Source organism: Martes martes (assembly GCF_963455335.1).
Source record: "Martes martes genome assembly, chromosome: 2".
Lineage (NCBI taxonomy): Eukaryota > Metazoa > Chordata > Mammalia > Carnivora > Mustelidae > Martes > Martes martes.
The window spans coordinates 173651916-173940273 of NC_137889.1; the positions used below are offsets into that span (position 1 = coordinate 173651916).

Sequence of the window (288358 nt, forward strand, 5' to 3'; positions counted from 1 at the left end):
AACTAAGCTGCCAAATGAACTGGCAGGAAATACCACTCTGTTGTTGCCATCACGATTCCAGAAGAGACAGACTTTAAAATATGGCTGTGGTTGTTCAAAAGGATGAAACCATCCAACTTGCTTCCCCATGTGATGCAATTCATAACCTCAGTTTCAAAGGTGTAATCTCCAAGCAAAATGACAGAATATATCTTAGAGCAATATATCATTTTTTTGTCTCCCCCACGATAATGCCAGCCCCATGAAAGTCAGACCTTTGAATATATGTTTCAAAGCACATGTATTCTCGGAGCGCCTGGATGGCTCAGTGGGTTAAAGCTTCTGCCTTCGTCTCAGGTCATGATCCCAGGGTCCTGGGATCGAGCCCCGCATCGGGCTCTCTGTTCAGTGGGAAGCCTGCTTCCCTTCCTCTCCCTTTCTTTGCCTGCCTCTCTGCCTACTTGTGATCTCTATCAAATAAGTAAATAAAATCTTAAAAAAAAAAAGCACATGTATTCTCAGCACATAGAAGGTACTAGATCAGACTTATCTAGCAAGAAGAGATCATACTCCCTTAGAATAAAAGAGAGATTATATGTGTGTATTACATATCATTTATTTTATTTTTTTAAGATTTTTATTCATTTACTTGACAGAGAGAAATCACAAGTAGGCAGAGAGGCAGGCAGAGAGAGAGGAGGAAGCAGGCTCCCCGCCGAGCAGAAATCCTGATGTGGGGCTTGATCCCAGAACCCTGGGATCATGACCTGAGCTGAAGGCAGAGGCTTAACCCACTGAGCCACCCGGGCGCCCCTACATCTCATTTATTATGCTGACCATATCTTTGCAGCATACCCTTCTTGTCAAGGAGTATGTTTAAAGATGAAGCACGTTACTTTCTAGTGTTCATTCCCTTCCATTTCTGGGTAAATGAGTGCTAACCAGCAAGTCATACCTCAGTTAGGTCTTCCTTATTCTGCACATCACTTCTCCCTTTAGGACTATCCACTTTCAGTATTTTTAATGGATTTTTAAAAGTTTTATTATGTAATAATATCTATAACCAATGGGGGTCAGAACTTACAACCCCAAGATCAAGAGTTGTATGTTCTACTGAATGTGCCAACCAGGGCCTCCCTTCAGTATTTTAGTATTTTAAAAAATTTTCAGTATTTAAAAAAATTTTTATTTAGTGATTCATCCCTTGCATATAACACCCAGTGCTCATTGTAACAAATGCCCTCCTTAATACCCATTTAGCCCATCCTACCACCCACCTTCCTCCATCAGTTTGTTCTCCATCATTGAGAGTCTTTTATCCTTTGCTTCCCTCTCTTTCTCTTTTCTTTTTTTCCCTTCCCCTATATTCACCTGTTTTGTTTCTTAAATCCCACACATGAATAAAATCATATGGTATTTGTCCTTTTCCAATGACTTATTTCACTTAACATAATACCATCTAGCTCTACCCATGTTATTGTAAATACAAGATTTCGTTCCTTTTGATGGCTCAGTAACATTCCATTGTATATATAAACCACATTTTCTTTATCCAGTCATCAGTCAATGGACATTTGGGCTCTTTCCATAGTTGGGCTATTGTTGATAATGTTGCTATACACATCAGGGTGCAGGTATCCCTTCAAATCAGTATTTTTGTAACCTGTGGGTAAATGCCTAGTAGTGCATTTGCAGGGTCATTGGGTAGTTCTATTTTTAACTTTTTGGGGAAACTCCATACTGTTTTCCAGAGCGGCTGCCCCAGGTTGCATTCCCACCAACATAAAAGAGGGTTCCCCTTTCTCCACATCCTCATCAACATCTGTTGTTTCTGTGTTGTTTATTTTAGCCTTTCTGACAGGTGTGAGGTTGTGTCTCATCATGATTTTGATCTGTGTTTTCCTGATGATGAGTGATGTTGAGCATCTTTTCATGTGTCTGTAGCCATCTGTATGTCTTCTTTAGAAAAATGTCTCTTCATGTCCATTTCTTAGCTGGATTATTTTTTGGGGGGGGTGTTGAGTTTAAGTTCTTTATAGATTTTGGATACTAACCCTTTATCTGATATGCTACTTGCAAATATCTTCTCCCATTCTGTAGGTTACCTTTTAGTTTTGTTGATTGTTTCCTTTGCTGTGCAGAAGATTTTTGTCTTGAAGTCCCAATAGTTCATTTTTGCTTTTGTTTCCCTTGCCTCTGAAGATATGTCTAGTAAGAAGTTGCCATGGCTGAGGTCAAAGACGCTTCTGCCTGTGTTCTCTAGGGTTTTGATTGTTTCCTGCCTCACATTTAGGACTTCCATCCATTTTGAATTTATTTTTGTGTATGGTATAAGAAAGTGGTCCAGTTCCATCCTCTGTTCAATTTTCCCAACACCATTTGTTGAAGAGATGGTCTTTTTCCCATTGGATATTCTTTCCTGCTTTGTTGAAGATTACTTGACATATCACTGTGGGCCCATTTCTAGGTTCTCTGCTCTGTTCCATTGATCGATGTGTCTATTTTTGTGCTGGTACCATGCTGTCTTGATGATTACAGCTTTGTAACAGAGCTTGAACTCTGGAATTGTGATGCCTCCAGGTTTGCTTTTCTTTTTCAAGATTGCTTTGGCTATTCTGGGTCTTTTGTGGTTCCATTCAAATTTTAGGACTGTTTGTTCTAGCTCTGTGAAAATGTTGGTGGTATTTTTTTTTTTAATTTTTAAAAAGATTTTACTTATTTATTTGACAGAGAGACACAGCGAGAGAGGGAACACAAGCCGGGAGAGTGGGAGAGGGAGAAGCAGCTGAGCAGGGAGCCTGATGTGGGGCTCAATCGCAGGACCCTGGGGTCATGACCTGAGCCGAGGCAGACACTTAACAAACCGAGCCACCCAGGCATCCTTGCTGGTGGTGTTTTGATAGAGATTGCATTAATGTGTGTAGATTGCTTTGGGTAGTATAGACATTTTAACCATGTTTGTTCTTCCGTCCATGAACATGGAATGTCTTTCCATTTTTTTGTGTCTTCCTCAATCTCTTTTATAAATATTCTATAGTTTTCAGAGTACAGAGCTTTTACCCCTTTTGTTAGGCTTATTCTTAGATATCTTATTTATTTTTGGTGTAGTTGTAAATGGAATCAATTCCTTGATTTCTCTTTCTGCTGCTTCACTTTTGGTATATAGAATGCAACAGATTTCTATAGTGTTTTGTGTCCTACAGCTTTACTGAATTCATGTATTAGTTCTAGCAATTTTTTGGTGGAGTCTTTCAGGTTTCTACATAGAGTATCATGTCATCTGCAAATAGTGGGAGTTTGACTTCTTTCTTGCTGATTTGGATGTTTTAATTTTTTTTAATTAATTTATTTATTTGAGAGAGAGAGAGAGAGAGAGCATGACAGGGGGGAAGGTCAGAGGGAGAAGCAGACATCCCGGGGAGCTGGGAGCCCAATGCGGGACTCAGTCCCGGGACTCCGGGTCCTGGAATCATGACCTGAGCCACCCAGGCATGCTGGGTGTTTTTATTTCTTTTGTTGTCTTGACTGCTGAGGCTAAGACTTCCAGTACTATGTTACTCTTTTCAGTATTGAACATAGAGGTTATTTATACACAAAAAAACTTGACTTGAACATTTTTGGATTTTTCCATGAACATCAGTAGAGAGTATGTTCTATTTTATCATGTGAGAGAATGTAAAGAAATGTTTTAACTTCAAAAATGATTGTGGTGAAGTATAAGGCTTTAGCAACCTCTGTGAATCTCTAATATTCTCCCTGTGTTTGAGGCAAGCAGTACTTCAAAGATATCTCTTAGACTTTTCATAGTGAGCAGTTTCCATTTAAATTGGCAATTTAGGGGCGCCTGGGTGGCTTAGTCGTTAAGCGTCTAGCTTCAGCTCAGATCATGATCCCAGAGTCCTGGGATCAAGCCCCACATCAGGCTCCCTGCTCGGTCGGAAGCCTGCTTTCTCCCTCTCACACTCCCCCTGTTTGTGTTCCCTCTCTCACTATGTTTCTCTCTGTCAAAAAAATAAATCTTTAAAAAAATTAAAATAAATAAATTGGCAATTTATTTGTGAGTCTGCTATCCTCCACCTACTTTGCATAATTAATATTGTAAACAATCTTAATAACATTCTTTGATATTGGAGTTGGGAATGAAAATTTCATTTTAAATGTTTTCTGTAAATAATTTGATAGTTGATTCTGTAAATGTCATTTTTAATGTACATATAACTATTTTCCCAACAACTGCCCTGGCACTAAGCCACACATTGCAGGGAATATTCTCTTTATTTTCCCAGATAAAATAAAACAACATACTGACCTTCATCTTTGCTTGGTTTATGCTTGCTGTGATGGAATTCGCCAGTTCTGAATTTTCAAAATGAAGAGTAAATTCTGATCACCTCTTGTTTTCTCACCATATCTGAAAAGGGGAAAAAGAAAAAAGGATAAACACAAACTTAATATAGGAATATAAAGTGCCTCTAACTCATCTGTTACAACTCAATTTCCGAAGACAGACAATTGTATTCATTTTGTAGGGCTGCCATAATCTAGCATTACACACGAGGTGGCTTCAAACAGCAGGATTTTACTGGCTCATAGTTCTGGAAGCCAGCAGTCTGAAATCCGGGCCGGGCCACCCTCCCTCTAAAAGCTGTGGGAGAATCCTTCTTTGCCTCTTCCTAGCTGCTAGTGGTTTGGAAGATCTTTGGTATTGCTTGGGTTAAAGATGCATCACTCCAATCTTCTGTCTTCACATGGCATTTTCCCTGCATTTGTGTTTTCACATGTTCATCTTCCTACAAGGCCAGCAGTCATATTGGACTGGGGGCCCCCACTCAGTATGACCTTCCTTAACTAATTACATCTGCACCTACCTTCTTTCTAAGTAAGGTCACATTCTGAAATACTGGGAGTCAGGATTTCAGAGTATCTTATTTTGGGTGGGGAGCATAATCCATTCTATAATAACAAGTACTTTGCTATTAAAAATTAATGAATAGGGGCACCTGGGTGGCTCAGTGGGTTAAAGCCTTTGCCTTCAGCTCTGGCTCCCGCATCTGGCTCCCTGCTCGGTGGGGAGCCTTCATTCCCACCCTCCACCCCGCCTTCCTCTCTGCCTACTTGTGATCTCTGTCTGTCAAATAAATAAAATCTTTAAGAAAAATTAATGAATACTTGGGGGTTGCCGGGGTGGTTCAGTTGGTTAAGCATCTGCCTTAGACTCAGGTCATGATCCCAGGGTCCTGGAATCGAACCCTGTGTTGGGCTCCATGCTCAGCGGGGAGCCTGTTTCTCCTTCTCCCCGCCCTCCTCCCCAGTTATGCTCCGTCTCTCTCTCTCTCTCTCTCTCAAATAAATAAATAAAACCTTTTTTAAAAAATATTTTCTTTAAATATTTTATTTATTTATTTGAGAGAGAGTGAGCAACAGAGCATACAGGCAGGCAGAGCAGCAGGCAGAGGGAGAGGCAGACTCCCCACAGAGCAGAAAGCCTGACACAGGGTTCAATCCCAGGACCCTGGTATAATGATCTGGACCAAAGGCAGACACTTAACCAATTAAGCCACCCAGGCACCCCTAAATAAAATCTTTTTTAAAAAATTAATGAATATTTATTAAAAATAAAATAAAATAAAATTAATGAATATTTAGATATCATCATTAATGCCAATTTATTATTAAAAGTATTTCTTGGGGGGCACCTGGATGGCTCAGTGGGTGAAGCCTCTGCCTTTGGCTCTGGTCATGATCTTGGGGTCTTGGGATGGAGCCCAGCATTGGGCTCTCTGCTGGGCAGGGAGCCTGCTTCCCCCGCTGTCTCTGCCTGCCTGTCTGCCTGCTTGTAATCTCTCTCTCTGTCAAATAAATAAGTAAAATTTTTATTAAAAAAAAAGTATTTTGGGGTGCCTGAGTGGCTCAGAGGTTAAGCCTCTGCCTTCAGCTCAGGTCATGACCTCAGGGTCCTGGGATCGAGCCCCACATCGGGCTCTCTGCTCGGCGGGGAGCCTGCTTCCCCCGCCCCACCTCCACGCCTACCTCTCTGCCTACTTGTGATCTCTGTCTGTCAAACAAATAAATAAAATCTTTAAAAAAAAAAAAAGAATGTGTCCCCCTTATGGAGTCAGGGAGCACTGTAGGCTGGAAGGACTTTCGAGACAGTGAGCTGTAAGGTCACTGTCACATCACATCATGACACTGAAAGCTTGACTCATCTCACTTCTTTAGTCCATAGCTGTCCCATTTGAAAAAGGAGAGGGACTGGACTAATTGATGTTTGAGAACTCTTTAATTCGAGCATCCTGTGAATTTTACGCATGATTAACTATTGATGCTTTTCATGAGAGCAAGTGGTTGAATCATAGCTTTTTTTTTTCTGTGATAGTATGTTTCAAACTTCCGACATTTTGTAGTAGCCAAGAAATATATTGGAGTCTTTTTCCTGACGTGAGGGAATGCAGCTGGTGGAGTAATTTGTGTCCCTCTTGGGGACTTATATAAACTATTTCACATTATTGGGCTGCTTCTGAAGACATTAGTCACCTTAAAGAGACAGCACTAAATCACGGCTAGGTCAAGACCAAACCAAGAGAAACTTCCTTTGAATCCTCAAATAAAACACATAGTGTTTTAGTATTTAAGGTTTTTGGACTCACCATACTGGCTACGAATGATTTTCTTACTATCATGTAGTATTAATTTTTTTAAAGATCAATTAATTTATTTGGGGGGAGGGGCAGAGTCTGCAGAGTCAGACGTGGGATTTGATCTCAGGATCCTGATATCAGCATCTGTGCTAAAACCAAGAGTCTGATGCTTAACTGACTGTGCCACCCAGGTGCCCCATATAATACCTATTTTGAAGGTTAGGATTCCTGAGAGACATTTCAAGTCATGTCAGCATTTGGTGTGAATGTCCCAGGATTCTTGCCATTCTGTTCAGAATTCCCCTGCCCATTCCAGCTCCCCTGCACTACCCCCACACACAATGGGTAACTACTCATTACTATCCCTCTGACACACAGGCTTTGAGATGGCTAACTTTAACTCAATTCACCAGGTACTAAGGGACTAGATACGATATATCCATGTCTGTGGTAGGTGTTACAGATATAAACATATCCAAAATAGGGACCTACCAAGATGAATTAAACACAAAGCACTCCTCGGGGTTAAGTAAACACACTGACCTGCTGTGCAGTTTCATTTAACATTGAACACTTAAATATTAGGGAACCACTAGCTTAGTTTTATGTTTTCTGTGGGGTTTTTTTTTAGCCTTCTTTTTTTCACAGTTAATGATGATCCCTTTATCTTATTAATCTGGAAACTTTGTCTTATAACGCTATGACTGATTCATGGCTATTTTTCATCAATGTCTACAAGGACACTCCTACTTACTACTTCAAGAGAGAAAGCAAATGTTTCTTTCCTTTCATCCCAAAGTAATGCCAAACTATTAACATATCCATTAAAGGAAATTGTGCTAAAGACACATTGTTTATAACCACACTTAAAATAATATGGTCAAGAGGTCATTCTTGCCCACCCTAATTCTGTAGTTGGTATTAGAAGATAAATTTGACAAAAATATTAAAAACCGGAAATCCATGTAAAGTTCATACATTCCTGACTCAGCTGGCTCCTGTCCACCAATTAAAAGGCTGACAAAAGGTCAACAAAAGTCAGAGAAAAAAATTTTAATTTGCTTTGATATATTTCTTCATAAGGTAAAAGAGCGTATAGCTAAGTACTCAATAGTTATATAATTATACCCAAAATCTGCTTGTATCTCCTGAAAGGTATTGAACCTGCACTTAACAAAGAAGAATGTTGGCCGCTAGTTTTAAGGATCTATCAACTAATCAGTCTATTTCTACCAGAATAAACAGGTTGAGTGGTATAGACATGCACTGTCTGATTTTGGTAGTCATTATTACATGCATTTAGTAAGCAATGAAAATGTGACTAGTTCAGGGCTGCCTGCGTGGCTCAATCGGTTAAGCATCTGACTCTTGGTTTTGACTCAGTAATGATCTCAGGGTCATGAAATCAAGCCCTGTGTCTGGCTCCATGCTCAGAAGGGAGTCTGCTTGAGATTGTCTCTCCCTCTCCCTCTACTGCTTCCCCCTACAGTCTTGCTCTCTCTCTCTCTCTAAGCATAAATAAATAAATCTTTAAAAAAAAAAAACCCAACATAAAAAGTGACTACTTCAGACTAAGATGTGCTCTAATATATACCGGATTTTAAAGGTTTATATGAAAAAAAGAATGGAAAATATCCGATTAACGTTTTATAATATTGATTACACAATGAAATGATAGCGTTTTGGATATATTGGTTAGATAAATATATTAAAACCAACTTCATGTATTACATTTTAATCTAGCAGAAAAGTTTATTTATTATTTGAAAATTTAAATTTATCTATTTATTTATTTGAGAGAGAAGGAGAGAGGGAGAGAGAGAGAGCGGGGGAAGGGCATAGAGAAAGGGAGAAGCAGACCCCACTGAGCAGGCAGCCCGACTCTGGGCTTAATCCCAGGACCCTGGGATCATGACCTGAACCAAAGGCAGACACTTAACTGACTGAGCCACCCAGGTGCCCCAAATTTACTAGAAAATTTTAAATTCAATATATGACTTGCATTTCTGTTGGACAGCTCTGATCTATAGCCTACTTTAAAGCACTTCACTAAAGATGATATAATTATGTTAGTTGTTTGCTTGTCCATTTGCTTCTTAAAGATGTTATTTTTAGGTAATCTCTACACCTAAGGTGGTGCTCGAATTTACAATCCTGAGATCCAGAGCTGCATGCTCTACGTACTGCCAGCCAGGCACCCCACATTATGTGTTTGTTAGTTTTAATTTCCCCCAGAAATAGACATTTGAAAGCCAACATTCTGCAGATGTATCTTACAAATATTCCAAATATCTTTACCTCTAATCAATCCCAGAGGGCTAATGAGATAGACCCTATTATTATCCCAAATATATGCAGCCATATTTGGAGTCCAACCCTACTGGAGAGCTGTACTTCCCCCTTCCCCCATTGGCTTTAGGCTTGGTCATGTGACTTATCTTGGCCAATGAAATGTGAGTGGCAATGACATGTACCACTCTAAGCAGATGCCTTAAAAGATTTGCCATGATCTGCCAATTCTCTTTTCACTGTGACAAGACCTCATGTCCCATACAGGGACAGGTCCTGCACCCTGGCTACCCAAATGTAAACAACACGGAGCAGAGCCACAGCTGACCCTTGAGGGACATGTAACCCGAGTGAGAAGGAAATCTTCCCCCAAGGGTGGGCACAAGGTAGGCAGAATATGGCCTCTGTTTTCCCACCTGCCCCACAACCAAGGGTTAAGTTCCTCCAGCTTGGCAGGTGAAGGCCAGAAGCTGATGCAACTTTTTAGGAGGGACTCTGAACCAGGAAGCTTCTCTGTGAAAATTTTTCCAATCATCTGACATGTAAAACTATTAGTGAAAGATTGGGTTTTCATTAAGACTTGTCAAAATGGAATTTTCCCTCTGTCAGCAATACACACGATGATGCAGTGTACGCAATTAAAAATGTGCCACCATTGGGCGCCTGTGTGGTTCAGTCAGTTAACTATTTGACTTCACCTCAGGTCATGATCCCAGTGTCCTGGGAGAAAGCCCTGTGTCAGGCTTCCTGCTCAGCACAGAGTCTGCTTTGCCTTCTCTTGCCTTCTCTCTCTTTCTCTCTCTCTCTCTCTCTCTCAAATAAATAAATAAATAAATAAAATCTTTTTTTAAAAAAGTGCCACCGAGGATTGTTTCATAAACTACTTAATGAAGAGGAGTAAATCATAGGAATATTTTGGAAAAACAATTTAAATTCATATTTCTTGTTTCTTGGACATGCAATGTTACCATTAATGAAGATAACATAAAACCCATAATATCCTACTACAACGAGTCTTGTCAGTGCAAGGATTATATATTTACCCCATAAGAACACTTATTTGAGGAGCCCCTATATATTCTTATAGTTCATGCATGAGTGAAATTTGATTGAGTTTAAATATCTGATTGATATCAGATTTGACAGTAATTCTAAAAATTTAATTGCGTATAATGTCATGTGAAGCTGAAAGGAAATTTTCTAAGTTACAGGTCATATTTTCTTTTCAATCAATCATGCCAAAGGAAAGACTGAAAAGCTGTGGAGCCCTGTGGAAAGCTGAACCAGGAGATGTACTCAGAAAAAGCAGGGTTGACCCTTACTATGGTGTGTGGAAAGATCCTAAAATCTGTACCTCACTTGCTATGGAAAGTCATCTAGGACTTGTTAAAGCAACATTGTCAGGTTTCAGTGTCCTGGGGGCAGCTCAACCAGAACATAGGGGTATCAGACTCAAGACATGTTACTAAACCACTTGGGGCCTGGGTATGCCCATAGGATTGACCCTTCCTGAACCTACTGTGTGGTAAGGTGAGACAATGGACCACAGGAATTTATCCTACTGATTGCAGGTTTACTTTTCCTTTAATAAAATTTATTTTGAGGAGAGGATGTTCTTACTAGTCTACAGACTGTCTAGAAGGATGAATTTCTCAGGTTTCTGGCTAGTAACAGAAATGTTAATGCTCCAGAAGGTAACTTGGAACTCTTGTTCGAGGGACATCTTGGATTTAAGTTAATACCTGGTTTGTTATCTCTCTTGTGCATTCATCAGGCTTCTCTTTTAGGCTTTAACTCTCATTCCCTTAGCCAAGGAACTGCCACTAGTTCCTGTGCTATCCACAATATGCCCTTAGCCTGGAATGTTCTCCTACCTCACCTCTGTAAGTCCGAATCTAAACACCCTCCAAGGGCTTGCTCAAATGCCAACCATGAAATCCTCCCTGATCTGTCATTTCTTTGAACCTTCCAAATGCATTTATAATTTTTTATGGTACATGTTCCTGTCTTACTTGCATTAGTTTCTATGTCACACTTGGACTATTAAAAAGAAGGTTGAGCATTTGTGGTTGCCCCCCTCAGTACCTAATTCTTAAGTTGATTAGGTGCTCAATAAATATCCTTTGAGAATCAATGACCTAAGTTTAAAAGCTAAAATTGTAAAACTCGTAAGAGAAAAAGTGTCACACATTGATTCTAGAAAAAGACTCTAGACAAGGCTAGAAAAAGCTTCACACATTGGATTAGGGAACAATTTCTTTGATATCAGACCCCCTCCCCAAAAAGCATATATAACAAAAGAAAAAAATAGATAAATTGTACCTTATTAAAAAATTAAAAACTCCATGTATCAAAGGACACTATCAATGGAGTGGAAAGGCAATACACACAATGGAGAAAATATTTGCAGATCATACAGGTAAGAAGAGATTAATATCCACAGTGTCTGGGTGGTTCAGTTGGTTAAGTTTCTTATCTTCAGCTCAGGTCATGATCTCAGGGTCCTGGGAACAAGCTCCATGTTGGATGTGGAAGCTACTTAAAAAAAATTTTTTTTTTTTAAAATATGATTAGACAGAATGGTGGAGACATAGGGCCTTGGATCTAGCCTCTTGGAATCACACCCCTCACCTTCAGGCAGAGTAATTTTTATTTTTTTAATTGAAACATTATTAACATACAATAGTCCATTAGTTTCAGGTGTACATAATAGTGATTTGATATTTTTTTACATAATGAAATGATAAGTCTAGTTACCATCTTAGGGCAAGTATAGATGAGCAATTCTTTTTTTTTTTTTTAAGATTTTATTGATTGATTTGAGAGAGAGAGAGAACATGTGTGCATGAGCATGGGGAGGGGCAAAGCGAGAGGGAGAAGCAGACTTCCAGCTGAGCAAGAAACCGATGTGGGACTTGATCCCAGGACTCTGGGATCAGGACCAGAGCTGAAGGCAGACACTGAACCGTCTGAGTCACCCCAGTGCCCCAAATTTGAGCAATTCTTAAAAACAAGGATTTAACAGGTTCATGAAAATTTGCCAGAAGTACATCTGTTGGGTATGCTAACCTAAGACATTCTTCTAGGGAGCTAAGTTTAACTCTTCCTAAATAGTTTTCTCATCATTTTTCCTTTTCCTTCCCTTCAAAAAGTATTTACTGAGGACCTTTACTGTGTATGGCATTATTTGGGAGATATCATTGAGAAAAAATGACAATATAGAGAGCAATTAAACATGAACACTTGATGTAAATGCCAACTTTGCCCCCCCCCATTATCCACGGGCACATTAATTAACCTCTCTGAACCTCAGTTTCCACACCTGAAAAATGGGCACTATAATAAATGGGCACTATAATACCACTCATTTTAGAGTCTTTATGCTAAACATCTTCCGTTTGTCCCTCCAGATCCACTACTTTTCTCTGCCCTGTTCCTAGCCCTGGGAGTCTGGCCTGTATGGGCTCTATCAATCAATGTCCTTGCTCTCTAGTTTCATTTGGACTGGACGGATGGGGATCCTGGGAGATCAGATCAAGGAGAAAATCAGAGGTAGATAGGAAAAGAGAGTTTGGTTGTTTCTTTTTTTTTTAATCCCAAGCTTCCTTTTTATTGGGTTACTGCAGCCTAGGGCAAGCTGCTGTGAAGACGGCCCTCTCCACAGGACTTCCTTTTTCTGAGCCTTCCCAAACGTGCCCTTACTTTATAACAAGCCTAGAAGTTCTCACATTCACATTAACCAGCTACCACTGAAGACACAAGTACCAAGAGCGGGGCTGTGCCTTTCGAGTAACTCAGAATGGGGTTCTGATTCTTCAAGACAAATAGCCAGATCCCAGAGAACATTCTCTAGACCATGCTAAAGAGTTTGAAGATGGGAGTACAGGCTAAAACGGGAAAATTTCTGCAACTCAAGTAAACCTTGTCAACAATGAAGATCTTGTTTTACTCCAAAAAAAAAAAAAAGAGTCTGAAAATGATCCAGCTAGCCCTAGAACGAAATCTAATAAAGTCTTTCTTATTACCTATACCCTCTCCAATGTCTGGTATCTAGTTAGGGCTCCTTCAGTATTTAATGGATTAATGAAAGAATATTGAAAAATCAGCTCTGGACAGAACCAAAGGGAATAGTGATTAAAACTGGATTTTGTTGGGGCACATGGGTGGCCCAGTGGGTTAAAGCCTCTGCCTTCGTCTCAGGTCATGATCCCAGGGCTCTCTGCTAGGCTCTGCTTCCTCCTCTCTGTCTGCTTCTCCACTACTTGTGATCTCTGTCAAATAAATAAATAAAAAATATTAAAAAAACAAAACAAAACTGGATTTTGTTTTATTTTTGTATGCTATGCTTGTTGCTTACTTTTACAGGCTGTTCTTACTAAGCTTGTGGTCAGTATATGTTTATTATTATACAATATGGATAATAATGATTATAATGGGAAGAATTTCTAATTGTCTTTAAAACTAGGTAGACTCATGGACAAATCTTTTAGTGATCTGTATTGAGTTTTATAGGGTTTTTTTAAAGCTTCTATTGGAGAAATTTAAGAATAAAGAATCTGAATTTTATGTTTTGAAATTGTTAATGTAACAACTGAATTTTGTTTTTCATAAACTTATATAAATTGTTTAACTAACAAGAAGCAGTAATAAAAAGTTGGATAAACACCTTTGAAGCTACAATAAAAGGCAAATATCTATTATAGCCATAAAGATAACAAATATGCAAATATTACTTAAGCTATGAAATACCTACCTGGTGAAAAATTATGTAGCCAATAAAAAATCATGTAACAATGACATAGGAATTGCTTATTATATTAACTGAGAAGAACAATATAAAAATTTTATAAATGAAAGATTATTACAATATAAGAAAAAAGCCCACCAAACACTTAGGCATTAATAAAAGCCAAAGGTTGTCTGCATGTTTATATTGTGAATAACTTTTTCTCTTATTCTTAAAATGTTTTTTTCAAATTTTCTAATATAAACATATATTATTTGCTTTAAAAAAAAAAAGATTTTATTTCTTTATCTGAGAGAGAGAGGGAGACCGCATGAGCACAGGGAGGGGCAGAGGGAGAAGCAGACTCCCTGCTGAGCAGGAAGCTCCATCCCAGGACCCTAAGGTCATGACCTGAACCCACTGAGCCAACCGTGTACCCCAAACATATATTACTTTCATAATGAAAACTGTTAAAGCATGGGAAACCTATAATTTAAAATATAAATAATTTTCTTCACTAATGGAGAGGATATGTAAATCATACACAAATAAATGTAGGGGCACTGGGCTAGCTTAGTCCGTACAGCATGTAACTCTTGATCTCAAGGTTGTGAGTTCAAGCTCCACATTGGGTGTAAAGATAAACATATTAAAAAAATCTTTACATTTGCTGGGGCGCCTGGGTGGCTCAGTCAGTAAAGCATCTGCATTGGGTTCAGGTCATGATCCCCAAGTCAGGCTCCCTGCTCAGCAGGGAGTCTGCTTCTTCCTCTCCCTCTGCTACTCCCCCTGCTTGTGCTCTCTCTGTCAAATAAATAAAATCTTTTGGGTCGCCTGGGTGGCTCAGTTGCTAAGCATCTGCCTTTGGCTCAGGGCATGACCCCAGGGTCCTGGGATTGAGCCCCGCATTGGGCTTGGTGGGAAGCCTGCTTCTCCCTCTCCCACTTCCCCTGCGTGTGTTCCCTTTCTCACTGTGTCTCTCTGTCAATTAAATAAATGAATGGAATCTTTAAAAAAAATAAAAAATTAAGCTTTTCTTATAAATAAATAAATAAAATCTGTTTAAAAAACCAACCAAAGATCTTTACATTTGCAACGATGTAGGTGGAGCTAGAGTGTATTATGCTAAGTGAAGTAAGTCAATCAGAGAAAGACAAATACCTTATGATTTCACTCCTATGTGGAATTTAGGAAACAAAATGGATAAACATATGGGAGGGGGAATAAGAGAGAGAGAGAGAGAGAGGGAGGGGCACCTGGGTGGTTCAGTGGATTAAAGCCTCTGCCTTCGGCTCAGGTCATGATCCCAGGGTCCTGGGATAGAGCCCCGCATCTGACTCCCTGCTCTGCGGGGAGCCTGCTTTCCCCTCTCTCTCTCTCTGCCTGCCTCTGCCTACTTGTGATCTCTGTCTGTCAAATAAATAAATAAAATCTTTCTTTTTTAAAGATTTTATTTATTTACTCTCTGTCAAATAAATAAATAAAATCTTTTTTAAAAGATTTTATTTATTTACTCTCTGTCAAATAAATAAATAAAATCTTTTTTTTTAAAGATTTTATTTATTTACTTGACAGACAGAGATCACAAGTAGGCAGAGAGGCAGGCAGAGAGAGAGAGGAGGGGAAGCAGGCTCCCCGCTGAGCAGAGGGCCCCATGCGGGGCTCGATCCCAGGACCCTGGGATCATGACCTGAGCCGAAAGCAGAGGCTTTAACCCACTGAGCCACCCAGGCGTCCCTAAATAAATAAAATCTTTTTAAAAAATGAGAGAGAGAGAGAGAAAAACAAATAATGAGAAAACTCTTTATTGCTAGGTAAAAAAAAAAAAAGTATATTGCTAGGTAACAAAAAAAAAAAAAGAAAAAAACTCTTAACTATGGGAAACAAACTGAGAGTTGATGGAGGGAATTGGGTGGGGGATGAGCTAGGTGGGCGATGGTTATTAAGGAGGGCACTTGTTATATGATGAAACACTGGGTGTTATATGTAAATGATGAACCACTGAACTCTACTCCTGAAACCAATATTGAACTGTATGTCTACTAACCAGAATTCTAAAAAAATAATAAAAAAATAGTAAAAATCTCTAAAAAATAATAGAATACAAATAATTTTCTTTGCTAATGGAGAGAAAATATGTAGATCATAGATAAATAAATATAAAATTATTTTTTTGGACTTTGATCAAAAGGATATATATATACAGGGGTGCCTGGGTGGCTCAGTTGGTTAAGTGTCTGACTCTTGATTTTGGCTCAGGTCCTGATTTTGGGATTGTGGGATTAAGCCCCAGGAGGGGTTCTGCAGTCATGGGGGAGTCTGCTTCTCTCTCTCTCTCTCTTCTCTTTCTCTCTCTTCTTCTCCCCCAGCTCCTCCCTCTACTCTCGCTTACACGCTCTCCCTCTCTCAAGTAATAAACAAAATTAACATTTTTTAAAAAAGGATAAATATAGCACTCAAAACTGACTCTTTCAGGCTTCCAACAAGCTTACAAATCCCATTATATGAAAAACCCGCAGCTAATATCAACTTCAATGGGGAAAAACTGAGAGCTTTCCTGTAAGGTCAGGAACAAGACAGGGATGTCCACTCTCACCACTGTTAAACATAGTACTGGAAGTCCAATCATACAACAAAAAGAAATAAAAGACATCCAATTGGCAATGAAGAAGTCAAACTTCCACAATTCACAGATGACATGATACTCTATATAGAAAACCCAAAAGATTCCAACAAAAAAGTGCTAGAACTGATCAATGAATTCAGTAAAGTTGCAGGATACAAAATCAATATACAGAAATCTGTTGCATTTCTATACACCAAAAATGAAGCAGCAGAAAGAGAAATCAAGGAATTGATCCCATTTACAATTGCACCAAAAACCATACCTAGAAATAAACTTCACCAAAGAAGTAAAAGATCTGTACTCTGAAAACTAAAAAACACTGATAAAAGAAACTGAAGATGACACAAAGAAATGGAAAAACACTCCATGCTCAAGGATTGGAAGAACAAATATTATTAGAATGCCTGTATTACCCAAAGCAATCTATACATTTAATGCAATCCCTATCAAATCCTATTATATGTTATTTATTACTATTCACATTTTTATTTTACTGAAATTTTGTTGTAATTTAAGCATAGCTGGATAGCACAATCTTGATCTATAGAGCTATTGGCCCACTCCTCTGTGATAAAATAGCAAATGAAAAGGATTTGGATTGGTAATAAGGAAGCTTCAAGTCCATTATCTTCAATTTCTTTGTTTCTTCTAGATTACTGGACATTTTGATCTACTGGACTCAATAGGGAGGGTAAAGCTTATAGGAAGCTATTCCTTTTGGGGCTGGTTGAGAGCTTCAGGTGAAAGGAAACAAAGCTAGGCTGCTTGCTGAATCAGAAAAGAAACAGTAAACTCCAACTTCCTTGTGAAGATTGATTAACTGGATACTTTGCACTTTTAAGCAGAAATGCTTAAAACTTTCACTTTGTCTCCAAAAACACTATTTGTGGGTCAACGATTGGAGTTCGTTAGCGGAAGTTCACTCTTAGCTTTCTTTTTAGGAAGGAAATTGTAAAATTTCTGGGATCCAGGTAGGGTAATGAACAGATGACCTTAGACAATTCCCTTGAATTGCTTGGGATTCAAACTTGAGTTTCTAATGTCAGAAGGAAATAACCTGATCTCTGACTTTTAACCAGTAGCTGTTATAGTACCAGCCAGGTCTGTCTCCTGCTCATGTTGAAATATCTAAGAAGATGGAAGAGAGTGAGGGATGCCCTCATTTTCTGAAGCCCTAGGATGTATCTTTTGTGTGTGTGTGTGTCTGTGTGTGTGTGTGTGTGTCATATTCAACCTCTGGTACCTAAGCCTGTGATAAATTTTCAAAATAAGGTAAAATTATGACATACAAATATGTAATATTTATAAACTAAGAAATTATTTTATAGGATATATCAAATAAACACATCAAAGACTTTACATAGTTCATTAAATAATGAGAGAACTGGCAAATTTGTTAAAATTGGCTCAAAGGAGGAGTCAAAGAACTACAACTTTGTATGGAGTAAAGGAATGTTGAAATGGAAGCAAAACTGGATTTTGCTCTAGGAGTGGGTGGTAGAGACGTCAATTCAACCCCCATCAGGCAGGATTTATTTGCATGTCTATAGATGGCCAAAGGCAGAATAATGCCTCCTTTCCTCACCTCCAAAATAGTCCTGCCTGATCCTCTAAACCTGGTAATATGTTAGATGGTGAAGGGAGTTAAGAAGAGGCAGATGGAATTAAGATTGCTAATCAGTTGACCTTCTTATAGAGATTATCTTGGATTATTCAGGTGGGCTCCGTGTAATCCCAAGGGTCTTTAAAAGTGGAAGAGAGTAAGCAGGAGGGCCAGAGGGAGCTGCAACTATGGAAGGATGGTCATAAAGATACAACGTTGCTGGCTTTGAAGACAGAAAAAGGGTCCAAGAGCTCAGGAATGGGGTGGTCTCTAAAAACGAGAAAGGGCAGGGAAATATAATTTCCCCTACAGTCTCTAGAATGGAATGGAACCCTACAGATACCTTAATTGTAGCCCAGCGCAACCTGTGTGGGACTTCTGGCTTCTAGAACGATAAGAGAGTAAAGTTGTGTGGTTTTAATGTGCCAAATTTGAGGTGATCTTTAAATTAAGAACAGCTATAGAAAACTAACATACTAGAAAAAAATTAGTTGTATTGCTATCAGTTATCTAGAACTTAGAGAGTTTAAAAATAGTTCAGTCAAAAACAAAGGCACACACACTTACATACATGTACGTAGGTAAGACCTCATACTCGTGCTATATCTGCAGAGCTTATGTAGCTTACCTTTGGGGCAGCAAATAAAAGTAGGAATATATTCCTAATGAGATAAATGACTCAGCACTTAGCAATTGCAAAGATGCCCTATCCAACCTCAGGATCATTAATCACTGATGGAAGCAGAAATGAGCAAGTTGATGACTTGATGGTTCAGTAGAATCCCCCTTGGAAACTGGGAGAGCCAAATCATCAATAACTCTGGAATCAATTCTTGCTCCATCAGCCAATTTCTAGCCAAAAGGAATAATGGCATTTTAGTGGCCAACAGCTTCAGCTTTGGAGTTGTGTTACGGCAGACTTTTCTGCCTTCAATTAAAATAAGCTGGATAACAGGAACTGATGTTCACCCTAAGGAAACTCTTATCAAGTCAAAATTGATAGACTTGGTTGAGGGGGAAGCAAAAATATAAAAAGCATCGGATAAAAAACTGATGATTCAAGTGGAATTATATTATTTTTGTTTCCTGGCATCTATACTTTGTTCTTTTCATAGCAACGGACTTAGAGTTTCAGATGAGGCTGATCCCACACATATTCCTCTTACTACTCCATTCAGACAAGAGTGAGTGAATGACCCAAGCCTGGCCCATCTGCCTTAATGATATGTTAAGAATTTATGAGACCAAAGGCACCTGGCTGCTCAGTTAGTAGAGCATGTGACCCTTGATCTCTGGATCCTGAGTTTAAGACCCATGTTGGGGGTAGATCTTACTTTAAAAATAAAGTAAAGTAAAATAAAATAAAATAAAACAGGGCACCTGGGAGGCTCAGTGGGTTAAGCCTCTGCCTTCAACTCAGGTCATGATCTCAGGGTCCTGGGATCGAGCCCCGCATCAGGCTCTTTGCTCAGCGGGGAGCCTGCTTCCCCTCTCTCTCTCTCTGCCTGCCTCTCTGCCTACTTGTAATCTCTCTGTCTCTGTCAAATAAATAAATAGAATCTTAAAATAAAATAAAAGACTCCTCGCATTCAAGCACATTCTTTAAAGAGGAAGTAAAGGGGTGTGTGTGTGTGTGTGTGTGTGTGTGTGTGTGTGTATGGAGTGGGGTGATCTGGCTGTCTCAGTCAGTAGGCCCTGTGACTCTTGATCTCCTGGGTTGCATAGAGCTACTTAAAAATAAATTTTAAAAAATCAAAAAAATCAGGTGCCTGGTAGCTCAGTTGGTTAAGTATCTGCCTTTGGCTCAGATCATAATCCTGGAGTGCTGGGACTGAACTCTGCGTCTGCTTCTCCCTCTTCTTCTGCCTCTCCCCTCCTCTCCCTCATCCCGCTTATTCTCTCTTTCTCAAATAAATAAAATGTCTAAAAATTTTTTTTAAATAAATGAATAAATAAATTATAGGGCCAGATTTAACCCATTGAGAATCAAGCTTGGATCATTACAGTCCTTCCGGTCTTTTCAAAGTAGTAAATTATTTTGCTCCTTTTCCACCATGAGTCTGTTTGGTATTAATTTCTGGTTACTTACAGTCAAGATAGCCCTTACCAAGACAACCATGTATATTGGGTAAGTTATCTCACTATTATTAAAGATAAAACAAAGGCATATTAAAAATTTTAAGAGCTTACTTGAGCAGAAATCAATTTGAATCAGGCAGTGCCAAACCAGAAGTGTAAGAAGTGTTCCACTGGCGGGAGCTAGGAGAAAGCCTTCTATTGTAGAGGAGCGGCAGAAGCAAAGCAAGGAAGTTATTTGGTTGGCCATCGCTTAAACTTTTTTTCTTTGGAAATAAATAAATAAGCCTTGTTTGGAAAGTTCAGTTAGCTCTCTGTGATTGATTACCCTTAGATTTTGTTTTCTTAACCTTGAGGCATCTACAGGCTTGGGTTTTGGGTTGTTTACTTACACTGATAAGGTATCAGCACCACCTCAGTCTGATGGACTCCTTGATTTAACACTGCCAAACACACTGATGAAGAAAGAAAGAAAAGAAATACCCCAGAGGCGGAGCGCCTGGGTGGCTCAGTTGTTTAGGCGTCTGCCTTCAGCTCAGGTCATGATCCCAGAGTCCTGGGATTGAGCCCCACAAGGGGCTCCCTGCTCAGAAGTGAGTCTGTTTCTTCCTCACCCTCTGCCCCTGTGTTTCCTTGTGTGCTCGCTCGCTCTCTCTCTCTCTCTGTGTCCCAAATAACTAAAATCTTAAAAACAAACAAAAAACCAGGGGAGGAGCACCTGGGTGGTTCAGTTGGTTAGGCATCTGATTCTTGATTTCATCTCAGGTCATTATCACAGGCTCATGAGAGGAGCCCTGTATTGGGATCCTTGCTCAGCAGCAGGGAGCCTGCTTCAGATTCTCTCTCTTCCTCTTCTTCTGTGTCCCCCTCCCCCTGCACACGTGCACTCTCTCTCTCTCTAATAAATAAATCTTTGAGAAAAAAAAAAGATACACCTGGGGGAAATATTCCAATAGTTAAATTTAAAAAAGCAAGGGATTTAAATAACATCTACACATAAATAAAATGTTTCATGATACTTCTTATACAAGAAGAATGATAGATGTCCCTACATTCAATAGTTAGCACTAACCACTGAAAGCTCTTAGAGAATCAAGTATCTTGGCAAAGTGGCTTCAGCTTCTTCCACTATGACTTTAGTATATTTTATGTTGTCCCCAAGTTGCCTGAAACACTGTCCTGGAATCCGCATCAGGATCTATGGGATGCTGGGTGGCTTAGCTGGTTAATTGTCTGCCTTCAGCTCAGGTCATGATCCCAGAGTCCTGGGACCTAGTCCCAAGTTTGGATCCTTGCTCAGAGGGGAGCCTGCTTCTCCCTCTGTCTGTTGCTCCCCTCCCCACAGCTTGCACTCTTGCTCTCTCTTTCTCTCTGACAAATAAATAAAATCTTAAAAAAAAAAAAGAATCTATAGTTATATTTGAAGCCCAAGGGAATTACGCAGAAATGGAGAAAATATAGTCTTTATGATGTTTCTGTTCTAGGGAGAAACAGCAGCAGAAGTAAATCTGCTAGTTACTAAAAGTGAGCACTATTTGTAAGAATAATTATAGTAAGCCTGATAAGTTGTTATCTCCTTATTTTCATCCACTCGAAATAAACGATTTCTTTTTTTGTAGCATTTCTAGAACATCCAATGTGGTGCTACATCTGTGGTCCTTTTAGTCCTCAGCACATCTGAGAACGCAGAAGACACAAAAAGAATAAAATCAAAGGAACTCCATTATTAGAATCATATGATTAAGTTGGGTCAGTCAGCAAAACGAAGCCAACCTACTAAAGAGAGTTTTAATGGGGAGTACCATCCTTCCTAAATCGGGCAAGCAAACCATGAACCACTTGGAAAGCAACAGGTTTGTGCCCTTCTCATTTACCTTAGTTTAACAGGTGCATGGAGCCTTGGCCTGGCAGTGTCTAGTTAAGCTTGGGGTCTAATGTTGTGGGACAGATTTTTCCACCATCCTTTCCCCATATATTCACTTACTGTTGTTTTTTTTTGTTTGTTTTTTGTTTTTTTGTTTTTTTTTAGCTTTCAAAGGCAAAGGAAAAAAATTAAACTCATAACAAAGGACTTGCATCAAAACATAACTTTAATATTTGAATAGATTAAAAAAAAAACTCCAGCAAACCAATAATAATAGATAGCATAAGAGACAAACAATCCAATAGAAGAAGAGACCACAGAATAGAAAACCTGAACGGCCAATTAAGTTGTGAAAGGATGCTCAGCTTCACGGCTACTAAGGAACATGCACATTAGGACAAAATGATACAGCATTTCCAGACACATAAGATTGGTGGTAACTAAGAATAACAAATGTTTCCAGGGATTAGAGATATTATTGTAATCTAAGTACAACCACTAGGAATAAATTTGCCATTATTTTAATATACAAAGTAGAAGACATCCTGACCTACCAATTCCAATTCTATTTTTATTTACTTTTTATTATTATTATTTTTTAAGGATTTTATTTATTTATTTATTTGTCAGAGAGAGAGAGGGAGAGAGAGAGAGAGAGTAAGCGCACAAGCAGAGTGGCAGGCAGAGACGGAGAGAGAAGCAGGACCCCTGCCAAGCAAGGAGCCTGATGCAGGACTCGATCCCAGGACCCTGGGATCATGACCTGAGCCAAACGCAGCGGCTTAACTGACTGAGCCACCCAGGCGTCCCTATTATTATTATTTTTTAGTGAGCTCTATACCCAATGTGGTATTCAAACTCACAACCCACCCCTACCCCCGAGATCAAGTTTCATGCTCCACCAACTGAGCCAGTCAGGACCCCTATATTCCACTTCTAAATACTTATTCTAGATAAACTCTCATGCAAAGCTGTCCATTTCAGAATTGATTTTAAAGGTAAAAATACGTCCTTTAAGATGCCAAGTAAATTCATTCTTGTAATTCATAAATAGGATTCCAGAGGATAGCTAGAATACATGAACTAAACCTGGGTGTAGCAACATTGTCACATCTTAAACACAATGTTGATTAAAAGAAGTGGATTCTTTTTTTTTAAATTAAGATTTTATTTATTTATTTGAAAGAGAGAGACACAATGAGAGAGGGAACACAAGCAGGGGGAGTGGGAGAGGGAGAAGCAGGCTTCCAGTTGAGCAGGGAGCCCCATGCAGGGATTGATCCCAGGACTCGATCCCAGGACTCTGGGAACACGACCTGAGCCGAAGGCAGCGCTTAAGACTGAGCCACACAGGCACCCTGAAAAAAGTAGATTCTAGGAGCACGCATGAAGTATGGTACCATCCATTTTTTAAAATATTCATTTGAGAGAGAGCACAAGTTGGGGGAGGGCCAGAAAGAAAAGGAGAAGCAGATGCTTTCCTGAGTGCAGAGCCCAACGCTGGGCTCCATTCCACGTCCCCGAGATCATGACCTGAGCGGAAGTCGCTTAACCAACTGAATCACCCAGGCATCCCAGTACTATCTATTAAAAATGTACAAGGATACTAATCTACACTATACATCTGTGCAAGTACAGAGATAATACAAATATATGTAACAAAAGTATAAAAACATGAACAGAAAGAATACAGTAACTTCAGTGAAAAGATAGCTCTGGATTGTTAGAATAATGGAATGGGGATGGGTTTCAACTCTATACACTGATTAAAAAAGAAAGAATCTGAAGTAAATATGGCAGAAAATTCACTTCTGTGATACATGTATCCCTGGCAGCACAAAAAAATACTGGTGTTCCATATTTCAATGGAATGAACCAAAGCAAAACTTCCATGTATTTGTTTTCCTAAAAGTTATCTTTTTGAGAACTTGTCACACTGGTTCTTTCCAGATTCCAAAGGGCATCCCTTGCAATTTTCTAAATCTTAGTAGCTGTTAAATTTTCCAGGGCACGAAACAAAGGGACAGTTTGAAACATGAAGTAAGATGTTGAGAAAGAATGACTCTAACTGGGTAACAAATCCTTTTGAAATCCAGCAAACTTGCCATAGTTTTCCTTCATTCCTCAACATCATCAGAGCTGACAGTTACTCACCAAGAGTCACAGAGACGTTTGTGAGCCTGGGGATCTCCTGGGAACACTGTACTGTGCTTGGGGATATATGTTAATCCCTCAGATTCACTCACTTGCTGCTTAAAATGTAAAATGTTGAATAAGAAGTTCTGGATACAATTATGAGGGCCCTTGTCCTGACTCCCCTTGCAGGCCCCAGGGCAACTTTTTTCCTTTTACCCATACAGGGTGTAGAGATTACTTAAAAATAAAATCTTAAAAAAAAACCAAAAACTATCAACGAAAAGTCTTCCACCTTCTTCTATTCCCCATTGTCAAGCTCCTCATGTTTGCTTCCTTGAAACGTATGACCTTTGAGAATGTAACGTCATTGAATTATAAGAAAAGATTAAATGAATTCTCTAAAGGAATAAGAATATATTCAGGAATTTCATTGAGGGATTTTTTTTTTTCTGATGGGAAAATTGGAAGATTGGTGATAGTGTCACTGGGCAGTGAGATTCAGTACGCATAGTGGTATGCTGGAACAAGCTCGTATTGGCTTGCAAGAGCTGATTGTTAAATTTTTCAGAATTTTGTGAGCTGGTTGTTATGCCCAGCCATTATTAAAAGGGTAAGTGTACACGTTTGCAATAAGCTGTATTAAAGAGATAACAGAGGGACATGGCTGACTCAGTAGAGTGTAAGATTTTTTTTTAACTTTTTTTTTTTTTTTTTAGATTTCATTTATTTATTTGACAGAGAGAGAAAGATCACAAGTCGGCAAAGAGGCAGGCAGAGGGAGAGGGGGAAGCAGGCTCCCCGCTGAGCAGAGAGCCCTATGCGGGGCTTGATCCCAGGATCCTGAGATCATGACCTGAGCCAAAGGCAGAGGCTTAACCCACTGAGCCACCCAGGCACCCCTAGAGTGTAAGACTCTTGATCTTGGGGTTGTGAGTTCAAGCTCCATGCTGGGCACAGAGATTACTTAAAAAAAAAAAAAGATAATAAACATTTAAAACTCATTCATTCTTAATTTTTTTTACTACATTTTATCATTATCTGTGCCCTTGAGGTTATTTATGTCTATTGTATCTGCATGATGGGAATATTACATAATGGTGTGTTATGCACAACTCTTCCCAATTCCACATTCAGGGACACTATGTTGATAGTTTGAAACAGGCGGTCGTGAGGGTTTTTACAACATGGCAACACCAGCAGGCATTACAGATCAAAGTTCAATTTATTAGTTTGTTGATTGTCTAGACTTAAAAGGTATGGAGAGAATGTTGATGCCGATTAAACTTAAAAATGTGTTATATCTGTAGCTGTTAACATTGTAAATAGCATTAAAAAATTGAGTGGGAGCTCCTGGGGGGCTCAGTTGGTTAAGCATCTGCTTTTTGGCTCAGGTTATGATCTCAGGGTCCTGGGACTAAGCCCTGCATGGGGCTCCCTGCTCAGTGGGGAGTCTGCTTCTTCCTCTTCCTCTGCGCCCCCTCCCTGCTTGTGCTCTCTCTTAGTTGTTTCACTTTCATTTTACTGCTTAACAAAAATATCAAGCAATATTCATGGAATTATGCTGGTTTATCAATAGCAACAATATGTTGCTTTGGTTATAAAAACTCAGTAAAAATCAACAAAAGTGTTTTGTGAGAATCAATTGGTTATACGGAATTTAAATAGAGGACATTTATAAGTTAATATTTTTGTAATAAGAACATTTTTTTTTTAAGTAGTTTTCAGGCTTGAGACAAAGAACTCTACACACAGAATGGCATCTCACATATGTTGGACCAAAATAAGAGGATCGAGCCACAGCCAGAAAGATCCCGGAACTGCAGAGACCTGTTTGATCTGATCCTCACGTGTGAAGAGAGAGTGTACGATCGGGTGTTGGAAGATCTGAATTCCAGAGAGCAGGAGACCTGCCAGCGGGTGCACGTCATCAACGTGGACATCCAGGACAGCCACGAAGAGGCCGCCTTGGGGGCGTTCCCCATCTGTGAGCTGTACCAATGCTTTCAGCACACGGAGGACGTGGAGAATGAGATCGATGAGCTGCTTCAGGAGTTCCAGGAGAAGAGCCGCAGAGCCTTCCTGCACACGGTCTGCTTCTACTGACCCAGCTGGCCTGGCGCTGGGCGTGCCGCCCACCCTCCTGAAGCCATCTTTTTGAGCTTCCTTTTGTTAATACTTTTTCCTTCCTGATACTTGTTTTTACTTTCAGGTACTCTGCTAGCCGATGGCAGTGGTACCAATAAACTGTGCATAGGAAATGCAAAGACACAAATGTGTGATTCAAAACAATCACGTTTTTTCTCTCCCATGTGTACTTACGAGTGGGATGTTGATTATAAAAGTTTTTTTTTTTTTTTTACCGTGAACAGTAAACAATGGTTTATAGTACATTTCCCCCACGCATTTGTGGCTTTCATTGTGGTTCCTTCCCTTCCACCCCCCAAATTTGCTGGAATGCACAAATAACCTGAATAAAGCAATGGGCTTTATCTTGCTGGGGGGGCGGGTTGGGGAAACAAAAACCTTGACCTCACAACCCTGAGATTGAAAGTCACATGCTCTACTGACTGAGCCAGCCAGGCACTCCATAATAGGATTTTTACAAATCAGTAATACATGGGGAGGTGGGTAGGGGGTTGGAATTACTGGGTGACAGGCATTAAGGAGGGCCCGTGATGTGATGAGCACTGGGTGTTATATGCAATTGATGAATTACTGAGCTCTACATCTGAAACTAATGTTGTATTATATGTTAGCTAATTGAATTTAAATAAAAAAAAAACAGTATATGTATATATACATATACCTATATATTGCTATGGACTGAACCATCTCCTAAAATTCATATGGTAAAGCCTTAACCCCCAATATGACTGTTTTTGGAGATAACATCTTTAGGAGGCAATTAAGTGTAAATAAGTTATAAGGGTGTGGCTCTACCAATAAAATTGGACAGCCCTAAAAAAAGGGAAGCGAGATCACTCTCCCTTCCTGCTTCCTAGCAGGAAAAGGCCATGTGAGCATACAACAAAATGGCAGCCATGTACAAGTCAAGAGAAGAGACCTCAGAATGAAACCTACCTTCCAGCACCTTGGTCTTCGACTTTCCAGCATCCAGAACTGTGAGAAGTAAATTTCTGTTAAGCCACCCAGCCTATGGTATTTTGTTATGGCAGCCCAGGCTTAGACACACACACACACACACACACACACACACGCACACGCACACGCACACACTGTTGATAGGTGCACAAATACTTGTAAGAAATGTTAAAGCGGGGCACCTGGGTGGCTCAGTGGGTTAAAGCCTCTGCCTTCGGCTCAGGTCATGATCCCAGAGTCCTGGGATAGAGCCCCACATCGGGCTCTCTGCTCAGTAGGGAGCCTGCTTCCCCCCATCTCTGCCTTCTTCCCTGTGTACTTGTGATCTCTGTCTGTCAGATGAATGAATAAAATCTTAAAGAAAAAAAAGAAGAAGTGTTAAAGAATGCCAAGTGCTATAAAAATATGGAGTAAATGATATGTGAGGAGTGCACTAGAGGTGGCATTTTAGGTAATCCAGGCCATAGATCATGAGGACCTGAACTTGGGCAGTGACCTTAGAAAAACTGAACATGGTTTCAAGAGGGCACCATTTGACTTGTCAGCTACAACTGATCAGCACCTGGACGGCCCATGGATGTTGGATATTTCTCCTGTATGTATGTAAAATATCCCACTTAATCCCCTGAGTTTTAATTTGTTCCTCTGATCATCCTCTATCCTATTGCCAGAGCAAATGTTCTAAATCTCATGATGTCACATTTCTGCTTACAATTGTATCACGATTGTCTGGACATCAAGGTCAAGTTCAGATCTCCTTCTTAATAATCTGCCTGCCTCTCTCTCTCTTTCTTTTTTTAAGATCTTATTTACTTATTAGACAGAGATTACAAGTAGGCAGAGAGGCAGGCAGAGAGAGAGGGGGAAGCAGGTACCCCCATGAGCAGAGAGCCTGATGTAGGGCTCAATCCCAGCACCCTGGAATCATGACCCGAGTGGAAGGCAGAGGCTTTAACCCACTGAGCCACTCAGGCGCCCCTGCCTGCCTCTCTACATTCGCATCTTTTCAATCCACTTCCCCCAGTCACACCCCTATCCCAAACATGCACATACCTTCATTCTGGTCATACTCAGCTAGTTCCTTTGCTCTGTCCTGTTGCTTCACCAGCTTTCTGTTGCTGTATCTGGAAATCTCGCCTCTGTTTAGCCAACTTCTCCTTGTTCTTCAAAATTTAGGGCCAGAATTACTTTTTCAAAGAAACCTTCCTAGACTTTCTGATTTAGGTCCCCTCCTCTGTGCTCTCTGAGATTAACTTGGCCTCCGCATATTACATTGAGCATATTACACAAGCTCTGTGCTGTGCTATTGATTTACTTGTCTGTCTTCCCCACAATCTGTGTCATATTCATTCTTGTTATCCTCCATGCCAAATATGGGGCCTTTCGCATAGTAGGTCTCATCAAGTGCATGTTGGGAGAATTAATTTTTAAAAAATGATTTATTTATTAGAGAGCGAGAGCGCGCAAGCGCACGCAAGAGCAGGACCAAGGGAGGGGTAGAGGCAGAGGAAGAAGCAAGCTGCCCGCTGGCCTGGGAGCCCCAGGCGGAGCTCCATCACAGCACCCTGGGATCATGACCTGAGCCCAAGGCAGCCGCTTAAGAAACTGAGCCACCCAGGTGCCCCGGAAGACTTAATTTTGTAAGTAGAACCACAGGGCTTAGTGAGCCCCTGGAGGAAAACAGCAAAGAAAACATTTCTGAGGCTTAAGAATCAGACGTTTTGCGGCTTGGACCTTGACGGGGAGGACCACCTGCGAGCTGGAATGGACGGAAAAATTGCTCTGCCAGCCTCTCTTCTCAGCTTACACAGCCAATCAGAGAGCCGGACAGGTGAAACTGAAACAAGAAAAACTACAGTTCCCGTCATACCTCAAGAAACCGCTCTCGGTTTCTTCTCTTCGTCGCCGCCTCTTCCCTACGGAAGTGAAAGGAGCACTTCCGGGTTTGGCAATAACCTGCGCTTGGCGGCGGCGTTAGTTCGGCCCTGTTGGGTCTTGCTCAGAAGCTCCGCCTCCCGGTTTTTCTAGAAATCCGGCTTTGCTCTTGGTGGTGTCGTACAGGTATTTCCCCGCCACTTCGGGTGCTCTCGAGGCAGTGCTCTCCGGAGCGGTCGAGACTTTCCTGTTGAGGTTCAGAGTTCCCGTAGGGCGCGGCGGGCTTGTGGCACGGGACAAGGAAACCGGTTACCGGAATCGCGGCTCCGTACTGACATCCCCTTTTTTCCCTTCCCGATTTCAGCGTCCCAGACGCGGGTGTGGGTCTCCCATGGCGGATACGGCCCCGAACGGCCCCCAAGGGGCGGGCGCAGTGGTAAGTGAGCGAGCAGGGTCTTCTCTTTTGGTTTACTGGAGTTGGGAGGGAACGGGAGGTGTCGGCAGGACTGTTCTGAGACGTTCCACCTCAGTGCTACAAGGGACTGGGATTAGTGATTGAGGTGGGGGTAGCGTAGCGAGGAGAGATCTTGAGCAGAGATGTAGAGGAAGCTACAAGTTTTCTGTTTCTTAAGCCACTGTGGGCCGGGCTGGAGCGGGTGGCTCTTAGCCGTATGCCAGGGAAATCGGGCCTTCTTACCACCCCTCCCCCCCACGCCAGTTTCTAATTGTCTTAGGTTCCAAGGTTGAAGATGCCAGCTGAGGTGGTGCCGCGACACAGGCCTCATTCCGCACACGCGTGCTAGCGGAGAACGTCTCTGCCCGTTTTATGGCATTATATGGAAATTACGCAGTGGGGGAAGCGCAGTCTTTTGTTTTTTGTTTTGTGTTTGGTTTTTGTTTTTGTTTCTGTTTTTCTTTTCGTCATTTTGTCCTTCTTTGCGAAGAGAGATAATAGGTTTTTGTAAATATTTTATTCTTTTTTAAAAAAAATATTTGAGAGAGAGGCAGAGATAGTGACAGAGAGCGCTAGCGGGAGGAGAGGGGGAAGCAGGCTCCCCGCTTATCAGGGAATCCGATGTGGGGCTCCATCCCAGGACCCTAAGATCATGACCTGAGCCGAAGGCAGCCGCTTAACCGACTGAGCCACCCAGGCGCCCCTAAATATTTTATTCTTAACGTGCAGATCTGCTTGCTAGTAAGTTGTACCTAAAGCATTGTTGCTAATTTTAAACATTATGAATATATGTTTTTTCCCCCTTTAAACATTTTTTCCACTTGAAACATTTTACAGCATTTCCATTTATAGACACAGTTTTCTTTTTCATTTTGTTGAACCCTTTGAGAATTATTTGCATACACAATGATGGCTAATTCATAAATACTTAAGTATTCTTCAATACCACAATGCAGTCATCGCTGCAATTTTTGCAGTTAAATTTCACTGATACATGTTATTATCTGATTTATAATCCATATTCCGATTTCCTCTATTGCCTGTTAAAGCTGCTTCCTCCTTATCCAGGATTTAGTCCAAGCATGCATTTTGCTTTTACTGGCATTAAGTCTCTTTAGTCTAGAATAGTTCCTTTTGCCTTCTTTGTACCATTTTTGACTCTCAAGAGTTCAGACTTGTTTTGCTTCTCAAACTGAAGTTGCTTGTTTTCTTTCCCTTCATAACTAGATTCAAGTTGAAGATTTTGGTAGGAATATTACATAAGTGATATTTGGTCATTTCCCGTGCATTATATATATTTCAGGAAAATTTTATGTTAATTTATGTCATCATTGGAGACAAGTTTGATTATTTGGTTTAGGTGGTATCCAGCAGATTCTCCACTGTAAAGATAACTTTCTGTGGCAAGATGCTTTGAGACTGTGTGAATAGTTTTCACCTCAGTAGGTTTTCACCCAACGTTTCATTGATGGTTTTTTTTGCCCAAACTATTATAACGTGGATGGATTGTTGACTCTTAAAGTGTAAACCAGGGGTGCCTGGGTGGCTTACTCTTTAATTGTCCGCCTTAGGCTCAGGTCATGATCCCAGGGTCCTGGGATTAAATTCTTGCATTGGGCTCCCCTGCTCAGCAGGAGGCCTGCTTCTCCCTCTCCCACTCCCCCTGCTTCTGTTCCCTGTCTCGCTGTGTCTCTCTCTGTCAAAAAAATAAAAAAAATTTTTTTAAATAAAAAAGAATAAACCAATATACTTTTTTAAACCTTTTTTATTGTGTACTAAAATGCAGATACATAAAGGTGTAGAAAATAAAATGAACAGATAAGTGATTTATTACAAAATAACCACCCAAAACCAAATAGATTTCATTTTATTTTATTTTTAAAAATATTTATTTTTATAAAGAGTGATTTGTTTAGAGAGGGAGAGCACATGTGCAGTGGGAGGGGGAGAGGGAGAGAAACTTAAGCAGACTCTGTGCTGAAATCAGAGCCCAGCTTTAGGCTTGAGCCTGAGATCATGACCTGAGTGGAAACTGAGAGTCGGAGGCTTAACCCACTGCGCCACGCAGGCACCCAAAAAGATTTATTTTTAAATTTTTAAAAAGATTTTATTTATTTATTTGAGAGAGAACAAGCAGAAGCAGGGGGGATGGCAAGTAGGGGAGAAGCGGGCTCTGTGAGCAAGGAGGTGGACATGGGGCCCTATCCCAGGACCTTGGGACCATGACATGAGCTGAAGGCAGCTGCTTAACTGACTGAGCCACCCAGGTGCCCCAAACATTTTATTTTTAAGCAATCTTTAACCCAGTGTGGGGCTTGAATACGCAACCGCGAGATCAGGAGTTGCATGCTCCATTGACTGAGCCAGCCGGATGCCCCTAAGCTTAAATTTCAAAGAACATGTTCTAAAATTTCAGACTGTAGTGTAAAGTCTGAATTTTCTAGAGAACCTGAGTACTGTAAGCTAGATTCATTCTTCCACTTGACTGTGGGTGATCATTTAAATTTAGAGAAGTCACAGTATAGTAGGTTTGGATACAATAAACTAGGCATATTTCCAAAATTACCTGCATATTGTTAAAAAGACATGCAGTGAAACATCTTTGGATTTTAAAATGTACTTGGATTTTTCCAAAAGGTTTATATATCTTTTATTATTATTATTATTATTATTATTAAAGATTTGAGACGGGGACAGAGCGTGAGTGGGGGAAGGGGTAGGGAGAGGGACAGGCAGACTCCCTGCTGAGCAGGGAGCCCTTGTGTGGGACCCTGTCCCAGGATCATGACCTAAACTGAAGGCAGACACTTAACCAACTGAGCCACCCAGCCACCTGGTTTTTGTATCTTTCAAAAGATAATTAAGTTAAATTGCTTAGAGTAGTGTTTTAGACTCCGTGTTAAGATTCATTAGTGAGTTTTGAAATCCCTTTAGTGAAAACACTATTTCTAAACATTAAATAGAGTACAAAGCACCAAAATCCATTACACATTGGGAAGATACTGTTTTGTGAAACTTCTTTGTAGAAGTTTATATATCCATGTGTGGTTGTATTGGACTTTGATGTAAAAATTATTAACGTAGATTCTATCAGAAAACATAAAAGCCACTTTAGGATTTGAATACAAGATACATTTTGAAGAGAAAACAGATTTTAAGTGATTCTGTTAGTGTTAATAGCTCCATCCTTGGCAAACACAGCAAGAGCAAAGATAGAAAACATGGAGAGTCAAGTGGGTTATGGGAGTTTAATTTAGGACCACTGAAATAGGGTAAGATGTATGGGGTAGCTTCCAAGAGGATGAAGAAAGTCATAAAATTGAAGAGGCAGGGACTGTTTAACATTTGACAGCTATATTTTGAACCCTTAGAGTATGTCGGGCCCTTGTGTTTATGTAATCAAATTATTATGAGTTAGGTAGTGAATGAGTGTTCCCATGGTTTTATGTTTCTCCTTTGTAAGGTTTATTTAATCCGAATTGGCTTTGTGTGATGCCTTTTTACTCGGCTCTGAAACCTGTCTATTTGAATTTGAGATTTCTAAGAATAGACATTATGGTTCTCTTGAGAGCAATTAGTCCTTATTTAACGTTCTTTTAAAATAGATGAAGCCAGTATTACAACTGTTGAAGGAATACAGACAATTGTAGTTAAATTTCTGTTCCAATGATTTCTTTCTTCTTAGGCTTTATTTTTTTAAATATCAGCTGGTATTTTTCTATTTACATGTTTCTCCTGCTTTCTGAATCAGAACTATCGGGTGTTCAGAGGTGTCGCTGAGCGGATAGGTGAAACAGTTGCCTTAGGAGTTTTCACAATTTAATGATCTTAAGTAATCTCTGCAGGGTTGTTAAAACATTTTGAATAGGAAGAAGACTATGTGATCTTCACCCTTGGAAAGATAATTTGCAGGCTTAGTTACTACAGTATTTTTCTTTTTAAATTTAGCAATTCATGATGGCCAACAAACTGGACACGGCAATGTGGCTTTCTCGCTTGTTCACAGTTTACTGCTCTGCTCTGTTTGTCCTGCCTGTTCTTGGGTATGTATTACACAGATTTTCTGCCTTTGATACTCAGTTGTTTGGTGGGTTTTTCCGGACTGCCTTTATGTGCCGGGCTTGTTAAATTGCAAGAGGTTCTGGGGCAGATCAAACACAGGTCTCATGCTTTAGGTGCTAATAACTCAGTAATAGCGCCAACTGGAGGGATGTCTTAGGTCCTGTGCTTTGTGAAAGCACATATTTTTTTCATTTTTGATTTTTGCACTTAAAGAAGATGACTGCTTTATAAAATTCAGTTGGGCAGATTTATGAAGGGATGCTTCTAAGAAGGTATAATAGGTCACGTAGTTCTTTTCTATTGACAAGTAAGAGATTTAGGGGTTGTGCAATTATGATGCAATCCACAAAGGAGGAAGAGACCTGCTAGTTGTTATGTCTCATGATAACCTCTCCTCTGGTAATTTGCAGGTTGCATGAAGCTGCAAGCTTTTATCAGCGGGCTTTACTGGCAAATGCTCTTACCAGTGCTCTGAGGCTGCACCAAAGATTACCACATTTCCAGTTAAGCAGAGCATTCCTCGCCCAGGCTTTACTAGAAGACAGCTGCCACTACCTGCTGTACTCACTCATCTTTGTCAATTCCTACCCTGTTACAAGTATCCTTTTTGTGCCTTTTTGACAAGAAGTCACCTACCAAGTGTATAGGAGATCTTTTCTGATTATTTTTGGCAATAGGAGGGGTTCAGCGATGAGGGCTTCCGTGAACCTAGGTTGGTTGGTTTGTTGACACTTAATTTGAATGAAGATACATTCAGTGTAAGAGTTTCTGACTCTGACATGTGAAATCTCAATTTGAAGAGCAGATTGGGAATTTTAAATTTTGTATCTTTGTTCTTGCCTCTCGTAAGCTTCTCTATTAGCAATGGGTATTTCAAACTTCAGATTCAAAGCACAGGACTATGGAGGGCTTATTTTAGTATTTACACTTTTTTTTTTTCATTTAATTCACATCTTTGGGAAATTGTCCGTATGTCTTGCTTTAAAAAAAGAGAAATCCTCAGCTCTTTCAACTCCTAGTGAACTAGAAACAAATGGAAATTCAAGAAATAACTTATTTAAGCAGAAAACTGGATAATAAATACAATAAAAATTTAGTATTTACTGTGGATAGAGTAGAAAATAAGGATACGTATAATCTTTGGAGCTAATGAGAATGAAATAACTCATTTGGAATTGTATGTTTACACATTTCGAAAGTGTGTTGGGTGAGAATAGGTTTACTCAAAAGGCTGGGGAGGATTGGAAAGGAGTGCTGCAGTTTAATATGTTCGGGAAGATCTAGATTAAACAGTTTTAAGTGGGTTTCTTTACTACAAAACTTTTGATGTGCTAATGTGCATTGTGAGGCAAAGAGTGACTGGAGTTTCTCAATCATTTTTAATAGTCTGTCCCCACTATGGTTCCTCTGTCCCTCCAGAAAGTATTTTGTGCTTTAAATGCTGCTCTTAAGAGTTTTTAAATGTTTGATATATTCTGATAAATTCATAAGCTATACATGTGTCTACATAACTATACCTAATGGAAAACACAATAAAATCTGTCTCCAGGGCTAAATATTACCTATTTAGATAATACTTTCTATGACTGTGAAGTACCAAATTTTAAATAGATTTTTAAAAAGTCTTAAGGAAAAGAGAGTAGGTAACTGAAATATTTTGAGTACCTCTTTTGTCAGTGCATATGAACTTGGCATACTTAATCCTTGCAGCACTGAAAAAAATCATAGTGAGCATCATATATATATATGTATATATATATATATGTCTATATTTTAAGATTTTATTTTTTAGAGCACTGGTGGAGGTAGAGAGGGAGGGGGAGAAACAGACTTCCCACTAAGCAGGGAGCCAGATGTGGGGCTCCTTGATCCCAGGACCCTGAGATCATGACCTGAGCAGAAGGCAAAGGCTTAACTGACTGAGCAGACCCAGATGTCCCGAGCATCATATTGATAAGGACACTGAGGCTCAAGGGGTTTCAAATAACTTGCCTGACATCACACTGGCAAGTACATAGTAATGCTGACAAGGTCTTTCTGACTTAAAAGGTCTACCTAATTTACAGTTAATGTATGTGTAACACTTTTTTTTTTTTTTTAAGATTTTATTTTTTTGACAGAGGGAGAGATCACAAAGAGGCAGAGAGGCAGACAGAGAGAGAGGGAAGCAGGCTCCCCTCTGAGCAGAGAGTTGGACACGGGACTCGATCCCAGGACCTTGAGACCATGACCTGAGCCAAAGGCAGAGGCTTAACCCACTGAGCCACCGAGGCGTCCCTGTGTAACACTTTTATATAGTTTTGAAACCTTTCTGTCTGTGCCTGGACAAAGGCAGTCTACACAGCAGGTGGTCACTAAGTTTTGTTGAGTGAATCATGAGTTGATGCCCAATGAGGCTCATGACCGGTTAAGACCACGTCTCTGTCTTTTCTCTGCAATTGGTTATTTACTAGCCCGTCTCTTTGGGAGTGTTGAAGAGTAAGGATTTTGTGTTCCTTTAATTCTTACATTAGAGGTTGGGGAGTGGTGAGCAATAGGAAGAGCCTAAACTAGTAACTGGCAAGAAATACTAATTTGATTCTTAAAGTAGTTGAGTATTAGGTTAGTGAGTAAAGGTGAGCCCCAAGTCATATTACAAAGTTGTGTTCTGATTTTTGGTCTTAAAAAGGTGATGCTGTCCTTGCTCTAATGATGATGGGTACTTAGAGCTTAACTTTGTAGATTTTTCACCCTTTACATTTTCTAGATAGTTTAAAAGTGACAATGAAAGCTAAGATTATGAATCTCTCTCTCTTTTTAAAAAAGATTTTATTTATTTATTTGACAGAGATCATAAGTAGGCAGAGAGAGAGGGGGAGGCAGGCTCCCCACTGAGCAGAGAGCCTGATGCGGGGCTCGATGCGGGGCTCGATCCCAGGACCCTGAGCTCATGACCTGAGCCGAAGGCAGAGGCTTAACCCACTGAGCCACCCAAGTGCCCCAAGATTATGAATCTTCTATCAAGGATTTGTGAACTATAGAATATTAGTGGTAAAAAACTCATTCGAAATCTGTAGCTTTTTTGGGTAATATTTATTTGAGAGAGAGCACACTAGCAGGATTGGGGGGCTGGAAGAGGGAGAGAGAAATCTCCAGCAGACTCCCTGCTGAGCTTGGAGGCCTGCTTAGAACAGAGGCAGAGCTGAGCACAGAGACAGACCCGGGTAGGGGCTCCATCCCATGACCCAAAATCATGACTTGAGCTGAAATCAAGACTTGGATGCTTAACTCACTGAGCTACCCAGCCACTCCCCCTGCCCCGCCCTTTTTAAACATTTTTTTCTTTGAGAGCAAGAGGGAAATGAAAGGGAGAGAGGGAGAGAAATCTGTAGCTTTGATGAAACTTAGCCTAGGAAATGAAGTTAGTGTCAGAGCCGTGATTAGAACCCAGATATCTTGAATGTCCTTTCAGGGTTCTGTTTTCATTACCTGCATTGCTTCTACTGAATCAAGGCTTCAAGTTAGGATATGTGTTAAGGTTTAAATTTAACTATTTAAGAAGCAACAGAATTTTACAGTGGCCTTGGAGAGGAGAGCCTTGTAGCTTTCATCAGTTTCAGAGGGGTCTGTGGTTGATTAAAAAATGTGAAACTATATATACATGGTCTCCACTGAGGAAATTAGCATTTTACTTAATTCTTATTAGTGTCAGGGAAGAATTGGTCAAGATATCAACTCGGAGAACTATATTAGAGAGGTAGGATTTTTCTAATCCTTGGGTATAATAGGTCATTGTCTTGCTTGCTAGTTGGAATTAGGCATTTTTGGATCCTAATGATTTATGGTGGTAATGGATTTGGAATTCCTTGTGTTACAATAATCACCATTTCCCATCACACCTAAGCTTTCATTTAGTGTAGAAAAATATAATGGTTCATTTCTTAGAAACTGCGTGTACTTTTTTTTTTTCCCCCAAATGAGGGTAATGTAAACATTTTTTGATTTTTTTTTTTTTTTTTTTAATAAGTAAACTCTACACCCAACATCAGGCTTGCACTTATAACCTTGAGATCAGGTCGCATGCTCTGTTGACTGAGCTATCCAGGCACCCCAGAGACTGCAAAAACTTTTTTTTTAAGATTTTATTTATTTATTTGACAGAGATCACAAGTAGGCAGAGAGAGAGAGAGGGAAGCAGGCTCCCCGCTGAGCGGAGAGCCCAATGCGGGGCTCGATCCCAGGACTCTGAGATCACGACCTGAGCCGAAGGCAGAGGCTTTAACCCACTGGGCCACCCAGGTGCCCCTGCAAATACTTTTAGGACATGTATTTTTGCCATTCATAATGAACTAACAGTTTATATCATTTTATGAAAATACTTGACAATTTTTGTTGTTCTTATTATCAGCCTGGCAGAAATTGGGGTAAATAGGGTCTTTTGAGCAATTTTCGTTTTTCAAAAAGCTGAATGAGAATTGCATATTTATCCATGACATAAAGCCAAACAGTTGAACTCAAATCGTGTCTGTAATTAAACTGGTGAGACACTCAATTAACTGTACTACACAAACCCAAATACACACACACACACACACACACACGCTTTTTATTTGTACAGATTGAGAACACATGAACTGTACAAGCAAGGTAGGTACAGTATCTTGAAGTAATGGGGATCTTGTAAGAAAGAAATAAAGATCTTTAGTTGAGGAAAATTGGGGAAGTACTATTTAAAAGTTTTTTTAAATTTTTTAAATTTTTTTTACATAAACTCAACTTCCAGTGTGGGGCTTGACCTTATCACCTCAAGATCCAGTACCACCCCAAGATGGAGTCCTGTGCTCTACTGACTATGCCAGCCGGGGCACCCCTGAGGAAGTACTTTTTAAACCATTACCCCAGACTCTTTACTGAGCAGTTTTGATGAGGAAAGCAGGACCAAAGACCACTTTATATTTGAAGGCGAAATTATTCAGGCCGGGATGGCCATTTTGGGGTTAAAAGTGGTAATATTTTGAGGGGGCCTGAATTTTGATAGAATTCAGGAAATGTTCATAATATTTTATTATCTCATAGAAAAGAAAAAAAACTTCACTGTTTTCTTAATTAAACTGAGCTTTAGAAAATGAAATTGTTTACAGGTAGAAAAAAAAAACTTCATTTGGCTCCAAAGTAAAACAACAGAAGCCATCACTGAAGTCCTTTTAGCAGATACTGGTTCAGGTCGATATTGGGCATGAACATAGCCTGTTTTATAAAGCACCTGATAAATGTTAAATATTTTCCTTAATTGTTTTCTCCAGTGAGTATTTTCCCAGTCTTGTTATTTTCTTTGCTTCATGCTGCCACATACACGAAAAAGGTCCTTGATGTAAGTAGAGCTCTGCTGTTTTTTTGACTCCTGCGTTGCAGATTGTTGACATGAATTTGAGTTCTAAGACATTTTGTTATTTGTCAGGAACGTTTCCTTCAATCCCTGCAAACTTGTTGTAAATTATTAGTCATTTGAAAGTCTTAAGTTTGAAATTTTTTATTTAAGTTTCACAAAATACACTTTATAGGTGAAGGATTATATTGTAGAATACACCCCAGTCCCCAGAGAATTTCTGAAATTTGAAATAGCTCTGTTTTTTTAAAAAAATCATTTAGGTTTGGCAAGTTGTCAGAGATCTCTTGTTCTGTCATTGCTTAATTTTAACATACCAGGTAAGTAGAGTGTACTGAATTTCTTTTACTTTAGTGTTCAGAACTGCTGCTTTCCGAAAATACTTTCTTATTCCTAGGTTGGAACAGGAAGCCTCATTAAGTGTGCCAGGCAGATTGACTGCATATGCACTGACAGTTGAATTAAAATATCCAAATGTTTGACTTGTGTTGGCCTGTTTCTTTATTCATATAGTTCTTTGGTCACAGCAGTAATTGGATACTGTCATTTATTTAGCTAAGGACTCACAAATATCTTAACTGTATTACTAGGTATTTTGTTATGGTAAGATTGAAATAATCACGATTTTTTTGTGAAATAATCTTGTCTTTTTTTTAAAAAAAAGCATGGAAATGACTTACTAAAGTTGTCTTATTTTTCAAATACACAAAATCCAGCAAAGCAGGAAAATACACACTAACTTTTACATTATTTTGTAAACTTTTATATTACCATTTCCAAAATGTCTTTTAGTTGTATCACCTGTTGGATATGCTATTTGTCTAAAGAAAGAAGATATTTGAGTAATCAAAAGTGCTTCATTATTTCTGATACTGTTTTCTTATGTTTTAGGCGAAGGGTTCAAATAGTTTACCTCTGCTGAGATCTATCTTGGATAAATTAAGCGCTAATCAACAGAATATTCTGAAATTCATTGCTTGTAATGAAATATTCTTGATGCCTGCTACAGTTTTTATGCTTTTTAGGTAAGAATAAAAATACATTTGTTTTGGGAGGCAGATGACTAAGTGAATGTAATAAAGGTATTAACTCATTTCATCTTGCTTAAATTTGTTAGATACTGATTTGCAGAGCTGGATTGATTTTAGCAGCCATTTTTCATTGTATCGTAGAGAACCTGAGCTGTTATGGTAAACCTAGGAACTTGCTTATTTATCATTCCTTGTGATTTACCATTTACCATTTTGAAAATTTATTTTAGAATTGCTGCCTTTGAAAGAATCTTAGGAAGCCTCATTTAATGTATCTGCCATTATTTAGATGATTTTTCTTTCAGAAAAATTACGGTCTGATATTAATAGCTGCCTATTAGCACCTCCGTGTTTTGTTTGTATCTCTCTTTTTTTTTTTAAGATTTTATTTGAGAGAAAGACATAACAAGAGAGAGAACTAGAGGGGAGGGGAGCACGAGCTGGGAGGAGAGGGAGAAGCAGGCTCCTTGCTGAGCAGGGAGCCTGACTTGGGACTCAATCCCAGGACCCTGGGATCCTGACCTGAGCCGAAGGTAGATGCTTAACCAACTGAGCCACCGAGGCGTCCCTTGATTGTTCTTAATTATAGAAGTAAGGCATGAATAAAAGAAAGCTTTCCTGTTAGAAATTAAAACATCATTGGGGCGCCTGGGTGGCTCAGTGGGTTAAAGCCTCTGCCTTCGGCTCGGGTCATGATCCCAGGATCCTGGGATCAAGCCCCGCATCGGGCTCTCTGCTCCGTGGAGAGCCTGCTTCCTCCTCTCTCTGCCTGCCTCTCTGCCTACTTGTGATCTCTTGTCAAATAAATAAAATCTTTAAAGAAAAAAAAAAAAAGAAATTAAAACATCAGGCTAGTATTGACCCTCCCCATCAAGATTCTTGCATTTAAGTTTTAAAACCTCATTTCTGGGGAGATGGGTGAGAGAATGGGTAAAAAAGATGATGGGGATTAAGGAGTGCGCTTGTGAGCACTGGGTGATTAAAATGAACACTTACCAGAAAAAAAGAAGAAAATGGAGGAGCATAAGCTTTGGTTACCAAGTCAAAAGTTCTTCTCTGTCTCTATTAATGTGTTTATCTTCTTTGTTGTGGAGAGAAAAAATTAGTAGCTTCAAAGCTAAATTGGAGGAAAATTCAGATCAGCAGGAGAAAAAATAAAACTACATTTCTGCCTGGATTATTGCTTTTTTAGTTTTTCCAATAAGAGGACATTACAGATAAAAGCTAAAATACCATTTGACTCTGAATTGTTGCAGTTCTGTCCTCTTCTCTTATGTCTTTGTGCATGTTGTACTTTAAAAATATTTATACAGATACATAGAAAATACATATTATGGGTGCAGGATTTTGGTTTTTTTTTTTTTTTTTTTTTTTTTTAGTTTTTTATTTTGCGTCAGAAGTGCCATAATCCATCATTTATCTGCATCTTGCTTTTTTCCACTCCTCCAGTATGTTTTCATGCCCTGTTCATGTTGATGGATACAATTCTTATTTGTTCCATTTAATGGCCATGTAGTGTTTGGTCGTATTCATATGCTGCATTTTATTACCTGTTCCATGTTGATGGGGAAACATGTGTTTCCAAAGTTTTGTTTTTCTAAATATTGATGGATGAACATCTTTTTACCTTTTTTTTTTTAATTTTTATTTATTTTAAATAGTCTCTACTCCCAATGTGGATCTCAAACCCTGAGATCAAGAGTTATATGCTGCTTTGACTGAGCCCTCTTTTTATCTTTCTGCTTATACTTTTGTGCCTGTTTTCTCTAACCTAGAACTGATTTTGCTGAGTCTAAGCTAAGTGCATTTTATACTTAATAGACCATGCTAGACTTTAAGATGTCTGTATTTGCAGTTTTCCATGATCTCATTAACTCGAAGAACTAATTTTTTATGAAATATTTCATTTTAGTGTACATTGCCTTAATGAGTGAGGTTTTTGCATGTCTGACTCTTTAGCAGTCTGTAAGCCGGTAACAGTTTTATAGGTTTCCTCATAAATGCATTCGTTCCATTCTTTTAAGTAATGTTTTCCTCTGGAAACTCCAGGATCACCACATGTTGCTCAGGCTGTAGGATCATAAGTTAGATAATATAATCTAAATAAAGTCTGGAGTGGCAGAGTGGAAAGACTTACTGGGCGTTAGGGACCTGGATTCTAGTTGATGTGATCATTAACTTAGCCTTTTGAGCATTGATTTTTTTTCATATTTAAAAGACTTAAAACTTAAACTGATTTTAATTTTCAAGATTATTGTAAAAAAGATGAGAATTTACCAGAGATATTTAAATAGAGGAATCACTTTGTTATTTTAAAAGACTAACATAAGATTATAAGGTTTTATTCAGTCCCTAGTAGGAAAAGCTGTTGACGATTTAATGTCACTCACATATAACACAAACTATAAAATTAAAAATAACTTGAAGTCGTTATTCCTTAGATGCTCCCTCCATGATAGAAAGACAGTCTAATATTAGAAGGCTTCATTAAGTTATATTTTTCTGAGTAATGCTTCAAGTTTTGTATTTAAAAATGAAGGTAAAGTCTGTGAGTTTATCTTATGTATACATGGACATGAGTGTAAAAAAAGATAAGAGGATGAGATCTTGTAGCTTTATTCATTAGTAGAGAGCTTGTTACATAATAGTAATGCTAAGGTGAACTGCTTGAAGCTAAAAAAAGTAAAAAAAGCATGAGGTAAATTTATGTGTTGTGATGGGGATAATCCTTAAGATAAAGAAAATTTAGAAATTTGTTAAAGGGCGCCTGGGTGGCTCAGTTGGCTAAGCAGCTGCCTTCGGCTCAGGTCATGATCCCAGGTCCCACAACGGGCTCCCTGCTCAGTGGAGTACCTGCTTCTCCCTTTCCCTCTGCCTGCTACTCTGCCTACTTGTGCTTTCTCTCTCTCTGTCAAATAAATAAATAAAATCTTTAAAAAATTTTTTTTTTTGTTAAGAACTGTGTAGGGTGTTCCCTTTTATATTTTGGGATGTTTGTATATTTAAGGGCATATGAATGGTTTTTTCTGCTTCAATTTCTTCATCTTTGAAATGGGAGTGATAATGCCACTTCCCTCTTGGAATTGTTAAATGGATTCAGTGTTCAATTGTTAAATGGATTCAGTGCATTGCAAAGTGAGCACTGTATCAGTGTCAGTCATTATATGCCCTCGTGCATGTGAATTTCTGGAAAGATTAATATTAGAGACTGAACTATAATTCTGAGAAGGAGCTAACTTGGATGACGGAAAATTTTTCATTGAATATTCCTTTCTGTATTTTCTTTATTTTTTTTTAAATTTTTAAAAAAATTTTATTTATTTATTTGACACACAGAGCACAATTAGGCAGAGAGGCAGGCAGAGAGAGAAGGGGAAGCAGGCTCCCTGCCGAGCAGAGAGCCTGATACGGGGCTTGATCAAGACCCTGAGACCATGACCTGAGCGGAAGGCTAGAGGCTTAATCCAGTGAGCCACCCAGGCGCCCCTGTATTTTCTTTAGTAGGTGTATTTTTCAATTTGAAGAGTTAAAGATTTGTCACAGGAGTTTTGGGGGAAAGTGGATGTAACGTTTAGTTTAGTGATTAGTTTGTAATCACAAACTTTTATTATGAAAGTAATATCACAGTTCAGAAGAAAAGGTAAAAATTAACTTTAAAAACCACATTAGCATCTTTAATGTATTTCTTCAAAAAGTTTTAATATACAATTATAATAATATGTATAGTTTTATACTCTGCATTCTTTAAGGTTGCTGTATGGTTTTCATAATCAAGATTTTATGTAGTTGCATATTAACTCTATCAAAAAAAGGTAATATACATAGCCTTGCTATTAACTATCCAAATAGTGATGCATTTAATTTGTAATTGCTAGTGAATGTCTTAATCCAGATAGTCTTTCCTAGGAAGAAATTCTTGACTTAGAATTTCATAAATATGTATATGGCTCTTAGGTATTAAAATTGTGTTTAACCAAGCAAAATAGTAGAATAAGCTATGTGAATTTACTAGGGAACCTGTGTGATTTTACTAGTTTTTTTTTTTTTTAAAGATTTTATTTATTTATTTGTCAGAGTGAGAGAGCGAGCACAGGCAGGCAGAATGGCAGGCAGAGGCAGAGGGAGAAGCAGGCTCCCTGCCGAGCAAGGAGCCCGATATGGGACTCGATCCTAGGATGCGCGGGGATCATGACCCGAGCCAAAGGCAGCCGCCCAACCAGCTGAGCCACCCAGGCGTCCCTGATTTTACTAGTTTTATTGTTTATATAAAATGAACTGGGGCGCCTTGGTGGCTCAGTGTTGGTTAAAGCCTCTGCCTTCGGCTCGAGTCATGATTCCGGGGTCCTGGGATCGAGTCCCGCATCGGACTCCCTGCTCTGCGGGGAGCCTGCTTTCCCCTCTCTCTCTCTCTGCCTGCCTCTCTGCCTACTTGTGATGTCTCTCTGTTAGATAAATAAATAAAATCTTAAAAAAAAAAATAAGGAAAATGAGCCACTTTTCATTTGCAATGTTATAAAGTTTCAAAATTTGATAATCAGTTATTAGTGGTAATTATGGAAGCATTTATACATTTTCTTCTTTTGAAAGATTTTATTTATTTGAGAGAGAGATGGGGGAGGGAGAAGGAGAGGGAGAGGGACAAGCAGACTTCCGGCTGAGCGGGGAGTGCAACGAGTTGGGACTAATCCCAGGACCCTGAGATCATGACATGAGCTGAAGTCAGAGGCTTAACCAACTGAGCCACCCGGGCACCTGTATACATTTTCATTGATTAGCATTTAAACTTTTAAAAAGTAATATATACATACATACATACATGTTTATAAAAATTTAAGCAATAACATTTTACTTGCTAGCAATCACATATATTCTTTTATTTCATTTTTTTTTTTTTAAGTAAGCTCTGTGTCCAACATGGGACTTGAACTTAAAAACTCCAAGATCAAGGGTTGCATACTCTACCAACTGAGCTAACCAGGTGCCACTCTTTTACTTCTTTTAAGAATAACTTTGATTCAGGGGTGCCTGGCTGGCTGTTAAGTGTCCAGCTCTTGATTTCTGCTCAGTTTATGATCTCAGAGCTGTGAAGTCCAAGCCCCATGTTGAGGTCTGCACTCAATAGGGAGTCTGTTTCTCTCTCTCTTGTCTCTCTCTGCCCCTTCCCTTGCTCACACTCTTGTTCTCTCTCTAAAGTAAATAAATAAATCTTAAAGCAAAAAGAGTAACTTTGATTAAGACTTGATAGGTATTACCATGACCATTTTTTATTTTATTTTATTTTACTTAGGGTGCACACACATGTACACCAAGCGAGCGGAGAGGGGCAGAGGGAGAGGGAGATAGAGAATCTTAAGCAGGTTCTATGTCCAGCACTGAGCTGGATACGGGGCTCATTCTCAGTGATCCTGAGTTCATGACCTGAGCCGAATTCATGAATTGGATGCTTAACAAACTGAGCATCCAGTCACCCCTACCATGACCATTTAATGAATGAAGACACACACAGGCTCCAGTTAAATTGCTTTAAGTTTTGAGAGTATACATATGAATTGATAATGTGTATTTCTTGCCCTTGATTTATTTCAGTGGCCAAGGAAGTTTGCTCCAGCCTTTTATATACTATAGATTTCTTACTCTTCGATATTCCTCTAGAAGAAATCCATATTGTCGGTAAGCTGGTGATTAGTTTAAATGTCTTATTTGTTGAGAGTATTGTGAAATGCAGTATTTATAACTTGTAAGAGTTGTCTAGCTTCTTTTATGTTAGAATTTAGAAGCAAGTGATATTTTTGTAAATTTAAGTTCCAGGCCTTAGTAGGATTGGTGAGGAGGTGGTTGTATTTCTTTTTAGAAACTGAGACCAGATTTACCTTGATCTCCACTAAAATAGTACACCAATAAAACAGCATTCAAGTTTAAGGAATGTAAAGATGTCTAAGACATTAGTCCCAAACTCAAGGCACTTTCCTAATTGAAGAAACAAAACCGTATGTCAAATAATAAGGAAGTAATAGTTGAGGATGCAGTGTTCACAAACGCATGTATGATGCTTTGTTATATTTGCTTTATCGTATCAATACTGTACCCCACAGGAAGGAGAGATCAGAAAACAAAAAGAGCCCATGAAAGTTTCACAAAGCAGAGATTTTAATTTGTTCAAGAAAGATTAAAGCCTTCGAGTAAGACAGAATAGGTGAAAGCATTTTAGGTAGGAAAATAGTAGGAACACAAGTTCAGAGCCAAGAGGTAACAAGCCGTATTTAAGGGGCATTGAATAGACCTGTTTGACTATACCAGGGATTCTGAATGGTAAGTGATTACACTTAAGACTAAAAATGTATATTGGAGCCAAATCATAAAGTTTCTTGAATTTCAGGATAAGAAGTTTGGAACTTATCTTTTAGATGTACGAGAATGATGGTTTGGACATGATCATATTCTTCTGGAAATCTTGTGCAGAATAGTTTGGAGTGGAAAAATGAGGAAGCAGTAATATTTTAATAAGTTACTATAATTTTCAGGAATGGAGGCTTCAGTGATAGAGTAAGTTACGCATGTGGATCTCAGAAGTTAGAGTAAAACTGAAAAGAATAGCTGTTTTTAATAGCTTCTTGGATATGTTACTGAGAATACTAATGTTAACACAGTTTTTGTTTGCAAATTTAAAATAAATTCATTGTGTAGTGGAATTCAGTCAGAAATCCAGTGAGTGTTTTAGCATGATCTTTATTTTCATGAGCAAAGTAAAAAGAACTGAAATCGAATGTTGGTCCATCATTTGCCAGTTTTATAGATTAAGGCAAGTTTTTAACTTTAGTCAAGTTACTTAAATTTTAATTTTTTCATTGGTAGAGGAGAAAAATCTCCTCCTGGGGATGAAATGAAGTAATAAAGTGCTTAGATTCTGTTGTGTTTTTAATACATAGTTTATTTTCCTTTTTCTGTGGTTCTAATTATCCTGGAGGAGCTTTTATGTTCTGTTAGACAATGTCTTTCTTACAGTACTTCCTAAAATAGAGCTAGCTTCAGACACAGGTTCTTAATGAGTCCCTAGTCAGAAATAAACTTTCGGTTTTACTTGATTCCATGAGTTTTTGCCCTTGTTTTTTATCTGGTTCATGTATTCATTTCAGACAATATCTTCTGGTCCCCTGCCCTAGTAATCCATTTTTCATCAGCAGCTTTGTTTTTCTCTGCTTCTTTATACCCTTTTTATCTCTAATCCCATTTTTCCCACTTGCCCATAAGTCAGATTAGCACACAGAAAAATTTAGAAGTGTCCAATGGGATAAAAAAGGAAGGATCCAGGTAATACAAATATGTGCTAATAAGCATTTTCAAAGATCTCCCATAAGCACACAAAACACATCAAAACAGTGGAAAGGAAATGGGAAATATTTGAGCTTATAAATATTGATAAATAGTCTATAAAACTACATTTTCTGTGCTACACTTTTTTGTTAGGGATTTTGCCAGTTTGTACCATTTTTACTTACAATATCCATTCCCATGTTAATGGTATCAGTCCTTTTTAGATGTCGAGGGTAGATTGTTCAGAGCTGCGCTGTCCAATATGGCAATGGACAGCCACATTTGATTTTTTTGTTTTTTTTTTTAAGTAGGCTCCATACCCATTGTGGAGCCCAACATGGGGCTTGAACTCACGACTCTTGAGATCAAGACCTGAGCTGAGATCAAGAGTCAGATGCTTAACTGATTGAGCCATCCATGTGCCCCACATTTGACCATTGAAATAAAAACTAAAATTCATAAACTTAAGGGGCATCTGGGTGGCTAAGATGGTTGAGCATCTGCCTTTGGCTTGGGTCGTGATCCAGGGCATGGGATTGAGCCCCATGTCAGTCTCCTGCTTGGTGGGGAGTCTGCTTCTCCCTCTTCCTCTGCTTCTCCCCCTACTAGTGCTCTCTCTGTGTCAAATGAATAAATAAAATAATATTTTTTAAAGATTTATTTATTTATTTATAGGTTTATTTATTTATTTATTTATTATTTATTTATTTGACAGAGATCACAAGTAGGCAGAGAGGCAGGCAGAGAGAGAGGAAGGGAAGCAGGCTCCCCGCTGAGCAGAGAGCCTGATGCGGAGCTCGATCCCAGGACCCTGAGATCATGACCTGAGCCAAAGGCAGAGGCTTTAACCCACTGAGCCACCCAGGCGCCCCTGAATAAATAAAATCTTTAGAAAAATAAAAAGTAGAATTTGAAAACTTTAAAACTCAGTTCCTGAGTCACATTAACCAGTCTCACGCACTCAGAAGCAATGTGTGGCTGATGGTCACCCTATTTGACAGCATATGGAGACACTTTGATCATCACTGACCGTTTATTGTCAGCGCTGCTCCAGCACTGTGACTTGGTCTAGATCATGCCAGGGACAGCCTTGAATGAAAGAACTAGCCCTGTGATTTTAGGCAAGCCATTGACCTTTTTAGGCCTCATCTGTAACCTGAGGGTTTTGCTTAGAGTGTTTTTACAGTGCCATCTAGTTTTATTCATTAGTCATTTATTCAGAAGACAGTGATTGTGTGTTGGTGAAGTCTGAGTTCTGGCACATGGGTGCCTGAAAGTGCATGTTGCTGGAGTTAAGGACGTATATAGGGAAGTTATGAAGATCGGTGCCTCAAAGGGAAGACGGACAAGATCATGAAAGGGTTTGGAATTTATTTCAAGATAGGAGGAGCATTTGGAGTTCATAAGGTGGAAGGGTTGAGAATATGATGACATCTGATTTAGAAGTATTCTGGAAAATGCATTACATCCTCAGCAAGAGGAAGAATGGACCACTTTGGAGACTACGAGAGTAGTTCAGAGCCTGAACTAATTCTGTGTAAAATGAAAGAGGTAAATTTGAAAGATTTAGCAGGTAGGAGCTTAGGGTTTGGGGAAGACTAAGATAAGGAAGCCCAACACAGGATACAGAAGGGTAGAACAGGAATTGTCTGATGCAGGATGAGTCAGCAGATAAAGTGAAAGCTCAAAAGTGAATAATGAAAATTACTTCTGGTAGTCTATCAAAATCTCTTGTAAATTACAGTTCATCCGGGGCGCCTGGGTGGCTCAGAGGGCTAAGCCTCTGCCTTTGGCTCAGGTCATGATCCCAGGGTCCTGGGATTGAGCCCCATGTCGGGCTCTCTGCTCAAAGGGGAGCCTGCTTCCTCCTCTCTCTCTGCCTGCTTCTCTGCCTACTTGTGATATCTGTCTGTCAAATAGATTAAAAAATCTTTAAAAAAATTACAGTTCAACCAACATACATGATTTTGTGTCTGTTAGCCTATACAATGTATGTGCGGTGTGTACAGTATGTAATAAAGAGTCCTTTGGAGGCAGCAAGCACAGTAAAAGTTCACAATGTGTTTCGGGCACAAATTTGCAACACAACTGGAATATAGGGGTCGTGGCAGAGAATGGGAGAGGAGATGAAGCAGAAAATTCGATTAAGACCAGATTCTGGAGGGCATTAGATGTTAAAGAGTTGGACTTTAAGTCTGAAGGTGGACAAGAACTGGTTTGATCAGTGGGATGATCCAACTGGGAAATGGCCTTTGTTGAGTAACTTCTGTGCTGTCTCACTTAAATTACTCTATAGCTGACTCCCATGAAGTACGTATGCCTATTTTGTAGATGAGGAAAGCTCTAAGAGGCATTATGTTTAAGGAAATAGTTTTTTTTTTTTAAAGGTTTATTTATTTATTTGCGATGGTGTGAGAGAGAGCATGAGAAGGGAGAGGTTCAGAGCGAGAAGCAGACTCCCCACTGAGCGGGGAGCCTGACCCAGCCTTTGCTTGACCAGCTGAGCTACCCAGGCTCCCTAAGGCAATAATTTAAGGAAAATAGTAGGTGGGAGTGCCCATAGTATATAGTTTTCACTCTGTTACTCTCTTTTTTAGAACTAGTTGAATATACCTAAGTTAAATGTGAAAATGATGTGACTCTACTATAAAGATACAAATCATCCTTTATCTCAGCCCTCGGAGATAACCATTTATTAGATGCTTTTGTTAAATGAACTCCCCCCCCCCACCTCCCCGCAGAAAACCACACAAATGTTGATTTTGAGAATTTTATTTTGTGTGTTTCCTACAGTTCATTCTAGTTATTCCTTTTACTTCAGATTCTTTACTGACTGTGGGAAATCCTTCCTCAGCATTTGTTTTGTATTCTTTTTCCTTTTGTGTCTGAACGAAAACTGTTTTATCTTGCAGGACCTTGTTTAATGAACTGAGGATTGTTGTCGAACACGTAATAATGAAACCTGCTTGCCCACTGTTTGTGAGAAGACTTTGTCTCCAGAGTATTGCTTTTATAAGCAGACTTGCACCAACAGTTGCGTAGTTTAACATCCAGCTAAGTTATATATAGTAGAAATAAGCATTTTTAGCAGTTGGTACTTCTGCTAAGGGTTGTTAATTCCAGGTGTAAAACTGACCTCAATCCAATTTACATAAACGCATCTCAATGGAAAATTTATCATTTTCCTGGCATGTTAAATCAAGCCTTTTAAAAAGTTCCCAAGAAAATTTTATTGTGCTGTGTTATTAATGGTTAAGGAAGTTTCTGTCCTGTGATCAATGTATCAAAAATTTTTTTAAATGCTGCTGTGCCTTTATCATGAAGTACATTTATTCCTCTTGTAAAAGTAGCTTTAAAATTTCTTTCAACCTAATTGGTACCCTAAATTTATATCTGGCATGATTCCATTATAGTAATAGTAACATATATGAATTCATCATATTTTGAGACAGTATTCTTTTGCCATTCAGTAATTTTGGTTGATGATTTTAAAAGAAACGTTTACCACTATATTTAATTTCAGATTGTTATTAAGTTCATGTTCTGCTGCTTTGTTAGGATTTGTTTTGGATATACCATTTTAAGAGGAATTCTGCATGCGTCTTGTATCTTAAGCTATGATCTTCCAAATTTTTATTTCCATAACTACTTAATGTGGCTTTGAATATTTTTTTAAAAGGCTGAACTGTAAGCGTGTTAGCCAACTGGGTCACTGTCTGGGGTCACTGCTGTTTCACATCAGAAAGCCTTAGTGGTTATACAGCTTTCCTTTTAGATACCCATCAACGAACCTTTCTCAAATAGGAAACCCTTTTACAAATGTGGACACATAGATGATTAGCGTTATTATAGTTTATAGAATTAGATTCTTGACTGCCAATTTTCTTGGTTCCTTAGGCTTGAATTTTCATAGACAGTTGCAGCAGTTCAGATGTCTTTTGAAAGGAATGTAACTGAAGATTGAGCATATGCCTCTGCTTGGGTCTGTTCTGAAATAATAATGAAGATTATCCTGTAGATTACATACTTGCCCATCAAATATGATTTAAAAGGTTAAATGGAAAGATTTATAGGTAAGATAATTGGTGGGGAATGGGGCTGGAAGATGAATTGTGGGGGATTGGTGTGTATTTTAATTTCTTAATGCATAGGTGAATTTGGGAGTCTTGGGTGTATTATGCAGCTGTGATTTGAGTTGTATAATATGTTAAATCCTGTTTGTTGAGCTGCCCTCAACTTCTTTATAAAGTTCATTCTGATCTTTATTACTGTTGCATGGTTGGGAATGTTTAAAACACTGCAAAAGTTTTAGTACACAGTGATGTAATGGTTTTTGTAACCAGTTTTCTTCTGTCTGCATGTAATTGGATTTCTCATACATTTATTAGAACTTGTCAGTAACATCTGTTTTCTTTTTGTTCAACTTTCCCACCTTTGGAAATGTGATGTCTACTTGATAGCTCAACTGTAGCGAACTGCTTTTGTATTTTTTTAATATTTATCTACTAAGTTAGAAAAGCAGCCTCATGCAATACAGTTGATTGGGGTGGGTGGGTGGGTGTGTGGCTAGCCTCATTATCACTATATATGTAATCTGATGGTTTTAAGAACTAATTTTCTAGAGCAATAAAGTGACTATAATATTAAGTAAACAGTATATTATTGATTCCTAATGATGTCTTTAAAAATTAAGTCTTGAATTATATCAGGAAATCTTGGCAGCTGAAGTCATATTTATTTTTAAGTTATGTGTTTTTTTGTTTTCTACAATTTTTAAAAATCTTGAGATAATTTTAGATTTATAGAACAGTTGCAAAAATAGAGTTCTTGTATACCTTTTACTCAGCTTCCCCTTATATTAACACCTTACATAACTATACAGCATTTATCAGAACTAAGAAATTAGCCTTAGAACAATACTATTAATTAAAGTATAGAACTTACTCAGATTTCACCATTTTTTCCATTAATTTTCTTCTTGTGAGCTGTTTTTACTGGTTGTCTTTTAATGACCTGTGAGTGTGCCTCTGTTCTGAGTTTTTCCTCTTTAGTTTGGGAATTACTGTTGGTCAAAAAGATTTCCCTAGAGGGAATAATTTCATGTTGGTTTTGATGAAAAGAATTTTAATATTAAAACTTAAAAATGTAGAATACCCTGTGCTTTAAAAGTTGAGGCTTTTTATCACATAACGGGATTATATTTCTCATTTGCTCCTGTTGGACTGTTCTTTAATGGAAGGTTTGATTTTTAAATAAAATACTCCTCAATTCATGAAAAAGTAAATTTTACAATTTGAGCGTTACTGATGTTTAGTTTGCATGAGCTTTTACCTAGGAATCCCATGATATGTGTATGTACAACCAGCTGATTTGACATCTGGAATTACAGTTTAATATGTACATCTATCAAATTAAAATTAAGGTAATACAGTTGCAGTATATGGAATGAATGAAGTAGAAGAAATTATAGCATAGCTGAACTTCATTTTACTTCCAAGTTTAAAAAAGCATCCAAAATACCTAATTCTTTATAGAAGTGCTATAATACTATTCTAGGACTTTTAGATATTAAACCCTCTGGGACAGGTGGAAACCTAACATAAAACCTATTTTTATTATAACAAGAATTCTGTATTCCTTTTGTATACCTGATTCCTTGTGAATATAAACTATTTAATATCAGTCCCAAACTGAAATTTCTTAAATAGTAATTTTGCTCCTGGAAGTAACAAGTACTTTAGGTATTTACAAACTTCCTTTGTAGGAAAAATCAAGGCATGCTGATATTAAACCAGAAGTTTTTATGAAAGACTTAGGAGGTCTCTTTAATAACTATGAATTGTAAAGCTGTTATAATACCTTTTCTTTCTAAAAATCAAGATCAAAAATTCTGATTAGGTTTGTAAGTTTAGGACATGAATATCATTCGATGTGGAAAGGAAGATGAGTGTGTATGTAGTAAGATAAGTGGAACTGAGAGATTGTGTGGTTTTTTTTTTTAAAGTTTGAGATCAGAGTGAATGAAATTAATTTTGAGTGATTGTGGTTAAAGACTCTTATCTAATCCTAAGGAGTTTATTTTGATTCATATAGTTATTCTGAAACTCTTACCCCACTCATGCCTGCCCAGATCCCCCTAAGATCTGCTAGCCTCAAAGCTACCACCCAAACTTAGATCAATTTTGATTCTGACTCTAATGAAACAAACCTCAAGGGAGAAAGTAATCCCAGACAGTTATGGATATGATCAGTAGATGGCACTCTTTCCTCAGGTCATAGGCCCAGTTGGAAGGTTAAATGCCACCAAAAGTGCAGAGTCAGCCATAAAACTAAGGATCTGATTTCACCATTTTTAATATGTAATTACTCAAAATTCAATAAATATTTAGTAAACATTTATGGTGAGTACATAGTAATGTATTGAAACTACATTATTATGTATTGAATTATATTGAAATCATAGTAAAATATTGAAATGTTGAAAACCTGGAGGAGTACCCTATTAATGTTTACTGTGTTAATGTTTATTAATATTCTAGTCAAATGGTAATACAGGCCACAGTTTAGGGCAGCATTATTCAGATCATGGACTCTGTGTTGTTTTTTTTTTTCTTTATAAATAGTGCCTAAATCACCTAAAAATACATGAATTACAAAATTGTTCTTCGTCCTTAATTTTCAGATGTATAGAAAAATGGTACTTAAAATATTTTCATGGTCCTTTTGTAGGTACACAAGATAAAGCCAGTTCAACCTCTTAAAATTTAGACTTCTCATGGTAGTGTAAAAGCATATTGAGATTTTTGGTTATTTTATTGAGAATAATATCTAGACTTGTAAATTCAGTTTGAGTTGCAGTGACAGCTAGTTTCTCTTTTACACCTCATTGGAATTTCTCTACGATCAGGAGAATTCTGCAGAGGCTATATGATAATGTAGTTCAGTAGATAGTGTGCCAAAGGTGTATGTTTATAAATCCAGGAGTCTTTTCCAGGGTTTGTTTTAATGAGCAGCCCTCTTCTAATATTCAGAATGGAAAAGTATTACTGGATCTTGTATTAAGGGTAAGAAAGGAACTACTAAAAGTTTGGAAGGATTCCTGGTAGTAATTATTCTAGGACATTTGTACCTTCTAAGGTGGTGTTCAGGTGGGTTCTTAGAAGGAACCTGGTTTTCTCTGTGTGTGGTATGAACTCTCTAGAGCGCTCTTGTGCAGGGCAAATAGGAAAACTGCTTTGAGTTTGAGCTGATGTGACAGGAGATAAAGTACAGTATTTTTAAAATCTAAAGCATATTCTGTTTCTTAGGAAAGTGATAAGGAAAAAATTGGTAGATACCTTTGCTGGAATCTAAAAATTAACTCCTACTAAAGGAGAAGGAAAGTCTCCAGAGTCATTTCACATTGTCCCTCATAGCGTTCTTAAAACTAACTTTTTTATATGCTCAATCCTCTTAAACTAATTTTTTTTCTTGGTTCATGACAGTTGAATTCCAGATTTTCTTTTGTACCTTTAAAGCAGAACAATTGCTTTTGACATGAATTTTTGCTTACATCATATATATTTGTAAGTTGAGACCAAATGGGCAAAGTCTTAGGCAGGAAACATTTGTGACGTGTCTATATTGGAACAAATGTAAAAGGGTCACAAAGATTAGAAAGAGCCATAAAAAACTGCTTGATTTATAAATGCATTAGTTCTGGTGCTCCATATAATGGGATATATTGAACTAAAAAATTTGTATATATAGTATGTCAGCATTTCTTAGTAACTTCTCTTGAATCCATTTTTAATATCTAATATTGTACAGGTTGGGGAGTTATACTCTTCAGGCCAATACTATCCAGACTGTATAAATTTATAAAATAAATTGAAAAATTCATCATTCTCCTATATTCAAGACCAACACACATAAATGCTAATGCGGGGCTCAGAGGGGAAATATATTTCTCCTGAATATTTGAGAAAATGTGAAGTCCTTTCAAGAAAATCTAATAAACATAATAATCATAGCCTGCTGACACTAAGGAAAAAGGACCTCATTCGCTCTTTCTTTTATGCAGCGATTTACTGGTCCCTACTGATTTCCAAATTGGATCACTGTAGTAAATTATCTATGCTGGTACCTGTGAAAGTAAGCCCTGGGATCCATATTTGTTTTGTGTTCTGCTTAAATCAGCAAGAATGATAAATTTGATGGTGTGAAATTGAAAGTGTCAAGGGCTTTCTTTGGTGATTGAAGAAAATGATGTCTCCACTTTAATTTATTGTGACCCTTTTTCACTCTGTGTGCTTTGTATATCTAATATTTATTTCAATACAAATTAAATTCTTGTTCTTTCATCTGTATTGTTATATATCTAAGATTTTATTGATGTAAAAATCGAATTGTGTAATAAAAATCTCTCTGGATTTAAGCAGATTTGAAAATGTTATGTTGCAAAAAAACATTTACAGTTAGAATTCAGCTTTCCATTGTGCTTCCATTGCCTTATTGTTAGAATAAGGTGAATTTGAACTCTTCTATTGTCCTCAGCCCCATCACAGATCATAGAAATGGTGTAATTTTGTGGTCTAAGGTGAAACTGGAAAAAAAAAAAAAAGAAGTTATAGTGGATCTCTCAGCTGTTTGAGTGCTTTACTTCTGTACCTTTTCTTTTAGTGAGATTTATTGCCTAGTGGATAAGTTATTTATAACCCTCAAACTATTTACAATATACAATATACAGTTGGTTTAGTTATATAATAATAAATCAACACATATATAATAACTAAATCAACACAGTTATATAATAACTAAATGAACACAGGATAACATAGAGGAATATATTTTCCTTAGGTGCTTAGAATTGGCAGATAGTTTCTGTGGCAGTTTTAACAACTTGTACTACGCAAAATGCTGTATAAGTAAGTAGTTTATGGTTTTTGTTTTTGGGTGTTTTTTTGGTTGAATTCTTTGAATTTGGACCTCTGCAACCATTATGACCAAGAGTTCCATAAGTAACAGGTCATTTCATTTAAATAACCCAAAACCCTCAAGACAAAGAATCGAAACTTGCAGTGATCCAGAATAAAATGGATGTATTTTTTCTTTTTGTCATTAACTCATAAAAGATACAGTTGGTAAAAAAAAACCAAAAAACAAACAAAAAAACCAGTTGTATATGCAGGTTTCTCTGATCGGAAATAATGGTCCTTGATGCAGTGAACTCTCAGATTAATGTTTTGCAGTTCATTTTGTTAATATCCAAAGCATATAGTTCATCTTGTAAAGTGTTTAGAAAATAGGCTTTTATTCCTTTATCTAAAAAGCTAACTTCCCTTTTGGGGCTTATAGTCTTATTGGGCTTATTTTGAATTAATGTTTTATATATGAACTTCATATTTCTCTTTCCCAAGGACAGTCCTCAATTTAAAAAAAAAAAAAAAAAAGCAGAAGTACATTCTTTAAAAATATCACAAAGGGGCACCTGGCTGGCTCAGTGGGTAGAGCATGCGACTCTTGATCTCGGGGTTGTAAGTTCAAGTCCCACATTGGCTGTAGAGATTACTTAAAAAAAAAAAAAGTCTTAAAAATGGGAACACCGTTTAGAAAACTATTTTAGAATTTTATGTGGGCATATTGCTGGGAATAAAATATATTTTGAAGGGAGTAAACATTTACCCTAATTAGAACCTACCAGAGGGTTGGTTTGTTTTTGCCTTTTAATATTATAAAGTCAGAGGATCTGTAACGTTTATTACTGTTTGGGTTTTTATATTTATTATAATTTCTCTAAAATGGTTTTGTGGCAGCTATACTTGATATTTATATAGTACTAATAGCTTTCAGTAACATTGGTATTTTTTAACCCTTTGACAGTAAAATGCCCAAATTTGAAGCAGGTTTGTGAAATCATTCTTAGTCTATTGTCTATATACTGGGAGTTACCAGATTCTAAAATTTTAAAATATTAGAATCTTATTTTAATTACAAGCATACTGCCCCCTACTGGCAAATTTTCTGAAAAATTCTAATGGCTTAGTTTGCACGTAATAAAAATCATAGCTTGGCTCCTGATTTAATTTTTTCCAGTTGGTTTTTACATTAAATGCTAATTTGGGTCATGAAGGGATTTTTATTCATGATTTCAACCTTTTAATGTTATGAAGAGCTTTTAGACCATTATCATTGGTTAATAATAACTATTTCAAGATGCCTAAGTTGAGCTAATGAATTTTTTCATTATATTTATGAGACAAGTAGACTTTTTGTCTCTGTTTTAAGACTGTGAAACCAGAATTCCAGATAAGCACATGGGAATTCCTGACTGATAATTTGTGAAGGAAATCAGAGTACAGCTTTCATTCAGACCATGCTCACTGAATGCACATTTTTATAGTCTAAGTGATAGTCTTCGGAAACAGTGGCCCATGGCTGTTCTCTGTGATACCATCATAATTTGGGTATTCGTACAGTTCTTTTTCAAAATTGTGGGATAAATCATTCAATACTTAGGAGATGCTTTTAAGCATTTGCTCTTTGCCCCACCTCAGAAGGTCATCTTAGATACCTCACATGTCTTTCAAAGCAAGGAAGGATAAGAGGAGATAACTTCTCTAGTAAATGAACTTTTTTTTATTATTAATAATGATTCTTCTATACGTGGACCTCCTAATTACCATGCCAAGAAAAATATTACATAACCATTTATACGAAATACTCAAAAATTTTTTTCCCTTGAGATAATGTTTTCACTCTCAGACATCAGTAGAACTTACCATTGGTTAAGTATTTTAGTGTCGTTTTGTATAATCTTATTGATAAGGCCTGTATTTTCACATTTTGTTACCACCATACATGGAATATACAAAAAGCCCTTTGAAAATACAAATAAAGTTTGGGTTGTAATTAGCTACTAGTAAATCTGGTTGTAAATCATGGTACCTAAGTCACACAGAATCTTTTGAGGTTTTTTTTTTTTTTTTCCTGAATGTTGATCAAGGCTCTTAGAAAGAAACATATATCCAGGATCCCAAGTTTTCAACTATTTACTATTACCCAAAGAAAATAAACTGAAAGAATAATGCCACACAGGCCAACATCCACAGGAGTTCTAACAATAGGACAATAGAATAGTTGTCAGTGAGGGACTGCTGTGAGCAGTGGGAAGACAACTGAGCAGGAGGGTACATGGGCATTGAAATACAAATGAAGACATTTTGACACTCCCAGTCTCACTCTGGACCCAATTCAGCAACAGGTTACCAGCTCTGGTCTTCCTGGGCCAATATACCCTTTAATAGTGAAGAGCTCTGTCCCAGATCTTCTTTGATTTCCTGCTGTGGGAAATTGGGCTGGATTATATTAACCTCAAGAACTCATTCCTTTTACTGAGATCCTTCCCCGTCTCTGCCCTGTATTCCGTCCTTGTTACTGACCCTGTCCCTGACCCCCATCCCTTTTGGTGGAGAAAATCCTGAAGTTTGAGCCCTGCAAGGCTTCAATCTTATAACTCCCTTGCCAACAATTTTCAGTTTTGACCAGAGATAGGAGAGAAGGGAAAGGAGAATGGGCATTGCTCAAGTTTGGGAGAATCTCAGACCCCTGTGGGGGCCCCTGTGGCTAGGTAACTTTTCCCACATCTCTGAAGTACCAAAAGATCAACCCAGGAGAAACAACTTCTCCCTGAGGCCTAGAACTGAGCTAAAGTGAGCACTTGGAAGACCTATTGATGACACATCGTTCCACAAATGCTTCGATTGTTTCCTTTCTTTCTGAACTTAACCCTGCCTTTATTTCCACTTTTCTCTACCTCCAGACATCTCATGAACCTCTTTCTCTTGGTTGTGTCAACATTTGCCCCATTGTTGTTATATTTGCCCTCCAAAACCTCAATCTCCAATCTAAAATAATACCTCCCTGGGCCTTCTTTCTCATAGCATTATTTTTTCTCTACACTTAATAGTGTTAACTCACATCTGGTATACTCTTCTTTTTATTCCTTATTTGCTGTTACAATTAAGTCTCAGGTATTTCAAAGTCTGTCACTGTGATAACAGATTTGTTAGTTCCTCTTGTAAGCTCAGTTACCTTATGTATTATTTTAAGGTTCTATTATTAGATGTATGCAATTTTAGAAGTTTTATTTTTTAGTTGAACACTTTCTATCATGACCCTCTAACTCTTGAAAATAATTTTTGCTTTAAATTTTATTGTTGATTTTAATATAAGTATACCCAGGTTTCGTTTGCTTAGTTTTTTATTTGCCTGACGTGTCTTCCCATTCTTTATGCTTCGGGTATGTCTTTTTTTAGAGGGAGGAGGGGCTAGGGAGAGGGAGAAAGAGAGAATCTTAAGCAGGCTCCTTGCCTAGCTCGGAGCCCAATGCGGGGCTCCATCTCACAACCCTGCCATCGTGACCTGAGCTGAAATTAAGAGTTGGATGTTTCCATTGAGCCATCCAGGCACCCCTAGGTGTGTCTTTTATGAACAGCTGCTCTGGATTACTCTGTGATCAGCTTGGTCAACCTGGAAACGACATTATCCCAGAATTCCCTTTCCTGGGTTCCAGTGGGCCCAAAGACCAATTTGTGTGAGAAATGACCGGCCGGAAATGAAGGCATGGCCGTTGTTCGGTAGACAGGGTGATGGATAGCTCAGCGGTGCCCCGCAGGGTCAGGCGTGTTGTTGCTCTTTGTACTTCATCCTGCCCTTCCTTCGGAATGCTGCCCGGGGTCGGCCCCCTGGTGTTTGGCTGCGGACCCACAGACCAAGGGTAGAAAAAGGCAACTTTCCTAGCTGCCTCTTTAAACTTCTCATGCAGTTGTTTGTTATGCGGACATGTCTTGTTAGAGTCCCCTTCCTGGGTGGCCTTCTTTATCCCCTGCCCTCTGGTCTGATACTGGCTTCCCACCTCTTCCTCCAAGCTGGAGAGGTACTAGATAGATTACTTGTGTGTATTCACTTTGAAAATTCTTTGTATTTTGTTATCATGGGGTTGGTTTTTTTTTTTTTATGGGGTTGTTTTTCAGGTGTGTGTTTTTGTGTGTGTGTGGGGGGGTGGATTTATTTTCCCATTTGACCAGATTTAGGGCTATTTTGGGGGAAAAGATTTGGGGTGTTGACCATACGACTAGAAACAAATCAGTCCAAAGTTAGACTTTGAGACTTGAAAACTGGTCAGCACCAACAAAAGAAAGGTCTTTTGGTAGGGTTTCATTCTGAAGAATCCAAAGGATCCAAAGCATACCCCCCCAAGATAGATGGAACTTGAATGTTCCTTTATTGCCTGTCCAAGATAGACATGGGAACCTAATGGGATGCAAGGGGCAGGAAAAGACGGGGGAGAAGGGAAAGTGATGGTGGAGAGGCAAGGAGCCTTAGAAAAGGGACTGCTGTCCATCTGAAGTAGACTCTGATACAATCTGATAAGAAACTCCATCGGAAAATTAAATGTTTTGCCATATTCTCTGAGCTCTTTATTCAGGATGTCTGTTTTCTTTCTGGTTGATAGATTCAAACCGACATATCAGCTGTACGTTAAGTATGATCAAGGTGTTGCAAATACATGTAACATCAATCAGGTAAAATGTCAGAAAGTCCATAAATGGTGGTTATAGTCTTTAGACATTCTCTTAGTTTCCTTGGACCTCAGTTTCCTCATTTGTAGAACGTGGCCAATAAAGAGTTATTTTGAGGATTGTTTGAAGTGTGCATATTCGTATACTGTAACGGTTTGTACAAATAGCTATGTTTTATATTCTGTTTCTCACTTTATCTTAGGGGATTCTGGGACTCCTGGAATTTAAAGAACAACTTTGGAGATCCTGTTTGATGAGTCAATATTTAGTTAAAACTTGCGTTACCATGTTTTAAGTCAACACCTTTCTGGGCAAAAAAGAAACTGGAGCCGTTAAGAGAATCCCTGCCCCTGCCTTAAAATACAAAGCCTTATGTTGGCAGATGGATTTTTCCAGGGATATGGAGGCTCAGGCAAGGGACAGAAAGCAAAAATGCTATTACTTGGCGCAGACATCGGATCAGCTTCTGGAATTGTGAGAGCTCTCTCCAGAAGTACGTCTTCAAAATCAGTAAATGATTAAGTCTCTCTAAAACATGCTCTTTCTAAACTACCCCAAATGAGTGCATAAGGAGGATGCAAAAATAGCCTAAGAAATGCTCAAAACTAAATCTGTAATATGTAGAGAATGAGGCCCAGAATTACAATTCTCTCTTCTTTAATTTGCCAGAAATTGGGAGTGACTTCATTCTTTTATCCCAAGTGAGATACCTAGAAGTAATGGAAATGAGATCATTATCATTGGAAGGCAGTGAAATCTGACAGGCTTGGTTTCAGTCAATTTTTAGCCCTGTGATTGGTTTCTCCTATAAAATGGGGTTGAGATGGCCCCATACACTGTGAGATGATAAAATGAGCTTAAGAACAGTGTTTAGCACAGTGCTTCGCGTATAAGGGCATACAACATGTTGGCTGTCATCATCATCATCTGTAATTTAGAACAGTTCTGTGGAGTGTTTTATTGAATAACTTGAGTAGTTAACATAATTTCCCACTTACCTATATCCCGAACAGAAAATAATTATAATTATTTTCCAAGTAGTGTTTAGTAATGATTGATGTTTATGTCAATGACCACCTCTCATTTTCTCCCTTATCCCAGGTTCTATAAAAGTTTGAATTGTCAAAGTTTGAATTTTGGTGATTACGTGATACTGTGGTATAATAGTAAGAGCACAGAATCTGGCTAGAGCCCAGATTTCAGTAGAAATCTACTTCATATAGATCTGTGACCTTGGGTAATGCATTTAATCACTCTTGACAGCTTTTCTCTTGAAAAATAGGGAGTAATATAGGATCAAAATCATTAACATATATATTGATAGCATAAAGTTTTCTTCCCTGCCACTCCCTTCAATTTTCTAGAATGTTATATTCTAAGGGTTATACTATTAGAGGGTGTTTTTAAAATAATGTTACCTAAAATGGTGAAGGAGAAAAAGTATCAGTGCAATGGGGAAAGATCTAATTGCATTCAATATTTTATTGGAAGGGGGTTTAGACTCCCTTAAGGTCTGCCCCCTTCTGCCTCATGCATATTCAAATTCTGAAATCTGCCCACAACAGTAGAACTAGTTGGAGCAGAGAAAGACTGGCAACATCCTTTGGAGGCAAAGACCCAAGAAGCGCTGGAGCTGAGGTTCTGAGGAAAGTGTAAGTAAATCAAAAGGACTAAGAGACTGTGTGTATGTGTGTGTGTGTGTGTGTGTGTGTATGTGAGTGTGTATGAAGAAGCAACAGAAATACAATGCAAAGCACAAATGCAGGCTACATATGTAATTTTAAATTTTCTAGGAGCACATTAAAAACAGTAAAAGAAACAGGTGAAATTAATTTTTGTAATGTTTTATTTAACACACTATATCCAAAATATCCAAATTATTAATTATTAATATATTTTATATATTTTTCATATTAAGTTTTAAAAATCCGGTATATATTCTTATAGCACATCTCAATTCATACTAGCTACATATCAAATACTTACTCACCACACATAACTAGAGGCTAATTAATTGGACAACACAGATACTGAAGTTATGGAGAGTGTAAGAGATTCTCTGGTGAACTTGGCCTTAGCACATGTTGCTTCCCCAAAGGCTAGGAGTAAGATTCCATGGCTGTGAATGGAGCTTAGGGGCCAGCTAAATGGAGTAAAATGATGATTCTAATCTCCGCTGCCTTGTGAACTTTGTTTAGTTTGGATTATATGGCCTGAAAATGAAGTCAGGATTGAACGTTTCTTTGGGTTTTGTGTATATGTTAAATTGGCCAAATTAAGACTGTTAGAGATCAAACCTTTCTCTTCCACAATAATGGTGTATTAGTCTACTCAGGCTGCCACAGCAAAATACCACAGACTGAGTGACTTACACAGCAAAATTTATTTTCTCACAGTTGTGGAGGCTGGGAAGTCCAAGGTCAAGGTGCCCACAAGGTAGATTTCATTTTGAGGCCTTTTCTCTTGGCCTGTAAATAGCTACCATCTCACTGTATGTTCAGATGCGTGTACATAGAGAAGGAGAAAGATCTCTTTCTCTTCCTCTTACAAGCCCGTCAGTTGTGAGTTTAATAATGGATGTTAAAGTGCTTTTGTGAACTCTAGTGCTATTTAAGTTTTTGGTGATGTTATCAAATTACCATGTCCTGCACACAGTAAACACTGAAGTTGGTTTTTGTTTGTTTGTTTTTTGAAAGATCTTTTAAAGTAATCTCTCCACCCAAAGCAGGCCTTGAACTTACAACCCCAAGATCAAGAGTTGCATGCTCTACTGACTGAGCCAGCCAGACGCCCCCACTGAAAATATTTTTTAAATGACTTCAGCAGAGTAAGGATGATTGATATATGTCATTATATGTATCAGGTAGTGTTAATACTAAAGTCTCTATTAATGTAAGAGGGTTTATACTACTAATGTCAAGAATACATGTATTTTTGCTTTTTGATTCTTAGAAAACAGATTAATCCTATTAAGTCAGAAGCATGAAGTCATCAGAATGTCCCTAAAGCAACCTATCAATAAATGGTGTCAGTTATACCTTCAAAATATATCCAGAATCAGCCTATTTCTCTTCACCCACCTCAATTACCACCATAGACCAAACCATCTTCATCTCTCATCTGGTTTTAGTAATTCTTCACTTTTCTCTTTCTTCTGCTTTTGCCCAGTCCCTTTCCCTATGTCTGTTTTCAGTGCAGCAATCACAGTGATCCTGTTAAATCACGTCTCCTCTGCTCAAAGCCCTTCAGTATATTTGCTCTCAAAGCCCCTGCAGTAACCTACCAGCACCTGCTGGGTCACTCTCCTCTTGGTCCTCATCATCTACTACTTTCCCCCTTGTTCACCACGTTCCAGCCACACGGGTTTCCTTGCTCTTCCTTGAATGTGCCAAGTACACTTCTGCTCACGTACACAAGTCCTCGTTTCCCTTCTACTTAGAATGCTGACCTAGATATCCTTTCAACTCATTCCTTTATATCCTTCAGATCTTTATTCAAATGTCACCTTGGGCAGACTTTTCCTCTTTTTTTAAAATTAATTTATTTTTAAAAAAATTATTTGGGGGAGGGCAGAGGGAGAGGGAGAAGCAGACAAGCAGACTCTCCCCTGAGTGAAGAGTCCTATGTGGGGCTCAATCTCACAACGCTGAGATCATGATCTGGACCAAAGTCAAAAGTTGGAAGCTCAACTGACTGAGCCATCTGGGCTCCCTCCCCACTTTTTTAAAATTTAAATTCAATTAACATAGAGTGTATCATTAGTTTTACAGGTAGAGGTCAGTGATTTATCAGTCTATATAATGGCCAGTGCTCATCACATCACATGGCCTCAATGTCCATCACCCAGTTACCCCATCCTGCCACCCCACGCCCCTCCAGCAACCCTGTTTGTTTCCTGTAATTGAGTCTCTTACCGTTTGTCTCCCTCTCTGAATTCATCTTGTTTTATTTTTCCCTCCTTTCCCTTATGATCCTGTTTTGTTTCTTAAATTCCACATAAGAGTGAGATCATATGATAATTTTCTCTCACTGACTTATTTCACTTAGCATAATACCCTCTCATTCCATCCACATTATTGCAAATGGGAAGATTTCAGTTTCTTTTGATGACTGATTAGTATTCCATTGTGTGTGGCTGGGTGGGTGTATATCACATTTTTTTTTAATCTTTCGATGGACATCTGGTCTCCTTCCATAGTTTGACTACTGTGGACATGACTGCTATAAACATTGGGGTACAGATGCCCCTTTGGATCATTACAATTGTATCTCTGGGATAAATACCTACTAGTGCAGTTGCTGGGTCGTAGGGTAGCTCTATTTTCAACTTTTTGAGGAACTGCCATACTGTTTTCCAGAGTGGATGCACCAGCTTGCATTCCCACCAACAGTGTAGGAGAGTTCCCCTTTCTCGTATCCTCACCAACATCTGTCATTTCCTGAATTGTTAATTTTAGCCATTCTTGGTCATACCTTTCCTGACCACCCTACTTAAATATGCCACACTCCAAACCTGGCATTTCTTCTCTTCAGATGCTTTACTTTTCTCTACAATACTTACTGTCTTACAGTGTTTATCATATGGCATGACCATTATCATATATTTATCATCTGTCTCCCTACCAGAGTGTAAGCTTTATTAGGACAAGAATCTCTTTCTGTTTTTTCATTGCTTAAAGTCAGTTCCTAGAACACGGATTGCATGTAGTAAATATACACTGAATGTTTGAAACAAAATCCATGGTAGTTATACAGAAAAGGATCCTTTTTCAAAGCATATTGGGTAGCTAGCAAATCTGAAGTAGAGAATCAAGCTTGGAAGCTATAGAATGGAGTGATGCAGCTTCTATTGGAGACAGTCATCACTAATGTGCGGGCACTCACTGGAACTTCTGTCCCTATTCTCTCTGGAAACTGCATGCATCTTGGCCTCGTACCTCTTCCCTTGTCCCACATTTATTCCATGAGATGCCTTACTTTTCCCATTAGTTTCTTTCAAATGGAAGTCTCTGTCACATCTGTGAGCCCTAAGCTGCAAGGGGGTCTGGGGAAGCAAGTCCCAGCCTTCTACCTTGGGGAAGTGGACCCCACAAAGTGGGAGATTCCCTAGATACTGGCATTACATTAAAATATACTGGGCAGACAGAAAATATGATCAATGTCTTTCACTGGCACCGGACTACTTTAGCATTAAAAAAAAAAAGTTCTAGGGGCATCTGGCCAGTTCAGTCTGAAGAACATGCAAACATGGGTTTGAGCCCCATGGTGGGTATAGACATTACTTAAAAAAATGAACAAACTTAAAAAAAATTGCAAAAGAATTTCATTAAAAAAATTCCACATCAGGAGATCTGAATTTAGATAGAAACTTTGTTTAATCTAGAATTAATTTGTTGTTTTTTATTTTAGCAACAATTCCTAAAACTGCCCCAACATGGTTAGTCTAACTCTAATGTACAGTCAAATGCATATGCATGAAAGAAGCAACCCAGCAGAGACGTGCTCTTATCAAGAAAGGTCAGGACCACTGTCGCCAGACCCTTGGCCGCCCAGGGACCTATGGGCAGAGCAGGCCAGTAGGTGTGGAGGAAGCAGGGGTGGGCTCAACCAATAGCTTTGGGGTGGCCAGAATTTGTTTCTAAGCTTTGTCAGTTGCATATTTTCTCATTGCATGTCCTGATAAATAATAGCCAAACCCCATGGCCTAGAGTATGGTTTCCATCATGAACTTGTACCTCTAGGGCAGAGGGTGGAGTGAGTAAACCGTCTGATGCTTTACTTAGGGAAAAGGAATGAGTGTGAGCCCATTATCAGGAAAAGCAGCAGGGGTGTGAAATACTGGGCTGCCTCAGAGCTTTTCCTCTGTCACCCTAAAAACTGTATTCAGCAGCTAGGTCAGTGAGCAGCCTGTTGCCCAGCCCAGTTCAACGACATTAGATTCTAGGACTAGTCTTGATTCCATTTAACCACTTTTCCCATGAATTTTTCTTTTTTAAATTATTATTTTTTTGCAAGTATGGGACAGGAATGACTCTGCCATATTATTCGAGATTTACATTTAGAATTCATTGTCATTACTGCACAATTTAGTTGCTGACTTAACATGTAGCAGAGGCTACACTGCAAGTTAATGAATAATTATTTTTTGTACTCTGGCTTCTGCTTGCAATTCATTTGTCCCAGCTATGTGGGGTTAGTAATTATTTTTTTGACACGTTCTAAAATGTTTTTTTTATCTTTTTGAAGATATCTTTGTGGCTTATTTTTTATTTCCTCATTTGTTTAATTCTTTTCTGTTTATTAAATTCTTCCATTTGCCCCATTCTTTGAAAAAGTCTCCTGGCTCTTTATGGTCTCTGTTTAGGTATGAATAAGGTGAAATGCTTCAGTTGATTGATTCCTTATTGTAAATAAGCCAACGCCACAGTCAAGCTTGTTTACCATTGTATGGGTACAGTTTAGGCCTCAGCTGTCAAGGGCATATTTTCAGCTTGTTACAAAGTGTGCTTTGGCTTCCCTTCTCCAAAGTCTGCTCCTTCCTGACCAGGAAACAGGGCAGGGACAGGATTCTTTTCTTCCTTTTTCAGTTTCTCTGTAGCTGCTGTATATAGATATGGCTTAGCCAAAATACAAGAATTGACTCAGTTCATCCTCCCCCCTCCTCTTATGGCGAAAAAATAAAGTCTGGATATTTTGAGAAAGAGCAAATAATCAGTGCAAAATTTCACAGAAATCTCATATACATATATAGAGAGATTGATGCCAGACAAAAGTACTTCCAGCTAGTTATCCAAACACAGGGACTGTTGGAGGTGTTAGGTGGGAACAAAACAGCTGAAATGAAGTATGGCCATGCTACTGAAATATTTGGTGGAAGACGGGTTCACAAGAGGATAGTAATAAAAAAGGCAAGACTGGCCCTGTTTATCTTTTCATCTTCCCATCCCCACTTGTATAGATATTTGAGGCAAGAAGGAAAGAAATATTTGCCTCCCATTCCTCTCCAGATTCCCAACAGTGATGCTGAGGTGGGGAAGTAGCTTCAGACGTGGACAGAACTGATACATGGTAAGGCCAGAGGGGCAGCGATACGAGGTTATTTATGGAGAAATGGGAGGAGATGGTTGGATGAGGAGATTGAGTGGAATGTTGGAGACAGAGCATGTAGATCCCTAAAAGAGAGGGAAAGGATTGTAGAGGCTGAGAGAGCCTCTCAGGAATGTAGATCAAAGTCGTCTAATATTTTAAGGGGAAATCTTTCTTTCTCCTAGAACCGTTATGTATGTGTCTATTGAGGGGGAAGGAGAGCTGATTAGAAAAAGAGATAAAAGTGGATTGAAAGCTCTCTCTGTAGAGTGAAAGTTGCAGAGATTTTACAGACATAACCATCACTCTTTCTCACTCTGATGGAGCCTCTGGACTAAAGGGGAATTAAAACAGTTAATGTAGTTCTTGCAGTTTGTATGCATTTATTCACTCACATACATCTTATGTCCCATGTACTACTGTACACTAGACACCAAGGCTGGAACGATGAAGAAACAATTCCTGTCTACAGATAATGAGGGGAGACAAAGATGTGTAACCAGTTTGAGAATCTCAAAAGAGGCATAAGCATGAAATGTTCATATTTTCTATACTTGGTACTTGGTCAGACTTTATTGTTCTGGGGTAGTAGCCTTCCTGGTTCTTAAAACTTTAATTCCAGGTACTGAGATTTAATTCTATTCACTTAAAACATTAATCTTGGGTGTCTGGGTGGCTCAGCTGGTGAGCGCCTGACTCTTGGTTTTGGCTCAGGTTGTGATTTTGGGGTCATGGGATTGAGCCCCGTGTAGGGCTGGGCAGGGAGTCTGCTTCTCTCCCTCTCCTCCTCTCTTTGCCCCCGCTGTGCTCTCTCTCAAATAAGTAAATCTTTTCAAAAAAACATTAATCTCATATTTAATTTAAAAACACTCATATCCCTCCAGGGTGTAGATGAGACCTCTGGTTCCAACTCACTTTACACACACGTCTTTCTCTTCCATGTGCTTGCTTTTCTGATGGTGGGGTCAGGCACTCAACAAGGGAAACAGGTGATCTCTCAAATGCACGAGTGTAGTAAAGTTGCTCTTCCCTTTCTGTAGGTCATTGTGGCTTATCTAGCTACTTGTCAGTGAGGACACATGAGAATTCCCAACAGGTCCCGCTGAGGAGAAATTCAATCCCAGGCAGCTCCCTATGCTTTGATAGTTCTCTGCAAGACTTGCTGTATCCATCAGTTGACTACTGGCTGGCAGTGGGAAATACATTCACCTGAGACACACATGCCCGTTGTCCCAGGTTTGATTGTTCTGTGACAAGTCTACAGGTCTCAATCTCATATACTCTCTGTGATCCCAGCTTGAGGTTTGTAGGATCAGTCAGGATCCACAGTCTCTGCTCTCTGTACCATCACCCCCCAGTGCTCAAAATTTCCTCCCAAATTCATAGCACTGGAATAGGTCAGCAAGCCTGGGGTTAAGCAAACATAAAGACGGGGATGGAGATACCACTCTCCTCATCTTGAAGATGCTACAGAATTTTACAAGTACCATAGTGTAAGTACAAATTTTCAAAATAGAACACAAAATATATTAACTATTAGTGAAATAAATTAACTTGGAGAATTTGATAATGTAACATTAAGAACTTCCTTTCCTTAAAAGACATCACTAAAAAATGGTAAGAACTCACAGAGTGGAAGATACTTGTAATACATGTACCCAGCAAGGGAGTTGTTTCCAGAATATACAAATCAATTAAGAATCATACAAACCAATCATACAGATCAAAAGAAAGGTGGGCAAGAACCGTCTTGAATAGAATACGAAAGGATAACCAAACGGACAAATACATATTTAAAAAGGTAACCAGCTTCACTTACCATCAAGGAAATGCAAACTAAAGCTGCAGTGCCATGCGCCTCCATACCTACCATGAGGCTTAAAAAGGAGATAGTAGCAAATGTTGGTGTGGTCATGAGGAAACAACTTTCACATACTGCACTTGGGAGTATATATTTTTACAACTACTTTGGAAAACTGCTAGTAACTGCTAAAGCTGTAAGTGTGCAGTAATTTTAGTCCTAGGAGTATATCCATCAGAAACACACACGTGTCCATGATAGTTTATAATAGCCCCAAATTGAAACTACCCAGATGCTGATCAGCAGGAAAATGGGTAAACTGTGGGATATCCATACCATGGGATCTTACACAGCTGTGAGAATGGAAACCGTAAGAATCCCATAAACATAATACTGAAGTAAAGAAACTAGACTCTTTCATATGTCCTATGAAACAATACACAGTGTACACAATTCATGCATAGAAAATCCCCAAACAGGGAAGTTCAGTCTATGTTGTTAGATGCAGGATTCGTGTTCCCTTGAGGGGGCGGGAGAGTAGTGAGTGGAAGAGAAGCTTCTGGGAAGCTGGTAATGTTGTGTACTGGTAACATAGTTTTGTTCCATAGTTAAAATCCTTAGAGGTGGGCGCCTGGGTGGCTCAGTGGGTTAAAGCCTCTGCCTTCGGCTCAGGTCACGATCCCAGGGTCCTGGGATCGAGTCCCGCGTCAGGCTCTGCTCAGCAGGAGGCCTGCTTCCCTCTCTCTCTCTGCCTGCCTCTCTGCCTACTTGTGATCTCTGTCTGTCAAATAAATAAATAAAATCTTTTAAAAAAAATCCTTAGAGGTGTGCCCTTAAGATTTGAGCTTTCATCTGTGTATTATACTTCAATAAAAATTTAAAATTTTTAAAACCTATGAGAATTTCTTTTGGTGCCCCCAAAAGAAGAAACTGACTTTGCAGAAGAAACTGTGGCTTTGCAGAAGAAACGGACTCTCTTCCACAAATGCTGCCCTTCCCCGAAGTACCAGTACTACTTGCTCTCAGTCCCCAGCTTATTTTTCTCAAGGATAAAAGTTATCAAACATTGCAGTCTCCTCTGTCCCCAGGAGTATTTGGTAACTTGATTTGCCCAACTGTAATGCCTGTAATCCGCTGATCACTAACCTTTGAGGAAAGAAGCCGGGGCCCACATGGTGAAAGATGCATATATATAAAAATTGGGACGCCTGGGTGGCTCATTTGGTTAAGCAGCTGCCTTCGGCTCAGGTCATGATCTCAGCGTCCTGGGATCGAGTCCCGCGTCGGGCTCCTTGCTTGGCGGGGAGCCTGCTTCTCCCTCTGCCTCTGCTCGCTCACTTTCTCTCCCTCTCTCTCTCTGACAAATAAATAAAATCTTTAAAAAAAAAAAAAATCTTCTCCCAGGGGTGCCTGGGTGGCTCAATGGGGTTAAGCCTCTGCCTTCGGCTCAGGTCATGATCTCAGGGTCCTGGGATTGAGTCCTGCATCGGGCTCTCTGCTCAGCGGGGAGCCTGCTTCCCCCTCTCTCTCTCTGCCTGCCTCTCTGCCTACTTGTGATCTCTGTCTGTCAAATAAAATCTTAAAAAAAAAAAATCTCCCAACTTAACAAAATGAATTGCAGAAGGGGCCATTATTGAAGAAGCTAAGATGGGTAAGAGAGCTAGGACCCAGGAATACGGTCGTCACTGGAGAAATCACTCTTTCTATTCCTGGATGGAGCTGGCAGAGTGAACCTACTGAATGCAAGTGGAGTTACTATACAGTTGTATCATGTAATAATTGTGATCAAGAAACAAGTTACTTCACAAATAATGTGGGGAGAAAACCCATCAGAACAACCAACCTCTGCCTCTCCCCCTTGCAGCCCATGCTCACACACATCAAACAGATTTGAAGTCAGAGGACCTGTGTCTGATTCTGTGTTCTAGCCCATCCTTGCTGAGTGGTCTTGGGAAAATCATTCAACAGCTCTGAAAAATGGAGAGGAGGATTAGCAGCCTGGTCAGACATCATATCAAATTCATATTTCACTTTCTTTACTTATGCAGATGTTTGCATAAGTATGTCTGTGCAGACCCACACTGCTTCTGACCACGTTTGTACAGCAGGTGCTGGCACTCTTGGCTGTGCCCAGGGAGTCTCCCTTTTAGCCACATGTCTAATACTTTCTTTTTGAAGTGTTTAGGTGGGCAAGCTCCCTCCACCCCCAATCCTGCACGCAACAAACATGATGCCCACAGATAGATGCATTCAAAATTAAATTTGTGTTCTTAGTATACCTCATGATAGAACCACTCATTTTATATTGCAACGGACTAAGTCAATTTTCCAAATAAATGGCCAAGTTTGTCTCATGATAGAATCATTGTTTTCCCAAAGCAATAGACAAGGTGAAACCAAGAAACAGTCAGCTCAATTACGGAAGCAAATTTCTGAAAGATGGAGGAACTTCTTCAGACTTCATGGAAAACCCTACAGGTGTTGTGGTGTATGCTAATAATCAAATGACACTTCACTCCTTTCCTACTTCTATTTCCATCTCTCTGACTTAATAATTATCTATATTTAGGCATCTATTTATATCACAAATCCTCATGAAACTTTACTTTTTTGAAGCTCAGTATCATGTTGATCATACATTAAGAAATGTAGGGACATGCTCTCTTGACCTACATTTCAGGAGACAAAAGATCATGTTGTCATTCAAATCATTTGAAAGACCTGGTATTTTCACCCAAAGGATAAAACCCACTGATTTGGAAAGTAACCTGCATGGTTAAAAGCAAGATCTCTGCCTTAGTTTCCTTATCTATAACTTGCTCAAGTGTTATGAATGAGATAATGCACATGGAGAGTGTGGCAATTAGTAAATGATCAACATTATTACTAATAACATCATTTTTTAAGTAAACCCAACATGGGGTTTATCCCAAACATGGAGCTCAAACTGAACCCCAAGATCAAGAGTCGCATGCTCTACCAACTGAGCCCACCAGGCACCCCTAATAACATCACCATTTGAAATTTTGTGTTTATTTTGAAATTTTCTGTCTTGTTTGATAGAAAATAAGCCCCATGATATTGGAATCTAATCCATTTAATACATACAGGCAGCTGCTGAACGTGTCTGAGTGGAGCAGGAGGCAAAGTCTCTTGGTAAGGATAGGATTTTTCATTTAGGATCAAAGGAAATTCTCCTAAGAAGCTCTAAAATGTAATGCTTCAATTTTCAGCACTTGGGGAAACTGAGGACTGTCCAGCAGGACAGTCATTATGTCATTGACATAATGACAATATAGGTGTAAACACCAAGACAGGTGCAGAAATATCTTAATGCAAGTCCATGGAGACCTTGACAGAGCATTTTTGAGGCATAAACAAGATAACTCAGCATGATCTGCTGTGTTCCTCAAATTTATTTGGCAAGGCAAGGCTTCTGGAGTTTTATCAAAACCAATACAGTATCCAAAAAAAAAAAAAACTAATACAGTATCCAAGTTAAGAAACCAGGGGCTACTTTAAGAATCCAAAGCAGGTAAGCACTATAGTGAAGGTCAATGGATATTTACATAAAATAAGAGCTAAGCCTTTATGTATTTTATATCCTAGAACTGAATTTCTCTTAAGATCTATTTACAAGGAAGAGATAAGAACTTTCCAGTAATATGCAGGTATTTGAGTAATCTTGAGGTTATGAATATTTATGGCACAACATTTTAAAATGTCCACTTAATATTTTTTTAAGAGAAGGAAGGGAATCAAGTAAGTGGTAAAATTACTATTTTTTAAAGATTTTTGTTTGAGAGAGAGGGGGTTGAGAGAACTGGAGGAGAGGAGCAGAGGGCCAGGGCTCCATCCCACCATCCAGAGATCATGACCTGAGTTGAAATCAAGAGTGGGCCGCTTAGGGGCACCTGGGTGGCTCAGTAGGTTGGTTATCTGCCTTGACTCAGGTCATGATCCCAGTGTCCTGTCATTGGGCCTCATCTGGCTCCCCTCTCTCTCTTGGCGCCCCCCCACACCCCCCTTTTGCTTTCTCGCGCCCTGTGTCAAAAAAAAAACAAAAAACAAAAAACAAAACCCAAAACAAATCTTAAGGAAAAAAAAAAGTGGGGCCTTAATCAACCAAGCCACTGAGGTGCCCTGACCATTTAACGTTTTAAACTATGTTTGTCATAGAAGTTAACTTTACCATTCTTGTGATAATTTCATCACTATGACTTCTCAATTAGCAAAAAAGACTTCTTTCAAAATTAGGAACATGCTAATTTATTTCCCTTTGAAATAGCTATTGTGTAGTATCATAGTTGAGCTACTCAGATTGATTTCAAAACAAACGACCATGCATTCCACTCGATTTATTGGTTGTGCCAGCTACTGTTCTACCCCCTTGGAAAAAGCAATGTACAAAACCTAAGATTCTAGCATCCTCATGCTTGCTTCGATTCTGAGACAGAAAATAAAAAAAAGAAAAATACAGATAGCTTTTAATACTGATAAGCATTTGAAGAAAATATATAAGGCAGCCGGGCAGAAAATAACCAGCCCTACCACATACAGCCAGGGCAGTTAAGGAAAGCCTCTCCCGAGTTTGAGCTGAGACTTGAACTCGCGTGTCAGGGGTAAACACCGCTGTGTTTACCGCTGTGAATATCGTTCCTGTCTCTTTCTCCCTAGAACCAGACTGGCTCCTGTTCTGAAGTCTGCACATCTCCGTTTACTCAGGCAAATCGCGAACACATGAAAGTCTTACTTTACTACATTACACACGAGAATCTGAGGTTCAGAGGTTAGCACGGCAATACTGATCCCAAAGTGAGTACTTGCCTTCATGTACCGGCTACACGAAGGTGTCTTACAAAGAGGAGAACGAAGTACTGCGGCCAGGTTCGGAGACTAGTGAGTTTGGTACGTGAGCTGCCGCTTAGGCTCATCCAGGAAGGCTCCGAACGAGGTAAAGAAAGCCAGCAACCTCCCTTTCCACCCTTCTTCCCATTTCCACCACCAGCGTTCGAGTTCCGAGCTCAGAAACAGGAGCAGGCAGACGCCGGAAAAGTCCCTGTCACTTCTCCCAAAGCTGTCCCGTTTAGATGAAAACCAGTTACGCGATGCTTTCCACCGAAAGTGAAAAGACACAGATGCGGGGGAAAAAAAACAGCCGACACCAAACCCTGACTGCAGCCACGCCCTGCCCGCGCCGCAGGTCTGGGTCTGCGAAGACGCGGGCTCTCGGTTTGTGTCCCTCGTTACGTCACTTCCGCCGCCTGCCCCACAGGCGCCGATAAATGAGTTACCATTTCCGGGTCAATGAGGCCGCCTACGGCGGCGCAGGCGTGAGTGTTGCCGGGTGTCCAGTCTATGGAGTCAGTTGTTCCCCGCGGCGTCGCGGAGGCAGGAGGTGGTGTCCGACTGGGGGCCTTTGCCCCGCCAGGATGTTACCGGGCTTGGCCGCCGCCACTGCGGCCCACAGATGTAGCTGGTCCTCCCTCTGCCGGCTCCATCTGCGCTGCAGGGCGGCGGCCCACGGCTCCAGCGAGCGCCAGGGTGAGTGTCCCGCCTCGGCCGCTGACTCCGCGGCAGCCGGCCTGGAGGAGCAGGCCGAGCTCGGCGCCTCGCCTCGGGCATTTCGGCCGCTTGCCCTTCTCCAACCCCAGCACCTTCCTTTCGGGTCTGTGTCTTTGCAGTTCAGCTCGCCCAGGTGGCAGGGACCTCTGACAGCTCTCCCAGTCCCTGGTTTTCCCCAAGGCCCTAGGCACAACTCCCACGGAAACTGGCAGGTAGCTCCCGGGCCGGGTCACATACGTGAAGCCAACCATTTGTACCAGATAAAATGCTACGTGCGTATCGCGGTGTCCCGTGATGACAGCCCCTCTCGCCCAGACAATGAGAAATTATGGAAGCCAAAAAGTGCCAGGGTCTTTCGAGTTTATTGGCTCCCCTTCATTGAGCGCCTTTGGCTCAACAGATTTTCTTGCCCTGCTCCTTTTCCCGTTTTCCTAACCTTTTCCCTTAATTTCCTAGAAAGGAAGGAGGGAGTAAGGGATGGGGGTGCTACTTATCACTTACGAATCATTCTTAACTATGAGGATTTGACCATGCCACAGTCATTGAATGAATCCAGTTTTGGATCATAAAGCAAACTAACTGTTCAGTTTCCTTGAACGATCTTTATGGTGAAAACGTGTGTAATGGAGCTGTAACCCAGAAAAACGTGGTTGACCAGAATTTTTATCCCTCTTCTTAAGCATTCTTTTTTTACTCAAATTTAAGTTGTCCCACAGTTTCCAAAATAGCATTGAATTTGTAAGTTTTAGTCAGGCTTACCTACGTTTTTGCCATAGCTTGGGATGCCATAAGAGCTTGACCCGAGAACACAGAGAAAAACAGAACCAAATCTGCCCCTAGTCTAATTCCTTAGATTCTTGAGCATAGAGTGTTTACAGATAACGTTTTCCAAAAATTCATGTTTGAAAAAGCTTGTAGCATGTTTGTGCCGTGGCAATAGAAGTTAGAACTTGTAGTCCAGTCATTCAAGTTTAAAAGTAACAAGTTATAGTGACACCTGTACTGTGAAGATAAATGAGAATATATTGGTATCGTTTATTTGCAGTAACTGTAAAAACTTTTAAAATTTCAGAATGGTTAATTTTAACATCATGTTCTGTGACTTTTTGGTGGGGATAGAAAAGTTGAGGTTTTTTTCTATATTGGCAATACAGCTGATTCTCTTACGAACAAAATGAATCTTCTGATTATACCATACTCCAAAATCCCCAAGTAAACTTTCTAGCATAGTTGATTCTATTTACCAAGCAATTTTGGCATTTTACACTTAAGTTAGGTATACTGGGTAACCTGCCTTATAAGTCGGTAGAAAGGACTTGAAATTGTGTAATTTGTAATTATATAGCAATAATAACCATCATCATACCAAAAATTATTCACTCTTTGTGTCACCCGTCTGTGAACCACAGATAATAAGTACCTATTTCTTTGGTCAGAATGACTTTGCAACGTTCTTTGGAATGTTTATCACCAGAAAATTAAAATGTGTTTTCACATTTAACACATAGTAGGTTTTAAAAATAACCTCCTTTGTGAAAATTTAGTTCCAATAATAACTGAAACAGTTTTTAAAAGGGCAGCCATTATGGTAAAATTTAAAAAGCATTAGGAAAGGATACAATTTAAGTCAGATGCATTAAAGAAGAAAATGATATCTGAAAACTTTCGGGGAAAAAATCTAAAAACAGACGTTTTTCTTTGTCAAGAAATAAAATTTATGCTTCTAAAATTTCTGTATGGCAGAGGGGGTAGACTTACAAAGAATAAGAGAAGGAAACCTTAAGGGAAACTCTTGCTTTATCTGCATATTTAAAAATGAGAAATGCCTATACACTGAAAGCTCAGTTTAAAGGTGAAAAGGAAAATAGTATTGTAGAGCCTCGCTGTCCAAAAGGAAGATAACATGAGCCACGTATGTAATCTTGGGTTGTCTGATAACCATATGTGAAACAGTAAAAACAGATAGTTAATTTTAATATTATTTTATCCAGTATATTCAAAACATTTAAATATGTAATCGAGATAAAATTTTTGAGATATTTTACATCATCTTTTTGTACTAAATCTTCGAAGTCCAGTGTGTATTTTACATTTAGCACATTTTAGTTCAGAATAGTCACATTTCAAGGGCTCAGTGAACAGTTATTACTGTACTGGACAGGGCAGTTATAAAATTAGTATCCCTAATTTATGAAGAATTCTTACATACCAGTGTATCTTCCAGTAAAAAAAAAAAAAAATGAGTGAAGGATATGAATGAGTTCATAAGGGAGTTCAGGTGGCATATAAAAATGTAAAATGTACCACACTTACCAATAAGCGCAGAAATAAAAGCTTAAGGATTTGCTACTCATTGCCTGTCTCATATTGGCTATTTTTTCATATTGATACCTCGTATTGAGGGTGCAGGAAAGCAGGAACTCTCTTTTTTTATTGATTGGGACATACAGTTCAGTGTTCTGGTGGTCAGTTATTCTTTTATGAAAAGAACTTTAGGGGTGCTTGGGTGGCTCAGTTGGGTGTCTGCCTTTGGTTCAGGTCATGATCCCAGAGTCCTGGGATCGAGGAACCCCGCATCCTGCTCCCTGCTCATCTGGGAGCCTGTTTCACCCTCTGCCTGCTGCGCCGCCTATATGTGTGTGCTCTCTCTCTGTCAAATGAGTGAGTAAAATCTTAAAAAAAAAAAAAAAATTGAACTTTAAAGGTTTATACTTTCTGACCCAGTGATTCTATTTTTTTTAAAGCTTTTATTTATTTGAGAAAGAGCTTGGGGGGGGTTTGTGGGGGAAGAGCTGAGGGACAGGGACAAGCACACTCCACACAGAGCCCGACATTGGGCTCAATCCCAGAACCCTGAGATCATGACCTGAACCAAAGGCAGACACTTAACTGACTGAGCCACCCAGGTGCTGCCCCCCCCCCACCGAGTGATTCTGTTTAAAACTATATAAAGAAATAATCAGATGGGTATTAAAATGTGTGCACAGTTCATTATTCATAGTAATAAATTGATAACATTTGTAGTTATAGAGAGTTGGAAATTTAAATATATTATGGTGCCTTTATTATGGGCTGTTGATACATGCAACATTAAAAAAATCAATTTAGAAGAATAGTGACAGGGGAAAATGCTTTTAAATATATATATTTTACTTATTTATGTGAGAGGGAATGAGAGAGAGAGAACATGAGATGGGGGAGGGTCCGAGGGAGAAGCAGACTCTCTGCCAAGCAGGGAGCCTGATGCGGGACTCGATCCCCGGACTTCAGGATCTTGACCTTAGCCGAAGACAGTGGCTTAACCAACTGAGCCACCCAGGCGCCTGGGGAAAATGCTTTTATACTATTAGGTAAAACTAGAAAAAAGTACAGTTAAGAATATATACTGTGATATTAACAATAAGTTTCTCTAGAAAAATTTTTTTATTAACTGTGTTTTTCAAACAATCTATAATAAACATAATCCTCTTATAAAAATGTGACTTAGTTTCTATAGTAAATATTTCCTTTTTAAGTTTCTCTGACTTTTCATAGAACACTTATTTTATTGTTCATATATTTATGCCTTGCCTCATTTGGCAAAAATTTGAAATGGGAGGATTCTCCTTTAAGTACAGTATACCAAATTAATGGACACATGCTTTTGCTTAAATCTGAGGTTAATAGAAGTGTAGTTTTAAGTGAAAAGTATAAATTAAATTTTTGTACTTTATTTTTGTCTCTAACCTGACAAGAATTTTGTTTTGTTGTCCCCCCCCGCCTTGAATAACTAACAAAAGACCATTCTGGCAGGCTGACATCATGATTCTATGTAGTTCAAGTTAATGATAGGATTTGTAGCTGTAAAATGATGCTAACTATACTATGTTCCTCCTAACTTATAGTGAGTGAGGTTCAGTTCAGCAAAGAGGTCTGAGGCATTGTTGCTGGTGCTGTGGTGCTGAACAAGACAGACATAGTATCCTCCTTTATTGGGCAGACACCAGGAATGAGAAAACATGGCTGAGTGCTAGGAAAGAAGTAAACTGGGTGATGGGCTAGAAAGGAGCTAGCAGAGGCCATTTCTTTAGATCTGCTGAGGAAGCAGTGACTGGGTCAAGTCTTGAAAAATGAAAATGAGCAAGCCCGGTGAAGATCTGCAGTGAAGAACAATCCAGGCAGAGCAAACAGGAACCCTAGAGACCAGACTACTAGTATTGAGGAGCAGAAAAGAAAACTGCTGTGGCTCGGGTAAGGGAGAGGAGGATATGAAATGAAGTTTGAGAGGTACTGGAGCCTTTTAGGCCATAGGTTTAAAAGGATGTACATACATACTGTATGTATGTACACATACATACACACACTTTTTTTTTTTTTAAGATTTTATTTACTTATTTATTTGACAGAGAGAGAGAGTGAGAGTGGGCACAGGGAGAGGGAGAAGCAGGTTCTCCACTGAGCAGGGAGCCCCATTCGGGGTTTGATCCCAGGACGCTGGGATCACGACCCGAACCAAAGGCAGTCGCTTAACCGACTGAGCCACCCAGGCGCCCTAAAAGGCAATATTTTAAAAATAGCAGTCTACTATGTGGAAAATGGGTTTGGAAAGGAGAGCGTGAATTAAAGAGATCTTTTGGGAGTTGCTAGGCAGACAAGGCTGTGGCTAGGCCTTGGTAGCTAGCAATGAAGATGGAGGGAGGTAGATGGCTTTGATGTATGTTTTGGAATATAAATTATACAGTGTGGTAATACAGGTGAAGTATTTTGGACAGTGGCACTTGGTAAACCCTGAATATATTAGATATTGTTGTTTTTATTTGTCTAAGCAAATATTAACAAGAATTAAGTGCAATAGAAATGTATACCAAGAGGCAGTGCAGGAAGTTGCCCTGATCTCATATTTTTAAAAAAAAACCCAAAACCAAAAAACAGAACTTCCCTATTGCTGGATAAAAATCACATCAGTAATAGTCCTCAAGGCTGAGCTACCTGATCTAGGTTACACTTTCGCTTGGTAGGTGATAGGCACAAAAGATTTTTCTGCATTTTTGGCTAGCTGAAAGCATTAAAATAAGCTAGATACTGTTAATATTAGTAGTAATAATAATAGAAGTAATTTGGCAATGACTACATTCTTAGTTTTTAAAAATTTAGGCGGGGTGCCTGGGTGGCTCAGTGGGTTAAAGCCTCTGCCTTTGGCTCAGGTCATGGTTCCAGGGTCCTGGGATCGAGCCCCGCATCGGGCTCTCTGCTCAGCAGGGAGCCTGCTTCCCTTCCTCTCTCTCTGCCTGCCTTTCTGCCTAATTGTGATCTCTGTCTGTCAAATAAATAAATAAAATCTTTAAAAAAAAAATAAAAATAAAAATTTAGGCATTTTTGAAAGTACAGCAAAGTGTTATAGAGTAAAAATTGTGCATAATCTAGATATTTCCCCAGTCACAGTTTTTAGAAGTAGGCTCTGCACCCAGTGTGGGGCTCAAACTCACATCCCCAAGATCAGGGGTCACATGCTCTATTGACTGAGCCAACCAGGTACCCCCCCGCTAGCCACATTTTTAATAGTTGAAATCCCACTATGTTGTTTTGTCTCTTGCTTTTTTAAAAATGCAACATGATGAATATTTTCCCACATTCTTAAAAGATTTAAATATATACACAATGAAAATATAGGGACCTCTCATAACTTAATTATTTTTCTATTAGGAAACATTTAAGTTTTTTCCAGTTTTTGCCGTGATAAATATTACCACAAAGAACAATTTTTGCATATTATTGTGTATTTAATGGGCCCAGCATGTCTCTGCTGTGCTACTCTGCTTATTATTGTGTATTTTAAGTTCACACTAACCTCTTATAAAATTAAGTATAATATGATCAATGTCAGTGCTTTTAGCAATTTGGGGGCAAAACTACTGAAATAGTCTCTTAAGTAAAGAGATTGATCTTTAGAAGGTGTAGGCTACAAGTTTGATTCTCTAGCCCTTAAATGAGCCAGTAAGAAAACAGTACAAACTGCAAGAAATCTTTTTGTTTCTAGTTATGGTTATTGCAGGAGCAACATATCCAGAAGACAGAATTGTCAGTTTGCATGAGACAAACAGTTTCTTTTGTTTTTTGTTGTAGTGTGAAAAAGAGGGCCAAATTTCCTCTTAAAGCCAGAGGAAATGGTAGGTGACAAACCAGATTGGAGAGAGAGGACAAGTGCTTATCAGCAGTGATTGTTAGGAGCTACAGAGGCAATAACAGTAAAAAAAAGCAGAGAGGAGTGATTGTTGTAACTAGACTGACTAAGGTAAGAGTCTCTCCGCAGTCTTGATGCAGAAATATCTCTTATATATACAGCGATGAGAAGTCCTCGTCCAAGCCCATAGAACTGTGAGCACCAAACTTTCAAAAAGATTAATCTTCTGTGTGTAGCTTATTTTAGGTGTCACCTTGAAGAAAGGATATATTAGTGGTGGGTACTATTTTTTTTAAACTATTTTTCTGCATCCCAGTATTAACTAATGAATTCAGTAATTGATTTAAAAATGGTTCTTTCTTTCTTTCTTTTTTTTTTTTTGAAGATTTTATTTATTAGAGAGAGAGAGAGCGCAAGCACAAGCAGAGGGAGAGGGAGAAGTAGAGTCCCGCTGAGCAGGGAGCCCTTCATGACCTGAGCCAAAGGCAGACGCTTAACTAAGTCACCCAGGCGCCTGTGCGTTTCCTTTTTTTTTTTTTTTAATGGTTGTGTTTCAGTTGCTGTGTTTTAGATATTATATTTGGATTATTGAATCAAATGTGGTCGTGTGTATTTTTTAGAGTATAAAATGTTAAAGATGGTAATGTATTCTTCAAGTTTTGTGCAGTTTTTGATCTTGCATTATTGCCTGATGTGTACTTTTAAAGTTGCTGATACCTGAAATTCTACTGAAGTTAAAAATTAAGGACTTTTTGTAACAGCTAGCAAGGAAGCCAACAAAGATTATTTCTAGGTTAGTGTCTAAAGAATGCAGGAGTCAATTTGAAGAGACCCTTTTGGCCAAAAATGGGACCATTTGACCATTAATCAGAGTAACTGAAATGGATTGAAATAGATCAAATAATGTTTAAATCTATGAAATAATGATACATACACAAATTACTGTGTCACTACTTCAGGATAGTACGTAGTGAACTCATTATTTTGAGAACTGGTAAGTAAGGAAAAAATTTAGTCTGATTTTCTTGTAAACTGTACTGCTGAGTAACCAAATATATGCGGGGAATTTTCTTTTTGAAGTATTCTAACAAATGAAGAAGTGGTACAATTTGTATATCACCATTTTATACCCACCTAATGGATAAATGGTGCTGGGCACTGAACAATAGCAGACACTACACAAATAAAGAGACAACCAAATATTATGTGGTACTTGATGAAAACACTTACTGCTGCTTTTTTTTTTTTTTTTTTTTTTTGAAGTATGCTCTAGGCCCAACATGGGGCTCAAACTCAAGACTGTGAGATCAGGAACTGCTAGCTATACCAGCTGAGCCAGTCAGGCGTCCCAGAACTCATCACTGCTTAATAAGTAATGTTTGTTCTAATAAAAAGAATCAGAATTTAGATAAAACCTTCACATCCATCAATTTATAGAACATATAGAAGAACAGGTTAAACAGCACCATGGGAATTAAGTCAGCAAAATTCAGACTGGAAAACTACCAGGACAAAAACTTATGTATGGCAAATAACTTGATTTCTTCAATTTAAAAATGGCTCTTAAAAAAAAAAAAAGAAAGAAAGACATCCTGGGGATACCTGGGTGGTTCAGTCGGTGACTGAGTGATTCTTGATCTTAGCTCAGGTCTTGGTCTCAGGGTTATGGGTTCAGACCCTGTGCTGAAAAAAAATACATCCTGTGGCTTTCAGGAGGCTCAAAAGACATCTTAATCAACAATAGTAAATGGATCTTATTAGGATCTGTTCACACGCAAAAAATTATAACACTTGTAACAGTTGGAAATTGATGATATTTGATGATATAAGGCATTGCTTATTTTTTATCATGGTGGTTTGGGTGTGTTTTTTAGTTCTTATCTTTTAAAATACATATGAAAAATTTTATGAATTAAATTATTTTATGTCTGAGGGGTGCCTGGGTGGCTCAGTTAGTTAAGTGTCTGCCTTTGGCTCAGGTCATGATCCCAGGGTTCTGGGATTAAGCTCCACGTTGGGCTCCCTGCTCAGTGGGGAGTTCCCATCTTCCTTTCCCTCTGTCCCTCCCTGCAGCTTGTGCTCTCTACCTCAAATAAAAAAAATCTTTATAAATAAACATATAAATAAATAATTTTATGTCTGAGATTTGCATCAAATTAACATGGAGGTGAGGAAGTATTGGTGCAGGTAGATATGAGACTAGGTTCTCCATGAGTTGATAATTGCTGAAGGTGGGCAATGAGTACCTGGCCATTTATTGTACTTTTTCCTACCTCTGCATATGTTTGAAATTGTCTGTAATGTTTGAAGAACTGAGGAGAACCTTGAAAAAAAATCTAGAATCAAATCATGGAAATATTTATATTCTTTTTTTTTTTTTAAGATTTTATTTATTTATTTGACAGAGAGAGAGATCACAAGCAGGCAGAGAGTCGGGCAGAGAGAGAGGAGGAAGCAGGTTCCCTGCCGAGCAGAGAGCCCGATTCGGGGCTGGATCCCAGGACCCTGGGATCATGACCTGAGCTGAAGGCAGAGGCTTTAACCCACTGAGTCACCCAGGCGCCCCTGGAAATATTTATATTCTAAATGTGGATTTTTCCAACTGTGGAGTAGGGACAGCTGCGTGGCACAGTCGGTTAAGCATCTGCCTTTGGGTCAGGTTGTGATCCTGTGGTCCTGTTATTGAGTCCTGCATCAGGCTCCTTGCTCAGAGGGGAGCCTGCTCATTCCTCTCCCTGATGTTCCCCCTACTTGTGCGCTTGCACGCTCTCTTTCTCTCTCTGACAAACAAATAAATAATATTAAAAAAAAAAAAAAGACTGGAGTAGTCTCTCTTTAAACACTTTAGTACAGCTTATAAAAGCATTGGATCAGTGGGTGGAAAAAAAAGCATTGGTGGCATATTGGCTTTGTTAGGTACTAATCACAAAAGATACCTTGGATAGGACTGACAACACCAGTGGCCATGGAAAACAGTATGCTTTTCTGGAGGGTGCGTTTCTTAGGATTTGCTTTAGTCCTTGCTTCACTGATTTGACTAATAGGCTACAGATTTTAGTATATTATTATTATTTTTTTATATTTATTTGCTAGGGAAAGAAAGAGTGAACACAAGTAGGGGGAACAGCAAGCAGAGGGAGAGGGAGAACCAGGCTCCCCGCTGAGTGGGGATCCCAATGTAGGACTCGATCCCAGGACCCTGGGATCATGACTTGAGCCAAAAGCAGCTGCTTAACAACTGAGCCACCCAGTCACCCCTAGGCTACAGATTTTAATGTGCAAGGAGGTGCATTGTTATATTTGCTTTATTTTAGTGCAAGGGTAAGCCTTTAAAAAATAGAGGCAAATGCCCAAAAACATACTGGGCCTTCAACAATTACTTGCCAAATAAGGGAAACAGTAAATTGATAGAGATCACAAGTAGGCAGAGAGAGGAGGAAGCAGGCTCCCCGCTGAGCGGAGAGCCTGATTCGGGCCTTGATCCCAGGACCCTGGGAACTTGACCTGGGATCATGACCTGAGCCGAAGGCAGAGGCTTTTACCCACTGAGCCACCCTGGCACCTCTGGGAGATCACTATTAAGCAGTTAGAAAAGTTTCACCCTCAGGGTGCGCGGCTGGCTCAGTAGGTAGAGCACGTGGCCCTCAATCTCAAGGTGGAGTTCAATCCCCAAGTTGGGTGGGATGGGGTGGGGGGGAAGGAAAGAAAGAAAAGTTTCAGCCCTTAAATGCTTAACCCTCCACTCAGGAAAAACTTGACTGTCTCTAATGATATGCCTTTATTATTTCCTTTATGCCTTTAAAAAATATGTAAATTATTCACAAGATGTTCAAGGTCTAGTACTCATAATTAAAAAAAAAAAGAGAGAAAGAGGGTCACATGAAAGTAAAGACAGATTTAGTTTTTTGCCACTTCAGTGCAAGTGTGGAATATATTTTTCTTCGGTATTTCAGCCCTCCAAAGCCCACAGTCAACCAGATGCAGCAGCTGAAGTGCTTTGTAATTAGTCTTCTATTCTTCCCTCAATTAGAATTCCTGTGTACTGAGGGATCTCACCAAATGTTGATCTAATTATCTGATTAAAAAAAATCAGTGACAGTATGAATGACTGATTAATATAATTCACTTATTGATTGTGAAATGAAAGAGGAATAAATCTCTAGCTAGCAGAAGGACACAGGGTAATTTTGAGTAGGAAGCCCTCCTTACCTCCTCCCTCTCAGAGTTCTCTACTCTGAAAAGTACATTATGCCAACATTTTCTTAACATGTAACCAGCATATACAAAATAAAAAGTATCGTATGTCAGAGATGTTTCAGAAGAGGTGAATGATGAGAATGTCTATCTGATTTTACGTATTTTAAGTTTCCAGGGGCACCTAGGTGGGCTCAGTGGGTTAAACATCTGACTTTGGCTTAGGTCATGGTCTCAGGGTCATGGGATCGAGCCCTGTGTCAGGTTGCATGAGGAATCTGCTTGTCCCTCTGCCTCTCCCTTTGCTCTTGATCGTGCATGCTCTCTTTCTCAAATAAATAAATGAATAAAATATTTTAAAAAAGACTTAAAAATAAAATGTCCCATATAAATAAATTTACAAATTAGAGAATAAGAATATTATTATTTTTTCTTTACAAAGCATAGTCTCCATACACCTAGGGGTCAATGAAACACCTCTACAGAGAGGGTGGGTTGGCGTGTGCATCTGGGTATTTAGCAGAATGAAAGTTGTATTGTTATTCTGTAAAATTATTTTCTTTCTAACATAGTGGGTATGTTTTATTGGGTATAAAATCTTTGTTGTGAGTTTGTTTGAAATTAAATTTTTTTTTTTTTTTTTTTGTAGAATGGCAGAATGTAGTGACATTGGGAAGCTTTTCAAACATGGTTCGCTATAGTCACCCATTTATTTGTACACTGAGTCAAGTGAAGTCATACTCCACAAATGTTCAGAAGGAAGGACAGGGATCACAGACTTTCAGAGTGGAAAAAGTACCATCATTTGATGAAACAGGTATGTATAAATCTTTTAAAATAATTTTTTTTCTATATACTGAAATAGCTTGTGTAAGATTATTTGTCCCTTGAGTGTTTGATAGAACTTATGTACGAAACTATCTGGGTTAATGTTTACTTTGTGGAAAGCTATTAAACTGCTAATTTACTTTCTTTTAATTTTTCTGCTTTTGACTCAGTTTTGGTAAGTTCTACTTTTTTCTGGGAGTTTGTCCACTTAAACTAAATTTTTAATTTACTGGCATCAAGTTCATAATAGTCTCTGTATACTCTTAGCAGCACTTATAGTTACATCTTTTTTTTAAATTCTTAATGGTGTTTGTCATTTTCTTGATTAATCTTTCCAGAACTCTGTCCATTTTCTTATTTTTCCAAGTAGTATCTTTTTACTTCGAATATTTATATTGTATGTTTGTTTCCTGTTTGGTTAATTTTTATTCTTACCTTAATTATATCCTCCTGTTTTCTTTGTGCTTATTCTGTCATTCATTTTTAAATGATCAGATAGCTACAGCTGAACAATACATTGTTCATTAATTCTGTACCTTCCTTTTCTTCTAAAGTAGGTGTTTAAGCCACGATAGCTCTGGTGGATTTGACAGTCTTTCCTTTAACAGTTGTCCCTAAAATTTCGCTTTATATATTTTGTAGCTATGTTATTAGATACATAACCATTTAGAGTCGTTACATAACACTGATGCATTACATCCTTTCTTTTTATGTAACAACTCTTTTTTTTTTTAGTGTCTCTACCAGATGTTATTAGTATTTGCCTGTTTTCCCATCCTTTAACTTTAACCTTTTTTTTGTCCTGATTTGATAATCTTTGTTTTATAATTGGAAATTTAGTCGTTTATATTTACTGTTATCACTGATATATTTGAGCATATTTCTGCCATTGTCTCATGAGCTTCCTTGTGGGTTTTTAAAAATTTTTTTAAATTTTATTTTATTTTTTAAAGATTTTATTTATTTATTTGTCAGAGAGAGAGAGAGGGAGCGAGCACAGGCAGGCAGAGGTAAAGGAAGAAGCAGGCTTCCAGCTGAGCAGGGAGCCTGATGTGGGATTCGATGCCAGGACCCTGGGATCATGACCTGAGCCGAGGCAGATGTTTAACTGACTGAGCCGCCCAGGCGTCCCTGGTTTTTTTTTTTTTTTTTCCAATTTTTTTTTGCCTTTTTTTTACTTTTTTCTCACTGCGCTATCCTTTCTCCCCCATGTGCACACAGATACATGCACTAGCTTGGGAGTTAAATACTCTATGTACTTCAAAGACTAAAGGTAATTAAAAAGCTTAACATTTTTTTCTGAAAAATATAAAGAACTTAGAATCCTTTAATTCTGGTCACTTTCTCCCAACTTAAATGCTATTTATTGGCTAGTATATAGTCTGTTCTGATCTATCCCTTCTATACAATATATATCATTATTTGTTCAAATTTCTCTAAAATCCTTGTTAACCACCTTTTCTTATTTCTCTGGTCTTTCTGTCTGATGTGGTACATCTTATACAAGTTCCTTTAGGTGAGGATCTTTTTATGGTAAAGGCAATTTAAGATGTTACTCCAGTGTCTTTTGGGTTCTGTTGCTGTTGAGAAGTCACATATCATGCTTTTGTTCTCATGTCTTTTCTATTTTATTGCTTTTTAAATTTGATTAACTTTATTTTGAAAGTCTTTTTCTTTGGTGTAAACTGCAATTATACTATGTATGTATTTCTGCATACTAGGTATGTATTTCTGTCTATTTGTCCTGCTTGAGATTTGTTGGGCTTCCAGGAACTGAGGATTAGTGTTATTCTGTAATTCTCTGTCACTCTCTATTACCTTTTCTTGGTTCTCTCTCTTTTTAAAAATGTATTATTTATTTAAAGATTTATTTATTTGAGAGAGAGACTGAGCAAGCTTGCGGGGAGAGTCAGAGGGAGGCGGGGAGAGTCAGAGGGAGACGGAGAGAGAACCTAAGTAGATGTGGAGTCTGGTGTGCGGGTTGATTTCATCACCCTGAGATCACAACCTGAGCCAAAACCAGGAGTCTCACTCACACTTAACCGACTTTGCTACCCAGATGCCCCTTTGCTCATTTATTTTTAAGATTTTTAAGTAATCTATACACCCAAGATGGGGCTCAAACTCTAAACCCTAAGATCAAGAGTCACATGCTTCACTGACTGAGTCAGTTTTCAGTTATCTTTTATCTCTTTTTGGAACTCTAAGAATTATGTTAGATCTTTTTGCTTTATTTTCCATGTTTCTAAATCTCTCTGTCGTATTTTGTATTTCTTTATTTTTCTGGCCTGAAATCTGGATTATTTTTTTATATCTGCCTAGTTTGCTGATTCCCTTGTTAGTTAGCCTCTGGTCTACTGGTTGATATGTATGTTGGGTTTTTGTGTTTTTTTTTTTTTTAAGGTTTTATTTATTTGACAGAGAGAGACACAGCGAGAGAGGGAACACAAGCAGTGGGAGAGGAAGAGGGAGAAGCAGGCTTCCCGCTGAGCAGGGAGCCTGAGGCCAGGCTCAGCCTGAGCCAAAGGCAGACACTTAACCGACTGAGACACCCAGGCACCCCGTATGTTGGGTTTTTAATTTCAATGATTATATTTTTCATTTCTAGAAATTGTTTACTTTTCACCTTGCTTATTTGTTCTCTTGTTCCTTATGTTTTCAAACTCCTGTTTTATTACTTACCATATTAAATTTGTCTATTTTATATTCTATAAATGAAAATTGTATCTGAAATTTTTTGGTTCTTACTATATTATCTTTTTCCCTTGTGCACTCATTCATGATGCCACATCTTTGTTTTTTAATTGAGAATTATTCATTTTCCATGGAGTTTAGTATTTTGGAACTATTTGAAGTCTTTCTGGATTGAAGATGCATTTCTGCATAGTTTGCTTGTGCCTCACTTAGCTGCTGGGAGTACAGCTTAGGACCAAATTAACTTAAATTCTTTGCTTTAGACTTTTTGGACCACTTTGGTAGCATGAATTCAGACTGCAAACTTGTGTGAGGGCTGACTTAGCCTTATGTTTTTCATCCCCACTATTTAACACCAAAGGAGAGGTTGGCATGCTTTCTTGCTGTTCCCTTCTGTGTGTATTTTTTTTTTTTTTTTTTTAGTTCACAGTTATGCTGTCTGTCTAGCTTTCTTTCTGGGTGTCTCCTGTTAGATGTTCCATCTGGAGTAGAATGTAGTCGTCTTCTCTTGTCTCTCAGGCCCCTAGCAGCAATGGAAGTAGAAGCTCAAAGACTGTAAACCTCAACAGAGGGACGCCTGGGTGGCTCAGTTGTTAAGCTCTGCCTTGGGCTTAGGTCATGATTCCAGGGTTCTGGGATTGAGTCCCACATCGGGTTCCCTTCTCAGCAGGAAGCATGCTTCTCCCTCTCTCAGCCCCCTTCTCCCCCTGCTTATGTTCCCTCTCTCACTGTCTCTGTCTCTCTGTCAATTAAACAAATAAAAAAAAAACTTAAAAAAAACAAAACAAAACACCTCAACAGAAATCTCGGGGGAAAGGCTGGCTTTGGTGTTCTCACTTAGTCTGTAGAGGTTCAGCTCTCCTTTTGTTTTTGCCCTCTTTGCATCATTTTTTGCAATGTGTTTGAAAAGATTTTGTCCAGGATATCTGGTCTGCTGTGCAGCATTAAAATGAAGTCCTTTATTCATTAATTTATTCAAGAAGTATTTTACTTTTAGGGGTTTTATTTATTCATTTTGGAGATAGAACAGGGGGAGGAGCAGAGGGAGAGGGATAAGCAGACTCTGCTCCGAGCGCAAAGCCAGACTCAGGGCTCAATCCCACATCTCTGAGATCATGACATGAGTCAAAATCAAGAGTTGGACGCTCAACTGACTTGGCCATCCAGGCACCCCAACATGTATTTATTGAACACTTTTTATATGGCAGCAAAATAGAATGACTCTGAGTTTATTCCTAAAACGAAAATTAAAACAAAGTTAAGCAAACAAAAATAATACTGCATGGTAAATACCACGGTGGAGGAAATACTGTGTGCTGCAGGGGTACTTAGAGGGGTATTGAACTGAGTCTTGAATGGTTGAGAAAGTTTTCCATGAGGAAATGTTACCTAGTTAGGGACCTAAAAGAAAATTAGGTATTGGTGTGATGAATGGTAGAGAAAGGCAAAACTACAAGTGATTTAGTGTGATTAGATTAGTGAGTATGGGACCTGGTGGTGATGTTGGTAGTTTTGAGAGCACAAGGGATGAATGTCAGGTGGTCACCAAAGTCAGATCAAGGTGTTGTTGAGGAATTTGGACTTTGTTTTCTAGGCTGGGAATCTGTTAGAGTATTTTAAGTAGGGGAAGTACTTGATCAGATTTAAAGTTTTAGAAAGATAATAGTTGCTGACTAGAAAACCCATTGGAAAGGAAGGAGTGTAAGAGCAGTATTACAAATGAGGGTCTAGACTACGATAATGGTGATGCTTTTTTTAAGTGAGTAGGTGAACTGGAGATTTAGGAGCTGAATAATTAGGACTTGGTGATTGAATTTAGGAAAAAGAGAAGAGGATCAAGTAAAGCATGGTGCCTGGTTACTGACTGGATTGGATGATTGTGTAGATGATTCATTGATTTCTAAAATTGGGAATACCAAAACGAGAGTGTATTTTAATGAGAAGATGGTGATTTAGTTTTGGACATCTGAATTGTAGGTGCCTCTGTGACATCTTAACAGATGACTGGTAGGCAGTTGGGTGTGCTACTTTTCTGCAGTGAGACATCATCATCTCATCATCTCTTGGCTGGATTACTGCCTTCTCCCTGGGCTCGGTGCTTCTATTCTTTCATGCTCTTTATTCTTCAGCCAAACCAGCCTCCCTTTGGTTCTTAGTAAATACAAACCTTGTTCTCATTATAGGGCTTTTCCTCTAGGTGCTTTCTCTTTCCAAGGTGAACTTCTACACATGGCTGACCCCTTTTGGTCACTTATATCTTAGTTAAAATGTCAACTCTGTACAAAGTCATTCTTTAATCACTTCATCTAAAGTAGCCACCCATTCAGTTAGTTAAGCATGTCTACCTTTGGCTCAGGTCTTGATCTCAGGGTCCTTGGATTTAGCCCTGTGTGGGGCTCCCTGCTCAGCAGAGAGTCTGCTTCTCCCTCTGCCCCTTAAAACCTTAAAAAAAATAAATAAATAAAGTGACCACTCAGTCAGTCTTTAATATTAGCCTAATTTTAATTCTGTGAGTAGCAGTTAATACTGATTGATATTTTCAATATTTCTTTTATTTCTCATTCCCTCCTTGTTTCTAAAGCCCCATGAAAGCAGGAGACTCAGTGCCTAGAGCAGTGGTTTGCACGTAGTAGGGGTTTAGTAAATATTTATAAATGAGTGAATGCGGAGTTCTAACTTGGGGAGAGATTTAGGATTAGTCATTAACTATACCCAGGAGACAACTGAAGTCATGAGTGTGTTTGGGGCAGTTCAGGAAGGGAGTTCAGAGTGAGGAGATAAGATCTTCTAGTACAGAAATCCCCAGTGAGTCAGGGGCAGATGGAAAAGGAGAAGCCTGCGAGAATACTTAAGAAGGAGCAGCCTGGAGAGGTAGGAGGGAAACCAAGGAGAATAAGGTGTCAGAAGAAGAGAGTGTTTGAGGAATAATAAACATTTCAAGACTACCTTTTCTTCAGTTGGATGCCTTTCACAGGGGAGTATCTTATAGATTCCTCGAGAAACCTGTGCTTGTGTTTACAATGCCTGTTTTTCATCCTTTTTCCTAAGCCCCATCCTCCCTCTGGGCTTCCTGTGCAGTTTTAACCAATTCGTTCTCTTTTCCTTGTGGTGATGGAGAACTGCAGGGACGAATATTGATTGAGAGTTTGCTATTAGAAGATGAAGGGATGGAGAGTGTAATGAGTCCCTCAGTTCCAGAAATAAGCATATTTATTGGAACATAGAAATGGGAAAAGAAACAAGTGATAAAATCATATAATTAAGGAAAAAATATGTTATAATACTCTTCTGAGGTGAACATAGATTCAGGCAAAAACACTTAATGTTGGTTCTGCTATACAAAATGCTTGAAATTGAAATCCGTGACCAGGTTTCTTTTTTCTCCGCTGAGTGAAATAAAAATGGTAGTTTATTTTCTTATATTAGAAATACATTGTTGGGGCGCCTGGGTGGCTCAGTGGGTTAAGGCAGCTGCCTTCAGCTCGGGTCATGTTCCCAGGGTCCTGGGATCGAGCCCTGCATCGGGCTCTCTGCTCAGCAGGGAGCCTGCTTCCGGCTTCCTCCCTTCTCTCTCTGCCTGCCTCTCTGCCTACTTGTGATCTGTCTGTCAAATAAATAAATAAATAAATCTTTAAAAAAAAAAAAAGAAATACATTGTTTACTGATGGTTTTATTTTGGGCTCAGTTTTTCAGAATTTGCTTAGGTCAAATCAGAACTTGTTAGCCATTAGATAGATAGCAAGTAATTGCTTGATTGAAAGATAATTTGTATATTTAAGGATTTGAGATTGACTTTTGAATAATTCAAATCACATGGTAAAGTCAGGAACAGCTCATTAAGAGGCAGAGACTTGCTAAGGAATCTTTAAATTTTTAAGGAGCATTCAGATGTTTTAAATTTTAGTAAAATTAGTTTTAATTTTGCTAATGACAGCAGATGTGTGGCAAACAGCCAGGGGTTGAGCTTTAAACAAGTGTCTAGAGATATTCATGGATAGACTATCTAGTTATTTATTGAAATCATAAAGATTCTACTCCAGTGATAGAGTATAAGTTTATAAAGATGTTGGTGTGCCAAATAAGTATTCATACCTGTTTTTGAACCACTTACTTGCATTTCTTGTTTATGATTCTTAGCACTGTATTATTAGTGGCATCTAGACAGTTTGTAGTGAGAAAAATATCCAGAAATATCGGCTATGCATGTAGCGCCTGTAGATCTATTAAACTAACCAAACCGAACCCCTGGTGGCCAATGCCTGATTACAGACCATAGTCGGGTTCGGTTTGGTTAGGTTAATAGATCTACAGGTGCTACTTGCATAGCTAGGTGCTGGAGTCAGACTTTGAACTTACCCACACACTCATATGTCGGCAGAAGCTGAACTAGCTTCTTCCATTTGTTATGTGAGGCTTTGTCTTGGAGGAGGCTGTAAGTTAGGGAGGCAAGAGGGAAAAAGAGGAATTGGATCCTGCTATTTGCTGGTTTCGAGACTTGGATAGAGGGGTAGGAATTTCAAACTGGCAGTAGGAAATCTGGTTCAAGAGAGAAGGATCAGATTGAGTTTTGAGCTAGAGCATGAGAAGGAGAGTGAAAGGATGTATCCTATTCAGAATAGGATGTTAATTAATTAATTAATTAATTGTTAATTAATAGGATTGTAATCCCCAAAATATAAAAGTATTCAAAGGATCATATTGCAATGTATACATTTCAAATCAACACATTATACACCTTAAACTTATAAAATCTTGTATGTCAGTTGTATCAATAAAAAAATAAAAATGCATGAAAAATCCTAGCTGTAAGAAAGCCAACAAAATCAAATGTGTATGATCTCTAGATGATGCTAAAATAATAGCCTGAATTGCTTTAAAATAAGTTTAATATCCTCAGAAAAATAAGTGAAGTACTCATATTTGAAATACATACTGGCAGAGTAAAGCCAGAACAAATAAATCTGGAAAAGAGCCAACTAGCAATCTTAGAAATGAAAGTGTAGTCACTAAAATAAAAATTTAATAGATTAGGGGCACCTGGGTGGCTCAGTAGGTTAGGTGACTCTTGGTTTTGGCTCAGGTCATGATCTTAGGGTCCTGGGATCGAGCCCTGTGGTGGGATCAGCTTGAGCTTTAACTCCCTCTTTCCCTACCCCTCCGGCTCCTTCTTACTCTTTACAAATATCTAAATCAATCTTTAAAACAAAAGTTTTTTTTTTTTTTAAGGTTTTATTTATTTATTTGACAGACAGAGATCACAGGTAGGCAGAGAGGCAGGGAGAGAGAGAGGGGGAACCAGGCTCACTGCTGAGCAGGGAGCCCGATGCGGGGCTGCATCCCAGGACCCTGGGATCATGACCTGAGCCCGAAGGCAGAGGCTTAACCCACTGAGCCACCCAGGCGCCCCTAAATAAATAAAAACTTTTTTTTTTTTTTAAGATTTTACTCATTTATTCGACAGATAGAGATCGCAAGTAGGCAGAGAAGCAGGCAGAGAGAGTGGAGGAAGCAGGCTCCCTGCTGAGCAGAGAGCCCGATGTGGGGCTTGATCCCAGGACCCTGGGATCATGACCTGAGCCGAAGGCAGAGGCTTTAACCCACTGAGCCACCCAGGTTCCCCAAATAAAATCTTTAAAAAAAAAAAAGGGCGGGTGCCTGGATGGGGCACCCCAAAACAAAAGTTTAATAGATCAAATAGTCATTGTCAAGTAGAGGATTAGTAAATTGAATTGACCCTTTGTGTGCATAGGGAAGCAAAAAGATTTTAAAAAATGAAAAGGCACTTAAAAGGCATAAAGCTCTCGGCTACATTTAATAGGCCATTTCAGAGAGAATAGAGAAATGGTGGAGAAGTATATAAAGAGATGATAAGAATTTTTCAGATTTTGGCAAAAACAAGAATCTTCAGATCAAAAGTACACTTTGAATACTAAGCAGGATAAGTTAAATTCATAGATTTCAAAACGAAAACAAAAACAAGAAACAACCCAAGTTGGGGCGCCTGGGTGGCTCAGGTGGTTGAGCCACTGCCTTTGGCTCGGGTCATGATCTCAGGGTCCTGGGATCGAGCCCCGCATCGGGCTCTCTGCTCAGCAGGGAGCCTGCTTCCTCCTCTCTCTCTCTCTCTCTCTCTCTCTGCCTGCCTGTGTACCTGTGATCTCTGTCTGTCAAATAAATAAAATCTTTAAAAAAAAAAAAAGAAAGAAACAACCCAAGTTAAAAGCTTCCAAAGAGAAAGTAAAAATGCTATCCAGTTGTTGCTCTTTTGAGGTAGACTTTTTATCTGCCACAATATGCAGAAAACACAGAGAGGAGTGATTTGGAGTAACATCCATGAGAGGGTGAAAGGAAAAAATGAATGTAGCTCTAGAATTTTACCCTGGTCTGAATAACCAGTCTAGAGTTGAAGGCAAAATAAACATATTTCACATTTAGAATGATGAATGTCATTTACTATTAAACCACCCACATTAAATAAAGAAACTTTTGTTTCTTTTTGTATGTATTTGTGTAAGATGCACAGTAATCCCAGAGGGAAAAAAGCATTGAAGGGGCGCTTGGGTGGCTCAGTCAGTTAAGTGTCTGCCTTCAACTCCGCTCAAGATTCCAGGGTCCTGGGATTGAGCCCCATGTTAGGCTCCCTGCTCAAAGGAGAGCCTGCTTCTCTCTCTCTCCCTCTGCTGCTCCCCCTGCTTGTGTAATGTGTATATATATATATATGCATATATATATATTAGGATATAAATACAAGAGAAATTTTTTTAAGGGTGAGATTTTTATTACACAATATCAGATAAAAATATAATAAAATCAACACCTGGGCATTTACCACCCAATCTAAGAACCTAACGTTCTTTTTTTTTTTTTTTTTTTAAAGATTTATTTATTTATTTATTTGACAGATCACAAGCAGGCAGAGAGGCAGGCAGAGAGCGGGGGAAGCAGGCTCCCTGCTAAACAGGGAGCCTGATGCGGGGCTCGATCCCAGAACGCTGGGATCATGATCTGAGCCGAAGGCAGAGGCTTTAACCCACTGAGCCACCCAGGCGCCCCAGAACCTTACTTTCTTGATCACATTCTCCTCGTATTCCCCTTCACCCTGTGTATCCAAAGTGATTGTCCTGGTCAGTCCCCTCAGCCTCCAACACCCATCTGCCAGAGCTCCGGCGCTACCTCTGGCTGGTGGTCCTCTGCAGGAGGGAGAGAGCCGGTAGGTGGCCGCTGATGGGGGTGGCCGGTGGCCCTGTGAGTGGGTGTCGGCATCTCCATGGGGTTGGCCCGTGGCAGGCGCCCATGTGCTCTAAGGTGAGGGGTGCATCCAGGAGGTTGGGAGGTAGGAGTGGGGACAGCCACGTGTCCCTGTGTGCTGGGCTGGAGGCCAGGGACTGAGCCGCCACCTGGATGTGTAAGGCACACGTAGTTGTAGAGCTGCCACAGGTCCTTGACCCTGGTGAGCAGCTGCCCTTTGGGGCCTTGTTTGCCCCTTGAAGCTGGGTGCCAACCCCCTGGCCCTCTGCATGTATGGTGGCCACCCTCACAGTAGTGTGACCTGTCCTGCCCCAGTGGCCACTGGCTTAGGGCAGCCTGACCTAGAGGGAGCTTCATTTTATCTCTTCCAAACCATGTCAGTGAGGATTCTGAGCTGGAATTTGTTGGGAAGTAGTTTCTTCAACTGCTATTCTCTTTTAATGTGGCAAGCCCTGCAGTAGGTGCAGGAGAGACAGTAAATTCTGTGTTTACTAGAGCATTTCCACTGCTGCACTGAGGGCACATGCACCTTCAGTGGGACTTGGAATTCTGGAGAATTGCCTTTGTGAAAAACTGGTTATAATTTTCTTTAAATCCCATCTCTTAGTTTTCCCTTTTGTTACATTTCGGGGAACATCGAGAAACCATGAACAACTTTAGTAATGCAGAATTTGACTTCCGTTTCTTCTTGAAGGCTTTACTGCCAAGGGCATTCTGAACCAAAAAATTAATGAAGTTTGGTCTTGTGATAATAAGAATGCCTTCTATATCGCGGACCTGGGAGGCATTCTAAAGAAACATATGAGATGTTTAAAAGTTCTTCTTTGGGTCATCCCCTTTTATGCATTCAAATGCAATGATAAAACCATAGTGAAGACCCAAACTTGGGACAGGATTGTTCTGTGGCAGCAAGACTGAAATACAATTGGTGCAGAGTCTGAGTCCCTCCAGAGAGATTATCTGTGCAGATCCTTGCAAACAAGTGTCTCAGATTAAGTGTGCTGCCAGTAATGGAGTCCAGATGATGACTTCTTCATTTTTTATTATTATTTATTTATTTTACAGAGAGAGAGAAAGTACAAGTAGGCAGAGAGGCAGGCAGAGGGAGAGGGGGAAGCAGGCTCCCTGCTGAGCAGAGAGCCCGATGCGGGCCTCGATCTCAGGACCCTGAGATCATGACCTGAGCCGAAGGCAGCGGCTTAACCCACTGAGCCACCCATGTGCCCCAGATGATGACTTCTGATAGTGAAGTTAAACTGATGAAAATTGCCAAGGTACATCCAAAGGTAAAGTGAGTTTTGCAGATTGCCACTGATGATTCCAAAGCAGTCTGTCTCAATGTTAAATTTGATGCCACACTCAAAACCAGCAGGATTCTTTTGGAACGGGTGAGAGAGCTAAACATTGATGTCATCGGTGTCAGCTCCTACGTGGGAAGTGGCTGTACTGAGCCTGAGAGCTCTGTGCAGGCCATCTCTGATGCCTGCTGTGTCTTTGACATGGGAGCTGAGGTTGGCTTCAGCATGTATCTGCTTGATATCAGTGGTGGCTTTCCTGGATCTGAGGAGGGAAAGCTTAAATTTGAAGAGCTCAGCATCAGGTTTATCATTTATAAACCCAACACTGAACAAGTATTTCCCATCAGAATCAGACTTGGGATTGAGAATCATAGCTGAGTCTGGCAGATACTACATTGCATTAGCTATCATGCTCACAGTTAATATCATTGCCAAAAAACCTCATATTAAAGGATCAGACAGGCTCTGATGATGAGTGTGAGTCAAGTGAATAAGCCTTTATGTATTATGTGAATAATGGAGTAAATGGATCATTTAATTGGATCCTTTATGATCATGCACATGTGAAGTCCCTTCTGCAAAATAGACTCAAACCAGATGTGAGGTACTATTCAGCTAGCGTATTGGGTCCAACATGTGATGGCCTTGATCACATTGTTGAGAGCTGTGATTTGCCTGAGAGTCATGTGGGCGATTGGATGCTCTTTGAAAAAGTGGGTGTTCATACTGTTGCTGCTGCTTCTGCTTTGGATGGGTACCAGAGGCCAGCTGGGTGCTATAAGATGTAGGGGCCAACATGGCCACTGATGTAGCAAATCCAGAATCACGACTTCCTGCGCCCTAAGTAGAGAACTAGGATGTCAGCCCCCTGCCTGCGTCCTGTGCCTGGAAGAGGAGGACGATGCATTCCCCTGCTGCCTGTCCTTCAGCTAGCATTTGCGTGTGGGTGCCATTCCTGTAGCTGTTAACTTCAAGTCTAGCTTGAATTGTGGGATTTGAAGGGACAATTTAGATTAATTACTGCTAGTTTTGAAATGTCTTTGTAAGAAGGGTTGGCACAGGTGCAACAATATGGAAGGCTAGGGAGATGGAGTCAGTTATCTGTGTTCCTGTGGAAACTAACTGAATATTTGTTTTTATAGGATTTTTATTCACTTCTCATACACGCTACCAAAGAGTGCCCCTCAGCTGCTGAGCAAGCGTTTGTAGCTTATACTTTGGCAGGATGGGCCAAAAGCTTAGTGTTGTGACCCATTTTCAAAATAAAGTATCTTGGGGTGCTTGGCTGCCTCAGTTGGGCGTCCTACTCTTGGTTTTGGTTGAAGTCATGATCTCGGGGTCCTAGGGGCACGCTCTGCATTGAGCTCTGCACTCAGCGAGGAGTCTTCTTAGGATTCTTTCCCTCTTCCTGTCCGTCCCTCTCTGCCCCTCTTCCTGATAAATTTTGTTTAAAAAATAAAAGTATTTTGAGGGGCACCTGGCTGGCTCAGTTGGTGGAGCCTGAGTCTCTTGGTCTCAGGGTTGTAAGTTCAAGCCCCATGTTGGGTATATAGATTATTTAGAAATAAAATCTATATTAAAAAATATCTTGAAATTAAAAAAAAAAACAAGAAAAAACTAAGTGGCTGTCCTGAATTTTGTGTTGAGCTCCATAAAAGGGAATAGATTTAAACATTTGTGTGTATTGTTTAGCTTGTTTTTTTTACTTTATTGTGTGGTCACTTATTGTGTGTATGCTTTTGTGTTTTACTTTTTTCATTACATTTTGGTAAGATTTATCCTAATGGTATATGTGTCTGGTTCATTCATTTTCATGGGGATAATTAGAGTACATACTTTTGAGGGTTGTGTGAATTAAATGAGTTGATAAATGCAAAGTGCTTAGAATAAATAGTGGTTGTCACATTGTAAAGGCTCAAAGAAAGATGGCCATTATTATATTTATAATATTCACTACTGTGTAAAATCTATGACCTAACGTGGTAGAACTGTCAATTCTTATAGACATTGGGGTTGTTTCCAATTTGAAGCAACAGACCAGTGCTGCTCTGAAATACTCATATACTTTTCTCCTTGTACTCTTGTGCAAGTTTCTATTAAGGCAAATATATTGACCTAGAAGTAGAATTTGCTAGGTCATAAGTTATGCTTGTGTTCAACTCTATCAGAAAATGGCAACTTGTTTAGCAAGGTAATTTGTCTGTTGGTATTTCCACCAGCAGTATATGAATTCCCATTGTTCCATATCCTTGCCAACATTAGATATTGATGTATTTCTTCATTTTCTTCTAATGATGGTTGTAAAATGGCTTCTTGTGGTTTCGTTGGGTTTTGTTTGTAATGAGGCAGCCATTTCTTCATATGTTTATTGGTTATTTATATTTCCTTTCCTTCTTACTGTCTTCTGCTTTGTTTTTCTAACGAGATATCTTTTTCTTATTGATCTGGAGTAATTCTTAAATATTGGTAGTTATCATTTGTTGATCCTATTTATTAGAAATATCTTCTCCCAATTTGAAGCTTTTCTTTACCTTTTTTAAAGGATCTTTTGATGGACAGAAGTTTTGTATTTTGATTTAGCAGAATATACCCATTTTTTCTTGTTTAAGAAATCTGTCTGAACCATAAAAATATTCTCTGTTGTCTGTTAGGTGTGTAAATGCCTTAACATGTAAGTCTTTACTCTACCTGAAATTGCCTGTTTATGGGGTGAGGTGTATTTAATTTTTAATTTTTATTTAATTATTCATTTATTTTGGGGGGAGGGAGTTGTACAGTTGTCCCAGTAGCCACTTGATAGTCATCTTTTCCTTATTGAATAATATCTCTACAATAGTTTCCCCCCCCCAAGATTTTATTTATTTATTTGAGAGAGAGCGCACAAGCAAGGGAAGGAGCAGAGGGAGAGGGAGAGGGGGAAGCAGCCTCCTGCTAAGCAGGGAGCCCGGCATGGGTCTTGATCCCAGGCCCCTGAGATCATGACCTGAGCCAAAGTCAGATGCTTAACTGACTGAGCCACTCTAGGTACCCCTCTAGAGTAGTTTTGATAAAAGAATTTATAGTATGTGTCCTTGTTTTGTTCCTTATTTTAAGATTTTATTTATTTATTTATTTGAGAGAGAGAGAGAGTATGAGAGGGGGAGAAGGTCAGAGGGAGAAGCAGACTCCCTGCGGAGCTGGGAACCCGATGCGGAACTCGATCCCGGGACTCCAGGATCATGACCCGAACCCAAGGCAGTGGCTCAACCACCTGAGCCACCCAGGCGCCCTGTTCCTTGTTTTGAAGAAATGCATCTAAATTTTTCACCATTGAGTATGTTTGATAGAGGTTTGTTTTATTTTTTAAGGAAGTCCCTTCTTATGTTAATTTTCAAAAGTTTGAAAGTTGCATGGGTGTCGAATATTAGTGAATGCTTTTTCTTTAGCTCCTGAAATGATTCTATAGCTTTTGTTCTTCAGTCTGTTAATTAGGGGCATTAATAGTTTTACTAATGTTTGACTGCTCTTAAATTCCTAGGATAAATACAGCTTGGTCTATCGTGTATTATCTTTTTTATACATTGCCAGATTGTTAGCTGATATTAAGTTTATATGTTTGTATGAAAGCAACTACTTATTGTTATTTTTTAATTAACTTTATAGCAGAAAATATAGGTGCCGAACTGAAAGCTCCACTTATTAAGCAAGAACCTCTCCAAGTAAGAGGTAAATATATTTTATTCTATTTTTCATTATAATGGTGTTTTGAATATACAAAATTAGTTTATATAGAGCTCTGTATAATTGTATTATTCTGAGTGTACTGCCTATTTTTATTTTTCTTTAAATATACTGACCGTAAAGATTTACTCTCCTGCTTATAAGCTAATTTCTACTGAAGTTCACTTTGCATTTTGGTCATAAATTTGGTGGTAATAATTTTTTCAAAAGTCCAAAGAAGGAAGTAATGGCAAATAAAAGTCATCCATTGCTTTATCATTTTTAGAAAAGTAATGTGATTAAACAGTACCTTTCAGTTCCAGCATGTTCAAATCCAGATAGAGTTTGGACATTCTTGTCCAACTTTCTGTTTTAGGACTAACTGGGTGATGAAGGCAATCTTGTTTGCAGCTCTGCTCTTTGTAATGAACTATGTCTCCTGACTACAAGGCAGGATGTTTGACAAGGGCAGTAACTCTGTGACTAGAAGCACCATGGCTTTGACATCAGACAAAAGTGGATTCAATTTGTGGTTCCAGGATGTATTAACTGTATGGCCTTAGGCATTTTTTCCGCGCCACAGTTTTCTCCCCTATAAGATTGTGCTAAAAATGGGATTTCTTTTCTAGGATAACCTTGAAGATGATCTGTAGTATATATAGTGACAGTTAAGAATAATTAACATTGATAGCTGTCACCATCATCAATACTCTGGGCCAGGACAGGCCAATAGGGATTTCCATATACTTTGAAGAAATCTTTAAAAAGTAATTTAAAAAAATACTCAGTCTTTCAAAAGAAAGAATAATTATTTGCTCCAGAGGAGCTCATCTGGATATAGAATTTTAGGATTATTAGAGTAAGCCAGTTTAGAGACTTGAAACTCACAGAAAAAGAATCCTGAACTTCCTTAGATATATTTTTTTCAAATAAAGTTTTGATTTTTATACTGAACTTTATGTTTGGAATGTTCTTCTTCTTATTTTTGCGTTTGATTTTAATAGTTAATATGATATTTTAAGAGTCTTTTTTATCTATTATATTGATGAATCATTTTAGTCTTAATTTCCTCTTTCCATTTCAAAGTATAATGGAAAACTTGTTAATTAACATCTGAGAATAGAATATGAAGTAACAGGGTGATAGTTGGAAATGGAAAACATAGTCATATGTTTTCAACATATGACAACAGAAAGTCATTTCTGTTGTTTTGCCCCTGCTCTTCAGATACTTGCTTATTTTATTTATCTGTGTCATACAATCGAAAGTCTCACTTTCTGATTTATAAATATAGACCGATATTGAGTGTAGTTTTTGATTCACAGACTATAATTGATGCCAAACTGATACTTTGTTATTGATATCTCTTTTGTTTGTTTGTTTTTTAATGAACAACTTGATACTGGTAGTAGGGAAACAGTTTAGTAGAAGGTAGTATTTCACCTATAATCTGTAGTAAACTTTCTATAATTTTTAACTGATAAAAATATTTCTTATGTTTACTTTAGCTTTCTTATGGACTATGGTGAAACAGTCCAGCAGCTTTAGGCTTTTTTGACTGCAATTCACATAAGAAATATTAATGACCTTATATATATATATATATATATATATATACACACACACACACACACACACACACACACACATTATTGTATGTAACTGAAGCAAAAGCTTTCACAAAACGTACTTATTCATTGTATGTAGTAATCTTTGTTCACTTTCTATTTGAATTTTTTATAAAATGCCGGTTTTACCCTGCAGTTTAGAAAACATTGAACGAGCATGTGATTTTTTTAATTGAAACCTCCTTTTCATTTAGACCCTAGACAATTTATTATTATTATTTTTAGACCCTAGACCATTGATATTGTATTAGTACAATTTAAACAGACCAGGAGTACCTATACAGGGTATCCATTAGACAGAGGATTGACATTTGGCGTCAGTTACAGATGACTGTGGAGATAAAATCTAGATGGCTACAAATGGAATTCTGTCCTAATCTGCACTTGGGAGACTTTCTTCTTCTGGTGCCATTCAGTGCATCAAGAAAAACATCAGTTTTTCTATGAAATTCATTAGTGAGCCCTCTTAAGTATCAACATATGTTCATCTTCTAATGTGATTTCTAATGTCCATATTTATGTTTTTTTATATTTTTGGATTTAGTCAAAGCAGTCCTTAAGAAGAGGGAGTATGGACCAAAGTACACTCAGAATAATTTCATCACTGGAGTCAGAGCAATAAATGAGTTCTGCCTTAAATCCAGGTACAGTAGTTGTTTTTTATAAAATGTGGTAGTTTTAGCTCATCTAAATAACCATGTATTTTTTGGATGTGTTACTTGCTGCTATCCATGTGGAAATTTTCCCATGACTACTTCCTAAATTGAAGAACTACTTTGTTCAGTTAAAAAAATGTTAAAATTGTTAGCTTATGAAACTGAATTCTGCTTCAGTGTGAGCAATCCAGTCTTTCCTGGTATCTTAAACCCAAAGAAGCAGATTCTTCAAGACGTCTGTATCACATAAGAACCTTAGGAGTTTTATTATTATGTTAATATGTGGCATACAAGATATTATCTTATCAATAAGATATTTGCATATTTGTATGTTTAACTTTTTAAAGTGTTGGGTTTTACATTGAAAAAAATAAAAAAAGTGTTGGGTTTTTTTGGCTAGTGGAGTTGAGTAATTTAGTTACATTTATGTTCTTTCTCCAACTCTGTTGAGCATAAATTATTTTTGTCTTCTGATATCTTTTTGTTATGAATTTTCTTGTAATCATAGATTTGTTGAGATATTTGTCACAAATTAAAAATTTCCCCCTCCTTTCCGTGTTTACCTAAGCAAGCCATATTACATGGAAAATTTCTTGACAATTTAGTTATCAGATTTAGCCTCCCCCTCATTATATCCTCTATGGTATATTATCAAGAAATAAGAATTCTTATAATCAGTTTTATGACTTACATACCTATTAACAACCAGTTGTGCCATTGATTGATGTAAAAAAAATGTCCTGTTTCACATGGTGTATTTCATTTAGTTCTCACAAAAATTTTGTGAATTAAGTAGATTAGGTATTGCTAGCTCCACATTGTAGGCCAGGAAACAGTAAAGACGTCAGTGATGACCCAGCTCATTTACTAAGTCAGCATCATGGGGTTAGAATACATATCTTTGGGGGCGCCTGGGTGGCTCAGTGGGTTAAGCCGCTGCCTTTAGCTCAAGTCATGATCTCAGGGTCCTGGGATCGAGCCCCGCATCGGGCTCCTTGCTCAGTGGGGAGCCTGCTTCTCTCTCTGCCTCTGCCTGCCCCTCTGCCTACTTGTCATCTCTGTCTCTCTCTCTGTCAAATAAATAAATAAAATCTTGAAAAAAAAAAAAAGAATACATATCTTTGATACCTTGTCCAAACTTTATACTAATATCTGATGGTTGGTTATTGATTTATTGTATTCTATTTATTTTAAAGATTTTGTTTTTAAGTAATGTCCACACCCAGTGTGGGGCTCAAACCCACAATCCCGAGATCAAGAATCGCATGCTCCACTGACTGAGCCAGCCAGGCACCCTATAATCTCCCAAGTTTAATTTCTTGGAACTTATACCAGCTTTTTATTTATAGGCCTTTTCATAACTCTTCTAAAATTTCCATAGGAAATTTGATCAAATTTAGAATGATTGTTTAGCAGTGACTTGATGAATACATAAACCTTGAGAATGGAAAATAAATAACATAGAATTGACAGACACTCTTTATGACTTGATACCTATAAATAGTATTACCATTTAGTATCACCACTTAGTATTAATCTGGATATAAACAAGTATGAGTATAAATTTTAAATTTTAAATTCTTAAGTAGAGGATGTTACTCTAATCCATGTTTTTTTCTACTTTTTTTCATACATCAGACATTGCAGTGGGGTGTCCATAGCAGATAAAATACAAACACTGATGAAGGAATTACATCTCTGCCTATCATGTTATGGTATTTTTAGTGAGCATCAAGAAAAATTTTTATTTTTTCACTGTCTCTAGACCAAATTTTGTGTACAAAATGCCATCTTTAGATTTTATTTATTTTTTTATTTATTTGTCAGAGAGAGAGAGGGAGAGAGAGTGAGCGAGCACAGGCAGAGGCAGAGGGAGAAGCAGGCTCCCTGCCAAGCAAGGAGCCCGATGTGGGACTCGATCCCAGGACGCGGGGATCATGACCTGAGCCGAAGGCAGCTGCTTAACCAACAGAGCCACCCAGGCGTCCCCAAAATGCCATCTTTAAACTGATCTTTCCAGCCTTAAACTGATCTGTATAGCCTTTAAAGATCAGGATCTAGGTAGTGGCTTTTACCTACCCCTAATAATCCTTCTAAGAACAAAAACTATGTGAACCTTTTCAGAATAAATTCAGCACGTTTCTCTCTTCAGTGATCTAGACCAGCTTCGAAAAATCAGACGACGAAGTCCTCATGAAGATACTGAGTCCTTTACTGTATACTTGAGATCAGATGTGGAGGCAAAGTAAGAACATGCTTCTTCTAGAATAAATGTACAAGGCAAATTTTAGAATAATAAAAACCAATATTGGATAGAGGTTTTTAAATGTTCTATTTTAAAAGCAGAATATTTTTATCTTTGCAAACTTGTTTGCGAATTACTAATATGTACTAGTTAACCAGAAGTATTTGATAATTTATAAGAAAATTTGTTGTTGAATTTACTTACTGTTTAGAGTTAATTTAGAAACATTTTTTAAGTCCTATGTATTTTTCCTAAAGGACCTTATGCTTTGTTGTCATCTTTTCATGTACTTATAGTTCATCTTGATTTAAATATAATTACAATAAAGTCATTAAAATTGTCCATTGTTGATGGCCATATATGTATGCACAGATCCTTGGAAGTTTGGGGAAGCCCTGAAGCTCTGGCCAGAGAGAAAAAACTGCGTAAAGAAGCAGAAATAGAATACAGAGAAAGTAAGTATATTCACTTTAAAGTGGTGTTAATTGAAAAGTAAGTTGTAGGTAAAACTTGGGCCTTTAATAATTGCACTTCCTAGTAGTTGCATGCCTCTCCGCTTTGGCTCTTCTGGTTCTAGCAAATATTAATTGCCACTTTGGGATTCAGTTACTTTTTAAAAACAGTATCAGGACGCCTACGTGGCTCACTCAGTTAAGTGTCTGCCTTCGTCTCAGGTCATGATACCAGGGTCCTGGAATTGAATCCTAGCATCGAGTTCCTGAGTTGGTGGGGAGCCTGCTTCTCCTGCCTGCTGCTCCCCCTGCTTGTGTGTTTGCATGCTTGTTCTCTCTCAAATAAAATCTTAAAAAACAAAATAAAATAAAAAAAAATAAAAGCAGTATCTATTTTTTTGTGTTTTTCCTCTATAGCTCTTTTAAGGATGATGAGAGGAAACAAAGCTGGTTGGTGGTTTATTATAAGATACATGAATATTATAATTTATGGTCTGATTTGAAGATTACACTTGTTCTAAAAGTGATTGTGCTTTCTTACAGAAAAGTCTGTTAATTCAGTTTCCCCATTTCTACTTTTCTAATTTTTCTATTTATTCCAGGGAGAGTTGCATGAATTGGGAGAGGGGCAAAAGGAAAGGGGGAGAGAGAGACACAGACTCCCACTGAACACAGAGATGCCAGGCTGATCTCATGTCTCATGAGATCATGACCTGAGCTGAAACCAAAGCTGGATGCTTAACTGATTGAGCCACCCAGGCACTGCCTGCCCCCACGTCTACTTTCATTCATTCATTCAGCACATATTTCTCAAACATTTACTGTGAACTAGAAGCTGTGCTTGATGCTTGAGATTTAGTTGCAAATAAGACTTTCAGGGCATTTAACACTCCAGTAGTTGAGTGACAAAGCCACCTTTATAGAATTAGGATTCAGGATTATGTGAAACATAATTTAGATAATTCTTTGATTTATATATATGTATATATGCATTAATGTCAAAAGTGTTGCACACTTGTGATTTAAAAAAGGATACAAAAATATAAAGAATAAAAGTCTCCTTTTATTTTCTCTAGTCACCATCTCATTTTACTTCCTATAGATAACTGTTGCTGGAAATTTGGGATATATCTATCCAGAATATTTCTCTGATGCATTTTCAAATTTTATATTCCTCACTTTTTTCACTTAAACATAAATTGGTGACACTATACCTATTGTTTTGCCTCTAGTTCTTTATACTTACCAGTGTAACCATAAACATCTTCCCATGTCTACATATAGAAATCTACCTCTCTCATTCTTTTTTAACAGCTGCATAATATTCCACTGTGTGGATGTAATAAGCTTTATGTTCTCAAACTTTTTTTTTACCATTACAAAGAATACAACAGTCAATATCATATTTCTTAAATATACAATAACATTATTCTCTTATTACAAATACATAGATAAAATGTTAGTAGTATTTCAAGGTCAAAGGACATGGGAATTTTAAAATTTAATAGAATATTCTCTGAAGGAATATAGTGCCAGCTTACATTTACACTTAAAGTGCATGAGGGTGACTATTTTCTCAAATCCTTGACAATGCTGGATATTACCATTGTTTTAACTTTGTTGTGTATTTGATGGGCAGTAGATGATATTTTTAACTTTGAGTTTCTCTGGTGATGCTGAGGTTGGTTATCTTTAATATGTTTATTTGTTTTTCTTAACTCTTCTTCTGTGATCATTTTTATATCCTTTACTCCATCTCTTACATTGTGTATCTTCTTAAATTGATTTCATGAGTTTTTGGTAGATTTTAACTCTTTAATTTTGTATGTTCTAAATATTTTTTTTCTTTTTTTTTAAATTTTTAAAAAATTTTTTATTTATTTTTATTTCAAGTTTTTATTTAAACTCCAGTTAGTTAACATATAGTGTAATATTGGTTTCAGGAATAGAATTTAGTGACTCATCACTTACATATAACACCCAGTGCTCATCACAGCAAGTGCCCTCCTTAATCCCCATCACCCATTTAGCCCATCTTGTGCCCACCTCCCCTCCATCAACCCTCAATTTATTCTCTATAATTAAGAGTTTGCCTCCCTTTTTTTTATTCCCTTCGCCTGTGTTCATCTATTTTGTTTCTTAAGTTCCACATATTAGTGCAATCATACAGTGTTTGTTTTTCTCTTACTGACTTATTTTGCTTAACATAATACAATAGCTCCATCCACATTGTTGCAAATGGCAAGATTTCATTCTTTTTGATGGCTGAGTAATACTCCATTGTATATTTACACCACATTTTCTTTTATCCATTCATTAGTCGATGGACATTTGGGTTCTTTCCATACCTTAGCTATTGTTAATAATGGCTGCTGTAAACAACAGGGTACATATACTTTGAATCAGTATGTTTGTATGCTTTGAGTAGATACCTAGTAGTGCAATTGCTGGGTGGTAGGGTAGCTCTATTTTTAACTTTTTGAGGAATCGTCTGTACTGTTTTTCAGAATGGCTACTCCAGTTTGGATTCCCACCAGCAGTGTAACAGGGATCCCCTCTCTGCATTCTCATCATCTATTGTTTCCTGAGTTCTTAATTTTAGCCATTAGGGTGAGGTGGTATCTCATGGTGATTTTGATTTGTATTTCCCTGATGATGAGTGATGTTGAGCATCTTTCCATGTGTCTGTAGCCATCTGTATGTCTTCTTTGGGAAAATGTCTAGTCATGTCTTCTGCCCATTTTTTAACTGGATTATTTGGGGTTTTTTGGGTGTTGAGTTTGGTAAGTTCTTTGCAGATTTTGGATACTAACCCTTAATCAGCTATATCATTTGCAAATATCTTCTGCCATTCTGTAGGTTGCCTTTTTAGTTTTGTTGTTTCCTTAGCTGTGCAGAAGCTTTTTACCTTGGGGTGCCTGGGAGCCAGTCAGTTAAGTGTCTGCCTTCGGCTCAGGTCATGATCCTGGGGTCCTGGAATCGAGCCCCGCATTGAACTTCTGCTTAGCAGCAAGTCTGCTTCTCCCTCTCTCTCTCTGATCTCTCTCGCTTTTGCTCTCACTCAAATAAATAAAATCTTTTAAAAAAAGGAGAAAGAAGAAGAAGCAGCTTTTTATCTTGATGAAGTCCCAATAGTTCATTTTTGCTTTTGTTTCCCTTGCCTCTGGAGACATGTCTAGCAATAAATTGCCATGGCTGAGGTCAAAGAAGTTGCTACGTGTGTTCTCCTCTAGGATTTTTATGGTTTTGTGCCTCACATTCAGGTCTTTAATACATTTTGAATTTATTTTTGTGTATGGTGTAAGTAAGTGGTCCAGTTTCATTCCACATGTAGCTGTCCAGTTTTCCCAGCACCAGTATGTTGAAGAGACTATCTTGTTTGCATTGATATTTTTTTCCTCCTTTATCAAAGATTAGTTGACCATATCGTTGTGGGCCCATTTCTGGCTTTTCTATTCTGTTCCATTGATCTATGTATTTATTTTTGTGCTAGTACCATACTGTATTGATGACTACGGCTTTGTAATATAGCTTGAAGTCCAGAATCATGATGCCTTCAGCTTTGCTTTTCTTTCTCAAGATTGCTTTGGCTATTTGGGGTCGTTTGTGGTTCCATATAAATTTTAGGACTCTTTGTTCTAGGTCTGTGAAAAATGCTGGTGGTATTTTGATAGGGATTGCATTAAATATGTAGATGCTTTGGGTAGTGTAGACATTTTAACAACGTTTATTCTTTTAGTCTGTGAGCATGGAATGTTTTTCCATTTCTCTGTGTCCTCTTCAATTTCTTTCATAAATATTCTATAGTTTTCAAAGTACAGACCTTTTACATCTTTGGTTAGGCTTATTCTTAGGTATCTTACGGTTTTCGGTGTAATTGCAAATGGAATCAATTCCTTGATTTCTCTTTCTGCTGCTTCATTTATGGCGTATAGAAAATGTGACAGATTTCTCTGTTGATTTTGTATCCTGCGACTTTGCTGAGTTTGTGTATCAGTTCTAGCAGTATTTTGGTGGAGTCTTTGGGTTTTCTATGTAGAGTATCGTGTTATCTGTGAATTGTTCCTTGCTGATTTGGATGCCTTTTATTTCCTCCTTTTTTTTTTAACTAGTGAGGGAGAGAGTGGGGCAGGGTAGAGGGAGTGAGAGAGAGAGAGAGAGATTCCTAAGCAGACTCCACACCCAGCGTGGATCCTGATGTGGGGCTCAGTATCACAATCCTGAGATCATGACCTGAGCAAGAATCAGGAGTCTAGATGCTTAACCGACTGAACCACTCAGATGCCCCAGGATGCCTTTTATATCTTTTTGTTGTCTGATTGCTAATGCTAGGACTTCTAATACTATGTTTAACAGTGGTGAGAGTGGACATCCCTATCTTGTTCTTGACCTTAGAGGAAAAGCTCTCAGTTTTTCCCCATTGAGGTTGATATTTGCTGTGGGTCTTTCATACATGACCTTTATGATGTTGAGATATCTTCTCTCTGTGCCTACTTTGCTGCAGGTTTTTGTTCTGAGTATTTTCTCATCTTCCTTCTTCAGTTTTTGTTTCATTCCCCCCATTTGTGGGAGATTTCAAACATAGAAGTACAGAGGAAAGTATAACCATTCCACAGGAATCCATCACCCAGCTTTACAGTTATCAACACATGGTCAACCTTGTTTTATCTATATCTCCTTTACTGTCACTCTACTAAATTACTTTGAAACTAGTCCATTTCATCTTTAAATATTTCAGTGTATATCTCTGAAAAAACAGGTATTTGTTTTAGTTTATATGGTAGTGGTAGTTGAACTGTTTTAGAAAGTTCACTAAGCACTGTCTGTAGTAATCTGTCATTCGGTCTTAATATCCTCTCAGTTGCACCTTGGCTGAAGATCTAGGATGGTTTTAGATAGTTTGTATTCAGGCAAAGAAAATGGATGACCTTTTGCTGATTATTCCTTTTCTTGACAAAATTGAAAAACATTTTTTCTCTTTTCAACTAATCTAGTCAGGAGGAATAAGGAATATGTTTGAGATTCTCATAGTCTTGCAATATATAATATGAAGTCATCTGCATGTTGAGCAAGTGTAGATTTTTTTGCAGAATCCAAGTCCTTTAAATCATTAGTATAGCATTTTGTGAAGTAATAAAGAGAATCAGTGAATCTTAGTATCTGTGGGGTTTGGGCCTCAGAAAAAGCAAACAGTTGCTAATTATATTCACAGATACGCTAAAGAGATCTACAGTTAAATCTGAGGGGGTGAAATATTGCCTTAAGAGAAATATATATTGGGGTCAGGGAACTTCAGAATTTTGGTATCACTATTCCGTTAAAGGCTTCCATTGGGTTCTTTTAGGTAATAGAGATGCTAATATAGGATATGATCAAATGTTGTTCCAATAGGGCAGATTGCATTGGGGAATGGTTGCTCTGCAGTTATAGTTTGGTTACTTTGGGGAACAGATATAATGTGGCAGGATTAAAATAGAGATAGAGGTGCTAGTATCTGAGAAAAATGTACACATACTTTTCTTTGACAGGCTTTATTTAGGAGAATCTGAATTCTTCAACTGTATTTCTAAATTCTGTATAGGACTAAAGCTTAAAGGTGACAGTATTACCTTCCTTTGATGAGTTGGTGAAATTTCTAGGTGGAAATTGAGAGACAGTTATGGTCAGTAATATAGGAAGAAAGGGGAAGAGAGAGTTTTTTGAGAGCATGGGAGTTCAGTATCAAGAGGGTGAAGCAGTGGGGTAGGAAGGAGATCAAGGAGAAGGGAATGAAAGTGGAGGAGACATGCTAGGAAGGAAAGAACAAAGTAGACAAATTAGTGGTGTTCAAATCGTCCCATTTTTGGCCAATGGAAGCACCTCAGGTTGGTTCTGAAGTCCCTTTGTCATAACCCTAGTATTGTAGCATCCTTTCTTTTAGGTATAATAAGGTGTTTCAGGTTTATCTTGTACATGTCCTGCCCAGACTGGGCATTACCCATCTCTGAAAAGAACCCCATTTTTTTTTTCCTGTGGTAAATAAAATTGAGAGATTGTATTTGGGGCCTTTGGGGTACCTTTTTTTTTTTTTTTTTTCCCCCTGAGGGAGAGAGGGAGGTGTGGAGGGACAAAGGGAGAGGAAGAAAAAGAATCCTAAGCAGGCTGTATGTCCAGCGTGGAGCCTGATGCAGGGCTCAGTCTCATGACCACAAGATCATGACCTGAGCGGAATTAAAGAGTTGGACGCCTAACGGATTGAGCCACCCAGGTGCCCCAGTGGTACTCATTTTTAACAGGTTGACATATTTTTAAGGTCTTTCCAGTAGACAGTAATAAGAAATACTTCATTTTCCTTAAGAGAGAAGCTATATAGGCTATTCTGAAAAACTTAATGTGTTCTTTGTTGTGTTTTTTAATTTTTCCTTACCCTGAAAATCTTATTTCTTTTTTTTTTTTTTTTAAAGAATTTATTTGTTTATTTGACAGAGAGAGATCACAAGTAGGCAGAGAGGCAGGCAGAGAGAGAGAGGAGGAAGCAGGCTCCCCGCCAAACAGAGAGCCCCATGCGGGACCCGATCCCAGGACCCTGAGATCATGACCTGAGCCGAAGGCAGAGGCTTAACCCACTGAGCCACCCAGGCGCCCCTGAAAATCTTATTTCTTAATCCAATAATATAATTATATTTTTGGTTTACCCTTATATGTGTATACATATATATAGAAAGAACACGGTGTAGTTTCAAAATAATACCAATATTATTGCCATCAGGATGATTTAAGTGTTCGTGACTTTCCTTTTTGTCTTTAGTATATATTCTACTAGGATGTATAACGTTTCTTTGTTTTAAATTCACTTGAAATTACTGTCTGCATGGATAAACCATCAAATAGATGTAAAGTGAGGTTCATTTGTTTCATTTTGCTTCTGATATTTAGAAATAATTTTGATTTTCATTTTATAATTTTGTAAAACATTTATATGATTCCAAAGTCACATCTACCAGACAGAACCTTCAGAGAAATTTAGTTTCCATCCTTATCTTCTCCACCCCGTTTCTCCTTCTCACATTGGTAACCATTTAAAAAATCAGTTTTGTAGTTATTTTTTCCATTAAAAAATATACTATGAAATAGCATGTATATGGTATTAACTCCCTCCCCACCCCCTTTCATAAATAAGGTATACTTTCTGTCTTTGGTTTTTTAATTGACATTATGTCCTGAGGACCAATCTGTAGCAGTAAATAGAGACATTTCTTCATTCCTTTTATAATACTCCATTTTGGGGGAACAACATGGTTTATATAGTCATTCCCCCATAGGTTGTTTTCAGTCTTCTGCTATTAAAATAATGATACCATGAGGCTGTACATATATTAAAGGAAATATTTAAACACAGTTTGAGAAAATAAAGTAATAGGAATTTGTTTTTCTTGTATTTTTATACCTTGAGCTAAAAAATGAAGAACCGGTTCTTCTATCAAGATTAAGTAATTCATGTTTTTAGATAATATTGAGAAGAGAATCTTGTATCAAAGTACCTTTCTGGGGCGCCTGGGTGGCTCAGTTGGGTCAGTGTCCAACTCTTGATTTCAGCTCAGGTCATGATCTCTGGGTTGTGAGATCATGCCCAGCCTCAAGCTCTGCAGTAGGCATGGAGCCTGCTTAGGATTCTTTTTCTTCCTCTACTTCTGGCCCATCCTACCCCCACCCTCTAAAATAAATAAATAAACAAATAAATATTTTTTAAAGTGCACCTTTCTCTCATTGCATTTCTCCCTGCCTTTTTTTTGTTGTGTTAAAAAACACAACAGAATTTGTCGTTTTAACAGTATTATTAAGTATATTCACATTGTTAAGAAACAAATCTTTAGGAATTTTTTTCCCAGAACTTTTTCATCACATAAAATTAAAACTCTGTTAACAAATGGTTCCCCTTTTCTTCTACCTGTAGCCCTTGGTAACCACCATTCTACTTTCTGTCTCTATGATTTTGACTCATATAAATAGAAGTATACAATATTTGTCTTTTTAACTGAGATTTCACATAGCTTAATGTCCTCAAGGTTTATCTGTGTGCCAGGATTTCCTTCCTTTTTAAGTCTGAATAATATTTCATTGTATGCATATACCACCTTTTGTTTATCCACGGACATTTTGGTTGCTTTCACTTCTTTGCTGTTCTGAATAGTGGTGCTCTGAATATGAGTATGTAAATATTTCTTTGAGACCTTGCTTGCTTGCTTTTTTCTTTTTCTTTTTCTTTTTTTTTTTTTTTTTTGGATGTATACCTCCAAGTGGGATTGCTAGATCATATGGTAGTTTTTAATTTTTTGAGGAACCCTCCATGTTGCTTTCCACAGCGGTTGTACCATTTTACAGTCCCACCAGCATACAAAAGGTTTTCAGTTTCTTCACATCCTTGTCAACACTTGTTATTTTCTGAGTTTGGTTTTGTTTTGTTTTTGGATAATGGCCATTCTGGTGGGTGTGAGGTGATACCTTATTGTAGTCTTAATTTGCATTTTTCCATAAGGAGTTTGATATGAGCATCCTTTAATGTGCTTGTTAGCCATTTGTGTATCATCTTTGGAGAAAGGTCTGTTCTAGTCCTTTGCCCATTTTTTATCCAGGTTGCAGATCCAGATTTTTTGTAATAATCTGATACTTTTACTGATAGCCAATAGAAAATATTTAACATACTCTTAAAGAGAATAATTGTGTTAGTGTAGAATGTGACTGATAGAATATGTATGAGCTAAATGTATTTTGTAATTCTTTTCTTATAAAGGGCTATTTAGAAACCAAAAGATACTAAGAGAATATAGAGACTTCCTGGGAAACACCAAGGTAAGATTATCTTTCTGATAATGTTACATGTGTGTATTTTTGCACAGTGAAATTTTAGTATCAGTCCACTGTGAAATTTTAGCATGTCTGATCATAATTCAAGATTTTCCTGAGCATAGTGTAATTTACTGAATTACGTAGTCTGTCTCTGTTTGGTTTTCTTGAAATTAAAAAAAAACCGGGATGTAATTTCTCTTTAAATTCTTAACAGTGTTAAAAACCATAAGTATATAGATACAGGTAAGGGAGAAGACTTTATTTTCTTAGGTTTTTAGTAAAATTTAACTCTCTCCTATACACCTTTAATTTCCTTTGTCCTCTCTCCTACTTCTAACCCTGATTAAATATTCAAACTGCCACTTCTCTGCTTATACTCAAAAAGTTTAGCTCTTGGACGAGAAAATTACACAGCCGTTCTGATTGTCCTTACTTATTATATGAGTATATATAAAATCATTGGACACAATATTATTTGACAGTCTTACTGAACTTCCATAATGCGTTCAGTCTCTCACTCCGTGAAACAGCTGTTGCATACTTTTCCTCTCTTCCCAAACTTCCTACAGCCTAACTCTTCAGCTGATGACCTTGCTTCATCTTTCACTGAAAAAATATATGTAATCAGATAAAAGTACCTCACTTTTCATCACCAGATTTACTAACTTATCTACTTGTGTGCCAGAATGCTTCCTATTAGAAGGAAATTAATATTGAGACCAGTATAGAAAGTTTACCTTTATTATCCTACCTCTTATTCTCTTCTGAATCCCCTTCATTTGGGCTTTCATCCCCACCACTCCACTGAAATGGCTTTTATCAAAGTCACCAGTACCTCCAAAATACCAAGTAATCATGTCCAGCGCCAACGTTGCATTTAAACTTAGTTGGGAGATATCTCCTGTCAAGAAGTGAAGGTCCTATTTAGAGAAAAGACTAGCTGTGCAGATTGTCTCCTTTCTTCTGAGTTACATTTCAGACACTGCTCCCTTTTGGCAAAGTTTTGATTGGCAGTGATGACAGCTCTAGTCGTATTTTATTTGTTGTCCTTTTCTTTTCTATTCATTGTATTCAGAACTCCTTAATTTCCCTTTCCTCTCTGAGTTTTGTGTTTCTGGCATCCCATTGGTGGACTGTCTGCCTCAGGAGCCAGCCTCTTCACTGCTGCTGTGGAATAACATAGGTTGGCGAGACCTGCCTCCTGGGAGGATCTGTTCCTAGGTGTTCTGTCTGTTTCCAATGGAGGTTCACTGTCACTAGATTTTTGAGAGTAGCTACTGACTTCTGAAATCAGTGTCACTAGAAGCCTTTTGAGGATTCATACTTGTCAACCTTGAAAAGTTCCAGGGTTTGAATGGAATTTTTTTTTTAAAGATTTTATTTATTTATTAGAGTGAGCAAGAGAGAGAGAGAGAGAGCACGATTAAGGGCAAAGGGAGAGGGAGATGCAGACCCCCTTGCTGAGCAGGGAGCCAGTTGTGGGACTTGATCCCAGGACCCTGAGATCATGACCTGAGCCAAAGACAGACGCTTAACCGATTGAGCCACCAAGGTGCCCCCTAAAATTTGTTTCTATTATACTCTTTTTTTTTTGTAGTAATAGGATAACACTTTAATTTCCCTCTACTGTTCCCATATTTCTTTAAAGAACATTCACTCTCCTACTGAAGGTGGTTGCTTTCTTTCTCCAGAAATATATGGGGTTATTCCTGTTAAATACTTAATATTTTTAAATTAAATATTAAATTCTTCTACTCCCCCCCTCTTCTGATCCACTTGCTTTTCTGTGGTATTTTTCTTTGTATTAGAGGAACTCTAGTAGTGATATATATGAACTCACTATGTTCTGGGTCTGCCAAAAGCATTCTCTTATCAGAACAGTATCTAACTGTCTGATATCTAATTTCTCAATGTCCTTTTATTTTATTTTATTTTTTTTTAAAGATTTTATTTATTTATTTGAGTGAGAGAACGAGAGAGAGCATGAGAGGGGCGAGGGGCAGAGGGAGAAGCAGACTCCCCACTGAGCAGGGAGCCTGATGTGGGACTCGATCCTGGGTCTCCAGGATCATGACCTGAGCTGAAGGCAGTCACTTAACCAACTGAGCCACCCAGGTGCCCTCAATGTCCTTTTAATACATTTCTCCTTTAATACACTTCTGCTTTCTTGTGCCTTTCCTTAGAATTCTAATTCTGTGAAATTATTTGTGATAATCCTTTAGAGCATTAGAAGTACCTTTATCTCCACTTGTAGTTATAATTTTGAAGTGTCAGTAGTGCTTTGAGTATTTTATGCTGATTTGCTGGTAGTCCTTTTTGAAATATTGTTTTGTTCCAATATTTTAAAAAATTATTATCAAAAATGTCAAATATATACAAAAGTAGAAAAAATATTTGATGAACCTGTCTTCCAGTTTCAGTAATTCCCAGCGTGTTGGCCATTCTGTTCTCTAAGGGTCAGTTCTCTGATTGCTTTTATTATGGAATCTATGGGTGGCTTTAATAGGATGCTTCCCAAGGGTGTTGTGAATCCTGGCTCCTTGTAGATCTCTTGCTTTTCCTTGGACTTTGTCACTATTTCTGATCTAACGACTACCAACGTGTTTTCACTTTTTCTGTAATAATTTTATCAGCAGTTTGAGCTCCATATATCTTTTTTTCCCTAAAACATTTTATTCTACTTTTTAAGATCTCATTTTCCTTCCTTGTCTGTCTTATTTATCCCAAAAGTTCTTGTACCTTTCTTCTAAAGACATATTTCTCATCTTCCACTTTAAACAGCAATCTTTTCATTTATCTCTCTGCAATGTTTTTTTTACTGTTCCTAAAATAATTTTTTGGAGTTTTGTTTTTCTTTATTCAGCCAAAGGACACAGCACATTCTCATTATAATAAAACAAACGTACTCTAGTTTTTATTTATTAATAAACAATTAGAACTCAAAAATCTAGAGCCATGGTCAGCATTTATAGTTTGCAAATCTAAGTTCAAGTAAAATCATATGGATAAGGTTTCTTCCTGCCTAATTCCTGGTCTTAGCTCTGGAGGCAGTTCAAAACAGAATTTGGGGGCATCTAATTGCACATTGTCAAGAGCTGGCCTTAACACTTAAAATCTAGAAGCTCCCTCTTGTGTTCTGTTGTCCACAGGGAACGTAGGAGGTGCTGTTTAAAATCCTGGTCTGCAGACCTGACTGCAAAACACTATAGAAGTGAGAAGAAATTTAAATAGCCGTTTTTCTCTCCTAATTCCTGATATGAAATCTCACCTCAGCTTTCTTGGCAATACCCAGCCAATTCTGTAGAAATTCTATAGAATCCAAGTGTACGCTGCAGCAACCTGACTTACAGGACCTGCAGTTTCAGGGCAGGCTATTTGTCCCTCTTCAGGGCCGTTGTCGTCTGTGTGCAAGGGAACAAAACTGCCATAAGCTATGGTGACTTACCAAGAAGTAACTCTCACATGGCATGACCCCAGTTACAACCTGAAATTTGACTCCTTATTTGTTTTCCTCATCTATTTCTCAGAGTTCCAAGCCACTACATTAGATCTTAAAGACTCTTCTGATTTATTTATTTTTTTTAAGATTATTTATTTATTTATTTGACAGAGATCACAAATAGGCAGAGAGGCAGGCAGAGAGAGAGAGAGAGATGGGGGAAGCAGGCTCCCCACTGAGCAGAGAGCCTGATGCGGAGCCCTGAGATCATGACCTGAGCCAAAGGCAGAGGCTTAACCCACTAAGCCACCCAGGCGCCCAAGACTCTTCTGATTTAGACTTACCCAGTAAATTGTAGACACCTCTACCTGTCTTGTCCAAATACAGAGCCGTGAAAGAACAAAAGAAAATGTCTACCAACTCCCAAAATAAAGGAGGGAACTAATAAATATGCCCAGCATTCTCTTCTAAATTTACCTCGCTAAACTTACTTAGTCAACCCCCAGACAGCCACTGGGAAGGAGGGGAGGCCACCAGTATTGGGGAGGGGGGTGTGGAAATCTTCTCATGGAAATCCAAGAGGGAAGAAATAGTCAAGTGCTCATCACCAGCAGAAGTATTCCTTTTCCTTGGAACACCGTGTTCTCTCGGAGCCTAAGACAGTCTTTATACTGGTTCTCCTTGGACTTCATTAATACCTTCACTTCCTTTATCTCTTCTGCAAAAAAACTCCTCTGCTGATTTACTCAGTCTCCAAATATTAGAGATTCATTATAGACCCTTTTATGTTTAAATCCCATTAGCAGATCCAACTGGCATTTTCTCCAAGATAGATACCTAGTGTAACTGCTTCTCACCATGTCTCTTATTGAAACCTTAGTCTCAACCATCCTTGCTGTCCTTTACCTGGACTACCCTCCTAATTGTTCTCTCCATCTCTGCTTTGTCCCCATAATTTATTCTCTACATTTTACTGAAAGATTTTATTTATTTATTTTGTCAGAGAGAGAGTGCACAAGCAGGGGGACCAGCGGGCAGAAACAGAAGCAGGCTCCCTGCTGAGCAAGGAGCCTGATGTGGGACTCGATCTCAGCACTCTGGGATCATGACCTGAGCCAAAAGCAGACGCTTAACTGACTGAACTGCCCAGGTGTCCCTCTTCTCTGCATTTTAAACTATGTCTTTGTAAAACCTAAATTAGATTGTACCAAAATCTGCTTAAAATCATATGGTGCCTTCTATTTGGCAGTAGAATAAGAGTTATACTCCTTACCATAGTTTCTAAAATCCTGTGGAATATGGTCCCTGCCTCCTTCTCTGTCCTCAACCCCTACCATTTTCCTTGCTTTCTATGTTCTTAGCCACATCAACCTTATTTTGTCCTTTCCACACACCAACCTTATTTCTTTCCACGTCTTTAAATGTCCTGTGTGTATACTCTGCCTGAAACCATTCTTCAGATGTTTTCATGGTTGCCGCCTTCTCATCTTTGAACCTCTTTCATACTCTAGCTAAAATAACCCTTTCCACGTACACCCTCCCCCATACATGATCTTCTCCATTCTGTTTTATTTTCTTCATTATGTTTATTATTATCTAATGTTATGTATTTATTTATGGATTTATTCTCTATCTTCCTGGACTCAATTGTGAGATCAGTGAAGGCAGGACTCTTGTTTACTGTCAGGTCTCAGCATCTAGAATTGTGCCAGGCATGTAGTAGTTGCACAATAAATATTTCTTGAATAAATGACATAAGGCAGACTATATGAAGTGCTTTAATAGAAGTGTAAAGTTCAATAATAAATGTGCAGCAGAGTGAGTATTCTCTGTGACGGACCAAGAATGGCTTTAAATAGAAAAGTGCCATTTGGCCTAACATGGAATGGTATGAGTAAAAGCTAGACAAATTGTGGTGGAAGATGATGCTAGCATTCCAGGGTGAGGACAGAGCAGGAGAAAAAACAAAGTATACATCTAAGGAACAGCGAAACTACATTTAACTCAAGATAAATAGCTTTCTTTACTTGGTTTGTTTCTTTTGTTTTGGTCTGTTTTGGAATTCAACACTATCACTTGAGGTCTTTGGTATTTAGAGAGTAATAAGGAGTTAAATTGGAGAAGCAAACTTGGCTTTGACTGTTCCTTAAAAGTTAAGTTGCTCAAGAAGTGGAAAAATTTTAGAGTGTATCAATTTTAGTTCAATACATTTTTATCATTTTATCCCTAGTTTCTGTGAAACCACCACAGATCTTTCCTGGCAACAGGCAGGAAATTACTTACAAAGAGACAAACAGTTAAGTTTTTGGAAAGAGATTCACATATGCTCTCAATTTCTATCTTCTCACTTTTTAGCATGCAGATTCTAGAGAAAAAGAAGCAAATAACTAAATCTAGATGTTTAGAGGGTTTGATAGAGGACATATTTTCTAGTGTGTCAGATCACTTATAAGCATTAAACTGTTCTCTGGAAATTTTAGAGATTTTTTGTGTGTTTTTTGTCTGTTTGTTTGTTTTTTATAGCCACGGTCCAGAACGACATCAGTTTTTTTTAAAGGGCCAGGAAAAGTGGTGATGGTTGCCATTTGCATGTAAGTACCACTTAAAATAGAAATATATTATTTTTAATGTGCGTATCTATGAATGTAAAAATTTATTACTTGGCGTTTAGGTGAAGAGTTAGATGTTTATGTTATTATAGAAGGAAGTTGAATGAACCTTTTCAAATTATTGTCAGTAAAGTGTTGAAGGAAGAGTCCACATAGATATCCATGCTTGTGTTGGGTCTGTTTTTGGAGTGGTTAGGATCTAAGAATAGTTGCTCTCTGAAAATTCTTTTATTTTCATTGGAGTTGATAGAAGTCTTTTTTAGAAAGGTGAATTGGCTGAGATCATTTTTTGAGTAAACAAGCCTGGGTCATAGCTACTGAACAATATTTACATTCTTGTTTTGCCCCACTTATCTTGGAAGAATATAACTGATATTTGTGCCTCTTCTTTTTCCTTCTGTCTCTTGATTCCTATTGTTATCTTTTTTCTCTTTTGCTGATCAGTCTATTTTAGGATATTTAAAAGTATTAATTCCATAATTCATTAGTTTGTTTATTTCTAAAATATATACATATGACATGTCAGGAATTATGGTAGGGTCTTAAAATTCAAAGAGAATTCATAATTCTCATCTTTAAGAATTGTAGGGGCACTAGATTGGAGGACATCATGTACAGTAATGCAGAGAAGAGACGATGATGCACTAAACTGAGATAATGAAGGTAGGGATGGAAAGGCATGTTTAGGTCCAAGAAATATTTAGGAGGTATGGTCAAGGATGGTGCCCAGGCTTCTGGTTTGGACAGCTGGATAGCTATGGCATCATCACTGAGAGAAGGAGCAGTTGAAGGAGGGGCAGGGTGGCAGAAAAGGAAATGATGGGCTTAGTTTTGAGTTTAATGATCTACCTGTAGGGCACCCAAGTGGAGTTGGTCAACAGCATTAGTTCTTCTCATCAGTAATGTGAGGTTAGCAATTAAAACTTTCTTCATTGGAAGAATATATGTAATATATGTAAACTGCTTAGTGTAATACCCAGTTCATAATAGGTACTTAATAATTTTTGATATATGTTGGTCTGAAGCTCACAAAGGAAAGCTGGATTAGGGACTTAGAGATGAGAGTTACTGATATAGAGATGATAATTAAAGCCATAGGAGTAATTAAAGATCACCTGGAGAATGTGTATGAAGTGTGTGGAAGGAAAATCCCTCAGGAGGAAACCTTGAAGAATGCGAACATCTGTGAAATGGGTAGAGGAAAGAGCCTGCTGAGAAGACTGAGGAAGAGGAATGAGCAAGCAAGAAAGGAAAGCAAACCTGAAATGAAAGAAAATCAGGGATATCATGGATGCCAAGGAAGACAGTCTTCTAAGAAAATAGTGGCATATGCTTTTGGGAGATTAAGGAAAATACTAAAGTATTTTCAGGAATTTAGTGGCAAGAAACAGTTGTGGTATTGATAATAATCGAGGTATCTGAAACATAAGCCATTGTTAAATGGACTGAAGACTTAATGCAAAGTGTGGAAAATGAAGACAGCAAGAGGAGATACAATCCTTTCAAGAAATTATTTGAAGTTGAAAAGAGGGGAAAGGGTAGCTGGAAGGGGACGTACAGTTTCCTTATTTATACAATGAGGATATTAATATTTATATAATAATAGTGTTACAGTAAAACATGGTAAGTGGCTAAGTGTAGTACCCGAGATAAATGGTGCCAGTCATTACTGTTGGAATCTGAACAGCTAGCTGTTTATTTTTAGCATCTATTATCTTCTAGTGTGACTCTTGAGACTGCTTGGTCTAGATTTGTTTTCACCTCTGGCATCTGGCACCTTCACATCCAGCCTGTTTAAGTAACTAGACTTTCACCAAAGTCTTGGTTTTGTCATTAGTATGCTGGACAATATCAAGTGTAGATCTCTTTCACCTACATAAGACACTTAATTTCCTTCCTATACTTCATCCAAATATAAAACATTCTCTTCTCATCAGTTCTCAAAATACACTTAAGTAATTTGTTTGCACATATCATGTTTCTTCATTGACATATTTAATGATATCATAATCTGTATTTTTCAAATTTATTCTCTTGTTACCTAAAGTATAATAAATTCTTAAAGGTTAGAGATTCTTTTTAATTTACTTGGAGCAGAATCTAGTATAGAGGTTTACATACTCAAATAAGCTTTTGGTAGAAATTTTTTTCAAAATCTATGCTAAATTGTTTTATCTTTCTCTCCTAGCAATGGATTAAACTGCTTCTTTAAATTTCTTGCCTGGATTTATACGGGTTCAGCAAGTATGTTCTCTGAAGCTATACACTCTTTATCTGATACTTGTAATCAGGTAAGGTGTAAAAGTTTTTTTCTTGTTAGTTTTAAAGTAAATTTTTTTAAGGCTTTAGTCTGAAAGTTGACCTGTTTAAAAACAGAATGATTCCTATAGTTGGCTTAAGGAATAAAGTGAAAGTTTTTTTTTATTTTTGGTGATGAAGTACATAGAAATTTGATCATAGTATTTTATTATTATTTTTTAAATCAAGGATCTTCTTTATTACTTTTATTTTTAAGAGAGAAAATGAGGTGAGTGGGTAAGGAGTGGGGCAAAGGGAGAGAGAGAAACTCAAGCAGGCTTCACACCCAGTATGGAGCCCAATGCAGGGCTAGATCTCATAACCCTGAGATCATTACCTGAGCCGAAATCAAGAGTCAGATGCTTAACTGACTAAACCACCCAGGTGCCCCTGATCAAATTTTAAAGCAGGTTGTTGTGCTTTAAGAATTTACAACAATGGAATATGAAGTATAAGATTATTAGTACTAAGTGTTAGACAAAGGTTTTTGTAGAAGAGATTCTTATCATGAGGTAGAAATTTGGTCTCTGAATATGACTTCTTATGACTGTAAGGACCAATTAAGTTTTTTGAATAAAGCTATAAAATAATTGGGGCACCTGGGTGGCTCAGTGGGTTAAGTATCTGACTCTTGATTTTGGCTAAGGTTGTGATCTCAGGGTCTTAGGATCGAGCCCCACACTGGGCTCCATGCTCAGTGTGGGGTCTGCTTGTCCCTCTCCTTTTGCTCCTCCTCTGTACTCATGTACTCCTGTGCACACATGTTCTCTCTCTCTCTCAAATAAAGAAATAAAGTCTTAAAAAAATAAAGTTATAAAATAATCACAAGTGATTAATGAATTAAAGTCATTTCACATTAGACTGGTTTTTTTCTTTAGATTTTATTTATTAGAGACAGAGAGAGAATGAGCAGCAGGAGGGCCAGAGGGAGGAGGGGCAGAACCTCAGACAGACTCTGCTGAGCATGGAGCCTGATGCTCACAATCTTGAGGATCTCACAATCTTTTTATTTATTTACTTGTTTATTTATTTATTTATTTACTTGACAGCCAGAGATCACAAGTAGGCAGAGAGGCAGGCAGAGAGAGAGGAGGAAACAGGCTCCCCGCCAAGCAGAGAGCCTGTTGCGGGGCTCGATCCCAGGACCCTGGGGTCATGACCTGAGCCAAAGGCAGAGGCTTTAACCCACTGAGCCACCCAGGCACCCCAGGATCTCACAGTCTCCATTTCACAAGGCTTGGTCTCACAATCTTGAGGTCATGACCTAAGCTGAAATTAAGAGTTGGATGCTTAACCGACTGAGCCACCCAGCGGCCCATAAACTGGGATTTTTAATTCCTTTCCTTGAATGTGCAAATGAAGAAAGATTTTTTTTTTAATTTTTTTTTTTTTAAGATTTTATTTATTTGCCAGAGAGAGAGAGAAAGAGAGAGAACACACAAGCAGGCAGAGGCAGTGAGAGAAGCAGGCTCCCTGCTGAGCAAGGAACCCGATGCAGGATTCGATCCCCAGACCCTGGGACCATGACCCAAGCCGAAGGCAGCGGCTTAACCAATTGAGCCACCCAAGCATCCCATGAAGAAATATTTTTATAAAATTAAGAACAAAAAACAAAACCCAAAGTCAGCAGAAGGAAGGGAATAATAAAGATTAGAGCAGAAATAAGTGGTACAGAAACTAGAAAAACAATAGATCAATGAAACCAGGAGCTGGTCCTTTTTTTTTTCTTTTTCTTTTAAATGAGAGTGTGCATGCCATGCATAAACAGTGGGGGAGAGAGAATTTTAAGCAGACTCCATTATTACCGTGGAGCTCCACATGGGACTTGATCTTACAACCCTGATATCATGACCTGAGTCAAAATCAAGAGTCAGATGCTTCACCAACTGAGCCACCCAGCCACCCTGAGGAACTGATTTTTTGGAAAAAAAAAAAAAAAAAAATCAACAAAATTGATAAGCCTCTAGCTAGATTGATCAAGAAAAAAAGGACTCAAAAATCACAAATGAGAGAGAAATAACCAGTACCACAGAAATACAAAAGACTGTCAAAGAATATTATGAAAAATTATATGCCAACAAATTGGATAACCTAGAAGAAATGGTTAAATTAACCTACCAAAACTAAAGCAGGAAGAAATAGAAAATTTGGACATACTGATGTTGAATCAGTAATCAAAACTCCAGGGGTGCTTGGGTGACTCAGATGATTAAGCGTCTGCCTTTGGCTCAGGTCATGATCTCCAGGTCCTGAGATTAAGCCCCTCATCTGGCTCCCTGCTCGGGGAGGCGGGGGAGTCTGCCTCTCCCTCTGCCTCTCTGCCCTGCTCGTGCTCTCTCTCTTTCAAATGAATAAATAAGATCTTGTGGGGGGAAAAAAGCTCCCAACAAACAAAAGTACAGGACCAGATGGCTTCACAGGTGAATTCTACCAAACATTTAAAGAAGAGTTAATAGCTATTCTTCTGAAACTATCCCAAAAAATAGAAGAAGGAAAACTTCCAAATCTTTTCTCTGAGACCAGCATTACCCTGATACCAAAAACAAATAAAGATACCACAAAAAAAGAGAACTACAGTCCAAACCTCTAATGACATAGATGCAAAAATCCTCAGCAAAATACTAGCAAATCAAATCCAACCATACATTAATCATTCACCACAGTCAAGTGGGATTTGTTCCTGGATTTCCAGGGTGGTTCAGTATTCCCAAATCAATCAGTGTGATACATCATACCAATAAGAGAAAGGATGAGAACCATATGATCCTTTCAATAGATGAGGGGAAAGCACGTGATAAAGTAAAAACATCCATTCATAATAAAAACCCTCAACAAAGTAGGTTTAGAGGGAACATACATACCTGAAACCATAAAAATCCAGAAAAAAACAGAGGCAGTAATTTCTCTGACAAAGTATTGAGACTACATCAAAATAAAAAGCTTTTGCACAGTGAAGGAAGCAGTCGACAAGACTAAAAGGCAGTCTGTTGAGTGGGAGAAGATATTTGCAAATGACATTTCTGATAAAGGGTTAGTATCCAAAATATATAAAGAACTGATACAACTCCACACTCCCCAAAACAAAGAATCCAATTAAAAAATGGGCAGGAGACATAAACAGATATTTCCCCAAAGAAGATATGCAGATGGCCAACAGACACATGAAAAGATGCTCAGCATCACTCCTAATCAGGGAAATGCAGATCAAAACTGCAATGAGATACTACCTCACACGTCTCAGAATGGTTAACATCAAAAACACAAACACCATTGTTGACAAGAATGTGAAGTAAAAGGAATGCTTGTGTACCGTTGGAGTGCAAACTGGTGTAGTCACTGTGGAAAACAGCATGGCATTTCCCCAGAAAGTTAAAAATGGAACTACCCTATAATCCAGTAGTCGCACTGCTGTATATTATCCAAAAAATACAAGAACACAGGGGCATCTGGGTGGCTCATTCAATTTGGTGTCTGCCTTCGTCTTAGGTCATGATCCAAGGACGCTGGGATCAAGCCCTGCTTTGGGCTATCTACTTGTCAGGGAGCCTTCTCCCTCTCCTGATCCATCTTCTTGTGCTCTCTCTCTGTGTCAAATAAAAAAAAAAATCTTTAAAAAAAAATACAAGAACACGAATTCAAAGGGATACATGGACCCCTCTGTTTATAGCAGCATTATTTACAATAGCCAAGATATGGAAGCAGGCCAAGTGTCCATCAGTAGATGAATGGTTAAGAAGTTGTGGGGGATATATACATATATATTTGGAATATTATTTGCCATAAAAAGGTTGCAGTCTTGCCATTTCCAACAACATGATTGTAGCTAGAGAGTATAAAATCAGTCACAGAAAGACAAATACCATATGATTTCATTCATATGTAGAATTTAAAAAACAAATGAGCAAAGGGAGAAAAGAGACACAAACCAAGAAACAGACTCTTAACTAATAGTTGAATAGTTGGATATATAGTTGGCTGTATATGTAGTTGAATATATACCAGAAAGGAGGTGGGTGGGGGATGGGTGAAATAGGTGATGGGGATTAAGGAGGGCACTTTCGATGAACACTGGGTCATGTATGGAAGTGTTGACTCACTATATTGTACCCCTGAAATTAATATAACCCTGTCTAATAACTCTACTAGAAGCAAAATAAAAACAATTTTAAAAATTCAGCAAATGGCTGTCTCTGATGTTGGGAGAGATTGACTGAAAAGAGGTACAGGAGAATTTTCTGAGGTGATTGAAAAGTTCTGTGTCTTGATGGGGAAATATGTTACAAGGGTATTGATTTGCCAAACCTTTAAGAGCTGTATATTCAGGATTCTTGCATTTCATTGTGTGTGAATTTTACCACAAATTTAGAATTTCGATATGTGGAAATGTGATTACTGAGTGTATATTTTAAAATGTTAAGGAATTAGTATTAATATTTAGTTTAAAAGTATGATAATGGTCTTGTGTCTGAATTTCCTAAAATGCCTTAGAGTTTTAGTCATTCGGGTAAAATATTTAAAGATGAAATGGCATGAAGCTTCGAATTTACTTAAATATTCATGGGGGGAGTGGGTAAAGATCAGAGAAAACAGATGTGTTACATATTTACAATTATTAAAGCTAAGCAATGGATGAGTTGGATTTATTGAAATGTTCTGTTGGGTTTTTAAAAAATGTTTTACCCATCTCTCTGTATGTTGACAGTTTCTATAATATAAAGTGCAAAAAGACGTGATGTAGATTGTGATCATCTTTTTTTAAGCACACACACACCCCTCCCTGAAATCTGGCACAAATATATTCACAAAAGCAACATTAACAAACTGTTTACAAGTGTGTATGAAGATAGTCTGAAATATCCATCAGACTCTTAAATGATTCCCTCTCCTGTCCTATTTGATTTCTTTACAATGAGAATGCTAGTGTTCTAACTAGAAAAACAAATTAATTTCTGTAATAGATTGAGCGGCAACAGAGGTAAATAAGCGCTAAAGTCATGTGGTGTTGGTGCTTTGAGAATCCTTGGTAAAGAGTTTGTCTTGATTAAAGTGGTCAGAATGGCTTTAATGAAAAAGATTTCAACAGGGCCTTACTGAGTAGATGGAAATTGTATTTCTTATGGTCTTTTGAAAACTATTTTAGGTGCCTTTGGATGGATCAGTTGGTTAAGCATCTGACTCTTGATTTTGGCATAGGTCATGGTCTCAGGGTTGTGAGATCGAGCCCCACATTGGGTTCTGCACTGGGTTTGGAGAATGCTAACAAAACAAAATAGAACTATTTTAGAAGTATAGTAATATTTCTAAAAATTAATTCTAAAGAACTCCTACAACTCCATAGTAAAAATCCTATCTGATTAAAAAATGGGCAGAAGATCTGAATAGATATTTTTCCAAATAAGACATAGAAATGGCCAAAAAAGTACATGAAAAGGTGCTCAGCATCACTAATCATCAAGGAAATGCAAATCAGAACCACAATGAGCTATCACCTCACACCAGTTAGAAGGACTTACCAAAAAGATAAGAAATAACAAGGGTTGGCAAGCAGGTGGAGAGAAGGAAGCCCTTGTGTGCTGTTGATGGGAATGTAAATTGGAGAAGATGCTATGAAAAGTAGTATGGAGGTTCATAAAAAAAAATATAGAACTACCAAATGATCCAGCAGTTCCACTTCTGGAATTCTTATCTAAAAGGAAACAAAACACTATGAAAAGATATCTGCACCCTCATGCTCAATGCAGCATTATTTACAACAGCCAAGACTTGGAAACAACCTAAATGTCGATTTTGATAGATGAATGGTTTAAAAAAATATATGTATGTGTACACACACATGCACAGATATTATTCAGCCATAAGAAGAAAAAAAAAAAGGAAATCCTGCCATTTGTGACAACATGGATGGACTGTGAGGGCATTATGCTAAGTGAAATAAAGTCAGACAGAGGTAGATACTGAATGATCTCACTTATATGTGGAATAAAATAAAAATACCCCCAACTTACAGAAAACAGGTTGCTGGAGACAGGGAGTAAGTAGGGGTGGGTGAGATGGATGAAGGTGGTCAAAAGGTACAAACTTTCAGTTACTAAAAAATTAATTTGTTTGAATATTTTTATAACTATAGTTTTTTTTTCTTTACCTCTGAGAGACTAAACTACCTCAAGTTTTAGATTTAGACCTGTGCCTCTAGTGATACCTAGGTTGGCAACTTGTGTGGCAGCTCATTTTTTAAAACTTTATTGCTAAATAATATATTGTACATCACTAATATTAATTGATATGAATTTATTGAACGCCTGAGTTTATAATGTAGTGTTTAGGAGAAATCAGACTTTGCTCTGTCTTCTGTAAGGAGGTCAAAACAACTAGAAGGATAGTCCAAGGTAACATTTAAGCAGTTGCATTATAGTATGATACTGAAGGAAAAATCAAAAAAGGGAAGGATAATCATGGAGGGGGAAGCATTTATAATGCTTCTTAGCCAGTAGATATTAATATTCATTATGTTGCGGACCAAACAGATGTAGGTTATATTTACATAAATGATATGTGTATATCTCTATATATATTAGTGTGTATATTTATTTATGTATACACATACACATTGTAATTGTGCAGAAAAAGATCTGAAAGGACACGTAGCAAATCTGTCTCATGCTACCCCTACCCCTGTGGGGAGTGAGGCGGACAGGATTAGGGATGTTCTGTGACATCTTATTTTTATAGGAAAAACTAACGAGTTTGGTCCACATTTCAGTTTATGAAAAACTTGATATCCTACACTTCATTGCATGGCCAACCTGAATATTAAGGACTAGAAATAATGAATACCCATTGGCTATTTTGTAAGCATTATAAACACATGCATATATATACACAGTGTGAATTAATGAATATTTCAATTTAATTTACAACTTTAAAAGAATTCTGTGTTAATTGCTCTCATTTCTTGGTTTGATTCACTGAAAAGCCATCATCTTTTAGGTAGTTTTAACCTTTTTCTTTGGAATCCAGTAGAAAAAAACTTGGAATACTCTGTGTATTTAGGGTAGGATTTCTGATATCGAAACTTAAAAGTCCAGTCATGTATTTGTTTTAGCCATTTCAAGGTGGTGTAATCTCTATGTATTTTTACTAGAGAGAATGTTTCTGTTAAGGTGTTTGTTTTTTTTTCCCCCCAAGATTTTTATTTATTTGACAGACCATGAGAGCAGGAACACAAGCAGGGGGAGTGGGAGAGGGAAAGCAGGCTTCCTGCAGAGCAGGGAGCCGGATGTGGGGCTGGGACCCAGGACCCTGGGATCATCACCTGAGCTGAAGGGCAGACACTTAACGACTGAGCCACCCAGGTGCCTCTCTATCAGGTTTTTTGTAACCTACAGGGAGACCTCATCTATGAAGAATTTGGTTATCTTGAAGCTTTACCTATCTGATTATGTGATACCAAGCTGACAAAATGGAAAAGCCCCAGATTAGGCAAATAATATCATGTAGGATATTCACTCAGAGGCCTTCTGTTTTAAATAAATAATTCTAATAAGGTAATCTTTTTATCTAAATTCACATCAAATTAGAATAGAAAGGAGTGGGCGCCTGGGTGGCTCAGTGGGTTAAAGCCTCTGCCTTCGGCCTAGGTCATGATCTCAGGGTCCTGGTATCGAGGCCTGCAATCTGGCTCTCTGCTCAGCAGGGAGCCTGCTTCCCGTCCTCTCTCTGCCTGCCTCTCTGCCTACTTGTGATATCTGTCAAATAAATAAATAAATAAAAATCTTAAAAAAAACAAAGAATAGAAAGGACTTACTAGGAACAAGCATACTAATATCAGGAGTTTCCAGTGGATAACTCTTTTTTAACAAAAGATGCAATTGAAAAACCAAATAAAGAGAGAAAGGAAGAAAAGATCAAGTCCAGGGAGGATGGAAGGAAAGAGAGAGAGGTGGTAACTAGGATTAAAGACATGTTGGTATTTTTGCCATATTTATTTTGTTTTTTTTTAAAGAAATAAAATCTTAGTTGTAATTAACCCCTACATCTTTATTCCCTCTTTCTATGCCCCAATAATCACTGCTCTGTATATATTGATATGTATACTTCCTATGCATGGCTTTGAAGTTTTAGTAGAAATGTGTGTGTCTGTATACAGTGTATGGTATTTAAAATTTTTACTATCTTTTGTTTGTTTAGCAATAGGAAAATTTATAGGAAAAATGTTATTTTTCCTATAAAAATACCAGCTATCACAGACTATCTTAATCCTGCTTCTCTCCTCAGAGGTATAACCAGTTGAATGTGTATTCTTTTAGAACTTTTCCTGTGCCTTACATTATATGTTGTCTACAAAAACAACATAAGTTTTTTTGTACTTTAAACACTGTTCCTAAACTTGATGTTTTTTTCTTCCACTTTAATGGTTTGTGTAGGAGCTTTTACCATGTCAGTATAGAGAGCTGTGTCTCCACTCCATTCTTTTAAATTGTTGGAGAAGTAACTGTGGTTTGGCAACACCATAATTTATTTTGCCATTCCTTATTGATAGATTTTTAGGTTTGCTTTCACATTTTTCTTCTTTATAAGCAATGGTGTTTTGAACCCCTCAGGGTTAATCTTTATTTCTCTAAGGTAAGGACTGAAAACCAGAATTGCTGGGCTGTTGTGTATGTGCGTGTGAAGTGGCTTTTCCATGGTCAGATTGCACGCTCCAGATTGGTTCTACTATACTCTCTATCTTGCTAATAATTATTTACCCTTTCTTCTTCTCCATAGGGTTTACTAGCAGTGGGCATCAGTAAGTCTGTTCAGACACCAGATCCTACTCATCCGTAAGGACATTGCCTTTATTTTATTTTATTTTTGGCAGCAAGTCATTGAAATACAAGCAGTTGAATTTTAGAAGTCTCCTGCAGTTTATATATCTGCATTTTTGTGTTAAAAATTTGGTCATTTCTTTCACTATAGTATCTAAGATATAGGATTCAACCACAATGTCAAAATAAACTCAAGATATAATTTGAAACTTGTTTTTAAATTATATTTTTGCTTTGTAACAGCATAGAGATCTTGTCCTCTTCATATTTGATAATTAATAGCAAAGCACATATTTTGATCTTAGAGTTTTATTCTACATTTAGACTAAGAGGCACTGAATCTAAAATTTTAGTGATAATCAGACGCCTGGGTTGCTCAGTCTGTTAAGCGGCTGCCTTCAGCTCAGGTTATGATCCCAGGGTCCTGGGATCAAATCCCGCATTGGGCACGCCGCTCAGTGGAGAGCCTGCTTCTCCCTCTCCCTGCCGCTCTGCCTACTTGTGCTGTCTGTCAAATAAACAAAATCTTTAAAAAAATAAAAATAAATAAAATTTTAGTGAAAACTTTTATGAAATCCATGTTTAATGTATTTTAATTCTATTGGGACTTAGTATTTCTGCTAACATTTAAAAATTATTTATTTGTAAAATGAGTATTCTTTTATATTGAGTCACATCAGTTATTTGATATATATATAAATTTTTTTTTACTAACATAACCCCTAATCCTTTTTTTTTTTTAAGATTTTATTTAGTTATTTGACAGAGAGAGATACAGCACAAGCAGGGGGAGTGGGAGAGGGAGAAGCAGACTTCTCGCTGAGCAGGGAGCCTGATTCGGGGCTCTGTCCCAGGACCCTGGGATCATGACCTGAGCCGAGGGCAGATGCCTAATGACTGACCCACCCAAGTCCTCCCATAATACTTTAGAATTCCTCATGTATCATTTATTTAACAAGTTTCAGTAATAAAATTTGATCCACCTTAGGTCAAAATAATGTACTTTTATTTCTGTAAAGGAGTCTACCTCTGTGCTTTATATAAATGCGTTTTTTTACTCAAAAGCAAGACACTACTTTTTTTTTTTTTTTTAAGAATTTATTTATTTGTCAGAGAGCAGAAGCACGGAGAGCTGCAGGCAGAACAGGCAGAGGAGACAGAGGGAGAAGCAGGCTCCTTGCTGAGCAAGGAGCCCGATGTGGGACTCCATCCCAGGATTCTGGGGTCATGACCTGAGCCAAAGGCAGACGCTTAACCAACTGAGCCACCCAGGCATCTCAAGACACTACTGTTTTCTTATAAACAGTAGTGTATTTTGAATATCTTAGAACAAGCAATTACAGAGAACAACTAGTTTTCTTATCTACTATAGTATTTTACTGTGTCAAGAAAAGAATTTTTTTCTGATTAGTTTTATACACCAAAATTTTAAAAACAGGATAAAATTTTACAGTTTTAGGTTGTGAAGATTTCTTTTTAAGGTATTTTCAACAAACTACTTTATTTAGTGCTGCTCAATAGAATTTTCTGGAGTGATAGAAATATTTTATATCTCTCCAGTATGATAGTCAGTAGCTACATGTGGCTGTTGAGCATTTGAAATGTGGCTAGTGTAAAGAACTACATTTCAATTTTTATTGTTTAACTTAAATTGAAATAGCGTTATGTGGCTGATGGCTAATACAGGACGATGAAGATCTACATAGTTAAAATTTTCAGTAAGAACCTACAATTTTTTGAAAACACATAGAGAAGGAAAGTAATAGGACTTAATTTAGATCTTAATTTACTTTAACTGAAATAAATATAAATATATATATCCTATATTACTTTGGGGGAACATTTAGAGAAAGCAAGTTTTTCTAAATCAAGCAGTAGAACATTTCACATCTATAAACTGAGAATTCCCTATGGCAAGATTACAACATATTTGCAAAAATAATTTAAAAAAGCAATTTTAATTAAGACCTGTTGTTTAAATTTGCATCTGCCAGAAGGGTGCCATAGAGTTTGGCTTTGGGAGTAAATTTCCCAGGAAATATTTTTATTAATGAGTGATTGCTTTCCTCATATAGTATGTCATGTTTTTGAGCTTCTTAAAACTCAGTATTTTATTGATACATACAATAATATAAGATAATACACATATTGACCAAAGATTCTTAAAAAATAGGGGCGCCTGGGTGGCTCAGTGGGTTAAAGCCTCTGCCTTCGGCTCAGGTCATGATCCCAGGGTCCTGGGATCGAGCCCCGCATCGGGCTCTCTGCTCAGCAGGGAGCCTGCTTCTCCCTCTCTCTGCCTGTCTCTCTGCCTACTTGTGATCTGTGTCTGTCAAATAAATAAATACAATCTTTAAAAAAAAAAAAAAAAAAAGATTCTTAAAAAATAAATGAGACTTTTTAAAAAAAAACTTGCCATCAAAATACCCAGAAAACTGAAGCTCATAGTCCTAATAATAATAGTTAGAAGTGTGCTAAACTATTCAGAACCAGCCCCAGGTATCCAACATCTAATTATAGGCAAGAAGACCAAACGTTCAGTTAGAACCTGTATTACAGGGTAATTTAAATGTCATCCTCTCCATTAAACACCTGAATGCCTTTTTAAAAAGATTAATTTTATCAGTATTTGTACATAATAGTAAATTGACTCTATTTAATCAAAACATACTATATGGAAAAGGGATTCGCAAATACCTGAATTCAGTCATATTCATTCTGTTTTTCTATATTTTCAAAGATCTTGCAGTTTTTTTGCCTTTATATGTTATTTTCTGATTGAAGTTACATTTTAACTTTGATACACTTATATTTTAATATTAAATAATATAACTCTGATACACTTATTTTAATATAAAACTATAAACATCTTTATAAGAAGTTTTTGATTTTCTTTTTCATTGACTTATTCAACATATATTGTAAAATGATTTGTATTTCTTGTAAACTGTACAATTTTTTTCTATTTTTCAGGTATGGATTTTCAAATATGCGCTATATTGCTTCACTAATTAGTGGTGTTGGTATTTTCATGATGGGTGCAGGATTATCTTGGTACCACGGAATCATGGGATTGCTTAATCCTCAACCAATGGAATCCCTTCTATGGGTAATCTTTTTTCCCCCTCAGTTTTCAAGTAGTATAAGTACAGGAGAATGCCTTTGTCATATTGATATTAAAGAAAGGGACTAACATATGCCTTTTTGACTATAATTAAGGGTTATGTGTCTGAAGTTGTGTTTTTTAGAACACGAGTACACATGACCTCTAAATTCATACGGTTCAATGGTGTTGAACAAGAGTATCTCTGTAGGTACAGGGGCACCTGGCTGGCTTAGTTGGTGGAGTGTGCGACTGTTGATCTCAGGGTTGTGGGTTTAAGCTCCACATTGGGTATAGAGATTACTTAAAAATAAAATCTTAAAAAAAAAAAAAGAGTAACTCTTTATGTACAATCATTAAGTACTGACTCCTGGCTTAAAATCTTGGGCAGTTCCATTAATTTCTTAAGTTATATTGAAGAACAAGAAGATCTCTGTTCATTTTTAGTCCCAAGAATAATCTTTCAGTAATTAAAATATCCAGTGCCACAAGATAGTCGTAAGTTGGAATTGTTGTATTTAAAGATGTTTTTTCCACTCACGTAGGTAGGAAGCTTGTACTGGGGGAGTGGGAGGATGGGAGCGTGGTCACCTAGATTTTCCTAGCTAGGGCTTCTGCCCTTCTCTCTTACTCCTGAGCTTGCCTCTGGCAGCATCAAAGGTAGGGACAGAAGACAGAAAAATACTACTTTACTGGCACCAGCATCATTTTGCATTGGTTTCCTCTGGCCTTTGTGGATGCTTAAAACTGACTTTTTCTCTCATGGAAACTTCTTGGAGATTACCCTGCGTGGCCATTCTGACTCTAGCTCCTTTGACAAGCACAGATTGGTCATGTGGCACCCCCTCTTAGCTTCTGCATCTTATGATGTAGTTCCAGACTCTTTCTGCAGAGGTTGCCTTGCATTTTCCAGAAGGCTCTTTGGGCAGTTGATCTCCTTTCAAAAGACTCTTACTCAGGGTTCTCCTTGGGCTCTGTGTGGTAAAACAGACATCTTTATTACCCTCTCAGTGAGAGTGTAGTTTTTTGTTTTTTTTTTTCCAGACGTAATCATCTACTCTGTTGACACAATCTGTATCAGTAGACTTGCCAATAAATTTATTTTTATATGTGCATTAGGCATAGTTCACTGTATTCTCTTCTAAACACTGGGAACACACATCCAGCTTTCTGAACAATCTTAACGGCTTAATAGCTTTCTTCAGAGAATTCTTCACTTTTAGCCTTAACGTTCGCTCTTCCTTGTGGGTTAGTGGTATGGAGCTAGGAGTTGTAAAACCAGGCTTGGGCATTCTCTATGCAAAGCCTGAAGAGATGGTGTAGCACCTCATTTTGGAATGTGGGAGTACTTATACCCTCATTTGTTCTCAATTGGAATGAATCTCATTGAACATCTTTTACTCCATTCTGAAAATGTTAGATACCTCATTCTAATAGTATTCATCTGTATTACTTCACAGAGACTAAATGGTTAATGAAAATTAGTTAAATTTTCAATTGCGTGTAAGTTTTAAACCTATTAGAAGCTCAGGGTGCCTGGGTAGCTCAGCCGCATAAACATCTGACTCTTGATCTCAGCTCAGGTCTTGATCTCAGGGTCCTGAGTTCAAGCTTCGAGCTGGGTTCCATGGTAGGTGTGGAGCCTATTAAGAAAAAAAAAAACTCCTAGAGGCTCTTCTGTCTTTTTGCAGCTACATGAGGTTACATAAGACTATGACTTTTAGTTAATAAATAATAAACTCAATGTACCATAGACCAGTTTATGTTTATTAGGTATTGGAATCTTTTGCTGGGATATGCTGTTTCCCTTTATTGGGTGATAAGTGTGTCTTAAATCCTTTCAGGAAGGAGATAGAAGGATTGAAAAAATTATTGGGCAGTTAAGCTGTTTAAATTATATTGTAGGTTGGCGGTAACATTCAGTAGAGATAGCCTAGAATTGAGACTGGAAAACCCATATTCTAGTTCTTACCCTGATATCATTTCTGTTTACTCAAGCAAATCACAGAGCCCTAGGACATCTCAGTTTCCTTAACAGAATTATAAGAGTATTAGATGAGGTTCAGAATTTTCCAAACCTCTATTTCAGGGAAACCCAGGGTTCCAAAAAGATAATGCTGAAAATTCTACATATGTTTCGTTTGAATTTCATTGAAATTTTAAAAAATTCAAGTTGCTAGGTTGTCTTTTGGTTTAAAGTTTTTTTACGAATCTTTATTTAATTCAAGTATGTCCTGGTACTGGGAGGAAGATGATGTAATCCCAAATTGATCACTATTTATAACTGCCTATCTTTTTGAATCTGGATTGGTCCTGGGCATCCAGACAAAATCCAGAACAGAAGTTACATAGTTATGGGTATGGATCTTTCTTTTTGAGTTTCAGAGAGGGAAGGACTGTTTATTTATGTATATATGTATGTATGTATTTACACTTTATTAACATATAATGTATTATTTGCTTCAGGGGTACAGGTCTATGAATCATTAGTCTTACACATTTCACAGCACTCACCATAGCGCATACCTTCTCCGATGTCCATAACCCAGCCACGCTATCCCTCCTCCCTTATCCCCCCAGCAACCCTCAGCTTGTTTCCTGAGATTAAGGGTCTCTTATGGTTTGTAGGGATGGATCTTACTATATCCTGGTATCCATACCCCAGATTTCAAATGTTTGTGTTCATTTTGAACTTCAGAAAAATTTTGATACTAATTTTTTCATCTCTTATGTTATGAATTTAACTTAGGTCATGGTATAACATTCTATAGAGTGGACAGATTACTCTTCTAAGCCTTAAAAAATGAGATGACCATCAGATTTTTAACTTTTATTTTTTTCCTTTTATGAAGATATACCATCTATTTCCTTGCCTTCATTTGAGCTGTCTCCCATCATGATTCTTATCTGGCTAGGATTTAAATTTATGTTTCATTTTAAACATTATAAACTTTATGCATGAGTCATTGTGATTCTCTAATGAAATATTAACTTACACCTTATTTTAATACTTATTTTCTAGGCGTATTGTATTTTAGCGGGATCATTAGCATCTGAAGGAGGTATGTACTGTTACAGTATCTCTTTATTCTTAATTTAGTAATATATATTCAGCAGTCCATTTTTATAAATTGCTAAATTCCACTGATCAAAGAAAAACTATGGAAATAGGAATCTACTTTGAGGGAGTAAATTCTTTGTATAATGTACTATGTTATTCCTCTAATAGATGTGGGCAAGGGAAAAGCTGTTATTTTTGCTCTTGAGTATCTTAATCATAACCCTCAGAACATTTGGAATGGAGCCTAAAAACATACCTATATATTGAATTTTTAAAAATCGCGTTTTAATGGGGCACCTGAGTGGCTCAGTCAGTTAAGCAGTTGCCTTCGGCTCAGGTCATGATCTTGGGGTCCTGGGATTGAGCCCTGCATTGGGCTCCCTGCTCCGTGGGGAGTCTGCTTCTCTTTCTCCCTCTGCCTGTCCCCTGGCTTGTATTCTATTTCTCTTTCTTGCTCACTCTGGCTCTCTCACAAATAAATAAATAAATTAATTAATTAATTAAAAAAAAAAAAAAACCTTGAGAAGGTTTTAGTAGTGTTAATCATGGAAAGCTGACTCTTTGCAACAAAATATTTCCAGGTTTCTGCAGGTTTCAGCTGTACCAAGTTTTATGACAGAGAAGTACTACATCATGTAGGAAACTGCCTGATTCACTGCTGTATTCATAGTGTGCTTACTTCCCATACATTGTCATTTCCGGTGCTGTGTTCCCTTAATCTTTGACAGTCTATAAAATGGGGATAACACCACTGTCTCAAAAGGTTGGAAGGATCAAAAGTGTGTTTAGTGTGGTGCCTGCCCACTAGTGCTGTCCAATAAATTAAGGTCATTAAGGTGGTGGTAATGATATTTAAATTATTATGGTTTAGAAATATGGGATTCCTTTTGTTTTGACGATAATTGGAGTCTTGATAATGACTAGTTAATATAGAACTTTCCTTTATTGACAACCCTGGCGTTATAAGTGTTGTACCTATTTATTTTGAGATGCCGTCTTTAAAATTTGGAGGCATGCAGTTTTTTCCTTGCTGATATGAATGCTTTTCTTTCAGCAACACTTCTTGTTGCTGTAAATGAACTTCGTAGGAGTGCTCGGGCCAAAGGAATGTCATTTTATAAATACGGTATGTATGTTAGAAGCCAGGTGCCTTACTTCATCTCCTTTATTTTCTAAAATTGCCCAGTAATATTGCTTTTTCATCTTGATGTCTTCTCTGTGTGGCTCTTACATTATATATCATCTCTTTTAAAAAGAGAAATGTAATGTGATACGAACATGAATACTTTATATTTGGATTTTAACTGAAGTGAACTACAGTTTTTCTATATATCTTTTTATAACCAGAAAAAGTAATTTGACTTTAAATTTCAATTACTGGCAACATTTAAACCAATAAATTATGTTTACATTGAACAGGGTTTTTCAAATCAGGATCTCATACATTTTTTTATCTTAATTTATATCTTAATTTTAGATAGATACTTATTAAAATGTTACATGATAGTATCAAATTAGGATTTCTGAAAGTTTCTTTTCTTGTCTCTACCCCAATGATTAAGTAATGGAAAGTCGTGATCCTAGTACAAATGTTATATTACTGGAGGATACTGCAGCGGTCTTGGGAGTGACAATAGCAGCTACGTGTATGGGCCTTACTTCTATAACAGGTAAATATTTCTTAAGTTATAGGTGATTTATTTATACTACTTAAGTAATTCTCTAATAGGTGTGTATTTTCTTTTATATCATTGAATAATTTTAAACCAATAGATTGTTAAATGCTAATTCCATGCTGACCCTATATTTGTATAAGACAGATAAGATGGTAAAATTCTTCAGAGTTCTCTCTCAGAAATTTTCTTAGTTTGAAATAAAGAAGGCTGTTGTTAGAGCATTTCTCTAATGTACTAAACCTTTGCCTTAATAAATTATGCAGCTACTCTGAGCCTAATTAGTATTGATAATATTTGGCCTAGTGACCTTAAAGGTTTATTAATATATGGGAGAGAACTTTAATAAACCCTAAAATTGTAAGTGAATATATGTTGTAGCTCTTCTTCACTTGTCTTCCACTGTTAGTGCCAATAATAACTGCTGTTGCTTTCCTGTTTCCCGGACTCTCTAGTTGATTTTATCCTCATTTTGGTAGCTAGTTAATTTGTAGAACAGTTCAGTACAGGCCAGTGAGAAGACAGAGAAATCATTTTTATTTTTATTTTTTTTAAGGTTTATTTATTTATTTATTTGACAGAGAGAGATCACAGTAGACAGAGAGGCAGGCAGAGAGAGAGGGAGAGAGGGAAGCAGGCTCCGTGCTGTGCAGAGAGCCCGATGCGGGACTCGATCCCAGGACCCTGAGATCATGACCTGAGCTGAAGGCAGCAGCTTAACCCACTGAGCCACCCAGGCGTCCCTCATTTTTATTTTCTAAAATAAATGAACCATGTGATATGAAGAGACTCCATTTCTGAGGATGGAACTCTCTTGGAATGGAACTTCTTCCATGCTTATCCATTTGTCTTTGCACATTTGAAGTAATTGTAGGTGATGAGCTTCCACAGTTCTGCATGTTTCTTAAAATATCTGAAATATGAATGAGTCTTACTCATTTTGAATGTACATCTCAAGACTAAACCAGCATTCTCTGATATTCACTGTGATCCAGAATATTTTTAAAAGTTCTGACCGTTTTTCTGGTTGACCTTACCATTTTAGACATTTCTTAGACAGATTATTACCTAGCAAAATTTTAGGCTTAAGGGAAGTGTCACTTGATGAATAAGTCAGCTATTAATAGATTATTTTTCTTTGCATAATAATAAAAGTAGTCAAATCAAACATACATAAATTTTTGTTTTGAGAGTTTTACATTATTTTAATTAGTTAAATTAATTCATTTAAATTAAATAACATGCCAAGAAATAAATATTTTCCAACTAATATTTCTGTTTTCTGCAGGATTATTTATACATGTATCTTTTTAAATAATAATTAGGGAAATTCAGATTTTTAAAGAATAGTATTTGATTTTGAACTCTGTAATTACAAGCCTCCTGGTGGATTATATTTTACAAATTTTTTTTTAATTTTTTATTTTTTTTAACATATAATGTATTATTAGCCCCAGGAGTGCAGATCTGTGAATTGCCAGGTTTACACACTTCACAGCACTCACCATAGCACATACCCTCTCCAATGTCCATAACCCAACAACCCTCTCCCTCCCTTCCTCCCTTCGGCAACCCTCAGTTTGTTTGGTGAGATTAAGAGTCTCTTATGGTTTGTCTCCCTCCAGATCCCATCTTGTTTCCTTTTTTCCTTCCCTACCCCCCAAACCCCCAGTGTTGCCTCTCAAATTCCTGATATCTGGGAGATCATATGATGATTGTCTTTCTCTGATTGACTTATTTCGCTCAGCATAACACCCTCTAGTCAAATGGATCATTTTTAATACCTTAGCACAGATTAGTCATTTTACTTTTTCAGTGTTATATTCTGACTAAGTGTTAGTAAAACTAGTATGTAAATTGACTTCTTTTTTTAGGCATTTATCAAGCATTAGGAGAGCTAAATTTAGTTAAATTTAGTACTGACATTTGATCTTTGGAATAAAAAGACTTAATTATAAAAGCCTTGTATGTAAAATTTATTATAAAAGTTTAAAATATATTTATGGATGTCTGTTTTGTAAATACTAACCCGCACATTCATAGATAATAAATCAACTCTTCTCATTGGTTCTGGGAGAGAATTAAGACCTAACAACGTAAGGCAAAGTTCAGAATCACCTGGAGGGCTTGGGAAGACAAAGAATGTTGGTCCCAACTCTGGACTTTCTGATTCAGAATGTCTTAGGTGGGGCCTAAGAACTTCATTTTTAGCAAGTTCTCAAGCGATGCTGCCGCTGCTACTAGTAAAGAGCTATACTTTGAGAACCACTGCTCTAAGGTGCCTGTAGCATGCAATGAATTAACTTCTCCCCTTTGTATCTGGAATGCTACTAGCTATGTATCATCCTTGGTTAAATGAAAAGAGAGATCCGTATCATTTTTTGTATGGCTTCATTCTCTCACAGACCCTTGAGAAGAATAAGAGACAAAAAGTGGTCATTTTTTTCAGCTGTTGATCTCATAGTGTTGTCAACGTGGGACAGGAAAAGTGCTACTGATACGTTAAAAAGAAATGGATTTTCTTATATTAGTAGTATGTATATGATGTCTCTAAAATGCTCTGAACCCTCACTCATGTAATGACCACATGCAAGAATTAGATCTTCAATAATTAAACCACATAATACTCCTGTGTATTGTGAAGCGTATTGTAGCATCTCCATTTTGTAGTATAGTAAACTTATTAAGAGAAAGTCATTAAAGGAATTAGGAATGTATCTCATGTCCTTTGTTTTACTAATTCTGGTTCTTTACCGACTAAAACTGATTGAAACAATAGAAAATGTGAATTTACTGACTTCTCCTGTGCTTTATTTAGGTAATCCTCTGTATGACAGCCTAGGTTCTTTGGGTGTGGGCACGTTATTAGGCATGGTCTCAGCATTCCTCATCTACACCAACACGGAAGCGCTCTTAGGGCGATCCATCCAGCCAGAACAAGTACAACGGCTTACTGAACTCCTGGAGAACGACCCATCAGTAAGGTCAGCTTATTCCAGTGATGCTGCTAAGGTTTCCAAAACATACTAAAAAATAGAAATGCTTGGTTTTTAAATACTTCCGGAAGAGTTTGTGGCTCCCTAACTTTTAGATAGAACTTTTTAATCTATGACTTTTCAGACTTGTAACCTTAAAAGAAAATAAGTGAAAACATTTAGGAAACTCCTTGTTTTCTTTTAAATTCTGTATATCTTTAACTTTTAAAATAAGGAACAGTTAGATGATGTAGCGGGAACAGAAATTTGCAAGCGATTGTCTCCTTAATGTAGAACCACTGACATGGAACCTTCGTATTTACTTTGCCTTATATTTGTATTATAATTACAAATTGCTATATTAAATTTAAGAAGATTTTTATTCAACGGGGAGGTGGTTACCAAATTGAATATAAGTTATACTCCTTTTGAAAATAGACATTTTGTTTTAGCTCATTTTACAAGTTTTTCCTTAGAATCTTTATCTTTGAAATGATGTAAAAATGAAGAACTGAAGGAGCATCTGGCTGGCTTAGTCAGTAGAGTATGCAGCTCTTGATCTCAGAGTCATAAGTTCAAGCCCCACGTTGGGGGTAAAAAAAAAAAATGAAGAACTGAAGACTTAGGAGATAATCAGAATCAGAGTTCTAATTAGTACTTTTTTTTTTTTTTTTTTTTTTTTTTATTTATTTGACATATAGAGATCACAAGCAGGCAGAGAGGCAAGCAGAGAGAGAGAGGAGGAAGCAGGCTCCCCGCTGAGCAGAGAGCCCGATGCGGGGCTCGATCCCAGGACCCTGGGATCATGACCCGAGCCGAAGGCAGAGGCTTTAACCCACTGAGCCACCCAGGCGCCCCCTAATTAGTACTTTATAGGAAATTCAAATTTCAGAGTGACATGGAGGGAATAAACCTTTAAAATCCCAATTTTCTACTAGCTACATATGTGTTAAACTTTAAAAGAATGTATTTTTCTTCTGTGTTATAACCAGATTTTTTTTTTTTTTTAAGATTGTTTATCTGAGAGAGAGAAAACACAAATTGGGGAGGGACAGAGAGACAGAATCTCAAGCAGACTCCCCTCTGAGCATAGAGCCCAGACACGGGGCTTGATCCCACAACCATGAGATCATGACTTGAGCCAAAATCAAGAGTTGGACACTTAACAGACTTGAGCCACCCAGGCACCCCTTAAAACCAGAGTCTTTAAATCTTTGAAGAATGACCTGTATATCCGAATCAGTAAAACAAATGAGTAAAATAATATTAGATTTATATTCTAAGCCCTATATTTTTTTTTATTTTTTTTTAATATTTTATTTATTTGACAGAGAGAAATCACAACTAGGCAGAGAGGCAGGCAGAGAGAGAGGAGGAGGCAGGCTCCCTGCGGAGCGGAGACCCCGATGCGGGGCTCGATCCCAGGACTCTGAGATCATGACCTGAGCCGAAGGCAGAGGCTTTAACCCACTGAGCCACCCAGGCGCCCCTCTAAGCCCTATATTTTTAATCTGGAAAAGTAGTTACCTTGCTAGATTAGATTAGAAGTTGAGTATTCTTAGAATTAGTATTAGGCTTAGTACTTGATTAATCCATGTTAATATCCTTTTCCTTATAATATCTTTGATTTTGGTATCAAGGTAATACTGACATTAGAGAATGAGTTTGGAAGTGTTCTCTCCTCTAATTTTTTTTTTTAGAAAAGTTTATGCAGAGTTGGTATTATTTCTTCTTTTAAAGTTTAGTACAAGTCACCAGTGATACCATCTGGGCATGGGCTCTTCTATGTGGGTAGTTTTTTTATTACTTATTCTACCTGTTTACTTGTTACAGGTCTGATCAAATTGTCTGTTTTCTTCTCAAGTCAGTTTCAGTAGTTAGTGTCTTTCTAGGAATTTGTGCATTAGTTCTAAATTATCTAATTTTTGGCATACAACCATTCATAATTTTCCTTTGTAAGCTTTTTATTTCTTTAGGGTTGGTAGTAATGTCTCCTCTTTCATTTTTTTATTTTAAAGATTTTATTCATTTATTTGACAGAGATCACAAGTACGCAGAGAGGCAGGCAGAGAGAGGAGGAGGAAGCAGGCTCCCCACTGAGCAGAGAGTCCAACACGGGGCTCGATTCCTGGTCCCTGAGATCACGACCTGAGCTGAAGGCAGAGGCTTAACCCACTGAGCCACCCAGGCACCCCTTCTCTTTCATTTTTGACTCTAGTAATTTGGGTCTTCCTTTTTTTCTTGGCCAGTCTAGCTAAAGGCTTGTCAATTTTGTTGACCTTTCCAGAAAACCAGCTTTTAATTTTATTTTCTGTTGTTTTCTCTATTTCATGAATTTCTGCTCTAATCTGCATTATTTCCTTTCTTCTGCTTGCTTTATTTTGTTTGCTCTGTTTTCCAATCTCTTAAGATGATAGTTTTAAGTTTATCATTTGATATCTATCTTCTTTTTAAAAATATAGGTTTTAGGGGTACCTGGGTGGTTCTGTGGGTTAAGCCTCTGCCTTTAGGTCAGGTCATGGTCTCAGGGTCCTGGGATCGAGCCCCGCATCGGGCTCTCTGCTCAGCAGGGAGCCTGCTTCTACCTCTCTCTGCCTGCCTCTCTGCCTACTTGTGATCTCTCTCTCTGTCAAATAAATAAATAAAATCTTAAAAAAATATATAGACTTTTACAGTTATGAATTTCCCTCTGAGCATTACTTTACACTGTATTAGCCAATGAAATTTGTAATATTTTGTTAGGATTGAGGTAGATATGCTTTTTAAAAATGAAAAAATTATATAGCTTCTTGCCTATCTGGACAAGTTTTGATTCATTGGGTATATATAACTTTATAAGTATTAAATCATTTGTACTTTAATCATTGATAAATATGCTTTTTTATTTCTGTCTAAAGAATTTTAGACTCACTATTTACTGATTTGCTCAGGATCACTCAGAAATTAGGGTCAAATGTTTTGAGTATTTGGAGTCTCATTTAGGCACATTTTCCTATAGCTTTCTATAACCTCAGGATTCAGAGTTTTTGTTATTTTATATATCCCATAAAGAAAAGATGTTAATAGTGGTTATCATAGAAAGAAAAGAATTTCTCAACAGTTTTCTAAGGAAGATTCATTACTAAGGGCTAGGGCAGAAGGGATGAAAAGTAGTTACAACACTAGAACATTTCTGGGAGGCAGAGTAGTGTAATGGAGCACCGTGTTTGGGTGTCTGAAGATCTGGAGGTGAGTCCTGCCTCTGCTGTTAACTAGCTAAATTACCTTAGGCAAGTCGCTTAGGCCCCTCTAGGACTGTTTTATAATCTGTAAGGTAAATTTATCTACTTCCCTGAATTCCATTCATTAAATGCCTGCCATGTAGTTGCTACCATATTAAACATTGTGTGTATGTGTTGGCTCATTATTCCCCATATCAGATCCAATTAGGTAGTCATTATTAACCTCATTCTAATAGAGTACTTTGCAATTGTATGAAGACTTCTAAAGAAGCTTTTAAGAAAAGGAGTTATGAGACAAAATTACAACATTGTAGAAAAGCAATTTAGAGTTGATTTTTTTAATCCACAAACTATGTAATTCATGTAAATACAGGCCATAGAATAATATTTTTTAAGTTTGCATCTTTGTATGGCATTACGCAAAAATAGCTAAATGGACGTTTGGGAATTTATAGATGGCACTTAATGGTGAATACTCTGAAAGCCATCTTGGTCCATTTTTATCCCTGATGGGAAAAAAAAAGAATTCTGTACTTTGTGCCATTAAAATGTTTATGTGTGCATATATAAATTTGTATGCATTGTTATTCATTGCAGGGCAATTCATGATGTTAAAGCCACAGATCTGGGATTAGGGAAAGTAAGATTTAAGGCAGAAGTAGATTTTGATGGACGAGTTGTTACAAGATCGTATTTGGAAAAACAAGATTTTGACCAAATGCTACAGGTAAGTTTATGTATTTATTGTTTTCTTGTATAGTCAAAGGTTAGAAAAATTACTTTTTAAGTAAATAAAATAAAACTTTTACAGGTCTTAAAGTTACTTCCGCTTTCAACTTCTTAGGGTTCCAAAATCTGACAGCCATTTTCTTTGCTCTAGAGTGGGTCGGAGGAGACAGCAGCAGAGCAAAGAACTATTCAAGTGCTTGTCATGGGCTAGGCACTTCATTTGTGTTCTCTAGTATACTCTCAACAACTCTGTGAGGTAAAGAAATAATACTCAGTTTTATATGTAGGCAAATTAAGACACAGAAGGATTAAGTAACTTGTCTAAAATTGCAGAGCCATAATATGAAGTCAGATGTGAATGTAGAGCTCTACATTCTACAACCCATGCTTTTGTATTAAGAATTAAATTTAAAGGAGAATTGAGAGGATAATATAATGAACAGTGCAAAGTTCATTATATATTACCACTTGCCTTTATCAAATCTTAACATTTTACTCTACTGTATTTGCCTAGGATCTTAAAAAAGAAATGAATTGTTACAAAAACAGGTGAAGACCTTGTTTTCTCCTTCTAGATCCCATTCTTTTTCCTCCATCCCTAAAACTAAAAATTGTCTTGAATTTAGTAGTCATTTCCATTCAGTTTTTATACTTTTCAACAGATTTTTTCTTAGCACTATAAGTATATAGTAACATTTTGAATATTTCAAAATTGATATAAATGGTATCATACCATCTGATTTCCTCTGTAGTTTGCTTAACAGCATGGTTTTGAGGGGTGCCTGGGTGGCTCAGTCTTTAAGCCTCTGCCTTTGACTCAGGTCATGATCCCCAGTGTCCTGGAATCAAGCCCTGCGTCTGGCTCCCTGCTGGTCAGGAAGCCTCCTTCTCCCTCCCACTCCCCCTGCTTGTGTTCCCTCGCTCATTGTATCTCTCTGTGTCAAATAACTAAATCTTAAAAAAAAAACACACAACTCAGCATGGTTTTGAAATTCCTCCATATTAATATATATATGTATACACACACACACACACACACACACACACTTCTAGTTCATTTATTTTAATAACTATATAATATTCTGTGAATATAGTGCAATTTATTTATCTATCCAGTCTCCATTTGATGCATATTTATGTCCACAATGGCATTCTCTTATGTTTTCTTATTCAGACGGGTAAGAATTTCTTTGGGGTACTGTACAGCTAGATTTAAAATAGTTGGGCTAGACTTGGCGCATCTGGGCAGCTCAGTTGGTTAAATGTCTGCTCTTGATTTTGGCTCGGGTCTTCATCTCATGTTGGGCTCCATGCTGGGTGTGCTTACTTAAAAACAAAACAAAACAAACTTACCTTTATCTTCCCTAGATATTGGCAGATTGTGCTCCAAATTGTGTCAATTTAATTTCCAACATCATTACATCAAAGTTTCTATTGCTTCACATTCTTGCTAGATGGTATTATATTGACAGTTTTAAATTTTTATCATTATGATAGATGTGAAACTGATGATTTATATTTAATTATAATTTCTGTCCCCCCCGTAGTAACAGTGAGGTTAGTAAACATTTAAATTTATTGACCATTGGGATTTCCTCTACTGCTTGTTTTTTTAGTTAATTTCTTATTCTGACAAATTAATAAACATTTTATTTTTAATATGCTGGACACTGATCCTTCCTCGGTTTTGAAATGCAAATATCTTTTACTGTGTGATTAACCATTTCACTTTGTTATTGGGCAGAAGGTGTAGTGTGTTTTTTAACTTTATGTCCAATTTATAATCTTTTTCTTTAGGCTTTTAATTGTCTTGCTTGAGAAATACTTCCTTATTCCAGTATCATAAAAATATTCTTTTTTCTTCTAAATGTTTTGTGGTTTGTTTTCTACCCTTAGTTTTCGAATTCGCTTAGAATTATTTTTTTGTTTAATGATCTGAGGTAGAGGTTTAATCTTTTTTTCTATAGAAAAAGAATTGCCCTTGCACTGTTTATTGAAGAATAGTCTGTTCTTTTCCCACTAATTTTGTAATGTTATCTTTGTGAAGTATTATACTTAATTTTTTGTTGAATTAAATTTTTTTGGAACTAGGTGGTTCATCACCTTCAGCGTGTAAGTTTTTTGTTAAGTTTAATGGTGTTTGTTATAATTTTTTAAAGAAGTCATCGGTGTACTAATAATGATTTTTTAAAAAGTTATTTTGTTTTCCTGTTGTTTTCTTTATAGGAAATTCAAGAAGTGAAGACTCCTGAAGAACTAGAGACCTTTATGCTTAAACACGGAGAAAACATTATTGATACTTTAGGAGCTGAAGTAGATAGACTTGAGAAAGAACTAAAAGTAAGATGTAATCATAATAATCACAATGCTGACTCTTTCTTAAGTACTTACTCTGTGTCAGAACACTGTGCTGATTGTATCATATGTGTACTTTCCTCAGTAACCTCATGGTTTGTGACTGGTGGTTGTGAACAAGAAGAATCACTGGGTTCAAGGAAGTTGGGTAATTTACTCAAGGAAGTAGGAAATTGGGCATTTGTTGGTCAGTTCCAAATTCTGTACTTTCAACCACTATTCGATAGTGCCTGCTTAGTTTCTAAAGTAGCTAAAGGTTTTGTGTTTGTTCTGAAATAAAAAGCATTTTGAAAGTTTCTAGAGAAAGGTGAAATGGAAACTAGATTCTCTTCAAAAGTTTGAAAAAACAGAATGTGACCTTGAACATCCACAATCTTCCTTTTACTCCATCTGTCATTATTTTATATTTTCTTTTTGCTTCTGTTCAGTTGGAGATCATTACAACCTTTTGGTTTTTTACTCAAATATTACCTGATAAGACTATCTTTAAAAATCTCAGTATTCTCAAATTGTCATTTATTGACTCTTGAGTTCAAGTTATTGGAAAAAAGAAAACTTATAAATGATCTTTAACATACATAGCTTGTTGAAGGCAGTGCATTTTCTTCAGCTGCTGTTGACCATTCTTCAGTTTCGTTAAACACTGAAGGCAAATAACAAAAATTGAAGGGCAGCATTTCTGTCACTACTTACTATTTTTTCTTTTAGACTCTAGTTACCAGAGTAATAGAAGCACTTCAAATAATATGATTGTGTTTATGTTAATATTATAGTTCACAACATGATTTCCAAGTTTGTAGATGAGCAGTTCTCAAATATTTTCATCTTTAAGATTCTTTATATTCTTAAAAATTGTTCAGGACCCAAAGAGCTTTTATTGATTTGAATTAATATTTATTGATATTTATTAAGTCATAAATTAAAATTGAGAGCTCTAAAAATATTCATTTAAAAAGCCATAATAAACTGGGGCGCCTGGGTGGCTTAGTGGGTTAAAGCCTCTGCCTTTGGCTCAGGTCATAATCCCAGGGTCCTGGGATCCAGCCCCACATCGGGAGGAAGCCTGCTTCCTCCTCTCTCTCTGCCTACTTGTGATCTCTGTCAAATAAATAAATAAAATCTTAAAAAAAAAAAAACTATAATAAACTATTACATGCTAATATAAATAACATTTTAATGAAAAGTAACTATATTTTCCAAAATGAAAAAAATAGTAAGAGTGGTATTGTTTCACATTTAAAAAAAAAAATCTAAGACAGCTAGATTCCCCATATCTGCTTCTGTATTCATTCTGTTGACATATATTGTTTTGGTTGAAGAATAAGAAGAACAGGGAAAAGGGAAGAATCTTTAAAAGTATTCTTAACGTGTTTTCAGATAATTGTGATATTCTTTTTGGATATGATACCAATACCTGACAACTCTTAGCCTCTTGAAGCTTAGTTGCAATGTGGAATCTGAAACTGTATCAGAGAAGTTTTCATGTACAGTTTGTGAAGTTAGGGGGTACAGTCCACAAGATTACCCTAATTTCTGACAGCAGTTGCAAATTTCAAGGGGTTCCTCATATCACCCTCAGGTTTGATAATTCATGAAAAGGACACAAAACTCACTGAACGCTTTTATTTATTTTTTTTTTAAAGATTATTTATTTGAGAGAAGGAGAGGGAACATGGCCAGGAGAGGGAGAGAGAATCCCAAGCAGACTCTACACTGAGTGGGGAGCCCAACTCAAGGCTTGATCTCAACACCCTCAGGTCATGACCTGAACTGAAACAAGAATGGAGTGCTTAACTCACTGCACCACCCAGACGCCCCCACTGAATGCCTTTCGACTCATGGTTATGATTTGTTACAGTGAAAGGACACAGATTAAAACTAGCCAAGGGAAGAGATACATAAGACAGCATTCTAAACACAGAGTTTCAGTTGTCCTCTCCCCACGGTGTCATGGACAGTGTTATTTTCTGACAATGATGTGTGACAGTTTGCACAGAGTATTGTCAACCAGGGAAGCTTAACTGAGCCTTGGTGTCCAGAGATTTTATTGGGGCTCCATTGTTGACTGCTTGGCTGGTCAACCTTTCATCTCTAGCCACTCCAAGGAAAAGCCTGCACTTTTTGTCTCCAGTCCCTTGTGGATATAGAACATATACTGTGTGGCCAAAGATAAAGACAAAATTAATCAGGACATTCCAAGGGCCTAGAGATCACCTCCCATAGCCAAGGGCCAAAGCTAGACGTCTCTCTAGGTATGATTAATTATCTGCTATACACTATTACTTTAAAATCCATTAGTCTGTCTTTGTACTTTGAATCTTTTAACCCATGCATGATTCTGGAATGTTATGAATTGGCCAGTTAGAAATACTGATTCACTGAATTTATGCATATCTTTCAAATGATGATACATTTCTAAGTTTTGGGAAGCTGTCGGGGTCGTAGTGGTAAGATAGAAGTTTTTCAGTATTCTGATTTTCATTAGAAACCTTGCATTTTACCATTAGCAACAAATATTACTGTTTTCCTTGAAGTAACAGATTTACTTTGTTCACTTTTAAAGAAGATCTCTGCCATATACCCAAATTTGAATAACCATAGTTTGTTAGTTTTTCTTTCAAGTAAAACTGGGTTTTAGATAAGCTCACCATTTTTTTTTTAAAGTAGGCTCCATGTTCGGTGTGGGGCTTGAACTCTTAAACCCTGAAATCAGGAGTTACATGCTCCACGAACTGAATCACCCAGGAGCCCCTAAATGGTGTTTAGCATCTCACTCAACCCATAAGCAACCCATAACCCAAAAGCATCTCACTCAACCCATAATTCAAGTAATCACAGAGGCTCTTTTCCTTGTGAGACTTCGGAAGCAGAGGGGCTTTGGAAACACTTTCCATTTTGTCACAGAATATCTTATTTATTTTTTAAAGATTGCATTTATTTGTTTGAAAACAAGAGTGCATGAGTGAGTGCAAGTGTGGGGAGGAGCAGAAGGGGAGGGAGAGGGAAAGAATCTCAAGCAGACTGTGCTGAATGCAGGGCCCACCAAAGGCGGATCCCCCAACCCCAGAGTCACCACCTGAGCCTCACCACCCAAGCTGAAACCAAGTTGGTGGCTCAACCAACTGGGCCATCCAGGCGATGCTTCACAGACTATTTTAAAAAGTATACTCAAGGATTGAGGTTTAATAAACCAATGTTTTTACTACTTCATGAAGGACATTTTATTTACTTTTTCATTAAGGACATTTTGTTTTTTAGATATTATTTATTTTAGAGAGAAAGAGAATGTGAGTGAGGGAAGGGGCAGAGGGAGAGAGGGAGAAAGAATCCCAAGCAGACTCTGTGCTGAGTGCAGAGCCCGACTGGGAGCTCAGTCCCAGGACCCTGAGATCATGACCGGAGCCAAAATCAAGAGTCAGATGCTTAACCAACTGAGCCACCCGGGCACCCTGATCATGAAGGGCATTCTAAAGTGAAACTGGCTTTTTTTTTTTTTTAATTACGTGTCTAACAATAAAGAAGCACAGTGACTATCTGTCTGGTTTGGTGCCAATTGCCTTGAATTGTGCGAAGATGCCATCAGATTTATCTGCCATTGCTTTGATATGTCATCAGAGGAAATACCAGCATAGTAAAGGCAAATAACATCAGTGGTTATTATGAAAATAGTTTTGACCTTGGAATCCCCCTTGAAAAGTTTCAGGGGCGCCTCGGTGGCTCAGTTGGTTAAGCGACCAACTCTTGATTTCTGCTCAGGGTGGTGAGATTGAGCTCCGTGTCCCAGTCAGCATCCAGGCTCTGCACTCAGCATGGAGTCTGCCTGAGATGCCTTCTCCCTCTCCGTCTGCCCTTCCTCCTGCTCATGCACATTCTCAAGTGTGCGCACACACTCTCAATAAATCAAACAAACAAACAAATATCTATAAAAGAAAGAAAAGGTTTCAGGATCTTTGGGCCACACTTTGAAAAATCACTTTTCTAAATATAATGCCAGGTGATTATTTTTGTGCAGGGTGACATGAGAATAAATAATCTTTGCTTTTCCATTCTGTTTGTTTTTATTTCCCTGGCATGGATAAAATAATGGACTTTTAGACTAAATCTTTATTTTATCTTTACTCTTTAATAGGAACAATAAGTCAGAAACCAGGTTTGAGTTAACAAATTGGTCATTCTTATATTTACTTTTATCACAATCAGGTGAATTTATTATTTTTGTCTAGCTAACTGTGTGCTCTAATTAGAAGCTATTAAATCTTTAAGAGACTAAACTAATCCGTACGTGTTTTTGAAATATAAGTCTCTCAAACCAGAAAACAAATTAACTTATATCTTCAAGTTGAAAACCTCTCTGACTAAGGTAATAAGGTATAATTTATCTTTTTTTAAAAAGATATTGTTTGGGGCACCTGGGTGGCTCAGTGGGTTAAAGCCTCTGGCTTTGGCTCAGGTCATGATCCCAGGGTCTTGGGATTGAGCCTGGCATTGGGCTTTCTGCTCAGCAGGGAGCCTGCCTCCCCCCCTCTCTCTGCCTGCCTCTCTGCCTACTTGTGATCTCTGTCTGTCAAATAAATAAATAAGTAAAAATAAAAAGATATTATTTATTTCTTTGTCAGAGAGTGAGAGAGACGGCAAGAGAGAGAGAGCGTGAGCAGTGGGGAGAAGCATAGAGGGAAAAGCAGGCTCTCCACTGAGCAGGGAGCCTGATGTGGGGGCTTGATCCCAGCACCTTGGGATCATGACCTGAGCTAAAGGCACATGCTTAACTAACTAAGCCACCCAGGTCTCCCTAATTTATCTTAAAGGAAAGTTCTTCATAGTTGAGGCACCAAACCAACAGAGTGCATGAATTTAATTCTTGTTTCTTGTTAGGAAAAAGAGCTGATTTTTTTTGAAAACTAAAACTTCGGCATATTTCCTTCTTTTTAGTATCAAAGCTTGGTTGCCTTCTAGGTTTAAATTTAATAATTATTCAATTATTTTGGAAAATCACCCTCAGTGATAAACTTTAGCAGTATGGCCATCTCTTTTGCGTAATGCCATTGATCTCATTATTAGAATTGATGGTATTTTTGGCATAAAATCTATAGCTTGGATAGTTCTATATAGAAACATGAAAAATAATAGAAGCTAATTTATAAAGTCCCATATTATAAATGTGAAATATATTTTGTTTTTATTTTGAGGTTCTTTGAACTGCTAATTTAAATTTTTTTTGTTCTACCTCTATGTCAATCTGTGGTTAGACCCTTCTTCTATCCCTCCATGAAGTTTTTTTGTGTTTGGGAGGCAACAATTCTGTTGGGAATTAAGTTAGTGGGAAGATGCCATAGTATTTGCAAATTCCTAATAAGTAGTATTCCAGTTAAATGTTCTGCTCTTTAGTCTGTCTTTTGCTTCTTGAATTGCATGCTCTTATAGCGTTTTCTTGAGTCTGCAGCATTGCAAAATAAATTACACAATATGGTTTTCATCTCTCCATAGTGAGTTTTGAAATAAATTTGTGGTATGTAAAATGTTCAAGTTGGATACTGGTTAGGACATAATAAATCAATAAATATTTGTTGAGGGACGCCTGTGTAGCACAGTCCATTGCGCATCTGACTCTTGGTGGCTTAGATCATGATCTCAGGGTTGTGGGATCGAGCCTCACATCAGGCTTTGATGTGAGACGGAGAGATTCTCTCTCCTTCTCCTTCTGCCCCTCCTGCTTATGCTCTCTCTCTCTCAAATAAATAAATAAATATTTTTAAAAATTTAAGTATTGAAAAAATGAATGAAAATTGTAAGTTGAACACCACTTATTGCTTTCATTTCTATTTAACAAAATGTATTCAGTTTCTGCTATGCACATGATCTTTTATTAGTCACTAAATATTAAAATTTAAAAATATTCTATTTTTTTCATTCATTCAGCAAATATATTGTGTGTTTCTTCTTTGTATTTGACACATTAAATTTTAGGAATTTGTTAGTTTTCTCTCTAAAAACTTGATCTTAAAACAGACGTCAGCTTTTTACTTTTTCTTGAGATTAAATTTTTATTGGTACACATTTGTTACATAGTGTCTTTTTAGATAGAATATTTTCAAATTTTCCATTAATAGCTAAACTTTTTCAAGTCATATTGGGATGGGTTAGGGAGGACTGGGAAGGGAAAATAAAATTGAGTTTCATTTCTGTTTGAGGAAATCTTTTTCGTTCTTTATTGAGTTTAGGGAATTCTAGATAGAGCGAATAGTTTAAGGTAAAGAGAGCATTGAGGACAAAAGAGTACACCTATGTCTGGGGGCGCCCTGGCCATTCTTGCATTAAGATCGAAGAGGAAGGAACCCTCAAGTATAGTTGAACAAAACTAGTTATAAGAAAAATCTCAGTGCACACTCAATAGAATGCTCTAACTGGAGCTCAATTCCAGTATTACATCAAATTTTTGTCTTTGTACTTAAATTCCTTTAATACAGGGAATATGCAAATGTTCCTAGGATATTATTTTTTTTTAAGTTAGGAATTATTAATCCTGACTGATTAAGGACCCCACAGATTGAGTTAGGTGTCCTTCCTTTTTGTACTCGTAAAATCCCAAGACCTTTACCTTGCTCTTTATTTTTTCTGTCCTGCTCTTCAAGTAGCAGTCTGTTAAAATTGCCTGCTTACCTACCTGCATTTCCTCACCAGACAAGCGTTCATCGAAGACAAGTACCATTTGTTTCCTGTTCATTGTTACGTACTTTAGTGCCTGGCACAGAGTAGGCCCGTAATGCGGATGTTTTCTGTTGTTAGTGAATCGAAGTCCTTAAGCTAGCATTTAAGATTTTTCACAACTTGGTTTCTGCGTGCCTTTCCCGCCTCCTTACTGATCCTACCCTCTCTGCACTTCTTCTTTTTTTTTTTTTTTTAAGATTTTATTTATTTATTTGACAGACAGAGATCACAAGTAGGCAGAGAGGCAAGCGGGGGGTGGGGGGGGGAGGCAGGCTCCCTGTTGAGCAGAGAGCCCGATGCGGGGCTCGATCCCAGGACCCTGAGATCATGACCTGAGCCAAAGACAGAGAGGCCTTAACCCACTGAGCCACCCAGGCGCCCCTCGCTGCAACTTCTGTGGCTAACTGTACCAGCTGCCAGTGCATACTTCTCGGGCTCCCTGACTTTGCTCATCCTCTTTCTTCTGTCTGGTCCTCTTCATCATCTCTCTGGAAAACTCACTACTTTCAAGCCTTGTTTAGATATTATATCCTTAGTGAAGTCTTGCTGGACCTCACGAGTTAAAGTAATAGACCTGACATTTTTGTTCCCAGAGTTAGCATTATAGTACATTGTAATAGTTAGGAGCTTGGAGTCTGGAATCTATCCTAGCTTCGTCACTCACTTCCAGCTCCTTAAGTTTGGGCAGGCTAGTTAATTTCTTCAGACTTCTGTTTTCCCACATGGAAAATGGAAACGATTGAGTTAGTAGAGGGCTTTAGAACACACACATGCATGTGAAGCCCCTTCCTTAGCACAGTACTTGGCCAAACAAGAGTAACTGCCCCTCAGTGTTAACTGTCACTATTGTTAATAATAATGCGCTAACTCGTAGATGGTTATTGATATACTTGGCTCCCTGGCTAAACTGAGTCTCTCAAGGTCAGGAACATGCTTATTTAATGATCATAGCTCCACTTTCTAGCACAGTGCATGGTCCAAAACTATATGGCTTATTGCTAACATATATAGAATAAATGAATATTTTATTTTCTTTCTGATTATTTCTTCTGATTATTATTATTATTATTGTCTTCCAGTGATTTTTCTTTTTACCCCAAATGAGTATATTGCGGAAGTTTTGCAATGTTTGGCACATATGAGATTTTTAATCCATTATTGTATTAATGAACATATGAACAAACTCAGGGAGGTAGGGCTGTTTACCATATTGTTCATAGTGTGTAATATTCCTTTATTGATTTTTATCTTGCTAACATACTACCATGAAATTGTTTGACCATATGGTTTCAGTGGCTTTAGTGATCTAAAGGAATAAAGGGAAGCAAAATTCTGTTTTGTTATGAATAATGTGGTGGTGATTTTCCTTCCAGAAACGAAATCCTGAAGTGCGACATGTGGATTTGGAGATATTATAGATTTGATGGAATGAATCACCTTGTAAGAAAGCCTTGGAAACAAGTTTGGCGAGCCTGCTCTCCCACACCAAAGGAGTCCATGCCACTCAGAAGCTGTTTTTTTAAGATGGAGGAAATACTTAATGTGAAGGGCAGTTCAGCAGTCTACAGAACTAATACTACTTCATATTTCTAAGAGACATATTACAAGTTGAATCAATTTGGAAATCTTGTTTTTATGTTTCAGTAGAGAACATTTTAGTTATTTAAATTGTTCATAATTTTTCATTTTACCCCATCAGGGTGTATTGTACCTTGCAGTCATGTTTCCTTTCTTCACATTGGTAAAAATAAGCAACATCCATAGGATTATAATTTTTAATTTTATGACCACTGAAGATTTCACTCCATCAAAACCCATCAGTCTTGAACATCCTGGCTAAATCTTGGTTTTTAAACAGTCACTCTGTTTTTTTGTTTTTTTCTTATAGAATGTGGGAATTATTTCTACATAATTCTGCCCTGAGCACTAAGAGGAACACTTTCCTAACCGAGTTATCCACAAATGTTCATTCCAGAAATGGGTTAGTTACTGAATTGAAAGAAGACATGTCAGTCCACTCTTTTAGGTTATAGTAGTTGCCATTTTGTAAAATTTCTATCTCTCCTTAGCCTTTTTTCTTTCTTTAGTTTAATTTTTCCAGTGTAGGAGATCCAAAATAACCCTAGATGTTTCCATAGGCCAGTTTGATGGCTGTTTTTGTTTGTTTGTTTTCATTTTTTTCACTGGCTTCGGTGCCATAATGTGTATTTACTAGGAGGTAATGCATTTATAAGCATTTTAACATTCTGTAAAATGGACTAGAAATATTTATAATTTTACAGACAGGACAGCATTTTATTTTTAATTTATTTAAAAAGGCACTACTCATGTGAATCTGAACCGTGGGGTATTTCTTGCTTTAAGAGAAAGAGAAGTAAAGCTCTTCTTATGCAGAAACTTGTGGCCATGATTTTGTATAATGTCATAGTCAGTAGTGTGTCTGTAATGTGAGTTTCTTGCAGTTATAAATGGGCATTTAACATAATATATGGCTAAAACATTATGTAATTAAGTAGCTTTCTAGTGATCATCAGGTATCATGGTGAAAAAGCATACAACTCAGTAATGGAAATTTAGTGCAAAACTATAGCTGTGTCTCCATTCATCAAAATTACTTGGGGCGCCTGGGTGGCTCAGTGGGTTAAGCCTCTGCTTTCAGCTCAGGTCATGATCCAGGGTCCTGGGATCAAGCCCCACATCGGGCTCTCTGCTCAGCAGGGGGCCTGCTTCCCCCCCCCACCCCGCCCCGCTTCTCTGCCTACTTGTGATCTCTCTCTCTGTCAAATAAATAAAATCTTAAAAAAAAAAAAAAAAGGCAAAACAACAACAAAAAAACCCAACTCGTATGCACTTTAAATTGTTCAGGTAGCAGAGAGAATTGTCCAGCAAGAGTGGTGGCTAGGTGAATTCTTTTGCTGGATAAGTGAGTGTTTGACCCAAGGACCTAACTGTATGAGGTCAGTATCTAAAAACCTACTTAGATTGAGGTTTATGAATCACAGCAAATTGTAATCCTGGAAACAAAAAATAAACATTTGATTAAAGGGGTTGTAATGGTAGTTTTTTGATCCAGGAATGTCATTTATTGGAAAATTATGAAAATTTATATCAGTGTACTTTTTTTTTTTACCATTACAGAACATTTTGCATGTTATACATTTTAAGTGAAATAACATTCCAGTTTTATTTTTGAAGATACAAAATTATTATGTACATACATATATACATGTAACACACACAATTTGATTCTCTTACGATTTCAAATTCTTTACCCTTCTTTTTTTTTTTTTAAACTATTTTTGACCTACTATACTTCACTCTGTACTTCTAATGTCTAGTTCCCTCTTGTCATTTGTCCCATGTTACTGCCATATGGAAAGGTACCAAATTATATGCAATTTCCTCCCAGTAAAATTACTCTGAAAAACTTCACATAGCTACATGAGAGTAATTAACTCATTTAGAAAAAAAAATGTTAAAGTTGGTGTGCACAAGTTATTCTAATGGTAGATTTTTTAAGGATTCCCTAAAAGAAACCAATTCCTGATATTGCATTGAGTTTTCTAATCTGATTTTGATTGAGGTCATGCCAGTTCTTAAATAATAATAGAAGGCTTACGTTTCTGTCTTTTCTTTCCATTTCTGTTCTGTACTAATATTGTAAAGTTTAACAAAATTTGACATAAAGATGTATGGCATTATCTAAGAATTTGAGTATTTCTGTGAAAATGTATGCTATCACTGCTCTGTTTTGTTTTGTTTTTTTTTTTTCTCCTTTTAAATTAGAGTCCAATTTGAATTTTAAAACCAGAGAATTTGGGCCTCTTTTTTTCAAAATAAGGGAATATCTGTTCAGGTTTCTTGGTTTTGTGTTTTTCTAAATTAATGATTCTACTTTAAGTCTTGACCTGATGATGCATACATAGCATTTGAACATGTAAGCATATAAATGTTGATCTTTTCAAGGGTAATAGCTTCCGTGATAAAGTACTTGTGAAAGTAATGTTGGAGAGTGAGAAGAGCAGTCAGGGGACCATGACTCCTATTTGCTGACCTCAGGAGCTCAAAAGTGAACACATACGCTGTTTTTAGTCCCAGCTGAGAATGGATCTCCAATCAGCTGTAAGTAGTAGGCCCCAAACTGTGTAAGGTGGCACATTTTTAAGACTATGGCAGTTGGGAGAATGAGGGATGGACACCTATTTTTAAGTTGACCATCTTGGTGGCCAATAATATCCAATTCCAATGAGGGAGAATCCTGAACATGTACTAAAGAAACTGAGATAGGATTAGACTGGAAATTTTTCAGATTTTTTTCAAAAACAAAGTTAATCTCTGCATACATACATCCTACCCACACACCAAATAACCCAGAATAACAAAGTGGGTTATTTTTCATAATTCAAAATAAGAAAAAATATACATTTTTCATAATTCAAAATAAGACTTGAATTTTGGGTATATGATTTTAGTGTTACCTTAATTGTCCCATAATTTGGAGAATGCTTTTTGCTAAAATTACGCCATCTAAAGAAATGACTTAAGTTTTAAATCTGATAACTTTTTGGGGTAGAATGCTAGAAACTACAGAAAATTACACAGGTATTTAGAATTTATACCATCTTAGATTGCATTTGTCAAGCTTTGGCATTTCTTTTAAATGTGATGACCCCCAATTTGCTAAACTGTCAGAAGTCAGTGAAGCAAAGAATTGAAGGTAAAATGTTGATTCAAAGATTGTCTCCCCGAAATCCCTCATCCCTGTGTCTGAAATGGAAATTTGGAAGGCATTTATGTAGAAGATTGGTCTGGCAGCATTTATATTTGCATTAAGTTTAGTAGCATCTCTAGACTTTGGTTTTATGGAAGAGAAAATTTTTATTTCTATTATACTGTATTTCATCTCTTTGATTTTGCTGGCAGATTAAGACGACCCTGGTCCCTCAGGATGCTTTTTCCTTAATAAATGTCAGATGTAAGCAAGAGCAGTTCACTTACTAGTTTGGGTTTGGTTTTTTTTTTCTTCCTGATAAATGTTTCATCCACTTAAATCCTCCTTTACCTCATGTACTAATAAGAACTAAACTGTAAACTAAATTGATACATTTTACCTTAAAAAGGCCTGTAATTTTGAACAGAATTTATTATTCGTTGAGTATGCTTGTTTGTAAGTTTCCTGGTTTTACAATATCAAAATATATCAGCTCAATCATTTTATAACCAGTTTTCAGGATAAAGAGAACCGTTAACAACATACCATTAGGAAGAGAACTGTTATAAACATACCATTAAGATATCATAAGTTTGGTAAAAGCACAAACCCCAAATGTTATATCCTTTATTGGTATATATTATTGCATTTTGACTAAACTAGATTATTTAAACATGTTAATTAGGTTATTTCTTCTGAGATGTGTCTATGTAGCATATTTAGAGGAAAACAACAACAACAACAAAACAACACTAAAAGCTGCAACCTAGAGCCAGCCTGCACTGGGGCCCATGATGAATTCTCTACTGATCCTAATATAGGAATTCCGACTGTACTTTCCTTTTTATAAGAAACTAAACCAAAGTAATTACTGAAAGTAATTTGGTATTTTGAGAGCACATAGTTCCCTCCCCTAAATAAAAATTTATTGAAAATAGAAGCACAGGGGTGCCTGGGTGGCTCAGTTGGTTAAGCGTTTGTCTTCAGCTCCGGTCATATTTTCAGGGTCCTGGGATTGAGCCTAGCATCATGCTCCCTGCTTAGTGGGGAGTCTGCTTCTCCCTTTCCCTCTGGTGCTCCTCCTCTTACTCACTCTCTGTGTCAAATAAATAAATAGAATCTTAAAAAAAAATTAGAAGTACAGTTATTTAAAATTTACATAGCAAAATACAGAATTGTATCTGTATCTTTATGGGCTTGTAGAGGCTTTAAAACAGACTTAAAACATAGCTGTTGGTATTATGATAGCTATCAACAGGATAATTTGAGTTTTTTATGTCAGGTACCCTTTTATGTATATTAACCCATTTAATCCTTACAAAGAGCCAGTGGAATAGAGATGATTTACTTTTTTTGCAGATGAGGGAACTGAGATACAGTAGATCTATAAAGTCTGAGGATATGCGGCTGATAGAGGGCAGAGTCCAAATTTGAATGCAAATAAAGTTGGCTCTCCCAAGTCACTCTGCTGAGCACGAGAGCCCAAGAAGTGGAAGTGGAAACAAAATAATCATTTTTATTGTGAAATAAGCCAGTGAGTTAATATTCAGTAGTCAGAACACCAAGCCACATCTAATTTAGACTGCTTGAAACAGGGCTGCTGAGGTGGGCTTGGGGTGGGACATTGACGCTTTATAGAAACTGAGGAATTGGCTGTCACTTCGAAGTTTTATTTTCAAGTATTACTTACCACCTTAGAGACATTACCCAGAAGGCATTATTTCGTTCAACTGTCAGTCATTGATTTGAACCATGCAGGAAAAATATTTAGGGAAAGGTGTGGAGGTTAGCATTAGTCAAAAAATTATAGAATGCCCTAAAGTTACATTTGAATAGATGAAACTTTATGTGATCTAAAATTAAACATTTTTATGTTCAAACAGATACATCAGGAATATTGTCTCTTCTAACTGTGACCCTAGTTACCCATCTTCTCCCAGAGAAAACTTTCTCCCAGAGAAAGCTTACGATGTATCCTTACAGATAATTCAGTGTATGTATGCACACCCACATGCAAGTTCATAGTATATATATTTCCTCTGTTCTACACAGATGGGAAAATACTTACACAATAAGGAATCTTCTTATAAGAAGTACACATCCGATTCCAGAGTTTTGTGTTCACTGAAAATTGTTACATCAAGAGGATGGAACAGTATAGTGCTGTCCCTTTACTGTATGGTAGCCACTTGTGACATGGGACTATTTTGTAAATATGTAAAATTGAAAAATCAGTTCTCCGGTTGCATTAGCCACATTTTCGTGTGTTCAGTAGCTAACATGTGGCCGGTGGCTACCATGTTATACAGTGTAGATACAGAACATTTCCATTTCACAGTTCTTTTTGGACAGTGCTAATATGATAAAGTCATTCTATCTAATCTGTTTAGTATTTGAGAGTATCTTTATAGTGTATAACAAAATATAGATCTTCCTTAACCTACAGTGATATGTCCCCATAAACCCATTGTAAGTTGAAATAATCGTAAGTTGAAAATACATTTAAAATATACCTACCCTACCAAATGTCACAGTTTAGCCTAACCTACCTTGAACATGCTCAGGACACTTACATTAGCCTACATTTGGGGAAAATCGTCTACTCTAAGATTGTAATTAGTGGGGGTGCCTGGGTGGCTCAGTGGGTTAAAGCCTCTGCCTTCAGCTCAGGTCGTGATCCCAGGGTTCTGGGATGGAGCCCTGCATCAGGCTCTCTGCTCAGCAGGGAGCCTGCTTCCTCCTCTCTCTGCCTGCCTGCCTCTCTGCCTACTTGTGATCTCTGTCAAATAAATAAATAAAATCTTTTAAAAAAAAAAGATTGTAATAAGTGTTGAATGTCTCATGTACTTCATTGAATTCTGAAAGAAATCAAAGTTTGTATGGGTACAGAAATATCACTTTACTTTTGCATTTGCATGAGTAATTAGGATTTGCTGCTTGTTGCCTCTGCCCAGCATCACAAGAGAGTGTCCTACCACATATTGCTAGCTTGGAGAAAATACCAAAATTCAAATTTTGAAGTATGGTTTCTACTGAATGTGTATTTCTTTTGCACCATTGTAAAGTCAAAACACTGTAAGTTGAACCATCATAAGTCAGGGACCATCTATAGTACCTAGTATTTGTTTTTGGAGGAAGGGGAAAGAAATTCTAGCTTTGTTCTTAAAAATGTATTGATGTATAATTAGGTCTTGGGTATGACTTAAGGCTACGACTTGTTAGTGTTACCTTGAGTATGTAAATTTCTTTTAAAAATAGTTTGAACTGGACTTCATCTCTCATTCAAATGCACCATCAACATTCTGAGAGTTACGGAACAAGTCAACCCTTAAAGTGTTGAACCACCAGAAATTCTTACCCAGATTGATATATTATGTGATTCTGAGAGTTAATGTTAGTTTAACGTGGTGGTCTAGCAAACAGCTAAGTTGGTATGACACTATTCATCATCTGAAGGCCTTAGAAGATGAAAACTTGGGATCGAAACTCCCAATTTCTTCCCCTTGCCTTCAAAAAAATCTCTTACAGTCTTTTCCTTTTCAGCAAATGGCACCTTCATTTTTTCAGTTGGCCCAAATCTTGACAAAGTCTGGCTCCTCTGCATTTCTTCTACAATGGACAATTCAACACCTTAGCAAGATCCACTGCCTCTACTTTCAAAATACATGTAGAATCCATTTCTCATCATCTCAATTATTACTTTAATGTCAGCCATGATCACACCAGTTGAATTTCCAAAGTAGCCTCTTAACTGGTTTCCCCCATCATCCTAGCCCACACATTCTATTTTGACAGAGCAGCTTGTGATTTTTTTGAAAATCTGTCCAATCGTGTCATTTCTCAAAGCTACTGATCTAATACAGGACAGCAAAGTCCTGATCAGGCCTACAGTCCTCCATGGGGGGTTTCCCAATGTCTCTCTGAACCCATTGTCTCCTAGTCTCTCAGTGTTCTAGCCAGACTGGTATTTCTGCTTTTCATACATCCTAGGTATGCTTTCTGGGCCTTTGCACTGCCTGGACTACTCTTCCCGCCACATACCCACACAGCACGCTGTTGCTTCGAGTATGTGTGCTCAGATGCCATGTCATCAGTGAGGCCTTTTCTCACTGCTCTGTGTAAAATAGGGAAAACCCTCTCCATCTTCCCCTCCACTCCCCTAATTTTTCCCTGATTTGTTTTTGACCATAGAATTTATTATCTGGCATACTATAATTTTACCTTTGTTTATTTGTTGTTTATCTCCACTAGACTGTAATACCCATTAGAGCTGTGTCTCCAGAAACTGGAATGACATCTGACACCTGGCAGACATTCGATAAGTATTTATTGAATAAGTGAATGTTTTGTGTATGATGCTAGTCTGTTGAAGCATAAAGATAAAACAGACATAGACTTGGTCTTCTGGCTCACAGTCTAGTTAAATTTGACAAGCAGCAGCTCATACAAATTATTGCAATTTAGCATAATAATGTGTTTATCAAATATTTAACTGGATTCGTATTAATCTTCATCAAAACTAGGTTTGTAAGATTGGCATGCTGATATGTGCTGAGGGGAGTGTGAATTGGAGCCACTTATCTGTAGGTACCAAGAGTCAAAAATGTTCATACATTTTGACCTTGTCGTTCCACTTCTAGAAATATAATCTAGGGAAATAGAGCTGCTTCAGTATGACAATTTTTTTTTTAAATTTAGGAAAATGGTTACAGTATGGCTTATTTATTTATTTATTTATATTAACATATAATGTATTAAGGTTTGGGGTTGGGGTGGGAGATGCTCCTTACTTTTTATTGTACACACTGGAAATATTTTTAAGAGCAAATATTTTGTAAATTTTAGAAAGTGCTTAGACTCATATATTTAGTGAAAAAATAAAAATAGAATACATGACTATTCAGAATAATTCCAATTTTGTATACATAGAGGACTGAAAGGAGATACACTAATAGTAACAGTGCTCACACATGGGTAATTTTTATTTTCTTTTTTATTTCTTTTTTGTCATTTATAGATTTTCTACTATGAGCCTGTCTTTTAGAAAAAAATGATAATTAAAGAGAACAAACAAGTCTTCAGTCTTCTTGAGATAATTGATAATGTTAGAGTGTCTCATATGTATAATGGAATATTAGTAAAACAAAACAAAACAAAACAAAAATCTTGCCATTTGCAACAACATGGGTGGAGCTAGAAAGTATGATGCTAAGTGAAATAAGCCAGAGAAAGACAAATACCATACGATTTCACTCATGGAATTTAAGAAACAGAACAAATGAACAAACAAGACAAAAAAACAGATTGTTAAATACAAGGGACAAATTGGTAGTTGCCAGAGGGGAGGTGGGCAGGGGAATGCGGGAAACAGAAGGGGATTGAGAGTACACTTATCTTTTTTTTTTTTTTTTTAAGATTTTATTTATTTATTTGACAGAGATCACAAGTAGGCAGAGAGGCAGGCAGAGAGAGAGGGGGAAGCAGGCTCCCCGCTGAGCAGAGAGCCTGATGCGGGGCTCGATTCCAGGACCCTGAGGCCATGACCTGAGCTGAAGGCAGAGGCTTAACCCACTGAGCCACCCAGGTGCCCCGAGAGTACACTTATCTTGATGAGCACTGAAAAATGTATGGAACTGCTGAATCATTATATTACACACCTGAAGCTAATATAACACTGTGTGTTAATTATACTTGAGTAATAATAAGACAACCCTAAAGTGTGAGGGATGCCTGGGTGGTGCAGTTGGTTAAGCACTTGCCTCTTGGTTTTGGCATGGGTTGTGAGATCGAGTCCTGTGTCAGGCTCCACACTCAGCATGGAGTCGGCAGGCTGCCTGAGTTCCTCTTTCTCTCTCTCTCTCCCATACCCTTCCCCCTACTCGTGCTTGCTCGCTCTCTCTCTAAAGTAAATAAATCTTGAAAAAAAAAACCCAAAAACCTAAGGTGTGAGAACCCTTGAATTAGAATTTTAACACTTCCTTTCAAAAGGAGGTGAGAACCAACAATTTTAAAGGAAAAGACTTGAGCTCATTTCTTTTGATTATTTTTTAACTTAGATTTAATACCATTCAACTTCAGAAGTTTCCCATAGGGATTTCCACCCCTAGTAATAGGGGCATATATTGTTGGAAGTCAATATGGTGGTGTGCTTGACTCTTGTTTATATAGCCTGAAATACTCTGAGATCTCACTGTGGGTCATGGTAAAAACAGTATGTTTGTCAGAGAAGACTAAGGCAATTGTTCCATTGGAAAACTGAAAAAGAAATGTTAAAAACAGCCTTCAGGGGCAACTGGGTGGCTCAGTTGGTTAAATGTCTGCTTTGGCTCAGGTCATGATGCCAGGATCCTGGGATCCAGCCCTGCATCCGGGTCTCTGCTCTGCAGGGAATTTGCTTCTCTCTCTCCCTCTCTGTGCCGCTCCCCCTGCTTGTGGGCTCTTGCTCTCCCTCCATTAAATAAATAAAAATCTTAAAAAAAAAAACAAACCCCAAGCCTCTGATTACTGTATACGCTCACTAAATACTCTTTTCTTTTGGTGTATAACTGACACATAACATTACAGTTGACCCTTGAACAACGCAGGGAGTAGAGTCCCTGATCCCTTATACAGTCGAAAACTCACATATAACATTTGATTCCCCCACAACTTAACTACAAATAGCCTACTGTTGACCAGAAACCTTACTGATAACAGTTGATTGATACTATTTTCTATCTTAAATGTATTATATACTATATGCTGCATTCCTACAATGGAGTAAGCTAGAGAAAAGAAAATATTAATATCATAAGGAAAATGCATTTATGGTACTGTACTGTAAAAAAAAAAATCTGTTATAAGTGGACCCACACGGTTCAAATCCATGTTGTTGGGGGGTCAATGGTATAGTAGTTTCGAGTGTACAGCATAACAATTCGATACTTGTATACATTGCAAAATAATCACAATAAGTTTACTTAACATCCGTCACCATACATGGTTACAAAAGAAAACTTTTGTGATAACTTTTAAGATCTGTTCTCTCCGCTACTTTCAAATATGCAATGTAGTATTATTAACTGTAGTCTGCCGGCTTTACATTATTCTGCCATAACTTACCAATTTTATAACTGAAAATTTGTACCTTTTGATCCCCTTCACTCATTTCTCCCACCCCTCATCCCCTTATTCTGGCAACTACCAATCTGTGCTCTGTATTTATCGTTTTTTAAGGTTGATTTATTTCAGAGAGAGAGCGAGCGTGTGTACAAGTCAGGGGAAGGGCAGAGGGAGAGAATTTTCAAGCAGACTCCCTGCTGGGCGTGGAGCCCCATGCAAGGCTCCATCCCACAACCATAAGATCATGACCTGAGCCGAAACGGAGTGGGACGCTCAACTGACTGAGGCACCCAGACTCCCCATCTTCTCTATATTTATGAGCTTGGCTTATTTCTTTTTGTTTTTCAACAGCTATTTTTTGAGTGCTGTGTGTCCCTAGGCACTATACCACCTCTTAACTACCCAGGCTATGGGGACAGAAATGCCCCCTTGAGGAAGTGCTCTGTAAGGCCAGGCACCAAGAGCAGGATGAAGAGTGTCCCATGCAAGATGGATAGAATGTGCACAAAAATATGGCTATTGTCTTCAGTTGATAGCTATGTCTAATCAGACTAACACATCTTATTCAACCAGGAATATCAGAGTGCATTTTATTCGTGAGAACCCTTCCCCTGACGCTAGAGCAGATTGTCTTCAGCCTTCAATATTGAGTGAATCCCACTTTGTGACATTTCTGCCGGATCTAGAGAATCATAATCGATAAGAGACTCATGCCTATTTTGAAACGGTATGTATGGTGTCTCTGGTGGTTCCGAATATTTAACTTGCTTCCTCAGAAGTGTGGCTTCAAGGTATTGTTTCTTGCTGGAGTTCTGAATTGTGATTTATCCATTCTCAGTAGAAATATTAAATAAATCTTGAGAAAACTCTAAAACCCATTTTTATTGTAATTTTTCTTATTGAGTTCTAGATGTAATCTTAAGATGATTTAGGAAGACATGAAAGGAGAGGAGGCTGTTAAACTCAGATCAAAGCAATTTAAAATCTTTATAGAAAGTTCTATTTGATATAGAATTTCTCAGTTTATTCCAAATGGGAAAAAGTTTGGGACCTCCTGAAGGAAAGAAATAGATGTCACAGCTGTTTCCACCTCATTTGTTCCGGTGGGACTCCTGTTCTCCCTGAGCCTTGCAAGTTTCCTCCCAGGCTCTCTGAGTTACCTTCACTTCTTTGAGGCCCGTTGCCTTTCTGTGTCCTGAGCACAGGCCTAGTTTTGCAATAGGACTACCCCTCAAAGTCTGGCAGTATTTTCAGATGAAAGGGATTCAATTTTCTCATAAGTCATTTACTTAATTTTTTTACTTTATTGAGGTATAATTGACATATTAGTTTCAGGTGTATAGAATAATAATTTGATATTTGTATACATTGCAAAATGATTACCACAACAAATCTACTTAACATCCATCACCTCACATAGTTTTTCTTATGATGAGAACTTTGGAAATCTGATCTTTTAGCAACTTTCAAATATGCAGAACAGTATTATTAACTGTAGTCACTATGCTATATATTACTTCCCCATGACTGACTTATTTTGTAACTCAACATCTGTACCTTTAGACCTCCTTCATTCACTTCTCCCACCCTTACCCCTGCCTCTGGCAATCATTAATCTGTTTGCTGTGTTCACTGTGTCTATGAGCTGTTTTGTTTTATTTTTTAAGATTCCACATAAGTGAGATTATAGCAGTATCTGTCTTTCTCTCTCTGACCTATTTCACATCACATAATGCCCTCAAAGTCCATGCATGTCATTGCAAATGGCAAGATTTAATTTTTTTTAAAATATTTTATTTATTTACTTGAGAGAGAGAGACAACGAGAGAGGGAACACAAGCAGGGTGAATGGGAGAGGGAGAAGCAGGCTTCCCACTGAGCAGCGAGACCAATGTGGGACTTGATCCCAGGACTCTGGAATCATGACCTGAGCCAAAGGCAGACGCTTAATGACTAAGCCACCAGGCGTCCCAAGATTTCATTCTTTTTATGGCTGAACAATATTCAAGTGTGTGTGTGTGTGTGTGTGTGGTGTGTGTAACATCTTTATCCATTCATCATTTGATGGATGCTTGGGCTGTTTCCATAATTTGGCTATTGTAGATAATGCTGCTATAAACACTGGACTTCATGTATCCCTTTGAATTAGTATTTTTGTGTTCTTTGGGTAAATACCTATAGTGCAATTGCTGGGTCATAGGGTAGCTCTATTTTTAACTTTTTGAGGAACCTCCATATTGTTTTCCACAGTGGTTGCATCAGTTTGCTTTCCCACCAAGAGTGCAAGAGGGTTCCTCTTTCTCCGCATCCTCTCCATCACCTGTTGTTTCTTGTGTTGTTGATTTTAGCCATTCTGACAGGTCTGAGGTGGTATCTCATTGAGTTTTGATTTGCATTTCCCTGATGATGAGCGATGTTGAGCATCTTCTCATGTGTCCGTTGGCCATCTGCATGTCTTCTTTGGAGAAATATCTCTTCATGTCTTCTGCCCATTTTTAATTGGATTATGGTAATAGCCTTCTAACAGGTATGAGCTGTTATCTTGTGATTTTTTATTTGTATTTCCCTAATGATAAGTGATATGAAGCACATTTTTATGTATTGGTTGGCCATTTATTTATTTATTTAAAGATTTTATTTATTTATTTGCCAGAGAGATAGACAGCACAAGTAGGCAGAGCGGCAGGCAGAGGGAGAGGGAGAAGCAGGCTTCCCGCTGAGCAGGGAACCCCATGCAGGGCTTCATCCCAGGACCCTGGGATTGTGACCCCAGCTGAAGGCAGCCACTTAGCCAACTGAGGCACCCAGGTGTTCCCATTTATTTTTTTAAAAAGATTTATTATTTATTAGAGCATGTGCAAGCAGAGGGATGGGCAGAAGGAGAGAATCTCCAACAGCATCCACCCCTCTCCACCCAACACAATGAGCTCCGGTGCCGAGGTGGGCTTGAGATCGGCTGAGGTGGGCTTAATCTCAAGATCGTGACCTAAGCAGAAATCAAGTGTCCCACACTCGATTGCTCATCTGACTAGCCACCTGGGGATCCCCTTTTGGAGATTTAGATGTCTTTGGAAACATTTCTGTTCGGATCCCTTACCCATTTTTAAATGGAATTGCTAGGATTTTTTTTTTTGCTGTTGTGTTTTATGAATTCTTCAGCTAATTTGGATATTAACCCCTTATCAGATACATGATTTGCAATATTTTCTTCCATTCCGTAAGTTGCCTTTTCATTTCATTAATGGTTTCTGTAGATATGCAAAAGCTTTTTAGTTTGTACCCTCACTTGTTTATTTTTGCTTTTGTTGCCTTTGCTTTTGGAGTTTGATCCAAAAAGTTATCAGCAAGATTGATGTCAAAGAGCTTACCACCTATGTTTTCTTCTAGAAGTTTTATGGTCTAGTTATTTAATTTTTTGATACTCATCTCTGGTCTAACTAAATTTGGCAAAAGTTCTCTTAAAGATTTACATTTCTAAAACTTCACTGTAGAATTAACTTTCTCCCTAATAAAGATAGTCATCACTAACTATTCTATCCTTTCCTTATCTTCATTAGTTGTTTCATTGGCATTATAACTTACCTTGTCTCTTCATAGAATCAGCTGGAGCCATTTCTTAAATTTTAACCTGCATACAAATCTTGTTAATGCAGATTTCCTGATTCAGGAGGTTTGCAAGTGGGGCTGAGATTCTCTGTTCCTAACAGGCTTATGGGTAATTAATTCTGAAGGTGCTGGCTCATGGACTACATTTTGACTATCAAAGACTAAGATTATTTTCTGATGTTTGGATATGCAGCCTACTGGCACAGGAATATCCAATTTTTTACAATAGATGTATCTCCAAAAAAATATTGGTAGTTACTGTGGTTGTAAAATTGACACACTTTTAGAAAGAAAGATCACTGTGAATTCTCATATAAAGGAATGCATTTCCTACCTAGTTGATTTCTTGGAGTAAATCTGGAATGGGCGGGAGGGTGGGCTAACGGGGTGGTGGGTATTAAGGAGAAACCTGTGATGAGCACTGGGTGTTATATGTAAGTGACGAATCACTCAGTTCTACTCCTGAAACTATCACATTATATGTTAACTAACTAGAATTTAAATAAAAACTTGAAACATTAAAAAAAAAAGTATGGCCATAAAATAATGTCAATAGTATTTTAAATAAATATTAAAGACCAACTAAGTGTTCTTTTAAAAATAATCCCTTGTTGGGGCACCTGGGTGGCTCAGTGGGTTGAGCCTCTGTTTTTGGCTCAGGTCATGATCTCAGGGTCCTGGGATCAAGCCCCGCATCTGGCTCTCTGCTCAGTGGGGAGCCTGCTTTCCCCCCCCCACTGCTCTCTCAATGCCTGCCTTTTTTTTTTTTTTTTAAGATTTTATTTATTTATTTGACAGACAGAGATCACAAGTAGGCAGAGAGGCAGGCAGAGAGAGGAAGGGAAGCAGGCTCCCTGTTGAGCAGAGAGCCCGATGCGGGGCTCAATCCCAGGACCCTGGGATCATGACCTGAGCCGAAGGCAGAGGCTTTAACCCACTGAGCCACCCAGGCGCCCCTCAATGCCTGCCTTTCTGACTACTTGTGGTCTCTGTCTGTCAAATAAATAAATAAAATCTTTTAAAAAAAATAATCCCTTGTGAGGATATGGGATTATTCAAACAATGCTGCCAACACTTGCTTGGGAGTTAACTAGCGAAGTTGTCACCCATCTTTTAAGTAGCCTTCAAAAAATGATGGATATCTTTATCTTTTGAGGATAATTTTGACTTTTTTGGAAGCAGCCAAAACTAGTTGGATATAAGACTGATGAGTATAGTGGATGAGTAAGCTGGTTATTATTTTGGGTTAAAAGTAAAGGACATGATTTGGGTTAAAAATTTAGGTTGTGTTTGTGGCTCATCAGTTCATTTTGTAAGAAAAGCCCTAACCGTGTTACAAGTATTGTTAAAATAAGTTTGTGCCCTTTCAAGGTAATTAGTAATATGAAGAATAATGCTCACCTGAAGTTACAAATTCTGGTTTGTTGGTTAAAGAAGTCAGTCTCATTATTTTACCAACTTGACTCATTCTAAGTATTCTTACACAACCTAAAAGGCGCCATACTTGAGGTCATACAGCCTGTGCTTTGGAGGTATATTAGGGTTCAAATTCGGACTCTGCTACCTACTATATGTATGACCTTAGGCAAGTTGCTTCATTCACTTTGCTTCAGTTGTCTTATCTATTAAATAGTGATGCTAGTATTATCCAACTGCATAGGGATTAAATAAGATATCAGATGTAAAATACTACATTGTTTCAGACCTAGTAAGAGCCTAATTAAACATAGTAGATATTATTACTATCATTATTAAAGGTAATTAAAATAATTCACTGATTAATATAATCACGTATTGAGTGCCTTCTTGGTAGGCGTTTTTACATATCATTTAATTCTTTAAATATCCCTTCACTTCTGTCCATGATGAATTACCTGCTATGGGAATTATCTTCTGCCGAAAGCAACTAGAAAACCAGACAAATTATGTGAGGCGAGCGCTGTTTTAAGACATTGGACAGCAGGTTTTTAGGCTGCAGCACAGACATGGATACGTCAAAGGGAGCTTGGAGAGCTTCTTGAGTTGAGCTGAAACTGGCATTCAAGGAAGAGAGAATCTGTCAAGCAAATTATAATAGACGATGGAGGTACAGAGAGAAAGCCACATCTGTCATGTGTCATATTCCCTCACGTCTTTGGTTAAGCACTTACCTCTGCACGTGTGTGGGGAAAACTCAAAACAGGGGAAACGATAATTGGGAATAATTGGGAATAATTGGTAGACCTAACAATTCCCACCAAGCTGGAAGAGTTTGTTTTTTCATCAGTCAGAATGGAGAAAAGTTACCATATACAGGAAATTTGGGGGAGTCTTTGGAAGGACCACACCTCTGTGAGGTTAAATTATTTTAGAGTAAAGGCTTCCCCGGATCTACCATAGCAAAGCCCAAACAAGCCTCAGAAGAATCAAACTGGGGCACCTGAGTAGCTTAACTGGTTGTGTCCAACTCTTGGTTTTGGCTCAAGTCATGCTCTCATGGATGGTGAGATTGAGCCCCCTGTTGGGCTCCATGCTCAGTGGGGATTCTGCTTGAGATGATCTCCCTTTGCCCCTCCCCCACTCTCTCTCTCTCTCTCTCTCTCTCTCTCTCAAATAAATACATAAATTAATAAATCTTTAAAAAAAAAGAATCAAACTGATCTGCAAGTAACTTAAGTGCATGCTAGAACAAAATCCAACACTTTATAAAAGTATCCAACAAGATTCAGCAAGTCAACGTAAAATTCACAGTGTTTAGCATCCAATCAATAATTCCTAGCAGGAGAAGATGACCCATAACTAGGAGAAAAATCAATCAATAGAAAGAGCTCCGGAAATGACAGAGATGAAGAAATTGGCAGAAAAGGACATAGGACAGCCATATAAATATAGATTTGTTCAGGAATGTAAATGAAAATGTGAACATATTGAGGGCAGTTGTGAATGAATATATATATATTCAAGAAATAAAGTGTGTGGAAGAGAAAAGAATGTGTGTGTGTGTGTGTGTGTGTGTGTGTGTGTGTGTGTGTGTATTCAAGAAATTTTTTAAAAATACCGTATCTGAAGAGAAAAATACACAGGATGGGAGTAATAGTAGATTTGGCACTGCAAAAAAAAAAAAAAAGATTAGTAAATTTGATGTAATATATGCTATCCAAAATAAAGCACAGGGAGAGAAAAATAAACAGAATCCATGTGACCTTTGGGACAATATCAGGCAGCCTAATAGATGTTTGTATGAGTTTGCTGTGGCTGCTGTAACTAATTCCACAATCTCAGAGGCCTAAAGCAGTACAAATTTATTACCTTACAGTAGAAGTTAGAAGTTAGGTTAGAAGTCCAGTTAAGGTCTTACTGATGTTGACAGGGCTGCATTTCTTTCTGGAGGCTCTAGAGAGAATCCTTTCCTTGCCTTTCCTAGCTTCTAGAGGCCACCTGTAGTTCTTGGCTCATGGTCTCCTTCCTCCAGCTTCAGAACCAGCAACAGGGAGTCAGACCTTCACATCTCACCACTCTGACTCTCTCTTATGCTCCCTTGTCCAGTTTTTATTTTTTGGTTTTCCCTTTTCCACTTCTAAAGATCCTTGTGATTACATTGGGCCCACCAAGATAATCAAGGGTCATCTCCCTTCTTAAGGTCCCCATGTCATGTAACATAACATATTCACAGATCATGGGGGTTAGGATGTAGACATCTTCAGGGAGCCATTATTTTGCCTTCTATAACATGGACTTGGAGTGCCGGAGGAGAGAGGAGAAAGAAAGGAGGACAGAAAATATGTTTGAAGAAATGACTGAAAAAATTTCCAAATATGATGAAAAAAACCCATAGATCCAATTAGTTTAACCAACCTCAAGTAGAATAAATAAAACTATACCATGTGTCATAATCAAACTTGAAAAAACAGTGATAAAGAATCTTAAGATAGCCGGGGGTGGGGAGGAGGGAAGGACAAATATATACAAAGATCTTTAGATTGGAGATACTTAAATAAGAAATATAGAAAACTTCACATCAGAAACTATGCAAGTCAGAAGAAAATGGGCAGACATCTTTAAAATGCTAACAGAAAAAAACTCTCAACCTAGAATTCTATACACAGTGAAAATCTCTTATAAAAATACAGGTGAAATAAAGAAGCTTTCAGACACACAAAGCTGGAAGAATTCTTCAAGCAGCAGGCCTCCACTACAAGAAAATTCAGAGCAAGTCCTACAGGCAGAGGAACATGAAAACAGATGGAAATCCGAATCTACAGAAAGGAATGACAAGCACTGCAAAAAATGAGCGAATGTAAATATGTTTCCTTATTTTTAAAATTAAGGGATAGTTGATGGTTTAAAGTAAAAATAATTATGTATTGTGTTACAGGGTATATATCAAAGGTAGAATTAAAATATATAGCAACAAGGGGAAGGTAAGAAAAAATAAAATAAAATGAAATCAGAGAGGGAGACAAACCATAAGAGACTCTTAATTCTAGGAAACAAATTGAGGGTTGCTGGAGGGGAGAGGGTTGAGGGGAAAGGGTAATTGGGTGATGGGCATTAAGGACATTTGATGGAATGAGCACTGGGTGTTATATGCAACTGATGAATCACTAAACTGTACCTCTGAAACTAATAGTATACTGTATGTTAATTAATTAACTTTAAATAAAAAAAAAAATAGCAACAAAAGCACAAGTGCTAGCAGAGAAGAAACTATCCTGTTATGAGGTTCTTACACCTGCAGAGTAAATTACATTACCTGAAGGCAGATTGTGATATGTTGAAGATACATACTCTAACTTGTTAAGCAACCATAAAAAAAGAAACCAAAGAGGTACAGCTAATAAGCTTACAAAAGACATGAAATGGAATTATAAAGGATACACAAACAGCAGAAAGGAAAAAAAAAAAAAAGGGATGAGACAAAAACCAATAGCAATATGGTAGATTTAAACTGAACTCTATCAATGATCACAATAAGTGTAAAATGGTCTAAATATTTCCACGAAAGGCAGAGATTGTCTCATTAGATAAAAAAGTAAGACCCAGCTATATGATGCTGATGAGAAATCCACTGTAATTATAAAGATTCCTATAGGTGAAGTGTAACAGGGTGGAATGAGCTGTATCACAGTAACACCAACCAAAAAAAAGTTGGAATAGGCATATCAATATCAACAACATAGATTCCAGAATAAAAATTATTAGCAGGGATAGTGAAAGTTATTTCTTCATGATAAAGGGGTTAATGCTTCAAGAGGTCAAAATCATCCAAGCATTTATGTATCTAAAAGCAGAGCTTCAAAATACATGGGGCAAAAACTGATAGAACTGGAAGGAGAAACAGACAAACTCGCATGGCACCCCTCTCACAATAATCACTAGAAGGAGACCCAAAACCAGTAAGTAGAAGATAACAGAATAATGATAGAAGATAGATAGAAGATAGAAGATAATAATAGAAGATGTGAACGACACTATCAACTAACTTGACCTCGTTGACATTTCTAGGACCTTTCACCCCAAAACAGAAACGCACACTCTTTTGAAGCGCACTTGGAATATTTACCAAGAAACACCATATGCTTGGCCGTAAAACACACGTCAATAAAGATAAAAAAGATTTGTATCTTACAAAAGTATGTTCTTTGATGAAAATGGAATCGAATTAAAAACTCATAAAACATAGAATTAAAATAGATGACAGCACTAGTTGGAAGGACAGGAAGAGCGAAATGGAGCAGTCTTGTTGTAAGACACTGTTCATAAGTGGTATGACTTTATTTTAAGGCAGACTGTGATAAGTTAAATAAAGATGTAGATCGTAAATCATCGAGCAACCGCTAGCACGCACATGCACACAGACCAAGAGTTACAGCTAATAACAGTCCAAGAATGAAGATAAAATGGAATCATAATAAATAATCCAAAACAAGGCAGTAAACAAGGAACAAAGAAGAGGCACAATACACCTAAGATATCAGCTTTAATTCTTATTTTAACTCAAAGAGGTAGCTATCATTTTACAAATCAGGAAATGAAAAGTCAAGAGAGCTTTAAATGACTTGCCCAAAGTGACTCACCTGGTATGTCCTGGGGCTGGGACTTCCAGCCGGGTTCTGCGTCTTCCATCTTCCAAGGCTTGTGCATTTTATTGAACGGCCAGACATTGCCGTCTTGTGTGCATGCGTGCATTCTAGCTTCTTGCGTGTGTAGAATAATTTGGAGAGCTAAACCTAAGTGTTCACCGTTTGTGCATACGATTGACATCGAAATTTCTGCATGCCTATTTAACCAAAACGTATTCTCTTCAAATGACAGGGAAGGTACACAGGATGATTTCTTGAGTGTTTTCCTGTCTGTCCTCACTCTCCATCACAGGTGGGGCCATACCTAGATTCTCTACAACGAGGTTGCGGGACGAGAAGGCATAAGCAACCAACACTGCGGCTGTACGCCATTTGCCTCACTGACCGCGGTTAGGACAACTTTTATTTTCCACAAATCTCTTCAAATCTTTACAAGCTTTTTGCCGTGTTCATCATCTATGTATATACATATATATAAGCACAGGACACTAACATGTTAAAGACTATTTTGGAGCTCCATACGATATGTCAGCTACTGCGCTAGGTTAAGAAAATACAAAAAGGCAAAAAAAATTAATTGTGTCGGGGCGCCTGGGTGGCTCAGTTGGTTAAGCGGCTGCCTTCGGCTCAGGTCATGATCCCAGCGATCCTGGGATCGAGTCCCACATCGGGCTCCTTGCTCAGCAGGGAGCCTGCTTCTCCCTCTGCCTCTGCCTGCCACTCTGCCTGCCACTCTGTCTGCCTGTGCTCGCTCTATCGCTCCTCGCTCTCTCTCTCTCTGACAAATAAATAAATAAAATCTTTAAAAAAAAAAAAAAATTAATTGTGTCGCCTGACATCATAGAGCTAACTCTTCTGATGGGTACAAATGGTACAAAGAATCCCACAAATATGTAATTATAATGTCATCCTAAGTTCTATGGAAGCAACAGCATGACCTGTTAGATAACAGGATGACATTGGCCACCCCCACCGCACCCTGAGTATTATTTATTACCATGGTGATGCTGCTTGTTTTCCTTTCAAATTTCCAGAATATTCGTGTGGCTCTTCACTGTTATCCACAAATTCAGTGGGAATAGCTATTTTTTCTTTTACCAAGCATACCGAAGACTTTGAAACTATCACAAAGCCACCGAGCCAGAAGTTGACAATAAGTAATACAGTTGAGTAATAAAACGATTTTTTCAACTTTAGCATGCTTGGACCCAAGCAATTTCTTTTTCACAAGATATTTCTAGTGTAGTCTCTTGAGTAGGAAGGGCTGTCGCCTGCAATTATTTTGAAAGTTATTCATCCTTTCCCCTCTGCTAAAAGAACAATAATTTTTAAGAGTAAAGATTCAACTAGGAATTTTTTGTTATAACGCGGGCTTTAACCATCGGATTTCAGAAGAAAACATTTCAGGCACTCCATTAACAAATGGGTGTGGACGACTTTTTAAAAAATTTTTATTTATTTTAGAGAGAGAGAGAGTGTGTGTGTGAGTGGGGAGATGGGCAGAGAGAGAACCCCAAGCAGACTCCGTGCTGAGCGTGGTGCTCAAGGTGGGGCTCGATGCCTGGATCCAGAGATCATGATCTGAGCCAAAACCAAGAGTCAGATGCTCAACCGACTGAGCCAGCCTGGCATCCTGGCTGTGGACAACTGTATACTCTAACCCATGTGACCCACAGCACATAAGGGACACACCCAGATCCTACCTCATTCATCGTGATCTGTGTCCTGGAGAAACTGAGCCTTGCCTGGTGCCTCGGGAGCCCACTTCCCTGTCTCACAAGACCAGATCTCGCAGGGACTATTTCTGATTCCCTCCAACCACAGTCTGCGGGCTGGAGCCCAGTGCCCAGCTGCCAAAGCCTCCGCCGTGTGGTCCTGAAAGGATCACAGTTCTCTTGCTTCATAGCCTATCTTTTCTCTGGTCCGAGGGAACTGGACACCCCAGGGCAGGGCCTAGGACTGACGGCTCACCTGGGCCTAGCCCATACCACACAATACGTGCTTACAAAAGAAAAAAAGGAACAAGAAAAAGAAAAGGAAACATGAAACTAAAGGGGCGTTTGGCTTCAGATAGCTCAAAAGGGAGATGGAACTCAAGCTAGTTTTTGTTAGTTGTTGGGTAGGAACAAAAAGCGATGATTTTTAGAAGCACTGCATCATTATCTGGTTACTTGTTTGTAAAAGTAGCTTTATTTTAGGAACGGATTTGAGTGGCCGGATTTGAAATATTCTCCCCGAGTATTTTCACGGTTAGGCACTTAGTACCTAGGCAATAGAAACATCTGCTCGCCGAACAGATACGGCTGCACAGAGTAGAGGCACTCAAAGGACTCCATTTGCCTTTCTGATTAGAGCAAGGGGAGGGGGAGAGGGCAGGGCCGTGCGGGGAATGATGTGGGTGGCTGAGCCTGCCGGGCGAGCCTGCCTGCAATGTAGATGGGCAGGTTTGTCTGCCTAACAAAATGGGAAGGATTGTTTCTGGCACAGAATAATTGTCCTTCAAAAATGTTCCTTTAGAAATATTTTCATTAGTATACCATCAAGTTTTTAATATTAAAGAAGCCACCAGACTGAAGCGTGGCAGAATTTTGAGAGGGTTCATCCATTCATTTTTAGGGTCTCACGGGGGAGCAAAGCTGCTTTGTTTCAATAATGATGTAGCACAATGCTTTTTTAATAGTGGCATTTTCATTTTGAAAATGGCTCATCCATTTGTCTTTCTAATACCCCCTTTCCAGACTAATAAATTAGCCATTTCATTTTAATATTTTAGAGCAGTATGTTTAACTCCGAAGTCTTTCCTAGGTAGCCAACAAGTGCTCTCAGATGAAGAACTGTAAGAGAAGCTATCAAGGAAAAGGTAGTTCTGAGCAGGAGAGAAGGTTCTAGATTAAGAGTTCTTAACACTGAGACCACAGATAAGCTTTAGGTGAGTCAGGGATCCCTGGGAATGTCCTGGAAAATCCTGAGTGTCTGTTCATCTAGGGAGAGTTTTCATGGGATTTTTTTTAATAGGATTTTGGTTTTTATAGGATTCTCAGAGGGTCCTGACTCAAAAGGGTTAGAGTCACTCTTGTAATATGAGTCACCAGTAGACTAAGTTATGCTGCACTTGCAAATTAAACCTGAGATCTTGGTAGCTTAAAACCACAGCTGGTTCTCCTGAAGTTACTTCCAGCTCCTGTCAGACAACAGACACGCGAGTGTGCTCTGCTCAAAGGCTCGTAGGTAGGATCCCAGAGAGGGAAGAAATCTGGTCTTCTGGACATCACACGTCTGTACCTCTGGGCAAGTGCCTCACTTTACCTCATCTGTCAGGATCTTACCCTAATTGCAGGCAGAGGGGACAGAACCCTGATGGGGAAGTGACATCAAGGTTGAGAAGACAGATCCTGTGGATAAGTTGGAAGAGTCTGCAATATTTTTGTGAATGTGGGGCAGGCACAGGGGCAATGGTGACAGGAAGGGGTAGAGGAGGTGTCCTATTTCTGAAGTTAGATTTTGAACACTACTATTGATAGTCCAGGAAGCATTCTAATATACTATGTGGAATTCACCTATTTCCAGACAGAGATAACTTTTTATAATAAAGCACTGTTACAATAAACTTTCAAAGATATATGCAAAGACAAGAATAGAAAAGATGGTTGACAGTGGTAGAGAATAAGCATATCAGAAAAGTTGAGCTGTGGGAACATATGAAGGAGATACAACTTAACACTGAGCTTCCTGGCAGCCAAGGCAAAAAGGGAGACCCCAGTGAGAAATGTGCACAAGTGGTTGTAAAACCACGATTCTAGGGCAATGCATTATTTTTATATTCATTTAGGCACTGCTAGTAAATACGTGCATGAACTTGAGCTAGTTACTATAATTTTCTGGGCCTTACTTTTCCTTAAGTGATGGTAATTGCCTGTTTGATCAGAAGATCTTTAAATTCCTTCTATCTGTAACTTCTCAATTATTAATGAGATTTCAGGGAAAAGGCTTGTTTTATACTTTTCACCAGGATTAGACCCTTCTTCATTAAGCAAATGTTTATGGTTCCTTGGAGATTGATGATAATTTTCCCCATTAAATATCCCTAAAGAGAAATGTGACAGAGTTCCCAGTCTTTACGAATTCCAGAGCTATCATACATTTCATATATCACGTACCTAGTTTTGGCTTTGACATCCTTCTTCAGCCACAGAAAACCAGTCTATCCAAAAATACACCAGAAACCAAAAGGGTAATTATTTAGCACGAAATGTTAATAGAAAACACAATACAACCCACAATCAAACACATTATTATGTTTTTTTTTTTTTCCAATTGAATTGAAAATGCTTCTGTGTTGCCAGGAAGGAGAATGAATCATTGTCATTGATACAAAAAAAGAGACAGAGTAGAAAACATTTCATACCTCTGTTCCTCCTATCTCCCCATGGCCTGAATTTCTCCTCCGAATCAAGCAGAAGCTGGAGAGTCTCTGTTTTTCATCTCTTATTGTTGGGAAGAGGACCCTAGGTTTTAAAAACTGCCAGTATTTATCGTTCCTTGTTCTGGTCCCTGTACTGCTCTTCAACCACACAGCCTACTGTTTGTTATATTTCATTTTCATTAGCAGTATTCTTTAATATTTTTGTGTTTTGATGAATTTTGATTTTCATGACTAAAGAAAGCAAAAAAGATCAGGATCAAGCTGGTTTATAACATTTTTGGGAAATGAGAACGAGCTTTTCTCTTAAAAGTTGTATTTCAAAACCACCCCATAAGCCAGTTTATTAAAATTTGACATTTGGTAAGTACAAAGACTCAGATTCTATTTTAGACGTATTTCATGCCACCTTATTGATGACTGATTGACTGAAGCATTGTTTCTTCAACATCAAGACCAATGAATCCAGAGGGCTGTTAGCAGAGACTCTGTCTCTCTAATGAGCTTTAGGACGGAAGCAGAGCCCAGCCTCACCGAGGACCCAGAAATTGCACTAATATTCATCTGTGCCTTCTTTTCAGGATTTCATGTGGCAGTCTTCTCAGACTGAATCAAGAAATATTATAGTTTGACCAGCCGAGCGTGGTAGAAGTAAGAGGTAGTTGCTGTCTTACCCTCATTGATGCAATTTTTTTCGCTCAGTCTCGAAAGGCTTCAAGATATTACCTTCAAAGATGAGTTTTACTGAACTAGGTAAGGCCCCTGCTTCTTACCTGCGTTCAGACTGCCCGGATGGGTGCTTTGGCCTCACCACTCGGCACGACTAGCTCTGTCATCTTGGGAACTTCTAAGTGTCAGTTTACTCCTCCGTAGAGTGGGGACAATGTTACTTTACCTCATAGACTCATGAAGAAGACTCAGTGTGATCATGTTAGTGAAACAATCAACTAAGTAAATATCAACTATTCCAATTTGCTAAGAATTACGAGGTCATTTAGGGACAGATGTCAGCTCTCAGGATTCCTGTAAGGTGGAACCAAAGAGCTCTTAGGGCCATCCGACTGGTCTCCGTGATTATAGCAGTTGTGCCTCTCACCTTCCCTTTCTCCTTTCTGCACCGGCTCAGTGTCCTAGGATGCTGACTTGGGTGGACATAAATGGGTTCCCTGCCTTCTGGTTTTCGGATGCTATCAGCTAGAAGGGAGCAGCAGCAGGAGATGGAAAAGAGGAGGGAGATCAGGGGGCTGATTCCTCCGGCTCCCTCCCCGCGGGCTCTGCCAACTCTGAAGGTGCTTCTTACAAGGGGGTCGTGTTTCTTGGTGAGGAGCCTTCCCCACCCAGCCCTCTCTAATCCCAGTGCCACCAACCACTCGCTTGGCCTCCCCCTCCAGGCTACTGACAGCCCCCTGAGGGCGCTGGGTCTGGACACTGCCCTCTCCCTCGGAGCTGCAGTCCGTCCTGCCCAGACCTTCTTAACAAAATTTTTTTTTTTTTTTAAGATTTGATTTATTTGACAGAGATCACAAGTAGGCGGAGAGGCAGGCAGAGAGAGAGGAAGAAGCAGGCTCCCCGCTGAGCAGAGAGCCTGATGTGGGGCTCGCTCGTGGGGCTCGATCCCAGGACCCCAAGATCATGACCCAAGCCGAAGGCAGAGGCTCAACCCACTGAGCCACTCAGGCGTCCCCTGCCTGGACCTTCTTACCAAAGGTCTTCATTAAACACTCCTCAAATGGACGGGGCCATCTGCTTGCCGACGGACTGCCTGAAATCCCAGGCGTGTACCACGGGGACTGTGTCTATGTGAGTTCTGAACAGCAGCTTGAAAGGGGGGGAGGAGGAGGAAGAGAGGAAACAAGACTAATTCCACAAAGTCTCGGCAGTACCATAAATCCCACGCGAACCAAACTTTCCTGAACGCATGTACTTTGACAGGGGTCGTCAGATCGAACTGTCTCCATAGGACAGAGACACGGGCTCAGGGGCCCGGTCTCTCATTTTGTACCAGAGTAAGCTTTCTGAGTATAGCTTTATTCGGAGGAACAAGTTGCTCGGTCAACTTGGGATTTTCTCATAATTCATAGTAGGTCTTTGTCATTTTCCTTCAAATAGGGATCCAGCCACGGGTGGTACTACCACTTTGGTTCTTGGGACGTGATGCTTGGTACAGTGCCAGGCACGCTGGGCTCTCCGAACACCTACTGTGTGAAGGATAATCAACCTTATAGGGATTGTACCATGATACGTTTGCTTCCTTCATTATGTAAACCGTGTGCTGAGCAGTATACTCTAAAATTGACCGACCTAAAAATAAAGAAATAAAGAAAGAAATAAAAAATAAAATAAAAAAAAATCTTTAAAACTGACCGACCTGGTATTTTGACTGTTCAGAAGAGTTCCTATAAATGGAACCCTAGACTGGTGGCCTTCTTTGTCTGGCTTCTTTCATCCTTCCTGGGTCCATTCCTGTTGTAGGAGGTGTTGCTGTTTCATTCCTTCTCTTTGGCTGAACACTATTTCGTTGTGTGGCTACACATTACACCTTTTAAAAAAAAATTATTTTTTTTAAAATAAAAAAATTATTATTTTTTTAAATAAAATTATTTAAAAAAATTATTATTTTTAACGCCACATTTTGTTTATCCATTCATCAACTGACGGACATTGGAGTTGTTCCCACCTTTTGGCCATTATCAAGGATGGTCCTGTGAACAGCTGTATACAACGTTTTTAATTCTCTTAAGTATATACCTCTGACTAGAATTGCTGGGCCGCATGTGGACTCTATTAATATTTCAAGCAACTGCCAGACAGTCTTTCAAAATGACTGCACCATTTTACATTCCTACCGGCAAGGTATGAAGGTTTCAGTAGCTCTATATCCTTGCCAACATTTGTCATTTTCGTCGTAGCTATCTTAGTGAAGTGGTGTTTCATTGTGGTTTGATTTACATTTCCCTACTGACTAAGGATGTTGAGCATCTTTTCGTGAGCTTATTGGCCATTTACACATCTTGCTTGGAGAATGTGTATCCATTCTTTGCCCACTTTTAATTGGGCTATTTGTCTTTATTGTTGAGTTATGAATTCTATATATTCTGACTACAAGTCTCTCATCAGGTTGTATGATTTGCAAATATTTTCTCCTAGTTTGTGGGTCATCTTTTCGTTCTTCGTTGTGTTCTCTGAGGCACAAAAGTAATGAAGAAGTAATGAAGTCCAGTTAATCTATTGTTTTTGATGTTGCTTATGTTTTTGGGTTTCATATTGAAGATGCTATTTCCTAATCCAAGATCATGAAGATTTAATACTATGTTTTCTTCTAAAAGTTTACAATTTTAGCTCTTTCATTTAGGTCTATCATCCATTTTGATTTATTTTTTGCATATGGTTTTGAGGTAGAGGTCCAACTACATTCTTTTTTTTTTTTTAATTAAGTAATCTCTACTCCCAACATGTGGCTCGAACTCATGACCCTAAGATCAAAAGTTGCATACTCTACCGACTGAGCCAGCCAAACACCCCTCCAACTGCATTTTTAATAAGATGTATTTTGGGAGAAAATACGTGTGAGTGGGGGGAAGTGCAGAGGGAGAGAGACAAACAGATTCTGCACTGAGCTCAAACCCTGGCGTAGGGCTCGATCCCATGACTCTGAGATCATAATCTGAGCCAGAACTAAGTCGGACACTTAATAGACTGAGCCACCCACATGCCCCCAACTGCATTCTTTCTGATGAGGAGATCATGTGGTCTCACCACCATTTGTTAAAAAGACTATTATTTCCCCATTCAATTGTCTTGGCATTTTGCTAAAAACCAATTGAACGTAAACGTAAGGATGTCTATCTGTTGGCTATCTGGGTTCCTTGCATTTTCATATGAATTTTAGGATCAGCTTCTCAATTTCTGCAAAGAATTCTGCTGGGATTTGGATAGGAATTGCAATAAATCTGTAGATCATTTCCAGGAGTATTGCCATCTTCATATTATATTAAATTTTGCATTCCATTATCATTTAGATCTTTTTTTTTTTTAAAGATTTTGCATTTATTTACTTGACAGAGATCACAAGTAGGCAGAGAGGCAGGCAGAGAGAGGGGGGAAGCAGGCTCCCTGCTGAGCAGAGAGCCTGATGCGGGGCTCGATCCCAGGACCCTGGGATCATGACCTGAGCTGAAGGCAGAGGCTTTAACCCACTGAGCCACCAGGCACCCCATCATTTAGATCTTTTAAAATTCCTTCCATAGATGTTTTGTAGTTTTCAGTGTACAGGTCTAGCACTTACTAAATTTGTTCTTAAGTATATTATTCTTTCCAACATTATTATAAATGGAATTGTCCTTAAATTCATTTTCAAGTTGTCTATTGCTGGTGTGTAGAAATACAATTGATTTTTGAATATTGATCTTAAATTTTGCAACCTGGATGAATTTGTTCCTAATACTTTTTCAAGTATTTAAATCTAAAGTTTTACCTTGTGTGTCTGGGGTAAATTCTCAAAATATTTGAGAACATTTGAATATTTGTAAATATTTAAGAACCCAAGTTATTTAACGATCCTCCTTTAATGCTTTAGAATAGTAAAATAATTTAACTTCCATTTTAATTGATATTCCAATGGAAACTGAAATTATTTGGATCAAATTAGTTTCATCGAAACAACTGGTTGAAATGTTGCATCTTCTAGTGATAAAAAAATCACATCCTTTTTTCTCTCTTTTTAAAAATTTTATTTTTTTTTTCAGTGCTCCAAAATTCATTGTTTATGCACCATACCCAGTGCTCCATGCAATACGTGCCCTCCGTAATACCCAGCACCAGGCTCACACCACCCCTCACCCCCTTCCCCTCCAAAACCCTGTTTGTTTCTCAGTCCACAGTCTCTCACGGTTTGTCTCCCCCTCCAATTTCCCCCAACTCACTTCTCCTCTTCATCTCTTTAGATTTTCCCTAAAATGAAACCAGTGTTTTTAGTTTTTCTTAGTCTGATTTATGAAATGACATTTGCTCCATTTTATCATCCTATAATGGCTGATATGTCAGATTCATGTTTTATGCAATAACTAAATGTGGGAAGCCACAACCATGCCACTTTATTTAGCCGTAACTATTTTGATTTTGTACTCAGATCACTGTTCGAAAACCATAAGCAATCAACATTTGTTCATTTTTAAAGGTCATAAGCAACAGTTGTAGGATTTTCCCTCCCCAATACAAGGGTGCCGTTGCGTAGGAAATGGGCCGTGTGTGCAGTGAGAACGTACAAAACACGGGGCAGAAGTCGTCTCAGCTTCACGCCACGTCCCATCATCACTGCTCGTCCCTCTCAGTCTCGAGATCGAATGATATTTTTTGGTTGATTTTTGATCTGTTCCCTGACATAACTTGAGTATCTTTTACTTGGGTTTTAAGTGTACAATATTTTCTTGGCATTCAGAGACAAGTAGAAAAGCCTTAGCTTCAGGGGCCATAAAGTTCTTTTCAAACAAAACAAAACAAAAAACACCCAAAAAACCAAAACAAAAAACCAAACAACACAGAAAAGCTTCTTCAATGAATTGGAGAGAGATGCAAAAACACTTAACAGAGACTTGACATTTATTGTGCAATTTTATCTCCAACAGAACATGTGGCATTCTAGAGGTATATGAGGTAATAAAATCAATACTCCAGTTAGAACACCTGAAATAATTGGCTCTAGTAACAAATGTTTCTTATAATTAAAAATATTGAATGTTTAAAAAATTCTTATAACATTTTAAGTTCCTAAAAGAAATGTGCCTAACACTTAAAAAACAACTTACTTTTCTATATAAATTGTTCACAAAAAAATCTTGCTATTCTATATTACACTATGCATTTATAGTTTTATTAACATATCCCTAGTGGGTATTAATTCTACACAGTACCATCAAATAGAAATTATTCATAGAGAATCAACAAGACTCCAACAATAAAAATATTAGGATCGATGGATTTGTCACAGTTTCTCCACAAGTGTTCATCATAGAAAATAGAGTAAAGGCAAGTTGGCCCCAGTGTTAGGCTGCTACATGAAGGTCCAGAAAGGAGAGACAGAGAGGTGATGCTTACATTGGGCAGGGCGGGGGCTGGACCAGTGACCTTGAACCTTTCGGGACCCATCTCACGGTCTGGCATGCCCTGTTTCCAAGAAACACAAGCCAGGCCCGCGTGGCCGTGGCAGGCTCTTGAACTTAAACACAGCCAAAGAGATGTTAAAGCCGTCACTACCGGAAAGAAACGACAGATTACTGTATTCTCCTACAAAATCTTCACAACAGTTCTCACAGTGACATCATAAATGAAATCCCTCTCTTCCAAACCAGACTCATTGATTCTAAGGCTACAAATACAACAAATGTGAAAAAGTGAATGAAACGTTAGCTAACCGATGCCCAGTGCCATTTCTAACATCTAGGAGTTCCCAAAGGATATCACTTCACTAGGTTCAAATTTTTCCTTTTATATCCCCACAATTTTGTACAGGAAACCTATGAAACAAATGTGAACACATTAGCAATTTTAATTTATTCACTACTTTAAAACTTTTTCATCTGCCACATGGCATCTTAGGTAAGTCAAGTCTTACGCAGAAACCCGGGCGGTTACCAGAGGAGATACGCTTTATAGGGTCCTATTTAAACATCAACATACTTTAAAGGTGGTTTTTAATAACAGAAATACCATCTTTCCCTCGATGCCATACATTAAACAAAATCCATTCCAAAGTGTTGATGGGCTTTAAGAACTCTGCTCTGACCAGAGGGAAAACGGAACTGGTCACCCCGCTTACTAAGCGCAGTGATTCTCCACTGTGGGCACTGTCCTTACAGATCGACTGAGACAACAGTAACCGCCTCGAAGGGTGGTTGGGAGGGTTCAAAGAAGAGAATGCATTAAAGTGCTTAGGAGAGAACCCGGCACATCAGAACTCAAGGACGGTCAGCTACAGTTAGGACACTTGTGAGTGGTCTGGGACGGGCCTCAACAGTTTTCCAATGTGGCCGAAACCCACGTGGCCATTTGAACTGGGGCAGTTATTTTGAAAGTCTTCTGAGTGGATGTATTTTCATGTGAACTTGGGGAACTGTGACTGAACGGACACCCAGCCCTCGTATCAGTCAGCTGTGGAGGGTCACGAGGAACATTACTCAGGCCCCTTGTACCACAGAGATTTGGTCAATTTAGAGCTTCAGGAGGCAAAGTGACCAAGCCAGTCAATGGGTGAACCAAGTCCAGTCCTCTCAGTGTTTCCTACAACTGAACACAGCACAGAGGATGAGGGTGGCCTCTCCCAGGCAGATGCTGTCAGGTACGGCTGGGAGTTTTACACACGAGGAGGCAAGTCCTGGTGGCCTGGTTTTCCCACACTCCACGTTGCCGGGTATCATTCCTTCACTCTCTATAAAAAACATGAATGCCACTGGCTGCCGGAGCAAGTAACTGTGCAGAGGGCCATCAGCTGGGGAGCATCTCCCTACATTATTCCAAGGGAAGCGATTATTTTTATTCAGTACTTATACGCTTGAAAGAAGCCATCACTATGTTTACAAAAATATATCATAATGATGCATACCGCTGTTTAGACACATTTACATCAGAGTTCTGACTCAAGCGTTCTAGTTGACATGTTTTGCCAAGAAGTTATGGCAAGTGTTGCCACATGAAACGTACACCAGCAAGACTTGCACCATATGTGCAAAATCGTTTTTCTATTACATTTCTAGAAATCTGTATATGAGAGCTGTCAAAAATTATAGATCTGTACTGTGAAATGACATACCACTGAATGAGAAAAGTTCGGTTTAAATCTTTTCTAAAAATAAAGTTATCCGAGAATGAGATCTTAACAAGCGACTGAAATCTGAGAAAAAACTAAGGAGATAGTCAGTGGGCAGCAGGTTGAGATTCTGGAGCACAAGCTGTATGACAAAATCCCAATGAGGGCAAATTTAGGTTTGCTTTTCTGAAAATCGTGCATGTTTCATCTCACATGATGCCCCATCCATTTTCTGAGAGCAACCAGAGGGAGGACAAGACATGAAAAGTGGTAGGAAAATGTAGAAATCACGAACCTGCAGGATCCAAAATCTGTATTTTTGTCTAGACTTGGGGAGAATGTCTGATATTGTAAGAATAGCTACTGGGCTACAGAAACCATCCACACATCTGACACAAGGAGTAGTTGGATCAAATAATACACTGTAACAATTTATATCTCTATAATCCTGATAAATCTCTTAGGTCAATGTGTTTATGGCTGATGAAGGGCCAAGAAAGATCCAGAATATAAATTCACCCACGTGCTCTGCAGCTGTGAAGTAGCCGCATTCATCTCTCAGTTCCCTCACCAAAGGAGAGGGCAGCCATTTTTTGCACACACACGGTCACTGTCCTCCTCCGTTCCCTAGTAAAACCTTATGAAAACACCGATGGTGACAGGAACCTGAACCCTGCGGGAGACATTGGGAACGCTAACAGAGAGATGCCCAGGTTTCAGGGCTGGATGAAATACTTTCAAGTAAAAATGGAAAGTATACTCTTCCGCGTTTACAGATTTCCTCAAGCATTTAACCTAACACTGGCCTGACTGAACCATGACACTGCGAGCAGCGTACCTTCCAGAGACCATGAGAAATGTGCTTCTAGTAAAACTGCTGCCACAACAGTGCTCCCCTCTGCCGCTTCCTGGCCTACATCCTCTGACGTGGGCCGCGGAGGGTTGTCCTGAGCCTGGTGGAATGACACCTGGGCCTTCCCGTCAGCTTGAAAAGTAGGCATCCTCTCCATGATATCATCTTAATTTGGGAAATCACGAGACATGTCAAGACACTGTCACTGTCGAGGACTCTCCTGATCGCCGCGCTCAGGGAACACACCTCGGACAGGTAACGATGCCAAGCCGCGCCCTCTGTGCCAGGCCAGGCCTGGGTCCTCCCTTTCTCACCAGGGCCGTGGAGAACAGCTGCGTCCTGAGCGACTTTAACTTGACCCATTTTGTGCCAGTGCTAAACTGACTCAAGGACGATTCTACATGCTGACACGAGACGAAGCTTCTAGTCATGAGCAACCTGTCCAACTGCCAACAAAAGGTAGAGAATCGACTCAAGCAAATAAGCAGCCCCCTCGGGTCCCAGAGATCAACAGGAAGGAAGACAGAGCAGCGACAGCATCTGGGCTTCTTGGGGGTGAGTTTTTACAGTCTCGCTCTGTTGAGGGCACACCGGTCTCCCCACAAATCCGTCAACATCCTTTGTGAGCCCTGATCTGAAAGTGAGGTGACCATGAGGCCCCCACCGTGAAGCAGTCGGAGAGCTCAGAAATTGGCCCAGACTGCACACGGAGGAGAGGAGATGGTGGGTGTCTCCGCAGAGGCTGGGCTGCGCCCCCAGGGACTGTCAGCGTGCGGCTCAGGCAGTGGCCAGGATCCCAAGATCTAGACAGACAGACAGACAGACACACACACACACACACACACACGGCAAAGAAGGTCTTGGAACACCTGACCCAGGGCAACTGATCCTAGGCCCTGGGTCCAGGAGAGGGATTTGAACAGGCCGTGCAAGGCTGAGGAAGCCAGTGATCCTCCTGGGTCTTAGTTTCCTCAAGTGCTACAAGATGGCCAGCACTGTGGAACACTGGAAAACAGACGCTAGAGAAATAATTCACCTGGAAGGCGGGATGAGAGGGAGACCAGGTGTGCCTGTGGAGCAAAGGCTGAGTGCGACTCTGTGGTCTGGGAGGCAGATCTACCCTAGCAGCCTTCTCAGGTGATGCTAACTACAGCCAAACCGAAGGTTCCCATCACCCTCTCTCACAGCAGTGGTGCGAGCCCTTCATCTTTTTTTTTTTTTTTAAGTATTTTATTTATTTATTTGACAGACTGAGATCACAAGCAGGCAGAGAGGCAGGCAGAGAGAGAAAGGAGGAAGCAGGCTCCCCACAGAGCAGAGAGCCTGATATGGGGCTCGATCCCAGGACCCTGGGATCATGATCTGAGCCGAAGGCAGAGGCTTTAACCCACTGAGCCACCCAGGGGCCCCACTAGCCCTTCATCTTTAAGCACGGACGACACAAGGCTATGGAGAGTGAGGGCAGAGATGCCAGCATCTCTCATCAAACCCCTCAGTCCAGACCAGCACAGCACAGAGATCTACGACGACGCTTAGATGGGGAGACATGCCACACTTTCAAGCTTGCAGGGTCAAGAGAGGAGTCGGAAGTGTTTTTTGAGCAGTGGTCAAATACTGTTGCTAAAGGGGAAAAAAAAAGGACATTGTCCTCAGTGGTAAGGGAAAAAAAAAAGGACATTGTCCTCCTAAAGCCTAATACAAAAAAGACAAAGGTAACATGCTTATGGTGACAGTTTGTGTCAGACCAAGATTTCCTGTCACCGAAGGATCTTGTAAAGTATTGACTTCTCAGACCTCTGAAAACTCCTTGGAGAATCTCTCTGTCTCTTGGTTCCCCTAACCAACATCACATTTACTCTTATCATTTCCTTTACTCACAAATGTTAGCTGACTTGCCCAAAACAGGATTGAACCATTAATTCTTCCCACACCACCGGACAGATCAGACAAAGGACCATCTCTATAAACATTAAACTTTTCAATGGATGAAACTCATAATCCTAACAAAAGCTAAAGACAGGCCTATTTCCAGGACCATGCATATCGTTGGTGCTAACTATTGAACATAAAGGATAATTTACTGTCTCACAAAAAAGGTTACAAAAACCTCTTTATAAATGGATGCTCATGAACTTTAAATGAATTTCCAACCCATTTTCGAAACCCTTAGTCATGTCGGTCGATGACATGAATAGCCTTCTGTAACTTCTGCCCACTGAGCCCTCGGCTCCACAAAGAACGTTAACAAATGGATTAAATGCGATAGAGGCTGCTCCCGCCAGCCAAACCGGAAGTCCTCAGAAAGATTCTGGTATCTCTGTTAAGTTTGTACGTAAGGAATGCTCCGGAAGAGAGTAGTCATTTCACAGAAGGAGCTCAACCAATTAAACTGGAGGAAACAAGTGGGAGTGGTTTAGTGTGAACTTAGCCAAAGCTCGTAGTTCAAGGGAACATTGGGGGGCGGGGGTTGGGCGGGAAGGAGATGCCAAACAGCAAAAACAGTTGGGATGAAACATTTTCATCAGTGACAATAAGAAACAAAAGTTTATGCAAATTCTAAAGATCTCCTCAGAGAAAGACCCTCACATTTCAGAGCAATTACAGACAAGCCCATTGCATAGTTGTCAGAATGGCCTTGAAGCTGTGTGTACACAATTCCCGAACATCTGGTCAATTCAATGAATACCATCAGTCGCACCACTTGTTCGGTCTTCAGTGCGCCGAACAGCCGAGTGGTTAAAACTCTCATTGCTCAACCCATCACTTTGGCATTGTGTCAACAAAGTCTGAGTTAAGGCTATGGAAACTGTGGGTCTATGAACCTACGAAATCAAGCATTTGAAAAGGGTTTTGGATCTTTGGAGATTTCTTGACTGACATAACGAAAACTTACTGTTTGTAAACTCCAGAGATCATGTAGTGCCTTTCTGATCAACGTAGTAAGACTTTTTTTTGGGGGGGGTGGGGAGAGGATTCTAAAATAACTGAAAAAACCCCACCTGATTTCCAATGAATCATTGTCTAGCAGTGACCTCTTTTCTCTGGGGTTTTCAGAGGCTTTGTCAATGCTGAGTCAGCACAGTGTCACTTACCTATGTCGTTGCTGAGAAGCAGGAATTCAGGTCTTTGGAAAATATAAAGACAACTTACTTGAATTAAATTAAGAGAATGTTTGTTTGTTGTCCCTTAAAATGACTCCATGTCTCTGTCTTCTCTACTCTAACCCAGCCTTCCATGGGGACCGGCTCTGCTCGGAAAGCAGAGCGTACGCGACGGTTTCGGACACGTGACCAGGAGCTCCCCTTTTGTTTCCAGCCTCACTGTCTAGCTAGCAATCAATTCAATGCAATTGTGGTTCTTTGCTTTTTGTAATCTCCTGAAAGCCTGTTGTAGGTTCCATAGACTTCCCAAACAACCCTAAAATGGATTTCTGTTTGGGAATGGTGGCAGTAGGTCAGAGACTTAAGGTTTGAGATGTGTCAAGTCTGGCAGAAGGACGTGCTTTGGACTCGCAGGTGAGGGTAACAGGATGCGGACAACTGGAACTCGCGAGAGGACCAGCTGCTCCAGTGTCAAGACTCTGTCCACTAATCCCCGGACCCATCCTGGGAATTTTTATTGAAGACCTCATCCTGGGAAGCCTGGTGGTCGATCCCTTCATAGAACGAGCCGCCGTTGTGCAGGAAAGTCCCCACCGCCCGCCCCTGCCGGGCGTGCCCCACGGCGTCGCTGAACACTTTGTTTATCTGCTCCTCCGAGGGCATCCACCAGTCGGGGTTGGAGGTACAGTGCATCCTAATGAATTCTGTGGGAATATACACAACGATAAAGAGAGAGAGAAAAACAGCTGGTTTTTGCAGAAGAGGACGGACAGGCTGCTTACACATTTACAGAAGCTCTACAAGAAAAGCTTTATGGGAAATCCAATGTAATGCTATGATGATGTCACTTCTTAGACTCAGCTGATTACATGGAAGTCGTCTACTCTTGTGCAAAAGTAAAAATCACGTGAAGTGAGAAGGTGATCCTCTAAGGAACACTGGCTAGTGGAATGAAAGGCAGATCTGATTTATAACATGGACTATACACCGTGGAGTCAAAGTCACGGTGCCTTTCAAACCTACATCAGTATCTGCTCACATCTTTAGAATGTTCAGTGTTTCCGGAAACAGCAGATCTCACTAGCATGGTGTTCTTTGACCAGTTACTGATTTGCAGACTAAGTGCCACAGGATAACAAAATCTCAGAGGCTGAGAAACTGCCTGGATTTTGGCTCAGAAGAGGTTTCCACGCTCTTAACATGTATTATAGGTCATACTTATTTCTCTGATGGGATATCCCCACATGTACTGACAGATATTTCTTAAATGCGATTTCCTCTAAATATTTAATTTCACCAGAAAGCAATTAGCATGCCCAGAAGGGTGAATGTATAAAAAGGAACCAAGACTCCGATGAGACAGACTCAGCCTCCCTTTGGGTCAAGCTCACACGATCCTTTCTTCTGTTTTCTCAGGGGGTCGGGGCACGTGGGGGACTCCTGCCTCGCTATTTTGATATGGACACTTGTAAACTGAAGTGAGCATTTTGGAAAAAGTTCTGTCAAATTCCTTGCTTTTTGCACAGTTGACTGGGCAGAACAGTCCAAGGTAACTGTTAATTACACACCATTTCTTCTCTAGCCCTGCTCCCTCTACAAGACAACAGGTCCAGTTGTAGGGCTGGAACTATCTGAAATGACTGGGTGAAATCCTGGCCCGACTTGCACTTAGGAGAGGCTGACGCTTTTCAAGTACCCGGACCCCAGCGATCTCCGAAACTGAACCGTGCCCGTCTCCACAGGCAGCCTCTAGCTTAGCAGAGAGCCAGGGACAGCCCCTTCGATTCTGGGCCTGACATGAGAGCCTTGCTCGCCTCACCAGAGTCCCAGCCCCGGCTGCCTTACTTAAGGGCATGAACAGTGTATATCCAGCAACTCATCCTGCAAAACTGCCGGAATCAGACGGCTTAGCTTAGGGGGCAGGCCTGGGAAACACTGCAGGATAACTCCCTAGTCCTCTTCCATCCCCCTCCCATCCCTACTGTATTCAGTAGGTATCCACTAACTGCTGTAGTTTCCCTGTCTCTGATCCCCCACTCCTATCAACACAAGGAAATACAGGTTAATGGATGAGGGCGCCCTGACCCCGCACCTCCGGGACTGTGCTGCTCTGTGACGCCTGTCAGCCTCCCCTCTCCTCTTGGTGGCCGCTGCTGATACTGTGACCTTCTCTGATACTGTGGCACAGACTACTGAAAGCTCGTTCTATTTCACAGAAAGGACATGTCTTCACAGGCCCTCTTCCCCCTAGGGTCAAACCACCTTCAGGAGCGGTCAGCCTGGAGTTTGGTTCCGTCCCAAAGCACCCCGTTTCCCATCACTAAAGTGTCCAGTGTCTGAAGTTTCCTTGGCTGCTCTAATCTTGCTCACCCAACACAGACCTCCACCCCGGGAGGCACCAGGCCAAAGCCTCTATGAAAGGAATCCCATCTGGGTCACAGGAAGGCCCTAGAAGCTCAGCTTTTGGGACAAGCCTATACATGTCTGGCCCAGCTGCCCCCACACAGACCATCAGTTTTTTGCTTCTGTGTTCTCCACCCAGGGGCATCCTCCACCTGAAGGCCTGCGGGTGTGGCGCCTAATGAGGCTTGAGCTGGAAGATACAGATGCTGATTAGCCCACCTGGACTCTCCCCGTGCCACAGGGGGTCAGGCGACGTTCTCAGGGCAAGGCATGAGGGCTCTGGGGTCTATGTTAATCCCTCAGTTTCTCTCACTCGCTGCTTAAAAACGTAAAGCGTTGACTAACAATTTCTGGAAAGGGATACTTTGGTGAGGCCTCTTGTCCTGACTCCCCTTACAGGCCCCAGAGCAACTTCGTGGAGTACAGTATTCCCAGGAGAGCCCCAAGCTCACAGACGTCTCTTTTACTCTTGGGGGAGTAACTGTCAGCTCTGATGCTGTTGAGGAATGAAGGAAACTGTGGGGAGTTCACTAAGACAGACCCTGGAAATCCCCATCACCCACTGCGAGTAAGTGGAATTTTCAGGCCGGCCAACAGGGGGTGCTCTGGATGCCTAGCTGATAGAGGTGTTTCCATTCCAGATGGTTCCCTCAAGCCCGGGCCACCTGCGCTAGAATCACCTGGTGGTGGTGGGGGGGGGAGGGGGCCCTGTGATGAGCAGCAATGCACACCTCCCCCTTCTCCAGCTCCAGCCCTGCTTAGTCAGAAGCTTGCAGTGGGCCTGAGGAATTTCAGCTGCTAAGAGAGTCTCCCTGTGCCTCAGGCAGACTACTGCTGCAGAACACCGCGGGCATCCCAGGAGGGGATGCTGGAGTGTCCTTGCTGTACACCAAGGCGTTATCAGCAATAATGTCTCCTCACTGTGACTTCCTTGCCAGGAAATATTTTGTTCCCCTGTCCGGAGTAAATTAAGTTTTTCCAACCAATAAAATTACTATTGAAATATACAGGTTAGTACTGGAGCTTTTTGATATGAAATTTTTCAGGTGTGAACAGTGTTCCTGTTGGCCCTCGAATGTTTCTACCTGTCTGAGGCTGTGTTCATCTGCACCCGCTGAACCAACAGTCTGCCTCCTGACCCTCGTCCTCGTCCTCTGCCTGGCCTACCAGTGTGGGTCAGCTGGGAAGTCATCAACTGCTCGTACTGAGGAAAGGTATCATCAGAGCAATATTTTTAATAAAGAGACTTTAAAAAGATTAACAGAATAAAGTCTGACTGGGCAACAGATACTTTAGGCACCCCAGTATTCAGGAAAATTAACTCTAAATAAATCGAAGGAGTTGGGGGCAAGTCCTCTTGAGAAGGTGGGGGGGCGGGGGGGGTCCAGGCTGCAAACGGAAACGAGGTCTCTCATTTTCCTAATTCTTAAAGAGCTCCCCATCTTCCCTTCCTCTGTGCGATTCCCCACGCTCCAGGTTGGCTGGACGTGGCCTTCTGGGGCAGCAAAGAAAATCGGAATTCAAAGCGTGAGACATGAGGTGCTATGCAATGTTTATGGGCCGGGAAGTGAGAATGCCAAGGCTAAAGCAAACGGAGATTTTTTAAAGAACTTCTTGAGACCGAGTAGATGGGCCACATGAAGCCTACAGAGGTCTCAGCGGGCAAAACCAAAATACAGTCAAGGCTGAACACTTGCACGGGAGAGCCACAGCCAATGCGGTGAAATGAGATCACAGATGGCGACACTGAGCGGAAGGATGCAGTACCTCGGAGGCATGTTACTTTAACTGGATCCAGAGGGCGTCTTTCAGGACCTGTCTCTCCTGACTGCACTGACCTTTTCCTTTTCCCAAGGCCGCATGAGTACTTAAGCTCATCGGTTGTGAAAACAAATCTGATGAGATATCGAAGGAGCCGTCGCCCGTCTTTCTTGGAAGAATTTACAGCCTCGTCCCACTGTTTGCTCGTTATGTAGACAGGATAGTTGTTCAGCAGCTGCTTGCTTCCCTGGAAAAGCCAAGTATTTTCTCATTACCTACTTAGCCAGCCGGGCCAGCCAGCCGACCAGCCAGCGAGCCAGCAGGCCGCGGAGGCCATCTCCATTTCAAAGGCAAACACGCTTTTTAACCAAGTGGCTCCGCTGACAATGAACCAGGTATTGAAGAGCACAGGTAATTGCTCGCACTCAGAACGGGCACTTTTCAAATTACATTTGCATTTTCTGTAACAAGAGCCAATGAGGTATAATGAACACCTTTGAAAGAGGAGCTATTTATAACTTGCATTTTAACAGGTAGGTTAAAATGTGTCAAGATCCAATGACAGGGAACACTATTTAAATATAACCCGTAACTTTCCCTTTCAATCTATTCAAATATGCAAAAATGACTTTGAAGAGTGTGATCAAACAGGTCTCTTCATCCTCCGGTTGGCGGTTAAGTATTTTTAGAAATGATGCTGGTGGTCTATTTTCGTAAGGTACTACTTGTGTTTAATTCACCGAACATCCGATAGCCATCGTGTAACAGTGGAAACGGCATTAAAAAGTGAATTTTAAAAGGGAGGGGGATTGCGAAAACCCCCCAAAAAGTCATCATTAATAATAATAACGCAAACCAGTTTTCCTCAAATGACAGCTTCTGCAAATGCCACTATGTCAACTCAAAATTTTTCTTCCTTTTCATCTTCTTAATTTATGTCTGTTATAAAATTCCCAGGCTCAATTGCAGCAGTGGGACTAATTACAGGAATTTCTGTAACATTTATAAGCCATGTTTAGTCAATTCCACCTACACAACCATTACTTTAGTTCTGGTTGTCCATAAAATTCTACAGTCCAGGACAAATTAATTAACCCATGATCTCAGTTTTAATGTACTCCTTCCCTAGTAATTAAGGTGTACAAAATAAAGAAGGAAAAACTCATTCAGTTTTACAACTCTGCAAATTTACTCCAGGTGATAAATTTGGCACTGTTTGGGTCTGATACGGTTCTATTTCAGAAAGTGCTGTTAGCGAAGCCCTGAGAAGGGCCAATGGCCCAGCAGCCGACAGGGAGGAGGCAGCCCGTTTGTGCTCTGAGGTGGTCGTGGAGTCCCACCCAAGCAAAGTCATCACCCCAGGGTCCCACTTCCTTCAACCAGTCGTATGTGACTCAGTTGCCTTCTGAAGGGAGGCAGTTGAGGGACACGGTTTGTGCTCTGAATTTAGAGCAGCTGGAGCTGGAACTGTATCTCGGTTTGGGTCTTATTTGTGTTTCTTGAGTAAGTGACTTCAACTGGTTGGACCAAAGCCTCCTTGTTTGTAAAACAGGAAGAACTAAATTACCACGGGTTTAAGATGTGAGTATGTGGGGGCAGAAACCAACCCTTGGCTCTGATTCTATGATCAAAAGACGGGCAAGAGCCTAGAAGTTCCAAACTTTCCTCAGCCGAGGCTGCCTTTTTTTTTTTTTTAAGATTTTATTTATTTATTCGACAGACAAAGATCACAAGTAGGCAGAGAGGCAGGCAGAGAGAGAGAGGAGGAAGCAGGCTCCCCGCAGAGCAGAGACCCGATGCGGGGCTCGATCCCAGGACCCTGGGATCATGACCTGAGCCGAAAGCAGAGGCTTTAACCCACTGAGCCACCCAGGTGCCCCCGAGGCTGCCTCTTGACCGCACGAGGGGCGGGCCGGGCTGTGGGGGTGTGCGGGGGTGGACGACGGAGTCTGTGGTGGTGCAGTGGAGAAGCAAGGAGGAAAGACGCAGAATTCAGAGAGCCAGGCTGTGGGGGACGGAGGAGTCAAGGTGACTCCCAGGTGAGCTGGGACGTCCTTCCCAAAGAGGAGGAACAGATGGGCACGGCGAGGAGGAGGAGGCTGAGAGCAAGCGGGAGAATTCTCCCGCTTCCCACGCACAGGGAACAAAGAAAGGGTTACGGGGTTCTGATTCGCTGTGCCCTCAGTCTTCAGGGCAGCTGGGGTGGGGGTGGGGCTGGGAAGGTGGCATCCAGGACTGGGTGCCTCAGACCCCAGGCTATGTCAAGAGTATTTCTGTGGAAGAACATCTCTAGTGACTGTCACCATCTCCTGAGCCAGCAACGCACAGCCTGAGGCCAGCCCCTGGCGCCCGGCAGCCCCAGCCTCTTTGGCCCTCACAGGGGTTGCCGCTGGTGCAACGGCAGAGCTGGGCTGGGGGGCGGCCCCCGACAGGTGACTCACGTCGGCACTGCAGCTCTGTCAATGCAAGGACGACAATCCCAGCTTGCAGGTGTGTGGGGAGGAGACCACCCATCTCCTCACCAGGAGATAAGCCCAGGAGGGCGGGGGTTTCCGTTGGCTTCACTTGATGCTGTGAAGAGTTCTTTCTTTTCTTTTTTTTTTTAAAGTTTTATTTATTTATTGGACAGAGATCACAAGTAGGCAGAGAGACAGGGGGAAGCAGGCTCCCCGCTGAGCAGAGAGCCGGATGCGGGGCTCGATCCCAGGACTCTGGGATCATGACCTGAGCTGAAGGCAGAGGCTTTAACCCACTGAGCTACCCAGGCGCCTCCGGAGAGTTCTTTCTTTCCTCTCTTCTCTGTTCTACTTTTACTGCTGTGCCACTAGGACAGAGCTTCTGATGAATTATTAATTGGCAAAATTAAAGAACTTCAAGGAGAACAAAGAAAGGGGCCATTAAAAAAGGGGTACCGGGGACAGAGGGCGTCTGCCAGTCCTTAGTTTAAGACCATCTGCTCAGTTATGGTTCTTGTAAGTACACCTCAGCCTCAGAACCGCAGCCTGAGCAGCTGGTTGTTAAACCTTCTATTTCTTTAAGGTTGTGCAAGTTTTTTAAAAAAGATTTTATTTATTTGAGAGAACGATCGAGCGAGAGCATAAGCACGGGGAGGGGCAGAGGGAGAAGGAGAAGCAGGCTCCCCGCTGAGCAGGGGGCCCGACACAGGGCTCCATCCCAGGATGCTGGGATCATGACCTGAGCCGAAGGCAGATGCTTAACCGACTGAGCCACCCAGGCGCCCCTAATGTTGTGCAAGCTCATCGGGCAAGACGGGATTCTTGCAGCGGTTTGGCTGAGGATGTTAAATCCTTTCCCAAGGTCTCACAAGGCAAAAGCAGAGCTGGGAACTTCGTCCTGGAGTTCAGAGCCTGCCCCTAAGACCAGAGTCAAGTTGGTTTCAGGATGAGAGCTGTCTGAGATGAGGGAACTCACAGCCCAAGGAAGGAGCTTTCTTGAATCCTTAAAAAGAATCCACTTCTACAAAAGAGCTCAACAGCTCTCCATAAAATGAAAGTCTCCGTAAGTGTAGAAATACCATTTGGAGGCAATTTTCGTCAAGAAAAAGGAAAAGAAGAAAGTCATTTACAGCCCCAAACAACTCAAATGCTCCCTGTTATGGACGAGATTTACCACACTATTTAAGCATAGTTAACAAAAATAAAATGTGATCAATAATACTAATGAGAAAATGCCCATGTGCCTGAAATGACAGTCAAAACAGCATAATAACGATGATGATGGGTAATAAAAGCTTAAATATTCCTATGCAGAGGAAATGTAGATCTGTCACCTATTTTTATGTTTCTATAGAATCCTGAAGGCATATTCTCCTCAATTAGTCACCAACAGGTTATTAAACTTTGATCTATGAGTCACTTGGAAAAAACCAAAATGAACAGCACTCAGTAAAATGTATTTAAACTCACAAACAAATGGAAGACCTATGCATGCATTAATATTTAAGTAAATTCTGAATTACTCTGTGAACACAGAGAGGGTATGGCAACCAGGGAGAGCTTCTTGGAAGAAGTGGGCTTTTTGGAAGTGCTTTTTTTGTACAATAGAAAGGTCAAGTTCAGAAATGTGAACCTTATTCTAGGCAGCAGTGAAAGGATTTTAAATGTGTGACAGTCATTTTGGATCTGTAGTTTAGAAAATTAACCTTCTATTGTGGAGAAAGGAGAAGAATCCATCCTAATAGTCCAGATACAAAGTGTGAGGAAGGAGGCAGAGAGGAGGGAGACTACTCAAGGTAACTATAAAACAAGCAGATGTCAGGAATGAGGAGGAGGGAGGAGTCCGTGATGCCTCAGAAATTTCTGCGGGGGTTGGTGCTGCCTTTACTGGAGAGAAAACAGGGGTAGGGATGGGTATTCAGAGGCTGTGCTGGGAGTTCGAGGGTGCAAGGTATCCCACTGTTGGTCAGGCAGGCTGGAGACTGGTAGCCCAGATCTTGATCTGGGACTTGTTGACCTGCACGCAGCTGGTGTTCAGAGAACACGACTGGGTGGGGGAAGAGCGGTGGACAGAGAGGGAAGGGGATGGAGGGTGGCATTCTGGACAACAGTGGATGGAAAACTCCTTATAGCAGAAGAAAGAACAGGGATCCAGGAGAGAGTCCTGACACTGAGGCCAAGGGAGATCATGGAGGAGGAGGGTGAGGTCCTGGGGAGGACGAGGGCCGGAGGAAGGGCCCCCACACGGCACAGCTGGGAGAGTCACCGGGGCCACCTGCAGCGGACTCTGGGAAGCAGTCAAGGTGCAGTCAGATTATGGGGGGTGGAAGAGCAAGTGGAAACAAAGAGTGGAGTAACAAATACAGACCAGACTCGCAAGTGTTTGATCCCCAAGAAAAATGAGGTCACCGTTCTGTAAGTGCCTTCGACAACAGGCACCGGGGACGCGCGTGGGATGAGACCGGTGTCCCACCTTCCCGGAGCCAGATGCAGTGTGGGGCAGAGTCAAGGGCTGACAGAGGCTGCTGGGGGTGGGCAGGGGGATGGAAGGAGAAAGAAAAGACAACGATGGAGGGACCGAGGGAGCATCAAAGCAGGTCTGTTTTCAGGGTGGGAAAACTCGAGAGTCTGACCCAGTAACTTGGTGCACAAGACAAGGAATGACTGATGGCACAGAGTTCTGGGGGGTGGGGGGAGGCAGCAGAGGTGAAAGGACAGATGTGGATGGGGGTGGGGGTGGGCGTCAGCAAAGAGGAGGGAGGGGTGCTGCTTCCTGGATGGGGGTGCCAGGTGTGCAGGAAGGTAGAAATCAGTGTGGCAGAATTCATTGGATTGAGTTCAACTTGGTATCGCTTACTTTTTCGCTGAATTCAAGAGAGAGGATGGTGGGACCAGGGATGGGGGCTGGAGGGAAGGCACAGAGACCTTCGAAATAGCTTCTCCAAACTTCAGGGGAAGGGAGTGACGGCCAAACAGGTCTCACGCTGCACCTGGGTGTAGGAGGGTTTCAATGCATACCAGATTGGTTCCTGCTTTTCCATCCTCTGGTCTCTCTTACATGCAGAAACATGGAAAGGAGTGTGTGCTCGTATTTCTTCAGCAGCGAGGCATGGGGTCAGGGTGGCAAGAGTAGGTTTGCTGCTGGATCTGTGAAATGGTACGCATGAGGATGGAGCCTTGAGATGATATTAACTAGATGCAGGGAGTGTCGAAGGATATGTGATGATGAGATGAGAGAGAGGGTCAACAGCCTGCCGTCACCAGCATGAACGACTCGCCTTGCCAAGGGAGGGAAACTTAACTATGAGAAAAGAACTTATCTGCTGTTATCAATCCAAGATGTTCCTAACCCCGGCAATTCCTTCTTTCACTGGATTTAGGTTCTAAAATTCGTAAGATGAAAGTAACACATACTCAAAACCGAGCCTTGAGAATCTTGTAAGAATGTACCATGTTTCCACTGACCTACCGCTCTCAGCGGAACAGGTCATCACTCCTGCACTTTGGAAGAGACTGTGGTTGCTTCTATGGAGGTCCAGAGGAAGAAATGTTCTGGAGCCCAGTGTCCAGAAGACATCCATCGAACACTCGAGAAGCCCACTTGGTGTGGGAGGTGCCTGAGAGCAAGGCGCTTTCTGGAACACTGGCTCTGCCAGAGAAGGGCAGCTTGGTGCCTCCATTTCAGCCTTTCCCAAAAGAAAGCCTCCAGACTGGCCTCCACTGTTTGAACTGCTGTTTCTTTATCCCCCCCCGTCCGCGTACAGCGTTCAATCTTGGGGAGTTTGGGTACATGCACGCTCTTCCCCCACTGGTACTAAGAACCCAAAACCTCAGGGAGCCAACACTGTGTCTCGCTAGCTAACGTGCTTGGGTGGACCCTGTACGCTATCAAGAAGCTTTGTCTTAAGGAAATTTCGAGGGACCCACATCTGCTCCCTTTTTGCCAGACACCTACCTCGGTTGGCTGCTCGGCGGGCTGCGGGACCAGGAGCTGGTTGTGGTGCTGCAGCACGGTCTTCAGGTAATCCAGAACGGTCTGGCAGGGCACTGCGGGCAAGAAAGGGCGAGAATTACACAGGAGCTATCCTGTGACAAGAAAATGAGAGGCTTCGAGGTTTAAAAAGAGTTTTGATGCAAACTTCTAAAAAAAAAAAGATTATTTTCTAAAGGAAACGGAATCTTCTTTCTTTTGACATCCGTAGTTATTTCAGTTTGTAAATACAGAACAGATGCTACGGTTTGGGGAGAATTTTTAGGGCTCAGCACAATTCACTAAAAACTTTCTTCTTCTTTTTTTTAAGATTTTATTTATTTGAGAGAGAGACAGTGAGAGAGAACATGAGAGGGGAGAAGGTCAGAGGGAGAAGCGGACTCCCCTTGGAGCTGGGAGCCCGATGTGGGACTTGATCCTGGGACTCTGGGATCATGACCTGAGCCGAAGGCAGTTGCTTACCCAACTGAGCCACCCAGGCGCCCCCCACTGAACACTTTTAAGTCACAGTCACTCTGAGATGAATTTGGGTCAACAGCGAGGATCAATGAACCACTCACAGAAGAGACTTTCTCTTGTTTTCTTTGACTCAAGTTGTAACATTAGCATCCAGCGATGCTTTTTAAAATCAAGGTACTGCAAACTAATGTTTCACCAGTTTTAAATCAATAATACAATACACGTTTTTAAGGACGGATTCTCTCCTAGCTCTGCAGTAAGCGGGAGGGCCCTGCGCCGTAAACCTGCTTCCTTACGTGGACACAGCTGCCCGGGGCTCCCACAGAGCCGGCCCCGTGCAGATTCAGTTACGGTGTCTTTCATTAACTGTTGTACTAATTTTCTGAAGCTCAATCTCATAGATTCATTGAATAATTACAATAAAACTGAACAGGTAATAACCCAACATGGAACCCCGACATTTTTTGCACCACTGCATAAATAAGTCCTACATCTTGAGATTTCTATTAGAGCCCTTTCAGCAGCAGTATTAACTAATTGCTTTTAAAGGTCTTGGTAGCTTAGTTAATAACCTAATTCATGGGAATTATTGCCACTATCCGTCTCAGCTGCAGATTTTCTTAGGCTGTTTTTGTCATATTACAGAAAATAATAAATATTTAATCTAAACCCCAAATTTAAAGTATCACTGTCTGCCTTCTGCATTTTTTCTCACTTTTTTTTTTTTTTAAAGATAGTAAACAGAGGTTACCATCCTTGTCCACAATGTTACAAAGCTTTGGATTTTTTAGGTGTCATCACATTGTAACATAACTAATCAAAACGTACATCAACATCCCTTTGAAGAACATGAATGACACCAAGTATAAGCAGCTTAGGAATTTTTTCTTTTTGCCAAAAAAAAAAAAAAGTATTTTCTTAAATAACCATCCTTCTGGACCTGTGTCTTACAGTCCTTGAATACAGTCTTCAAACTGGAGACGCACTTGCTGAACAACCAGAAAGTCAATGAAAAGAAATCATGCATACATATTATCAGTTTGGAGTAGGCCTTTTGTCAAAGCAAAGTTCAATAAAACCTGTCAAGTACCTCTAATTTCACCAGCCTATTAAAAGTTTAACCCGTATTTACCCCAAGGATACAAATGTAGGGATCTGAAGGGGCACGTGCACCCCAATGCTTACAGCAGCAATGTCCACAATACCCAAACTATGGAAAGGACGTATATGTTCATCGACAGATAAATGGATAAAGACGATGCGGTGTGTATATACAATGCAATACTCTCAGCCATAAAAGAAGATGAAATCTTGCCGTTTGCAACAACGTGGATGGAGCTAGAGGGTATTATGCGAAGTGAAATAAGTCAATCAGAGAAAGGTTAGTATCATAGGATCTTACTGATATGAGGAATCTAATAAACAAAACAGGAGCATAGGGGAAGAGACGAAAAAACGAAACAAGACGAAACCAGAGAGGGAGACAAATCAAGAGACTCTTAATCTTAGGAAACAAACTGAGGGCTGCTGGAAGGGAAGTGGGGGGGGATGGGGTGACTGGGTGATGGGCATTAAGAAGGGCACGTGATGTAATGAGCACTGGGTGTTATATTAGACTGATGAATCACAGATCCATACCCCTGAAACAAATATATGTTAATTAACTGTTTAAATAAAAAAAAGAAAAAAAAAGTCTAACCCATTTTACTGACACCACAGCGGGAAAGAATGAATCTTCTGTTAATGTTAACTGTGGGGAAAAGCAGGGGTCCTGAGAAGCTAATGGAGACACGAAACTGTCTGCTGCTTGAGTTCTGGGTTTTCGCTTACTCTGTGGCTTGTGGGACCCCAGGGAACTTCCGTGTCTGGTGTCCTGCCCCTGGGGCTGCGCGTGAGGTTCCCAACAGCAGTACTCTGTCCTTCATGGTTTGTGGTGGGAACCAAACGCAGCTGTCCACACGCCAATGTTTGCCAAGTGACACGGGCAAGGTATTACTCTGGATTTAATTTGGAAGTTTTAGTAAAATTTGCAAATAACTCATTGATGAGGATTTGAATGAAACATCTTTTGACCCCTTACCCCCATATTTTATAGTCATGATGATGTTTGTGAAGGGGTCCCTGGGTGGCTCAGCCAGTTAAGTGCCTGACTCTTGGTTTCAGCTCAGGTCATGATCTCAGGGGCCTGGAATCAGGCTCCGAGCTCAGTGGGGAGTCAGCTGGAGATTCTCTCCCTCCCCCTTCCCCTGCCCTTACTTGCATGCACACACACTATCCCTCAAATAAATCTTAAAAAAAGAATTTTATGAAAAAAATGTTTAAATGAGGCACTAAAATGCTTACAAAACTGAATATTCAACATGACCTCAACCATGTTATGAATTACATACATAAAGAGATTAAAAAGAAATAGATCAAAGTGTTAATAATAATAATTGACAATGATTACATTTTAGGAATAGGATTAGGGTAGCTATTACCACCAATCCTGGTAAACCAGCTTTAAAAAGTTTCTACAGGGGGCGTGTATAATAATAATTTAAAAGCTGTCTGAAGAATGTTGATGTAATTGCCGCCTCCCCTTCCTTTGGCATACATTACCTTCAGTGCTGTCTGTACAACCCTGGAAAGGCCTGGAGGCCAGGTCTCCCATTCTCCACACTCCCAGTGTTTAGGCAGCAGTGCTAAGCTATGAGCAAGGCCAGCTGATTCAAATGTTGGAAGAAATCGGAATTTTGTGCGCATTTACTTGTGGCAGGGGCAAGCGGGTCCTGTAGGGTGCTATCCGGGCACAAGGCTAAAGGCCAGGAGGCCAAGACAAAGCTCTTATTTAGCCAGTTACAAAACAGAAACAGCCACTGGGCACAGCGCTGGGCCCTCTGAGTCACCCCTTCGGGCCCCCCACCCCTGGCCCTTCCCTGGCACGCCCCTGGCCCTGATCCCCACAAGGCAGAGGCCTCCAGGCCCATCCCAGGCCAGGGCTGGAGCATGTCCCTGCAGTGACAGATTTGGAACGTCACTCCCTACTGTGGTTTTCTGGAGGGCTGCCCAGATTTTTACAATGGAAGCTGCAGAATCAAATGAAACCTTTTTGATGAGAAGAAAAATTAAGTCAGAGGTGCCTGGGCGGCTCAGTGGGTTAAGCCTCTGCCTTCGGCTCAGGTCATGAACCCAGGGTCCCGGGATCGAGCCCCACGTTGGGCTCTCTGCTCAGCGGGGAGCCTGTTTCCCCCTCATTCTCTGCCTGCCTCTCCGCCTGCTTCTGATCTCTGTCAAATAAATAAATAAATAAATAAAAGAAAAATAAAGCCAGTATTGAAAGTAGAGATAAGGGTCTATTCAAGAGGGAAGGGAGTGGAAGGAAAGACAGTACCCTGACCCACAGCTACACCGTGCTGCCTTCTGGGAGAAGCCCTGGGCACCGCGAAGAAAATCATGGAAAACCTCCTGTCCTCTTGCCCTGCTGTCCTGTCAGCCCGTGGCTCCGTGCACATGCTGGGGACTTTCCCAGTGAACTCAGGGGCCCCCGGAGATGAGGAGCAAGGGGCCTGTGCTTCCTGCAGGATTCCCGAAGTCCAGGGCAGACACTGCGCCTTTGGCTTTCAAGGGATGAGACAGTGAGGTCAGGGCTTCCTGCAAAGGAGCAGCGAGATCCTCAAGGAGCTGATTATGCCCCAGACGCCTTCCCGTCTAATTGCGTCCTCAAGCTCATTCTGAATATTAAGCACGTCACTCTTGCTGATGCAGAAGCTACCACCTCAGGCCCACTGGGCGGGTTTCATCTACTCACTTATGCACTCTGCAAAGGAAAGGCAGATACACCTAGCAGGTTTAATGACACAATACCTGAGGAACCAAAAACCGTAAAACTTCTATTAAAGGGAAGGGAGAACAGAAAGGTAACACAAATATTCCTAGTATCAATCCTGATATCAATCCTGATATCAATCATTACAATTTCTGCCACCTGCCCATCCCGTAACAGCATTTTAGAACACATACCAGAGAATCTTGGAAAGAGCAGAATGACTGGGAGGAAAAAAGCAAGTTAGGAAGACCTTTGGTGTCAATAAAACCTGAGAGAAATGGGTTACAAATGCTCCACTGGGTATCTAAGACATCTAGATGAATGCACGACTCTCAGAAACAGACGGGCCCCCTAGCCTGCATGGCTTGATGGCATCATGGTCAGGGTTAAGGTCATTAAAGCCACACAGACGGGGTCTTCGACACATTCTCTGACAGTAAATATCACTTAGCGGACAAAAAGACGTGGAAATGGGTCCTAAAGTAATTCTTGGGTACTTTTTTCTCCTTAATGTACTTCCTCTGGCACTAGGAACTGTCTGATTCTGGGCAAGTTACTCAGCCTCTGTTACCTCATCTGTAAAACGGGGATAATTACCCACTGTATATAGTTATTGTAAAGCAGAAAGTGCCCAGTAAACAGTGCCCAACGTAGGCTGGTCTCATTTTACGAGCAGGAGCCCTGTGAATTCCTTGGAGGTCACTTAACTGACTTCGTTGTTAGACTAGAAAGTAAGAACTAGAAAGTTCTTCCCAGGAAATCTGCTCCAATTCTGTGTTTTCCCACATTAAGGATGCTTGGGTCTTGAGGATCTAATTTTCACTGCAGATCATTACATTAAAATCTTGATCAGGGCTTCTCTAGCATTAATTACTCTACTTTGCTATATCACTGTTTTTACAAAATACACCATCTATGATTTTAGAGGGAGACAGAAATTATTTACCGTCCTCTGAAATTATTTGCCATGCCATCTGTGAGCTTATATCATCTTTAAGTGTCCTTTTCACATCGTGTCTGTAAAGTCTAAGCTCTTGAACTGTAACTATGTAGAAATAAACCATAAGTTTTCAGTAGTCCTCAGCCTTACAGAGGCACGGTTATGCTTCTGCTTGGGACAATGTCCCGTCTCAGTGGAATTTCACTGACCTGTGGAGATGCCACAACAGGCCTGACACTGGGCTCAGATTTGGGACACACAGCTGATGTGTCATCTCTGTCCTCGAGCTTATACAGCCTGCCTCTCCTATCAGGACACCCGGGAGAGACAGAAAGAGTAAAAACCTCCCCAACACTGACTCTCACAGAAGTATGCATGAGGTACTATGGGTAGTGGTTAATCCTGCCTGGGAACTGGGGGAAGAATTTGTGACAGAGGCAACAGTCACCTGATTTGGGTTCTGAAGGATGAGTAGGAGTTTTTCCAGTGGGGAGAAGGAGAGTATGTCCTTGAGCCGGGAGGAACAGCAAGAGTAAGAGAAGACCAGAAGCCAGTGTCAGGCTGCTCAGGAATCCCCACCTGTCCACTGGGGTTGGAACGCTCGGCATATGGTGGGAACTGGAGTCGAGTCTCCAAAAACGGACAAGAAAAGAATAACGAAGCGAAGGACCCCAGGTGTCATAATGGGTGCTGGAATTTACAGACCATGTGAAACCTGTAGAGGCTTGTCAGCCACAGATGATCTGGGGCTTTTCAGCAGGGGAGACGCTGGAGTCTGGGAGGAGGTGAGCGGCTACTGCACGTGTCCGTGCTGAGATAGGCCTGGATGAAAAGAGTGGGGAGAGGAGGAACCCAAAGTGATGGGCATCTGAGAGGCGGAGTCCAGAAGGAGACTGACGTGACGTTACGTGTGACAGGTGCATCTGTGGTTGCTAACCTGGGTAACTGGCTGCGTGCTGACCTCGTCACACGGTAAGACTACTACTTAAAATCGAAGGACATCACTTAAGATTTCTGTATTTCTGGGTGCAGGACAGTTTCTCTCATTCCCTTTAAGTTGCTGTTTGTTGAGAACTTACTGGCAGATCTGGGAGGCACTCGGTTGCTAGTTAATGAACGTAATACTTCCAACATTCCAACAGCATTACTAACCTCACTGTACAGAAAGAAACTGAGGCTCAGAATGGTTAAGGGAGTTGCCAAGAACCATGGGTAGCAAATAGCAGAAATCCAAACCCAGGTTTGACTCCAAATTCATTCTCTTTTCCCACACATCGCTGTCTCCCTCCATCTCACGGCCATGGCAAGAGTTGTGATGACTTCTACCAATTTCTAACGAAGAGAACTCAATCCTGTACTCCTCTGTTCCTATCATGTGCTCCAGGTTCTTACTCAGAATACACTCATGGGTCTTCCTCCTCCTCAGAATCCCCACGCTTCTGGGGACCCGAAGCCACCCTGAATGTTTCTGCACAAGCCCTTGTGGATGCGTGTGAGCGGGGGGCTGGAGAAAGGGCCCCAGCATGGCCAAGCCGCTTTCACTCCAGGCTTTAAGCTGTTGCGAAATTAGCTATCCCAAAACGTGGCATTCCTGATTTATCTTTTTAAAATCTTCTTAGGAGGGTACCTGGGTGGCTCAGTGGATTAAGCTTCTGCCTTCGGCTCAGGTCATGATCTCAGGGTCCTGGGATCAAGGCCCACATCGGGCTCTCTGCTCAGCAGGGAGCCTGCTTCCTCCTCTCTCTCTCTGCCTGCCTCTCTGCCGATTAGTGATCTCTCTCTGTCAAATAAATAAATGAAATCTTAAAAAAAAAATTTAAAAAAAATTAACATCTTCTTTCATTTCCTAAATGACAACTGTGGACTAATAGGATCAGAGCTGCCTAATCCTAGGTGAGTTTTCTGGTTTGTACCCTCAAGTTAGTAGTCGATCCTCATGATCCACGCTTTCCAACTGGCCAGCTTGCTACCATGTATTTGTAAGTGTCGTGCCCACGCACACGTGTGGGGCTCTGGCAGGCACCTGTGGGTCAAACGAAAACCCTGGAGGCCCGATGCGCACTCTCCCAGCTGAGGTCGAACAAGGGAACACTCTGCCTGTTTCAGCTCTCGCACTGTAGCAAATGGTCTCTCCGTGTGCCACGTTTTTCATATTTGTGGGCTTTTTGTTGGTGAGCTCGCTGTTTAAAAGGGACCCCGAGCGCAGAGCTGGAGGGCTGTCTGGTGCTCCCGTGTGCAGGAAGGCCGCGATGAGCCTCAGGGAGAAAACACGTGGCGGGTAAGCCTCATTCACAGCAGGATACAGTGCGGCTGGCTCTGAGTTGTGTTATTCCGACAACGCTATTAAATTAGGTCTCTTGAAACAAAAACATACATAAATATGCATTGATCTGTTGATAAAAATGTGACCAGAGGTCCTCAGAAACCCAGCTCCGTATCTCCCCGAGGGGCGACGCTTCGGGATTCGCTAATTCAGTGTCGACAGTGACTTTATAGAAGGTAACTACAATGAACTGTGTGAATTGACTGTATTTTTCGGGTGAAAGGGGTAGTAAACTAGATCTAGAGTCGAGAGGCCTGGATTATAACTCTAGCTCTGCCCCAGGCTTTGCCTGTCCTGATTTCAACCTCTTTGTCCATAAAGTGGGAAAATTAATATTTGTTCAGAGAGGTAAAGATAAATTGAGATAATCCTAAATGTGCTTTTTAAAAAGTAGGAAGTCCTTTAATGATGTCAGTAGTATATTTCTGTATATTTGGCACTTAGAACGTCTCAAGGTATTTTTAACATGTCATAATTATTTTACTTTGGAAGTTATTTTCTAAAATTACCATATTTTATGATTGTAAGACCCACATTTTTTCATATTTGCTTGTTCAAAGAGAATTCTAAGGGGCAATTATGATTTGCAGTGTTTTTTTTTTCCTTCTTAGTGGAATACAGAATACTGGTGCATCTTGCATTCAGTGGGGTCTTAAATGAGATGACATACGGTATTTTACATCCACCCTCCCTCGGGAGCTCTCTCACCTCGTGCTGACCGCAAGCTTTCTAAACCAGTGCGCTGGCCCTGACCTGCCAGCTTCTCTGGTGAGACAGTTCCCCAACATCTTCCTTCTTTCAATGTCTCAGCTTTTCGTATTTCTGATCCAAATATCATTTCCTTCTGTGGCTTTTTTTTTTTTTTTAAGATTTTATTTATTTGACAGTGAGAGAGAGAGAAGGACAGAGAGGGCACAAGGGGGGTACAAGCAGGGGGAGGGGCAGAGGGAGAGAGAGAGAGCAGACCCCTCGCTGAGTAGGGAACCAACGTGGGACTCCAACCCAGGACCCTGAGATCACGACCTGAGCCAAATGCAGACGCTTAACTGACGGAGCCATCCAAGTGTCCCTGTGGCTTTTTGCTTTTAACTGACTTTCACTTTTTTCTAAAAAATTTTAACTTTTCAACGGACTCTCTGACTTCTGGTGTGATAATGTAACACCGAAGGGGGGGGGGGGCTGAGGCTCCTCCCTGAGGAGACAATATTTAACCGCCCACATCGCCAAGTCACAGCGGGTGGGAAGTCAGACTCTTCTCCAGAAGCCCTTGCTTGCACGTGGTTGACAATCAACAAGTCTTTGCCGACTCCTCGACCCAGGATACAGCAACCCAGGCCCGGTCAGGTGGTGGGGGAAGAGCACTTTCCCCAACCTCTTTCTTCTCGGTAAGGTCTGCACTTTCCTGTCCCCTTTCATAGCTGCCCAGGGAGCTAATTTCCCCCTATATTCTAATGGGCTCACTTGAAGTCCCACTTCCAGAACTGCTGCCAGGTATGAATGCTTATTTCAGGAAAAAAATAAAAAATTAAGAAGCCAAGAATCTCAAAGTCATTCAACAGCACAACTCGGGAGCAGCCGAGAAGGGACTAAAATCAGTGTCCTAGCTCTGACCTGGGGCAGGCATTCCTATCTTCTCGTTAACCCTATTTCCTCTGAATGCTACTTTCTCCTTTGTACTCATCCATCCTGCTTGGCTGTAAGGAGAGCCATCCCATAACATACAGGTGGTTTTCTACTACGGGAAGGTCCCAGGTCCCCGGTCCTGGAAATGCACTGGCTTTCAGAACAACAGAGGCCTACTGGAACCGCTGGGAAACCCTGACAATGATTAGAGAAAATGCATCCCAGATTATCCAGGAGAACTACCCCTTGCAAAGTACTCTTGTTACACGTAAAACCAAGTGACTTTTTACTTTGAACTTCTCTTCTTCACTACTTTATCTACTTTATTACTTTCTGCACCTTTCTTCAAATGGCTGTCTAAAAATAATAGTCCCCTTCCCCAAAATTCATAGCTAATGGAGTGAAAGGTGGATTCGTAGGTGATCACCCACAATCTGGTCTGTTGTTAGCCAAAGACGGAGGTTGAGCGGTATGGGGAAGGGGACAGTGATGCCTTCTTTTGCTTCAGGCTTTCGTTGTAAGCAACATGTTCGACTGGATGTCCAATGCCAAGGCGTCCGTAATAATGCGTTAAGTAATCACCTTTTTTTATCTTAAGAGAGAGTGAGAGCGTGTGTGCGCACAGGGAAGGGAAGGAGGGACAGAGGGAGAGAGAAAATCTCAAGCAACCGGAGCCTGACGTAGGGCTCGATCTCATGACCCTGCGATCGTGACCTGAGCCGAAATCAAGAGTCAGAGGCTTAACTGACTGAGCCACCCATGTACTCCTTAAATAAGTTAATCTTTCTTGAATTTTATGCTAATTATTTTCTATTCATAACTGACAAACTAATATTTTTCTTTTTTCATAAAGATTTTATTTACTTGAGGGAGAGAGACCGAGAGAGCACGAGTGGGGAGAAGGGCAGAGAGAGAGGGAGAAGCAGGCTCTCCACTGAGCAGGGAGTCCAACTTGGGGCTCGATCCTGAGACTCTGAGCTGAAGGCAGACACTTAGCCTACTGAGCTACCCAGGCACCCAGACAAACCGATTTTCATTCATATAGTTGGGTTTCCGTATGGATTTTTTACTGAAATCATAGTTCTGGGTGTGAAATGGCTTTCGACTCAAGTTCATGGAGGGAGCGTTCAACAGGGCTGGACTGTTTACCCTAACAGTGGTGACCACAGCCTAATTTCAACAAGTAAGCATCATTCAATATTGGACCATCTAGAAAGGTCAAGAAATTGCAGCATTTTCATCTTTCTGGGAAACAGAGACAGCGATTAGTGGCAGGTCAGCAAGGAGTTATTCGTGACAGACTTTTTACCGGGTACAGATAATGGGAAGAGGACTAAATCGCAAATTTACTTGGTATTTGCTGAGGACAAGCATTCAGGACTGGGAATTAGACATCACCACTCTGGACAATTCTGTTACCTGTCCTCGCAGGTACCTGAAAGTACCTCGCAGGTACTTGTTACCTGAAACTCTTAGCCACAGTTCTGAATGGCTGATGTAAGTATCTAGAATTCACTGATCTCCAGGACACTATTTTCTCCCCCAGGGAAAGAGGACGATGGGGAGCAAGATGGGAAATACTCCTTTGGGGATAAAACTCCAAGTTAATTAACCGTGATCTGTGGAACTGTGAGAGCTGTAAACTCCCACGGAGTGTTAGCTCCGGCCCCCTCTCTTGGACTTGGGCGAACCCAGGGGAGTTCTGTGGCCACTGCACTGAGTTCGACCTGTGTCTCCTGCGGTCGCTGTCTGCCTGGCATGGGAAGGCTCTGTGACCTTTTATCTAACCCCAGGGCTCAATTGCAAAGGGAAAGAAAGGATTCACTTCACCTCTTCCTTCTCCCCACAACACAACCGCACTAAATCTAGTTCCAAAATATTCTGAACCAAAACTCTGGTCCATTTGGGAAAGTTTTTAAATCAAGGGATGGAAGGAAAATAAATTTCTGATCTGGCAATTCTTAACGCTCGCTTTTGTTTTTGTTTTGCACGTGGACTAATAAACAAGAGGGCGGTAGTCTTCACTATTTCCTTCTTTTTACGTCAGCTGCCAAATTGGGTGGTTCAAAGACACTGAGTCAGGAAAAGAACAAACTTTCTATTTATATTTATATATCAGCCTTAAAAATTTTAATGTGTTATATACATCCTACTTTGAACATGCTATATAAGTACGACATGTATGTAATTAACCAATAAATGTGTCCATTGGTGGATATATGCTCAAAAATTTTTATCAATGGGCTGCATGAAGTAAAGGGTTTGAAGTTACCATTCTAGCTAATGATCTTACCATCTTTTGTAAGTCACAGACACGTAGGAAATGAATTCAAAGATATAACCAAAACCGGTCGCTTTTTAAATAGCAAAAAAGTGGCTTTGCAGCCCAGAGATCTTGCCATAAAGATGACTTTACTACTCCACAAATCTAGTGTCTCTAAGAGGCAGGAAATGCCTGCTTCGCCAGGGGGCACAAATAGTGTGGGATCAGGTTAATTACTGGTCTGTCCTTAATCTATTCTTCTCAGTTTACAGTTGCTTATTAACTTTAAGGAGGAGCCTGCATGCTAAAAAGAGACTATGCCTGTTGAAACTTAACAAGAGTGACAAGAAATTAACGGAACAGAAGAGACCACTTGTTTAGTTCTACTCACATCCCCCCCTCTGAAAGCATCATTCCAATTTACTCTCTACTACTAATAAAACACATATAGCAAAGTCTTTAAAAATACAAAAGCTGCTTTTAAAAGAGAGGAACACCGTTTGATGAAAACCCAGGCTCATGGCACTTGGCCTACTGGATTCTCTGATCAAGTCTGGAATCACTTTTACATGGTTAGAGACATCTTTGAACAGGACAGTGGTCTCCAGGCCTACAACCGACTTAAACATAGATAGGACAAGGCTGGGAGTTCATCCTGAAATTTCCATTTGGCACTGGAAGGCGAAGGCCTCCCCGTGCGTGCGCCTGTTTTTCCCAACTTTTCTCCCTTCCTGGCCAAAACAAAAAATAGATACCTACACATGCATGCAAGTGCGCGCGCGCACACACACACACACACACACACACACAGCTGAGACAACGGAAAGGAAGGATCTGCAGGTGGCTTGCAAGGAAAACGGCCCGGTACCTGGGATGCTCTCCAGTTTCCGTCTGAGCTCTTCATTTTCTTGTTGCAGGGAAATAACCTCCTGCTCCAGCTCCTGGCACCTCGGACAGTAGCCTTCCTCTTCCTCCTCTTCCTCCTCCTCTGGCAGTGTGGAAGAGGATGGGTGACCGTGGGATTCGGAGGTCGCCGGGGAGGTCCAGCCACCTAGTGTGTGCACGGGGGAGGTTGACAGAGGATCCACGTCGGCCAGGTGGCCGTACTCACTGACCGATGAGGTGTTTGGAGTCGGGAAACTCCCTGAGAGCAGGTAATTTTGTAGGGAGTCAGTGAAAACCCTCAAAAAGGCAGAAGTCTGTTGTTTCCTTTGCATATATTGCATGTCTACGTCTACATTATCAGAGGTCTGACTGTGGACCCCTTTCCCGATGGGACACTGCTCCTGTCTTTCGGTATAACTCGAGCCTTCCTGCTTTACGCAAGAAATCATGGATTGGGAATGGTTGGAGTCCAGAAGCTTTCCTCCACAATTTAAGAGACTAAGAACGCGACTGCATTGCTGGGCAAAGGCATCCAAGATCATTCGACTCTCTGAAACACATGAAAAGACACATCAGAGACGGATAGTCAAAGACAAGGGGGTAAGTGAGGGCCTCAGCATTGAGCATACCATTCAAAAATGTTAAATATATGTTTTTCTACTTTCCATCTCAAACTAAGGGGACGAGATAGGATGCATTAGCTTCTGGTCATTCTGCAACCAGAGGGGTGCCTGAGGAGTTTCCCCCACCCCCTCCCTCTGGGAAATGGCAAGACTGTGACTTTGGGCACCACAAAGAGATTTCCATCGCTGTGGCATTAACTGGCCTGCATAGGTCTGAACCCACACCTTTGGCTTCATTAATATCCTTACTCTAATGAATCGAGCCAGTCACTGCCGACTCAATTCCTCATTGATAGGAGGGCTTACAGCAATCATTACTTCTATTTCTGGAGTGCCCTCATGCCCTTGCTATTAATCAGCTGATACGGTCCCTGCCGAGAGTACGCTGCTCCCAGATGCAAACTGGAGAAGAAAGATAAGTCCTTCTGAAGAGCTCACTAGACATCTAAGGTAAAACAAAGAGTGGCCTATAAGGCAAACGATGACAAGTCTGAAAGCAAAACTGTGTTAGCCAACATCTGTGTTCACTACGCTTTCTTGTCATTTATCTGTGAAGTTGGATTTCTCGTCAAGGCCCATGTTTAGGCCAATCTGTGTAAGTATCATGCAGAAAGCAGCAGTGCCTCTCCTTACAGCCTCTTCCATTAGACTGTCAAGTCTCTTAAAATGGCATGTGTCGAGAGTGATGGTTAGTTCACAGAAACGTATTCAAAAGCATATTAATTGTCAATCAATGAAAAGTAAAAACCAAGTGGAAAGCAATCAGTTTAGAAAAACAAGAAAAACCTCCTCGAACCGTGAAAACATGTTTTTGTGTTGTCTAAGGGTCTTGAAAATTTACCCTAAATGCAAATGTCACAAGGTACATTCTCTTCTTTCCGGACCACCTCCCAGAATGGACTATTTATAAATAGAGAGAGATGTTTTATAAGGCTTACATCGAGGTGGTAGATGCCTCTCATCTCCTCTCCTCCCTACCCAGAATAATGGCCACAAAATACTGCAGATTTTAGATGCCAGCAACTATTTATGATAGACATTTAACTAGCTACTTGCTGTATCTGAACATGTTGATCGGCTGTATTTGGGGGGGAATAAACTTGAAAAATGAAAAATGGTGAGATGTTTGAGGGCTTCTATGGGGACAGCAAAATATATATCGACTATATGCAGGGCCTCTTGTAAATAAATAGGTCTTACTTTAGAGCATTTCACATATCCTTGGCTGGGGTGGCAAGAGCACTCTGGGCAGGCTACGAGTCCACAAGGCTGTTTTCTTCCTGGCACAGTGCTTTCCCACTCTTAGGACCAATACTACCCTTAGACATAGGCAGGGGGGCCCCTACCCTAACCGTCCTCCTCCAGCCCACCCTCTCCCCATGGTGAGGTACCCAAGATCCAGGAATTCCTTACTCAAACTGCTTCGAGGGCCTGTGTTGGACTCTTCCCTGAGCCATTCTCCCAAAGACAGACCATGGTGCCAGAGCCTGGAAGTTTGGACTGGGGCATCCATTCCTGTGTATGTGAGGTTCCTCCTAGTGGAAGATGAAGCTGGGGGTGGGGAGAGAAGGCCATGGGCTGGCTGAAAACTCCAAAGTCAAATCTGGTCATTAAGAAGGTGTATTTATCAGGATAGGTGGATGGAACATGTTTTATTTAACAGTTAGTTAATTATTTAGATATATGGTATGTGGGCCTGAATTTGCACTCTTGTCCTAAATCCCACAAATTTTAGGTACAGGTCTGTTTTTTACACAATGATTCTTGAGTCCTGAAGAAAGAACCAGATGTCAGGTACAGTTTCAGGCTAGAATTGATTGATGGGCTGGGAACTTCGTTGAAGCAGCAGCAAGGATAAAGTCCACTCGCTCTCTGGGAGAAAAAGGGATGTGGATATGGACAGCATGTTTGCTGGAACTGGTGCCTCTGCCCCCTGCCAGGTGGAAGGGAAGAACTGTGCCCACGATTTAAACCAAAAGGTAATGGGGGAAGACCTCAGATATGTGGGTGTTATTTCTTTACATTGACCCAAACCAAATAAACAAAGTAAACGGTTGAACCATACAAGTGGGAAGACTTAAGATGATGTTGTATTCTCATTTTCACTTCCGGGTTTTTGTTCTTTTATTAGTAAAATCAAAGGATGATATTGATTGGGAATTTTCAATTCTAGCACACTAGCAGTTTCCATTCATTTTAATCCTATAATCCCATTCCAGACCTGAAGTTGTATTTACTGTTTGCATTTTAATCAGCACAGTCCCGAATGATTTACATCCTATACACTTCTAACATAACCTTGATAAAAGGAGCAAAATATGAAAAGAAAGGCTAAAATAGAAGCGCCTATAAAAAACTGCTTGAATATATTTGCTCCATGTCCTAAAGCACACTCAGTAGCTTTCATCAGATTGATAAATCACATTAGGGTATACATTTTAAGGGAAAAAAAACCCTGACTTGGGGATAAGCGTGATTTGTTTTTTTAATTGAAGAATAAACTTGTAATATGCTGAGAAAAAAATCATTATGTAATATGCTACATTATGAAAATAATGTATTAAAGTGCTCTCAGAATATCAGAGAGTAGCTACAACCATAAAACAGTTCTTGTCTTCAGTTTTTAAAAAATGCTTCATTCTGAATTTGTTCTGAGAACTGACAGATGCAAAAATAGCAACCATAAGCCTTAAAGTTGAATTTCTCTTCTTTTTGGTAACTTAAAACATTGAAATAGTGTTTCCACATCAATACGTGGAAGAATATGATGAAAAATATTACTATTACACTTGGCAGAAAACAGCACATCTTTCTACTTACTCCATATTGCAGCCAGCAATACTTTAGCTTTCCAGACAGAATATAATTAGAAATGCAAGTACTGTGCAATGCCCATTACGCTAAGAAATGGAGAAAAGTTCTGTTTTCATACGAACACAATCGAATGGTCACTGACCCATGATTCTTAATTGAGCGAAGTGTGAACATTGTATTTTGAATTTTTTTTAACTGCTTTTCCCCCCTAGTTACAGAATGCTCCACGCAAGCAATGGCAAGGAAGTACAAAGTCAACAGTTTACAAAGGGGCTTTAAAACTACCTACTTTATTCCTAAGTTCTCTAAAAGTAAACACTGCAAAATGTTAATAAATCAGTCATGAAGCACTGTAAAGTGACCACTTGTAATTTATTTTGCTCTGCTGTGCAATCTGTTGGGATAATATCATGTTGCAAATTGTGCCTAGTCTGATTCCAAAATCTGAACCCGTGATTATTTTTTTAATTAAAAAATTCATTTCTAGAAATTCTTCTAAATTTAAGTGGTTTAATCCATCCTAAATCTGATAAGTGAATAAGGGATGGGAACTCAGCAATCAAACACAGGCGCCTTTTTTAATGTCCTTCTTTGTAAGTAAAGCCTTGAATGGAATTTGTCCATCACAGCCTATACCCAAGAGTATTCTGTTACCATGAAGGAGATCACAGTCATCGAGATTAGTGGTAACCTTTTGATTTTAGCCCAGCGAAGGGTGAAATATATTAATATGAAAAATGCAGAAGCAGAAAAAAATTTTTGTGATCTACTATCACGTATCCATACGTTTTATCTACCAAAAGGATTTCCAGCTAGTTCAAAATAGATGATTTCCTTAAAATATTAATATAACTTCTGAAGAGAGGACTTCATGGCATAGAAAACAGAAGTTAGAAAATGAAAGCATCTTTGGGAGCATCACCCTTGTCTTAAATCAATGAACTATGTCTTCAAAAAAAAGGCCATCCAATTTTTTTTCATAATGGCAAACATCAACACAGCAAAACAGGATGCAATTTTTCTAAATAAATAAATCAATGATGTGTCAAAAATTAACAGATGAGTTAATATACTCGGTGCTATCAAAACCAGATGGTGCTTCCTAATATTCATCCTGCTCAGTCAATCCCTGAATATTTTCTGGACCATCGGTATATAAAATAGGATGCTGCTATTTGTGATGGCAAACAAAAGCAATCATGCCTGCCAAGCACATACTATAACAGGCAGCATTTCAGCTCTGCTAGACAGAAAGTAATTAGAATGCTTTTAATGTCCAAAAGAATGATGCTGATAGGCTGCCACAGATGTGTAGATTTATGAATATTTATATGGTGGTTTATAGCTGACACTTTTATCAGTTGAAGAAGATAAAATATCTGCCTGACTCAAAAGCTTGACAGTCAGGTTAATAAAATCTCATTAAAGAGAATGACCTATGCAATTATATAGGATTTATTGTAATTCATTTTTGATTGTACTCTGCTTAAAGATGCAATTTCCCATTTCCTGATGCCAAATTTAGGCTGCATATCAAGATCTACGTGGGTTTTAACTCTAAGCCTCCCACAGAGGAAAAATATGCTCTTAAAACCATGGTATATTACCCCTTTTAAGGAAAATTATACTCTTCATGAGATTTTATAAGAATGCTGAAAAATCTATTTTTAATCACATATTTCTCCTCTCAATGGTTTATGGCTCTTAATGGCAAATAAGATTCACTTCAACCTTTTCATCTTTTCCCTGCATTTACTCTGGACACTCAGCTCTCTCTTCTATCCCTGACTTGATTCATCACATGGACGTCTTGACTATTTTCCATTTACCAGCTAGCTGGAGAGGACGCAAAACACTTTTGTGAGGGTGCAACAAGCAACTCACCACCTCCCCAGCCCCCTCCCCAGTATGCTTAAATGGTGTCTGTCTCTGCACACATGCTCATTGGCTCAAAGTGGAACCACTAGTTCCTCAAAGAGCCAATCAGCTCTTCAGGTGACTGTCCCTCTGATGGCCACTCACATCTCTGTGCCTGTTAAGAGATGGCTTTGTCCATCAATGATTAATATTAGGACCATAATTCATGATGTCTAGTACCATGGCTTTTTTTTCCCCCCTGCCAGACCATTTTCCTCACTGCATGGAAGAAACCTACCATCCAATTCCCATCTTTCCAACAAGCACATGGCATCCTGTACTTGGTGCTATCAAGCTTACCTCTCTATGACCTTAAAAAAAAAAAAAAAAAAAAAAGGGAGCAGCAACAGCAGCCTTGAGAATAAAAGGAAATAAAAAATATAGGGAGTTTGGCGGGGCATCAGACAAAGCCCCCTTTCACTCTTTTAGATGCAATGACGTTGTGATCTTCACCTGGCAAAATTAAGTAGGACAAAATTAACTAGGAAGAAACACTGAAAGAGAACATTTACAACAAGGTGAAAAGGAAAAACAAACTCCTTGTGAATGAAAGACAGCAAGGACACAGTCAGAGCAGGAGGGAGCATGGAAAGGACAGCAAGTGGCTGGTGAAGAAAAGAGAAATGCAGGAAAAAGCCAGGTTAAAACTATGGATGAAAAATGGAAAGGAGGGGGCAGATTTACAGTGTATAAAAGGTTGATTATATAGTGTATAAAAGGTTGGTTAAAGACTTAGCAGGTAGATAAAAAGGGGGGACACCCCCCCCCCCCGTGAACGTGGTGGAACTAAGGTTATGCAAAGGGATAGGCAACACATAGAAAAGGGGAAAGAACCAAAACGGGGAGAAACACCATGAAAAACAAAGGTAAAGCAGAACAAGGGAATAAACATGGGCATGAATGAAGAGTCCAAATCGAGAGAGAGAGAGAGAGAGAGAGAGAGAGAACACACAAACCTTACTCAAAGGGGAGAACACAAAAGAGTAATAAGGGACAAAATGGAAGGGGGTGGGTAGCCTAACAATAATATAAAAACACAACACAAAATCAGGTCAAAAGCAACTGGGGGAAAAAAAAAGAAAAAAACCAACAACAAACCACCCCACAAACAATAAGCACCCGTACATAAGAACCCCACTCGAAACCGTCAAACATCTCCAAATCAGTGAGAGATGTGACAGAACAAGTCTTCACTATTACCTGTAATTAGATTTTCTTTCTCAAAACCAATCCTTCATGCGTCAAAATATTGACAAACAACAGAACATTAACACAGGCATCTATAACTCATTTAGAGACAATGCTCATATTTTCATCAGGACAAAAGCCTTGGATCCACCGATATGCCGAATTTGGAGGGCTCTAAAATGTCATAAAAGGCCCAGAGCAGGAACTTTTCATTCTCAGGAGCGAGCTAAACGCGGCTCCGCGCCCCGAGGGAGCGCAGAGTGCCCCTGGGCCCAGGCCCCAGGCTGTGGCCTTTCTAGCAGCCCACCTCCCCGGAGCCTAACCCGAGGGAGAACGGCCTTCTCCGAGGGGGCCTCCTGCAGGCTCCCCGCGGAGAGGAACCTCGTGCCCTGGGGTGGGTACTCGCCACCAGGCATTTCGTCAGAGCCCAGATGCCCCGGAGGCGCCGTGCAGCCCCATCACTCCCGGCGGAGGGGGGGGGGGGCGTGGGCGGCGGGTCCCAAGAGCCCGGGGGAGGGGTGTCCTTGGACTAGGGGGGAGGGGTGGGACGTCCCTCTCCCTAAAGTCCGCCGCAGGGGCCAGCGCCCAGCGCCAGGTCCAGCCGCCTGGCCGCTGCAGAGGAGCCCGCTCTCTTGCCCCCACGGGCCGGGACTCCGGGGCGGGTGGGGAAAGAGGGCCGGGGAGCAGGGACCGCGCGCGCACGGGAAACCCAAGCGCACAGAAGAAAAGGGAGCCCCGGAGCCAGCCGAGTGGACCGAGGCAGTATAAGAGTACATCAAAGAGGTGGTGAAAAAGAGGATCGGAAGGTAAGGAAGGAGAGAGAGAAGGCAAAACCAGCGGAGAAGAGAGGTAAAGGAAAAGTGGAAGGAAAAAGTGCAGCCGCCGAGGGTAAAGGGAGGGCGTCCCCGAGCGCCGCCCGAGCAGCGCCTGCCTCGCCCCGAGCGGCCGCTGCCGCCACCCTGGGGTGTCCGACGCGCGACCTCAGCGCCGAGGCTGCCTCCCCGACCCCTCCCCCGGACCGCCACCGTCCCGCATCCTGGGCGCCACGCCGGATCCGAGCGCGGAGCCACCTGTTAGGAGGCGCGCGCGCCGTCGGAAGCTCCGCACGCGGCGGCGGCGCGGAATCCTCTAGAAGTTGCCGCCGGTGCGTGGAGGCCTCGGGGCTGCGCTCCGACGCCCCGACTCTCTCTCAGCCGGGACTGCGCTCGCCCGGCTCCCGTCGCGCCCCTCCCGCCGGGCCCGGCGCGCGCGAAACGGCGTCCGCCATGCCCAGCTTCTGGTTCCCGGGCCCCCACCCCTCCCCGCGGCCGGGCGGGAAGGAAAGTTGCGCCCAGGAGTTGGTCGGTACCTGCACTGAGCTCCAGGCTGGCGCCGTCGCTGCCCGCGCTGCTGCTGCCCGTGGCGGCCGCCGGGCCCGGGCCATACCTGACGACGGCGGCGAAGGACGAGGATGAGGAGGCGGCGGGGGCCGCCGCCGGCGGCGCCGGAGTCCTCAGGTGGCCCTGGGACGCGGCGGGCGTGCAGGATGGAGACGACGACGAGGCGGCGGCGGCGGCCCGGCCGGGCCCGGGGGGGTAGGAGCTCTGCGCCTGGAACTGCTGCTGCGGCGGCGGCGGCGGCGGCGGCTCGCTGCTGCTGATGGAGACGGCGGCGTGCGGCGCGAAGGGCGGCGGGGGCGGCGGCGGCCGGACGTGCGGCAGCTCCACCAGGGTGGGTCTGTCGTAGCGCTTGGCCAGCGCCGGTCTCTTGCTGGGGAACGTCTTGAGGACGCTGTAGGGGCTGCGCTGCTTGTAGATTTTGGGGACGCTGGGCCCCTCCTCCGCCGGCTGCATCTCCTCCTCCATCCTGCGCCTCGGGGCCGGTCCCCGGTCGCACGCCCCCTCCCCGCCGGGCGCCGGGCTCCGAGGGTGCCTCCGCCTCCCGCCCGCCGGCTCTGCCCGAGTGCGCGCGTGTGGGAGGGTGTGTGCCTGTGCCTGGGCCGCCGCCGCCGCCGCCACTGCCGCCTGTCGCTGAGGCTGGCATCGCTGAGCCCCCGCGCGGGGGGCTGCCGCCCGAGCGCTGATTGACAGGCCGCCTCGCCAATGCCTGGAGGGAGAAAGGAGGTAAAGAGCAAGTGTTTAGGGTAATATCTGCTAATGATAATGGGGGCGGGGGCGGGGCCTGGCGCCGCCGCCGCCGCCTGTGGGGTCCGCGCGCCGGGTGTGCGCCTCCGACGGGGGGGAGGGAAGGGAAGAGCCGGATCCCGAGGGTGCGCGGGTAAACAGGGCGAGGTCCCGGCCAGCGCGAGACTTTGGAGCCCCAGGTGCGGACTTGGAGGTTTTGCTGTTGCGGGCGGGGTTCAGCTTCGGAAACGAGCTCCTGGCGCCCCCTACGTGACCCCAAACTCTCGGGGTTGCACAGAGGGGCTGGGAGTAGTTGAAGTGGGGTGTGTGTGCCTTGGGAAGGTACTGCAGCCAGTTCTACCCCTCGGGAAATCCTCCCCCGACCTTTTGAAAAGAACATCTTGAAGAATTTGACCTAGGGTCGCTTCGCGTTGTGCGCTTCTCAGGGTCGGCCCACACCCAGTGCTTGACCTTTGAGCTCATGCAGATCACAAGAGCATAAGAACATACGGGATCTCGGACTTCTACATTATTTTATTAATTTCTAGTTTGGGCCCAGAGAATGTAGCAGAATCATTTACCCCATTCTACAGATGAGTAAACAGAGGCCCCGCGAGGTAATTGCCCAAAGCCAGACACTCAGGAGTGTGTGGCCGAGTGCAGACACGCATCCAGATCATTTGAATTCATATCCTCACTTCTCATAGCACGTAGACTCTGTGCAATTGAGGGAAAAATCTGACCCGTTACCTCCCTTTGGGATGGTGATTAGATGCTTTCAACAATGTCATTTGATATATACGTAAATCTGAGAACCAGGGTGGCCCGCTCTATCGCCCAGTGAGCTGCTCACTGCATCTGGGGCCGTCAGGCCAGGGTTTCTGGAGGACACACAATTCCAGTAATTGACTGAATGAAAGACGAGCTTCTGTGGTTTGGAGGAGGATCCCCATGGAGTAGAGTTGTCTTCAAATCTTGAGGAGTGCCCTGGCTTCTCCCAGAGGCTCCTTGGAGCAAATCATCCCTCTCTCCTAGGCCTGCGCGGGTGCCAGCATACTCCCTCCCAGAGTTGGTTTCCAGCCTGTCAGTCTTCATTCTCCAGGTTAGGAATCTGAGTGCATCTCCTCCTTGATGTGTGACCCTCCTCTCTCCACTCTGAAGTTACATTCCTTTTCGGAGTTTCCTTTCAGTCTTGGAAAAGTGACCCATTTTCTTCTGGGGGTTCAGGTCCTTGGCCTCTTATTTCCCATATCTCCCTTACGATGCCTTCTGTCTCTTGGCTGGTTCAGCTTCTGTGCTCCTCCACCCAAGATAGTCTCCCTCTCTCCTGCAGCTTCTTCAGATCATGCTGTGGGTACCCCCCCTTCAATTTATTAGAGATGAAATAAATAATGCCATAAATAAAAGTATTTGGGAGTCCAGGAACTGTCAGAGCTGATTAGGGCATAGAGGACATTTTCTTTCTCATTATGCAAAAGCATTTCATGGGGAAATAAAAGAGGTTTCATTGTAACTCATGCATGTCATATTTCAAGGAATTCAAGATATTAATCATATTTAACATTATTTGCAACGTTTCTCCCTGGCTTCTGAAAACTGCTAAATGAGGACACGTGGATCACTAGGAAAAAGGGAGACAAGCATGAGAGGGACAGTTAAGAAATAATGAAATGCTGGTAAAAGACAGGAGAGAGAATGAGATGCCAGAGAGATGTTTCTTAGGCACATAAGTGAGAAATGGGGGAGCTTCTTCTGAGATGTGAGACAGCAGAAATTGAATGATATACTGGAGGAAATAAATGATAACAAACCTCCCCACACTTTTTTTTTCTATAAAGCAGTTCTGAATTTTGCATTGAATTGTTTACCTCCCACTTTACTCCCAGATAATTTGCCAGTAAGTCCTGGCGTTTGAAAAGAAATTTGGGGTAGTGGCAGTGTTTATGTGGGGTGGCTTAGAGGGGAGAAATTCTTGAATCCTTCTGCTCAAGAAGTAATTTCCTATACCTGAGAGCTTTGTCTTATGATTATGTATTTTTATTTTGAATCATCCTTGCCAACCACTTAAACATCTTAAGAGACTGGGAACGGTACTTTCTGTTGTTATATTTTACCAACTAAAAGGACCTGCCATCTTATACATCACAAAGTGGTCATTTCAATAAAACTAGTGGTTTAGCTTTAAAAGACAAATTTAGAAATGATCAATTTACAGATCCTCGTGCTAATAGTCACCTACATCTGGGGCCAGAGAAAAATGAAGTGCTTAATAATCACTCTTGAGAAAATAAAATGGGCATTTATTCCAAGTTTGGAGTTGGACTCAATTTTAAACTTGTAACTGACCGTTAGTCCCTGCCTGGGATTGTACTTAGCTGAGTATTGTACAGAAATGTAATGTATTGAGGTGTTTATAAAATCGCTGGTAGCACTTTGTAAGCATCTTTCTGTAAGTTATAGTCTAAATTATCAGATGGTGACTTTGCTGATATCTTCTCTTTAGGGTCTCATGGGGGCTGATAGGATGGTAATTATACCCATGCTTTAAATCTCCTTAGATATTTACTCTTCTCACACAAAAAAATAGTGAACTTTTTAAAGCCAAATGGCTCTTTATGGACAGGGTGGTTTTTGATTGGCAGCATGTCAATTCCTTGAGCCATCCAGAATATAGCTTTTAAATAATAAGTCAGCCATGGGAAATGCTTTTTATTGCACCAATTTCAATGATATTTAATGAGCTTCTGATTGACTGTTTGATCTCCCAATGTTTTGTGCTACTTTTAATTCATTTCGTATAATAGAAAAAAAGTAATTGGAATAAAATTTTGTGACAAGATAATGACCTTCCACTTTGAAATTAAATGTCTGATTAGCTTCAACATTTTAATGCTGAGATGATATTGCGGCAGGAACAAGAGCGTGCATACCATCATTTGGTGGGAAAGGGCTGAGGATACTCCTTTGCTTTTCCCACTGCATGACAGAGACAGTGAAGTGGCCACAGAATCATAGACTCAGAGTACTAGAAGAGACCTTCCTGGTCTTTTATTCTTGTGACTGAGCCTATGCCTATAGCTTTTCTATGGCATTGCTAAGTGGTTGTACATACATGCCTAAATACTTCTGGTGCTGGGGACCTCACTACTTCTGGAAACATCATTCACCCAAGGATTTGTTTGTTGGTTGTTGATTTTTTTGAAGTAAGCTCTATGCCCAGCATGGGGGGTTGAACTCACGACCCCAAGATTGCATGCTCTACCAACCGAGCCAGCCAGATGCCCCTCACCCAAGGATTTATTCAACAGATATTTATTGAGTGCCTACTATGTGCTAGGTACCTTTCTACGCATTGGGGGATATAATGGAAGCAGATCCCAAGGTCCTCATTATAGAATTGGGGTGGGCAGGTAATAAGCTGGAAACTAACCAAACTGTATATTACATTCACATGATATAATAAGGAAATACATTATATGTATATACTCATATAGTTAACAGTATACTAATGTAATAAATACAACATATAAAACATATGTAATACTTAATACTATTATTGATCTTATTTCAGGTAGAAATAACTATGATAGAAAATAGGATGGGGATGTTACTTTTTTTTTTTAGATTTATTTATTTATTTATTTGACAGAGATCACAAATAGGCAGAGAAGCAGGCAGAGAGAGAGAGGAAGGGAATCAGGCTCCCTGCCGAGCAGAGAGCCCAACGTGGGGCTCGATCCCAGGACCCTGGGATCATGACCTGAGTCGAAGGCAGAGGCTTTAACCCACTGAGCCATCCAGGCGCCCCGGGGATGTTACTTTTGATAGGATGGTTTGAGAAGACCTCTCTGAGGTAGACCACTTGAGCTGGGTGTTCACTGGTGAGAAAGAGCCATCCATGAGAAGAGCACTCCAGGCTGAGGGCAACCAGTGCAGGAGCCATCAGGTAGGAACAGGTTGGATGTTCTCAGGGAGCTGAAGCCAGGACGAGTAGTCGGAGTGTCCAGACAAGCGAGGAGATGCGGCCCTGGGGCAGGGTAAGCCCAGCATGTGCTGTGTTTTGTACACCTTGGGAAATGTTTGGCATTCATTTGAAATGCCATGGGAAGCTTGGAAGTGGTGAAGCTGGGGAGTGGCACAGCCTGACTGACGTTCTTAAGAGATAATTTTCAGAGAAGGTAAAATTACGACTCTCCTAGGTATGCAAAAAAAAAAATTTTTTTTGAACAGATGTTAACAATTTTATTTAACTTGTTCGATGCCCTCCTAGTTAAATGGCCTTGAGATCTATTCACGTTGTGTGTACCATTAGTTTCTTCCTTTTTATTGCTGAGTCGTATTCCGCAGGCATTATGGATGTCCCACAGTTTGTTTAATCATTCACCAATGGTAGGATATTCTGATTGTTTTCAGTTTGGGACTCTTACAAACAAGGCTGCCCTGAAAATTCATGAAAAAGCACACGTTTTTGTGTGGATGTAAATTTTATTTTGGGAGGAGTAAATGTCCAGGAGTGGATTGCCGGGCCAGTATACAATGTTTTTAAAAGATTCATTCTGTGTTATGGACAATGGACTGTGGAGAATCAGACTGGCAGCAGGAAGACAAGCTATTTTCCAAGCCGAGTGACCCTTTTAAAATATAATCCTGTCTCTCCACTGCCCTTTATTGTCTTTCTCCTCCATAGAGTAAAATCCAGAGTCTATGCAATTGCATACTCATGATCTATAACCATCCCTGTCTGTTGGACCTCATTCCTTCTATTCTCCTCCTCCCTCACTCCACTCCAGCCTCATAGGTCTTGAAGAGGCCTTAATGTCCTGCCTCCAGATTCTTACTGTCCATCTTTCTTCTGCTTCAAGTGTTCTTTCCCTGGATGTCTGCATCATTCCCTATCTTCTCTCCTTCCTGTCTTTGCTCTAGTGTCTTTTTCGGTGAGGACCGCACTGATCACTCTGTTTCTATTGCAACCCAACCCCCCCCCCCCGCCCCCCCGCACGGTCCCTATCTCCTTTCCCGTCTAGTACCTGGCACCATCTGCCATGTTGTATGTTGTTTGTTTCCCCTGGCCAGAATGAGGACTCCTTTGCGGGGGGAATTTTTGTCCTTCTGTTCTGCTCCCTACTGAGTCCTCAGCATCTAGAATTGTGCCTAGTGCAGAATAGAGGTTTGATGAACATCTGATGTGTACACGGATGACTTTAGGAGGCTCTGGTAGTAGTTAAGATGGGAGCTGAGATGAGTGGGCTGGCGCAGTGGCAATGAGGTTGGAAGAAAGTTAGACATATGCACAACATAGTTAGGAAGGGGCCCATTCTGTTTTATACAGCTCCGAACGGCGGAAAGGTGTTCTTAACCTTGAACCCAAATTTGCTCCTTCCAGCTACTGGCTGTTGGGCTACTCAGAGGAAGTCTAATCCCCTCCCTTTCCTTCCTATGACAGCTTCTAGGACCTTTTTAGAGTGGACACATTGTTTTAAAGACTAGAAAAGAACAGTCATCTGTGATCTAATTACTGTTTTTCTCACTAATAGGATTCCATATGTTTGTTAGGACTGTTTTAGCAGCCAGTGACAGAAACCCATTGCAAATGGAGTGGGCATAAAAATGCTTTTGGGTCCCATGACCTTGAAGATGAGCGGTATATCCGGTGAAGGGCAGGCATGGATGCTGCTATGGTGTTATTAGGAATCTACCTCTCTCCATTTCTCACCTCTGATTTTCATTGCGTGTTTTTGTTCTCTGGCAGGCTCTTCCTTCACAGTGTTCACCTGGCCACCAGCAGTGGTCACCTGCGTGGAAAGAGAGCACCACTTTCCCATTGGCTCCAGCAAAAGTACCAGAATTGGCTATCATTGTCTAACTGGGTCAGGATAACGGGTTAGGTCATTTGTTCATTGACCCTTCCACTGGTAGGAGATGTTGGGGCTATTTCCCTTAAAGTGAAGGGAACTAAAGAACAAGGATTTGATGAAATGTCCCCAAAGTCACAAAGCAAACCATTGCAGGATTTAACTCAAGTCAAGTTTCTTCTTTTGAATCAAAGGCACAAATATACCTTGTCAAGCTTAGTAAATTTAATCTTTGATTCTCCATTCTTCACTTTGAGCCAATTTCTAAAAGAATATTTCCCTCAAAGAACTGAAAGCACCCTGGACAGAAATATGAGCTTGAGAAGTTCATGAGAACAAAGTTGGATATTAAAGCCAGGAGAGAAAATGGTGGAAATAAAAAAGTCATTCAGTGAAAGTTGAGGAGATGCGGTAACACGCGAGTCAGATGGTGGGTTCGGTTTCTGAGAAGAGTCGGCAGGATCCTCCATTTCTCTGTATGAATATTGTACTGCAACAGGACAATATTGTTCATCCTCTTACTCCAGAGTACCACAGGAGGACCAGCTTCCATGAAGAGTTTCTGGAATGAGCCAGTGACATGCCATCTGGAGTTTTCTGACTTCACACATTAGAGAGTTTACTGGTATTTCTACAAGTGAATCCATGCCAGATGTCCCCAACTGAGAAAGAAGCTGGATTTGACTAATGGCCTTGGTTGTTCGGAGCACATCATATCGTTCACAAAACTTCTGTAAGTACCCATTTCTGAAAAACAATAGAAATATGTTTTTGTTGTAAAAATTATGATAATTTTCTAACTGACTTCGGTAGTGTCCAGGCAGCTGGGCTTTCGGGATTTCTTTTCTAGGCTAAGAGAAGGGAAAGTTTTGTTTTTTGCTCCTCTTCTTTTGTCTTCAAAAGGCAGCTGGTAATAAACTTCATGTGTTGCCTGAAGATCAGCAATGACCCTTGAATCTACTCTTTTCAGGTTCAAACTTCTGGGTCTTTCCCCCCACTATAGACAGCATCGAAGGTGAATGATTACAGAATCATATACTTTTCTTTTCTGCAAGAGATGAAGTTTATTTCCTAGACCTGTCATAACCAAGTACCACCAACTTAAGCCACAGGGAGTTACTGCCTCACAGTTCTAGAGGCCAGAAGTCCAAGAGCACGGTGTCAGCCAGATCAGTTCCTTCTGAGGGCTGGGAAGAAGAGTCTGTCCCATGACCTCCCTTAGCATCTGGTGGCTGGTGTGCTGGCCATCTCTGCTGTTCCCTGGCTTGCAGAAGCACCGCCCCCACCTCTGCCTTCATCTGCACGTGACGCTCTCTTTGTGCGCCTGTGTCTGCCTGCCAGTTTCGGTTTGGGGTCCTTTCTTACCTGGCAAACCAACACATATGCCACATAGGAGGCTTATGCGATCATCTCTGTCAGCCAAACTGAGTTTTGTCAGAAGGGTCAAATGTTTGATTTTTTTTAACCTTTTTTTTTTTTTAAATATTTTATTTATTTATTTGACAGACAGAGATCACAAGTAGGCAGAGAGGCAGGCAGAGAGAGAGGGGGAAGCAGGCTCAATGCCAAGCAGAGAGCCCAATGCGGGACTTGATCCCAGGACCCTGAGATCATGACCTGATCTGAAGGCAGAGCCTTAACTCACTGAGCCATCCAGGCACCTGCCCTTTTTTTTTTTTTTAAAGATTTTTTTTTTTTTTTGAGTGGGGTGGGCAGAAGCAGAGGGAGAGAGAGTTTTAAATAGACTCCGCACTCAGCATAGAGCCTGACATGGGGCTTGACCCTGAGATCAAGACCTGAGCTGAAACCGAGAGTCAGATGATTAACCGATAGCACCACTGAGGTGCCCCAAGTGTTTGATTTTTTTTTTTTTGAAACAAGTCTATCAGAACTTGAATGATTATCTGTATGTCTATCTCTGTCTATCTATCTATGTAGACAGAAGACCAATGCAAACAATAGATATGCACATTTGCACAAACAGTGGGTTCCCATGAGGCCACAGAACACAGGGCCAGCGTGTAAGTGATGTTAAGGAAATGCCTTTGATGGTGTGCCTGGGTGGCTCAGTCAGTTAAGTGTCTGCCTTCAGCTCAGGTCATGAATGATCTCAGGGTCCTGGGATCAATCCCTGCATCAGGCTCCCTGCTCACCAGGGAGTCTGCTTCTCCCTCTCCCTCTGTTTGCTGCTCACCCTGCTTGTGCTCTCTCTGTCAAATAAATAAAATAAAATCTTAAAAAAAAAGAACAGGGCCTTGATTATTCCTGTCATATGCTTGGAGATGTCCACTGTGCTTTAATGAATTAAGCATACTCGAGGAGATACTGAGGGAGAGTTACACAGGGCGAAAACACCCGTGCCTTTTCCAACTCCACCCCCAAGGCGTAGTCAGAGTGCAAGTTATTCTAGTTGAATCAAACATAAACATCATTAAAAACATGTATAAATATATTTTTAGTCAGCCAAATTTAATCTTGGCTGACTTAACCTTGGTTGGGAGAATTTTGAAAAATACTGATGCCCAGGCCCTTCCCCAGACCAGTTAAAACAGAATCTCTGGGGCAAAACCTTGGCACTGGTGTTTTAAAAATTTCTTCAGGTGATCTGACTGTACAGCTCTCTTGAGAACCACTGCTTGAAGCAATGGTATCGAGGTAAGCACTTGGAAGACCAGTTCACACTGGGGCGCTTGAGCACGTTGGTGTTTATGAGCAAACAGGGTATGTCGCTGTCTTCTCAAAGACAGACTAAGTTACTGCAGTTGGAGGGTAATCACATTGGCCTGAAGTCCGGGCTAAGTGGGGCGTGAAAAAGAAAGAAATGGATTAAAATCAGGAGATGATTCAAACTAGCAAGACGACAGGTTGATCGGGTATAAAAGGAGCTCGGTACTTTGTAAGAGAGGGAAATACATTCAGCTCAGGCAGGTGCCTTCTGGGAGAGGTCAAGGCAGTGATTTAAACTTTTAGTCTTTTATATTATGACTCTTTTGGTTGCAAGAGACAGAAATCCAACTCAAACCAGATGAGCACAAAGGGGAAATTTATTGGCTCACTCAACTCGGAAGGATGCTAGGGTATCTCACAGAAAGGAAGAAAAGACTATTGGAATTAGAGTCTTTGAGATTAGAAAAAAGGGGCTCACGGATTCCAGAATTTTCTCCCTCTCCACCCTATTCATCTCTCCATGTTGCAAGAAAGATGGCCCCCAGCACACACACAGTGTCATCTTCCCAGCTTAAAATTCACAACAGAAAGAACTGTCAAATGCTATCCTTGGACTGGTCTTTTATTGCTTGGGAGAGAAGGTTCTGTTATCGGCTGGGTCTGGATCACAGGGCTACCCACTGGAACTGTTTCCCTAAGGAAGGGATGCTGGGTAGACCAGAGCGACTGCTCTCTTGGAGAAAACACTAATAGCCCTCTTTCAGCCTTTAATAAAAACCATTTCTGCAGGATAAAAATGTTCCCTTAAATCAAGGAAAAAGCCTTCTATGGAATTGTAAGGGAAAATGGAAATGACAAAGGAAGACAATCTTGAATGTCAAAAGCCAGTTTTATGCTTCACGCTCTCTCCTTTCTAGTTGATGAAATTTAGGAGGATTGCTCTGGACTTGTTTGTTCACGGACAGATACACCTGTGCAAACAATGAGTCCACTTGCGACACAGTCTGCTCTGTAAAGCAAGTGACGTATTTTTTGTAATATGCATGACAGCAGCTATCACTTAGCTGTTACTTTCCCTTTAACGAAAGAGCCCAGTGGTTTGGTTGTGTTCTGAATTTTTTTTTTCCTCCTCCAACTGGGATTCCTTCCCAAGAAAAAGGTCATTCTTGAATCCAGAAGTTAAGAGCCGATGCAGGGGTGTGCCTCCTGCCTAGCAAACCACCCGTGTTGAACCTACAGGGGCATTTGTTTTTAGTCCATTGACACGATCATAGGTGTTTGGAATTTCTAACAACATAGATATGGTTTCAAGTGTAGACTTTTTTTTTTTTTTGTAGAGTCAAGTTGAAAGAGATCCTATTTTTTTTCTTTTTCCTGAGAAACTTGAAAGCTGCTCTGTGTCCCAAGGGTGTCATTTTTGCCAGTAGAAGGGTAGTGTGAGTGTTGTTCTGAAAAAAAATCTGAGTGGCACAATGTGGAATTAGGAAGTTGTAGGTCGTGCTAACTCTCCATTATCCGTGTGTCTTAGAGGCAGGAGAACATGGAAGATAGCAGCATGAGCTCGGGAGCTCATCACTTGGGTTTCGTGTTGGCTCTTCCATTTAACAGCTCTGTGTGCTTGTACCAGTTACTTAACCTTCAGTGACTTAATTTCTATGTTTATGAAATGGGGATAATAATAGTACGCACTTGGCTGCATGGTTCAAGGAATAAATACGTGGCACGTAAACAGAATCTGACATGGAGAAAACACTCAGTAAATCTTGATTCTTATCATTGTCTTCCTCATCAGGAGTTAAAATCAAATGAAATGTTTGTGTCTATCTTAATCCCAAACAACTTGCCCTGAGGGAGATCTTTGTAGCTTCGGCTAGCCTGCTGGCCTCACTCTAAACTTTGCGAAGAGTCTAGACAGTCAAACCAGCGCCACTGGACCCAAATTTAGGCTTTACCCTTTATTGGCTCTGAGAGGGTGGTCAAGTTGTGTGACTGGGTGGATTAGGCACACCTCTGAGTCCTACTTTCCTCAATTCTGAACCCTGGAAAACTGCACAAAACTCCCTCATCTGCTGGTCCAGCAGATGGAGGAGGTCACATTTGCTGGCAGCCCCCAGCCTGAGGGCCCCCCAGCAGTGGGCGACCCCCGCTCAGATGTACTCCATCTCTCCTTTCCAGCCACTGGTAATATTTTCGTAAATGGAAGACATCCTACAATGCACTGTGACTTGTTTTTAAGTCTCCCATTTGGTCCCTGTCTCATTCTCAAATGTTTTGCTATTCTGGATTTCAGGAAATAGTTCAGTTGCCAAAATTGGTTGAATAAGCTACTTTCAAGATTAGTCAAGTGATACAACGTACTGCTGTTCAGGGTGGTTCTAGCAGTTCCCCAGCACGGAACCATTCTGTAAGAGAGTGTTTTGGTGAAAGGGGGGGGATTTCTGAAATTCACATTATAAGAACTCTGGAAACTCCCTGTGTCATAGAAATGTCTTCCCTTCCTAAACCAGAGCATCAAGATAAATTAAGGCATGGATCATCATCAAGTCACCTTACATGGAAGTATCCAAAGAGAAAAACTTTAAATTGATTGTTCTTGCTTCAACGGTGAGGTCTCCCATCCTGGACTACTGGTTTAGTCCTATCTGGATGGCCTCAGGTTCTAACCCTAGCTATTTAATTTCAACTCAGTTCAGTAGCTCATGTTTATGGATAAATGAGCAAAACAGTAAAGATCAAAAGCAAAAAATAAAATTACTATGGAATTCAATATTTCAGAAGCCGGAGTCGGGTAAATGTTAGTGAAGTGTAGCATTCAGAACGAAAGGCCCTCACTTATGATAATGTGCCTAACAAGGAAATGAGATTGACACAGCAATTCTCTGTTTTTCTTGTCCCCTGAGGTTAGAGATTATGCAGTGCGTGTTTCTGTTTTTAGCTTCTTTGGTAATTCCTATGGTGAGAGACTACACTCTGCATATTTGTCAAGGTTGCACTCCTGTTAGGTGCTGGGTCTTTGAGGTAGTGCAGGAAACACTGTCTCATCTGAGCCTTGAGCACCCTGGCTCCCCACGCCAGCTGTCCCTGGATGCCCAGGGCCCCCTTCCTGTGGCTGGTTTCTGTATTCACGTTCAGTTGCCAGGGAATTCCATAGAGGAAACGTAAGTCTATCTTAACAACAGGTGTTGCTTCGAGAAATGTTGAAATGGGTGGCCAGCGACAAGATGTTTACGTTCTTTATTTGATGTCTTCTTACATTCTGAAGCCTTTTAACCCCAACTGAAAGTAAACTAAGAACAAGATCAGCGTGGATATGAATGAAAAACAAGCTAGTTAGGTTTCTTTTATGTGTGACCAAAAAACATCCATCCGGTGTTTCTCTGATTTTAGTTGTCATAGCTGAATCCTAGGGTAGAAGTAAGCAAAGGGCCATATTGACTGATGGCAGGCGGGAAAGTTATGGGGGTAACCAGAACAGCAAGATTGAGCAGTTGGAACCAAGGACTTGGTGCTGGCAGGACTCCTTCCCTCCCATCCCCTACTCAGCCCTGCATATCTCAGTTTCTCTCTGTGAGTTGTCCTCGTTCATCCCTACTGAAGATACCCCATCTGCCCACCGGAGTGAGCCCACACTCACTCTTAGCCTCAGTGTGGTATTCAGTGAGGAGAGCTTCTTTCTTCCAGTGCTTGTATATAAATCCCAGGCTGGGACATTGATCCACTCCACTCTGGAATAGATGCCCACCCCTTGGGCCAAGCCATCTCTGTTGCCAAAGAACGGCTATTACCGTTGGTTGATCTGGGTCTGCTGCTGACCGCTGAGGCCAGGAGTAGAGTGTGCATTCCCAGGAGGAGGAGAGGGATGAGATCATTGTCTCTGGAGTCCAGGACAGTCCATCCTTTAGCTGCCTGTGACATGCATATGATAAAATCACAAGAATGCCTTCATTTATCGCAACTATCTCGTGCTCAACCAAAATATGCTTATGAACTCCTTATCAAGAGAAGCAACTAGTGTCACAGCTAGTTATTGCATCCAGCTTCAAGGGTAGCATTTCTGCGTAATCCCTTTTCCTCTGGGTCAGGTTCAGGTATGTCTCTTTGTGGTCTGGCAACCTACGACTCACAGTCTCCAAAATACCCAGGTCATAATGGTGGAGGTAAAAGGATAAGTGCCGTTAAAAGCTCCCAGCTCGTAAAAAGGAAAAGGGAAACCAAAATGCAGCAGTCACAGTCCTCAGCCTTTTTCCATTTCCTGCTGGACAGGGATAGCAAGGAGTTCTTTGCTCGTACTGAGTCCCCTCCAAAATGCAGTCACTTGGTGTGAAGTGCCTCTCCTGGCAAGCTTAAAACTAAACAAGAGGAGGGGTGGGGCACATTTCTTTGAGGAGACCTGGACGTCACTCTGATGCCTCGTGTCTGTGCCAGTCTGTTTATGGGGGCGTGATGAGCTTGTCATATATCCCGAAACCCAGACCCGGCTTCACGGGCCCCTGATTCAGGAGCTACTTTCAGGCCTGCCCTCGAGGATGTAGTTTAGATGACAAAACATTCACTTTTTAGAGAATGACTTTTTCTTTCCTTTAAAACAATTTTTTTGGGGGGTGCCTGGGTGGCTCAGTGGTTTAAAGCCTCTGCCTTTGGCTCAGGTCATGATCCCAGGGTCCTGGGATCGAGCTCCACATCGGGCTCTCTGCTCAGCAGGGAACCTGCTTCCTCCTCTCTCTCTCTCTCTCTGCCTGCCTCTCTGCCTGCTTGTGATCTCTGTCTGTCAAATAAATAAAATCTTAAAAAAAATTATAAAAAAAACTATAAAAATTTTTTTTTTAAATTTGGGATTAGTTGACCCACAAGGTTACATTAGCTTCGCATGTGTCAGTCTTTCTTTTGCTCATGAACCATTTGTGTTGGAAGCCTTTCTACTATACCATATGCCCTTCTCTGCCTCTAGAAAGATATGAGTAATCCACATTCATTGTGGAAAAGGAAAAAATACAGATGAACCGCAAAAGTACTGCCCGTCGTACCACAGTCCGGAGATGACTGCCAACACCTGACTTACATTCTTCTGGATGTTCAATTCCGGTTTGTGCCTGTGTGCTTGTGTGCATGTTGAGTGGAAATGGAATCCCATCATGCACCTTGTCTAAAGCCTGCCTGCACTTCCCCTCCTGCCTTCCTAGAAGCTGATAAGACGACTCAGGGGACAGGGAAGAGGATTGGCCTCTCTGAGTGCCCTGGTATATCGCCATCATCTCATTTAATCAGGATTACACACCCAGGGGCAGGACAGTGAGTCATGGTCCCGGGCGAGGACTCAGGCACTGTGTGCATCCCGAACCTGCCCCCTGCCCTCCCCCTCCTCACTCCTGACACTTAGTTCCCCTAGGGAGAGCCCCTTTCCTCCGGCCCTCCTTTCTTATTTTTGTGACAGAGACCCCTGATGTTTTCTGTTTGCAGCCTTGTGCGAGGTTCTCCAGGGACATTTTAATGGTTTCTGGGGCCCGAAACCATTCCATAACGATCCTAGAATCTCTAGGATCAAAGGTCACCATCAAACAGATAGGGAAACTGATGGGACTCCATTTTTTGAGAAAGACTCCGTCTCTGCTGTTTTCCTGCTAGGCGCCACTTACCCACATTCTGTACTTCACCTTGCATCTCAGAAAACTAAAGCTATGTTCCCACCCCAGGGGGGAAGCAAGCATGTGAATCATTCTCTGAGTTTTGTCCTTGGCCCCCAAAGCCTTGATGACATCTAAGAAGAACTGGATCCCAAAGGTGGTCCCAGACATTAGCTTTGAACAAACCTCGGCCAGCACTGGCATCAATACCTCCAGCTTTCAATGATTTATGAAATAACACTTATTATTCACCTGTCACCCTCCTCTTTGATCAGAGCTCCCCCCACCAGATTCCTGAAGATACATGTACCATGGATCCCTTTCTAATATAAACCCCTAACCCCAAGCAACAAGACTCCTTTCTGAGTCTCTCAGACACTCATTCTGCTATAATCTTTCACTGAATGCCGTTCAGTAAACTCTGCTGTACTTCCTCTTGGCTTGGATTTGATTTCTATCCTACACGAAGCCAAGGACCCTCTTGACTTGTCCTGCTGGACCCCCTCTGTGTCTTTGGACCTGGCTCGTCTACATCAAAGCAGGTGGTTCTTTCCTCAAGACTGCATTGAGGTTATGGAACATATACAATCTTTGGCTTCTTTCTTTTTCCCTCTCCTCATGTACCCTTCAGCCACGGCACCCCCACACCTCCAGTGTGGTCCAGGAGCTGTTGATGTGGGCATGTATATGGCCTGAGCTGTTGCGGAGAGTCAACTCTGTTCCATCTTGTACCTACCTGTGCATCTCTGTGCCAGATTTAAAAGGACAGGATTGCTGTTTTCTGCATTTTTGCAAATGACCTCTCAGCCCAGTTTTGGATATTTCAGTGGGAGTATTGGAGCTGAGTTGGTGGGTGTGTAGGGACTCTTGAAGCTCAAGTCTTAATCTTTGGGGAGGGGCATCGGGTCATAGATGTCTAAGACTTGAAATGCTGCTGCCAGAGTAATGCTTTTTATTTATTTAGTTTTTAGTATTTTTTAAAAAAGATTTTATTTATTCATTTAAGAGGGGGAGAGACAGAGCACAAGCAGGGGGAGAGAGAGAGAGGGAGAAGCAGACTCCCCGCTGGCTGGGAGCCCAACATGAGGCTCGATCCCAGGACCCGGAGATCATGACCCGAGCTGAAGGCAGATGCTAACCATCTGAGCCACCCAGGCGCCCCTGGAGTAATGCTTTTTAAAGGGAAGTCGGGTCATGTCATTGGTTTGCTCAGATTGGCTGTGCTTTCGCCTCTCGCCCCCGCCAAACTCACACAGGACCTGCAAAGGCTGTCTGCCCCTCTGGTACCATGACTCTGATCGCACCTCCAGCAACCAGCACACTCTGTCCACACCAGCCTTGCTGTTTCTGGGACACCTGCGGAGCAGCCCCCACTTCAGGGTCTTTCTGCTCCCTGTTCCTTCTGCCTGGAACTTCCCCTCCCTGCCCCCATCCTCATGACCTGCCCCTTCAGCATCCCCAAGTCTGTGATCAGATTCCTGGCATGAGTACGTGAACCCTGGCTAAGACCACAATCTCACGTCGTGAGACAGGCCCTGTCCGGCTCTGATGCTCACCAGTCTCCTCTCTGGTTTCTCTCCCAAGTCTTCAGAACTAATACTTTCCCCCCTTACTTCCTTTGTTTATGGTCTACCTCTCCTCACTGGGATGCAAACCCCGTGAAGGCTGAGAGTTTTGCTGACCGCAATATTCCCGGCCCCTAAAACAGTGCCTGGCTCACTGCATATTTGCTAAATGAAGGAACTGAAGGCAGTTTCCTCAGAGGCTGAATGCTCATCGTCTGGAACCGCCTTCTTTTTATAAGTACGATGTCCACTCATTGATGGGATAGATACCTTTTTGTGAGTTGGCGATAAACCCAAATCTCTTTCCCTCTTAATTTTCATTATGAAATTAAAGATGCATTTCTATATTAAAAAAAAAAACACAACCCTCCCATGGAGATTAAACAAGGATTAGGAAGACTTCCAAGCTTTTGACATTCTGGGCATCATTGTCGCGCTGTGTGTGCTTGCTGCCTTGGCGTTCACCCATCAGTTCCTTCTCCTTTGTAACATTTGCAGGCTGTGGTGGTGATTCTCATGCTGTCTCTCTCTCTCTCCAAGGAGGGCATTTTTTTTTTTTTTAAATGCCAGGATCCCCTCACCTCCTACGCCTAATATTCTGAACTTTTTTCTTTTTGCCTTCTCCTTATGTCTGCGGTGCAGTGGTAGTACCCAAAGGGTACCGAGCAGAGCACTCTGCAGATACAAATGATGCCACCGCCTCATCAGTTTAAATTTCCTGCTCTTCTTCTCATTCTGTAGAGTCTCTTGGCCCACAAACACCCCACCTAGTGAACATTGCTTGGAGTCCTCCCAGGGGAGGCCCATAGGGATCAGATACATTTGGCACCCATCACACTTCCGGTCTTGTGCCGGCTCTTCTTCGTTGATACTCAGTGCCAAAGACATTGCTCGGAGGACTTGCCCCTTCCTCGGTGGTGGTGTCGTCTCCTGGGGCTGCTCCCTCCTGGTGCTCTAACGGCCGCAGTTCTCAGGGTACCCAGGGAGTCCTCACTTCTGAGAAGTGGGGGAATGACCCAGTGTCAAGGATGTTACTGCACTGGGCACTGAAAAGCACCACCTGGGTTTGTCTTTCTGGTTGCTCTTTGCTTAATATCTGCCGGAAACTTCGGAATGATGGTTGACCCGACTTCTACCATTCCTCCTAATGTTTCAAGAAATTTTAAGGTCAGGTTTTGATCAGAACTCAAGTCCAAGATTCCATTAGCTTCCTGACCCTGTAGGTGTACCTGAAAGGATTTGAATGATCTCATTAGGAAGGTTTGGGAATGGCAGCCTTGAGAAAATGATTCACGTCGTGCTCCAAGGATCACTGTGCTTTTTTTCTTTTTCCCCCAAAAGGGAACTTTTTGCTTTAATAAACTAGGACTGTTGTAATTATCCATGGTCATTTCAACACATAGCTCAGGTTGTGTTCCCTTCCTTCGTTTCTTTATTCCCCAGACCCTTAGTCCATGCTAGGTGTTGGGAACACAACAGTGAGCACTACAAACATGACTTCTGCCCACCAGTTTCTCAGTTGGAGTCTGGTAAGAGAGGCAGATATTAAACAGATGAATGCATGTTGATTATAGGTACGTTAAGAGCATTAAAGGAGAAGTCCAGGTTTTCTGAGACTGTAGGAGAGGGGGCAGTGGGATGGCCTGCAGGAGTGTGGGAAAGGAGTCAGGGACAGCCTCTCCAAGGGACTAATAATGAGGGAAGCTGAGATGTGAAATGTGGGCAGGAGTTATCTAGGAGTAAAGAGAAGAATGTTCCAGGCAGAGGGGGGATAAAAAACCCCAAATTTCTTAAGATCAAGGTTTCAGGGATCTGTACATACATAGAAAATTTTAATTTATCAATAATAAAATGGTTGACTGTGGCATGTTGACTCCAGTTTAAACATGGGTGGTAGTAATATCCAGAACAACCCATCTTATTCCCTGTGATTTGGGCCACGTTTCTTTGCATCTGCTTCTACTCTGATAATGCCAGTATTAAGTGGGTATCAATGAGAATACCAGGAATCTTTGGTCGAGCAATTTTTGGGGTCCAGTTTTGTTTATGTAAATCACTCCTGAAGCTAGTCCTGTGTGTAAGCCACGGAGTTTCATGGTTTCTAGGTGTGTTTTCAGAGTAGTCATCAGTGGGAATGTTTTGGAAGGTTGGATCAGCCCACGAAAGACCCCTGAGAGCACATTAAGGGAAACCCCTGGCACAGCTGAAGCAAAGAGCAGGGTTTACAGCCGTGCAACAAGGATTTCAGTATTGAGACCTTGGACATTAGGCCTTGGAGATGTGGCTTGATGAGAAGCAGAATTAACGCCCTGTGTGGGGACAAATGGTTTTTGGAAACAGATATGATTCTTCTGGCAGGTAGTGGGTAAAAGCAAGAAGCCAGGAATCCTTTTGTGTGGAGACCCTGGGACCTAGCTCATTGTTCACACATCATGGACTCCAGGCTTGTGAGGAACAATAGTCTGGTCTCAGGGGACTCTTTTCTACCGTTCACAAACCCATCTCTGTTTCTTCTGAATCTAAGCCCAAGACAAAAGATATGGATGTTAAAACAACTGGTACTTTTGGGTGGTATGTATGTGGCACTGCCCATGTCCCTTGTTGATGCCAGTTTTGACAGTGTTCTCATCTTTGCTTGGGACAGTACTGACTGGCACACTGGAGAGGTTTAAAGCTGCCTCGTGAACTGTGTGTGAGCATCTCAGCCATTCGTTCAATCAGCACCTATTTACTGAGCACCTACCATGTGTTGGGTGCTGTTTCGTGAACTGGTGGTGAAGCGAATGCATTTCTTATCCTAGTGGGCTCACATTTAATTGAGAGACATAGGCAATAAAAAAGTACGTATATAAATAGAGGAATGTGTTATTACTACAAATGCCAAGAAGTAAAAATGACAGGAGATAGAGAGTGACGTGGGTCGGGGTGTACTGGTTTGTATAGGGCAGCCAGCAAGACCTCTCTGAGCAGAAAACACCTGAGCAAAGATCTGAAAGAAAGAAGGGAAGGGACCACTTGGTTTTGTGGCATCTTACACAAGGGAACAGCAAATGCAAATTAGCTGCAGAGCGAGTATGTTTGGCTTGTTCAAGAATAGTAAGGACAGTAACATGGTAGAGCGGGGCATCACGATGGCGGTGGGGGTTGGGATGTGGGTTGAGCGGAGAAGGAAGATGTGGTAGGACATGAAAGACTGAGTCGTGGTCAGAGACCAGAACAAGCTGGGCAAGGTGTAGCCTTTGGGTTTTCTCTGTGTGAGTGGCAGTCACTGGAGGGTCTTGAACATCATCTATGACATGATCTGACTTGGGTTTTAATCAAGAGACTTTGGGGTTGACAGAGACCTTGGTTGTTGGGCTGGGAATGGTTGTTCCTAGGAGTGCTCTAGGTCTCTTACCTCCTTCCATTGGGCCGACTTTACTGTGATCTATTTTACATATTTGGCTTCTGGATAGATTAAAAAGAATTTTTTTTAAATTTTTAAATATTTCATTTTATTTTTAAAATTATTTTTAAAGATTTTATGTATTTATATGATAGAGCACAAGCAGGGGGAGCAGCAGAGAGAAGCCTTGGAATCATGACCTGGGCCAAAGGCAGACACTTAACTGATTGAGCCACCCAGGCACTCCTCTATTTTGTTTTTATTTTTAAAAAGATTTTATTGTATTTTTTAAAAAAGATTTTTAGAGGGGCACCTGGGTGGCTCAGTGGATTAAAGCCTCTGCCTTTGGCTCAGGTCATGATCCCAGGGTCCTGGGATCAAGCCCCGCAACAGGCTCCTCTGCTCCTCGGAGAGCCTCCTTCCTCCTTTCTCTCTGCCTGCCTCTCTGCCTACTTGTGATCTCTCTCTCTGTCAAATAAATAAATAAAATCTTTTAAAAAAAGATTTTTAGAGAGAGATAGGGAGAGAGTGAAAGAGAGAACACAAGTGGGAGGGTAGGGCAGAGGGAGAAGCAGGTTCCCCACCGAGCAAGGGGCGGGGATGCGGGGCTTGATCCCAGAATCCTGGATCACAACCTGAGCCAAAAGCAGATGCTTAAGTGACTGAGCCACACAGACACCCTGATTTTATTGTATTTTTTTTAAAGCTTTTATTTATTTATTTGACGCAGAGACACACAGAGAGATCACAAGGAGGCAGAGAGGCAGGCAGAGAGAGAAGGGGAAGCAGGCTCCCTGCTGAGCAGAGAGCCTGATGTGGGGCTTGATCCCAGGACCCTGAGACCAGGGCCTGAGCCGAAGGCAGAGGCTTAACTCACTGAGCCACCCAGGCGCCCCTATTTTTTAAGTAGTCTCTACACCCAACATGGGGCTCAAACTCACAACCCTGAGATCAGCAGTCACATGCTCTACAGACTAAGCTAACCAGGTGCCTCTGGATAGATTTTTTTTTTTTTAAAGAAAGGTTCTTATTGTTTTAAAAATTTCTGAAAATTAATGTTTTATGTTGCCTCTGGTATTTATAAAAATAAGTGGCAAGTGGAAAAATTAAAGTCAAAGGAAATGAATATCTTATAAATTTTGCTCCATTAAGGCAAAAAAGGAAACTACTATGAAGACAAGAGGTGGTCAGTCTTCACCCAGCTAGACCACCTGTTTTTGAGCCAGATGTATTGTTCCTTTGTATTTATCACAAAGGAAAATGGCAAGATTAAAAGTGGGGATTATTTTATTTAGTATTACTGTTTTTTAGTAGGCGCCATGCCCTACATGGGGCTTGAACTCATGACCCCAAGGTCAAGAGTCGCATGCTCTACTGACTGAGCCTGCCAGGTGCCCCCAAAGCAAGGATGATTTAGAGAATCTATAATACCTTGTAGTTGTGTGGGAATAGAAGTCTGTTCAGAATGGGCGGATTGTTCACATTGGGCTTTAGGAACATGTGTAGTCAAGGTGGGGAATGTCTGTGTAGTGTGAAACTGAGGTTTAAAAATATACACTGCAAATTAATATCGTATGTAATAGAATTGGTCCTTTTTTCTTCTTTCCCTTTGTATTACATTGGCGAATAGGAAAATACATATAATATTTGAATTTAAGAAATGATATTGTAAGAAGTTTTCAGGAATTTAAAAATTCATTATCTTGGAGAGATACTTCCTTATTAACTTGTTGCCTGACATTTATTGAGTGACAACAGTGTTCTAGGGCCTGTGATTTAATATGCTTGATTTAAAAAAACATAAATCCTTTAAACCTCAAAACCCCAGTAAAATACGTCATGATTTATAAGAAGCCTGTTCCCCTGCCAGGCTCCATGCGGAGTGTTTTGCCTGCGTTAACCCCTTTGGTCCCCACAACCACCCAAAACTTGGCATTATTTTATCCATTTCGTAGAGAAGGAAACGGAATCACGGAAAGTAAAGTGATCGACTTGGCATCATCCAGCGAAGGAGTAGTAGAGGTGAGCTTGGGAGGCGGATCTGCTGGCCCCTGGGCTGGCCTTTTTGCTGCTGCACAGAGCCAACTGCCAGGCTGGAAGAGGTGGTTCATCTGGAAGGTTCAAGATGGAGTCCAGATCTAGGTGGTAGAGAGAGAAATTGACATCCTGTGCACCTTCTCTGAAAACCTATTTTTACTTGAGTCCCTCGTCTGGTGATCACATAGAAACTGTTCCAAATGCTCTGGGTTATGGTACTTAAACTTACCAGCATTTTTGTGGTTTGGAGGGATGAGTATTTACCATCTGCAGTAGACTGTCTAAAACATGACATGATAAAACCTTAGAACTTTGATATCCGTGAAATTATATTGATGGTACTTGTCAGCCAAGTACATCCTGGGATGGGAATCCCTGCTACAGAGATATGTTTGTCCAAGTGTTTCTCCGCAAGAAATAAGAAATCTTGGAATACTGGTCATTAGGATGTCCACTGCTCTAATCACTTTATTTCTTAGTCCCAAAGATATGAAAGCCTTGTCTATATTTTTTGGATCTTAAAGTCTTAAAAAAATGAAATTGATAAATTAGATATTGACACTAAAGAGGGGGGGGGACTGACATAATTTATGGGACTGTGCTTAGGTCACAGTGTATTCACTGATGTTGTGGAAACGGAATCTTTTTAGCAGGAGTCAGTCAGGCTGAAGAGGAATGAAAATGACCTTGGATCTTCTTCCATGCCCTCTCTCTACCTTCTCGTTCTCTCTCTGTCTCTCTCCATCACTCTGCTGCTCTCCCTTCATCCGAAAGAAAGAAAAAAAAGTACGAGGGTAACCAACAGGATTTCAAAAAGTAGGATCAAAAAATGGGGGCCCAGCCCAGTAGCTTTTTAAAACACATTGTAAGTTTACAAATACTAAAACAGTGCTTGGCCTGGAATGAGGCAGCAGATGACGAATCCGATGAGGAGGTCAAGCAGCAGACTCGCTTCCGGTCGAATAAAGGAAAACAGAAATCAGGGAGTAAGCGGATGGATTTTATTGAGAAAATAATTTTTGAGTAATTTTCTAATTCCTTAGGAATAAAGAATGACAATGTGTTTCCTCACTGCTTACATCAAAATGCATTCAATTTGGAGAAGATTTTAATGTAAAAGCAAAACTCCATAGAATGTTAGAATGAAAATAAGTACCTTGTGATGACAAAAGGCCAGAAATAAACAATAGCTGATCAATTTTATTACATTTGAATTAAGAATTTCTATATGATTAAAAACACAATACGCAGTCGAAAAGCATATGAACTTGGACCAAAATGTGCAATCATATAGAAGTTAACATCTTTATCATATAGTGAGCCCTTATAAGAATAAAAGATCATCACCCCAATATCATAATTTAAGTTCATGAACAAAATTTCACTGAAGAAACAACTGTTTAGTAAGTGTTTTAAAAAATGCTTTTAGGGGTGCCTGGGTGGCTCAGTCGTTAAGCGTCTGCCTTCGGCTCAGGTTATGATCCTGGGGTCCTGGGATCGAGCCCCACTTCAGGCTTTCTGCTCCACGGGAAACCTGCTTCTCCCTCTCCCACTCTCCCTGCTTGTGTTCCCTCTCTTGCTGTGTCTCTCTCTGTCAAATAAATAAATAAAATCTTTAAAAAATATAATGTCACAAGTAATCAAATTATGCATTTTGAAACAAAGAAGTTCCAGTTTTTGCATATCAGACTCTTAGAGATTATAAAGCGTAATGTCCATTCTTGCTTGGGGTATAGGGAAATTTGCACTAAGGATGAGAAGGTTATATAACATTTCTGGTAAAAAAAAATTGACATTGTGCATCAGAAAACTTTAAAATTGTTAATAGCTTTAGATGCGGTAATCTCATTTAAAGTATTTATCTTAAGGAAATAATTAGGAATGTGGACAAAAATGTTTGAACAAACATATTATGGCATTAAAAATCATAAATATTTAATTCTATAGGAAATTGCTCATGACAAAATTATAAGTAAAAAAAGGAATTCCACTTGGTTAAGAGCAAATATATACATGCACATGGATATCAAGAGAAAATACATTAACTTGTTAATAGTGATTATTTCTGGTATTATAGATAATTTTATTTCTATCTTTAAACTTTTGTGAATTCTCTGAAATTCCTACAAAGCTTATATACTTCCTCTACACTTAAAAGAAAAAGAAGCATTAAGTGTTAAGAAAAGTTTCCTTCTCTTTGGATTCGGACAAGCTCGAAGCCGATCTTCCTTGGATGGGTACCTGGTGAATTACCAAGCTTTAGTGCTTCGGTGTGAGTTAATACATCGATCTTTTCCTTCTTAGCTAAAAGAAGGGCCCTTGGCAACGTAGTCAGAGAGGGAAGGCAGACCCAACCAGGCTTGTGGGCTCTTTCCTCTATAAAATAATGTGAAGTCATACTTTATGATTGCACTGGCACATAGAGGAATATAATATACACTTGTGGATTGTATTCATTTTTTCTTTCGACTTGAAAAGAACTTCAATTAAAACATTTTTGTGGGGGGCGCCTGGGTGGCTCAGTGGGTTAAAGCCTCTGCCTTCAGCTCAGGTCATGATCCCGGGGTCCTGGGATTGAGCTCCATGTCAGGCTCTCTGCTCTGCGGGGAGCCTGCTTCCTCCTCTCTCTCTGCCTGCCTTTGCCTACTTGTGATCTCTGTCTGTCAAGTAAATAAATAAAGTCTTTTTTATTTATTTATGTATTTATTTATTTGTCAGAGAGAGAGAGAGAAAGCACAAGCAGGCAGAGTGGCAGGCAAAGGCAGAGAAAGAAGCAGGCTCCCTGTTGACCATGGAGCCTGATGTGGGACTTGATCCCAGGACTCTGGGATCATGACTTGAGCTGAAGGCAGTGGCTTAACCAACTGAGCCACCCAGGCGTCCCTAAATAAATAAAATCTTAAAAAAATTTTTTTTGTGGGCTCCCCAAGGGATGATGGCTCTAGACACTGTGTGAAATGTGTCCAGTGGAGGAGCTGGCCCCAGAGCCCAGGTAGGGTGCAGAGAGGTGCAGGAGCTGGAAATGGGGGTGGGGAGGAGAGCCATATGGAGGAGTGGAACAATGCCATGTACTCCGCTGAGTGACCTAGAGCAGCGTATGTCCTTGTGAGAACAACCTAAATTTCAGACTACTTGGGAGTCCGCTTTCAACTCTGTTCTGCATTGTGCATCGCATTGCCAAGGTCTTCTTTGGAAAGGTGTGCTGGAATTCTATGTGAGTTTCTGTTTGGAGGTAAGAGTGGTTAATGGGAGGCAGGTTGACTCCCAGATGTCTGACCAGGGCATCTGGCTCAGTGGCCGTGCCATTCTTCAGTGTAGGTCACGGGAGGAGGGGATTTCCATTTGAGGGATGTTGAATTTTAGGTGACTTGGAACACACAGAAGGAGGTGGAAAGTAAAGTCCTTGGGGATGTCCTAGAACTCACAAGTGAGCTGTGTGCTAGATGACAGGGCTGGAGCCATCGGCAGACGAGCGGTGGGTGATGATGGAAGCAAGGACGGATGACTGGGAGAAGACAGGTGGCGTACAAACAGAATTCCCAGGATGTTTCGGGAGGAGGCAGCAGAGGGCACCTGGGAGCAGGAGAGAAGAAAATCTCAAGATGGTAATGTTGTTTTTCAGAGTCCATAGTCTCTCATGGTTCACCTCCCCTTCCAATTTCCCTCAACTCCCTTCTCCTCTCCATCTCCCCATGTCCTCCATGTTATTTGTTATGGACTCTGAAAAACAACCTGAGGGTTTTGAAGGGGCGGGGGGTGGGAGGTTGGGGGAGCCAAGTGGTGGGTATTAAGGAGGGCACGTATTGCATGGAGCACTGGGTGTTGGTGCAAAAACAATGAATACTGTTACGCTGAAAAGAAATTTAAAAAAAATACTGAAAAAAAAAGATGGTAGGGCGCCTGGGTGGCTCAGTGGGTTAAGCCTCTGCCTTCGGCTCAGGTCATGGTCTCAGGGTCCTGGGATTGAGCCCCGCATCGGGCTCTCTGCTCAGCAGGGAGTCTGCTTCCCCGTCCCCCTCTGCCTGCCTCTCTGCCTAGTTGTGACCTCTCTGTCAAATAAATAAATAAAATCTTTAAAAAAAAAAAAGATGGTAATGTTGACACTCAGAGAGGATGCAGTTCTCCAAGGATGATGGGATTCACAGTTTCTTTTTTTTTTTTAATGTATGATTTATGATTTAGCAGGCAGAGCAGGAGGCAGAGAGAGCGGGGGAAGCAGGCTCCCTGCCAAGCAGAGAGCCCAATGTGGGTCTCGATCCCAGGGCCCTGAGATCATGAGGCAGAGGCTTAACCCACTGAGCCACTCAGGCACCCTGGGATTCACAGTTTCAAAAGCCACAGGGAGATTTATCAGGATCAGGATTTAAAAAGTTAAAATGATTTAAGGGTCCCTGGGTGGCTTAGCCGGTTAAGCATCTGACTCTTGATCTCAGGGTTGTGAGTTCCAGCTGCACGCTGGGCTCCATGCTGGGCACTTAGCCTCCTTGAAAGTAAAAGTAAAAAAAAAAAAAAAAAGATGGTTTAAAAGTTAGGTCATTATTGGTGACATTGTTGGGAATGTTTGGTGCCAGACCAGAGTAAAGTGGGATCGAGAGTTACGTAGATAGAGAAATAAAAGATTACTCTTTGGGCTGCGAAAGGGAAGAAAGAATTAAGGTTGTGGTAGATATTACTATTATTAGTTTTTAGTTTCATTTATTACAAGGAAAATAGTAGAACATGCTTATATATTGCACGAGTATGAGTGTAATGGGTTGAATTGTGTTACCCAAAATGCATGTGTTGAAGTCTTAACCCCTCATACACCAGAACGTGACTTATTTGGAAATAGGCTCTTTGAAGATGTAATTAGTTAAGATGAGGGCACCCTGAAGTGGAGTGGGCCTCTGATCCGAGGAGACGGCTGTCTTTATAGAAAAGGAAAATTGGGACACAGGCAAACAGGGAGAATGCCATATGAACGTGAAGGCAGTGTTCGGGTGATGTATTTACAACTCGGGGGATGCCAAGATTGCCGGAAAGCCCTAGAAGCTGGGAGAGAGGCAGGGGCGGATTCTTCCCCAGTACCTTCAGAGGGTCTGTCTGTGGTCCTCGCACAATCTGATTTCCCACTTCCAGCCTCTAGACCTGGGAGCGGGTACATTTTTGTTGTTTAAGTTGCTCTGTGGTACTTTGTTATGGAAGCTGTAGGAGGGAGACAGGCAGGCAGGCAGGCAGACAGACACACAGAGAGACGCCTGCATAAATCCCAACTCTCAGGATCTGGCTAAATGGTACTGTAAGTGCAGTGTTCTGCTTAGCGACCACCGTGGGAAATGTGTTAAAGAAGACACGGGAAGGCCTCCAGGCCAGACTAGAACATGAAGAGGGCGACGTCCAGGTTTTTGGTTGTATCTCTACTGTCCAGAAGTCATTTCTATATACTGCCCGCTGGAGGCAAAAATCATTGTGCGTTTTCTTTTTAATTGATCACTTCTCTATTACACAAATTCAATAACATCTCACATCACACAGAGTAATTCATAGTGCTCTCAGAGATAACAGTTACAGTAACTTGGCCATATAAATCTTGGTAGTATTGACAGAAAGTGTTTATATAGATATTTTCAAGCACCCCGGTTTGAGCAGAAAAGTGGGAGTGAGTAAGTAACAAATTGCACTCAACAATATCTTAACAGATTGATTTCCACTAAAATGAAAATGAAAAAAGATTCCCATCTTGGCTGAATATTAATTCTTACACTCTTTCTAGAGAGCCAGATTAATCTTTAGGGTGAAGTTCATAAGTCAGCCAAAGTAAAACTACTGTGCGTCAAGAAGAAGAGCTAGAAATTTATTCAATGAATGCAACTGCTGTTTAATTCTAACATGATCTTCACTTGTTTATGTATTTTTAAAATATTTTATTTATTTCTTTGACAGAGAGAGATCACAAGTAGGCAGAGAGGCAGGCAGAGAGAGGGAGGAGGCAGGCTCCCCGCTGAGCAGAGAGCCCAATGTGGGGCTCGATCCCAGGACCCCGGGATCATGACCTGAGCTGAAGGCAGAGGCCCAACCAACTGAGCCACCCAGGTGCCCCCATTTATTTATTTTTGGGGAGCAAATGCGTTGCTGGACAATTGCTACCTTATTTGCTTTGTAAATGACTTTTGATAATGTTGGTGGTACTAAAAGGATAGAAATAATGTGTCAAACAGGAGAAGGGCTCTTTTGTGTTTATGGATTGCCTAGGAAAAGCTGCCTATGGGAAGAGGGAACGTTCAGGGGTGGAGTATGAGGTGAAGAGGGCAAGAAAAAGGTAGTAAACAGACGGGTTGCAACTTGCTAATTTGTGTGGCCTTGGGCAAGTCACTCAACCCCTCTGGGCTTCAGTTTCTACATCTCTAACATAGTGTCAGTCAAGACCTACTTCACTGCTGCAGGCCAGAGCGTCTAGCAGACTGTCCCAGGCAGCGTAAAGACACCACCGATATTAGCGCATCTCTTTTATACTAGAACTTACATTGGAGGCAGTGTGATAAGATCATGAAACGGGAGTTTTGGAATAGGCTTATTTGGATACAAATTTCAGCTTCTCGGGGCGCCTGGGTGGCTCAGTGGGTTAAGCCTCTGCCTTTGGCTCGGGTCGTGGTCTCAGAGTCCTGGGATCGAGTCCCGCATCGGGCTCTCTGCTCAGCGGGGAGCCTGCTTCCTCCTCTCTCTCTCTCTGCCTGCCTCTCTGCCTGCTTGTGATCTCTGTCAAATAAATAAATAAAATTAAAAAAAAAAATTTCAGCTTCTCCTCAGTGTGTGGTTGAATTTGATCAAGTTACTGAAGCCCTCTGAGCTGCTTTTTCTTCATCTTAATTCTCTTTATTTTATAAAGTTGTAAATGGATTAAATGAAGTAACATGAAAGATACCATCTGACATTGACACTCAGGGTCACTGCTGGCCTGCATGGCATTTTCCTGTAAATGACAAAATATCAACCCCTTTCTCAAATGGTTTCGCTTCTACCTATTAGAGAATTTTCTTAATATACTGATGATGAGGACAAAGAACACTTTGCTGTTTATATTAGCTTGCTAGAGCTGGCAAACAAAACGCCACAAGCTGCGTGGCTTAAATAACAGAAATTAATTTCTCATAGTTCTCGACTCTGGAAGGTCAAGATCAAGGTGCTGGCAGGGTTGGTTTCTCCGGAGGCCTCTCTTCCTGGCTTGCAGATGGCCACCTTCTCACTGTCCTCACATGGCCTTTTCTCTGTGCACACATCAGTGGTGTCTCTTCCTCTTCTTGCAAGGACACCAGTCCTATGGATTAGGACCCACCCTTACGATTTCATTTTACTATAATTGTGTGCCCGTCAAATGCATATGTTGAAGCCCTAACCCCCAGTGTGACTCTGTTTGGACACATGGCTTCAACATATGCATTTGAAGGGGACACAGCTCACTCTTTAATAATACTACCCCAGAGAATTGTTGGAATATATGAATTTGTGGTATCTGCACTTTGAATGCGATGGCTTTGTGCCGTGCTGCAGAGCCTTACACAAGTCTGGTACATAATAGTCTGATTTCCTGTGTATTTCCTCCTCTTCCCTCTTCTTCCCATCTCTGTTTTCCTTTCTTCCTCCCAGGCAGGACACTTCCATCGGGCAGTCTCTTCGTCCTGAATCGAGTTGCTATGACCCAGAATGCGGAGTCTCCAGAGGGAGCGAAAATTGTCTAGACTGTTCCTGATCAGTAACTTGATTTTTCTGGCCCCCACATATACACAGGGTCAAGGTTGACATTTCCACCCTATGTTTTCCTTTATCCCACTACTTCCTTATTTCTTCAAGCTGATTTCCTCAGCAGGAAAAGGTGGTAGATTCTAGGCTAGCAGGAGCCAAATGAGGAAAGAGTTGGGGGAAGAAGACAGGCTGCAGGATAAGGCGCTGGAGATCCTGCCCTTTCATGTTTGCTCCTCCACTCCCACTCAGTGCGTGGAGGCTTGTCCATGGCCAGAGATCTTTCTGGTCGTGCCAATGCTTGACATTGTTGATGATGACAGCATTTAACAGTTGACCCATACAGTACCCGAGCCAGGGGCTTTCATCAGCCTTCCATTCCATTTAAGCAGGAGTCATCGTCAAACACTCCACCATTTCCAGAATGTTCCACTCATCACTCTCTTCACCTGAAATCTCCTGTGCTTGTGGTTGTCTTGCTGGGTTCCCTGCTGTGACAGTGCTTTGTGTCGCGGAGACCCCAGGTGTGCTGATCAAACTCCTCCGTCTGTATCTTACAGTTCTTTCTTGCCCTTTCTTTGCTCATAACCCACTTAGATTCCGCGATCATGGCAATCAGTGCAAAAGAATTGAAAAAATTCTTTCATTTTTGGGTCCCGTTTATCTGGCAAAGTTCTGACCTCAACCCCAAGCACGTCCCCTCTCTGAACTGGCGCCTGAGCCCCTGGGCATTGCCACATTGTCTGTGTAGCCGTCCTACCTCAGCATCGAAATAGACTTGCTTCCCACTCTCCCACTGACCATTTGATGACTTGCTTGGTATTTCAGACCTCCCTCCCCTTCCTCAATTCTCCCAACTAGCTTGCATCTGACCTAGAAGCAATTACATGGGAGCGCCTTTGTCTGGCCATCCCCTCGTCTGCAGATAGATCTTTCTGTGTCTCTGTCCATCCCCTTGCCCTCTCTCCCCATCACGCCCTCCCTGCACATGTTACCTTTGTGCCTTCTCTTCCCTTCCCTCCCTCTCCCCACTTTCTGCTGGGTCACACAGGCTCCTCCTTCTCAGGCTCCTCCCTTCACCCCATCTCCTTCTTGTAATTACTCCATTTCTCTGCTTCTCATCACTCTCGGGCTTCTCAAAAGAGCTGCCTGTCTCTTGTCTTCATATCTCCACCAAAAATACGCCTATCGTCTTTATTGATTGCCCGGTATGACGGACCCTCTTCAGTCCTCACTTTATTTGGCTCAGGAGCAGCAGTCAACAGAGTTGAAAACCCCCTCCTCTTTCACACCGGGGCACCAGTCTCTTCTCATTTTATATCTAACCCCCTAGATCCTTCTCCTCTATTCTACCTGTGAGTACCAGATTGTCTTGGGAATTGGTCCTAGGTCCCTCCTTTTCTCCACACTTCATATTTGGGGATCCTCTCCATTCCCATGTTTTTAAATAGCTTCGGTGTGATGATGATTCCAGCCGAAGCTCTCTTCTGAGCTTCAGAAGCAATGGCATATCTGAGATGTTCGCTTGGATGTTTTCCGAGTGTCTCAGTAATGACATGTCTGAACTTCTTAAGAGTCCCTCCCCAAAACATGTATCGCAGAGCGTTTACTGTAATAAACGGTTATCACTCGGTAGTCTACCCTGGAAACCTGGGAGTCCTTCTTGATTTCTTTCTCTCCCCTACTTCTCGCCTCTAATCCATCACCTCAGATTTTGATTTTACTTCCAAAACGGCGTTCCAGTAGGTCTTTATCTCCATTTCCACTGCCATCAGCCCAATGGAACAGACATCAGTTCTCCCCTGGACCACTGCTCTAACCTGTCTTCCCCATTCGGTGCTCGCAGCCCACCAGACCACTTTCCAACCACAGCACGGCAGACGCCATACCTATGCAAGTCATCCTGTTGTACCCCTGATGGAAAAATAAGTTTCTATTATTTATAAGCCATCCAGTCTATGGTATTTTTGTTATTGTCTCCCCAGCGGACTAAGGGACGTTTCTTGGGATTGCTGTACCTGTGATCCCCTCTGTCTGGTATTACCTCCCCTTCCATCTTGGTGAGACTGTTTTTTTCCCCAACTTTGAAGTCTCTTTTTAAATGTCGCCCTCTCCTTGTCAAGAGGGTCTTGCTCACCCTCTGTCACGTGTGTTCTTTTCCTTCACACATTTATCACAGTTAGAATTTCATATGTATTTGTCCACTTGATGTTCAGCCTGGTTCTCCCACCAGACGGTCAGCCTGATGAAGGCAGGGACTGTGTCAGGTTCTCCTCCAGGATAAGCCCAGCACTCAGCCTCACGCGTGGCACCTTGTAGACACCTTTGTTGAATTTGTGATTGAAGGAAGCAGCTGCGAGGTTTTCGGTAAAGTCCGTTCTCCCCAACTTAAGCTTCCTCACCTACATTCCCGCAAGTTTCACTCTAGGATTTATGAAATGATGACAAGAAACATTATGAGTCATTATGGTTCTTAAAACTACATGTTTCTATTTTAATTAGTATCCCTTAATTCCCTGCTAAGAAATGTTGAGGGAATTAACACCCCGACTTCCACTTTCCTTCCCTGCCTCCTGTTTTCGTTGTATTATTTTATTATATTTTGGCAAAGTTCATAACATCCATACGTGTTTTGTATCTCTGGTTCTCCTTTTTCTGTTGAAATGGATTATTGCTCACCATCTGTCTCATTTTAGGTTCTTGGTTTTAACCCATGAAATTCAACTTTGGTTCACATAAGCAGAAAAAGGAATTGGTCAGATGGATGTTGGGTGCCTCACAGGTTGGAAGACTAGAGGGAATCCTGGCCAGAAGTTGGGTAGGAACCAAGGGAGACAGAGCAATGAGAAAACCCAGCCCAGGTCCTGCCATGTGAGCGGCTGGTTAGGAAACATCCCTGGGCTCCCCTGCCAGACCCCCTCTCCCTCCTTTCCCTCCTTCTTCCCATGCATTTCTTCCTCCTCTTTTGCTTCCTGTGTTGGAATAGTGTCTTGTCCTCTCACTTCATCTTGTTTATCCTTCATCTGAGAAGGTTTTCCAAAATGTTTATCTGTCTTCATGTGTTGTGAATGAATTCCCCTTGCCTCTTCTACTGGGTCTGAAACTCCATCATTTCCCACTCCCAGTTATTTGGAGGCTAGATACTTAGTTTTCTTTCCGCCCTGTTTTTTTTTTTTCTTCCTTTTTGTACCCTCGGGAATGGGGAAAACGTAGTTGAAGCTATGGGAAATCTTTACCGGAAAACCCATCTTCTGTTCTGTAATCTGATTTTGTCTAACATAGTCTATGAGAATTCACTTGAGCTACTGAGGAGAGATTATATTCCAATGTGCTGGGGTCCCTACACTCCAGATTATTTACTACCCCCCCCCAACCCCATCTAAGGCCCTAGAGTCCCTGAAGGGCCCTGAAGCCTTCATTTCTGGTAAAGAAAATGGGCCATGGGTGTCTCTTATCTCATCCATCTCTTCTTAGAAGCCATTTCTGTTTTCTGCCAGTTGGAAGATGAGATATATAAAGATATACCCTCAATTCATTTCTGTTCTGATTTGGAATAAAGTAGTTATAGTGTAGGACTTTTTTGACTCCCTGATCCCGCATCCGGTGGGCCGGGGGTGGTCGGTGGCGGATGGCTGGAGGGCGTGGGCGTTGAAGGTCATATTCAGGAGCTGTGTGAGGCCAGAAACTTCTGCTTCATTCCTTAGCTGCCCCTTCCCTTGTTTGATATTAGTGAAATGTCTGCTAATTGCTTGAGTCTAAGCATCAGAGGAAGGAGAGGCTCAGTTTATCTTCATTGGTCTCAGCATCCCGATAATAAGGCTCTATTTGCTTAATCTGGTTCAAGTTGAATTTCTGTCATTTGTGCACTGAGTGGTACTAACAGATGCAATGCCGTAGATGCAGGAGGCAGCCTTTTCCAGTGAAAACGAGGGGCCCAGCTTGTTTCTTATTAACCCCCATACCCTGTCTGCACAGAGGTGGGTCAGAGGGGGCCTGCGATCAGAAGCATCTCTTTCTTCAAGAGCAACATTGAATTATCTGCGAAATTGCTCATTTTTCAGTCTCATGAAACAATAATCTTAAGCATAAACAGACCCAGTTCAGACTGGATAATGTTAAGAGCAGCATGATGGTTAATATTATGCGTCAACTTGACTAGGGCCAAATATGCGGTCATTTACCACTCTAGATGTTGCTGTGAAGGTATTATTTATTTATTTATTTTAAAGATTGTATTTATTCCTTTGAGAGAGAGAGAGTACAATTTATTCATTTTAAAGATTTTATTCATTTGAAAGCGAGAGAGACAGAGAGAGTACAAGCAGGGGGAGAGGCAGAGGGTGAGGGAGAAGCAGACTCCCTGCTGAGTAGGGGGCCTGATGCAGGACTCGATCCCTGGACCTGGAGATCATGACCTGAGCCGAAGGCAGACACTTAACCATCTGAGCCACCCAGGAGCCCCCGTGAGGGTATTTTTTTAGAGGTGATTAACATTTAAGTCAGTAAACGTTGAGTAAAACAGGTCACCCTCCATAACGGGCCTCATGGAATCAGCTGAAGGCTTCAGAGAGAAAGACAGAGGCCCCGCCAGGAAGAGAGGGTTCTGCCTCCAGACTGCCTTCGGACTCAAGCTGTAAGATCAACCTTCCTTAGCCTGCCAGCCTGCCCTACAGATTTCAGGATTTTGGATTTGCCAACCTCCATAAATATGTGAGCCGCCTCCTTAAAATCTCTCTTTCTCTACAGCCTCCACCCCCCCCCCCCCCCCCCGCCACACACACACAGCCACACTCTACTGGTTCTGTTTCTCTGGAGGACCCTAATTAGTACAAGTAGAAATTACCAACTACCACAGTCACCACAGATTTTGAATATGTCTCCTAAGGGGCAGCTCATTTCGCCTGTGGCTGACTCCTGTAGGATCTGCTAAGACGAGTCTGCTGCCAAGGGAGGAGGCAAACTGGGTTCAGGCTGCCAGGTTTCAATCCCCAGCTCCACTACTTACTTGCTGTGTGACATGGGTAATTCCTGGAGCCTCCACGTGCCTCAGTTTCCTCATTTGTAAAAGGGAACAGATGCTCAGATTATGTGAAGAGAAATTCAAGTAATGCAAAGGACTTAGAATAGTTTCTGATACATAGAAACTCCTCAATAGATTTTGATGACTCTTACCAATCTGCTGGAGTCCCCTATGGGAGTCTGGGCTGGGCCCTACAGCACGTGTGCCGTATGCTGGGTACTGCCACCGGTACACGGGTACGGCGGGGGTCGGTAGCACCCGATGATCAAGCACCGTCATATTTCTACTACGTGAAATGCACCAGGAGGAGGAAATACACATCATAAGCAACCGCATTATCAGCTCAGGTCAGGTTTTACCACCAAATGGGGTAGGGCAGAAACTTGGTTTCCAGAGCTTTTTTGCATTTTAGATCCGTGAGGAGGGGCCTCGGAATCCGCCTCCTCTGACAATGTCTCCACAGGACCCCCAAAACCAGGTGGTTTGCAGGGAGAGTGTGCTCAGGGAGAGCTCTCCCTCGAGCAATGGAGCATGTCATCATACAGATCATTTCTGGGGGAGGCATCATTGAGAAAGACCTATTTTTCAGACGCAAGCAGGCAATGACAGCCGTTGCTTCTGGAGACCTCTCCTGGTGCGCGAGCGCAATGCCATGCCCTCGGGGGAGAGAACATTCTTGTCTTTTCGCTGTGCTGTTTGTCACCGCGGAGAGCGTGCCTCCACGTCACACTCCGCCCTCCTGTTTGTGACACCGACCGCTAGACCGAGCCCCACCTGGCAGTGGCTGGCAGGAAGCCCAGGGCCACAGGCTCTGGCTGGAATGCGAGGAACTGGAATCCTCGTCCTTTATCCGTTCAACGGAGATCTTTCGAGCACTTACTCCGTGCCAGATACCAGAAGCTCTCTCTGTGGAGCGCTCTGTGGTCTATAATGTGCGTTCACATTTGTTGTCTCTCATGGAAACCCTTCGAGGAAGATGGAGTTCGTACCCTGAGCCTCAACCCTCGTGGAGAAGCGGAGTCTGGGGAAGTTGAAATGTGGCTTTAAGGCACCAAGACATAAACCCAGTTCTTTACTTTCTTCTACACCAGGAGTAACAGAAGTTTGTACTTCATGAACATGGGCTGGAACTACATTTTTTTGTGTGTGTGGTTTTGTTTCAGTGGTAATTTGTCATCGTAATTTGTGACATAAACAAATGCACAATTTATTCTGGATGTTTGTACCAACCAGAAATATCAAATTGCAGGAAAAAGGGGTAAAGAAAGGAACATTTGGTATTATAAAGAATAACAGAATCACAAAGAATCAAAGGCAACCTGGTACGGGGTTCAGTGGCCTCTTCACGGTGCCTGACATATGATTAAACTACAATCATCAAAGCTTTTACAAGTGATTATTCTAAACAAGAACATTTATATAAAAGGTACAAATTGACTTTTTTTCTTCGGAGGTTTTTTTCAAGTTGAAGTTAGTTAACATACAGTGTAGTGTGGGTTTCAGGAGTAGGATTTAGTGATTCGTCACTTACAGTAACTTCGGTGCTCATCCCAACAAGTGTCCTCCTTACTGCTTGTCACCCACTTTTAGCCCTTCCCCCTGCCCCCCTGCCCCTCCAGCAACCCTCAGTTTGTTCTCTGGAGGTAAGAGTCTCTTATGGTTTGCCTCCCTCTCTGTTTTTAACTTATTTTATTTTTTCCTTCCCTTCTCCTGTGTTCATCTGTTAAGAAGTACAAATTGACTTTTACATTCTACTTTAGTTAAATGAAGGCACTCCATAATCTTATTTTTTTTTTAAAGATTTTATTTATTGATTTGACAGAGACACAGTGAGAGAGGGAACACAAGCAGGGGGAGTGGGAGAGGGAGAACAGGCTTCCTGCTGAGCAGGGAGGCTGATGCGAGGCTCCATCCCAGCACCCCGGGATCATGACCTGAGCTGAAGGCAGACGCTTAACGACTGAGCCACCCAGGCGCCCCCTAGTCTTATTATTTTGTAATAAAGTAATCTTTATCTATTCTTCTCACAGCTGTGCGACGTCTTCTCTTCTAAATGTAGGAAGGCCTGTGAACCATAAATGCTCTAAGTAAACTGGTTGGCATTAGTACAATGAATTTTTCTTCTGCTGAAGTTTTAAGTGAGTGTATGTTAAACCAAGGTCTTTTGAGATGAAGGTGGTGTTGTACTCAGCAGCCATTACTGTTACTCTGGAACGGTTACTATTCTGTTAAACTTCATTACTGCAGAAGAGAAATGTTCTACCATGGTTTTGATGCACAGGTAGGTCTTGTCTTCTGAGCTTCAGAGCCGCCCAAGATGTATAATTTTTTTCAAAAAAAAAAGATTTTATTTATTAATTTGAGAGAGGGAGAGAGAGCGAGCGCGCACAAGTGGGGTGAAGGGCAGAGAGAGAAGCAAACTCCCTACTCAGCAGGGAGCCCCATGTGGGGCTCGATCCCAGGATGCTGGGATCATGACCTGAGCCAAAGGCAGATGCTTAAACCACCGTGACATCCAGGCACCCCAAGGTCTACCTTTTAGAGAATTGGCGTCTCTTATGTAGCTAACATGCCCATCATCCACTTTCACCTCAACAGTCACTGTGACTTAGAGCTCTTTTGTTGTGATAAACATCAGTATTTTAAATACAGAGCTTCTGTAGTGACCGCAGGAGCTAAGGGATCAAAGTCTATTACCTCATAGTAATTGGGTGGCTGGAGATCATTCTTTGTCATTGTTGAGTGATTACGGGGCAAGGATGACAGTCTCTGGCTTGACAGTGTTTCTGGAATGGTCTGTAGACTAACTGGCTACAGTAGGAACATTGCATTTGAACGTTCTGGAACACTCTCGTATGTAGGACTTCAGGTGAGGTTTTGCCTGGTCGTTTGAGTAAACAGGGGTGTTTCTGTGTTTATCAGAGCTAACAAATCCATCTGTGGATGAAGACTCGGTTTCCAGTTGTTTGTTATAGCAGGACTTTAAGTCTGAAATCTGAGCGTTCATGGGGCTGAGCTCTCCCAGAGTGGCCCCATGCACTGAAGGTCTGGGACTTAGGTCAAGGAGATCACAGGATGGAACAGGAAGTTCACTGGTGCTACTGGCATCTTCCCTTTGGTTCTTATTTTGCTCTAAAATCCTTTGTTGTTTTCGAATAAAGCTCTCATCCAAGGATAGCACGATTGAAATCCTCGTTCTCTTGAATTAGCATAACAGTTACATCTTTATTCTCTATTACCATGAGCAGATCCACGATCCTGACTTGCGTCTCCTGACCCATCTTAAAAAGTTTCTGCAGTAGCTCTACGTCTTCATGGTTTTCAGACCCAGGAATACAGGGGCTCTGCTTCAGGATGGTGGATAGCACCCTCACATTCATTTTCACCGTGTCCAATTCACTGTGCAATTGTCCGATCTGGTTTGGGGCCAACATAATAGGAGAGCTCTGGAGAACAATTTCAAAAAGAAGAGCTGGTACAGTAAGAGTCAATGAGACCCGAGCAATCTCTTGTCTTGCTGATTCAGCCTCAGCTTCTGAGGGAGGAAATGGAATACCTTTCTTAAGAAGGTCAAGGTACACTTCTTCCACGTCACGGACATCCATACCTCCTGGGAAACGCTGTGACCAAATCTTAATGAAATGTAAGATTCTACTCTGAATGTCTAATGACAAAATGTATCTGGGATTCCGCAGCTTAACTAGATTATCTTTAATGAATTCCTTCTTCATGATCAGAGACTGGAAATTTGGGCCACACTCCAGCGTGCCCATGTCAATAAGTGACAAAGGAAGTTGGGTTTCTCTATGATTATAGTTTTTTGGAAATCCTTTACTTCAGAGCTTTCCTTGCATCTTTTTGCCCACCGTGGGCAGCGTGATTTATGTCACACGTGTGTGAACTTGCCCCAGTCTTCAGTCTGCTCACGTATGTAGCCTTTTTGTATCTTGGGGTGTTCTGTCCATTGTCTGTAGGCTACAGATAGGGCATTGTTTCAGAGGCACGCTTCTGTTTGTCCTACAGTTGGCGTCAGTCAACACAGATGGTCTTTGTAGAAGACTACTTAGGGATCAAGCCACAAAAGACATCCCTGGTGGGGAAAGTGACTGGGAAGAAATGGAGAGTTAAGGGCCCTACTCCTACAGAATGCTTCTGGGTGGCCAGTTCCAGATGCCCCAGATTACTTGCCTTCCGGTTTAACTTGGAGACTTGAACTTTTCCGAGTGCGCACTGCTATAGTTCCTGCACAGAAAGACCGCCCCTCTTGCTGTGCCCCGGGGGTAGTAGCTGGTCAGGAATTCTTTCTGCATGGGTTACAGTCCTGCAAGGCCGACAGATGGAGGCTCCACTGGCTGCCGGAGCCGGGCGACCTAGAGGGGCCTCTGGGGCTGGTGCAGAAATCAGGGTGCCAGAGGAGGGGCTGAGCTCCTTCCTGTTGATGCTGGTGAGCTGGGAAAGGCAAATGGAGAGCAGGAAGATGGTGCTGCCGGTGACCATCCCGGAGAGTATTTCAGGGCCCCTCGCAGACTAGATTAGATGCCTGCCCCTCAGGCTGTGGCTTTCTGACAAGCAAATACGCCTCCTTTCACCTGTTTCGGCTTAAGGTGGTTAATCAGAAATTGTATATTATCAGGGCTTACTCTTCTTTGGAAGCTGTGCAGCATCGTCCAGATCCCCGCTTGAGAATGAAAGGCCTTAGTCCTCTAGCCACTGAGAAGGTTTTGGCTAAAGTCTCTCTGGAAATTGCCACCTGGTGGAGAAAGTGCCTTCTTGCCCAAGGTCACACCGCTGGTGGGGACAGCCCTCATCTCCTGGTGCGGAAATATGAAGTCCCCTCCCCCCTTCCTGGCAGTGGGGGAGAACCCGGAAGGGCCATTCTTGCTCTACACTTCCCTGTGGGGTTGGCTGAGACCTTGTACCTGCTTCACAGCCCAGCTTGCTTCCTTTTCTTCCATGGGTATGGAACCAGGGCAGGCCCAAATGTGCCTGTGGACCTAAATCAGCTTCTCAGAGTTCGCTTCCTGGGGAACACAACCTGTGAAACCAGGTCTCAGTGGGAGGTGAAAAAAAATAGTTCTCAGATCCTTATCGTGTGAGAAAATACTCACTTTTGAGATTTTCTGCCTTTGATCATTAAAAAGGAAAGAAAGCAAAAAAAAAAAAAGGACCCTTTTGGAAATTCACTAGGTCTTTCTGCCGAACGAGACGCTCTGCTGCGTATTGTTTCCCTTTGTTTACCAACTTTCACCCTGGTTTCAATTTATCTCAAAATGCGAATAGCCAAACCTACTTGAAGCCATTGCGCACGTGAAATTTGGTGCAGAACAGAAAATTACGTGAGGAACAGGAAGGACAAGACATTTGTTGGAACAAGAAACGCAGAACATTATGGCAGAGTGGAGTACTTCTGGTAATGATGCATGGGGTTGAAATGATGTGAAAGGGAAGTCATTTAACCATGTAAATTGAATGAAGGAGCATCCCATGGGAATGACCCCAGGCCCCAGTTTTCAGAAAAAGAACACGGCACGTATCAGAATGAGGTCACCCTGACGCATGTGGCATTGGGTCCCTCGGTCCACTTGGGTTGGGAACCTGGTTTCATTCTCTGCTGGAGCATGAATTCGTTTTCATCTCAACAGTCCTTCTGCTTCTCAGAGGGTCAAAAATAGGCCCATTTTATAATATACTGCAAGATATCTCAGGGTAGGAGCTATTTTGGGGAAGGAGGATTTTCACAAACACATTGGCAACTCCATTTGAACTGGAGTCTCAATTAAAGGTTTTAGTAACAGGTTAAAACAGGTGCATTCGCTGGAGAAAAAGGAAGAGGAGGAAAGGCTGCTCCCATTGTCATTGTTTTTTTTTTTTCTAATATCTCCTACCAAGCAACTGCTTTGGGATAATAACAAAATGATTTCACTATGGAAAAAAATGCAGAGAAGGGAACCCGGAGCCGTCTGATTGGCTCATAATGAACATAAAGGACTTCATGCTTGTTGAATGGCAGATTGAAACCCAGTGTGTATTCATGCAGATCTTATGGGGGTGGTATTGGATTGGACCACAAATTAGTGCTGGCATTAATGAGATAGAAGCAGTAAAACACAGAGAGTTCCAATCACCGTGATCTCTGATAAGGCCCGACTGAAAGCACCCAGACCTTTCAGACAAGTTCCCGTGTGAGAGCAGAGCCATAAACAACAAAGAGACATTCAAAATGGGGGAAAACCGGGGATTACATAACGGACCGAAGTGGTGTTAGAACGTTCGGTTAAAATGACAGAGCACAGCTGAGTGACAAACATAGCCTTGCCTAGAATAATGATTTTTAGAAACAGGCACTGTTTAGATGCTACCCAAATGATCAGAGAGAAAAATTAGGCCTTTTTATTGTAGGGAAGTTGGTTGGAATGAGGAACCGCTCTGTGAATAAACCACTACTGCTACCCTTAACCCCGACACACCTTCTCTGTGACGTGTATTGGGATTTATGGCTGATGATGCTCTTAACGTTTGTCATCCTGTTCTGTCCTCACAGCCTTTGCACACTGAGAGTTGAATGCATGTCTGTGCACCCAGGTAGCTTTAGAAGTCCGGGACTGCGGGAACTGGACCTTACTCATTTTGTGAAGCTTCTCCTCTTTTCCATTTGATTATTCGTGAATCCTCCTAAGTAATTTATTTCAAAGAACACTCCCAGGCGAAAAATCTCCCTTTGCCAGCATTTCCGGGATTATCTGGCATATACAACAAATGCTGTTATGGAAAAATAATATTACATAAAGACATTAAGTTGATGAATGAACAGAAGACACCATGTACCATTAATGTGGGTGGTTTGCATTTGCATGGCAGGAATTCTCGGATAACCTCAGTCTGCAAAACTCACCCACACCCAGGCAGGCTAACAAGGTTTTGATGAGCACCTGTGCTCTTTATAGAACCTCCTGGCTTCCTAGAGCCTGGTCAGTAACTTTTCAGGAATTGGTCTCCATGTTGTCTCAGGTGAACCAGCTGGCGCCTCTCCCCCTGGTGCCACCCACGCTTACTTGTGACTCAACCTCCAGGCTTCTATTTCCTGAACCTCTGGCAAATCCCTCAGTCCTAAAGCAGCGATGACCTGCCTTTTGTTCAAGGCACACACGATGGTCGCTATGTTGCTAGAGGGGACACGATGGGTGGGAGAACTTATTTCATTTCCCTCATGGACACCATCTTGGATTTCTTTTCTTCCACATCCTCATTTTCCATATAATCTGAATCATTTCAGTCTTTCAAGGGCTTCGTTAAGTATGCTGGCCTTTAACCTGCCTTTTTGTAATCTCTCCTCTCTACTGAAGTTTGATGTGTGTTCAAGACGGAGCCTCACATACAGGGTATGCTTATTTAGTAAATATGGAAAATGAATTGAACTAGCTTCCATGAAAGACACCCTTCTATATTCATTGTATATGTGAGAATGGCTAACCCAAGAGAAATCATATCTACAATCTTAGATAAAAATTTACAGCCGAGGAGACCCCTAGAAATCAACTAAGCTTCTCTACCTCATCCCCATTGTTTGTTTTGGTAAGAAAATTAAGTTAGAGGAAATTGACTTTCCTAGTATCTAGTAGTTGGTGGGTGGTTTGTAAAGGCTAGAACCCTGAGCCATGGTTAATGTCTGTGTTTCCATGGGTAATTTTTTGAGGTTAAAGACAGTAGACATAGAGATCCTTCTGTGTGTATCGTATTGATCTTATTTCAGTATCTTTCTGCCAGGTATGGCTTGCCAATGTTTTTTATTTACATTCCAAGATGAGTTAATGTCTTTTCATACCAGAAATTTAGGGAGAAGCTGGAAGACTTCCTGAACTGGCAGTTACGGAATCAGAGAATCTTAAGGTCAGAAGAGGTGGTTCAGGTTCCCTAGACCAGTCATGCTCTGAAGTCTGAATCTCCATCTACAACATTCTGACAGTTGGTCAGCCAGACTCTGTCAGAACATTCCTAGCCTCTCTTTTTGGGGAGAGCTGACTCTTGGGATTTGACCAAAAGCCATCTTCCTGGAGCCTTCATGTGAGGACCAAGTGCACCCCTTTGGGGACACTCAGAACAACAGAATTTCTGGTCCCCATGGCTGTTCTTCCAGTTTGGTTCTCCATGATGTAGCTCTTTCTACATTAACATTTTTTGTTGTTTGTTGGGTTCTTTTTTGTTTGTTTTTGGTTTTGTTTTTAACCGGTATTTCCCAGCCTTTTGAAATCCGCAGCAGATACTGAAAATGATATTTGCATAGCATCCTGGGGTGAACCTGAGGAGAACTAGGGATGTCTGTCTGGGGGAGTAGTGAAAAATTTATTATATTTTTTCATTATAGTATACAATTATAAGAAGAAAATGAAATATAAAATACTAGGGAACATGTTAAATACTGAAGTTGTAGAAAGTGTCCAAATAAAATCTTTTCAAATGTTTGAAAATGAAACTTAGCTTGATTGCATGAACATAACCTTTAATACCAGGTTTTATGTTTGAAAGGCTACTTACGATTCCTAATCAAGACTTGTTAATGATGGGATGCCTGGGTGGCTCAGTCAGTTAAGCATCTGCCTTCAGCTCAGGTCATGATCTCAGGGTCCTGAGATTGGTCTTGGGAAGGAGCCCACATCAGGCTCTCTGCTCAGCAGGGAGTCTGCTTCTCCCTCTCACTCTCCCTCTGTGCTCTCTCTCTCTCAAATAAATAAATACAATCTTAAAAAGAAAGCCTTGTTAATGATGAATTCTTCAAATTCTCAGCAGTCATGATGGACAAGAAGCCATGATTAAAAATTTAATACCATTTCTTCCAACCTATAAAAAACATACAGTAGTTGAAATTATAATTCAAGATTCTAATAGCTCTCTCTTTACTTTCATTGACAAATAGAATATTGACATTCCTCATGTTGGTGAGAAAGGACTTCTAACCCAATGCAACTTTTCATGTTAAGGATTTCCAAATATGCTAAGGCTCTGTTCTGCAGAAGGTACATGTGTTGTCAGAGCAGACCCCTAGCAGTGTGGATGCCTCCTGGAGGAGTACATCAGTACACAGAGAGGGAAGTTGTTGTTCTATGTGAAGACAGGGACTGAGGACAGCACGACGCATATCCACTGGAGCACCTGCCGGGTCCTTCTCCTACTCCCCACTAGTAACCAGCAACACTTAGGCTAACAGTGCTCTCTGGGCACCTGGAAGAGGAACTATGTCAGCAGCCGCCTCTCCACCCCACTTTCAGGGTGGGCAGCCGTGCTCTGCCTCTGGCTGCTAGGGTAGATGGGAAGGCGATAGATCTTCTTGTTTATGCTCAGTACATCCGGGCTGAGTAGCAAGTGCCAAGTGTCACTTTTCATGTCTTCCTTTCGGGGGACTGGGAAAGGCATTTTGGCCTCCACTAGGCGTGGATGGTGCTTGCACGACACCCACCAGGACTGCCTGGGCCATAGCTGACTGGCATGGGGGCTTCAGTACTTCAGGTCCTGCTCAAGAGCTGAGGGATCCAGCTCCAGGCCCAGCTTTTAAACAATTCAGAGCACGCCGTGATGCCAAGGCACACGGACTGGGAAGATGTTTCGGTCATGGCTTCCATGATGTGCATTCAGGTTCTTTCATCATCATGATCTTTCCCTGAAGTCGTGTCTGATTGATTTCTATCCTTTTCACAGCCTGATGCCCAGACCTGAACCCCAGATGCAATCTAATCAGCAAAGGAGACCCCCCCCCATCAGGGATCTGCCCCTCTCTAGACATAGATACAGTGCTTCTAAGACGCATTTCTAGCGTCTACATCATGTCCTCTTGTATTAAACTTCTTGAATACTTCAGCCTTTAAGTGGCTAAATTTGTCTGGGGAAAAAAAAAAAGCCTGCCCCCCTGGGCACAATTGATAATGGCAGTAATTTTTGTGAGTTAAAGGCAAAATCTTGGTTGAATACAGGGAGATCAACTGCCTCTAAGACAACAAAACTCTGTCACAGAGATAGTGGCATGTCTCCTTGCCTTGGTAAAGGAGGGTGAGTACAAATGCTAGTTAAATGAGGAGAAGGCATGTTACTGTTAGTGAATTTAAAGAACCTTCTGATACTCCATGACAAAGAGCGTGGACATTTTTCTATAGGCGATGGTGGTAGTTGTGTTTGAGAAGGCAAGTAGCCTAATCTAGTTGTGCACTCTTACTTTGCTCTGGGTTAGGTTTTTTCTTCCTTGTAACTTCTCTTCCTCTTTTTAAATAAGCCAGTTATATTGAAATATGTATAAAGAAGAATGTACCCTGAGAAACAAACTGAGGGTTTTGGAGGGGAGGGGGACATGGTTGTAGGTATTATGGAGGGCATGTATTGCATGGAGCACTGGGTGTGGTGCATAAACAATGAAACTTGAAACACTGAAAATATAAAATAAAATTTAAAAATAAGCAAGAAAAATGTACCGATCCTGTAGGTACCCCTTAATATGAACTATTAGAAAATAAACACACAAGTCAAGAAATGGAACATTACTAGGAACCTAGAAGATTACTTACTTCCACTTACCAAGCACTTCCCCTCCTCCTTGCCCAGAGGTAGCCACTCTCCTTACTTCTAATATATAGATTAGTTTTGCCTGTCTGGGACTTCATAAATGGACTCATATATATTCTTTTGTGTTTGGCCAGTGTTGTTCAACATTGTGTCCATGAAGTTCATGTGCATTGTTGAGTGTAGCCATACTTGGGTTCTTTTTCATTACTCTGTAGTATTTCAGTGTATGGATATACCACATTTTGTTTGTCATTCCATCATTATCTGGATATTTGCTTTGCTTCCAGTGTTTGGCTCTCATGAATAATGCTACTAAGAGCGTTTGTGTAGATGTCAGTGGCCCAGATTCATGATTTTAAGGGATTATCATGCTTTGTTGCTGCTTGGAACTGATCTGCCCTGGAGGATAGCCTAGGCATTCTCTCTCTGGGCACAAGGCAAGTAGAGATTCCTTCTCGAACCATGAAGTTGTCCCCTGCGAAATAAAAACTTCATATTCCTATTTTTGGGGGGGGGGCTTGATGAAGTGTGTATGTATGTATTTTAGTTCCAGTGTAGATAACATACAGTGTTATATTAGTTTCAGGGGCACAATGGAGGGAGTCGACGTTCTACATATCACTCAGTGCTCCTTAAGATAAGTGAAGACTTAATCCCCTCCTGTTTTTTTTTTTTTTTTTTTTTTTTTAAAGATTTTATTTATTTGACAGACAGAGATCACAAATAGGCAGAGAGAGAGAGGAGGAAGCAGGCTCCCTGCTGAGCAGAGAGCCCTATGTGGGGCTCGATCCCAGGACCCTGGGACCATGACCTGAGCTGAAGGCAGAGGCTTTAACCCACTGAGCCACCCAGGCGCCCCTCCCCTCCTGTTTTTTAAGTGATTTCCTCTCTTTGAGTTCCAAATGTGCAGTCCACATCTGTGCAAGAGAAGAAAACAAAAGACTGAGTTGTGAGACTGTTTCTTATTTTTCTTTCTTTCTTTTTAAAAAATTTTAAAACCCAGCCACCCTATCCCTACCCTCCCCACCCCCCAGCAACTCTCAGTTTGTTTCATGAGATTAAGAGTCTATTATGGTTTGTCTCTCTACCGATCCCATCTTGTTTCATTTTTTCCTTCCCTACCCCCCACGTCCCCCTTCCCTGCCTCTCAAATTCCTCATATCAGAGAGATCATATGATACTTGTCTTTCTCTGATTGACTTATTTCGCTTAGCTTAATACCCTCTAGTCCCATCCACATTGTTGCAAATGGCGAGCTTTCGTTTCTTTTGATGGCTGCATAGTATTCCATTGTATGTATATACCATATCTTCTTTATGCATTCATCTGTTGATGAACACCTAGGTTCTTTCCATAGTTTGGCTATTGTGGAAATTGCTGCTATAAACATTTGGGTGCACATGCCCCTTTGGATCACTACGTTTGTATCTTTAGGCTAAATACCCAGTAGTGCGATTGCTGGGTCATAGGGTAGCTCTATTTTCAACTTTTTGAGGAACCTCTATGTTGTTTTCCAGAGTGGCTGCAACAGCTTGCATTCCCACCAACAGTGTAGGAGAGTTCCCCTTTCTCCGTGTCCTCTCCAACATCTGTCGTTTCCTGACTTGTTAATTTTAGCCATTCTGATGGGTGTGAGGCCATATCTAATTGTGGTTTTGATTTGTATTTTCCTGATGTTGAGTGATGTTGAGCACTTTTTCATGTGTCTATTGGCCAACTGGATGTCTTTTTTTGCAGAAATGTCTGTTCATGTATTCTGCCCATTTCTTGATTGGATTATTTGTTCTTTGGGTGTTGAATTTGATAAGTGCTTTATAGATTTTGGATACTAGCCCTTTACCTGATATGTCATTTGCAAATATCTTCTCCCATTCTGTCAGTTGTCTTTTGGTTTTGTTTCCTTTGCTATGCAAAAGATTTTGATCTTGATGAAGTCCCAATAATTCATTTTTGCCCTTGCTTTCCTTGCCTTTGGTGATGTTTCTAGGAAGAAGTTGCTGTGGCTGAGGTCAAAGAGGTTGCTGCCTGTGTTCTTCCCAAGGATTTTAATGGATTCCTGTCTCACATTGAGGAATTTCCTCCAGTTTAAGTCTATTTTTGTGTGTGGTGTAAGGAAATTGTCCAGTTTCATTTTTCTGCATGCGGCTGTCCAATTTTCCCAACACCATTTGTTGAAGAGACTGTCTTTTTTCCATTGGATATTCTTTACTGCTTTGTCGAAGATTAGTTGACCATAGAGTTGAGGGTCTATTTCTGGGCTCTCTGTTCTGTTCCATTGATCTAGGTGTCTTTTTTTGTGCCAGTACCATACTGTCTTGATGATTACAGCTTTGTAATAGAGCTTGAAGTCTGGAATTGTGATGCCTCCAGCTTTGGCTTTCTTTTTCAACATTCCTCTGGCTATTCGGGGTCTTTCCTGGTTCCCATATAAATTTTAGGATTATTTGTTCCATTTCTTTGAAAAAAATTGATGTTATTTTGGTAGGGATTGCATTAATTGTATAGATTGCTTTAGATAGTGTAGACATTTTCACAATATTTGTTCTTCCAATCAATGAGCATGGAATGTTTTCCATTTCTTTGTGTCTTCCTCAATTTCTTTCATGAGTACTTTATAGTTTATACAGATTCTTTTCCTCTTTGGTTAGGTTTATTCCTAAGTTTCTTATGGTTTTGAGTGCAATTGTAAATAGGATCATCTCCTTAATTTTTCTTTCTTCTGTCTTACTGTTGGTGTATAGAAATGCAACTGATTTCTGTGCATTGATTTTATATCCTGACACTTTACTGAATTCCTGTATGAGTTCTAGCAGTTTTGGAGTGGAGTCTTTGGATTTTCCACATAAAGTATCATATCATCTGCAAAGAGTGAGAGTTTGACTTCTTTGCTGATTTGGATGCCTTTAATTTCTTTTTGTTGTCTGATTGCTGAGGCTAGGACTTCTAGTACTATGTTGAATAGCAGTGGCGATAGTGAACATCCCTGCCACTTTCCTGACCTTAGGAGAAAAGCTCTCAGTTTTTTCCCATTGAGAATGATATTCGCTGTGGGGTTTTCTTAGATGGCTTTGATGATATTGAGGTTTGTAACTTCTATCCCTACACTTTGAAGAGTTTTGATTAAGAAAGGATGCTGTACTTTGTCAAATGCTTTTTCAGCATCTATTGAGGGTATCATATGGTTCTTATTCTTTCTTTTATTAATGTATTGTATCACATTGATTGATTTGTGGATGTTGAACCCACCTAGCAGTCCAGGAATAAATCCCACTTGGTCGTGGTGAATAATCCTTTTAATGTACTGTTGGATCCTATTGGCTAGTATTTTGGTGAGAATTTTTGCATCTGTGTTCATCAAGGATATTGTTCTGTAATTCTTTTTGAAGGGGTCTTTGTCTGGTTTTGGGATCAAGGTAATGCTGGTCTCATAAAACGAGTTTGGAAGTTTTCCTTCCATTTCTACTTTTTGGAAAAGTTTCAGGAGAATAGGTATTAATTCTTCTTTAAATGTTTGGTAGAATTCACCTGGGAAGCCGTCTGGCCCTGGGCTTTTGTTTTTTTGGGATATTTTTGATGACTGCTTCAATCTCCTTACTGGTTATGGGTCTGTTCCGGTTTTCTGTTTTTTCCTGGTTCAGTTTATATGTCTCTAGGAATGCATCCATTTCTTCCAGATTATCAGATTTGCTGGCATATGGTTGCTCTTAATATGTTCTTATAATTGTTTGTATTTCTTTGATATTGGTTGCGATCTATCCTCTTTCATTCATGATTTTATTTATTTGGGTCCTTTCTCTTTTCTTTTTGATAAGTCTGGCCAGGGGTTTATCAACCTTATTAATTCTTTCAAAGAACCAGCTCCTAGTTTTGTTGATTTGTTCTACTGTTCTTTTGGTTTCTATTTCATTGATTTCTGCTCTGATCTTTATTATTTCTCTTCTCCTGCTGGGTTTAGACTTTCTTTGCTGTTCTTTCTCCAGCTCCTTTAGGTGTAGGGTTAGGTTGTGTACTGACCTTTCTTGTTTCTTGAGAAAGGCTTGTATTGCTGTATACTTTCCTCTCAGGACTGCCTTTGCTGTGTCCCAAAGATTTTGAACAGTTGTGTTTTCATTTTCATTTGTTTCCATGAATTTTTAAAATTCTTCTTTTAATTTCCTGGTTGACCTATTCATACTTTAGTAGGATGCTCTTTAGCCTCCATGTATCTGAGTTCTTTCCAACTTTCCCCTTGTGATTGAGTTCTAGTTTAAGAGCATTGTCATCTGAAAATATACAGGGAATGATCCCAATGTTTTGGTACTGGTTGAGATCTGATTTGTGACACAGGATGTGATCTATTCTGGAGAATGTCCCACGTGCACTAGAGAAAAATGTGTATTCTGTTGCTTTGGGATCGAATGTTCTGAATATATTTGTGATGTCCATCTGGTCCAGTGTGTCATTTAAAGCTTTTTTTTCCTTATGGATCTTTTGCTTAGATGATCTGTCCATTTCAGTTGGGGGGGAGTGTTAAAGTCCCCTACTATTACTGTATTATTGTTGATGTGTTTCTTGGATTTTGTTATTAACTGTTTTATGTAATGGCTGCTCCCATGTTAGGGGCATAGATATTTAAAATTGTTAGACCTTCTTGTTGGACAGACCATTTAAATATGAGATAGTGTCCTTCCTAATCTCTTATTATAGTCTTTGGCTTAAAATCTAATTGATCTGTTATAAGGATTGCCACCCCAGCTTTCTTTGGATGTCCATTAGCTTGTTTTCCACCCTCTCACTTTAAATCTGGAGGTGTCTTTGGGTCTAAAATGAATTTCTTGCAGACAGCATATTGATGGGTCTTTTTTTTTTTTAATCCATTCTGATATCCTGTGTCTTTTGATTGGGGTATTTAGCCCATTTACATTCAGGGTAACTATTGGAAGATATGAATTTAGTGCTATTATATTGCCTATAAGGTGACTGTCACTGTTTCAGTCTCTGTTCTTTTCTGGTCTGTTACTTTTAGGCTCTCTCTTTGCTTAGAGGACCCCTTTCACTATTTCCTGTAGTGGTTTAGTGTTTGCAAATTCTTTTAATTTTTGTTTGTCCTGGAAGCTTTTTATCTCTTCTTCTATTTTCAATGGCAGCGTAGCTGGATATAGGATTCTTGGCTGCATATTTTTCTTGTTTAGTGCTCTGAATATATCATGCCAATCCTTTCTGGCCTGCCAGGTGTGAGACTGTTTCTTAAGGGACAGCCTCTGGGCTTCCACAAAGTAAGGGTTGGACTCAGATGGTGACGTTGGAGGTTCTTTCCTACTCTGAGACCTACAAAGCAATGAGATACTTTAAAGGAAGGAGTAAGAACCCAGGCAACTTTATCTTTGTCTCTGTCCCCATGGTGATTGAAGCACAACCCTTTCTCACCCCATAGCATATTATATCCCACTTGTTTGTTTATGCTTATTTCTCTGGCCCTGTAGGTTCTGTTCAAGGATCTGCATGAAATATTCTTCATCTTTTTTAGCTCCTAGCCCGGTGCTTGCACATAGTAGACTATCATCTTGAACTCATTCCTTAGACTTACCACTGGACAACCTCAGAGAGGAGGCTAGAAGTTGGCCTGAGAATACATCACTTTTCAAGCACCTCCAGATTTTTTTCAAATTTGTTCCTTAGTGTTGATGATCCAGTATTAGCACCCAGAGGCAGAGAGTGGCTTAAAATAATAAAAAACACATAGTTAATTGCCAACTGAATTTTTCTAGTGACAGGCACCATTCTATGTGTTTCACATTTATTAACATATTTAATTCTAGCAAATTGTCCCCATTTTCAGGTGAGGAAGTTAAGGCTCCAACAAGTTAAGTAACTTAATTAAAGTCATCCAACCAGAAGGACAAAAACAGGATGGGAACACAGGCTGTCTTGCTGCAGAGCTCATACTACAGCTCTTCCTCTGTGCTGTGTCTACCAAGAGACGAATAGGACCAATACCTACTGATTAGTTTTTGGTGGTGATTATTCCCTCTTTAAGAAAGAAAACAATTTCCTATGTTAATAATTCTCTGGATAAATTCAAAATCTTCCAGATGGAAGCTTGGCATGGTAATTGGGTACAGAATCCCAACCCATGGTGGAGTGGATGAGAGCATAGGCCCTGGGGACAGATGCCATGGATTTGAGTCCTCACTTGGCCTCTTATTCCTTGTGACTTTGACAATTTATATGGTCTTTTGGAGCCCCAGTTTTCTTATCTACAAATTAGGAATAGTTGTTTTTATTTTAATTTTTTTTGAAAATGAAAAAATATATAAAATAGCATAATTAAAAAATCATAAACACTCAAATGGTAGTAATATTATTGGTAGTATTAGTATTTCTATTAGTATTATTAGCTGTGGCATAACAAAGGGTCTTTTCTTCCTAGGGGTATTTCTTTTCTGAAAATCTATTCATCTCTAGCCCTCTACAATCAGAACCTTTTCTCTCTCAGGATATCTTAGAAGAAAATAGACTCCATTTTCTCCAATACTCATTGTTGTGTGTGGCAGAATATACATGACATAAAGTTTACAATTTTAACCAGTTTTCATGTACAGTGCTCTGGTAGGAAAGACACTTAAATTGTACAACCATCACAACCATCCATCTCTAGAACCTTTTCACCTTTCCAGATAGAAACTCCGTACCCTTTAGACAATAACTCCCCATTCTTCCTTGCCCCTGGCTCCTGGCAACGGCCATTCTATTTTCTCTCTCCTTGAATTCTCCAACAATCTCACCTAGGAGCCTGGTGTAAGTGGAATCATGCAATATTTGTCCTTTTGTGACCAGCTCATTTCATTTAGCAGAGTGTTTCCAAGGTTCATCCTTGTTATAGCATATGCCAGCATGTCCTTCCTTTTTAAGGTTGAATAGTATTCCATTGTGTGTATATATCAGTTTCTTTATCCACTCATTCGTCAATTGGTTGCTTCTACCTTTTGGCTATTATCAATAATGCTGCTAAGAATATGAGTATACAAACATCTGTTTGAGTCCCTGCTTTCAATTATTTTGGTATATACCTAGAAGTGGAATTGTTGAATCTTTTTGTTAATTCCATGTTTTCCATGTTTAATTTTTTGAGGAACCACCATACTGTTTTCCAGAGAGACTATACCATCTTATATACCCACCAGCAATGCAGTAGGGTCCCAGTTTCTCCACATCTTCACCAACACTTTAATAACAGCATCCTAATGGGTGTGCAGTGATACCTCATGTGGATTTTTAGGTTTTTTTTTTTTTTTCATTGTGGTTTTGATTTGAATTTTCCTAATGATTGGTAATGTTAATCATCTTTTCATGAGCTTATTGGCCATTTTCCCCCCAATATCCATTTTTATTCTCTATGAAAAACATATGCTCCCTCTCAACTCTAACAGTCCAGTCAGTTCATGCTAGGCAAATCACCACACAATATTTATTGTAGGTAGTTGTTTCGTATTTTCATGATACTTCAGTATCCTCCTAGTTAGCACATTGCTGGACCACTGTAGGGTGAGTTACTTGCAATAGATGCCTAATCTTAAATGCTAGACATTGATCTTTTTTACCATCAGTTTTAGGGGGTGTTTTTTCATCCGTCTGTTGCTTATTCTGATGGGCAAGAAAGGTTTCAGTAGGAGTTATAGCAGTGTTCAAGTAAACACCATTAAATGAATGATTAATGAATGATGCCTTTCTTTCCTCTCTCCCTTACCTCCCCACATCCAGTAGGTCCCTGCTGATCATCCCTTCTATATGTCTATATGTCTAATGTCCCCCCTCCTCTCTTGCCAAAGGTCTCTGAATTCAGTAAGGTAATGCTTGCAGGGTGTTGGCTCTGAGCCCTACACACTGTAAGCATGCCACTCATGGTAACCTTTCCTATTAGTAGTAGCTGCTTCAAACCCTTGTTACCATTCACTGAGGCTATTACAGTTGTCATCTCATCTCCTGCTTCCAGTCTTGTCCCCATCAAATCCATCCCTTAAATTCTTTCAGTCATTTAAAATTTTTTTCACAGCACACATCTTATCATCTCACTTCCCTGCTTTAAAATGCTTTAGTGGCTCCCTAAAGCAATTCAGCTTCTAAGGCCAGCACATAAGGTCCTCCAGCATCTGGCTCCTGGCTCAAGTTGAATCCATCTTTGGCTGCTTCCCCATGGAACCCTATATTCCGACCAGAGCAAATATCTACACTTCCCTGAACACACCACACAGCTGCACAGGTTTACTCCTCCCTGTGTACAAAACGTGTTCCTGCCTCCTTGTCCTCCAACCACAGTCCAGCCTTTAAGACCCCACCAAGTGACTTCTCTTACCTATTGTCTTCCCTGAACTCAGGTTTCCCAAGGTGGCTGGCCATCCCCATTTGTGCTCCTGTGACTTGTACATTATTACAGGTAATTCAGGTCTCCAGTGAATAAGACAGAAACTGCTGACAGCATCTCAGATGGAAGTTTGTCTAGCATTGAAAATAAAATAAAATTTCAAGGTCTAGTCTCCACTGGAAATCCTTTCACACTATCATTTCTTCCCCAGTTGCTTTATAATTATTTTTTTAAATGTCTGTCTCCTGACTAATTTAAGTCATGGGGAAAGGCCTGGGTCACAGTCTCCTTTTCCTTTACAGTGCTTGGCGTGGTGCATGATACCAGACATTTATTGAGCACCATCTGTGTGCCGAGCACAGCTCTAGGGACTGTGGAAATTGTAAGGAACAAAAATCCTGCCATCCGTGAGGGAAACCTGTGTGCTGCCCACCATTTTCCAGTTTCCCTCCTACCCAAAGCCTGATGTTATTCATGGAGTTTTTCTATGATTAGTAATATAAAGGGGCAAAAATCACTCAGAGAGAAAATACGAACTGTCAGATGAGAATGAAATTATAAGTGGTAAGAGGAGAATTAAATTAAGAGCAGTAAGCATCATGGATTTATAAAAACAAGTCATGTCAGACAAACTTAATTGCTTTTCCTGATAGAATTACCAAATTAGGGGATGGCGGGGTACAATATCCTGAGAGCAGTTTCCTTCAACAACCAGGTAATGAATATTATTTTTGAAGTTAGCAGAACCCTTTGAAATAGTATCGGTTGAAATTGGACAAAGTGAATTCAAATTGACTTTGATGTGAGTCTGGTTCACTGGCTGGACAGCAGATGGAAAAGGAGAAAAGCTAAGGCGACTACAAACAATATGGCGCTGAACTCAAAGATGTTGCCTAGCTGGAACGTGGGGGTCTTTTTATTCAGATGTGTTTATCATGATCATTATCCAGGGTCAAAGTATGATTTTGTGGCATCTAAAAGACACTGAGAGAAAATCACAGTACTTGGGGGAAGTCATTGCATGGAGCCCAGAAATGAGATGTTTCTATATTATCATTATAATGGTTTGGCCCTTGGAGCGATAATACCCAATATTTTGCATAGTGCTCTAAACCCTTGCTACTCTAAGTGTGGTTTACAGACTGCAGGAACCTGGGGAGCTGTCAGGATCTGGAAGCTGGATAGAAGTGTAGAATCTCGGTTCCCACCCCAGTGACTCCAAATCTGCATTTTAACAGAGAACCTCAGGTGATGTTTGCACACATATTTGTTAGAGGAGCACTGCTGGGCTGATTTCATATTGTCCTACATGATTTGATTTTTAGACTCTTCTCAGAGGTGCAAGACATTGCATTGATCTAGTAAATGGGGACGAAGCCCCAGACTCAGTAATTCCACTCTTTACCCTTTTTAGTTTGCTTGAAAGCAGATCAGCTGATGAAGTTGCATCCTGGAGGCAGTGATTTCTGGGGGTCACACCGTCTTCTTGTGTAAAGAGGAACTAGCCCCTGTGCCTCCTTACAGTGTGTTTGTGTTATCACGCGTGTATGCCATCTCCTTACGTCCTTTAACATCCCTGAGAAATGTCTTGCTATTCTCATCGCACAGATGTGGACTCTGATGTTTGGAGTGGTAATATAATTGGACTAAATTCATATTTTTAGTAAATGACAGAGCCAGAGCCCGATCCTGGATTTAAACCTAGGTCTGTCTGACTCCCAGAGCCTTACTATTTTATATCTGAATATGACAGGGGTTGTGTCATGGCTGCATGTGACAGGGATTTCAGAAGCTGGCACAGAGAGGGGAATTCACTGAAGAAATATTTATTGAAGGGGCACCTGGGTGTCTCAGTCAGTTAAGTATCTGACTCTTGATTTTGGTTCAGGTCATGATCTCAGGGTCGTGAGATTGGGAGCCCTGAGTCAAGCTCTGTGCTGGGTGTGGAACCTACTTAAGATTCCCTCTCTGGGAACGCCTGGGTGGCTCAGTCAGTTAAACATCTGCCTTTGGCTCAGGTCATGATCCCAGTATCCTGGGATCGAGTCCCACGTTGGGCTCCCTGCTAAGTCAGAGGCCTGCCTCTCCCTCTCCCTCTGCCTGCTGCTCCCCCTGCTTGTGCTCGCTCTCTCTCTCTCTCTCTCAAATAAATAGATAAAATCTTTACAGAAGTTTGTTAAAAAAAAATAAAAGATTCTCTCTCCCTCTTCCTCTGCCCTCTTCCCTCCCCGAAAAAAAGAAGAGTCTTTACTCTAAAAAAAAAGTGTGTGTGTGTGTGTGTATGTGTGTGTGTGTTTTGAAGTGGGAAGAGTACGAGGCATACTGCTTCCAAAATTGTGCATTTGTTGGGATGATGCAGATATCAAGAACGATGGATGATTGGTAAACACGAGGATATGGAAACAGCTTAAAATATCTAACACACGGGGTGCCTGGGTGGCTCAGTAGGTTAAAGCCTCTGCCTTCAGCTCAAGTCATGATCTCAGGGTCCTGGGATCGAGCCCCACATCGGGCTCTCTGCTCAGCAGGGAGCCTGCTTCTCCCTCTCTCTATGCCTGCTGCTCTGCCTGCTTGTGATCTCTGTCGAGTGAATAAATGAAATCTTTTTAAAAAAAAAATCTAACACACAATCAACCTATTAATGACAAACTCTTTGATAGCCATTTTGCTTTTTAAGAATTTCTTCTAACTCTGTAAGGAAACTTGTTGCACCCCTGGAGAATTCCATTATTCAGCATATGCCAATGAGAACTTCAGAAAGGGAGAAGTGAAAGGGGAGACTAAAATGCCATCTCTTTCATCATTGACCTTGGCTCACTGTCTAGGTCCCACTTCCTTTTGTTATTTGAGATTGAACTAAGAGAAAGATGTTTGTCTTCCATGTGAGTCTGGTCTCCATAAAACTACTGGGTGACAAGCATCATCAAAATCTAGAATCCAAGAGTTCTTAGTGGGGAGGTAGTACATTGAGACATGTGGGACCAAGTAGCCCTCAGAAGCTTTTCTCCTAGTGAACTGCCCTTTATCCCTCAAGTTTCTGATCCTGCAGACTGGGTTAGGAGGGTGGTGTCTGACAAGGGCCCTGCACAGCTTTCCCTTTTCCTTGTAATTTTTTGGGAAGATTTTATTTATTTATTCGAGAGAGAGTACAAGAGAGAACGTGAGCGGGGTGCAGGGAGTGGGAGAAGCAAACACCCCACTGAGCAGGGAGCCTGACGCAGGGCTTGATCCCAGGACCCCCGGATCATGACCTGAGCTAAGGCAGATGCTTAGCCAACTGAGCCACCCAGGCGCCCCTGTAAATTTTTTTATACCCATTTTTTCCCACTAGTTCTCAGCTCTGTGAGTGTAGAGCATTTGTCTCTTGGAATAAAGACTATATCCCCAGGATCTAGTAGAGTGGAAGGCATGTAGTAAGTGATCAGTCAATGACTCAATAGTTGCTCTATTAAAATTTGAAAAGCTGATATTTTAAAAAGTCCTTTTTACTTTAAAAAATGTGGCTCGATAAATATCCTTTACTTTCTTTGTGTATGGGGTGAACTACTTGTAACGTACATTTACCTTCCTGACCATTCTAAGCATACAGTTCAGTGGCATGAAGTACATTCCCATTTTTTTTAAAGATTTTATTTATTTATTTGTCAGAGAGAGAGAGAGCACAGGCAGGCAGAGTGGCAGGCAGAGACAGAGGGAGAAGCAGGCTCCCTGCCGAGCAAGGAACCCGATGTGGGACTCGATCCCAGGATGCTGGGATCATGACCGAAGCTGAAGGCAGCCGCTTAACCAACTGAGCCACCCAGGTGTCCCTACATTCCCAGTTTTTACCAGCCGCAGATGGATGCAAAATCGAAACTCTGTGCCTATTTAACACTAACTCCTTGTTTTCTCTTCCCCTCTGGCCCTGGCAACCACGATTATGCTTTCTGCCTCTATGCATTTGACTACTCCAGGCGCTTCATACACGTGGGCTCATACAGTATTTATCCTTAAAAGACTTTTTTACTTTGATCGTTCTGAACTAGCAAGGGACACAGACTCTGTGGTAGTGTTTGTTGGAGTGAGTCTTTTCTTCATTTAACTGAAAAAGAAATAGGCTTATTCTTGGCCTATTCGCACTGAAAGAGTCAGAGACTCGTAGGAATGGAAGAGAAGTGGATAGATCATCTTCTCCAGGTTTCTAACTGTTAAACTTCAAGGATAAAGTTTGTGGCTGGACTAAATTTCCAGGGTGTGACCTATTGAATGTGGGCATCCAAGACAATGGGATTAGGATAGCGTTTCCCCACCATTACTTATTTTCACATCTCACCCAGACTCCCAGCATAGTATTGAAGAGAAGGCAGAAATGCAGATAAGAAAGAAAAACAGAACAGATGTGGCAGAGATCCTTGGGTAGTAATTTAGTATCTGAATCTGGGGCGTGGAAATGGGACCAGCTCTGGTCTCTTGGATCTAACAAGGCAGAGCAAGTTATATGATGCCTGTCTCTGCTCCCCTCCCCCAACACATCGGTGGCTTAGAGATGACAGAGAAGGCTTGCAAGAAGTCATATCTACGTATGCAACATCTCTTGACTAGCAGGTGAACTGACAACAAATTGTAAGTGAATACGAGACATTTGAGATCTGTGTTTAGTTTAGCTGTCTCTACTACTGGGATTGGCCTTTCCGTGACATGGGGAGGAGGGAGTGGGAGCTCAGCATCATGGCTGGGATTGAAAATAGGATTCTCTCTCGAGACTTCCCCAAATCTGGGGAGCACACAGAGCCAAGAGCCAATTAAGACAGCAAAGTCCAGGAAGCCCATATAGGAGAGAGGAAGGGGTGCGAAGTGTGAAGGGAGTCAGAGATCATTATCAGAACGAAGAGGTTGAAAGATAAGAAATTACTCAGCATGTCAAGCGTAAGTGGGCTGAGGTCTGGGGCAGTAGCCGGGTTGGGGTGTTTTCTGTGGCTATGGCCCATCAAGAGGATTGTGTAGGCAAGTTTAAAGGGCTAGGAAATTTTGCCCAAACTGCTAAACAGGTCACATTTCTTTTACTGTGTAGAGGCATAACCAAGGTGCTGTGTTGATGTCCCTTTCCCTGAAAATATGCCTCTTCCACATCTTAGACACTGGGCAAAGCTTTGTGGCCAGCTCTATATGCCTATCCCAGATCAACCGCCTAGATGCCAAACAGTGGAGAAGTGGTGTTAATAGTTAAGGGGGCTTCTAGCAAAGTAAGCGCTCTATCTCCAGCGGTTTGCCTGGAATTAGAAATGCGCATCCCACTTCCAGAGCCCTGCAGGTGTCTGAGAAGCTTTGGGTTTTACACAAAACCATTTTCATGTCTTCAGCACACGTTTAGCTTTTACTTGTGCAGAGGTGCTAATAGTTTTATTTATTCCTTCAACTTCCTTCAGCTACTGAAAGAAGTAGTAACAGAGTTTGCTATGAATCTTTGCAGCCCCAAGCACAAGTAAAAATGCATATATCATGGATCTATATCAGTATATATATCATATATCCTGTATATTTTTTATCCATGAAAAGATGGCTTCCAAAATCAGTGGACATATTTATTTTAGTTTTGCAACCTCAAGCCCACTGCTAGACCAGGTAATACTTTCCTTCTTGGATCATATGGTATGTGCTTCAGTCTGAATAACATTAAAAATATTTCTCTTAGCAGGATGTGGAAGAGTTGTTTTCTTTTTTAATTTCAAATAACACCACTCCTTGAACTGGGAACAAACAATTCACTTGCAGCTCAGCTCTGCATTTATTTGTAATTTTCACATAAATCAACTTATATGAAAATGTATTCATAATTTGAGCTTTCTCTATAGCGATAAAATGTTTCTGCTTCTGTGGTAGAAAATAGCTTATTATGCAAACAACATTGCCACTCTTACATTATGCATGGGATTTACCTGGAGAACATCACAAAAGCTTCAAAAAAAGAAGAGGGGGGGACCAGGGAGGGTGTAGGGTACTTCATTTACTGCACCATTTACTTATAATAATTAACTACAAATGAGCTAATATCTGTATTTAGCAACTTATTTAATATTGCTTTGGTTAATTCAGTGAAACAATGGAGGAGAAAGAAAAAAATACAATGGAGGTCTTCTGATAAATGGTGCCTTTCAGGATGTCAGCCCAGTGAAAAATGAGATCTGGTGGTTTCAAACTTAGGCCAGTGGTGGTGAGTAATTAATGGCCAACTCATTTGAACTTGTGTGCTTGATCTAATTTGGGATATTGAGAGTTCACACTGATTTGCCTTTAAAAAGAATGTCACTGTCAAATAAGGTGATTGTATAAGATTGATATGGAGAGCTCTGACTCGGATGTATAGCACAATTTATATTTAGAGAGGTAGCAGCAGTGTTATTCCAAACTGTGCGTAGGGGTACCACCATATCTGGACGGGAGGCTGGTGTTCTTTCTATAGAGGATTCAAACAGGGATCACTTTAGGTATAAATGGTGTATGGTATTCATTTTTTCAATCACATAACAAATATGTTTTAAATGTCTTTTTGCTGTGTTCAGGTGTGTGGATAAAGCAGTAATACAATATGGCCTCTGCTTTCGTATTCCCTCCATTGTGGTTGGGAAGGAAAAGGGTAGGCAAAGAATAACACAAATAAATAATTGCAATGAGAGTGATAAATGCTATGAGGGAAACGTACAAGGAGCATGATTTAAGGACTTACGGGGTGGTAGAGATAATCTTTGACAAATGATTTAAACTTTCTGAATTTAGTCTTTGTAAATTATGAAGGACTATACATATGTGAGTTACCATTATTTTACACAGTTATGTACAGTCCTACATGGTTGCCTCTTGTGAATCCGCCATCTTGGATCACTGTTAGTGGTCTATTAGCACACCTGCGCGATAGCATTTCAAAGGACCAAATACCAAGAAGATCACTCTGTGGTTGTGGCTCCTCAGCAGTTCCTAGCTCTCCTTTGCAAGTCTTATGACTACTCTATTGGCTGTTCTCCAAAGAGCAGCTTTCTTTTGTTGGTCCTGCTATGGGAAACCTACTAACCTTTGTTCAGGGCTGAATTTGAGGCTCCTACCTGGAGAGAAAATTGTACATGGTAGATCAAGATCCAGGTCTGAAATCAGAAGCCTGGCGTTCTGTTCTGAGCGTTACCCCTTAATGGCTGCTTGACTCTGGTCAACTTAGATCCTTTACTGAACATCTACTGCTTGTTGTGTTTAAAAACTGAGCCTGATGATGGATATTAAGGAAGGCTCTGATTCCCTGGAGCACTGGGTGTTATACGCAAACAATGAATCGTGGAACACTACATCAAAAACTAATGAGGTACTGTATGGTGAGTAACATAACACAATAAAAAATTTTAAAAAACTGTATAACAATAACACCCTCCCTAATAATACCTAACAACACCTTCCCATGTTATCGTAAAGCAAAATGAAAATTCCTCTTATTTAACAGTTTCAGGCCATAGGAAAAAAGTGGATAGTTCCTTAGTTCATTTTACAAAGCCAATGTAATCTGATAATTATGTATTGATTTCACTTATAAATATGGATGCAAAAAGTCTAACTAAAACCTTAGTTTACTGAACCTAGCCCTGTCTAAAACAAATAATGCACCATGACTAAGTAGGATTTACTTCTGTAATGTAAAGGGGTTTTAGTATCAGAAAATCTACATGGTAGTTCTTCAAATCAACAAACTGAAAGAGGAAAATATCATGGGATTAAATCATTAGATACCATAATGTAATTTTATAAGATTAAATAGCCATTCTTGATAAAACTACAAGCAAGATAGGAATGTAGGGAAATTTACTCAAGTATGAAAAGATTATAATTCTTTTAGCAAATATGATAAATGATCCAATGATAAAGTTACTTTGTTTAAAATCAACAAGGGGGCACTTGGGTGGCTCAGGTCATTAATACCGAGGTCCCGGGATCCAGCCCAGCATCAGGCTCCCTGCTTGGCCGGAGAGCCTGCTTCTCCCTCTCCCACTCCCCCTGCCTGTGTTCCCTCTCTCGCTGTGTCTCTCTCTGTCAAATAAATAAAATCTTAAAAAAAAAAAAAATCAGATACAAGGGGTGCCCGGGTGGCTCAGTTGGTTAAGTGTCTGTCTTCGGCTCCAGTCATGATGCAAGGGTCCTGGGATCAAGCCTCATGTCTTCCATCAGGCTCCCTGCTCAATGGGGAGCCTTCTCTCTGTCCCTCTGCCCTTCCCCCTGCTTGTGCTCTCTCGCTCTCTTTCTGGGTCAAATAAACAAATAAAATCTTTATAAAAATAAAAATAAAATCAGGAACAAAATAAGACTCCCCTCTGTGACCACAATTATTTACATTGATTTGAAGGTGGTAGCAAATGAAATGAGAGAAGTAAATAATAGGTATAAATATTAGAAGAGAGAAAATTGCCATATTTGGAGATAGTATGGCTGGATACTTAGCAAACTCATGAGACTAAAAAAAATAGATTTGATAAGAGCTTTCGGTAAGGTGTTTGGTCATTTGGTAAATACACAAAATCTGTAATTTTTTTTAAAAAAGGTTATTTAGGACAAACCATAACTCTTAATCTCACAGAACAAACTGAGGGTTGCTGGGGGGAGGGGATTCGGGAGAGGGGGGTGGGGTTATGGACATTGGGGAGGGTGTATGCTATGGTGAGTGCTGGGAAGTATGTAAACCTGGCGATTCACAGACCTGTACCCCTGGGGATAAAAATACATTATATGTTTATAAAAAAAATAAAAATAAAAAAAAAAGGTTATTTATGTATTCATTTGAGAGAGCGAGCAAGCAGAGAGAGGAGCAGAAGAAGAGGGACCAGCAGACTCTGTGCTGAGCCTGGAGCCCAACACAGGGCTCGATTTCAGGACCCTGAGATCATGACCAGAGCCAAAATCAACAGTCAGATGCTCAGCTGACTGAGCCACCCAGGTACCCCTGTAATTTTTATTTTTACTAGTGTTAGTCAACTAAAATAGATTTTGAGAAAACTTTCCATGTATAATAGCAAGAAAAATTTAAAATACATAGGAATCCTTTCATAAGATTTATTGCCCTCCTTAAGAAAACTAAAAAAATCTTATTGAATAAATGGAAAGACACAATTATCTATATAGAAGACTTAAAACTGTAACATTTTCAATTCTTTCGAAATCAATAAACACATATTTTCAATTTCATTCAAAAATTTAATGGGATTTTTTAAAAGAAAATAATTAAGTTCAAATGGCAGAATAAGTATCTTAAAATAGTCAAGAAAATTATGCAGGGGAATAATAAGACATACTTACTAGATACTAAAGCTAACTTCAGAGCCATGGTAATAAAAACTGTTTGGTATCAGCATCAAATCAAATAAACAGATCAGAGAAGCAGAGTAGAAACTCCAGAAAAAGAGCCAGGTGTTTATGAGGCCTTACCATGCATCAAAACTGGTATTGGATGGTGCCTGTGTAGCTCAGCTGGTTAAGTGTCTGACTCTTGATCTCAGCTCCGGTCTTGATCTCTAGGTCATGGGTTCAAGCCCTGGGTTGGGCTCCACACTGGGTGTGGCACCTCTTTAAAAACAGAAAGTGGTATTGCAACTTACTAAAGGCATGGTTTATTTCATAAAAGGTGCTGGCAAAAATGGCTACCCATTTATAAACAAAACAAAATTTATAATCCCTACCTCATCATATAAGAAATAAAGTCTGGATGGATCAAAGAAAGTAATATGTCAGTCTTTATTAAAATGAGTAATTTGAGCTCTGACCTTGCAAAGTGAGCGGGATTCTAGCCAATAGACATAAAGCCAATAGACATAAGCACTGGATGTAAGGAAATGTATGCTAATATTTATTACCACCTTGCTTTTATCGGCAAACAAACAAGAAAACTGGAAACAATCTTACTTTTCATCAACAAAACTATTGAATAAGAAGATCCATACATTGGAATTTTATGCAGCCATTTGAAAGAGTGAATTCCACCTCTAATTATTGGTAATTTAGGAAAAGAAAAGGAAGCTGCAAAATTATGTGACAAATGTGATCCAATTTCTGTATCTATGTTTTATATATACCAGAAAAGGTTTGAAAGTGCTCATCTGACTGTTCAATATTGGTTTTCTCTGGAAAGAAGGCAAGGATGGACAGAAATGAAGAGGGAGATGCATATTTTTTTCTTTGTATATTGTTAGATTTTGTCACTTGTTAAAATGAGCACATGTTCCCTTCAAAATTAAAATTAAAAAAATTAAAACAAAAAATCATTAAAAGTGTTAAAATGACCAAATGAGTTAGTAGACACAAGGTGTACTGTCTGACTGGCATTACTTCTTGCCCGAGAAT

At 40.3% G+C, this 288358-nt stretch overlaps 3 protein-coding genes and 2 pseudogenes across 7 annotated transcripts; 3 read left to right on the forward strand and 2 right to left on the reverse strand.

Moving 5' to 3' along the window:
- Window positions 1-28974: 28974 nt before the first annotated feature.
- Window positions 28975-51782, forward strand: TMEM33 (transmembrane protein 33). 2 transcript variants are annotated; one of them, XM_080796029.1, is made up of 9 exons: window positions 28988-29100; window positions 29279-29350; window positions 33317-33411; window positions 33841-34028; window positions 38713-38780; window positions 39687-39820; window positions 45413-45496; window positions 50050-50170; window positions 51035-51782. In XM_080796029.1, the coding sequence occupies exons 2-9, from the start codon at window positions 29306-29308 to the stop codon at window positions 51038-51040; spliced, it is 741 nt and encodes a 246-aa protein (XP_080652155.1). In that variant the 5' UTR covers window positions 28988-29100; window positions 29279-29305; the 3' UTR covers window positions 51041-51782. The 2 variants fall into 2 exon arrangements, with proteins under 2 accessions (XP_080652154.1, XP_080652155.1); XM_080796028.1 differs by lacking the exon at window positions 51035-51782 and having other exon boundaries at window positions 28975-29100; window positions 50050-50778.
- A 23111-nt stretch (window positions 51783-74893) lies between these two features.
- Window positions 74894-159857, forward strand: SLC30A9 (solute carrier family 30 member 9). Of its 2 annotated transcripts, none has more exons than XM_080797779.1 (18): window positions 74894-75130; window positions 86155-86322; window positions 101216-101278; window positions 103445-103544; window positions 105709-105801; window positions 106174-106256; window positions 115024-115082; window positions 121042-121109; window positions 123316-123418; window positions 132192-132247; window positions 135206-135341; window positions 138358-138397; window positions 139451-139522; window positions 139959-140066; window positions 142888-143053; window positions 146863-146992; window positions 149221-149334; window positions 157428-159857. In XM_080797779.1, exons 1-18 carry the CDS (start codon window positions 75019-75021, stop codon window positions 157470-157472), a joined length of 1716 nt encoding a protein of 571 aa, XP_080653905.1. In that variant the 5' UTR covers window positions 74894-75018; the 3' UTR covers window positions 157473-159857. The 2 variants fall into 2 exon arrangements, with proteins under 2 accessions (XP_080653905.1, XP_080653906.1); XM_080797780.1 differs by having other exon boundaries at window positions 74953-75130; window positions 101219-101278.
- LOC308339014 (ornithine decarboxylase-like) lies at window positions 96922-98361 on the forward strand (annotated as a pseudogene). The gene is made up of 2 exons: window positions 96922-97296; window positions 97505-98361. The product of its transcript is annotated as an ornithine decarboxylase-like (transcript).
- A 34338-nt stretch (window positions 159858-194195) lies between the features above and the next one.
- On the reverse strand, window positions 194196-225007 carry BEND4 (BEN domain containing 4; the record flags this gene model as incomplete). The annotated part of the gene is made up of 5 exons (XM_080796973.1): window positions 194196-194413; window positions 197880-198120; window positions 204285-204376; window positions 216605-217171; window positions 224512-225007. 5 exons carry the CDS (start codon window positions 225005-225007, stop codon window positions 194196-194198), a joined length of 1614 nt encoding a protein of 537 aa, XP_080653099.1.
- A 36755-nt stretch (window positions 225008-261762) lies between these two features.
- Window positions 261763-263625, reverse strand: LOC308338355 (TOM1-like protein 1; annotated as a pseudogene). The gene is made up of 2 exons: window positions 263446-263625; window positions 261763-263103 (listed from the first exon to the last, which is right to left on the reverse strand). The product of its transcript is annotated as a TOM1-like protein 1 (transcript).
- Window positions 263626-288358: the final 24733 nt, after the last annotated feature.

Coding starts and splice junctions, on each gene's coding strand:
- TMEM33 (XM_080796028.1), top strand. CDS start 29,306: ATGGCGGATACGGCCCCGAACGGCCCCCAAGGGGCGGGCGCAGTG. Junction 38,781..39,686: donor ACACGAAAAAGGTCCTTGAT/GTAAGTAGAGCT, acceptor CTTATGTTTTAG/GCGAAGGGTTCAAATAGTTT. Junction 45,497..50,049: donor AGAAGAAATCCATATTGTCG/GTAAGCTGGTGA, acceptor TTTATCTTGCAG/GACCTTGTTTAATGAACTGA.
- SLC30A9 (XM_080797779.1), top strand. CDS start 75,019: ATGTTACCGGGCTTGGCCGCCGCCACTGCGGCCCACAGATGTAGCTGG. Junction 105,802..106,173: donor AGATCAGATGTGGAGGCAAA/GTAAGAACATGC, acceptor ATGTATGCACAG/ATCCTTGGAAGTTTGGGGAA. Junction 139,523..139,958: donor AATGTCATTTTATAAATACG/GTATGTATGTTA, acceptor CCAATGATTAAG/TAATGGAAAGTCGTGATCCT.